This window comes from Dipodomys merriami, unplaced genomic scaffold (assembly GCF_024711535.1).
Source record: "Dipodomys merriami isolate MVZ:Mamm:240054 unplaced genomic scaffold, mDipMer1.0.p SCAF_488, whole genome shotgun sequence".
Classification (NCBI taxonomy): domain Eukaryota; kingdom Metazoa; phylum Chordata; class Mammalia; order Rodentia; family Heteromyidae; genus Dipodomys; species Dipodomys merriami.
Window position 1 is genome coordinate 15,960 of NW_027206055.1, and position 249,141 is coordinate 265,100.

General features: G+C 41.1%; 1 protein-coding gene, 1 long non-coding RNA gene and 1 other non-coding gene across 57 annotated transcripts; all 3 read right to left on the minus strand.

The window, feature by feature from the left end:
- Positions 1-7,679: 7,679 nt before the first annotated feature.
- LOC138809157 (U6 spliceosomal RNA) lies at positions 7,680-7,786 on the minus strand. Its single transcript, XR_011366737.1, has one exon. It is a non-coding gene; the product is annotated as a U6 spliceosomal RNA (small nuclear RNA).
- Positions 7,787-27,409: 19,623 nt separating this feature from the next.
- Positions 27,410-72,809, minus strand: LOC138809147 (uncharacterized). 6 transcript variants are annotated; one of them, XR_011366711.1, is made up of 9 exons: positions 71,876-72,809; positions 70,769-70,868; positions 66,678-66,777; positions 65,441-65,548; positions 64,349-64,468; positions 61,037-61,337; positions 60,484-60,929; positions 34,506-34,593; positions 27,410-29,816 (listed from the first exon to the last, which is right to left on the minus strand). It is a non-coding gene; the product is annotated as an uncharacterized lncRNA (long non-coding RNA). The 6 variants fall into 6 exon arrangements; XR_011366714.1 differs by lacking the exon at positions 71,876-72,809 and having other exon boundaries at positions 66,724-66,777; positions 70,769-71,783; XR_011366712.1 differs by lacking the exon at positions 71,876-72,809 and having other exon boundaries at positions 66,696-66,777; positions 70,769-71,783.
- Positions 72,810-73,889: 1,080 nt separating this feature from the next.
- Positions 73,890-212,769, minus strand: LOC138809148 (protein FAM114A2-like). Of its 50 annotated transcripts, XR_011366721.1 has the most exons (23): positions 212,561-212,735; positions 171,195-171,348; positions 168,183-168,324; positions 155,275-155,470; positions 145,109-145,243; positions 144,696-144,739; positions 144,439-144,593; positions 142,588-142,709; positions 141,051-141,089; positions 115,726-115,882; positions 106,970-107,165; positions 105,575-105,667; positions 97,113-97,249; positions 96,446-96,596; positions 94,531-94,652; positions 92,985-93,023; positions 90,837-90,942; positions 90,552-90,669; positions 89,774-89,924; positions 89,346-89,587; positions 86,347-86,424; positions 85,979-86,082; positions 73,890-74,027 (listed from the first exon to the last, which is right to left on the minus strand). XR_011366721.1 is itself a non-coding variant. In XM_069995612.1 (21 exons), the coding sequence occupies exons 1-2, from the start codon at positions 212,684-212,686 to the stop codon at positions 171,220-171,222; spliced, it is 255 nt and encodes an 84-aa protein (XP_069851713.1). In that variant the 5' UTR covers positions 212,687-212,761; the 3' UTR covers positions 73,890-74,027; positions 85,979-86,082; positions 86,347-86,424; positions 89,346-89,587; positions 89,774-89,924; positions 92,985-93,023; positions 94,531-94,652; positions 96,446-96,596; positions 97,113-97,249; positions 105,575-105,667; positions 106,970-107,165; positions 115,726-115,882; positions 141,051-141,089; positions 142,588-142,709; positions 144,439-144,593; positions 144,696-144,739; positions 145,109-145,243; positions 155,275-155,470; positions 160,603-160,723; positions 171,195-171,219. The 50 variants fall into 50 exon arrangements, 31 of the variants coding, with proteins under 31 accessions (XP_069851713.1, XP_069851700.1, XP_069851705.1 ...); XR_011366720.1 differs by lacking the exon at positions 90,837-90,942 and having other exon boundaries at positions 212,561-212,734; XR_011366722.1 differs by lacking the exon at positions 90,552-90,669 and having other exon boundaries at positions 212,561-212,734.
- Between the last annotated feature and the right edge of the window lie 36,372 nt (positions 212,770-249,141).

Sequence of the window (249,141 nt, forward strand, 5' to 3'; positions counted from 1 at the left end):
AGTAGCTAGGATTACAGGTGTGAGCCACTGGTGTCCAGCCTAAACTAAAAAACAAAAACAAGCAAAACACCACATACTCATTCTATTTTAGAATTAGATATTGATGATAGAAAGGTAGAAAAATTCAAGATCTGTGTCATTGTAAGGAGTTCATGTTAATGAACTGACTCTCATGTGGTTTGGAACAAAGAAAACATCCCTGACCAGTCAGGATGAGAGAATGATGACCATGGAACATGTAATATGGAAGAGGAACATAAGCCAGCCTTTATCATGAAAGATCAAACTTAGACATTGATGGAAGCCGAATTCATATTACACAATCTCAATGTTAACCATGCTTGCCCTCTATTTCCCTAGATAATAACAAAACCTTGCTTTATTATCCCCTACTCAATAAGGCCATCTAGGTTCCCATTTGAAGAGACTTTCATAGGTCTTTTGTTGTTGTTGTTGCCTGTAACTATGTATAAATATGAACCACATTTTACATAGAAAGACTTAGTTCAAAATGATGCAAAGCAGCAATGAGCAATTAGTGGAGGCAAAATTAGGATCTAGTTCTGATGAGCTCTCTATAGGATCTCACAATTTTGCCCTGGTAATTCCTGCATTAGGAAACTCAACACTGCCCTCTAGTGACAGAAAAGTCATTACAATCCAGAACTCCTGAATCAGCCACACCCCCCTTTTTACTTATTTTCCAAATAGAGTAATAGGGTATTACATTTATGTCTGGGCCAGCTTGGATGGCAAATTTCCTATTTGTACTTCCCAAATATCTGGAACTACAACTATATAATCACACGTTCAGATTTTTATTGGTTGAAATGAGGTTGCTCAAGATGAGTTCTCTCAAACTTCTTGTCTAGGCTGACCTTAAACTGTAGTCCTCCCAAGTAGCTAGGACTACAGGCAGCACCACTTCTTTTTAGATAAGTTTTCACTGTGTAGCCCATACTGGCCTTGAACTTGCTGTCTACCCAGACTGCACTTGAATTCTCAGTTCTTCCTCAGCCTTCTGAGTGCTGGGATCAGATATAACTTAGAGTGATATCTCCACTTCATTGAAAAGCAACCCAAAAACTCACCTTAAACTTAACTGTCACTCGTACCAACTACTGCAGTTTTCACTGCTTTTCCCTTTCAGAGGTAATTAAATTGACATTGTTCATTTGGATGATGCTTAATGGTCTTGTGATCTGCTGTTCCCTCTCCCTGCTTTGGTAGTCAGCTTCTATAGCCCTCCCTAGCTTTGCACCTTATAATAATGTGGTAAATGATGTTCTTACCATATAAAATATTAACTACTTTATGTTTTGATAGATGTGGTACAGTTTCTGGTAAGCATGAGAGTGATTTTAGAATCCCTTTTGTCACAGTATAGTGGAAAAAACATAGTAGAAAAACTGTGTAGGGCTGAAAAGGTGGCTCAGTGGTAGAGCACTTGCCTTGCATGCATGAGGCCCTGGGTTTGATTCCTCAGCACCACATAAGCAAAAAGAAAAAAGCCAGAAGTGGCACTGTGGCTCAAGTGGTAGAGCGCTAGCCTTGAGCTGAAGAGCTGAGGGACAGCGCCCAGGCCCAGAGTTCAGACCCCACGACCAGACCCCCCCCCAAAAAAAAGAAAAATTGTGTAATTCAGTGTTTTCCATGGCAGCTCGTCAACTGGTAAGGAGAAGTGGCTATTTTCAATAAGCAGGGAGGGGGCTGGTGGAAATACCAGCATGTGCAGTGAATACTGAGTACATCCTTCATCTTCCTTTAGCTCATCTTCCTCCTAGACTTCTGTTCTTTGGACATTTCACAATGTACTCTCTTGAGAGAGTTCACTACCTTAACAGAGCTGTTGAAGAAGCTCTGCAATGACCCTGAAGGAGGACTGAGCAAGATAACTTCAGTTGGCCCTGAACCTGTATTGTGTCCTCTCTTCAGAGAGATATGACTCTACCATATAAAACATACTAGACTACAGATATATACAAATAAGTTGCCTCTAGAAGCTTTATTGGTATTTTTGCCAACAAGGATAGTAAATATCATCTTGATTTGTCATTAGCACTAGAAAGGAGGCCGAAAAGCTGTATAATTTATCTAATCATTTTAGGTTATATTAAGTTACATAAAATCTGTGTAAATAAAGTCTGAAAGATTTGTCTAGCCAGGTGCTTGTAGCTCATACATGTAATACTAACTACTCAGGTGTTGAGATCTGAGGATCTCAATTTGAAGCCAGTGTAGGTAGGAAAGCCTGTGAGACTCTTATTTCCAAATAACTAGTTGGTGGAGGGGGACAGATGAGGAGGGGTAGGCTTGAGCTGTGGCTCAAGTGGTGGAGTGCTAGTCTTGAATGAAAAAGCTCAGGGAGAGCACCAAGACCCTGAGTTCAAGCCCCATGACAGGCACACACACACACAAAATGAAGTCTAAAAGAGAAAATATACATGGAAAGAAAAATAAGAAGGTTTAGTGTTTAAAAGAATTATCTCCCATACTTAATTTTTATTATATAACATTTGTTCACAGTCTTTTTGAGTTTCATAACTTCCTGATGGTAGTAGAAAGGGCATATACATTTAGCAGATCTTTTTTATTTCTCATTTTGTTTTTTGGTGTAAGACTGGAACTCAAACTTAGTACCTGTTGCTTTGGCTCATTGGGTAGTGCTCTACCAACCAACTAAACCATGCCTCCAACCCTGATGTTTTTGTTGGTTGTCGGGCTTAAACTGAGCCTGGGCACTGTTCCTGAGCTCTTCAGCTCAAAGCCAATGCTCTACCACTTAAGCCAAAGCATCCAATCCTAATCGGGTTTTTTTTTTTGCCAATATTGGGGGTTGAATTCTGGTTCTGGGCACTATCCCTTAGCTCCTTTTCCTCAAGACTAGCATTCTACCACTTGAGCAATTTCTGGCTTTTAATTACAGATAAGACTTTCCTGACAAAGCTGACTTCAAACTGCAATCCTCAGATCTCAGCCTCCTGGGTAACTAGGATTAGAATCATGAGCTAAAAAGAAAACTTTCTTTATATTTAAGAGGAAAAAAAGAGTGGTCTTAGACATGCCAAGGTCCTCAGTAAAAATGTGAGCTCTTTAATCTTTTAATTCAGTGTTTTTCTCCAGTGGAATTCATACCAGTACTTATTTTAAAAATAGTTCTGTCACCGCTAAAAGATAAAAGCATGAGTCCCTAAAGTATCATCCTAATGCATTTCTGCTGAGTGATAGATGTCTATTGATCTCTGCATAGACAGGAAATCAGATTAGCCTGTGTAAAATTTCATCAGGGCTGTCAAAGCCTGTGATCTACAGCACTGATAGTCTATTGTGACAGTTGGTTGTGTAGTAATATCTGGAATTTTCTCTTACTCATTTGTCTGCCTAGCTGGATGTTGAGACCTGGCAGCAGGAACAGCCTGTGGTACTACATACATGGACCAAAAAATCTGCCCATAAATATGAAAATAACTGCCATGAAGTATCTGTTTTTGTTAGCCCAGGGGCAACCTATTTTTAAGTGGAATTTGATGAGATGTGTGAAACCAAAAAGTACTAAGACTCACGTTTTTTCTTCCAAGCAATAGTGGATCAAAAACAAGAGAAAGAATATAATAGAGATTATGCCTTCACAGGTATGATTATCTGGAATTTACAGACTCTAGAGGTGGGAAGACACACTTTGGCACAAAAGTTGGTACTTATAAGTGGCCAAAGGTAAGTCATATTTCCCAAACAAGGTAAATAAGTATGTCTGTAGCAATTCTTGTCCTTTTTCCAATTTTAGAGCAATAAAGGTATGGTGTTTGGAAAGGACTAGCTAGGCTCTGGTGGCTCATGTTCATATTGTTCAAAATCCTAGCTACTCAGCAGGTTGATATTTGAGGAATAAGATTTAAAGCTAGCCTAGGTAGACAAATCTGAGAGCCCCATCTCAACCAGCAAAAAACCAGAGTGGAGACATGGCTTGAATGGTAGAATGACAGCCATGAGCAAAATAGCTGAAAAAGACTCAAAGCTCTAAGTACAAACCTTAATACAGTCACATTTCTAGAATGTAACCACACACATATTTCTGACAGCTGCTTTGATACTCTACTTGTAGAGAGGAACAGTTGCAGTAGAGATTATGTAGCCCACAAAAGCTAAAAATTTAACTATCTGGCTCTTCATAGGAAATTTGCTAATACCCAGGGTTGTCCAGAGTAAATTAAAGAGCTGTTAATTTCTGAGTTCAGAAGGGCCAGTGGATCCAAGAGAAAGACTTGAACCATGGTGAAAGCTAGGAGCCCAGTTGACAGATCTGTTTAATATCTGGGCTGCAGCCTGCTTCAGACTGTTTACTTCTCTCTCCTATCAAGGGTCTTGGTTGAGAACAAAGAACTGAGCCAGTGATCTCTGGTTGAGCAGATAGTCACTTGAGTTTTAGAAAGCTGAACAGCAGTTTTCTACTAATTCTGCTTTCTACCTGTAGTTGTGAGTTTTGTGTTTTGGTATCATCTCTGTACATTTCTCCCTTAATAATTTTGAACTTGTAGAAATGGAGACTGCTTTTAAGATTTTTTTGAGTCACAAAGAACATACTTCACTGCTGAGTTGTTGCCTCCTTCCATCTTGTTGACCACATGACTTTTGTTTGCCTCTAGAACGTGACGTTTAAGATGGTCCTCTTTCATTCTGACAGCAGTAATAATGAATAGGGCTACAAATTCACTGTCACTGCCTATGGCCTGCCTGATGTTGCCGTGTCTTGTGGGTTAGACTTGCAACTCCTTGTTTCTCGACTAATGGGCCGCCTTGACTCTCAGTGCATGACACTCAAGTCTGTGCATCGTAAGTTCACAGTCTTGTCCCTTCCTTTTTCATTACAACTGTTTTGAAGAGCAAGGTAGGAACTCTCTCTCATAGATGGTCTCCACCTCACAAAAGAGCAAGGTATTAATAATGTTTCTTTTTAGTTTTCTTTAAACCAAATCAAAACAGTTTACCCACTGGACACCATTGGGAAGTTTCTTGACTCAGGCTTTGGCCCTATCACAAAATACGTTGTGGATGCCCTCTATGGAGGACAATTGGGAAATTGCTCTTTATAGCAGCAGCATAGTCATTTTTAGAGATTTAAGTATATTCCAACTAGAAGGTAGAAATATAGTCATTTGATTGTTGTTTAAGTGAAATTTATGTGAACATAAATAGGTATGTGAATATATATATATATTATCCTAAAATACATTAACCACCTTCTTATCATTTGTTCTAAGGGGTAGATTCATAGAATAAGTCTTTTGGAGTATTTTATATCTATATAATTTTTAAAATATTTTTCTGATTGTAAAATCAAATATCATTCATCCTAAATGGTCACTTTCTGTTAGGATTTTAAAAAGAGGTAGCTAAGGAAGTACAGCAGTATGTACGTGGTGTTCAGGTAAGGGGTAGGTTTATTCATCATTCCGGCTGACACCAGGCCATCTTGGTCCTCAGCATGGTGGGGAAAGGACTGGGAAAGAGAGCTTGAAGAGCTGGGAATAAGAGAGAAAATAGCTAGAAAAGAGAGCACCTGGGAAAGGTGGGAAAGAGAGAGCTAGGAAATAGAAGAGACCTGGGAAAGAGAAGAGAAGGAAAGAGCTGAGAAAGAGCTAGAAAAGAGCAGAGAAAGGGCATCTGGGCCTGGGGTAGGCCTTATCTAAGGTATGGGCGGAGAAAGTTGTGGCCACATCAAATTCAGATGTGACCTCAGCAGATGCAGATGTGACCTCTTCCATGTGTGCCAGTTGCCTAGATAACGCAAGTACTGGGTAGAAAATTTGCTGCATGCCTAGATAACGCAAGTACTGGGTAGAAAATTTGCTGCAAGGAGGGTGGAGTCTGCTTGCCATCCAGGAGCAGACTTTACACTTTCCAAAGCCTGTGTGTCTAATTTCCCTTACTTTCTTTTTTTTAAAAAAATTTATTGTGAAAATACTGTACAGAGGGGTTACAATTACATTGGCAAGGCAATTAGTACATTTCTTATCAAGCATTGCTGCTACCTCCTTTGTTTCCTCTTCCCACCCCTCAACTCCCCCCCGCCCCCCGCCATCCTGCCAAAGTTGTAAAGTTCGTTTTTCAACATAACAATTTGTCCATCTCATTGTTGTAATGGGTCCACCTATATCACTATTTAAACGGTTTGTTTTTGCCCTTCCCCTCCACAAATTATAACAACATCAAATACAATGAAAGCAGGGATTATACCGTGGGGGAGGGACATACAAAGCAACAAAGAAATGATCTTATAAATATGTTAGATACAATTGCAAGAAAGAAAAAAAAACGTTTGACTACTTATCTTGGGGTTCATATCACCTAGCATCAACTTATCTGACCTTTTCTTCTTGTCTCAGACATAAACTAGTAGTTCAGATTTCAAACTGACAAATAAATGTAAGGAAGCCAACAAAAAAATTCAGTTCCTCTCATCTGATGATGCCTCTACAACAATGAGGAAAGAGTTCATCCTGCTAAGGAATTATGATAGGATATCAAAAAGAAAATTCATTCTTCTAGGTCTTCCATATTTTTTCAATGTAACCTAAATGATGTAAAACACAATATACTGCTCTGATACTTTTACGTTTTATCAGTTTTGCACATTTTCATATGGACTTCACCTCAGTCTACAACATTCCTTCATTATTCTGTCCCTGATATTTTTACACTACCACGACATAAGAACATTTTCATATGATTTTTATTATAAAAAAACTGTACAGAGGTGTCTCATTTATGAGAGCAAATAATGAGTACATTTCCTAACAAGCATTGTTCCCTCTTCCCACCATCCCTTCCCTCCCACCTCCACAAATACGCTCCCCTTCCCCCTTCCCCTGCCTAAATTGTAAAGTTCATTTTTCAGCAGAGTGTCTTGTGCATCTCATTGATACAATGGGTTAACCTGTATCCCTATTTAACCATTTTGTATTTCCCTTCTCCTCGTCAAATTAGAGAAACGTATACACAGGATGTAGGTGTACCAACTTCAAATACAATGAAAACAGGGGTTATAGCGTGCGGGAGGAACATATACAGAAACAAAAAAAATCATATTGCACATCATAAGTACATTAGAAACAATAACAAGAAAGAAAAAACATACTTGTGTCCCTGTCTTTGGGTTCATTTCCCTTAATATCATCTTATCTGCTCATATGCACATAGCTTTTGAATTATTCTGCTTATCCCAGACATATATTAGTTATTGAAAATAAGGGAAACCACGGGACCTATGTTTCTTTGGACTTGGCTTACTTCACTTAATAAAATTTTTCCAAGACTTTCCAATTCCTAACAAATTGGGTGATACCATTCTTTCTGATGGAGGCATAGAATTCTGTTGTGTATGTACACCCATATTTTCTTGATCCATTCATCTACTGAGGGGCATCAGGGTTGGCTCTATATCAGCTATTGTAAATAATGCTGCAGTAAACATAGCTGTGCTGGTAGTTTTAGTATGGTCTTGTTTGTGATCATTTGGGTAAATGCCCAAAAGTGGGATTGCTGGGTCATAGGAAAGCTTTATATGGAGTCTTTTGAAGAGCCTCCATACTGCTTTCCAAAGTGGTTGAACAAGTTTACATACCCACCAAGAATGCAGTAGAGTTCCCTGTGGCCACATACTCTCCAGCATCTGTTGTTGCAAAAATATGGAACATTTCACTAATTTGCATGTCAACCTTGCTCAGGGGCCATGCTAATCTTCTCTGTATTGTTCCAATTTTAGCGTATTTGCTGCCTAATTGAGCACAGAACATTTTTTATATATAAAGTGTAATTGATTTTCTTAAACTAGACAATTCAAAAAAAAAGTAAGTTCAAAAGAATTCTTGTGAAATTTTAGAACCATGTATTTCTTCTTCTTCTTCTTCTTCTTCTTCTTCTTCTTCTTCTTCTTCTTCTTCTTCTTCTTCTTCTTCTTCTTCTTCTTCTTCTTCTTCTTCTTCTTCTTCTTTTTTAGCAATACAACAAACTGTTAAAACCATGTATTTCTTACATAAGCACACATTTAAGAATAAAGTCAAGATTGGCATGTCAAAAACAAAATAATTCCAGATATTTGTTGTTCAAGAGATGTGTAAGAGGAGAAATTCATTTATTCTATACAAGGCACCTGTCATAATGAACACTGCAGCAAGTGTTAAGGTTTGTTAAGTTTTAAATGTATTTAATTTTGGGAATTTGCATATATATGCCAAAATTAGGACTGTTTGGCTGGTCATAAACTTTTCTATAAAGTATTTAAGGCTTATGGTAGCAGACATATGGTACTAATTATGTACCTTTCAGAGTTTATACAAACATTACCAATAAGAAATTGCAAAGTCTTTGAGTAAAGAAGCAGAGTGAAGAGTTAAGACTTTGTTAACCATATAGTTTCTTTAAATTTTTAGGGCTTCCTTACTTAACATGTTAGTGAGGAACAAATGATGATATAAGCCATATACAAATGATGAGATGAGCCATAAAAAGTAATCTTAGTGGTAATTTTAAAGACTACTCATAGCCCATAAAACTCTTTTTGAGGGGCTGGGAAGGTGGCTCAGTGGTAAAGCGCTTGCCTTGCATGCTTGAGGCCCTGGGTTCGATTCCTCAGCACCCATAAGCAAACAACAAGCCGGAAGTGGTGATGTGGCTCAAGTGGTAGAGCGCTAGCCTTGAGCTGAAGAGCTGAGGGGCAGCGCCCAGGCTCAGAGTTCATGCCCACGACTGGACCCAAAATAAAAACCAAAACAAAAGCCTCTTTTTGAACATCATAATCTTAGCCAGTTTTAAATGCACAGGAATATGAGAAAATAATACACTGGTAATTGTTTGGTTTTTTATTTTATTAATCATTAATATTTAACTTTTGGTTTTCTTTATTTGTTGCATTGTTTCCCTTTTTGTAATATAATACAACTTTTTATAAGTTGTCATCAGGAGGTACTTTGAGAAGCTTACTGGAATGGCCAAAGATTTTTTATAGGTGCATGTAAGTTTACAAAGAAGAAAATTAAGAACAAAATATTTATTAAATAAATTATCAAGTACAGTCTGAATCAGGAGGGATGATAAATGTCCACACCCAAAATCTTAGCCCTCGTCGGAAGCGGCGGTATTACAGAGTTGAGACCACAAAAGTGAGAGACTGTTTTTGTGTTTTTTGTTTTTGTCAGTCGTGAGGCTTTAACTCTGGGCCGGAGTGCTGTCCCTGCACTCTTCAGCTCTAGGGTGGCACTCTAGACCTTGAGCCATGGCACCACTTCTGGTTTTCTAGTGGTTTATTAGAGATAAAGTCTCACGGACTTTCCTGCCCGGACTGGCTTTCAACTGTGATTCTCAGAACTCAGCCTCCTGCATAGCTAGGATTACAGTCGAGCCACCGGCACCCAGCATTGTTTTGTTGATTTTTATTTTGTTGGTCATGGGGCATGAATTCTGGGGCCTGGGTGCTGTCCCTCAGCTCAAGGCTAGCACTACCATTTGAGCCTTCATCTTTTTCTACTTCTGTAGTGCTGAGGAACCAAACCCAGGGCCTCATGCATGCAAGACAAACACTCTACCATTGAGCCACCTTCCCAGCTCCTGAAAGACTGTGTTTTAAAAAATCATCTAAACAACATTTGCTTTCTGCTTTGAGTTATATAATGAAATATATGAATATCTTTTTATATTTTTGTGAATTGTCATACTTCTAAATTTATACTAACTTCAGCCACTTTATCCTCTTCAAAATCATGAGAGATTTCTCAAAGTCTCTGAGAGATTTCTTCTGGGAAGATTGTATTTGCACTTATAATTTCTTCTGAGTCATTTTTATTTTCATTTATTTTTTATTTTTTTATTGTGAAAAAACTGTACAGAGGGGTTACAGTTACATGGGCAAGATAATGAGTACATTTCTTATCAAGCATTGTAGCCTCCTCCTTTATTTCCCCTTCCCATCCCTTCCAAGCCTCCCCCCCATCCAATCCTCCCCCCACCCCCCCATCAAAGTTGTAAAGTTCGTTTTCAACATGACAACTTGTACTTCTCATTGTTGCAATGGGTCCACCTGTATCCTTATTTAAATGACTTGTTTTTCCCCTTCCCCTCCACAAATTATACCAACATCAAATACAGTGAAAGCATGGGTTATACTGTGGGGGAGGGACATACAAAGCAACAAAGAAATAATCATATAAATGAGTTAGAAACAAATGTATGAAAGAAAAAAAAACATTTAAATACATATCTTAGGGTTCATTTTCCTAACATCACCTTATCTGACCTTTTCTGCTTGACTTATACATTACATATACTAACTATTGCAAATGAGGGAAACCATGGGTCCTATGTTTCTTTGGGCTTGGCTTACTTCACTTAATATAATTTTTTCCAAGTCTTTCCAGGCCCATATCAAGCATTGAAAATAGAAACAGCAATAAGAGACCTCCCATCTAAGAAAAGTCTAGGACCAGATGGTTTTACAGCAGAATTCTACAAGGCCTTCAAAGCAGAGCTCACACCAATACTCCTCCAACTCTTCAATGAAATTGAAAGAGAAAGTTCACTACCGAACACATTCTATGAAGCCATCATAACCCTCATCCTAAAACCAGGCAGGGACTCATCATTTTTATTTTTTATCAAAATCATTTTATATTTTATGTTGATTGGTTATCATACATCAAATACTTTCAAATGTACATGTAAAGTCTAAAGATAGCAGTATCAATATTCTCATACAGCACTTGTTTATCTGTTATGTACTTTCAGTATTATTGTACTTCTCTCTTTCACCCTTTCCATTCATGGTCTTTCTCTTTCATGCTCCATGTCTGCTACTTAGAATTTCTGCTGGTCTATTATCCTTCAGAATTCACTGGTTTTGTGGGAACATGATAGGGACCAACAGTTTCCCTTGCATTTTTTAAGAATTATAAGAGTGATGTGATTTTATTCTTTGCCATTCTAAATGGCAAAACAACAGATCTAGGAATTCCTTTTTACTTTTCTTCTATTATAAATTTTATCTCATAGGAATCATTGGGATAGATAAGATATTTTAACTTGTGACGTAAAAGTTCTTTTTCTTTTACAAACAACCTTTTTCTTTGATTATCAGTAAGTAACTACATGTAATGAAAACAAAGCTATCCTATGGTAAGTAGACCGAAGTTGTTCACAGGGATGAAAAACAAGGTAATGGGGCAAGTGAGAACAAAGGATACCCATCATAGAGCACAGCTCCTCAGAGCAGTTTATCATGTATACTTTGAGAGAATGACAATGTGCTGGGAACTATTGATTAAATCACTGAACACTGATTTATATATATGTACATATATTTGCATATGTATATTTATTTATATATGCATATATGTGTGTATATGCCCTTATATATGTACACATGTATGTTACTATACACACAAATTCACACATACATATACACATGTATACATGCACACATGGAGAAAGACACATATTTACAGCCAACACAAGTTTCACTAGTTGTTGACTATGCCTTAGATGGAATGCTTGGAACAAAATATGTTGAAAATGTATTTGTCTCCATGAGTTCTTTTACCACTCCTCTTATCTCTTAAAACTGGTAGGTTTTGACAGATTCGACTTGCAAAATGCAGTACAAGTCACTTAGGAATCAGTAAGTAAAGAACATATGGTGTCTCCCAGCTCCCTACAGAATGCTTGCTCTTATAGACACTCTCAACAACCAAAGTAGCAGGAAAATACCCTTGTAAAGGGTATTCCATTGTTGGAATGGGTCCACCTATATCCCTAGTTAAACGATTTGTTTTTTCCCTTCCCCTCCACAAATTATACCTACATCAATACAGTGAAAGCAGGGGTTATACCGTGGGGGAGGAACATACAAAGCAACATAGAAATCATCTTATAAAAATGTTAAAAACAATTTCATGAAAGGCAAAAAAACATTTGAATACTTATCTTGGGCTTCATTCCCCTAACATCAACTTATCTGACCTTTTCTGCTTGACTCAGACATATACTAGTTATTGCAAATAAGGGAAACCATGGGACCTATGTTTCTTTGGGCCTGGCTTACTTCACTTTATATAATTTTTTTTCCAAGTCTTACCATTTCCTAACAAATGGGGCGATGCCATTCTTTCTGATGGAGGCATAGAATTCCATTGTGTATATATACCATATTTTCTTGATCCATTCATCTACTGAGGGGTATCTGGGTTGGTTCCCTATCTTAGCTATGGTAAATAATGCTGCAATAAACATAGTTGTGCTGGTAGTTTTAGTATGGTCTTGTTTGTGATCATTTGGGTAAATGCTCAAAAGTGGGATTGCTGGGTCATAGGGGAGCTCTATGTGGAGTCTTTTGAGGAACCTCCATACTGCTTTCCAAAGTGTTTGAACAAGTTTACACTCCCACCAACAATGTAGAAAGATTCACTTCTGTCCACATCCCTTCCAGCATCTGTTGTTATTAGAGTTCTTTATTATAACCATTCTAACTGGGGTGAGGTGGAATCTCAATGTTGTTTTGTCGAAAAATGAACTTTACAACTTTGGTGGGTCGAGGGATGACCGGGTGTAGGGGGAAGATGGGAAGGGATGGGAAGGGGAAAGAAAGAGGAGCCAACAATGCTTGATAAGAAATGTACTCGTTATATTGCCCATGTAATTGTAACTCCTCTGTACAGTATTCTCACAATAAAAAAATAAAGTTATAAGGCTCTAAATGGCATCCTTCCTTGAGCTCTTTTCCAACAGACAGCATCAATTCCTAAGCAGATGAGTGAGTCCTCAGAAGACTGGACCTCAGATCAACATTTAACCAACCCATGTGAAAAGTCCTATGAGAGAAATGCTGACTGAGGTCTGGCTGATTTCCTGGCCAAGAAAATAAGAAAAGAAGAAAGTATTTTTAATGTATTAAAGTTTGAGAATAATTTGTAACCTGTCAATAAATGTGTAGAACACAACTATACCAACTGACAAAAAATGATGTGCTCTTGGACTTGGTGAGTGATTTTACATGTGTCTACACAAGTAGAATCAGCATAAATCAAGCCAGCATTTCTTCATTTAAGATGTGAGGAAAGGATACAGGTTGACCCATTGTAACAATGATATGTACAAGACACTCTATCAAAGAGGGGGTGGAGGGATAAGTTGGGGAGGTGTGAAGAGAAGGGATGGTAGGGGGAAAACAAAGGAGAGGGTGCTCAATAAGAAATGTACTCATGCTGGGCACAGGTGGCTCAGGCCTCTAATCCTAGCTACTCAGGAGGCTGAGATCTGAGGATCGGGATTTAAAACCAGACCGGGCAGGAAATCCGAGAAATTCCGGCTTTTTTCTTTTTGCTTATGTGGTGCTGAGGAATCGAACCCAGGGCCTCATGCATGCAAGGCAAGCACTCTACCACTGAGCCACCTTCCCAGTCCCTGAGAAATTCTTATCTCCAATAAACCACCAAAAAAACAGGAAGTGGCATTGTAGCTCAAGTGGTAGAGTGCTATCCTTGAGCTGAAGAGCTGAGGACAGCGTTCTGGCCCAGAGTTCAAGCCCCATGAACGACAATAGAGGAAAAATAAAGAAATGTACTCATTACCTTACTAATGTAACTGTATCCCCTCCATACAGTATCTTTACAATAAAAATATATATTAAAAAGATACAATGAAAACTTCTATACTTATAGGAAGTTGTATTTGTCACTCAATATCAGTAGGGTATTGGTTTTAGGACCACAGGCATATTAAAATTTGGACTAATTCTCTACGTGAACACAGCATATTATTTACATTAGAATCTGCCCACAAACTAGTGCAGAGTAATTGCTATGAAAATTTTTACTACATTCTATGTTTGTAATGAAAAATAAAAGTATATGCACTATCAACAGATACAATTTTTTCAGATAATTTTTGTCCACATTTTGTGGATGGAATAGGGAGAGCAATTTTGAAAAGCACAAATTTTATCACCAAGACCGGTCTGCAAAACAAGGAGCTCATACAGCATCATTGAATAGTATGGAACTCCAAGGAGAAGTACTTGAATTGAGACAGTATCAGAAAGTGTAAGCACACAAGGACTTTTTAGAAATGCAGCTGCTAGATTTCTCATGGAGAGCTTTCATAACACTTTGTGAAACACAAGTCAGAACCTCACTGAAGTGTAGATGGTTTTCCCTCACCTTTCTCTCATGCTCAGTCATTATCAATCAACATATAGCTAATCATGAATAATCCTCTAATAACAAAATGTTGATGGAATATTTATATGCAGAAAACCTGGGAAGGCTAACTTTTTTCAATTAGGACAGTTTGTATTCTATGATCCAGCAGAGAGGAAACTAGGTAAGCATCCATTTACAGTCTTCTGAATAATTCTGCTTCTGACCACATCAGTTCTTTATCCATACCTGTGCCGGAGTGAGAGGCTTTTAAAAGACTTTAATGATTTTAAATTTAAATTAAAATGTGGAATGAAATTAGTTCCAATAGTGCATTACATTAAGATATTTAGAAACAACTGAGAAACGTAAAGATCTATAAGATTTTTTTGGAAGTGAAGGGATATTGGAATTTGGTTCTTTATATTTTAAGCAATTTGCAAAAAGAATTGGCAAATAAAATTTACATTTGCAGCAGACTTGACACTTATTAAATTTTGTATTGAAAAGAGCACATCCTCACCAATATGTCAATGCTATCCTCTTATTTATCTTTAAAGGTTTATGCTTCTGGTCTGTTAATATTAAAACAAAACATTTTTAATCTTCAGCTAGTAGTCCAAAAGGGTTTTGCTTCATCATGTCAGTGTTGAATAGAGTGTATGTATGTATGTATGTATGTATGTTGAATAGAGTGTATGTACACTTGAATGTACAACACATCTGGATCATTGTCAAACTTTCCACTTTTCTTCCTTCCCTTACACCAACCCCACCTATCCCTTCAAGTTTTCTACTTTTATTCTCACATATATACTGAAATATGCCCTGAGAGGAGACTCGAGCTGGTACAGCTTCTTTCCTGGCTTTGCCTTTGTTTTAGGGATTTTAGAGAAAAAAAAACCCTCTAAACAAGGTTAACTTGACCTTGGCTCCAACTAGCCCAGTTCTTGGAATGGAAAGAATGCCTCTAGGTCCCTCTCCCCTTAACAACCTAACCCGCCTTGATTGTTCAGTTAAGGACTGACCCATAAAACAGATAGGTTACAATCTGGCACCAACTGGTGACACCACATGCTTTATGGTAAACCCTGCCTTTTGCACATGCTTACAGTAAACTCGACCTATTACCCAACTGTGTGTGGTCTGGTATGACCATATAATCCTTTGTGTGTGTTATGATCCCATTGGTCACCTGTGCTTGACCAGGCTTGACCTTACGGATTTTGTCTTTAAAAACCAAAGAATGGGGGCCACTCGGGGTCACAGTATCAGCTCCTGAGCCTGTGCTGAGGCCCTGGCTGGTCATTGTAGGAATGTAGGAACCTCAATAAAGTTTCTTCCTTATTAACAACTTTGTTGTGGTGGAGTCTGTCACTCCGGAAGATTAGGTGGGCTTGCCTGCCCTGAGTAGGGGGTCTTCCTACTACATTTAATGGGGGCTTGTCCAGGATAGAGCTCTTAGCCACTCCAACCTGAGGGGGATTGAAGTCTTTGACTGGTAGGACAGTGTGTGAGCACTTGGATGTTGGAGAGAAGTTCCGAGAAAAGCCTCGAGGTAAATGCGGGCAACCTAGGTAGAGAAGGCGCCAGAGTGAGGCCAAAAGTAGGGTGAGGCTGGACGCAGCAGAGTCCGCTACGGCTGAGGAGGTCCAGGGACGCCTGGACCCCTCAATTCCACCAGTCCTAGCAGTCCTAGTTGGATGGGAGCTTACTTAAAAAGTAACTTTTGGTTTGGGTATCCCTCCTCATTCTGTGTATAATCATGTCTGTCTGTGTCTCATTGTGCTTTTGCTTTTGCTTGCCATATTTGTAATTGGATTTATTTTACAGGAAAAATATGGGGCAAAGTGAGTCTACTCCCGAGACACCCCTAGACTTTGTCCTACTTCGTTTAAAACAAAAACAAAAACTGCTGGTTCTGCTTTGGTAACTTGCTTTTTTGTCAATGATGAAACTGCCACTGACCACCTGCAAGTGGCCCCAGTTAGATCTCAGCCTCAGGCCTTGGCTCAGGGGGTCTGAGCATGGGGGAGAATCTGTCAGTCTTAGGGGACCACTGCTAGGGACATTTTTCCCTTGCCCCAAGATGACTGGGAATTCTCCTCCACTTTGGAAGGCCCCTAGGTCAATGTTTGCAAGAATCTAAAAAAAAATCCTCCAGAGGTGAATGGAGGGGAGTGGGGTTCAAGTCCCCTGGTAAGTGAATGGTGGTGGGATGTCGTCTCATTCACTGAGAATTGATTTTGTCTTTGTGGCCACTTGTCTGTCTAGTTTACTTTGGTGTGTTTTCTGTTCTATGTTTTCTGAGGTTGGGAAGTTCTGGGTGAGCATGGCAGGCTCATTCAGCAGACTCTGGATTCAGCTTGCTGAGTGAGAACAGCACAGAGTTCTGGTAGGGATGTACTGGGGACCCGTTAGTCCCCAACTCAGCCTTTGGTTGTTGTCTAGTTTTGTTTTAAAATTGGTACCAGTTTTAAGTGTGGATCCTTCATTTTTGTGTTTATTTGTGCTTTTGTTATTATGTGAAGAAGAATGGCCAATAGACAAATGAAGAAATGCTCAACCTCTCTAGCCATAAAAGAAATGCATATCAAAATAACATTGAGATACCACCTCACCCCAGTTGGAATGGCTATAATCAAGAACTCTAATAACAACTGATGCTGGAGGAGATGTGGCCAAAAGGGAACCCTACTGTATTGTTGGTGGGAGTATAAACTTGTTCAATCACTTTGGAAAATAGTATGGAGGTTCCTCAAAAGACTGCACATAGATCTCCCCTATGACCCAGAAATCTCAATTTTGGGCATTTATCCAAATGATCACAAACAACACCATACTAAATCTACCAGCACTAGTGTTTATTACAGCATTATTTACCATGGCTAAGATATGGAACCTACCCAGATGCCCCTCAGTAAATAAATGGATCAAGAAAATGTGATACACAAACACACACAATATACATATATGTATGTATATATATGCATATATATGCATATATATATATATATATACATATATAAAGGAATTCTATACCTAAATCAGAAAGAATGGCATTGCCCCATTTTTTAGGAAATGGAAAGACAGAAAAAATTATAATAAGTGAAGTATGCCAGACCCAAAGAAACATAGGTCCCACGGTTTACCTAGTTATTTGCAATAACTAGTATATGTCTGGGACATGTAGAAAAGGTCAAAAGCTATATACATATTACCAGTTAAGATGACTTTAAGCGAAATGAACCCCAAGATAGGGACACAAGTAATTTTTTTCTTTCTTTCTATTTTTTCTAATATATTTATAAGGTACCATCTGATGTTTTTTGTTGCTTTGTATGTCCCTTCCCCACTGTATAACCCCTGTTTTCACTGTGTTTAATGCTGGTATAATTTCAGGATGGGAAGGGAAAAAACAAAATGTTTAAATAGGGATACAGGTTGACCCATTGCAACAATGAGATGTAGAAGACACTGTTGAAATACGAACTTTACAATTTCAGCAGGTGTTTGTGGGGTGAGGTGGAGGGGAGTCAGAGGTGGAGTGGTGAGTGTAGTTGTGGAAGTGGGAGGGAAAGGATGGTAGGGGGAAAAAGGAGGAGGCAACAATTCTTGATAAGAAATGTACTCATTAACTTGCTCATGTAACTGTAACCCCTCTGTACAGTATTTTCACAATAGAACTTATTAAAATAATAAAAAAGAACGGCTTTTGCAGAACTCTGCCAGGTCTTCCAATAAATCATCATTCCTTAGTTGACTGGGACTGATGATATACTGACTCTGGGCTCTTCTCCTTGTGATTCTATCTTCTATTCATCTTTTCTCTCTTTTCCTCTCCTGAAGTAGCACATGACATTCTATGTTTCATCTTTTGATTTCTGTCCTTATAAAATGATAAACATTGGATTCTGCTACACCCCAATGCGCAGTATAAATCCTGGCTGTAGGTCATAAATTTGTAGTGGAGACAGACACACCAGCCAATTACACTAATGCAATGTGATGTTTTTGTTTATTCTTGCCAAATTTTGATGATTCTGTTTATTAAATCTTTTTCAGCTATTTAGTCGATTCTGGAATAGGTCTATTGGATTAGAAAGATATGGATCTTGCAGTTCTGAATGGTACACAGGTAGTCACAGGCCTGTGAGGGTGTTGTTCAATGTGCCTTTACACAGGGAGCTGTGTGCTAACATTCATGGACTAGGAGAGAGTGCACTTCATGTGAGAAGCATCTTGCGGACAGAAGACTCACAGCACAAGAGTGAAAGTCACTCAGGAGAGACCATGTGCAGGTAAATTATTAGAGAACCATGGAGAAACAAGAAAACACAGCTTAGGGCTGGGAATTTGCTTTCCCAGACCCTATTCTGTGATTAATAAATGTGTCAAAGCAATTCTCACACAAGTAAGTGAAATATTTGCATAAAATTTCCAGCCAGAAGAAAACCACAAATAACATCAAAACAAATGTGCACAAAAATGTCCAGACAAATTGCAAGTCAAAAACTTCTTCAGCAGGATGCAGGGCTCACATCTATAATCCTAGCTACTCAAGGGACTGAGATCTGAGGATCATAGTTCAAGATCAACACAAGCAGGATAGTTGGTAAGACTCTTATCTCCAATAAACTACTCAGAAAAAAAACAGAAGTGGCACTTTGGCTTAAGTGGTAGAGTGCTAATCTTGAACAAAAAGAGCTCGGGAACAGTGCCCAGACCCAGAGCTCAAGCCACATGCCTTACAAAAAACAGAAAAGAAAAAATCCCCACAACTATTCCATTGAACTTCTCATAGAGGTGAGACACTGGAACAATGAAATACTCCGAGATTTAAACAAAGGCATGCACCTTCCAGGAGAAAAGGGGATTGAACACCTACTTACCAAATGTGAGACTTGCCAGATACCATTACGAAGAATTGGGTCAAAACTTGTAAATAAATGGGCAAAAACAGAATGTAAGCAAGCAGGGGAGCACAGGGGAACATGAAGATCCTGAAGCTTGCACTAAGTGAGGAATTTATACTTGTTTGCTTCCTGTCACTCTGGTGTCAGCAAGTGACAGAGGTCAGTGCGTGCTGACAGAGTTGTGACTCCAGGCTTAGATCCTTCTCCAGAAAACTTTTCTTTTTGTCGGTTGTGGGGCTTGAACTCTGGGCCTGAGCACTGTCCTTCAGCTCTTCAGCTCAAGGCACAAAAACAAGTACAAGAGAAGAAAGTTAGGAAGTTAGGAAGTTGGAAAGAGGGAAGGAAAACTCTCGAAAGAAGATCAATCATACAGTACCTTAGAATGCTCATACAAAATATTGCAAAAATAGCAGGATACATCACCAAGAGCCGTAAAAAAGTCCTCTCAGTTAATAATTTATTATCCTGTAATTACACAGATTGTGTTTTCAAATAAATCCGCTTTTCAAATATAATGCAGCCACAGAGGGCCATGACTTCATTTGTTTAAGACTAAAACGTCTCATTCATGTATAATGTCCCATTCATAAATGAGTGGAATCAAAGTCTCTAGTGCCCCTGACGATGAGGCCCTCCCTTGCCAACCACTGGGAAAAATAAATACTACAAAATTCAGTAGGAAGCCACCTTGTTTGGCCAGCTTCACTCTTCCTAGCTCTAAATTTCCCAGGATTTTCCATTTCATGAATCTCGTATTTTCTCCCATAAGCCCAGCCAGGATGGTTACAGCTTCTCAATTCTTCTTTGCGCACATCCTTATAAAAACAAGTCGTTTAAGGATACAGGTGGACCCGTTGCAACAATGAGAAGTACAAGTGGTCATGTTGAAAACGAACTTTATAACTTTGGTGGGGGGGAGGATTGGGTGGGGGGCAGAGGGAGACTGGGAAGGGATGTGAAGGGTAAACAAAGGAGGAGACTGCAATGCTTGATAAGAAATATATTCATTATCTTGCCCATGTAATTGTAACTCCTCTGTACAGTGTGTTCACAATTTTAAAAAAAGATTTTTAGAATACGTTTCCCTGAAGTATCTACATCATAGGAAATCTGTGTGTGTGTGTGTGTGTGTGTGTGTGTGTGTGTGTGTGTGTGTGGGTGGGTGGGTGGGTGAGAGAGAGAGAGAGAGAGAGAGAGAGAGAGAGAGAGAGAGAGAGAGAGAGAGAGAGAGAGAGAGAGAGAGAGAGCACCATTCCAGCATTAAAAATCAGTCATAGATGCTGGGTGCCAAAGGCTCATACCTGTACTCCTAGCTAATCAGGAGGCTGAGATGTGAGGGCCACAGTAAGAAGCCAGCCCAGGCAAGCAAGTCCATGAGGCTCTCCAATAAACTACTCAGAGAAGGCCAGAAGTGGCACTATGGATTAGGTGGTAGAATGCTAGCCTTGAACACAAAGAAACTCAGGGACAGTGCCCAGGCCCTGAGTTCAAACCCCACAACTTGCAAAATATGTCATACAAAAGTCCTACAAATTCAGTAGTCATACAAATTCACTGAACACTATGTTGAAAATGAACTATACAATTTGTTGGTGAGATGGGAGAGAAAAACAGAGAAAGTAAGGGAAGGGGAGATATTGTCCAAAAAATGTATTCATTACCTGACTTATACATCTGTAGCTTTTCTGTACATCACCATTATAATGATAATTTTAAAAAGGCATAGACCTAAAGATATAGAAATTATGTCTCAGTTAAATAGAATCAATAACTTCTGGCATCAATGAGAACATATAAAATCCATATTACAGTTTCACAAACTGTTTTTTTAATGGGGGAGAGCCAGACTCCTTGTAGAAATGACTAGGTCTAGGGCTGGGACAAAACACACACACACACACACACACACACACACACATACACACACACACACACACACACACACACACACACACACACATACACACACACACACACACACACACACACACACACACACACACACACACACACACACACACACACGATCTTAGCAAAATAATAGAAAACTCCAGGAAGTCAGTGGGACACAGGACCCAATACACAGACTTGCTACTGACCAATAGACAGAATTTTCTAGTGATAAATAAAAAAGACAGCAATGTCAGGTTATAACCCACAGCATTTCCAATACATAGGTATAAATACAAAGAAATAAGTAATGGAATAGGTAAGTAATGAGGGAGAAAAACCTATCTACATATAGAAGAGTCCCTCCTAGCTCTGCACCTTGAGTAGTGGGATTACAGTTATGCCCCACCACGCCGACTCCCTGGGTTCATGATACAATGGATGCTGAAAATAAGTATTGCTGTGACTTTTTTACCCAACACACAAACTCAATCAGATTGTAACAAGAATATTGGATAAATTCTAATTGAGGGCAGTGTTATAAAACCCATGACAAATATGCCTCCGAACTGTCAAAGTTACCAAAAGCAAGGAAAGTCTAGGAGACTGTCCAATCAAGAAAGCACGATGCTGAACATAATGTAGTCACCTAGATGGGTGCTGGAGTGGAAAAGAATCAAGGAAAATGTGAACTATGGAACTTAGTTAATTAATAAAATAGGTTTTCAGCATTCTGGTTCTTCAGCCAAAGACACAGAAGCATTTTCTAACTAAAAACATTTCAAGATACTGTGATATAAATGACCAAGATGGCATGTGTGTGTGTTTTGTACTAATGTCGTTAGGTGAGACAGCCCAAGAGTGCACTGTTAACTTGGAGGGAGATTCAGACACTCACCCTCTCCCAGAAAGCTTCAAAAATCATTTCTCAAGTGATTTGCCTTTGCACTTCTGTGCTTTATTACCTTTTAGTGCAAAGTACCTTTCAAAGTTTGAACATTACATTTCTTAAGAGTTTCTGCACATTGAGATATTTATTTCACCCAAAGTGAGCAAGCTAATTAGTCCCTGTTCCAGCAATGCTATGACTAATGCAGAAACATTAATGCAGCCAACAATGTGCAGGAGACAGCAGGAAAGATTAACTGACAATCTTCAGTTGGAACAACAAACATGTTTGCATATACATCTATGAATATGCATAAATAATGACATGTATGTGAAAACACAGGAATATATAACCGAACCACAATCATGGTGATGCATTCACTCACATGGTATGTATGTGTGCATAATAATAATTTATACACACAAACGCATATAAATACTGACACACAACCATGTATGAACCATGAATGAGCCACACATATACAAATTCATACTCACACACAATGTATACATAGTCCTATGGGTCATGTGTGCATCACTTGTGTCATGTAGGTCTGAAACAGACAAGCCTTGAGGATACTTTGTCAATGTACTAAGCTTGAGTTACTGTATGATTTCACTCACATATGGTAACTAGCATTGAAAAATTCTTAGAAAGTGAAATGGTAACTGTCAAGGGCTGGGGAAAGGGCAGGAGGTATCATTATTTAGTGAATTTTGATTTTCTGTTTAGGGGTAGAGGAGAAGATGGGAAGGGAGGAGAGAGGGAGAAGAAGAAAAAGAAGGGAACAGTAAAGAAAGGGAGTGGAAGGAAGAGAAAGAAAAGGTCAGGGCAGCACAGGGCAGGGGAGGGAAGGGAAGCAGAAAGCCAACATCTGGGAAGTCCACTGGCGCGGATCCCTAGCCTTTCTTCATGGAACATACCAAGTTCCAGACTCCAGACTCATGGCCACATTCTTTGGACATTCAATTAAAAACATGGTGAGCTATGTTACAAGCAAATGACTACTAGGAAGACATAGTTCCCTGGAGAATTGGACAAAGCTCTCCCAAGATCCAGGATCCCAGATTATAGCCAATGCTGAGCCTGCAGTAGGCCTGCTTTGTTAGCTCTTCCTTGCTGGCAGCAGCCTTGCTAAAAGGCTCCACTGTTTCTCTGAAGCTCACTTCATACCAGAGATAGGTGTGATCTATAGATTTGGTCTGCAGAAGGGTAATGCTTGGTGTATCCTGTAGAGGTGGGACCTCGATGGACTGTTAACCATCAGTTCACCTGCACACACCTTGCCAATCACAGGTGGCATAAGTACAAAAATATCTACAAGCAAAGGTAATGTTGAAGGGGATAATGCTGTATAACCTGATGAGTATCCCTGCTGGTAATTAATCAGAAATTTATGTTGTAATTAAGGCCCAAACTGACTTGAATAAGCAATCATTACATTATTACGTGAAAAATCATTACATTACACACAATGAAAAACCGCTTCCAGATGATTTGCCTAATTGAGAAATGATTTGCTCTGTGTGTCTATTCCCTATGGATGGCCAATCATCATCCAGTGTGGGGGCTGGTTACACTGAACACAATCTAGGAATGCCAGCTTTGTGTCTCTGGTGCCTCCTTCATTCCACCTGCCTCATTCAGTCCAGCAGAGGCCTGTAGTGTTCACTGGGTTCCTAGGCAGGCAACATGGAGGGAAATGGTTTCCGTTTTGCGTAGACCAGGCCTTTCCACTCAGTGAGCAGACAGATGGAAAAAGCCTGCCACTGATTGGGCAGAGAGGAATGGCTATCCCCTAGAGGAAAAAGCATGGTTCTCTTTAGAGATAACAAATAATAAAGAAGGCCAGAAAGAATATGCCTGGGATTAGGAGTAGACAAGTAGGAGCTTTAGGCAGAGTAGCGTGAGTCCCTACAGGTCTGAGCCACTCAATTATAATAGGGGCAGAAGAGCAGAGAGAAGTTGGGGCAGGCCTCTTGCCCGTGGTGGAGCACACACTGGGAGCAGATCCCCCAAAACCCAAGGACAGAAGGACACTAGACAATTTAGGAGGTATCCCTTGCCCTATGGGGTCCCACTGGAACCAACCTCAGCTACCCATGTTCGTCTTAACCTCACCTTTAGCTTGCTCCTTTTGCTCCTTCTGTCTGCTTGGAGGCTCTAGCAGAGCTCTTCAGGGATGTGTCTAACACAACGTGGGCAGCCATTGCTCCTCCCATGCCCCTCCCTGCCTGATCCCATCCAGCTTTTCTCCAGTTCCCCCAGGTAACCTATCAGGATCAGGGACGACAGCAACAAATCCATTTCATTGTTACGTGCATGATGCACCACGTGAACTGAGGCAATAGATTTGTATTTTACCCTAGTTAAGGAAATCAAGTGATTTTCAGCTTTTCAATTCCAGACAACTTGAGTGGGTATGTGAGGTTAGGAGATTGTGGGAGAAGTCAGCCTGTAAATACCCAGAATCCACCAAAGCCAACACCAGGAAATTTTGTACACAAACTTGCAAGAACCTGTGCTAATGTCCACTAAAAATGGCAAAGGAGGGCTTGACCTTTACACAGCATGGTTTCCTGGCAGACAGTTGGCACTGTGCTTCCCAAAGTTCTACATATATATGTATAAAGCGTATATAAAGTATATAAATAAATCTGTATAAAATGTGTATATATTATATATATGTAAAATATATAGTAGATCTGAAACATTTTAATACATATATTTTATAATATATAACTAGTATAATAAAATATATGTTATATAATATATAAACATATTTTCTACTATTTATTTTTCTAAATTTTTTATTGTAAAAATGTACAGAAGGGTTACAGTTACATGAGTAGGGTACAGAAGGGTTACAGTTACATGAGCACTTTTCATAGTAAGCATTGTTACCTCCTCCTTTATTTTCCCCCTACTATTACTTCCCTCCCCGCCTTCCCAACTCATCCAGACCCCCCACCCTGACCTTGTAATGTTCATTTTCAGTATAGTGTCCTATACATCTCATTGTCACAATGGGTCAGCCTGCATCCCCATTTTAAGCGGTTCTGTAATATCCCTTCCCCTCCCCAAATTACAAAAATGTTTATACAAGGTGCAGAACACCAGCATAAAATCCAGTGGAAACAGAGGTTATACCATCGGGGAAGGACGTACAATAGAAACTAAAGAATCACATAGTGCATTGTAAGTACATTAATAACACTTGAAAGAAAGGAAAACAAACCTCTTGACCCCGTCTTAGGGTTCATTTTGCTTAACATTATCTCATGTGGTCTTATGTATATAGCCTTCGATTTTCTCTGCTTGTCCTAGATATGTACTAGTCACTGCAAATAAGGGAAACCTTGGGATGTATATTTCTTTGGGCCTAGCTTACTTCAGTTAATACAATTTTTTTCAAGTCTTTCCATTTCCTAATGAAAGAGGCAATGTTATTCTTTCTGACGGAGACATAGAATAACATTTTATATAATTATATCTATCTATATGTATGTATATATCTATCTATATATATATCTATGTAAATATCTATGTATCTATGTATCTATCTATAGATAGATAGATAGATAGAGATAGATAGATCTATATCTATAGATAGATAGATATATAGATAGAGATATATCACATTTTTATTGTGAAAATGCCATACAGAGGTGTTACAATTACTTGGGCAAGATAATGAGTACATTTCTTATCAAGCATTGTTGCCTCCTCCTTTGTTTACCCTTCCCATCCCTTCCCATACCCCACCAACCCCCATACCAGATCCTGCCCCCACCCCCGACCGAAATTTTAAAATTCGTTTTTCGACATAATGACTTGTACATCTCATTGTTGCAATGGGTCTACCTGTATCCCTAGTTAAACGATTTATTTTTCCCCTTACCCTCTACAAATTAAACCAACATCAAATACAGTGAAAGCAGGGTTTATACCGTGAGGGAGGTACATACAAAGCAACAAAGAAATCATCTTATAAATATGTTAGAAACAATCACATTTTAAAAAACATTTGAATACTTATTTTGGGGTTCATTTCCCTAATATCAACTTGTCTGACCTTTTCTTATTGACACAGACATATACTAGATATTGCAAATAAGGGAAACAATGGGACCTATGTTTCTTTGGGCCTGGCTTACTTCACTTAATATAATTTTTCCCAAGTCTTTCTATTTCCTAACAAATGGGGCAATATCATTCTTTTTTTCTTGATCAATTCATCTACTGAAGGGCATCTGTGTTGGTTCCATATCTATGGTGATTAATGCTGCAATAAACATGGCTGTGCTGGTAGCTTTGGTATGACCTTGTCTTTGATCGTTTGGGTTAATGCCCAAAAGTGGGATTACTGGGTCATAAGGGAGCTGTATGTGGAGTCTTTTGAGGAACCTCCATACTACTTTCCAGAGTGGTTGAACAAGTTTACACTCCCACCATCAATGCAGTAGGGTTCCCTGTTATTACAAGATTTCTTGATTATAGTCATTCTAGCTGGGGTGGATGGAATCTTAGCATTGTCTTGATTGGCATTTCTTTAATGGCTAGAGAGGTTGAGTATTTCTTGATGTCTATTGGCCATACGTATTTCCTCTTCAGAGAAGTCTCTCTTTATGTCTGTAGCCCATTTGTTAATCAGACAGTTGTTTCTTTGAGGATTTGTTGTTGGGGGATTTAGTTTTTTGAGTTCTATGTATATTTCAGATATGAGATCCTTGTCCTTTGTATGGCTAGTGAAAATATTCTCCCAGTCCTTGGGCTTTCTGTTGATCTTGCTAGTTATGTCCTTTGCCTTGCAGAAGCTCTGCAGTTTCATGCTATCCCATTTGTCCAAACTTTTTTTGATTTGTTGTGCTTCTGGATCTCTATTAGGGTTCCTGTGCCAAGGAACCCTAAAGTTTCTCCTATTCCTTCCAGTAATGTTTTCAGGGAGTCTGCTTTTATTTTGAGATATTTGATCCATTTTGGAGTTGATTCTGGTGCGGGTGATATATATGGATCTAGTTTTAGTTTTCTACAAGTGTTTAACCAATTTTGCAAACACCATTTACTGAGAAGGTTATCTTTTTTCCAATATAGTTCTTTAGCTCAATTACTGAAAATTAGGTGGCTATAGGTCGGTGGGATCATTTCTGGGTCTTCAGTCCTATTCCATTGGTCCTCAGGTCGGTTCTTGTGCCAGTACAAGCTGTTTGAATTTCTATGGTAGAGTAGAATTTGAGTAGAGTAGAGTTTGAGTAGAGGAGAGTTTTCTATGGTAGTTGAGTTTGAATTTTGGTATTGATCTTTCTCCAGCACTGCTCTTTCTACTCAGGATTTTTTTTTTGCTATTCGGGGTCTTTTATTCTTTTTTTATATTTTTATTTTTTTATTGTGAAAATACTGTACAGAGGGATTACCATTACATGGGCAAGATAGTGAGTACATTTCTTATCAAGCGTTGTAGCCTCCTCCTTTTTTTAACCCTTCCTATCCCTTCCCAGCCTCCCCCGCCCCCCCCACCCAAACCTCCCCCCCCACCAAAGTTGTAAAGTTCGTTTTCGACATGAGAATGTGTACTTCTCATTGTTGCAACGGGTCCACCTGTATCCTTATTTAAATGACTTGTTTTTCCCCTTCCCCTCCACAAATTATACTGACATCGGGGTCTTTTATTGTTCCATATGAATTTTTGGATTGCCTGTTCTATTTCATTGGAGAATGAGGTTGGAATATTCATAGGTATCTCATTTAATTTATACTTAGCCTTTGACAGTATTGTCATTTTCACGATGTTAATCCTCCCAATCCAGGAGCATGGGAGGTTTTTCCCTTTGCTTAGTTCTGCTTTAATTTCCTTTCTCAGGTTTTAAAGATTTTGTCATAGAGTTCCTGTGAAGGTGACTCTTTTGTTAAGTTCACTCCTAGTATTTTATTTTTTGTGGAACTATTACAAAAGGGGGTGCTTTCCTAATTTCAGCTGTGCTCTTCTCTTACTGCTGTAGCTAGGCATTCTAATACTAGTTTAAAGAGGAGTGGGGAGAGTGGACACCCTTGTCTCATTCCTGAATTTAGAGGAAATGGCTTTAACTTTTCACCATTAAGTATAATGCTGGCTGCAGGTTTGTCATATATAGCCTTTATTATATTGATGAATGTTCCATGGATTCCTAGTTTTCGAAAGCCTTCATCATAAAGGGCTGTTGGATCTTGTCAAATGTTTCTTTTTTTGCATCTATTGAGATAACTATGTTGTTCTCATCCTTGCTCTTGTTAATGTGATGAATTATATTGTTTTGCATATATTGAACCAGCTTTGCATCCCTGAAATGAATCCTGTTTGATAATGGTGTATGATTCTTTTCATGACTTGTTGAAGTCGATTGGCCAACATTTTGTTGAGAAGTTTTCTGTCAATAATCATCAAAAAATAGGTCTATAATTCTCTTTTTTGATGAGTCCCTGCCTGGTTTGGGGATGAGGGTTATGCTGGTTTCATAAAAAGAGTGTGATAGTGAATTTTTGCTCTGCATTTCATTAAAGAGATGGAGAAGTATTGGTGTGAGTTTTGCTTTGAAGGCCTTGTAGAATTGAGCTGTAAATCCATCCAGTCCTGGACTTTTCTTGGGTGGGAGGTCTCTTATTGCTGCTCTATTTCGATGCTTCATATGGGTCTGTGGTTTTAAATCATCTTGGTTAAGTTTGGGCATGTCAATATTTGCTAGAAACTAGTCCGTATCTTTTAGATTCTCAAACTTATTAGTATAAAGGTTTGAGAAGTATCCCCTTATATATTATGAATCTTGGTTGTTTCTGTAGTTATATTTCCATTGTACTCTCTTGAGTTTGTTTATGTGGGTGTGTTCTCTTTTTTCCATTCCATAGGATTTGTTAAGGGTCTGTCAATTTTATTTTTTTGAAGAGCCATCTCTTTGTTTTGTTAATTCTTTCTATAGTTTTTTTTTTTTGGACTCTAATTCATTTAATTCGGATTTAATTTTATTTGCTTCCATCTACTGGATTGGGGTTTGGCTTGTTGTTCTTTTTTTCAAAAAGCTTTAGTTGCCTCATTAAATTGTTGGTTTCAGATCTTTCCAATTTGATAATGTGCAAACTCAGAGCTATAAACTTGCCTGTGAGTACTGCCTTTGCTGTGTCCTAGAGGAGCTGGTAATTTGTGTGAACATTTTTGTTGAATATCATGAACATTTGATTTTCCTTTCTAATATCTTCCATGACCCACTGGTGGTTCAAAATTGTGTTGTTCAGCCTCTATGTGTTACAGTATTTACTTTGGTGGCTTTTGGTATTGAATTCTAATTTTTTTCCCTTCTGGTCTGAGAGAATGCAGGGTATAATTTCAATGTTTCTGAATTTAGACAGATTTTCTTTGTGGCCTAGAATATGGTCTAATTTGGAGAATGTTCCATGTGCTACTGAGAAAAAGGTGTAATCTGATGGGGCTGGGTCAAATATTCGGTAGATGTTGGTTAAGACTAGTTGATCTATGCAAATTTTAAGATCCGAAGTTTCTCTGGTGACTTTTTGCTGGGTGGATCTATTTAGTGGGGATAGTAGTGTATTAAAGTCCCCCACAATTAATGTCTTTGGATCTATGTGAGATTTGAGAGAAAGTAGCACTTCTTCTGGTGCTCCATTATTTGGTGAGTAGATGTTTTAAATCATAATATCCACCTGAAGGAGAGTTCCCTTAATTAGAATGCAGTGACCTTCTTTGTCAGTTCTCATTGATTTTAATTTAAAGTCTATTTTATCTGACATTAGTATAGTAACTCCCATCTCTTTATGGCGGCCATTTGCTTGATATATTTTATTCCAGCCTTTCACTTTCAGAATGTTCATTTTTGTGGGTAAGTTGTGTCTTTTGAAGAAAGCAGATAGAAGGATCTTGCTTTTTGATCCAACTGGACAATCTATGATGCTTAACTGGAGAGTTAAAACCATTAAAATTGTGAGTTAGGACTGAGAGGTGTTTGTCTGTCCCTGCCTTCTTATACATTTTTTGGGGGAGAAGCTGTGCCTTGGCTGTTCTTGTTGTGATTACGTACGTGTTTTGTACTATTTATAATATGTGTATATCATACATAATGTATGTAATACATACTATATCTATAAATATATATAAGATATATATATATGAGGAATTTTGCTGAGTGGCTTCATTCAAATGGAAAAACCGTTAGTGCATTTCATGTGTGCAGCAGCTTGATGAGAGCTGATTTCATTTTACAAATCATTGAGAAGCCAAGGAACCTCCTCTATGCACACAGAATAATAAACAGTAGGGCCAGTTTTCAAGCCCAGAGGCTGGATCCTCAACTATTATACCACCTTGTCAACCAATGCCAATCTAAGCAAAGGAGTGGAAAGAAGGGTGCAGCTGTAAGGGATGCAGCTGGTGCTTAATGCAGGTATAAATCAAGGTGTAGACTAAATATGATGCCCTTTTCCACTGTGTTTCTCCTCCCACCAACTCCTACTTTTCAGGAATTAGGTAGTGATTCTTGCATTCAAACCTGCTCTGGAACTGGAGCAAGTGTCAGGCTTGACCACATGCCCAGGAAAAGAATAAAGACTGGACTTTTTTCCCACGCCGCCATCCCCACCCCCTTGCCCTCTGGCTATTACCTTTCATACAGGTAATTTCTGTATGAAAGGTAATTCCTGTATGGATAATTCTCAGCAGCAACGCTAGAGGGCAGTCAAGTTCCTTCTGGCAAACCACCAATGGGCATGTATAGCTTTGAAGCCTCTGCCTGGCAAAGAGGTTATGTTTTAGCTTCATGACAAAAATCAGCATGTTAACATTTTGAAGTGTTTGACATTGAGGAAGCACTTACTCCTGCTTAACCCGACGCTTCCCAAAATTATTTGAACACAACACACTCATTTTGTGATTCTTCCTGAATTGGACAGGATTATTCAGGACAGCCTAAGTGGAATGCCCTGAGGAACCCATACTTCCTGCTTCCAGGTGGTCATCCAATGGAATTCCTGGAATTCTGAAGCAGAGAAGCCTCCATTGTGTAATGGACAAACCCTACAGACCCAGCCCACCTCAAGAAAGCAGGTGATCTCCTTTGGTTGACCTTGTATCTAGTAACTGGCTCCAAGATGGGCCTCCTCTCCTTCCACCCCACTCTTCCTTTCTTTTTTTATATTTTAAAAGTGCCAAAATACACAGATTATCAATTCAGAACCCACCCATATCCTCCCATATCTAAAGAAGTTAAAATGCTCCATATTATATAAATGCTTCACAAGTAGTATTTTTATTGTTTAGGAAACCCTGAGAAAAAGAAATGCATGTACAGTTTCCTGACAGATCAAATCACTCTCTTAAATCATTGTGATCAAAAGTGAGTTGAATTCATGGATATAGAACGTGTACATGAAGGAGCTAAATGTTTTATCAGAATATTAACGTCAGATTTATTTTCTATGTATTTGAAACTTATAATGGGACTGTAAGCTGAGTACATCTGACAAATTATACACACCAGGAAAATAAACAGTCTCACAAGAACTACATGACACTGCAAGAGCTGACACCTGAGATTTGCAGAATCAAAGTCTGCAACTTAAATGGCAAGAAATCTTAAAGTTAATTAATTTTCAAAGGTGAGTCTTAAGGTGAGTTTTAGAAGAGAGATTGGAAATGCTTAGCTATGTCCGAGTTCAATATTGAAAGAAGCAAATTCAAAGAGGCACCACCTCTTTCTCATGAGTCATTCAAAAGAAAAGACATATTCAGTTTACAAAATGCAAAAAAAAAAATCTATTAAAATGGTATAGAATTGTTTGTAATGTCCAGCACACTTGACAATATAAAGAAAATTATTTTAATTCTATAAAGACAGGAGTTCTTATATTAAGCCTAGTGATAAACTCCTGAACTATTAAAGGACTATGCTAACTAAATCCAGAGACATTTAAAATGGGCATAATCATATTGCTATTTCTTTCATCAAGAGGAAAGTAAGTCATCTTGAAAACATATATGTGAATTTCTGAAAATTATTTTCCTTTCACATTTTTACACACTGCCAAATTTCCATAATGTGTGTGTGTGTGTGTGTGTGTGTACAGAGACTCGAATGCAAAAACACAAGGCCTAAGGTTATCTATTGACTTTTTCCCTCAAGATTGGCACTCTACCCACTTGAGCCACATCTCCACTTCTGGCTTTTTGCTGGTTAACTGTAGAAAAGATTCTCAGATTTTCCTTTCCAGGCTGACTGAATCTAAATCCTCTGATCATAGCCTCCTTCATAGTTAAGATTAAAGACATGAGCCACTCGTGCCTTGCCATAATCTTTTTATACACAGACACTGAGACATTTGAAATTGTTGAGTAAGAAACTTTACCACAAGGCACTACTTTTCTTGTAACTTTTAAAACTGCAAATGTATCTTGCTGGATTGATTTTTGTTTGAACCTGATATTTTTTACACATTTCACATTGCTTTTGTCAGGGTGAAATAGGAAATAGGCTTGATTAGATACATAAAAAAGTCTTAAAAATCTTATGATCTTTCCTGCCCACCCTGGCTTTGAACCATGATCCTCAGTTCTCAGCCTCCTGAGTAGCTAAGATTACAGGCATGAGCCACTAGCACCCAGCTGAAAATTACTGCTTTAAAAAATGGCAAAACTATTCTTGACAAATATCATGAACAAATGTGGCCCCATTGGGAAGAAGCCCCTTTGCCTCCAACCATTGTCCCATTCGTTGTAAGTGGATCCAACTACAGTATTGAAACCCACCTATGTAGACTAGACTGAAGTGCACAATAATTGCTGTTACTCTAATCAACCATTTTGGGATGCCACAGGCACTCTGCTCTGCCCAGTGCCTTTCTGTTCCCTTCACTCTATATCCTGGGTTTAGGCCCCAGGTCCAATCTTCTCAAAAAGTCATGGACTCTTGTTAAATTAGTCATTACAAGGGATTTCATGCTTTGCTGGCTTTATACTTCATGCCTGGAAAATACACCAATGGTGTATTTGTGGGTGGTCACCTGAATCAAAATTGGAGTACTGTTTCTGTGACAGGTAATAGCAAAATCAACAGTTACCAGAACTTTTCTGCACCCCTCTTCCGGTACCTGATGGAGAACCAAGGCTTCCTCTAACCATCTGGTACTCTTTGGTCTTCAAGATGCTTAAGCAGCCCTCCAGTGCTCCTCCTCTGCTTTCCCAATAGATGTAACAACCATTCTCAGGACTGGAAATGTCTAATGATGAGTATGCCACCAGCTACCCCAAGTGGTATATCCCAAAGCTAAAGGTTTTAAGTCTTGATGTAACTTATTTTCATGTATGGAAACAGAACAATGAAAATTGCTGAATTTTTTGGAAGACAAGGGAATTGAATCTCATGGAATGAGAGTTATATGAGAGAGAGAGAGAGAGAGAGAGAGAGAGAGAGAGAGAGAGAGAGAGAGAGAGAGAGAGAGAGAGAGAGAGAGAGAGAGAGAGAGAGAGAGAGAGAGAGAGAGAGAGCTCGGCTAGATGAGGAAGCAAAAGGCAAGAAAGGGCAAGGCTCTGATTTCAAAAACTGGTATTTGTGGGGGTGCAAAGAGCTATTTTTGGAGCTGCAAGAATTGTATGCATTGGGTATCATCTCAAATCCAATTCATAATTTAAAAGTTATATTTTATCCAGTATTATGAGCTGTTTTACCTTGTGGGATCAACTTGCAACAAGAAAGTGTGATCTATCATCTTCTATTTATTTGACTGTCTGCCTGGATGTCATCTACATATTTTGCAACCACTTAAACTAAGAACATGAACTCATGTTCTTTAGGATTTGTTTGCTTGCTCACAGCTGACACTCTTCCAACTGAATCAGGCCTCCATTCTGTACTTTGATTAGTTAACTACAGATGGAGTTTTGTGGACTTGTTTTTAGGAGTTTCTTCAAACCATGATTCTCCCGTTCTCATCCTTCTGAGGTAAGATTATAGGAATGGGACAATGGTGGAAAGCAAAGGGGCTTCTTTCTGATGAGGCCACAGTTGTTTACTTGTCAATAATATTTGCTATGTTTAAAAACCCCAGTAATTTCCAGCTGGATGCCAGTGGCTCATGCCTGTAATCCTAGCTACTCAGAAGGCTGAGAACTGAGGATCACGGTTCAAAGCCAGTCTGTGCAGGAAAGTCCGTGTGACTCTTATCTCCATTAAACCACCAGAAAACAGGTGCTGTGGCTCAAGGGACAGAATGCTAATTTTGAGCTGAAGAACTGAGGGACAATGTCAACCCAGAGTTCAAGCCCTATGACAAACAAACATTAATTTTCAAATGCAAGATTATAGTAATGGAGAACTAGTTTTGAAAAGAAAATTCAGGACAGCACCTTGGACCTCAGTTCAAACCTCAGGACATACAAACAGGGACACACAGGCATAACTTCAAAGTCATAAACACTATGCAACCCATCTCAGGACACAAGGCTCTTTTACATAGCTGCTGACTGTTCCTCTCATATACAAGCATCCAAAGAAATTATTTTCTTTTATTATACAGTCTTGGCGGTTTCTTTGAATAATCAATTCAAAGTTGGAAACCATACAACATAGAAGATAAAATAAACAGATGGATACACACCTATAATACTTTCATTCAGGTGTTGGTAGGAAGCTTGGAGGTATGACTCAACTGTGGCTGGCACAGCAAGACCTATGGCAGAACAACACTGAAACATCAAAAATGAATGAATGAATGAATGAATGAATACATTTATTGTCATAGTCTGAAACCTTATGGCCCTCACAATTGTCCTGATCATGATAAGCATCAAAGAAAGTGTTTTTCTTATGGCACACAATGAAACAAGTATACTCATAGCAAGGAGCCTAGCATGGCTGACCTGAGGCTGAGCAATCTGAAATAAGCCAGTACTCTTACCCCTGCAGGAACATTCTGGTGACAAACCAAACCAGTCATTGTTCAAAGTAGCTTGGCCTATAGCTTCTGTAAACACACTTACCTTGCTGGGCCATTTCCTTCACAGTCTGCAATTGCTGAGAAACTGTCACAAATCTCTAATTTTCTTAGGTTGTTCACTTCCCTGAACATGCCCTTTGCAGAATTACTTCTTCCTAGAAATTTATTCCATACCATTATCTCTCTCCCCATCTAAACTTGCTTACAAATACCATGTACAAGTCTACATTGGGTGATTAGACTTTAGAGGGGGATGCCTCTGTGTAAGAATATTTTACCTTCAATAGCTATATATACAACTACACATCCACATGTGTCTTTCCTCATGGCTATTTCTACTTCCTGTGCAAACCACATGTTTGGGACCAGCCTAGGCAGAAATGTTTGCAAGACCTCAGCTGAGAAATGAGCACATTTGGAGGAATTACTCAAGTGGAGGAACACTAGGAGCACAAGGCCCTGAGTTCTGTCTCCAATATCACACACACAAAAAGGCAGAGGTTTGTTTGTTTGTTTTTTTTTTTTAGAAAATCGAGGAAATACAGGCTTAAATGACAATATTAAAGAACTGCTATTAACTTAATAGAAAAGATGAAGAATAGTAAAGTTATAAAGAAAACGTCCTTATTTCTTGGAGACTTATACTGAAGTGTTAGGAGTGAATTCTTTAATTAAATTTAATTAAATTCTTTAATAGCAACAGTAAAGTGGATAAGAAAGAAAACAATAAAATTTGCACAATTTTTAAATGTGCCTGCTGATAGGTAAATATTCCTTATATAATTTTTCTCTACTTCTGCTAGGCTAAATTTTTTTTTATAATATGTATGTAAACATCTCTAAACATCCAGGAAAGCCAGAGAACACACCAAGAATATTCTTGGTGCAGAGGCACAACACCAAGAATGAGTCTCCACATCTGCAGAACTGGTGTCAAGAAGCTACCGATTGCACAGTGCCAGGGGCAGACACCTCAGCTGGAGCTGCCACCCACATCTGCCATGGTAGCCATCATTAGGAACACTGCCCACTGTCACTGCTGATATCTTTGCCAGGCAAGAGTCTAAATGATCCCTTCCTGAAAAGCCTTTACCTGACATTTCAATTGTGTAGAAAATGAAACAGGCACAGATTTGTTGATGTTAAAATTAAAGTGTATCTTTATCATCAAACACTTTCCAGAGAGCAAAATGCAAAACCATGAGTTAAAAGAATGACCATAAAACATACTTAACTGGTATTGGTATAAGCAATGAAAACATAGATCTAGAAATATAAAACAAAGAATTTAAAAATCCATGTTTGAGAGTAGATTCCTTATATAAGTGCTGAGCTTCTTTGAGAGTGTTATACAACTTGATATATAGCATTATTGGTCAAGAATTAAATTTCACTATTTGAAACAGAACATAAGGACTAACACATGGATACTATTTTATCAAATACTTCTTAAGGTATTAATATTGATCCTTTAATCTCTTTACACAAGTTTAAACAAGAAGTGTGAAGCTTCAACAGTTTTTTGTAAAAGATATAAGAAGGTAGCTAAGTGACTAGATATGCTAATCATTAACATTAATAAAATGGCTTTTATCTTAAATAGGTACTGCTTTAAAATGTTGATCTTCTCTAAGAATAGGGGACTTGAAAAGCCAAAAAGAATGGCAAATGTAAGACATATATGTACAACAAACACAGACAATTTAGTGACATTGAGCCCTCTGTGGTCTAGTTCTTGCTACTAATAGCCAGGACACAGCCTGCTATAGAACCCACACTCCAAAATGTTACCCCAGTAGTTAAACACTGAGCTGAAGAACAAAATGGCTTCTGACATGGAGCCTCATCATTTTGACCTAGTAAACTCAGACTTCATTCAGAGAAGCTTCCTAGCAATAAACCACTAAGGACAAGAGAGTCTTGAGCTGAACTAAATAGAAAAGAATGGAGATCAAGGGGAAAAGGGAACAAGAGTGAGATATACCTAAAATGATCATGTGTTCCTGTTCTCTGAGTCCAACCAACTTGTGCCATTGTCCCAGAATAATTATTAATAGGGTCCAATTTTCAGTATTTAAGTAATTCTGATTGGGACAATGAATACCGTGGAGAAAGCCTAGAAACAATGAGAGTCTGAAGATGTGTGCATGTGTGTGTGTGTGTGTGTGTGTGTGTGTGTGTGCGTGTGTGCGTGCATGCGTGTGTGAGTGTGTGTGTGTGTGTGTGTGAGAGTGTGTGTATGTAAAGGCTAACCTTAGCCAAACAGGGCCCAGAAGCCACAGGGAAGAAAGTTACTTCATCCCGTGTGTATAAGGGCTCATTGACAATTCATAAGCTCAATAATCACAGGAGTAGGAAATAGTATTTTATAGCTTGTCTTTAAGCAATAAGACAGAAAATGTGAGTAGAACAGGAAAGAATTCAGGTGTCAAAAGGTGTTCTGTCACAGGACTACTAAAGGCAACAGTATCAGATGTAGAGTGAAGGATTGACTCCCACCCTATTGTCCCAGGTCCATACAGATGCCAGACAAATTCCCAGGTATGTTTGTTTGATGTGCCTGAACCCAGCTGTGAACATCCCATGTGAGCTCATTTGAAAGGCACAATTCACTAGACTAGGCCCTTTCATTCATCTCTTCCTCCTTGCTCAGATGAATAGCCCAGCTCCTAAACACAACCTCCAAACTGTAGGAAGGTCTGTGCCCCTCGGTGTTCCTCAATAAAAAGTCCTCACCTATTGACAATTGAGTCAAGCCTATCCCCTTTCAGTCCTCCTCCCTTTTCCCAATATTGAAGGTCTTAATAAGAGCCCGTAGAGGGTCCAATGAGAAGGAAGTTGTACAAACAAGTGACTGGGAGTCACCTCTTTGTAAACCAAGTCTGCTGTACTCCTGATTAACTCTACTACTGAGTACTTACATGCTAAGACTTGACATTGAGAGAAGAAAGACAAAAAGCCAACATAACAAAACACTCAGAAAGTGCTCAGAATTGTATGAACATGATCCTGCCCTTAGGAAACTTACAAAATTCACTCCAAAGATTCCCTCAGTAGGTTTATAAGGCACATCTCTAATAACAAGAGGTCTCTGAAAATAGTTGTTCCTTCATAATTACGGGACTGTATCCATTTTGAAGGCTATGGATTATTTTGCTTTTGAGACCTCAATTTATATGCAACATTGATCAGTGACTGACAACAATTTGAACAGAGAAGAATGAGATCTTTAGGAAAAATGAATGTAATACTTTCAGCTTATCACCAGAAGTATGTTGTTAGATCACAGAAAGTGATTTATCGAAGACCACTCTAAAGTCCCAGTAAAATCAAAGGAAATGCATAACAGAATTACCTATTTTGTAATTTCTAATAAAGGAGAGAATTCAAAATTTTAGAAATCCTAGAAACAGGAGACCTGAATGAAATAATTAAGAGTCTGTGGGAAGCTGAAATGCTGAAGATTCTGGGCTTCTAAAACCTGCCAGGAAATATGCATACCCAGATTGTCATAGATAAACATTTATTCAAAAAGAATATGGATGGTTTCTCTAAGATATAGCTCTTATTCCTTCAGTAGACATTAATATCCTTTGTTGAAAAGCAGAAACTTTTAACTCCACCCAAGGAAAAGCTAAGCAAAAAAAAAAAAATCAGACCAATATTAAACACCTATAGACAGGTGAAAATGAAATACTACCCGTTTGTTCATTCCCCCTTAAAAATGTCTGCTGACACCTGGACACTGATGGTTCATGCATATAATCCTAGTTACTCAGGTGGCTGAAACGTGAGGATCATGGTTCAAAGCTAGCATTGACAAAAAAAGTCCATGAGAATCTTATCTTCAATTAACCACCAATAATCCTTAAGTGGGGGTATGGTTCAAGTGGTAGAGTACTAGCCTAGAACAAAAACGTTCAGGGACAGTACTCAGGTCCTAAGTTCTACGCCAAGGCTTCCACACACAAAAAAGTCTGCTGACATCTTACATGAACCTAACCAGAGAACAAAATGAATAACATTTCTGTTCATTAAGAAATAGGCACGGTGGGGGAAAATGCCCACAGAAACAGACAATGACCACAAAAAATGAAGAAGTTTTTCAAGGCCAAGGATGGGATGGTGCACGTCTGTCCCCCCAAATCCCAGCTACTCAGAAGGTGGAGATCAAGATGATCAAAGTTGGAGGCCATCTTGCACAAAAAATTGAAACATCATCTCAATAAACTGGGTATGATTGTGCATGTATCCCATCTCAAATCCCAGGAAGCTGTGGACAGGAGGATGTTGGTTCTGCCTAGTTAAGACAAAAAACAGGAGGTCCTATATAAAATATAACTGAAGCTAAAAAGGAGTAGAGATGTGTCTCCAGTGGCTGTGTGAGCATGTGCCCGGCAAACTAGTCTTGAGTTCAAACCTAAACAAGATAAACAAGCAAACAAATATGCAGATGGGAAACACATAAAATATTAAATGATTACCTGCTGTAGCATTTGGGAGAAAAACTATCTTCACACTCAGAAGACAAACGTGAAGTAAACACAGATTACAAGGCAAGAGTTTCTATAAGATCAAAAACAAGAAAGAAAGGAAGGAAGGAAGAAGATAGGGAGAGAGAGAAAGAGAGAGAGGAAGGAAGCAATGAAAGAAAGAGAGGTAGGGAGGGAAGGGGAAAGAGGGAGGGAGGGAGGAAGGAAGGTAGACAAGACTGGGAGCTGGTCACCTCAGCTGTGGAATAAAAAGGTTGACTCTACCATAGCATGGGGTGTGTTTCTGAATGGTTGCTTGCAGTCCTAGGGATTGAACTCAGAGCTCTATGATTGCTGGAAGGCCACTCTAACACTTGACTCGTGCCTCCCTATAATCTTAATATGCTTCCCAATTAATGGGATGACAGGCACAATACAAAATTATGAGGTGATCACTGCACACAGCTGAATGTTCTGCCAGCTTCATCATGGGGTGGCCACAAAGTCTATAACACATGGGCCTTTAAGGAACATTTCAGACTCAAACTTCAAAGATATACCACTTGGTATCACAATAGCTGAATATCACCAACATTAAACAAATTAATCATTACTTCTTTTCTATCAGAGAAGTAAAAGGACACAGGGAAAATCCTGTTCCTTTTTATGACACTGGGTATATGCCAGTTATTGGCAAACTAGCTGAGCCTCACATTTCCTGCTCAAATCCTTCAAGGGAGAGGTGAGGTGAGCCACAGACTCTCATGCCTTTAACTTGTCAAGATGAACAGGTGGTACCTGGGTCTTGGACTCCCACTAAGAATGGAGTCCTGGGCAGACTTCAAGAACACACTCATCTCCCCCTTCTGGAGTGGCTGGATGTGAGAACCTGGACACTGAGCAAGTATTCTTTTGTAGCAGGAACAAGTTGGAACTTTTTGACACTCATTATGAGAGGCAAAGAGAAAAAAAACTCTAGGTTTTCTTTTTTTTTTTTTGGTCGGTCGTGGGGCTTGAACTCGGGCCTGGGCGCTGTCCCTCAGCTCTTCAGCTCAAGGCGAGCGCTCTACCACTTGAGCTACAGCGCCACTTCCGGTTTTCTGGTGGTTTTATTGGAGATAGGAGTCTCGCAGTCTCTCCTGCCCGGGCTAGCTTTGAACTGCGATCCTCAGATCTCAGCCTCCTGAGTAGCTAGGATTACAGGCGTGAGCCACCAGCGCCCGGCTCTAGGTTTTCTTAAAATCAGGAGAAGACACAGTTTTTTCTGGTCCCTTGTTGTGTACTTTTACTTCCCCACACTGACAAGAAGGTCCACAGAGCCAAGCATTTCCCATGCTATTTCCCAAATACTGCATGTTCTGATGAAACTGTTTCTATAAACATCACTGGAGCCATCTGCAAGCAGTGAAAAGCATCTTCAATGACCCACAAAGTGACAAGTGACAGAGCTGGAGACATAGCACAACTCAGTCCTGACTGTCCTAAAAACTTAGGGCAAGCCATAAAGGGGCCTATCCAATACCATTCCACCAAGGACTCAGAGAAACCTGGTATTTCCTAAGTGACAGAGCCATTCCATCTCCTGTCCTGGGACTACTTAGAAACCCTACTCTAAGGGCCACAGAGCTGTAACTCCTGTGATAACCTCACCCCCACAAGTTTTGTGCTCTTAATAAGGCTAAGAATATTTCTTATTGGGAAGGTGATGACAACAGATCAGCTAAGACTCTGGGAGAGTTGTCAAGTCAATGGGAAACCTGGTGAACCAGAGAGAGACCGTGGCTGTGATGAAAATAAAAAGAAAATACACTTTTAATGCCCTTCTTTTAAAGGTGTTAGTAGGTATATGCTAAAGGTAAGATAGACACACATGCTTAGAGACATTTAAAACATTGTACATTAAGGTGTTGGTAGTGTTCCATCCTTTCTGCTGAGATATGGAATTAGTTTTTCATCATGCTTTATCTCTATTACACACATTTTCTACAATGCACAAATTGTATTTATTCTGAGGAATGTACTACTGTTTTACTTATATGAATACAAAAAAGACTCATATCTATGCAAACACTCTCAAGAGTTTGTGCCCTATTTGTAAAGTCTTTGTAGCAGTTTTGATTAAACCCATCACACCCACAGCTAGCTCTGTTTTAGAGCCCCATGGGAACCATGATCCTTCAGAACTAGAGAAGACAATGAGCCATTGTTCCTCCTTTCCGCCCAATACTGTGGCTCCAAAACTGCTATTTATCCCTTTATGAGTAAGCAAAGAAAACAGGCTTCATAAATAATTTGATGTTTCAGCACGTTCTTCCAAGACAAGCATGCATGCTTCACACAAAAGACAGATTTAGTAACTAACTCAAAGAGCTCGGCTAACTGAACAAGGAGCTTTTGATGCTGGAACTCAAATTGCACTAGTGTAATAGGATCTGATTGGGGCTAACAGGAACCATTTAGTATTAGACAGGCAATTTGGCACCAAGGAACCAAATAGAATAGTGCACAGCTTGCCAGGGCCTCAGACTCTTCCCAGAGACCACCAAAGAAGATCTCATCCCCCAATATTCAGAACCAATATCACCTTCCTGTGAAGACCTAAATATTTCTCATCTATTTTTGGTATGAACTCAAGCTAACCAATCCTTCTTCCATGTGCCCTCTTAACTCACTTATGAATCACCTACAGTAATTGAGCACTATGTCTACTACTGTGAGTACACAGAGCAGTTCTGTACTGGGCGCCATTAGGTACTCATTGAGTATTCACTCTGAAGTCCTCAATGCTCCAGGGTAACAAGGAAGCTGGACTTGTAGGCTCCAGGCACCACATCCACAAGTATGCACAAATGAGCACTAAAGGGCTGATGAGATTGTCAGGCACCCTAATGCAGCAGCTGTGTGCATGCTATGCTCAGGCTTGAGTTCCCTAGTAAATCAAATGCCCAGAGGGGTGACTGGTCTGGAGCTTCCTGGAGATAAGTTTACCCCCAAGTGAGATAGGGTTCTCAGCCATCAATCAGGAGGCCGGGTTAGTATACCAACACACAAGAGACAAGGAACATTCAAGCCGAGCCCATACTCTCTGCAGCCAAGGGTGCCATCCAGTAAAGCCAGAGGCAGGTAGCAGAGGCTCTGACACAAAGCCAGATTGGAAGCACTATCTACCACATAGACAGACCTCCTTAGGACAAGCTTAGAGAAGGATTCTGTTTCTCACACTCTCTTCTCTTCCTCCTGCCTTCCTTGCCCAGATGAGGGAATCACAGCATCACCTTCTCAGCAAGACTTCCAAGTGGATCTCATAGACACAAAGCAAGACCATCAGGAAAGAAAACCATCCCAATTTCTCAGAGGAGGAAATGCAGGCTGAGGCCTGGACATGTTTATAGGAGACACATCTGGTACCTGATGTTGGCCCTGCCTTCAATGCCAATATTCATTCCCCTGCACTGCACTGTAGAAGCTATAGGAGTCTTCTACAATTACAGGGAACATCTGGGATTCTGGCACATGACCTGAGCCACTCCTGCTTGACCTACAGCTTCATATCTCCCCTATTCTCCATCCATCCATTCAAAGCAAGACCTGGGAACTGGGAGAGGTTAGCTCTGTCTTCTATTCTGCCTAGGCTTTAAGAGCTACTGAAATATCAAATCCCCCATGAGGGCTGGGTGCTTCATAGATAAAGTCACAAGAGAGCCAGGCCTCCAGAAAGGACATATCTAGGTGGGCCAGGGGTATGCATATCAGGAGCACAATGTGTCTCAAGCAATGTAGATCTCTCCTGAGACCTTCCTAGAACTAGTTACTCACAGAAGACCAGGGACCTACACTTTGGGGTCACCCAATGCCTTTTAATGGTCCCTAAACACTTCCTTACAACTCTATACATCCACCATCTCATTTGCACTCCAAAACTCCACACGGAACCTCATTAAGAGTCAGTAATTGGTGAGAAATATTGATACTTCAAATTAATTGTGTTATTAATACTATAACCAATCATAGGGTCCTAAAATAACTCTATTTTCTCTATATAAACTATACTATTAGTGCCATTAAAAAACAATTGCAAATAGACTTGTACTATATGTGGGCAAAAAAAGCAATTAAGTGAAACTCTTGAAAACTAAATGTATAACCAACAGCATATTATCAACATTTACATAATTCACATTAAAATAATGACATCCTAAAATATATTACTTTTTTTGAGGGGGGTCCCGTCGTGGGGCCTGAACTCTGGGCCTAGGCGCTGTCCCTCAGCTCTTCAGCTCAAGGCTAGCACTCTACCACTTGAGCTACCGCGCCACTTCTGGCTTTTTTCTTTTTGCTTATATGGTGCTGAGGAATCAAACCCAGGGCCTCAGGCATGCAAGGCAAGCGCTCTACCACTGAGCCATGTTCCCAGCCCCAAAATATATTCATTTTAAGGGATAGACTTATCAATAAAATATTACATACCAGGCTGGGAAGTTGGCTCAGTGGTAGAGCGCTTGCCTTGCATGCCCGAGGCTCTGGGTTAGATTTCCTCAGGATCCCATAAGCAAAAATAAAAAAGCTGGAAGTGGCGCTGTGGCTTAAGTGGTAGAGCACTAGCTTTGAGCTGAAGAGCTGAGGGACAGTGCTCAGGCCCAGGTTCAGGCCCCTCGATGGGACCCCCCCCAATATATATATATATATATATATATATATATATATATATATATATATATATATATATATATATATATCATTCCTTTTAATACTCTGCTACAGTATCTCAGGGAAATAAAATGTAGGTCTATTCATCAACTAAATACACAATCCTTTCCCATTAGCTTTTATTAATAAAGGAACTACAATTCAGTCATAAATAGGCAAATTATTACATGATTTGAGGATTAGGATGAAAAATTTGATACATAGCAAAGGTATATGATGCAGTAAAACCAGCTGGTTTATATTTTGGTCATGTGTGAACTGCCCATAGAGTAAAAGGAAGAACTTTTAGTGATGGAAGTTAAAATAAACTCTATTTTGGAACTTATTTTTCAAGAGGAAAAAGGGAAAGTATTTCAACAGAATTAAAGAGTACCAGACCCAATGAAAGGCTCCTTAAATCATGGAGGCTCTATGTTTGCTGTGTAGAAACCTCACCCCTACCATAACAAAGACCTGATACCTGCAAACTTTCCCATAATCCCTCTTCCTAAAAATGATTCAAGAATTCATAGTACTTTTCCAACTCTCTCTTTCCCAGCTCTCCCTTTCCCAACTCTCTGTCTTTCCCAGCTCTCTCTTTCCCAGCTCTCTCTCTTTTCCAGCTCTCTTTCCCAGCGATCTTTCTCAGTTCTCTTTCCCAGCTCTTTCCCAGGTCTTTCCCCGGCCTTTCCCAGCCGCGTGGAGGGCCAAGATGGCCTGGTGCCAGCCAGAACAATGACTAAACCTACCCCTTACCTGAATACCAAGTGCGTGGTGCTGTTCTTACTCAGCTACCTCTTTTTAAAAATCTAACATAAATGGTGTCATGACTCGGATAAAGGGCTTAAAGTCAGGATAGGTGGGATTCCTCTCTGTTTTTTTCCTCTTTTTTCTTTTTTTGCTTGTTTTTTCCTTTTTGCTCTGAGGAATACCCACAGTTCTGATGGCCTTTTGCGAATTGGTCTGTCTGCTGTGGACACATCACACCGATACCATTACTGGCCTTCACATCCACGTCCACACCACTTCTCTACTCTGGTGAGTGAAATTACTCTCTACAATTCTCAGTTGCTCAGTCTCTGTCCAGACATGGCACCATGCCAGAGAGCTCCTACAGTCTTTAGCTGAAAGGCCGCTCACCTTTGAAGCCGAGGATGCTTGGTTTTGGGACTTGGCCTTTTTTCTCTAGAGGGCTCTTGGGGAAGTCAGGATTCTGCTTCTGCCTGGTGAGCTCTGGGGTGCTGCAAGTCACGCCTGAGCTGTGAAACCCCTTTGAAATGCCTCCTGCGCTCCCTGGAAAGCCAGAGAGCCTAATTTTTGTCATTCTCAGATGTACACACTTTTTGCTACTTCAATGGTAAATGGTCCGAAGTCAGTTTAATTTCAGGCTCTCTTTGCTCTCTCTCTGCCATTCATGTCCACCTTCCCTATCTCTCCACTTCTCTTTTCTACAACATTTTGGCTTGTGCCCTGAAGAGTGTGATGCAGGCTGGGTCCTGGGGAACCCCTCCTCTAGGTTCCCTCTCAAAGGCTAGCCAATGTAGGCTTGATGTATTTGTTCAGGGTTTCTTTGCATTCTTTCAGAAATTCACCGTCTTTAGTTCGCCATCTTGGCCACATTGTGACCCTTAAACTTCCACCAAGCTTACTACTCCATCCATCTATTCTAAGGTGTCTTGCTAACAAGTTGCTCTTTTTCAGGCCCTGGTAAGTGAGGCCCAACCATCTGATGTGCTTTGTTACCAAAGATGTATACACACTATTGTCAATGCTGGATAGGAAATGTACTCAGTATCTTGCCCATGTAATTGTAACCCCTCTGTACAGTATTTTCACAATTAAAAAAAAATTCAGGTTTTGAGTTTTGCCTTTTTTGTTTTATGTTGAGTATTCTACTACTGACTACGTGGTTTTAAAATACTGGGCCTATCTGTGCTAAAATTTTCATCACATCTAACAAGTTTAGTCATTGCAGAATATTTGTTGGTCAATTCTTGATAAGGACCAGGTAAGCTCTATTCTCTATTCTATTTGATCTCCTTGTTGACTTATTGGAAATAATAAAGGGCCTTTGTGGCAAAGATTGCAGTTCAAAGCCAGCCTGGGCTGAAAAATCCCTAAGACTCCATCTCCCAACTAACCTGCAAAGAGACAGGTTGGAAGCATGGCTCAAGACTCTTATCTCTAACCAGCCAAACACTGGAAATGGTACTGTAACTCAACGTGATAGAGCACTAGCCTTGAGCAGAAGTGCTCAGGGATAGTGCCCAGGCCTTGAGTTCAAACCTCCTTGAATACCAACTGTGACAAGCCATCCCAGCAACGAGCACCTAGACTCAGCCAGTCTGGGGAACAAGGGACCATGGATAGGTGTAAGAGGAGATGTTGTCAAACAGCTGCTTTGTGCCTGCCCTTTCAAAATTAACCACAGTTGGGAGGTCGATAGAAGTAAGAAGCCTGCCCATCCAATGTCTATACCGGTCTACGTATTAACTGAACAGGAATTTATATTCTTGTCTTTGTCACTTGACTTATCCTCTACCTAGTCGCCAGATGTCATAAGTAGCTAGGGACATTTCGACCAACATTTTCAGCCCCAAGTCCTTCCTCTTGCCATTTATTTGCTCTCTAGTATTTTTTTCCAGCCCCTCAATGCATCATGAGACCTCTCCAGAGTTCACCTAAGAATTCACACCACCAAGGGACAGCAGCTGCTCACTGCCTTCTCTGGGAGGGGACCAAATTTCAGACTTTTATCCCTAATGTCAATGCCCCTTGTCAGCAGGAAGTAGCCAGAGAGAATCCGTGCCCCATTTCATGATTATTAAAAGACTGGAATGTAAGGTCTGCTCCTGGATGGAGAGCAAAGTCTCCACTGAGTACCTGCATTACCTAGGCGCCTGGAACACCTGGAAGAGGTCACATTTGCATTCACTGAGGTCACATCTGAATTTGATGTGGCCACACCTTTCTCCACCCATACCCCAGATAAGGCCTAACCCAGGCCCAGATGCTCTCTTTCCCAACTCTCTCTCTTTCCCAGCTCTCTCTTTCCCAGTTCTCTTTCCCAGTTCTTTCCCAACTCTTTCCAAGGCCTTTCCCAGGCCTTTCCCTGCCTTGTGGAGGGCCAAAATGGCCTGGTGCCATCTTGAGTAAACCTACCCCTTACCTGAATACCAAAAAAAAAAAAAAAAAAAAAAAGAATTCATAGTAGTTCTTAAAATCTAAAAACATAATATGGACAGGTTTCTCAGCAGAGGAAGCAGGAAAACCCAGACAGCCCTTCCAATATTCCCATGTGGTGTTTCAAAAATCACTAATGATGAAGGAAATGGTGGCCTTGAATTTCAGGAAGGCCATTCAGTGGGCATGAGGGGTTTATTTAGATTCATTCTCTTAATTTGTGTACTTTTGGCATTATTGGCATCTGACTCAGTGTTTCATTCTTGATAATCAAATGCTCTACCACTGTAGCCCTGCCACATCCCTTTGTGTGATGCTTTATGCCAAGACCAGACATTCTGTTATCCTCCTACTTGCATGTCATGCCACACTGCGATGACAGATGCATGCCACCATCCTCAGCTTTTCAATTTTTTCCCCATGCTATCCTGAAAGGTCAATGCTCCTGATTTTAGCCCTTCCATGCAGCTGGGATGAAATTTTTATTAAAAACAAAATTAAGAGCCTAAATTTGGTTTTTAAAAAGTTCAATACATGTGTTACAATTTTCTCCCAAAACATAAAATCCTGTGCTTCTAACTTTAAAATACTTAGCCAGCTAAGGGGTATTATGCATTTTGAATGCCTAACAACCACCCCAAAGTAGGCTGGCTACACACATGCCCATCACATCTATGTTCATGATTTGCCCAATAGTGACTGCTCTGACCCTGAGCCCCTTCACTTTCTCACAGTCCATCTCTAAGCAACTCTCAATAAAATCTGCACGTCAAGTACCCCATTTCCTAAGCCCTACCTGCATCATGACATATAGAACCCACCTCACCTGAGAACCTGCAATTGTTCTCACCAAATACCTGGCAGACTCACCTATGAAACCACGAGCCTGGTTTGGTCATTCACTTACATAACAACGTGACAGCTTCCTGGCTTTGTGGAGGGAACCTACACTGAATCATTGTGAAATAGCAGTCAAAACCGTGAAATCAACAACAGATACATGCTTTGTATCTGGTGAAAGACTGTGCTCAGGGAAGACTCAAAACAGTCCCTCCAAACAGACAATTCACTATGACAAGTGTAGTGACCATTGGATTCACAATCCTGTGTGCACATACTGAGTTGGAATCTCCTTCTCTACAGGCTTGATAAGCAAATAGTCACTACACCCCCTAATATGGTGACACCTTCTCTGAAACCATTTGAGGTCTGAGCGACATGGGAAGGATTGGACATGGATCAATGGAAGCCACTGCACAGCCCAAAGTTCCTCAGGGGTCTGGAAAGGGACCTCTCCTGATGGTGAAGGATATCAAGGCCTTTCTTTCAGGAGCCAAGGCAAGATAACCCTGACTTCTCTGCAGGTGCAGACACTTACTTTGAGATACTCTCGCTGAATGACACCACCACACAAGCGGAAGAGTGAGGTCTCCAGAGAACGCACTTAGGGAAGAACAGTTGCAAATCGCACCATAGGTTGGATCTGACAGGAGCCTGCTGTTCACTGGCACCAAGGTGACAGGATAGCATCCCCATTTTCCAGGCTCTATGGTAGCACAGGAGGGGGGCTCTGCCTTGGAATGCTCTGTCCCCCATACTTTATTGGTTCAACAGATGTGAAATCCACGAATAGAATTCCTCAGAACCTTCTTGAAGGCCCTTGGTGTCTTTCTCATCCAATCGCTGCCTCCAACAGTGACTGGAAGTAGCCTCAGCTTCTGAAGGACCCCCCAGCTTCTGTCTGACTGGTGGCTTCCAGTCAAGCACACAGGCACTGGTCCTCTTCTTGAATTAGATGGGCCTCACTTGTCTCATCTGAGGGCAAGCCACAGAATTATGGCTTGAGTCTGAAGAAGGTCTAGTCACTGCCACTTTTGAGCTGCCATGTGTTGAGGCCACCAGAGACCATGTATACACCACAGTCTCTGAGGACTCCACACACAGAAGCCCAGTTATTCTAGCATTTCAGGTGCCCTGCCAAACACTTAAGGGAATGGCTACAGGACCAGCAGACCAACTCAACAGAACCAGCTTAGACTAACTTGTGATATTTCAAGATCATGATGTTTCCTTTGCTCTCGACACAAGATAATTATGCCAAATGCAAAAACAGAGCAACTGCTATCCTGTCACAACTAAAAGTGTGGTGTTCCCACTATCTGTTTCAGTGGTGCTGTCCTGGGACTGGTTGCTCTGCCACAAATTGGGTGTCTCATGCAGTCCCTGACATCTGCTCAGGAGGTGGGAAAATACAACCACCTACATAAAAGGGAAACAAATCACACTACTTTGGCTGAATTTGAACCATGATCCCTCACATCTCAGCTTTCTGAGCAGCTAAGAGTATAGCTACGAACCCCAGCTCACCAGAAAACACCAAGTGTTTATTCTTAATAGCAAAGTGTATGCCCTTAGAGCAAGGCATGCAGGCTGGTGGTGAGGGCCTGGCTTTGAATCCTGGCTTGTTTGATCTCATTGGTAGAATATGGTGGTAATGGGATTACCTTCCTTAGCTGGGTACTGAGGGGGAACTGTGGGAAACTTAACATATTAAGGACATTTGGGACAATGACCAATGTCAATGGTCAATAGACAATGGCCAGGGCGTGTGGGCATGATCAGTTTGAAGGGCAAACATTCTGCAAACAATTCTTATTGCAAACACATTGCCTTCAAAGCCGTTGCATGATTTATTAAAAAGGGAGTAAGGGATGCTAGTCTGGTTCTGGAAACAGACATAACCCAAATTGCTGCCAATTCCTCAGTGAGACCTGGGAACGCATGATCAATAGGCAGAAAGTGGACCACAATATGTGGGTATGGACAAAGTTTGTTGACATATCACATGCTGATTTACAGCATATAGACCTAAAAGTAGATCTTCAGACAAAGAGCAGAAAGTTAACTTTACACAATTTCTTACGAACACAGACAATTAGAGGTAATTTTAAGTCAGTAAGCAGGAAGAATTAAACCTTGTCAACAAATGTGAAGTAGCTCCAGTGATCAAAGGTTGCAAAGAGTAAGCAAGGCACAGGTGAGCTTCCTTAGACACACAAAGAGAATCTCCCAGCATTGTTCTATAGAATTAACAGGGGAGAATAATGGCACTTCCTACAAACTTTCACCAGAGTCTGGCAGCTGGGCATCAGGCCTTTGCCCTGACATGGAGAAAGGGAAGTCCCTCTTATTTCCCCCAGAGGGAATACATGCAGTAATATGCACCCTCATGGCATGTAAGACTTCAGATGGGGTCATGAGAGTCAATGCCTCCAACTAACTTGCCTACTTGGTTCCTACAGCTGTAGAGCTCCACCTTCCTCACACCAACATTTTCTCCTTGTGACTGCCCAGAGACAAGAAAGTTTCCAGACAACTGGAAAGGGTTGCCTTCCTGGAGGTCTCTGATTGGAGAAGAGGCTTGGTAATGAGGACTTCCCATTGGTGGGTTCCAGTGCTGATGTTCTGTGACCTTCCCAAAAATCTTACACCTTCCCTCCCCTACCTTTCAGAATGACAGCACAAAAGCCATTGTAAACACCTGTCTCTACTTTACCCTAACCCACTTTCTTATTTCAAAGGGTAGGGGTTGGGGGCATAAGTTTGCATCAGGAAGCTAAGCCAGCAAACAACAAAATAACTTGAGTTTAAAAAGATCTTAACCCCAGGAATACCTCCCTGAGAAGGAGGAGAAGTGCTTTTATGGACTTCTTCAGAACTATGGTATTCAAAATGGAGGGCTACAGACAAACCAATGGGGTAAAGAAGTAAGATGCAGGCTGAGCATCTCTAATCTGAGAATCTTGTGTTGTGATGCTGTCTCAAGTGAGAAGATTCCACATTGGGCTTCATGTGACTGTGGCCATCAAAACAGGAGCACACTGCTACGGGCTCATGCCTGTAATGATAGCTGAGATATAAGGAAGTCTACAGTTCAGAGCCAGTGTAGGTAGAAAAGTTTCTGAGATTCTGATCCCCAATTAACCACAAAAATGTAGACATGGAGCTGTGTCTCAAGTAGTAGAGCACGAGCCTTGAGCAAAAAGCTCAAGGTAAGTGCTCAGTTCCTTAGATCAAGCCTCAGGTACAACACAAAAGGAAATGAAAACAAAAACCATCAAGGCAGAGGGGGTTCCGGGAAGATGGCGGAGGAGAAGCTGGAATCTGAACAAGCTCTCACATAGAAAGCAGTTTTAGAGTTCCAGTGAACAGTCCTAAGCCAGAGAATCACACCAAGTGTGCCATCACAGGACAGAGAGTTAGACAAGAGAGGGGAAGCCAAGGAAAGAGGACACATCTGAGCGCTTGCCAGCTGCTGCCTCAGCGGCAGCGGCAGGGTCGCGGCGGAGACCACAGCCGGGACCATACCTGAGCGCTCACACAGAGAGTCCGGGACGAAGGAGCCAGATGCAGCAGGCGAGCGGATTCTACTAAACACCAGCAAGAACCGACAAGGAGCGGACATCTCCATCCTGCAGTTTGCAGACCAGAGACGACCCAGGATCCAAGACTTGGCGAGAGTAGAAGCTCGACGTCCTCACTCTTTCTCAGGGAGCAGAGGAGGGAAGGCCACCCCTCCCCCCTTAGCATCAGTGATCTCCATCTTGGATACCGACAAAGTTCGGAGGATCTGCCAGCTCCAACTCAGGCCATGGAATAAAACGAGTCATTTAGCAGGTCACAAGAACTTAATGGTGAAGTAACCTGCCAGACTCAGCTCCAACCAGGGAAAAGTCAACCAGCTCAGGCGCCAGCCATTGGAGTGGCTTTCCTCACTGGGTAACCAGAGCCAGAGGCTGCCCCTCCCTCTAGCAGCCTCCACAATCAATTGAAAAACAGAAACCCTAAGAATGGCTCCAGGCTGGGCTCTGTGAGTTTTTCACAAAATAGCCCCAGGGAAAAGCTACTGATTGTTGAAAGGCCTAAACTCTACCCAGAAACTAGCCTCACCACTGCATCCCCCTCTTTTGTGATTCTCAAAGTAGATCACCCTCCCATTAAACTAACCTGGGAGGTGGATCTCAAAATCTTGGGTAAAGCAGAGCATTTTTCTGCCTGTTGGAACAAACTGACTTAAGAAACCAATCAAGCCACAGGACCTCAAGCTGACCAGAGACTCCAACAAGAGGCTGGTTACAGACAAAAGGGAGATACAGGATTCTTCCCACCCCTGCCCCCCCAAAAAAAATCAAAGAACTTTTTTTTTTCTTCTTCTTCTTATTTTCTTTTCTTTTTTTTTTGGTACCTTATATATATATATATAAATTTTTTTTCCTTTTTTAAAATTTTATTAATCTTTAATTTTTGCCTTTTTTGAAAAAATAATTGTTTTCCAGTAACTTTTTTTTCCTCTTATAATTTTTATTTTAGGAATATGTGAATGTGCATTTTCCTTTCTTTTCTTGTCTTCTTTCTCTTTTTTTTTCTTTCTTAACTATCTTTTTGTTTTTTGTCTAGCTCTACTGAACTTCTGATCTTTTTTTCTCCCTTTCTTATCCCTCTCACCTTTTCCTCTCTTTTGATCTTCTTTATGTGACTTAACTCTTGTCCTGCACATCCTCAGATAAACCCGTAGCTAACTAGTAGACCCTATCCCCCATTGTGTACACACTTAATCCACAAATTTATTACTCAATTCAAAACCTCTGAGACTTAAGTTACTTAATAGCAGTACTACCTCTTTATACCTATATAATATTTTAAGCATTTTTTTTAAGTTTTTCACTTGTCCTCTATGTCCCTTCCCTTCTGTTAATATACTCACATTCCTCTCTAAAAAGATGTTTTTTTGATCTCCATAATAATATTAATTTTTATGTTTCTTTTTTTTTCTGGTCTCTTTTCATTTCCCTTTCCCTTTCTTCTTTTTCTCTCTCTCTCTACTTGCATCCTACCCAACCTATTTCCTGCATTGGGATTAGGACATAGTTAACTCTCCCCGTGCCTCCCCGCACCAATCTATTCCTATTTTTTACCCACATCTCTCCCTAACCCTAATAATTTCTGGTTTTCCAAATTCTTCTCTGCGGTTTGAAGCCCATTAACATATAGTTGTTTGATGTTGAATAGATGTATCTGTTGAACTAGATTGTATCTGTAGACTATTGACTGTAAAAATGCAAACGTTGGTTGATGGTTGCCTTAAGATAGTGTTCTAGTACAAAACTGGTGCTATTTTCATCTCAAATGGGCAGAGTAAGCCGGAAAAACACAAGAAAAATGGCAAATCTGGGTACCTCAATTCCCAATCTTGATAATGAGGGCTCAGAACAGATAATGAATAATCCAGAGGAGAGTTCCCAAATAGCTCTACAAACACTGCTGGCAAACATGATAAATGAGAAGTTTGACAACTTACAAACGACTCTGTATGAGCGTGAAAGGGAGAGAGAGGAGGCATCCCAAAAATTTATACAGGAATATCATAAGCGTGAGGAAGCTACTCAAAAACTGATACAGGATTTGTGTGAACAAATTGAGAATACTCAAAGAGAAATGGAGGAATGGCATGAGCAGGCAGAGAACACTCAAAGAGAACTGCAGGAATCCCATGAATGGGAGGAAAGAGAACTGAAGGAATTCCACAAACGGGAAGAAGCTAATCAAAGAGTAATACAGGAATTGAGAGACCAGGTAGAGAATACACAAAGATCACTAAAGGCATTCATGGAATCCATTAACAAAGAGCTGAAGGAAGTCAGGAAGATCACAATGGGAATGCTGAATGGAATCCAACAGAAGAAATGGGTGTCCAAAGAAACCATAACCAATCAACTAAGTGATCTGAGAACAAACACTGAACACCAAATTAAGGAAGTAAAGAAATTCATACAAGACCTAAAACAAAGCTTCGACAAAGAACTTGAAGCCATCAAAGCTGACCAATTAGAAGGAAAAGAGGTTAAAAACAAAGTAGAGAGTCTTGACAGCAGGTTAGACCATGCAGAAGATCGAATCTCAGGGATTGAAGACAGCCTAGATATTATAGAGAAAGAACATACAACCATCCAAGACAAGTCCAAGAAATATGATAGATCTATTCAACACCTGGAAGACACCATCAGAAGGCCTAATCTAAATAATGGGTGTAGAGGAGCACGTAGAAACAGAAGTTAATGGTCTAGGAAATTTGTTTAACAGGATCCCAGCAGAGAACTTCCCAAACATACAAAAAGATAGGCCTATTCAGATACAAGAAGCTTTTAGAACCCCAAATAGACCAGACCAGAATAGGACATCCCACCATCACATTATAATCCACACAGGATCAACTCAGAACAAGGAAAAGATCCTTAAAGCTGTCAAGGAGAAAAGGGTAATCACCTATAAAAGGAAACAAATTAGAATCACCTCAGATTTCTCAGCAGAGACAATCAAAGCAAGAAGAGCCTGGAATGATGTATGCCATGCCCTAAAAACAAACAACTATCAACCAAGAATACTGTACCCAGCTAAACTCTCCATCATAACTGAAGGCCAAATAAAAACCTTCCATGGCAAAGAAAAATTGAAACAATACATCTCCACCAAACCAGCCCTACAAAAGATTCTTAAAGATGTCCTACACATAGAAAACCAACAAGACCTCAATAAAGGCCAAGAAACTGCACCCTAACTGAGAATCCGAGAATCATAGGAAGAACCCAGTTTTCACAGCCCCCAAGAAGGTAGATAACATGGCAGGAACTCCCAAATACCTCTCAGTCTTATCTCTTAATGTTAACGGACTGAACTCTCCAATTAAGCGACATAGACTGTCTAGTTGGATTAAAAAACAAGACCCTTCTTTCTGCTGCCTGCAGGAGTCACATCTTGCCCGTAAAAACAAACACATTTTCAATGTTAAAGGCTGGAACAAAATCTACCAAGCAAACGGCCCCCATAAACAGGCGGGAGTTGCAATCCTAATATCAGATAAAATAGACTTCAAATTAAAATTCATGAGAAGAGATAAAGAAGGTCGCTACATACTAATTAAAGGATCTCTCCTTCAGGAGGATATTACAATTCTAAATATCTATTCGCCAAACAATGGAGCACCCAAATTTATCAAAGAAACACTACTTTCCCTCAAATCCCATATAGATCCAAAGATATTAATTGTTGGGGATTTTAACACACCACTCTCCCCACTAGATAGATCAACTCGGCAAAAACTCAACAGAGAAACCGCAGATCTAAACAGCTGCATAGATCAACTAGACTTAACAGACATCTACCAAACATTTCACCCAACAGCATCAGAATACACGTTTTTCTCAGCAGCACATGGAACGTTTTCTAAAATAGACCACATTTTATGCCACAAAGCAAACTTGTCTAAATTCAGAAACATTGAAGTTATACCTTGCACCCTCTCTGACCACAATGGAATAAAATTAGAACTCAACACCAAAAGCCACCAAAGAAAGTCCGGCATCACACGGAGGCTGAACAACAAACTGCTGAATCATGAGTGGGTCATGGAAGAGATTAGAAAGGAAATTCAAATGTTCATGCTATTCAACAAAAATGAACACACAAATTACCAGCTCCTCTGGGAAACAGCAAAGGGAGTACTCAGAGGCAAGTTTATTGCTCTGAGCTCCTACATCAACAAATTGGAGAGATCTGAAACTAACAATTTAATGACACATCTAAACCTCCTTGAAAAAGAACAGCAAGATAAACCCCAATCCAGTAGATGGAAAGAAATAATCAAAATTAAATCAGAATTAAATGAATTAGAATCCAAAGAAACTGTAGAAAGAATCAACAAAACAAAGAGTTGGTTCTTTGAAAAACTTAACAAAATTGACAGACCCTTAGCAAATCTTATCAGAAAAAGAAAACACACCCAAATTAATAAACTCAGAGATGAGAATGGAAACATCACCACGGAAACAACCAAGATTCAGAACATTATAAGGAAATACTTCTCAAAACTTTATGCTAATAAGTTTGAGAACTTGACAGAAATGGACCTTTTCCTAGCAAATATTGACATGCTAAAACTAAACCAAGATGAGTTAAACTATCTTAACAGGCCCATATCAAGCATTGAAATAGAAACAGCAATAAGAGACCTCCCAGCTAAGAAAAGTCCAGGACCAGATGGTTTTACAGCGGAATTTTACAAGGCCTTCAAAGCAGAGCTCACACCAATACTCCTCCAACTCTTCAATGAAATTGAAAGAGAAAGTTCACTACCGAACACATTCTATGAAGCCATCATAACCCTAATCCCAAAACCAGGCAGGGACTCATCAAAGAAAGAGAACTATAGACCCATTTCTTTGATGAACATTGATGCAAACATGTCAACAAAATTTTGGCCAATCGACTTCAACAACTCATCCAAAAAATCATACACCACGATCAAACGGGAATCATTTCAGGGATGCAAAGCTGGTTCAATATAAGCAAATCAATTAATATTATTCATCACATCAACAGGAGCAAGAATAAGAACCACATGGTTATCTCAATAGATGAAGAAAAATCATTCTACAAGATCCAACACCCCTTTATGATGAAGGTTTTGGAAAAATTAGGAATCCATGGAACATTCCTCAATACAATAAAGGCTATATATGACAAACCTACAGCCAGCATTATACTTAACGGTGAAAACTAAAGCCATTTTGTCTTAACTCAGGAACAAGACAAGGATGCCCACTCTCTCCACTTCTCTTCAATCTAGTAATAGAATGCCTAGCTACAGCAATAAGACAAGATGCAGACATAAAGGGGATCCAAATAGGGAAAGAAGAAATAGAACTCTCCCTCTTTGCAGATGACATGATCTTGTATTTAAAGAATCCCATAGACTCCACTCCCAAATTACTCAATCTGATTCAAAACTTTGACAATGTAGCAGGTTATAAAATTAACCCCCCAAAATCAATGGCTTTTCTGTATGTCAACAAGGAGAAAAGTGTGGCTGAAATTAGGAAAGCAACTCCATTTGTAATAGCCCGACAAAAAATAAAATACCTAGGAATTAACTTAACTAAAGAAGTGAGAGACCTCTATGATGAAAACTTTAAAATCTTAAAAAAGGAAATCAACACAGAACTTAAAAAATGGCAAAACCTCCCATGCTCCTGGATTGGCAAGATTAACATCGTGAAAATGGCAATACTTCCCAAGGCTATCTACAAATTCAACGCAATACATATCAAAATTCCAACCTCATTCTTCAAGGAAATAGCAGAGGCAATCCAAAAATTCATATAGAACAATAAAAGACCCTAAATAGCAAAAACGCTCCTCAACGGAAAGAACACTGCTGGAGGAATATCAATACCAAATTTCAAACTCTACTATAAAGCCATAGTAATCAAAACAGCTTGGTATTGGCATAAGAACAGACCTCAGGACCAATGGAATAGAACTGAAAACCCAGAAATGAACCTACAGATCTATAGCCATCTGATCTTCGATAAGGGAGCTAAAACAATAGAAGGGAAGAAAGACAGCCTCTTCAGTAAATGGTGCTGGCAAAATTGGTTAACTACATGTAGAAAACTAAAGCTAGATCCTTATATATCACCCTGCACCAGAATCAACTCCAAATGGATCAAAGACCTTGAAGTCAAAGCAGATACTCTGAAAACATTACAGGATGGAATAGGAGAAACCCTAGGTCTCCTTGGCTCAGGCCGAAATTTTTTTTTTTAAGAAGACAACTTAATGTTTATTAAAATTGAGTATTCACAGTACTACTAAAGGCAGCTTTTAAATTACTCAATATATACAATGAGGTATATGGAAAATGATGTAGGTACAGAAGGCTCTCTAATTCTGCAAATTCTTTTTGCTGTCTTTGGCAAATATATGTAAGAGATGTGCCTATCTTCAGACTCTGATTTGTTAGCACTATATAAATAATCCCCTTATTACGGTATTTGATGGGAAAGACAGTAGAGATAAACAGATAAAAACAATAATTATTTACATAGTCTTATTTAATGATTATTAATATCCCTAGTGAAAACATAGGACTTCTACCAGTTAAACAGCATTCTAGCAAGAACAAATACATCATCACACAGATACTGTTAAACGAAGATCCTCTTTGTACACCCAAATTCATGAACAGGCCTGGATGGCAGTCCATATTGCTCATTTATTATGGATGGATTTCCCATTTTACAAACAAAGCTCTCACTGTGGTTTGAGAATATTTTTTGTATGTATTTTCTGACCCCACAGAAGGCCGAAATTTTTTGAATAGAGACCCGGAAACACAACAAATCAAAGAAAGGTTGGACAAATGGGATTGCATAAAGTTGCAGAGCTTCTGCAGGGCAAATGACATAGCTAGCAAGATCAATAGAAAGCCCACCGATTGGGAGAAGATCTTTACTAGCCATACAACGGACAAGGGTCTCATATCTAAAATATACTTGGAACTCAAAAAATTAAACCCCCAACAACAAATCCTCAAAGAAACAACTGCTCAATAAATAAGTGGGCGAAAGACTTAAAGAGAAACTTCTCTGAAGAAGAAGGAAGGATGGCCAAAAGACACATGAAGAAATGTTCAACATCCCTAGCCATAAAAGAAATGCAAATTCAAACAACATTGAGATATCACCTCACCCCAGTTAGAACGGCAAAAATCAAGAACTCTAACAACAACAGATGCTGGAGGGGATGTGGACAGAAAGGAACCTTACTTCATTGTTGGTGGGAATGTAAACTTGTTCAACCACTTTGGAAAGCAGTATGGAGGTTCCTCAAAAGACTTCACATAGATCTCCCCTATGACCCAGCAATCCCACTTTTGGGCATTTACACAAATGTTTACAAACAAGACCACACTAAAGCTACCAGCACAACTATGTTTATTGCAGCATTATTTACCATAGCTAAGATATGGAACCAACCCAGATGCCCCTCAGTAGATGAATGGATCAAGAAAATGTGGTATATGTTCACAATGGAATTCTATGCCTCCATCAGAAAGAATGACATTGCCCCATTTGTTAGGAAATGGAAAAACTTGGAAAAAATTATATTCAGTGAAGTAAGCCAGGCCCAAAGAAACATAGGTCCCATGGTTTCCCTTATTTGCAATATCTAGTATATGTATGAGTCAAGCGGAAAAGTTCAAAAAAGTTGATGTTAAGCGAAAGCAACACCTAGAGAACTAGTGAAATAATTTTTCTTTCTTGCGATTGTTTCTAACATATTTATAAGATGATTTCTTTGTTGCTTTGTATGTCCCTCCCTCTTGTTATAACCCCTCTTTTCACTATATGTTTTGTTGTTATAATTTGGGGTTTGGAAGGGAAAAAAGAAATTATTTAAATAGGGATACAAGTGGACCCATTGCAACAATGAGATGTACAAGACCTTATGTCGAAAAATGAACTTTACAATATTGGTGAGGGGGTTGGGATGGGGGAAAGGGAAATGGGAGGGCAGAGATGGTAAGGGGATACAAAGGAGGAGGTAACAATGCTTGATAAGAAATGTATTCATTACCTTGCTCATGTAATTGTAACCCCTCTGTATGGAATTTTCACAATGAAAAAACATTAATAATAACCAAAAATGAAACAATTACAGGATAAATTATTTTTGAGGCTCTGGCTTCCATTCTCAACATAAATAGAAAAAGCAGGAAGTAGCACTGTGTCTCAAGTGGTACAGTTCTACTCTTGAGCTGAATTGCTCAGCGACTATGCCCAGGCCCAGAGTTCAAGTTGCATGACTAAAAAAAAAAAATGGAAAGAACCATTTCTTCCTTAGCCACAAACATAAGGGTGCTCTTTAAAGATTTTTGTAATTGAAAAATTCTCATTGTACAAATGAGTTAATGCAATTTCAAAAGGAAAGTCTAGAAAGTCAAGAAAAGCTCAATAATCAAATTCAAAATCTAGTTCTTACTTTTTAATGCAACAGTCTCTCTCATGTCTCTCATGGGTAGCTTCTATTCTAATTTACTTGGGAGTCCCAAGAGAATATAACTCAGTTTCAAATAACTCAAAGAACATCACTCCTGTTATATTACTAAGCTACATTACATCTGAGGCCTAGTGACCACATGAAATTACCAACTTTACTCGGGATGACTTCTGCCCTTGGGCAATAATAACTAGACTCCTTCACTGGTCTGAGACACCAAGATACTTCAAGAGACATAAGCCCCTCCTCTTATCAGACTTGCCAACCCAGAAAAACACCTGTTCTCAATATATGCTTAGCCATGAGTGGCTCACCCCTCTCATCTCTCAGCAATCTTCTCTTTTCCCTCAGAAAGATGAAAAGTAGTTCGAAAGTCTCTTCAACTCTTGTACAAAACATACCTATAGCATGAGATTCTCAGCATTGAGAAGGATGTCGTAACTACACCTGCCTTCATACTGCTGGTTCACCTTCTGAAACTTCTCAACCCTTTCTTCAATGATACTGCTGTCTGCTGTCTGTAGAACTGTTTTCCATCAGCACCAGCTATCCACACAGCTCCTTATAGTCTTCATTCAACAGGATCCATGAACTGAGTGTCTTCAATCTCCTCTTTTAGTTTTCTTTTTGTCGGTTGTGGGGCTTGAACTCTGACCCTGGGTACTGTCCTTCAATTCTTCAGTTCAAGGCTAGCGCTCTACCACTTGAGCCACAGTGCCAGTTTTTGGCTTTTTCTGTTTATATGTCTGTGAGGAATTGAACCCTGGGACTCATGCATCTGAAGCAAGTACTATACCACTGAGCCACCTTCTGAGCCCCCTTCAATCTCCTCTTTGCTGATAGTCACCTGCATGGAAAAATGCAATTGGATATTTAAAATTGCCAACAAAAAGTGCCCTTCCCTCCAATTAATGGATTGTGAATTCAGTTTTGTTAGCATCTTGAAGGACTTACATCTTTTTCTTCCTCTTAGAAACCTAAGGTTTAGCATGATCAGATATACTTTTGCTGAAGTAACAAATTTAGGTGGCCAACAGATCCTTTACTCATTTCACATCTATTACTAGCAGGTTACATCAAACATAAACAAGAAAGGCTTAATAAATTAAGCACCACATAAAATTCTTCTGCAAATATTCTATCTGTTCCTGTGCCAACATCATGTCCTTCTCTGGAATATGTGGCTCAGGTTGGCCTTCATAGTTGGAAGTTCTTTCAAATGCAGAGTCCTGTGAACCAACGACTTCTCTAGTTCCTACATTTAAACACAAAAAAGAGGGTTTATTTTTTTAAAACCTTCAATACAAGCTGCTGCTTTTCCCCACACCTAACCTAATCTTTGATTAAACTCAATGGGAGGGGCCCAGCCAAGGAGAGGGATCTTAGAAATGAGAAACAGCCTTAGTCTCCTGAAGACCTACCTAGGTGGTCAGCTTCAACCTGAGTTGCTCTCAAAACAACATTGATTTCTTCAACTCCCCTTATCATTGCCTCAAGTACGTCTTTCATGTTTCTATAACTCACTGTTATTTAACATATAGATCAACACTCCAACTTAGTGGATAGTGAAGTTAAATAATTACTTGAAATTTAATTATCTTATATTTATAACGTTATACAAAGTGAAACCTCATTCTAAACTGAGAAATGCATTCTTGCTAAAGTAGTCATTGCATAATCATTTCTCTTCTACTGGAGTTATTGTTTGGCTTTTTATTTTTATTTTTGTTGTCCATGAAGCTTGAACTTTGGGCCTGGCCCCTGTACCTGTGCTTCTTTGAGCTCAAGGCTAGCTCTCTATCACTTGAGCCATAGGGTCACTTCCACTTATTTTTGAGTAGCTTATTGAAAAGTCTCAAGAACCACTATCCTCAATTCTCAAGTTCCTGAGTAGTTAATATTACAGGCATGAGCCAAGCCACTAGCACCTGCCTTGGGCTAACGTTCTAAATGAAATTGTGTAAGAAAAAAATTGTCTGTTAGTAAGGATCAGTAAAAAATTCCCTCTGGCTTTGGAAACATTTTTTCTTGGTTTGTGTATTTTTCTTGCTGGTGGCAATCAAATTCAGAATTTCATGCAAACTAGGCATACTATCACTAGCCATACCTGGAGTTATTTTGTGTTCTATTTATTTTAATTTTGGGGGCTGATTCTGGGACTTGAACTCGGGGTCTGGGCACTGTCCCTAAGCATTTTTGCTTAAGGTTACTACTATGCCACTAAAGCTACAGCTGTGTTTCCAACTTTTTGATTGTTAATTGGAGATAAGCCACATAGATTTTTCTCCCTTGGGTCAGCTTTGAACAAAGATTCTTAAACTTCAGCCTCTTGACTGGCTAGGATTATAGACTTGAGCCACTAGCATACACTTATGTCTTTAAAAAATATCCATTAGTAACAATAATAAATGACTTATTATTACTACAGGATCACACCTACAATGCTACCTACTTGAGAGGCTGAGATCTGTAGATCATGGTGTAAATACATCATGGTTAGACAATTCAAAGTTCATTAATTTTTGTATGTGCTGGCCCTAAGGATTGAGGGCTTCAATTCAAAGCTTGAGCACTATTTTTGAGCCATAGTACCACTTCCAGGTTTTTCATAGTAGTTTTTCAAAGTAGTTCATAGGACTACTGGACTTTTCTGCCCAGGCTGGCTTTGAACTGCCATTTGTAGCCTCCTGAGTAGGATTTAACCAGAAAAGCCACACTGAAGGTGCATACATGCTCAAATGGTAAATGCTAACCTTGGCTGGAAAAAGTTAAGAGGATTCAAGCCCCAGTATTGGCACATATACACTTATATGCATGCATGTGCATACACACACACACACACACACACACACACACACACACACACACACACACACACACACACACACAAAAACCAGACTCCTATACCAAGTACCCCAGGATGAAAAAAAGGTAAAAATAACAAATTATAAGATGGATGATTATTTTAAGTAGCTTCAATAGTTACTAACATGGCTATATTGTGGCTTAGGTGGTAGAATGCTTTCCTCCCACACACCAGTTCAATTCCCCATGTTGTTCAAACCAAACCAAACGAACAAAAACACACCAAGAAGCATATCCTACAAAAGATATATAATACTATGTAACAAACATTAATTATTAAAAATAACTGAAAAACAGCTAAATACAGCTATGTCAAAATCATGCATGGGGGGCTGAGAAGGTGGCTCAGTGGTAGAGCACTTGTCTTGCATGCTTGAGGCCCTGGGTTCGATTGCCCAGCACCACATAAGCAAAAAGAAAAAAGCCAGAAGTAGCTCTGTGGCTCAAGTGGCAGAGCACTAGCCTTGAGCTGAAGAGCTGAGGGACAGTGCCCAGGCCCAGAGTTCAGGCCCCATGACCGGACCCAAAAAAAAAAATCATTCATGGGAATACTCAATATCTAAAGAATGTATTGTTTTCTATCAAATCAATCTATAAATTGAATGCAATTTTCTGAGAAGTCTTATCAGGACTTTTTATAGTTTCAGGCTGGATAGCTTAGGAAAAATGAGACCTGGAAAATGACATCTAGGAACTCTGATAGAAACAATACATTTAGAAACATACATGCACTATCTTCTTTGCTTCTAACTCAGGGTGCGTTCATCATCTTAAGGATAAGCATCTGTTCTATGGCAAAAATATACGCATTCTTTCCTGTAAGAAATACACTAAAGGGGCCGCGAAGGTGGCTCAGTGTTAGAGTGCTTGCCTTGCATGCATGAGGCCATGGGTTCGATTACTCAACACCACATAAGAAAAAAGAAAAAAGCCAGAAGTGGCGCTGGGGCTCAAGTGGTAGAACACTAGCCTTGAGCTGAAGAGCTGAGGGACCGCGCCCAGGCCCAAAGTTCAGGCCCCATGACTGGACCCTCCCCCCGAAAAAAAGAAATACACTAAAGACTGTATCACCAAATAACCAAGAACTCAGATGGTGTAACCCCAGAGTGATTAAGAGCAAAGATAAACACCTATATATATCGCTTTATGACAGGACTTGCTTTTATTATATAAATGCCCCTGATGTCAAAGAGCTCTTTGCGTCTACCGTTAAGAGCACTCACACTCTGAGTGTGCCTCTGTCTTTCTGTTTATCTGCTTATCTGTTTGTTTGCTTGCTAACTCAATAAAGTATTGCCAAGTTTTCTTACCATGGTGACTACTCTGCAAATGTTTATTCTGTGACCAAGGACCCTAAGTCAAGAGTTCCTACTGATAGAGGGAAACTTCCCCAAACCTCACCTGGACCCAGTGACTGTTGTTCCTCAAAGTTATGAGGTGAGTTGCTGAGTGGTAGAGTGCTTGCCTTAAATGCAAGAGACTCGGTGTTTGGTCCCCACTAACAGAGGAGAGGAAGGATTTCTAAAGATCAAAAGACACAAAGAATATGAAAGAACAATTTTGGGGACACACCATAACTCAAAATGAGGATTTGTTACACTAAAGCCTAGTAATCAAGACAATCTGGTATTACAGCTGAAGAAAAAGTATTACATAGGGTAGAGAACTGAGAACAAGCCTATGTAGAATCCTGAGATTTGACATTAGACTATTCAATAAATAGCTATTTGGATGAGCTAGCTATTTATATGGAATAAGATACAAAATAGACCTTAACTTAAAGCCGTAGCAAACAATTCCTAAAAACAAAGGTAGAAAGCAACACTTAAAAGCTTTAAGAATGAAATAAGAGTGCATTTTAAGAATGGAGATTTTCCCCAAGGAAATGAATACAAAGGTAGGAAAATATCAATAAGTTTACATTACAGCAACACCTTTGGTTGAGTAAGTAACATCAAAAAAAAATATAAACATCCTCTCTTAAGACTGAAGACATTTAAATAGTATGTATTCAACAAAGGAACATTTCAATCAAGAAGATGACAGATAGGATACATGATATTGAATAAAATATCTGAGCATGCAATTCACAAGAAAAGGCATATGTGATGTGGCAAGATTTATGAAAAATATTCTGTCAGGAACAATAAAGAGATACCACACTTGTCAGACTAGGGAAAAGTTAAAAATATACTGGACAATACCAAATGATTGGAGAAGGATTATATAAGAATATATGTGGATATGGATACAAACTTTATCATTATGCAAACTGCATATAGAGGAGTAAAAGTTATCAAACACCACTGACTAAAATTCATGAAGAAAATGTTCATACATAATATGAAGGACATCACATTTAATATGCACTGTCATAAGTATTTGTGATGATTTTTAGTACACTGGAAAATTTTTCAAGGAAGAAAAAAGGGGGTAAGAAGCCTTAATAAGGACCCTCATTTGTGAAATAACTTCAAGTACCCCACTACTTACTAGTTCGTAATGTTTTCTTTTTTGTTTTGCAATTCAGTTCCCACAGGGCAAGGGCAGGAGAGGAACAGCTTCCTTTGAATTGGGGTCATCTGCAAATGGTACCTGCATCTAGGACAACACAAATCATGAAGCTAGAGGTTTGCAAGATTAAGAAAAACAGGCTAATGGCCATGACCTCTTTGTGGAAGGGGAAGCACTGGATGGGGTGAGCAACAGTATCCCCTGCTCAGGACTCATAATCCCAGTATATAGGCTATAGTTGGGAAGGGTGGTGGACATACTCCGAGCTCCAATGTGCCATCTCTTCTGCCCTCTAGAGCCCACCCTTAGTCCAACTGGCACCACATAGGCACAATCATGTGTCCACATTCCATGAATGGGTTCCCATAGAATGGCAGGGTGGAAGCAATCTTTACATGAAAATGGATATATCTCAGATGGCACTGTCTCTGAGGCTGACAAATCATGAATAAAGAGTTCCTTTACATGATCAAGAAGAGGTCCTCACTATGAAGTCACTGTACAAGGTAAACGACTAGTTAGGGAGGTAGCAACATACCCAGATCCAAGTTAATAACCCCAAGCTACAAAGGCATTACAGGGGTATGGACACAGGGCCTGGCCCAATATGCCCACAATCAGGCCTATCTGGCATCATGTATGTGCCCTCTTATGAAAGTGTGTACTGGCGCATAGGCCTATCAGAAGGGACCAGCAAGACAGTAGTCCACACGGTGAAGAACAAGCTACCAGGCACGACCTCTCTTTAGCAGTAGTAAGCACTATTTAGGAAGGTGGGCAGCACCTCAAGTTCCAGGCGTATAAGCCGGTCTCCACAGGCCTGTGAAAGGGATGTTTTACAGTCTCCAACCCCAGCCTTTTTCTCTTGGGTCCAAAAACACCTAGGACCTATCTAATTTAAAAATAAGTTAAGTGCTTTCATGGGAACATGTGTATACACATGCACAAAATCCCTGACCCATGATTTCATTTTCACAGGACAGAGGAGGGAATGGAATCACTTACTTTGAATTGAAGGCCTCCCAAGGCTACACTGAAATTAGCCAGCTAAGGAAAAAGGACAAGCTATGGCTTCCCTTCTTCTGGATCCAATATATTGCACAAAAAGGCCACTCTGGCACCACATTTGTGCCCTCCTGTGAATGTGTATACACACATGCATAACCCATATCACAACTGGATTCCCACAGTTCCAACCGGGAGTGGAACCACTTACTGAGAAGGACATACGCACATATAGCTGCACCTGGGCTGACTCATACCAAGAAGCCAGAGGTCCCAAAATGAAGAAAAACTGGCCGCCTTGTATGGCTTCCCTGTAACAGGATAAGCCCTGGTTAGAAAGTGCAGCACCATGCCAAACTCCAGCCCCATAATCCCAAGCAGCACAGGCCATACTCTGCAAGGGAGACATGAAAGACCTACTCTCTAAGCCTTTTTTTCCTTGGGCTGGCATCAGCACCCAAGTGGGAAAATCTTGCCACAGGTCCTTGTGTTCCACAAACTGGTGTATACACAAGCACAATGATATACTCACTCAACCCCACACAAATATTCAGTTACCACAAAGGGAGAGTGGTCCTATTTGCCTAGAAACTAGAGCATCTGGAATGGCACTGTCACCTGGGCCTTCAGAGAAGGACCTGCAAGATGTTAGTCCAAAAGGGAAAGAAAAGGGCTTTGGGTATGCTCTCCCTGTAGGAGGAGGAGTGTAGAGAGCTGGGAGAGGCCGCACCTGGAAGATGGTGCCAGCTTCCGCCCTCCGCCTTCCCGATGGCGAGTGCTCTCTGTGGTAAACAACTCCTGATATGGCTAAGGCAAAGAATCTGGCTTGCTTCCGCGCACCTGAACCTATTGGCGGTTCCCACGTGGCGTATCAGGGTTGGCTACCCAGCGGGTACTTAAGGCTGTGGGGAATTCTCCCCGGGGTTGGGGTCAGAAGATTACAAAAAGGTCCTGAATAAACTGCAGAGAGAAGAGTCCGGTGTCGCGTCTTCCTTGCTGGTCGAGGCAGTAGCGACACGTGGTGGCCCGTACGGGGACTCAGCCATAACCCCAATGAGGACTCAGAACTCTCTGTGGTCAGGGTGGTGCACCGGTAAGTCCCCAGGTAAAAGGGGAATCCGCGACAAAAGCGGGGGTAAGTCCCCAGGTAAAAGGGGAATCCGCCACAAGAGCGGGGGGGGGGATTTTTGCTCTTCTCGGTAGATAAAGAGAGAGTGAGAACCCGGGGCTAGTCAATAGAGTAGCCAAAAGTGAAAGTAAAAGTTTGTTTACCAGCTTCAAATGTTTAAAACATGGGCGCTTCTTTTTCGCACCCAATTTTTTTGGCTCTCAATGAGCTACTGCACTCAAAAAAGTTAAAAATAAAAAAGAGTACTTTAGAGAGATTTTTGAATGAATGTGACACCGTTGCCCCATGGTTCGCTGTCTCTGGAAGCCTCACGGTGGCCTCTTGGGAGAAACTAGTGAGGGACCTAGATTTTGCCTCTGAACAAGGAATGCTTAAGAGCGGAGTGAGACCAATATGGAAACTGATAAGAGGCTGTCTCGAGGACCAGCGTTGCAGTGAGGCGGTAGAGAATGGTCAGGCCGCCTTAGAAATGCTGCAGGAAGAAAGATCAGAAAGGGCAGACAGCAAAAAGGAGGAGAGCAGGGGGGGTCATACCCTGATTTTGCCGAACTAGAGACCTCTGAGTCTACAGACTCAGAGGAACTACAATCACTCATAGAACAAATAGAAAAAACAAAGATAAGAAAGAGGAGGAAAGGGAAGGAGAGAGAGGACCCAGATAAAGACGAATGCATGCCTTCCGTGCACCGTCCCACACCTTCGGCCCCTCCGCTCTATGCGGAGGACCCTGGAAGTGGCAGCCCCGGCTGTTCTTTCAGCCCAGGCATGTGGAAAGCGGTCAGAACCGAGTTACATCTAGCCTGTCCAATATTTCAGGATCCACAGGGACAGCGGTATCATGAACCCTTAGATTTTAAGGTTATAAAATCTTTAGCTGAGTCTGTGCGGACATACGGAATCACAGCCTCCTTTACTGTAGCCCAGGTGGAGGCCCTAAACAGACACTGCATGACACCCGGTGATTGGAGTGGGCTCGCACGAGCTTGGTTGAGCCCAGGTCAGTATTTAGATTGGAAGGCCTTTTTGATTGAATTTGCTAGTGAAGAGGCTGCAGCCAATCAGGCTGCGGGGAACCCAGCTTGGGACAGAGATATGCTGCTTGGACAGGGGAGATTCGCCAATCAGCAGATAGGCTACCCGGTTCAAGTTTATGAACAAATCAATAAAATTGGCATAAAGGCATGGAAGGCCTTACCAAATAAAGGCGAAGTGAGTGGCAATCTCACCAAAATCCTGCAGGGCTCTATGGAGCCGTTTTCGGACTTTGTTGCTCGTATGGTCGAGGCCGCTGGCAGAATTTTTGGTGACCCAGACGCAGCCATGCCATTAATTAAACAGCTTGTTTACGAGCAGTGTACTAAGGAATGCAGAGCCGCCATAACCCCATATAAGAATAGGGGACTAGTTTGCAGAGAGCTGGGCGGACCACTAACTAATGCTGGATTAGCTGCTGCTGTGGTGCAATTAACCCAGAAGAATGGGGCTGGGAAGGTGGCTCAGTGGTAGAGCGTTTGCCTTGCATGCCTGAGGCCCTGGGTTCGATTCCTCAGCACCACATAAGCAAGAAGAGAAAAAAGCCGGAAGTGGCGCTGTAGCTCAAGTGGTAAGAGTGCTAGCCTTGAGCTGAAGAGCTAAGGGACAGCGCCCAGGCCCAGAGTTCAGGCCCAGGAAAAAACCTATTCAAAAAACGCTGCAAATTTGTCTAAACAGTTGTCTAGTTATCTTTTAGGTAATTGAACTGGGGAGTTCGACAGCCTGATGGAACAGCTCAGGGTTGCCATCGTCATGGTGAACTCGACCCGAGTGGATGCCGGATTGGCGGAGGGGTTATCTTCATGGATCTCCGCTGCTATGATTCATCTCAAGGAGGGGGCGGGTTTGGGAGCCCTGATAGGCTTTCTGGTGTTAGCCTCCTTGGTATGTCTGTGGTGCATTTGCCAAATTAGAGGTTCTCAGCGTCGCAGTGCAGCCATGATTATCCAAGCCTTTACAGTCATTGGAGCAGGTCAGTCCCCCTAAGCGTGGCTTGCCACCCTAAAACAATGAACACAGATTGCAAAGCCAAAGTACTGCAGTCGAGAGGCATGAGTTTTGCCCTCGAGGAGAGCATGTTTGATTGCACACGGGTTCGATTCGCCTTTTCCCGTCCTTGTGAAAAACGAATCAATGGACAGGCTGAGTCATCCCTAGAGAAGGTGCCCTCTGGGAGAAGGCTTGTATGCAGTCCTTGCAATTGCACAACAGGGATCAGACCTCTGTTCTCATCTGTGTTCTTTAAACAAAAAAGGGGGAACTGTAGAGAGCTGGGAGAGGCCGCACCTGGAAGATGGTGCCAGCTTCCGCCCTCCGCCTTCCCGATGGCGAGTGCTCTTTGTGGTAAACAACTCCTGATATGGCTAAGGCAAAGAATCTGGCTTGCTTCCGCGCACCTGAACCTATTGGCGGTTCCCACGTGGCGTATCAGGGTTGGCTACCCAGTGGGTACTTAAGGCTGTGGGGAATTCTCCCCGGGGTTGGGGTCAGAAGATTACAAAAAGGTCCTGAATAAACTGCAGAGAGAAGAGTCCGGTGTCGCGTCTTCCTTGCTGGTCGAGGCGGTAGCGACAGAGGAGCACTGGTTGTGGAGGGTGGATGCATGCCCACTTCGAATCCCACAACCCTGGGCTATACAGGACACAGCTAAATAGCAAAACAGGATAGCTTGTAGTCAAGGAATCTCCAAGTCTTCTTTCACTTGGGTACTATAATATATAGTACACAACCAGTCAAATCTGACACTATGTACATGCCTTAGTGTGAATGTGTGTACATACATGCACAACTGCTCACCAGTGATTTGGTTCCCACAGTGTGGAAGGAAAGGTCTAACATAAAATGAAATGGGGGGCATGTGGGATGGCATCTGCTGTGGCGTGGCACAGATCAGGAATTTAGATTTCCTTAAGGTAAACAAGAGGCTCTCAATCATGTATTCACTTTAGCAGGTGAAGCACTAGTTAGGGAATATGTTGGAAGCATCCCCTGATCCAGACCAATAATCCTAGGATACACAGGCATATGCTGGGTAGGTATGTGGGGCCACTGAAGCACCGTGTATGTACATTACTTCAAATGTCTGCAAACCCTCTCACACTTGACTCTTTTGGCATAGAGGATGAGTAGGATGAACTTACTTCAAATCACAGGTATCCAGGATGGCACCCACAATTGGGCCCTCAGGACCACGAAGAGGTCATGAAGCTGAAGTTAAAGGAGCCCTTGGGTATGACTGCCCTGTTAAGAGGTGAAACACTGGTTGAGAAGGGTATCAGTATCTGCAGCTCCAAGCCCATAACCTCAGCCTACACAAGTCATAGCCTGGGAGGCATGAAAAACCATGCCTCGAATGAACATTAGATGCTACATGAATGAGAAAATTTCCATCCATCACAATCATAGCCATATAATGTATATTATCTAACTATTTGAAGTAGGTGGAACATGGGTTTTTCTTGTAATTTTCAAAAATATAAAAATTAAGATCTTTTTTGTTTTTGGTTTGTTTCTTTTTTTTCTTTTGTTTTATCTTGTTTTGTTTTGTTTTTGTGCCTGTCTTGGCACTTCAAATCAAGATCAAAGTGCTGTTCCAAAACCTCTCTGTGCTGAAGGTTAGCCCTGTACAACTTGAGCCACAGCAGTATTTCCAGCCTTCTCTGAGTAGTTTGTTGGAGATAAGAGTCTCATGAACTTTTCTGCCATGGCTGGCTTCAAACCACAATCCTCATTTCACAGCCTCCTGAGTAATTAGAATTACAGGCCTCATGGATATTTTTTTAAACAGTTGTACAATGTATCAATTGGTTTTTACAATGCCTCTTAGACTTTTTCATAGTTTCCATCGACTCTTCTAATCGATAAAAACCCCACCCATCCCCTTTCTTTCCTAGTTCCATTTTCACATATGTGCATTGAATCTTATGTTGTATTTTCCAAGCCATCTACTCCCTATTCCTTTGCCTCTTTCCATGTCTCCTTTAACACCTACCCAAGGACAAGATATGCTTCATCTTTTTTTGTGTGTGTGATTTTTTTTAATATTATTTTATTAGAGAACATACTGTACAGAGGGGCTACAATTACATGGGCAGGATAATGCATACATTTCTTACCAAGCATTGCAGCCTCCTCCTTTGTTTACCTTTCACCTCCCTTCCCAGCCTCCCCCCTCCCCCTACCCAATTATACCCCCCTCCCCCCCAACACCGACATTATAAAGCTGGTTTTGACATGACATTTTGTACATCTCATTGTTGCAACAGGTCCACCTGAATCCTTAAACGACTTGTTTGTCCCCATCTCCTCCACATGTTATACTGACATCAAATATAGTGAAAGCGGGGGTTACACTGTGGGGGAGGGACATACAAAGCAACAAAGAAATAATCTTATAAATGCGTTAGAAACACATGCATGAAAGAAACAAAAACATTAAAATACATATTTAAGGTTTCATTTTCCTAACATCACATTATCTGACCTTTTCCGCTTGACTCATACCTATACTAGATATTGCAAATAAGGGAAACCATGGGACCTATGCTTCTTTGGGCCTGGCTTACTTCACTTAATATAATTTTTTCCAAACCTTTCCATTTCCTAACAAATGGGGAAATGTCATTCTTTCTGATGGAGGCATAGAATTCCATTGTGTATATATACCACATTTTCTTGATCCATTCATCTACTGAGGGGCATCTGGGTTGGTTCCATATCTTAGCTATGGTAAATAATGCTGCAATAAACATAGTTGTGCTGGTAGCTTTAGTGTGGTCTTGTTTGTAAACATTTGGGTAAATGCCCAAAAGTGGGATTGCTGGATCATAGGGGAGATCTATGTGAAGTCTTTTGAGGAACCTCCATACTGCTTTCCAAAGTGGTTGAACAAGTTTACATTCCCACCAACAATGAAGTAAGGTTCCTTTCTGTCCACATCCCCTCCAGCATCTGTTGTTGTTAGAGTTCTTGATTTTTGCTGTTCTAACTGGGGTGAGGTGATATCTCAATGTTGTTTTGATTTGCATTTCTTTTTTATTTTTTTTTAATTGTATTTTATTTTATTTGAGAACATACGGTACAGAGGGGCTACAATTATATGGGCAGGATAATGCATACATTTCTTACCAAGCATTGCAGCCTCCTCCTTTGTTTACCCTTCACTTCCCTTCCCCGCCTCGCCCCTCCCCACACACAATTTTACCCCCCTCCCCCCACCCAATTATACCCCCCTCCCCCCCCCCCACACCGACATTGTAAAGCTGGTTTTGACATGACATTTTGTACTTCTCATTGTTGCAACAGGTCCACCTGAATCCTTAAACGACTTGTTTGTCCCCATCTCCTCCACATGTTATACTGACATCAAATATAGTGAAAGCGGGGGTTACACTGTAGGGGAGGGACATACAAAGCAACAAAGAAATAATCTTATAAATGCGTTAGAAACACATGCATGAAAGAAACAAAAACATTAAAATACATATTTAAGGTTTCATTTTCCTAACATCACATTATCAGACCTTTTCCGCTTGACTCATACCTATACTAGATATTGCAAATAAGGGAAACCATGGGACCTATGCTTCTTTGGGCCAGGCTTACTTCACTTAATATAATTTTTTCCAAACCTTTCCATTTCCTAACAAATGGGGAAATGTCATTCTTTCTGATGGAGGCATAGAATTCCATTGTGTATATATACCACATTTTCTTGATCCATTCATCTACTGAGGGGCATCTGGGTTGGTTCCATATCTTAGCTATGGTAAATAATGCTGCAATAAACATAGTTGTGCTGGTAGCTTTAGTGTGGTCTTGTTTGTAAACATTTGGGTAAATGCCCAAAAGTGGGATTGCTGGATCATAGGGGAGATCTATGTGAAGTCTTTTGAGGAACCTCCATACTGCTTTCCAAAGTGGTTGAACAAGTTTACATTCCCACCAACAATGAAGTAAGGTTCCTTTCTGTCCACATCCCCTCCAGCATCTGTTGTTGTTAGAGTTCTTGATTTTTGCTGTTCTTTTTTTTTTTTTTTATTTTTTTTATTTTTAAATTGTATTTTATTTTATTTGAGAACATATTGTACAGAGGGGCTACAATTACATGGGCAGAATAATGCATACATTTCTTACCAAGCATTGCAGCCTCCTCCTTTGTTTACCCTTCACTTCCCTTCCCTGCCTCCCCCCTCCCCCCACCCAATTTTACCCCCCTCCCCCCACCCAATTATACCCCCCTCCCCCCCCCCCACACCGACATTGTAAAGCTGGTTTTGACATGACATTTTGTACTTCTCATTGTTGCAACAGGTCCACCTGAATCCTTAAACGACTTGTTTGTCCCCATCTCCTCCACATGATATACTGACATCAAATATAGTGAAAGCGGGGGTTACACTGTGGGGGAGGGACATACAAAGCAACAAAGAAATAATCTTATAAATGCATTAGAAACACATGCATGAAAGAAACGAAAACATTAAAATACATATTTAAGGGTTCATTTTCCTAACATCACATTATCTGGCCTTTTCCGCTTGACTCATACCTATACTAGATATTGCAAATAAGGGAGACCATGGGACCTATGCTTCTTTGGGCCTGGCTTACTTCACTTAATATAATTTTTTCCAAACCTTTCCATTTCCTAACAAATGGGGAAATGTCATTCTTTCTGATGGAGGCATAGAATTCCATTGTGTATATATACCACATTTTCTTGATCCATTCATCTATTGAGGGGCATCTGGGTTGGTTCCATATCTTAGCTATGGTAAATAATGCTGCAATAAACATAGTTGTGCTGGTAGCTTTAGTGTGGTTTTGTTTGTAAACATTTGGGTAAATGCCCAAAAGTGGGATTGCTGGATCATAGGGGAGATCTATGTGAAGTCTTTTGAGGAACCTCCATACTGCTTTCCAAAGTGGTTGAACAAGTTTACATTCCCACCAACAATGAAGTAAGGTTCCTTTCTGTCCACATCCCCTCCAGCATCTGTTGTTATTAGAGTTCTTGATTTTTGCTGTTCTAACTGGAGTGAGGTGATATCTCAATGTTGTTTTGATTTGCATTTCTTTTATGGCTAGGGATGTTGAACATTTCTTCATGTGTCTATTGGCCATCCTTCTTTCTTCTTCAGAGAAGCTTCTCTTTAAGTCTTTCGCCCACTTATTTATTGGGCAGTTGTTTCTTTGAAGATTTGTTGTTGGGTGGTTTAATTTTTTGAGTTCCAAGTATATTTTAGATATGAGACCCTTGTCCGTTGTATGGCTAGTAAAGATCTTCTCCCAATCTGTGGGCTTTCTATTGATCTTGCTAGCTATGTCATTTGCCCTGCAGAAGCTCTGCAACTTTATGCAATCCCATTTGTCCAACCTTTCTTTGATTTGTTGTGCTTCCGGGTCTCTATTCAGAAAATTTCGGCCTGAGCAAAGGAAACCTAAGGTTTCTCCTATTCCATCCTGTAATGTTTTCAGAGTGTCTGCTTTGAGTTCAAGGTCTTTGATCCATTTGGAGTTGATTCTCGTGCAGGGTGATATATAAGGATCTAGCTTTAGTTTTCTACATGTAGTTAACCAATTATGCCAGCACCATTTACTGAAGAGGCTGTCTTTCTTCCATTCTATTGTTTTAGCTTCCTTATCGAAGATTAGATGGCTATAGGTCTGTAGGTTCATTTCTGGGTTTTCAATTCTATTCCATTGGTCCTGAGGTCTGTTCTTATGCCAATACCAAGTTGTGTTGATTACTATGGCTTTATAGTAGAGTTTGAAATTTGGTATTGATATTCCTCCAGCAGTGTTCTTTCCGTTGAGAAGTGTTTTTGCTATTCGGGGTCTTTTATTGTTCCATATGAATGTAAGTATTGCCATTTTCACGATGTTAATCTTGCCAATCCAGGAGCATGGGAGGTTTTGCCATTTTTTAAGTTCTGTGTTGATTTCCTTTTTCAAGATTTTAAAGTTTTCATCATAGAGGTCCTTCACTTCTTTGGTTAAGTTAATTCCTAGGTATTTTATTTTTTGTGGGGCTATTACAAATGGAGTTGCTTTCCTAATTTCAGCCACACTTTTCTCATTGTTGGCATATAGAAAAGCCATTGATTTTTGGGGGTTAATTTTATAACCTGCTACTTTGCCAAAGTTTTGAATCAGCTTGAGTAATTTGGGAGTGGAGTCTATGGGATTCTTTAAATACAAGATCATGTCATCTGCAAAGAGGGAGAGTTTTATTTCTTCTTTCCCTAATTGGATCCCATTTATGTCTGCATATTGTCTTATTGCTGTAGCTAGGCATTCTAATACTAGATTGAAGAGAAGTGGAGAGAGTGGGCATCCTTGTCTTGTTCCTGAGTTAAGAGGAAATGGCTTTAGTTATTCACCATTGAGTAAAATGCTGGCTGTAGGTTTGTCATATACAGCATTTATTGTATTGAGGAATGTTCCATGGATTCCTAATTTTTCGAGAACCTTCATCATAAAGGGGTGTTGGATCTTGTCAAATGCTTTTTCTGCATCTATTGAGATAACCATGTGGTTCTTATTCTTGCTCCTGTTGATGTGATGAATAATATTAATTGATTTGCGTATATTGAACCAGCTTTGCATCCCTGAAATGAATCCTGTTTGATCATGGTGTATGATTTTTTGGATGAATTGTTGAAGTCGATTGGCCAAAATTTTGTTGAGAAGTTTTGCATCAATGTTCATCACAGAAATGGGTCTATAGTTCTCTTTCTTTGATGAGTCCCTGCCTGGTTTTGGGATGAGAGTTATGATGGCTTCATAGAATGTGTTGGGTAGTGAGCTTTCTCTTTCAATTTCATTGAAGAGTTGGAGGAGTATTGGTGTGAGCTCTGCTTTGAAGGCCTTGTAAAATTCCGCTGTAAAACCATCTGGTCCTGGACTTTTTTAGCTGGGAGGACTCTTATTGCTGTTTCTATTTCAGTGCTTGATATGGGCCTGTTAAGCTAGTTTAACTCCTCTTGGTTTAGTTTTGGCATGTCAATATTTGCTAGGAAAAGGTCCATTTCTGTCAAGTTCTCAAACTTATTACCATAAAGTTTTGAGAAGTATTCCCTTATAATGTTCTGAATCTTGGTTGTTTCCGTGGTGATGTTTCCATTCTCATCTCTGAGTTTATTAAGTTGGGTGTGTTCTCTCCTTTTTCTGATAAGGTTTGCTAAGGGTCTGTCAATTTTGTTAAGTTTTTCGAAGAACCAACTCTTTGTTTTGTTGATTCTTTCTATAGTTTTTTTGGATTCTAATTCATTTAATTCTGATTTAATTTTGATTATTTCTTTCCATCTACTGGATTGGGGTTTATCTTGCTGTTCTTTTTCAAGGAGGTTTAGATGTGTCATTAAATTGTTAGTTTCAGATCTCTCCAATTTGTTGATGTAGGAGCTCAGAGCTATAAACTTGCCTCTGAGTACTCCCTTTGCTGTGTCCCAGAGGAGCTGGTAATTTGTGTGTTCATTTTTGTTGAATAGCATGAACATTTGAATTTCCTTTCTAATCTCTTCCATGACCCACTCATGATTCAGCAGTGTATTGTTCAGCCTCCATGTGATACCGGACTTTCTTTGGTGGCTTTTGGTGTTGAGTTCTAATTTTACTCCTTTGTGGTCAGAGAGAATGCAAGGTATAACTTCAATGTTTCTGAATTTAGACAAGTTTGCTTTGTGGCCTAAAATATGGTCTATTTTAGAAAACGTTCCATGTGCTGCTGAGAAGAACGTGTATTCTGATGCTGCTGGGTGAAATGTTCCGTAAATGTCTGTTAAGTCTAGTTGATCTATGCAGCTGTTTAGATCTGCGGTTTCTCTGTTGAGTTTTTGCCGAGTTGATCTATCTAGTGGGGAGAGTGGTGTGTTAAAATCCACAACAATTAATGTCTTTGAATCTATATGGGATTTGAGGGAAAGTAGTGTTTCTTTGATAAATTTGGGTGCTCCATTGTTTGGCGAATAGATATTTAGAATTGTAATATCCTCCTGAAGGAGAGATCCTTTAATTAGTATGTAGCGACCTTCTTTATCTCTTCTCACGAATTTTAATTTGAAGTCTATTTTATCTGATATTAGGATTGCAACTCGCGCCTGTTTATGAGGGCCGTTTGCTTGGTAGATTTTGTTCCAGCCTTTAACCTTGAAAATGTGTTTGTTTTTACGGGCAAGATGTGACTCCTGCAGGCAGCAGATAGAAGGGTCTTGTTTTTTAATCCAACTAGACAGTCTATGTCGCTTAATTGGAGAGTTCAGTCCGTTAACGTTAAGAGATAGGACTGAGAGGTATTTGGGAGTTCCTGCCATGTTATCCACCTTCTTGGGGGCTGCGAAAACTGGGTTCTTCCTAAGGTTCTTGGATTCTCAGTTTGGGTGCAGTTTCTTGGCCTTTGTTGCGGTCTTGTTGGTTTCGATGTGTAGGACATCTTTAAGAATCTTTTGTAGGGCTGGTTTGGTGGAGATGTATTGTTTCAATTTTTCTTTGCTATGGAAGGTTTTTATTTGGCCTTCAGTTATGAAGGAGAGTTTAGCTGGGTACAGTATTCTTGGTTGATAGTTGTTTATTTTTAGGGCATGGCATATGCCATTCCAGGCTCTTCTTGCTTTGATTGTCTCTGCTGAGAAATCTGAGGTAATTCTAATTGGTTTCCCTTTATAGGTCATTACCCTTTCCTCCTTGACAGCTTTAAGGATCTTTTCCTTGGTCTGGGTTGATCCTGTGTGGATTATAATGTGATGGTGGGATGTCCTATTCTGGTCTGGTCTATTTGGGGTTCTAAAAGCTTCTTGTATCTGAATAGGCCTATCTTTTTGTATGTTTGGGAAGTTCTCTGCTAGGATCCTGTTAAACAAATTTCCTAGACCATTAACTTCAGTTTCTACGTGCTCCTCTACACCCATTATCCTTAGATTGGGCCTTCTGATGGTGTCTTCCAGGTGTTGGATAGACCTATCATATTTCTTGGACTTGTCTTGGATGGTTGTATGTTCTTTCTCTATAATATCTAGGCTGTCTTCAATCCCTGAGATTCGATCTTCTGCATGGTCTAACCTGCTGTCAAGACTCTCTACTTTGTTTTTTATCTCTTTTCCTTCTAATTGGTCAGCTTTGATGGCTTCAAGTTCTTTGTTGAAGCTCTGTTTTAGGTCTCGTATGAATTTCTTTACTTCCTTAATTTGGTGTTCAGTGTTTGTTCTCAGATCACTTAGTTGATTGGTTATGGTTTCTTTGGACTCCCATTCCTTCTGTTGGGTTCCATTCAGCATTCCCTTTGTGGTCTCCCTGACTTCCTTCAGCTCTTTGTTAATGGATTCCATGAATGCCTTTAGTGATCTTTGTGTATTCTCTACCTGGTCTCTCAATTCCTGAATTACTCTTTGATTAGCTTCCTCCCGTCTGTGGGATTCCTGCAGTTCTTTTTCTTCCCGTTTGTGGGATTCCTGCAGTTCTCTTTGAGTGTTCTCTGCCTGCTCACGCCATTCCTCCCTTTCTCTTTGAGTATTCTCAAGTTGTTCACGCAAATCCTGTATCAGTTTTTGAGTAGCTTCCTCACGCTTGTGATATTCCTGTATAAACTTCCGGGATGCCTCCTCTCTCTCCCTATCACGCTCATACAGAGTCCTTTGTACATTGTCAAACTTCTCATTTATCATGTTTGCTATTAGAGTTTGTAGAGCTATTTGGGAACTCTCCTCTGGATTATTCTTTATCTGTTCTAATCCATGATTATCAAGATTGTGAATTGAGATACCCGAATTTGCCATTTTTCTTGTGTTTTCCCGGCTTACTCGGCCCATTTGAGATGAAGATTGCACCAGTTTTGTGCTAGAACACTATCTTAAGGCAACCATCAACCAAAGTTTGCGTTTGTACAGTCAATAGTCTACAGATACAATCTAGTTCAACAGATACATCTATTCAACATCAAACAACTATATGTTAAAGGACTTCGAACCGCAGAAAAGAATTTGGAAAACCAGAAATTATTAGGATTAGGGAGAGATGTGGGTAAAAAATAGGAATAGATTGGTGTGGGGAGGCACAGGGAGAGTTAACTATGTCCTAATCACAATGCAGGAAATGGGTTGGGTAGGATGCAAGTAGAGAGAGAGAGAAAAAGAAGAGACGGAAAGGGGAATGAAGAGAGACCAGAAAAAAAATAGAAACGTAAAAATTAATGTTATTATAGAGGTTAAAAGACCGTCTATTTAGAGAGGAATGTGAATATGTTCAGAGAAGGGGAGGGACATAGAGGAGATGTGAAAAACTTTAAGGATGGGAAAGGGAGAAGAAAAGATCAGAAGTTCAGTAGAGCTAGACAAAAAACAAAAAGATAATTAAGAAAGAAAGAAAAAGATAAAGAATACAAGAAAAGAAAGGAAAACGCTCATTCACATATTCCTAAAATAAAAATTATAAGATGAGAAAAAAAAAAGTTACTGGAAAACAATTATTTTTTCAGAAGAGGCAAAAATTAAAGATTAATAAAAGTTTTAGAAGGGAAAAAATTTATTATATATATATATATATATATATATATATATATATATGGTAACAAAAAACAAAAAACAAGCAAAAAAAAGAAAAGAAGAAGAAAAAAAAAAAAAGAAAAAAAAGTCTTTTGATTTTTTTTTTTTGGGGGGGGGAGGTGTGGGAAGAATCCTGTATCTCCCTTTTGTCTGTAACCAGTCTCTTGTTGGAGTCTCTGGTCAGCTTGAGGTCCTGTGGCTTGATTGGTTTCTTAAGTTGGTTGGTTGGAAGAGGCAGAAAAATGCTCTGCTTTACCCAAGCTTTTGAGATCCCCCTCCCAGGTTAGTTTTCTGGGAGGGTGATCTGCTCTGAGAATCACAAAAGTGGGGGATGTGGTGATGAGGCTAGGTTCTGGGTAGAGTTGAGGCCTTTCAAAAAACAGTAGCTTTTCCCTGGGGCTATTTTGTGATAAAGCTCACAGTGCCCAGCCTGGAGCCATTCTCAGGGTTTCTGTTTTTCAATTGATTGTGGTGGCTGCTAGAGGGAGGGGCAGCCTCTGGCTCTGGTTACCCAGTGAGGCAAGGCACTCCAATGGCTGGCGCCTGAGCTGGGTGACTTTTCCCTGGATGGAGCTGAGTCTGGCAGGTCACTTCGCCGTTAAGTTCTTGTGGTTTGAATCCAGCCTGGGCAGGAAAGTAAATGAGAATTCTTTTCATTTATGCTACTCCTGGGCTAAAACTTGAGTTTTACTCAAGGCTAGAGCTCTACTGCTTCCTACCTGTTGCTGGTTAATTGGTGAAAAACGTCTCATTGATTTTCATGCCTAGGATGGCTTTGAACCTTGGCTCTCAACTTTCTTTTTTTTTTCTTTCTTTCTTTATTTTATTTTATTTTATTTTTTTTGTGAACACACTGTACAGAGGTGTTACAATTACATGGGCAGGTTAATGCGTACATTTCTTATCAAGCATTGCAGCCTCCTCCTTTGTTTACACTACACATCCCTTCCCAGCCTCCCCCCCCAACCGCCCACCCAATCCTCCCGGCTTTCCCCCCCACCAACATTGTAAAGCTCGTTTTCGACATGACAACTTGTACTTCTCATTGTTGCAACAGGTCTACCTGTATCCTTAAATGACTTGTTTTTCCCCATCTCCTACACAATTTATAATGACATCAAATATAGTGAAAGCAGGGTTATACTGTGGGGGAGGGACATACAAAGCTACAAAGAGATAATCTTATAAATGTGTTAGAAACAAATGCATGAAAGAAAAAAAACATTAAAATACATATCTAAGGATTCATTTTCATAACATTACATTATCTGACCTTTTCCGCTTGACTCATACATATACTAGATATTGCAAATAAGGGAAACCATGGGACCTATGTTTCTTTTGGCCTGGCTTACTTCACTTAATATAATGTTTTCCAAGTTTTTCCATTTCCTAACAAATGGGGCAATGTCATCTTTCTGATGGAGGCATAGAATTCCATTGTGTATATATACCACATTTTCTTGATCCATTCATTTACTGAGGGGCATCTGGCTTGGTTGCATATCTTAGCTATGGTAAATAATGCTGCAATAAACATAGTTGTGCTGTTGGCGTTAGTGTGGTCTTGTTTGTAAACATTTGGGTAAATGCCCAAAAATTGGATTGCTGGGTCATAGGGGAGCTCTATGTGACGTCTTTTGAGGAACCTCCATACTGCTTTCCAAAGTGGTTGAACAAGTTTACATTCCCACCAACAATGAAGTAAGGTTCCCTTCTGTCCACATCCCCTCCAGCATCTGTTGTTGTTAGAGTTCTTGATTTTTGCCATTCTAACTGGAGTGAGGTGGTATCTCAATGTTGTTTTGATTTGCATTTCTTTTATGGCTAGAGAGGCTGAGCATTTCTTCATGTGTCTATTGGCCATCCTTCTTTCTTCTTCAGAGAAGTTTCTCTTTAAGTCTTTAGCCTACTTATTTATTGGGCTGTTTTTTCTTTGCAGATTTGTTGTTGGGGGATTTAATGTTTTGAGTTCCAAGTATATTTTAGATATGAGACCCTTGTCTGTTGTATGGCTAGTGAAGATCTTCTCCCAATTAGTGGGCTTTCTATTGATCTTGCTAGCTATGTCCTTTGCCATGCAAAAGATCTGCAACTTCATGCAATCCCATTTGTCCCACCTTTCTTTGATTTGTTGTGTTTCCGGGTCTCTATTCAGAAAATTTCGGCCTGAGCCGAGGAGACCTAGGGTTTCTCCTATTCTATCCTGTAATGTTTTCAAAGTGTCTGCATTAACTTTGAGGTCTTTGATCCATTTGGAGTTGATTCTGGTGCAAGGTGATATATAAGGATCTAGCTTTAGTTTTCTACAAGTAGTTAACCAATTTTACCAGCACCATTTACTGAAGAGGCTGTCGTTCTTCCATTCTATTGTTTTAGCTCCCTTATCGAAGATTAGATGGCTATAGGTCTGTAGGTTCATTTCTGGGATTTCAATTCTATTCCATTGGTCCTGATGTCTGTTCTTATGCCAATACCAAGCTCTCTGGATAGTCATCTTGGCTTCCTGTAGTTCTTTTTTCCTTTCTGTCTTTTTTGACAGTTGTGGGGCTTGAACTCAGGACTTGTGCGCTGTCCCTGAGCCTCTTGTACTCAAGCCTTGTGCTCTGCCATTTGTGCCATAGCGCCACTTCTGGGTTTTGAGTGGTTAATTGGACATAAGAGTCTCACAAGGACTTTTCTGTCTGGGCTGGCTTCCAACTGAGGTCCTCAGATCTCAGCCTCCTGAGTAGTTAGAGCCATAGGACACTTATCTCACTTGTTAGGTTTGAAAAAAAGAGATAGCCGAGTAAAAACAGCACCATGCACATGCTATTCAGGTAAGGGGTAGTTTTATTCAGTAGACCTGCTGGGACCAGGCAAGGTTGGCACTCCACATGGCTGGGAAAGGCCTTGGAATGAGAGAGAGCTGGGAAAGAGAGGAAAGAGAGAGGAAAGAGCTAGAAAAGAGCAGAGAGAGCAGAGAGAGAGTAGAGAGAGAGTGTCTGGGCCTGGGCTAGGCCTTATCTAGGGTACGGGCAGAGAAAGGTGTGGACACATCAAATTCAGATATGACCTCAGTGGATGCAAATGTGACTTCTTCCAGGTGTCCCAGTTGCCTAGGTAACGCAGTTACTGGGTGGAGACTTTGCTGTGAGGAGTGTGGTGTCTGCTCACCATCCAGGAGCAGACCTTACTATATTAACAAAAAAAAAAAAAAAGATGAGCTATGGCTCAAATTGTAAAACTTCCATCCTAGAGGGGGGAAAAAGCCCAACACCTCAAGAAGACTGGCAGGTCAAGCCCTAGTATCACCATAAAAAAATGAAAACCAGGGCTGGGAAGGTGGCTCAGTGGTAGAGTGCCTGCTTGCTTTGGATGCATGAGGCCCTGGTTCGACTTCTCAACATCACATAAGCAGAAAAAAAAGCTGCAAGTGGTGTTGTGGCTCAAATGGTAGAGGACCAGGAGCTGAAGTGCTGAGGGATAGCACCCAGGCCCAGAGTTCAAGCCCCATGACCAGCCAAAATAAATAAATAAATAAAAGCCAAATACAAAGAAATAAAAACAACCACCAAAAATAAAAAGGAAGAGTTGTGCACTGGCTAAAGATGTAGTGCCTGCTAACTTGGGGGGGGCGGAAGTGGGAGAAAGCATGGACACTGGAGACTGGCCAGGCCACTTTGAAGCCCTGGGATTAACACAAAGAATGAAAACAACAACAAAAAGGCAGAAAGTGATCTTTGGCTCAAATAGACTATCAGCTTTAAATCAAAAACAAAAACTAAACAACACTGACCAGGCCCTGTGTTCAAGCCCTAGGTCCAGAACCAAAACATAAGAAAAACCTAGCCAGGTGCCAAAGGGTCACACCAGTAATCCTAGCTACTCATACTCAGGAGGCTGAGTTCTGTGGATCACAGTTTGATGCAAGGAAGGAAAGTCCGAGAAACATAATAGACTACTCAGAAAAAGCTGGAAGTGGTGCTGTGGCTGAAGTGGTAGAGTGTTAGCCTTGAGCAAAAGAAGCTCAGGGACAGGGCCCAGGCAGAAGAGTTCAAGCCCCAAGGTCAGCAAAAATGAACAAAGAAAAAAGAAAGTGAGTAATTAAGCTGTGGCTCAAGGTATGAAGCCTGCTAGCCTGGAGAAAAAAAGGTAAACAATGTAAACAAAAATATTAAAAAATTATTCCCAGAATCACATGCTCCAGTGCACTTTTCCCTACACCCTTAGTTTGCAGACAACCAGGCCAATGCCCCTGCTATACCCTGTATCTCTATGCCAAAAATTTCAATTATTTGAAAACTGCCTTCCGAGAATTGCCACATAGGGACCACATTGAGAATTATTGACCTCAAAAATATTTATTAACATGATTTCTTTTATTCTTGTGATTGTTCTATGTCATTCTCATCATTACTTCCCTAGCACCTAGCAAATTACCTAGAATAAAAATATAGAGACATATCTGCTTATTGAACATCTACATGTATATTTGGGATAATAAGCTAGTTTATATGGGGTCAACAACACTGAGCATTTTTTACAATGAGCCTCATACTTTGTAAAAAACAAAAACAAAAACAAAAACAAATAACACAATTTAACCCTCAAGAACTCTACATTTGCTAGTCAGCAGTCACTCATACCTCTCATCCTAGCTACTAAATGGAAGCAGGTGCTTGTGTTGTTAAAAATAGTAATGGTATAAAGGAAAAGCAGAGAATTATTATAGACTATAGGAGATCAAGTATACACAACTATATATAATTCATGATCATGTACTGGTATTAGTACTGGAGAAAAAAATGACAGGGACAGAATTGAGCCAATTGTCAAGACTGAAATATAGACAAAGATTAAGCAAAGTATGGCATTGTGATTAATTTACTGAAGCCGGTAACTACTGTGGCTATGTAATAATGGGACATTTTTATCCTGAGGAGAGCAAGATTAAAATAGGTAGGAATAGAGGACTATGATATATACAAGTTAATCTCAAATGTATGTCCACAAAGAGAACATACACACAAATAAGTGATTAAGCGAATGAAGGAAAATGTTAACTATAGTGAATTTTCATAAAAAGCACATAAATACTGTTTATATTCTTTTTATGACTTTTCTTAAATTTGACCATTTTTAAACAATACTAGATTGAATAGTGAAGAGATGCACTTGAACTGCAGAAGATGAGTTCCCGAGGAGTGTTCTGAGAGGGTTTTATGGAGAAAGCAAACATTAGGGGATAAGAATAAAAGATCAAGTGTTACCATATGAAAAATTATGGAAATCCAAACATTCAGACTACAACAATAAAGTACCAAGAGTAAGAAGGTTCACAGACACAGAAAATAACTCAGGGCTACTGTGGGTTGAGGGAAGGCAAGAGGCATGAATGGTTTAATGGCCCAAAATTTTTGTCAAGGGTGATGGGTATGTTTGGGATAAGATAAAGGTGATGGTTCTACAATACTGGAAATGTACTGAATGTCACTGAATTGTGGTTATAATAATAAATGTTATTACTATTTCCCTATAAAGAAAAACAATCATCCCATTTTAGAGGCTACTGTTTCCAGGAAACTCTCTGACATTATATACTCACAGGAAACCGTACTCTTTCTTTCTTACATTCAGTAGATTTTAAACATGTATTTCTTTATGTTTTTTTTTCTTTTTGAGGTCAAACCCTGCTAGCACAGGCTGGCCTGGAACTTTCTGCTACTTTGTTGCTTGAGGAATGTCTTTCTTCTACCCAAGACATTCCATAACAAAATTTATTTTCTAATAACAACAACAACCAAAAAGATCAATTATTAGGGTCCTTACCCTAGGACTTAGGAGCAAACAGGACATCTTGATTATATCAGTTCCCTCTGTCCAGAGAGCATTGTGTGCCTGGGGCTTACTGGTTTACAGAATGTCTCCTGAGCCTGGGAAAGATAGGTATAAAAGGAAAAAGCATCCCATGTCCTGTGCATGAGCAGGCAATGGAATATATGTTGTATTAAATATTTCTCTGGATATAGAACCTCTTTGCCCACTCTGACCTTGGATATTAACATAGCTCACAAGTCACCAACAAAGAGCAAGGCTTTTGTTCTTACTTCCATATTGTAAATGGTTACTATCTCAGTTTTTATTCACTGAAGTGTCACAAATAAATGAATCACAATCACCAAGAAGTAATAACTTACCCTGGCCAGTTTGTCTGGTTTGCAGGAGATGTGTTGGGAAAAACATCTCTGTTATCTCTTCAGAAAAATCTTCATCCCCTGAAAAAAACAAAGTTTTACATGAAAAACATTCCAGAAAAACTGCTGAGGATCACAAGAAAGGTGAGAAGGAAGAGGAGTGAAGGCAGCAGAAGTATGCATAACAATTTAATGAGCATGGAATATGAGTGCTTATAGAATTTTTTCCTTTCCTTCTCAAGTTTTTATGATGCATTGTTATCATTATCCATTATTTCACTATTAAACTTAAATGTCCAATTAAGACAAACATTTCTGAGACTTTTCTTCCACCACTGAATAAGCTGAAGCTACAGGCGTTAGGAATAATAATAATCACTTGGCCTTCTGAGATTTCTGGGCAGACTTTGTGGCCTTGCCAGCTCCAGCAGACTTCTTGTCCACATCTTTGATGCCACACACAGCAACTGTCTCCTATCACAAACAGCAAGATGACCCAAAGGAGGATAGTCAGAGAAGCTCTCCACATACACAAGGCTTGCTGGAACCATATGAACCATGACAGCATCACTAGACTTCAGGAATTTAGGACTAGCTTCCAACTTCTTACAAGATCTCTTTTCAAGTTTCTCTTTCCACTCAGTAAACTTGCAAGCAATTTACGCTGAATGACAATCCAGGACAGAGGCATAGTTAGCACTGATTTGGCCTGGATGGTTCAGGAAGGTCACCTGAGCAGTGAAGCTAAATGCTTCCTTGGTTGGATCATTCTTGTTGTCATCACCCACGTTGCCACACCAAACATCTTTGGCTGACATGCTTATAGAATTTTTTTGTGCATAGAATGTCGATAGATGTTCTTAATGGGCTTATAAGAGAGGTGGGCATTATCACACTTTGGCAATAAAGATAATGAAGGCTGGAAGAGGTCAAGAATTTCCACAAGATTTCTTAGCAAAGGTTAGGAGTTAAACCTTGGCCTCCACTCTCAATACTCTTTGCGTCACATTACAGAAGAATGAATGGAGAGTATGAAGCAGATATTGTATAAAGTAAATGGAATTCAGGGCTGGGAATGTGGCTTAGTAGTAGAGTGTTTGCCTAGCATGCATGAAGCCTTGAGTTTGATTCCTCAGTACCACACAAACAGAAAGAGACAGAAGTGACCCTGTGGCACAAATGGTAGAGCACTAGCCTTCAGCACAAAGAGGCTCAGGGACAGAACCCAGGCCCTGAGTTCAAGCCCCAGGACCAGAAAAAAAAGAAAAGAAAAAGAATTTTAAAAATGGAATTCAAGTTATGGGAAGAGTTTCAGGCAGAGAAAATGAGTGCCAAGATTAGGGGGTGAAAGCATAGCAGGAAGTTTAGTATAATCACAGCATTTAATGTAAACAAAGGAAAAAAGCAACAAAGTAGGATCCAGCAAAGACTAGGCCTTTACATCCTAGTAAGATTTCAAAGTTTCTAACGAAGAGATGAGGAACCACTGAATGAATTTTAGAACAGAGACAAGTAAGATCAAATTTAAATCAAAGGAAGATCATTTTAATGGCTGAGTAGAGAACTGATCAGCACTAATCTAGGAACAAAAAAAGGAAGTAAAATTGAGGGAATAATCCATGATCCAAGTGAGCAAGGTGATGTTTAAATCAGCGGGAGAAAGGATTAATGTTGGAAGGGTGCTAAGGAAAATGCTATCTTGATGATGGGAAAACAGAACACCTCACTGAAGAAACATGCAAACATATGGGTAAGTCAAGAGCAAACTATAATCAAGACAGCCAAACATACTGTCAGGAAATATTCCTTCTCTCTTTACACACCTAAATCCTATCCATTCACTCACTTTGAGACCAGCCAAAGGTATTAACCTTTAGAATCTATATATTTCTTAATCATCAGTCTATAGCTTAAAGGGAAAATTGTTACTGCTTTATCTGACCATTGTCCCCCAAATTTCCTGGGATTGGTGGGAAGAATGTATCATAGCTCATTTGTGTCTCTCCCTTGGCATTTAAGAGAAAGAATTAAAATGACTTAGCAATCCCAAGTATAAGATGGATTGTGAAGGTGATCTCATTAATACCATCCTTACCAACGTAACTCATTTAAGCAACATTTAACTATATCCTAATATGAATAAAAATCTAAAACCTGACTCGTAGGTTGTCATCCAACTAAATCCTACTGGGTGCAAGAAATTAATCTGAAAACATAATGACATACCTATATCACAAAATATAGACAAAATGATCCAATAGCATGCAGAATTTTTTTCATTTATATTTATCTCATTCTGTTCTAAAAAATTATTTAGTGTATACTTAGAATGTAAATAATATTCCAATATATACATTTAATTTACAATGTTCAGATATACAATGTATTATGTTTGAGTGTTAATAACTTTTTTTTGGTAAGTGTTGCGAACAAAATGAGGCAGGTCACTGCTGTGGCTCATGCCTGTAAACCTAGCTATTTGGGAAGTTGAGAATGGAGGATTATAATTTGAGGTCAGCCTTGGCAGCACAGTTTGTGAGATCCCTTCTCAGCCATAGCCTGTTACATTAATATGTGCTCATCCTCCTACACTAATGTGAGAGTCCAAAATTAAGAGGATCGCAGTTCCAGCCCAGCCTGGGCAGAAAATTTTAGGAGATTCCATCTCAACAGAGAGGCTGGACACAGTGGCAAGTGTCTGTGATCCTAACAATGACAGGAAGACTGAAATCGGTAATTGTAGTTCAGGCATGCATCCAGGCAGGAAACCATACTCTCCCTGAAAACAGTCAAGGGAAAGCAGGGCCCAAGGCATGGCTCAGTGGTAGAGTGTCTGCTTACTAAGTTTGAGTGAGCTGAGCTCAAACCCCAGTACCATCATAACAAAGGAAAACAATGGTGGAAGATCACTACCAAATACTTTCCACAGAATTAAGTATATATTGGGCAGGAGTGTGGCCCAGTATTAGGCTAGGGGTATAACTCCATGGTAGAGTACTTGCCTGAGGCTTTGCATTTGGTGACTGGCATTGAGATGAGGAGAAGTTGCATCGAAAGTATGTAGGATGGTGCTGGTGGCTCACGACAATAATCGGCTACTCAGGAGGCTGAGACCTGGAGGATGGACGTTTAAAGCCAGCCAGGCAGAAAATTCTGTTTAGATCTATCTCCACTTAGCAAGAAAAAGACAGAGTGGTGCCGTGGTTCAGATTAGTAAGACATCAGCTGAGTTCAAGCTGTGGTCCTGGCACCAAAAACAACAATAACAAAATAAATAAATAAAGGAATAAAGTGTGGGCTTTGGAGGGACTTTGGAAAAAGGCAGGACTCTCCCAAAATTGGAAGACATATTCTTAGGCAAAGGGATGGCAAGGTCCAAGAATGCTGATAGAAAAAGATGACCAACACTACCACAACAGCAGGTTCCTACCTTTATCCCCGTCAGCTACTTCCATTTTTTCAGTACTTCATTGAGATATCATTAAATGCCAACATCACTGCTGAATTCTCAACAAATATCACTGAGGAGGGCTGGCAAAGAGTGAGAGGAGTTGGGTAGGAGTCTCTTTTCAGAGTCATTTCTGGTGAACATATTAGACAAAAATCCAACTGTTTAGAAAATCCCTCAGAGTCCTCTGAATGGTATTTAAAGTTCAAGATTCCCATTCCTACACCAAACAGATGCTGATTACATGAACAAATGCAATTAATTGCAGAAAAAAGTTTATAAATAACACAACTGTCATATTGAGGACTAATTAGAAAGAATGCAACTATCTAAACACATCACAATGGCTTTATGTGTTTCCTAAGTTAAGACTTCTAAAAAGCAGATTTTTTAATCTATTATATCTTTGGAATCATTAAAATAATTACCATCTCTTGCTTATGACTATTATGCCACTTATTGAATACATTATTTCATTTTTGTTTTGTTTTGTTTTGTTTTTGCCAGTCTTGGGGTCTGAACTCTGGGCCTGGGCACTGTCCCTCAGCTCTTCAGCTCTTCAGCTCAAGGCTAGTGCTCTACCACTTGAGCCACAGTGCCACTTCTGGCTTTTTCTGCTTATGTGGTACTAAGGAATCGAACCCAAGGCCTCATGCATGCAAGGCAAGCACTCTACCACTGAGACACCTTCCCAGCCTCTGAATAACGTATTTCATTTAGTACTTATTTTAACAACCTGTAAGGAATTAGATTGGGTTACCTTACAGATGAGAAAAGAGCTCAGGATCGCAGGTCACATGGCTTTAGTAAAAGACAGATCTTCATTTTGACTCAGTGGATAACTCCAAAGCCCATCATAGTTAACTGCCATCTCAATACTTCAGAAAAACATTAAGAACTTATGTTCAAAAAATCTTTTTTTCTTTTTTTGTGCAAGTCCTAGGGCATGAACTAAGGGCGTGGGTGCTGTCCCTGAGCTTCTTCAGCTCAAATCTAACAATCTATCACTTGAGCTACAGCTCCACTTTGGGCTTTTGGTAGTTACCTGGGGATCAGAGTCTCACAGACTTTGCTGGTGAGCTGGCTTTAAACCCAGATCCGGGGTCTCAGTTTCCTGAGTATCTAGGTTTACAGGTGTGAGCCACCAGTACCTGGTCAGAAAACATTTTCTAATCAGGAATCAAGCTTTTACATAGACTAAGGAATCATTTATTTGTAAGATGTTATACAATTGTCTAGTCTGACTTCTAAAACACGATGCTGAAGACAACAAACAAAAAAGAAAATGTCCCAGTCTGCATAAAATCCATACTAAAGGAGTAACAAAAGTTTCTCACTGAGAAATATTCGCTTTGTAGAAAACTTGAAGACTAGTTATTTTACAGTTGATGAGAAATAGAAAAAAATCAAAGCCGGGCGCTGGTGGCTCACGCCTGTAATCCTAGCTACTCAGGAGGCTGAGATCTGAGGATCGCGGTTCAAAGCCAGCCCGGGCAGGATAGACCATGACACTCCTATCTCCAATAAACCACCAGAAAACCGGAAGTGGCGCTGTAGCTCAAGTGGTAGAGCGCTCGCCTTGAGCTGAAGAGCTGAGGGACAGCGCCCAGGCCCAGAGTTCAAGCCCCTCGACCGACAAAAAACAAAAAAAAAAAGAAAAAAATCAAATGAGGTTTAGAGATATCAGTGGCAAGCACACTGACAGTTCAAAGAAGTAAACAGAGAGCCATCTTTAAAAGCACTAATATTTGGAAAATTTTCATCTGGCAGCTCTCAAACATGCTAGTCTCAGGACCTCTTAATACTCTTAAATTTTGAGAGCTCCCAAAGAGCTAATTAAAAAGGTAAGGTGGCTCAGTGGTAGAGTGCTTGCCTTGCATACATGAGGTCCTGGGTTCGATTCCTCGGCACCACATAAGTAGAAAAAGCCAGAGGTGGCACTGTGGCTCAAGTGATAGAGCGCTAGCCTTGAGCTGAAGAGCTGAGGGACAGTGCCCAGACCCAGAGTTTAGGCCCCACAACCGGCAAAAAAAAATGTTAGTAGAGCCAGGAACTGGTGGCTCTCACCAGTAATCCTAGCTACACACTCAGGAGACTGAGATCTATAGATTGCTATTAAAAGCTAGCTGGAGCAGGAAAGTCAATGAGATTCTTATCTTCAATAAACTACTCAGAAAACAAAACAAAACAAAAAAAAACCCCAGAAGTACAACTATAACTCAAGTGGTAGACTACAGCTCAGGATCAATGCCTAAGTGCTGAATTCAAGCCCCAGGACTGGCACAAAAATAAATAAATTAAATAAAAAATAGGGGATACACATGCATTCGCATGTGCATGCACACACACACGAGAGAAACAGACAGATATGTTAAAAAGTAGAACTCAGCTAATGAGCAAAGCATCAGGTATTGAGTCCTAGTTTCACAACCCAAACAAAAGAAAATTTAGAACTCAAGTGTTTATGGTAGTTTTGTAAACTTAAGAACAAAAAACACTGGGGATGGGAAGGTGGCTCAGTGGTAGAGTGTCTTGTATGCATGAGGCCTTGAGTTCAATTACTGAGCACCACATAAGCAGAAAAAGTTGTAAGTGGTGCTGTGGCTCAAGTGGTAGGATACTAGCACTGAGCTAAAGAGCTGAGGGTCAGCACCCAATCCCAAAGTTTACTCCACACAACTCACCAAAAAGAAAAAAAAAGAAAGAAAAGAAACACTACTTATTAATATACACTTATTGAAAAAAAACTGTATTTTCCAAAAAAGGTAAAATTTCAGCAAAATAGTCCCATTGTTTTACATCTTTAATAAATCTCTTCATCCTTTAGCCTAATGAAAGACACCTGTATTCTCTCATCTGCTTTTATACTGTCTGTTGGGTTATGTTGTTTCAAGTATATGCAGAAAATCTACCTTACAAAGTCACTTAGTTAGAAAAGGAAGAAGTATTTTAGTTGCCTTCTCAGATTATCAATAAAGCTAATGCTGGCATACTCCTTAATATTACACTAAAACTCAACTAGTGGTCATCTCTTAAAATTTAGTTGTAATGAGATATATAGCAATGAGCCTGAAGCTATACCATAAGATTTTCTGCTTGGATGTATTAAATTAAAAATCAGTTAGTCTTTTCTTTTCTTTTGCCTGTACATGATTTGCTAACATCACACATTAAATAATGGGAAAATACTCACACTGAGTCACACAAATCTTCCAAATGCTGACCAACTGTCCTGAAATCAATGAATATAGCTGTTATTAACAACACAGATTTCATCAGCATAGTCTGTAAACAGCACTGGGAAGCTACAAAGCTCAACAGAGCAATAAATACATTCTACAAAATTGAAACTTAGTTTGAATGTGTATAATGACTCATACATCGTTGCTTTTCTCGTCGTAAAGGCTCATTTCATTCACTTTTAAGAAATGTTCACCAAATAAAATTCTAGTCTCTATGACCACTTGTATACTTCAGAGTGAAAATGTCATTCCATGGCAAAGTAAATAGTTCATTTAAACACTACAAATGGGCTAGGCACTGGTGGCTCATGCTTGTAATCCTAGCTACTCAGGAAATTAAGATCTAAGGATCATGGTTCAAAGCCAGCCCAGGCAGAAAAGTCTGTGAGACTCTTATCTCCAATGAACTACTCAGAAGAAGCCAGAAGTGGTACAGTGGTTCAAGTGGTAGAGCACTACCCATGAGCAAAAAAGTTTAGGGCAACATCCAAGCCCTGAGTTCAAGTCCTAGGACCAGCTTAAAAAAAAAAAAAGACAAAACTGAATTCATTGGATTCCACTTTCTTAAAATAGCCAATTAGCAGAGAATATGTCTTAGAAATATATCTAATTAAATGTTAAAATAAAACAACCCTTAAGATTCATTTGTCCAGAAATTACATTTTATACTAACTGCCACATTACCTAATTACTATAAAAAATGAGCAGCTTCAACATTCATATTTTCTAAGAGATACAGGCTTTAAATTGTGGAGGCAGGGAGGGGGAAGATTGTCACTCATGTTTTAGGTACTACCACCTTTTCTGCCTCAATTCAAGATGGGATTAAGGATCCCACAAGTCACGAGGCACAGATGAAGTATCCAGAGATATAAAGAAACATTAGCCAAACTGAGGACAAACTCTGAAAAGAGCAATCTTTAACTGTAATCACTGGCAGGGGGGTATGAACAATATCAGTATGAGGGATGCTAAGAGGAGTCTGACAGGGAAAAAAAAAAGAAGACATAAGCAAGAGGCTGACGTGTCTGAACACCTAGATGGGGGAAAGTTGCAAAAAGAATTCTACATGAAAATTCTCACTGCAAAAAAGAGAGAGATGCAGGGTACCAGTGGCTATCCTTGTCAGACTGCTACTCAGGCAGCTGAGATCTCGGGATCACAGTTGGAAGCCAGCCTAGGAAGAAAACTCCATGAGACTCCTATCTCTAATCACAAAAAATAAGCTGGAAGTAGGGTTGTGGCTCAAGTCCTTAAAGGTCTAACTTTAAGCAAAGAAGGTCAGGGACAGCAAGCAGACCTTGAGTTCAAGCCCCAGGACCAGCACAGGCGTTGTGCGTGCACACACACAAACACACAAATTACTCTAGTAATAATAAATAATCTAGTAACAATATTAATATTAATAATAATAATAAATACCCTAGTAATAATAAATACTCTAGTAATAATAAATACATTGCATCTTCCCACTCCGATTCTGAATTTTCATATTACCTTTTTTCTCTCCTTCCTCTTCCTCATAAAATTCTGCTAGGGAAAATGCTTCTGAGTTGTTCTGATTCAAATATGAGAGCCTCTAATTCTTCTACACTCAGAGAATTAAGGAAAGATTTCACCTGAATGAAAATAATAAAATATTGTGTAAATATTAATGAAAAAATTCTCATAAGGAGAAAAGACTGAAGAGCTCATGCCAGCACAGCTCTCTGTGTGTGTGTGTGTGTGTGTGTGTGTGTGTGTGTGTGTGTGTGTGTGTGTGTGTGTTTGTGTTGGTCCTAGGGCTTGAACTCAAGGCCTGGGGGCTTAGCTTTTGTGCTCAAGTCTAGCACTCCATTATTTGAACCACAGCACAACTTCCAGCTTTTTGGTGGTTAATTGGAGATAAAAGTCTCACAGACACTCTTATCTGAGCTGGCTTCCCACCATAATCATCAGATTTCATTCTCCTAAATAGCTACGATTGAAGTACCCAGTTCTAATTTTTTTTTTTTTTTTTTTTTTTTTTTTTGCAGATCCTGGAGCTTGAGCTGGGAGCTATCCCTGAGGCTCTTTGTTCTGAAGGATAGCCATATACACTTGGAGCTACAGGACTACTTCCAGCTTTCTGAGTTATTTATCGAAAATGACCTGTCTGGTCTGGCTTTCAATTAACCTCAGATCTCAGCCCCCTGAGCTAGGATTAGAGCCAGAACTAATTTTTTTAATAACTGTAACACTAAAGGGTAGATATTATAGAAAAATAGATAGAATTTGAATTTCCAAAATTAATATAGGCCAAAAGATAAATGAAAATTATCAGTGCTTAAGCATGACTTCGAAGCCCAGGCAGAAAAAGTCATGAAACACTTATCTCCAATAAACCACCAGAAAAAATACTGAAAGTGTTGCTGTGGCTCAAGTGGTAAGTGCCTGCCTTGGGCTGAAGAGCTGAGGCACAGGACCCAGGCCCAGAGTATAAGCTCCAAGACCAACATAGAAGAAGAAAAGAAGAAGAAGAAGGAGGAGGAGGAGGAGGAGGAGGAGGAGGAGGAGGAGGAGGAGGAGGAGGAGGAGGAGGAGGAGGAGGAGGAGGAGGAGGAGGAGGAGGAGGAGGAGGAGGAGGAGGAGAAGGAGAAGGAGGAGAAGAAGGAGAAGAAGAAGAAAGAAGAAGAAGAAGAAGGAGAAGAAGGAGAAGAAGGAGAAGAAGGAGAAGAAGGAGAAGAAGGAGAAGAAGGAGAAGAAGGAGAAGAAGAAGAAGAAGGAGAAGAAGAAGAAGAAGAAGAAGAAGAAGAAGAAGAACAACAACAACAACAACAACAGCAACGACAGCAACAACAACAACAAGAGGAAGAAGAAGAAGAACAAGAACAAGAACAAGAACAAGAAGAACAAGAAGAACAAGAAGAAGAACAAGAACAAGAACAAGAAGAACAAGAAGAACAAGAAGAAGAAAGATTGGCTTAGATTATCAGAGGAGATGAACTAACAGGAAATTATATACAAATTAGCAGCTACAACAGGCTTTTTGACAGCTAAAAACCCATGACACTGGAGAAAAAACAGAAAATTAAAGACTAAGGTGAAAGAAAAGGATATCTGATACTAAGACCTCTGTTCTTTTTCTTTTTGCTTATGTGGTGCTGAGGAATCGAACCCAGGGCCTCAGGCATGCAAGGCAAGTGCTCTACCACTGAGCCACCTTCCCAGCCCTGTTCTTTTTCTATAATTTTAAGAGAAATAACATTTGACTTATTCACTATTTCTAACAATTAAACAGTAGGGGATATTTTTCTTCTATTATAATATTTCGAGCGACCCACATCTCCTTCAGAGACACATTTCATAGTCCAAATATACAAAGTGAAAAGAAACCATGCAACGTTTTTTCTTTGAAGACTCTTTTCAGCTGGGAGTTTGGGATTGGAATTACCTTTATTTCACTTTCTTGGGAAAGCATCGCCAGAACTTCTAGATGTTCTTGAAGTTCATCAAAGGGTAGCTCACAATGAGTTTTCTTGTCTGTTTCATGGCTACATCATTGGAGGTCCTTAGCTCTTCTTTTTCCTTGGCCTCTTTAAAACCTAAAAAGAGATGGAAGCATAGATACAGCAAATAATAAGAGCTCAAGGGAAAGTTTTTAAGAGTGGAGAGAAGCAAAGCTAAGTTCCAGTATAAAGCACTACCCTTCATTTTTGGACAGCAAATCAAATTCACTAAGGATCAGGAGCTGCATAGAAAAAAAAAAAAGAAGCTAAACAAAATTTGATGCTAGACAGCAACACCTAAGGAGCCAAATGCATTTCCAAAAGTGGTTTCAACAGTAACCTAATAAGTAATCTTGATAGCACTCAGGATTTTGTACTGCACTGACAGAGGCAACTGCAGAAAGAAAAGAGCTGGCTGTTTGTCTAAGCATTAGACAAACCCATAAAAAAAATCCAGCCCATAAAAAATGCCTTAATTTTATAATGCATTGATAATTCTTTACAAGAAAACACACTAACGGAGTCCCAAGGTAACAAAGGGAAAAATTCAAATTAAAAAAAAAAGCCACAAACAACAGAAAACAGCAATTAAACCAGTAAAGGTAACAGTACCTGAGACAGTGCAGAATTCCGGTTCATCAAACTCTTATAGTCATTTTAAATACAGGACTCCGTTCTGCTATTACATCCATTGTCTTCTTCCCAATGAATTCTAAGGCATCTAAACTCCCGCTAATATTGTCCTTTCCCTAGAAAGCAACATCAATGTCATTACTACAATACTGGGAAAATACATTTGCATGTATTGTGGGGGGGTTTGTGGCAGTCCAGGGACTTAAAACTCAGGGCCTAGGTGATGTCTATGAGCTTTTTTCCTCAAGGATAGTACTCTACCACTTGTGCAACAGCTCCACTTCCTGCTTTGTTTGCTGGTTCATTAGAGAGAAGAGTCTTGCAGATTTTCCTGCTTGGGCTGTCTTTGAACCACAACCCCAGATCTCAACTTCCTAAACAGTTAGGTTTACAAGCATGAACCACCAGTGCCCAACCATTTATGTTTCAATTCTTTAAGAGTGACTTACAATACTAAGTACTGGGAAGAATGTGGAACAGCAAGGGAAATAATTACACACTGCATGTGGAAACATAGTAGATTCTCCTCTTTGGAAAACTGCTGGCCAGTATCTACTATGCTACATATATGTACAGTGGTTCATCAGAAGACAGCTTCATGGTACAGTGCTTGCCTAGCATGCATGACTCCCTGAGAACAATTCCTCAGTACAACAGGAAATAGCACTGTGACTCAAGTGGTAGAGTGATAGCCTTGAGCAAAAGAAGCTCAGGGACAGTGCCTGGGCCCTGAGTTCAAGCCCCAGTATTGGCCAAAAAAAGACATAAACAAAAATATTCAGAGCAGCAGTATTTGTGATAGCTATAACATGGAAACTATTTTACTGCTTAACAACTGTGGGATAAATAAAATATGACATAGTGACAAAATGGAATACCACATCCAAAATACAACATGGTCAAATGATACAAAAATGTTGTGGAAGAAGCTAGATACAAAATGTACTATAAGTATGTAAAGTATAAAAGCAAACAAAATTGTTCTAAGATAAATGTCAGGACTATAGTTATCTTCCTAGAAGGGGCATACTATCTCTTAAAGATTCTGAACAAGTTCACATTATGAAAATTCACTGTTTTAATGTTCAGTATGAAAATTAAGAAAAAATATAAAGCATAAAGCTAAAGTATAACTAAATATTGTAGTGCATGCCTATAATGCCAATACTCCAGATACTAAGGTATGAGTATTGTGAGTCTGAGGCGAGCCTAAGCTACATTCATATCCATTCATGGATGCTCAGGCTACACAGTGAAAAGAATAAAAAGAGAATCCAAACACACAGTGTATGCCTGTAATCACAGCTCCTTACAAAGTAGAGGCAGAATTGTAGTCCAAAGCCAGCACAAGCAAAACCGATGATCAGATCCAAAAACAAACTATCTATTTCTGCTTTCTAGTTGCCATGGTATGATTGATTCTGCTTTGCCATGCCCTCCCTGACATTTTGAACTGACATCTCTGAGAACATAGATCAAAATAAATAACTACTCCCTCTAGATAGATAGATAGATAGATAGATAGATAGATAGATAGATAGATAGATAGATAGATAGATAGATAGATAGATAGATAGATAGACAGGCACATAGATAAGTAGATAGATAGAGGCATGCAGAAGAAAGGACTAAGGATGTGGCTCAAGTGGTACTTCATATTGCCAAAAGAAAAAAAGAAAGGTTAAAATAGCCAGGCAATGGTGGTCCGCTTACTTCTGCCTGCAATATTAGCTTCTCAGCTACTCTGAAGACTGAGAGCTGAAGATCACATTCGAAGCCACCCAGGCAGGAAAGTCCATGAGATTCTTATTTCCGAATTACTTCTCAAAAAAATTAGGAAATAGTGCTGCTAGCCTTAAGGACAGAAAGGGTCAGGGACAACACTCAAGTCCTGAGTTCAAGCCCCAGGACTGGCAAAAGAAAAAAAAATATTGATCTGCACATAGTAAACATTTTTCTAAACAAGGGGAAACTATAGTCAGAAACAGATCAATGGTTGGCAAATGCTGTGAACAGACAGAAAGATGTGGCTACAAACTGGCATGAAGGAACTCCCTCAGATAATGAAAATATTCTTATATCTCAGTGAGCCATACAAATACAGAAAATATTCTGTATCTGTGCATCACAATATACTGTGATTATACAGTATAAACATAACCATTATTTCTCAACACAAAGTCATATTGCAGAAAAAAGTTTTACTGTATGAAAATTATAGCTCAACTTTGTCCTAAAAGACTATGCTGATTCTTAGTATGGGAATCAATATACATTACAAAGATGAGTATGTTTCAAGAATAATTAGTTCTGTTTGCCTTTAAAAATCTTATACTAGATCAACTAGTACACCAAGTAATTTAACTATATTATATCAAACACTCTATTATGGAGAGAACTTTTGCTTTCAAGTTCTACACTTGCCTTCCTATACAGCAACTAGAAAACCAGACAAAATAGAAGAAAGAACTATTTTTAGATACTACACAAAAGACAAAAAAAAAAAAAAAACACTTTGGTCCAGGAGAAAAGAGAAACAAAGTCAACGCCACAGCTGGGCTTTCTGCCTAGAGAAAAGTTCCAAACCCCAACACACAGAGGAGAACCTACAGACAACAGAACACTCACAGGCAATGTAAGTCAGGGATAAAGTCTGGCATCAAGGAAGGCTGAAGCAGCTACTACTTTAAAGTCAAAAAACTTCAGAGGATGCAGCTATATAAGTAAAATGTTCCAAGAATCTACAGATGTGTTGATTTGTATGTATCTGAGTAATACACTGTTCAAACACTAGGTAACATCACACAGTTGGGAGAAGAACTAGCATAAGTAGTAAGCAACACAATCCCCATAGCTCAAGCTATGCTGAAACATCTGGTTTTTTAAACAACCAAAGTGAACAGATTTCACTGAAAACCTGAGGAATAAGAGTGAATTCAGAGGAATCAGGGCGCAGCAGTAAAGATAAACTAGTCCTTAAGATTGAAGGCTAAAAGACATACAATGGAAGAAACAAAGCTTCTTCAACCACTTGTCTTGGGAAAAGTGGGCGGCCACATGCAGAAGACTAAAAGTGGACCCCAGCCTACCACCATGCACCAACATCAACTCAAAATGGATTAAAGATCTTAACATTAAACCTGAATCTCTGAAACTACTGCAGGACAGAGTAGGAGAGACACTTGAACTTATAGGCACAGGAAGAAACTTCCTGAACAGAGTCCCAGAGTCACAACAAATTGGGAGAGTGACTCGACAAATGGAACTACCTTAAAATAAAAAGCTTCTGCACAGCTAAAGCTATCGCAACCAAGCTAAAAAGACAACCAACTAATTGGGAAAAATATTTAACAGCAAGATATCAAACAAGGGGTTAATATCCAGTATATACAGGGAACTCAAGAAACTAATCCCAGGGGAAGGGGAAAAACAAGTCGTTTAAATGAGGATACAGGTGGGCCCATTGCAACAATGAGAAGTACAACTTGTTATGTAAAAATGAACTTTACAACTTTGGGGGTGGCGGGGAGGATTAGGTGAGGGGGCCAGAGGGAGGATGGAAAGGGATGGGAAGGGGAAACAAAGGAGAAGGCTACAATGCTTGATAAGAAATGTACTCATTATCTTGCCCATGTAATTGTAACCCCTCTGTACAGTATTTTCACAATAAAAAATAAATTAACAAAAAGAAACTAATCCCTCCCAAACCTAACAAACCAATTACTAAATGGGCAAGTGAACTAAAGAGAGACTTCTCAGATGAAGAGATAAAAATGGCAAAGAAGGGCTGGGAAGGTGGCTTAGTGGTAGAGCGCTTGCCTAGCAAGCCTGAGGCCCTGGGTTCAATTCCTCAGCACCATATAAGCAAGAAGAAAAAAGCCGGGAGTGGCACTGTGGCTCAAGTGGTAGAGCGCCAGCCCTGAGCTGAAGAGCTGAGGGACAGCGCCCAGGCCCTGAGTTCAGGCCCCACAACCGGACCCAAAAAAAAAAAATGGCAAAGAAACACATGAGGGAATGTTCACCATCCTTGGTGGTGAAGGAAATGCAAATAATGACAACCCTGAGATACCACCTTACCCCAGTCAGAATGTCCCACATCCACAAGTCAGGCAATGACAAATGCTAGAGGCGATGCGGAGAAAGAGGAACCCTATTACACTGCTAGTGGGAATGTACACTTATGCAACCACTTTGGAAAGCAATCTGGAGGGTCCTCAGAAAGCTAAATATTGACCTCCATTATGACACAGTCATACCACTTCTAGGCATCTATCCAGAACAACAGGAACCAGTATACAAGACAGATGCACCTCCAGTTTATTGCAGCACTGTTCACAATAGCTAGGATATGGAAACAACTCAGATGTCCCACCACAGATGAATGGATCCAAAAATTGTGGTATCTATACACAATGGAATATTATGTAGCCATTAGAAATGACAAAATAATGACATTTGCAGGGAAATGGATGGAGCTAGAAGAAAGCATGTTGAGTGAGGTAAGCCTAAAGCAAAGAGACAAATGGTATATGGTCTCCCTGATAAGTGGATGTTAAATCCAAAATGTTAGGTGATACGACAAAATTAACAAGACTTAAGAAACAAAGAACTTCCACTCATCTGGTCAAACCACTACTAAATAACTCCATGCTGCTGATCACATGTATGGTATATATGTGTACACCAGAGGGGAACCAGGAAGATGACACAGAACTAGAGGGAATCAGGGGAAAACATACAACAGCAGGACCCATCATCTGCACAGGACATTGACCAAAATGAACTAAGCAACTTAATGACAGCTATGTGAGGGAGGGAACAAATGGGAAAGAGGGAACAGCTGATGCTATGCAAAACAAAAGAAATGTACATACCACCCAATGTGGAAGAAATAACTGTATCACAAAGGTCATAGAACTCATAAATGTTATAGACCATAATAGACAATTTGCTCCAGGAAAGTTAGAATGTGTTTGTGACTTTAACAGCATCACTATCCCACAATACTGTGAAATTTGGGAAATTATGTAATCAATCACAATAAAAAAATAAAAAATTAAAAAAAGATTGAAGGCCACACTAGACTCCCTCTAAACAAGCCTAACAGAGAAGGAAATGGTGACACTGTCCAAAAAGAAATGTACTCATAGCAAGGCACCAGTGGCTCACACCTGTAATCCTAGCTATTCAGGAAGCTGAGATCCGAGGATTGTGCTTCAATGCCAGTCTGTGAGACTCTTATCTCCAATAAACCATCAGAAAACTAGAAGTGGCATTGTGGCTCAAGTAGTAGAGCATTAACTAGCCTTGAGCTCTAGAGGTGAGAGGCAGCGCCCAGGCCCAGAGTTCATGTCCATGACTGATAAAAAAGAAATGTATTATTTACCCAACTTCTATAACTGTAACCAGTATCTTTTAATAACAGTTAAAAAGTTTTTAAGTATCAATCTGAATTGGGAAAGCAGGACAGGGTGACTGTTGACTCATGCCTATGGTCCTAGCTACTCTGGGCTGAGATCTAAAGATCACAATGGAAAGCCACCAGGGCAGAAGAGTCTGTGAGACTTTCATCTCCATTTATTTATCCCGCAAAAACCAGAGGCAGGGTTCAAGTGCCAGCTGTGGAGGAGGGAGACAAGGTAGACTGTGAAGACGGAATTCAAGCTCCAGTGCCAGAACATACACATTAAAAAAGAAAGAGGCCGGGCACCGGTAGCTGACAACCATAATCCTAGCTACTCAGCCTTGAGCAAAAAGGTCAGGAACAGCACCCAGGCCCTGACTTCAAGCTCCAGGAACACACACACACACACACACACACACACACACACACACACACACACACACACACACACACACACACATACACACACACACACACACACACACACACACACACACACACACACACACACACACACACACACACACACACACACACAGAGAAAGCAGAAGACAACATCCTTAAAGGAACATGACAAAATTGCAAAAAAGATGACCAAGTGATTTCATTGGTATGTTTTATCTCAAACTTCTAAAAAAAACCCATCGCCAGTATACTTTCCTTCACAGTGAAATTAATGCTTAGAAATTTTAGAAGATGAGAAAGACGTTAGGATGAAAAAGCCACCCATTCTATTCTGGTACACTTAATATTCAACTAAAATCTAAGTCCATAAAACTTCCACTGAGTAGTGGGAGTTCTCTACTCATGAGACACAAGTAAACACAACCTAAATTCTGTTCTCCATGCTAGTCTTCAAAGGTATAAAAAAGGTATATTCTCCCTATCACCTTTCCTTAGATTTTCATATTCATGATCCATTAACTCTCTAACTTTTTAAGACATTAATACTAGCCACTCTTCCCAGGGTTCTCCATAATTTTTATTCCCCTTCTAAAACATGGCTGGCTCTGAATGACAAATATCCTTCAAGTCTTATAAAATCACTGCTGTTTACTATCCAAACATACTTCTAACTCCTGTTTTCCTTGCCCACTAAAAGCAATTCCTGATAAAAATTTCTGAAAATGCCAACACTTTAATCTTCCAACATCTCAAAGCATCAGAGTTAGACATTAAACCATTCAAGCTGCTGGGAGCATGAGGAGAAATGAAACTTCCTGTCTCTGTAACTCCTGAATTTGAGCTTATCTGTTTGAGAATACAATACCTGCACTCACAGCATGATCTGACAACAATTACAAAATTATAAAGAACCCAACAAATAAAAGTGAAGTTACCAGGACCCTACATTCACCAAAATAACATGCAATACTCTATTTGTAGAGTTCTTCAGGGAGAAAAATAAACTCATTTTTAAACACATAGTGTGTTAGTCACAGACAAAGTAGCCTCACTTATGCAAGCATCATTAAGAACAGTGCCTCATATATGGAGTAATTTGCCATGTCCGATGAAGTTATCTCTCCATTCTACTGACCCATGCACTATGGACCCGAAAGTAGGTCAATCCAGTTCTCTCTTAGGTATTCACAAGTAGTGATAGTGGAACCTATTAGTATCTGATAGGTGTATGCCAAGACAAAATATAACTCTGAAGATGGAGAAAGACAGGTAGAATAAATCTGCTTCTAGAGAAAAAATGATAGAGATGAGTAAAGAGTATTAAATGAGAAACAATAAGGGCTATGAGAGATGAAGAAAACAGACTGGTCTTCAAAACTTTTCCATATGGATTAGAAGTGCAGGTTTCCTTTTGATCATTACAAACTTTCAAGAATAAACCTTGGCACAGGCCAAATTTTTCTTAAAAGAGACCCAGAAACACAACAAAGCAAAGAAAGATTGGACAAATAGGATTGCATGAAATTGCAGAGCTTCTTGCATGGCAAAGGACATAGTTAGCAAGATCAATAGAAAGCCCACTGATTGGGAGAAGTACTTCACTAGCCATACAACAGATAAGGGTCTCATATCTAAAACATACCTGGAACTCAAAAAATCAAATCCTCCAACAACAAATCCTCAAAGAAACAACTGCCCAATAAATAAGTGGGCTAAAGACTTAAAGAGAAACTTCTCTGAAGAGGAAATAAGAATGGCCAATAGACACATGAAGAAATGCTCAACCCCCGTAGTCATGAAAAAAAAGGCAAATCAAAACAACATTGAGATACTACCTCACCCCAGTTAGAATGGCTAGAATAAAGAACTCTAATAACAACAGGTGCTGGAGGAGATATGTGCAGAACCCTACTGCATTGTTAGTGGGAGTGTAAACTTGTTCAACCACTTTGGAAAGTAGTATAGAGGTTCCTCAAAAGACTACATAGAGCTCCCCTATGACCCAGCAATCCTACTTTTGGGCATATACTCAAATGATCACAAACAAGACCATCCTAAAGCTACCAGCACAACTATGTTTACTGCAGCATTATTTACCATAGCTAAGATATGGAACCAACTCAGACGCCCCTCAGTAGATCAAGAAAATGCAAAAAAAAAAAAAAAAAAAATAGAAAAAAGGCTAGAATGTACCTCAGCTCAATGGCAAAACACTTGCTTAGCTAGTGCAACATCCTGGGTTCAATGCCCAGTTATCAGAAAACAAAAGGCAGAAAAACAATCAAACAACCAAAAAACAAAAAGCAAAAAATAGCCCTAAATGAACAAAAATACTTTTTGGTCGTGACAGATTTAAATTCACCTAGCCTTGGTTGCCAAGCAAAGTGCTAAGCAATTCGTATATTCAACATATATAACAAGATAATTTTAATATGTAGCAGTCCTTGAAATTAGTTCAGATGCAGAGTAGAGGGATATGAGCAGTTATAAGACACAGATCTCTAACTGGCAGCTGGATTCACAAGACAACACACCACACCTGTAGAATATCCCCATGTCCTTAGTATCAAAAATGCACAAGCTAGCTACTGAATCCAAAGTATCCTAGGACTTAATGTTTCCATATACAGACCTCCAGCATGTTTGACTTCGGCGGAAATCTCACTGGGACTAGGGATCCCAAGGGAAGTCTCTGCCTTTTCAATGATATTTGAAGTATCTTGTCCTAGAGAAAAATCATAATGGGTTGCTCTTTATTACCAAACTAAACAAAATAAATTTCAAAAATGTAATATCAAAGTCCATTCATCTAAAATCATGATAGCTATAAGACAGTTTATTTTTAACAATTAGGGTTATTAGTCCTTGGAAATATCTCCTTAGTATAATATTTTTTATACAAAAACTCTGATACATCATCACTAAAGAACAGGCATTTATAGCAATTCCTAGACTTCATTCTAATAAGAAAATGCTACCAATTCTACTTGCGATGTCTATCATCTATCTCATGATCACTTGTCTTCAAACAATTAAATCCCTTGAACAAATGTAGAAGGAGATTTATTAACAAAGTCCCTTGTAACAATATAAACACACACAGTAATGAAATGACTGATGATCTTACACACAGTGGCTACTGTAGCTGAGCCTGAGGAGAGCAAGGAGTTGCCCCAGCTTCCCCAATATCCCCAGCTGGCCTGGGATATATCTTTGGAAAGTTTCCTACTGTCCTAGTAAATGAGCGGGGGAGGGAAGACACAAGAAAGTATGAAAAAGTATAATATACGTAAGTTATCTAATTATTAGCCAAAGTATGGGGAACCAAATAATATTTGCTTAATGCACTGCTTGACTGACAGACACTTGCATGTTTTCATCATGTAGGCACCATGCAGCAAAGGTAATCACTGCTGATGGCATTTATAGAACTGAAAAACTATTATTTATGGTTGTAAAAACAAGTAAAGAACTTCAATCCTAAATTAGCATTGAGCTTGAGTCTGTTAACCCCAACTTCTTTTTCCTTGTACCAGGGCCTCACACGTTTGTTTTGCTTGCTCATGACTGGCATTCTACCACTTGAGCCATACCTCTAGTGTAGCATTTTGCTGGAATTTAGTTGGAAATTGAATCTGCATTTCATCTGGACCTAAGCATCCTCAGGAGCTAGGATTACAGGTCTGAGCCAGGGGTACCAGGTTAACCCCAATATTTTTAAATCCCAATATTTTATAGAGATTCTAGCTGGGCACCAGAGGCTCACACCTGTTTTCCTAGCTACTCAGGAGGCTGAGTATCTGAGATCTGAAGATCACAGTTCAAAGCCAGCCCAGGCAGGAAAGTCCATGAGACTCTTATCTCCAATAAACCATTAGAAAAACCGGAAGTGGTGCTGTGGTTCAAGTGGTAGAGTGCTCACCTTAAGCTGAAGAGCACAGGGACAGCGCCCAAGCCCAGAGCTCAAAGCCCCATGACCCACAAAAAAAAAAAAATAGAGATTCTAGTCAGTGGCTGTCTGTAATACCTGAAAAGGGAGAACTTCTGAAGTCTCAGGGTCCCTGGAAGACCCAACATCTGGTCTTTTCAACTGGGCACTACAGCTTCCATTAACTTTCTTGATTGGCATGTTGGTCAACAGATTCATTACTCTTCACAGACTCAGAATTCTCCACTGACTCCCAGTTTCCATCTTCAGTTATCACTGGAGACTCAAGGATCATCTTTATCAGAAAGCCCAAGGGAAAAAAGTGATTGAGGTCAGCCTTTTTAGTATACATTATTTGTGTAAATCTTTTTACACTTTCACAGAGTCACAGGCAGGAACATTAGTAAATTAATACAGACAAGATCCCACAGATCTTCCCCCAGGTTCTCCTAGTAACAGCTTCCATAATTGAAGCATAATTCATTGTGGCAGAATCCACCAATCTTCAGATTTCAACAGATTTCAACTGAACCTTTTTCACTTCAAGAAGTATAGATGAAATTACATAGCATGCCACTTGTTAAGAATTTTTTACACAGCATTTAAGTCCCTCCAGACCCACTTTTATTGTATTAAGACTTTTTTTTATTGTTTCTGAATAGTCCTTGGTATAAATGTACTTTGGGACTATCACAGAAATAAGACGATTCAGAAACCTTATGTATAGGTGTTTATGGGAACCTAAGCTTTCTCTTGAGCTACTCAGTTTAGTTTTAAATGTTACTGTTAGGCTGGACATGTGCCTTAGCAGTAGAAAGCTTGCCTAGCATGCATGAAGCCCTGGGTTTGATTCCTCAGTACCACATGCACGGAAACTGGCACTGTGGGTCAAGTGGTAGAGCGCTAGCCTTGAGCAAAAAAGCTCAAGGATAGTGCCATGGCACTGAGCTCAATCCACAGGACTGTCCCAAAACAAGGTATTGTTCTATTCTTTTCCCATGTAAACTATCACTTCATTTTCCAAGTGGCAATGTATGAATAATCAAGTTCCCCTGAATTCTGATCAACCTTGTGTTGTCACTATTTTGATTGAACCATTCAGATAGGTATGTAGTGGTACCTCACTGAGCATTTTAAATTGCATTCCTCTAATGGTTGGGACCAACGCATCCTTTTATATGCTTATTTGCTGAGAGTGAAACATTTATTTGTATCTTTTGGTCATTATCCAATCATTCTGGTTTGGTTTTTATCATTATGTGTAGAGAGCTGCGAGAAGCCGCACCTGGAAGATGGTGCCGGCTTCCGCCCTCCGCCTTCCCGATGGCGAGTGCTCTCGTGGTAAACAACTCCTGACATGGCTAAGGCAAAGAATCTGGCTTGCTTCCGCGCACCTGAACCTATTGGCGGTTCCCACGTGGCGTATCAGGGTTGGCTACCCAGCGGGTACTTAAGGCTGTGGGGAATTCTCCCCGGGGTTGGGGTCACAAGATTAAAAAAAGGTCCTGAATACACGGCAGAGAGAAGAGTCCGGTTTCGAGTCTCCTTGCTGGTCGAGGCGGTAGCGACACGTGGTGGCCCGTACGGGGAATCAGCCATAACCCCAATGAGGACTCAGAACTCTCTGCGGTCAGGGTGGTGCACCGGTAAGTCCCCAGGTAAAAGGGGAATCCGCGACAAAAGCGGGGGTAAGTCCCCAGGTAAAAGGGGAATCCGCCACAAGAGCGGGGAGTAAGTTCCCAGGTAAAAGGGGAATCCGCCACAAGAGCGGGGAGTAAGTTCCCAGGTAAAAGGGGAATCCGCCACAAGAGCGGGGAGTAAGTTCCCAGGTAAAAGGGGAATCCACCACAAGAGTGGGGGGATTTTTGCTCTTCTCGGTAGATAAAGAGAGAGTGAGAACCCGGGGCTAGTCAATAGAGTAGCCAAAAGTGAAAGTAAAAGTTTGTTTACCAGCTTTAAATGTTTAAAACATGGGCGCTTCTTTTTCGCACCCAATTTTTTTGGCTCTCAATGAGCTACTGCACTCAAAAAAGTTAAAAATAAAAAAGAGTACTTTAGAGAGATTTTTGAATGAATGTGACACCGTTGCCCCATGGTTCGCTGTCTCTGGAAGCCTCACGGTGGCCTCTTGGGAGAAACTAGGGAGGGACCTAGATTTTGCCTCTGAACAAGGAACGCTTAAGAGTGGAGTGAGACCAATATGGAAACTGATAAGAGGCTGTCTCGAGGACCAGCGTTGCAGTGAGGCGGTAGAGAATGGTCAGGCCGCCTTAGAAATGCTGCAGGAAGAAAGATCAGAAAGGGCAGACAGCGAAAAGGAGGAGAGCAGGGGGGGGTCATACCCTGATTTTGCCGAACTAGAGACCTCTGAGTCTACAGACTCAGAGGAACTACAATCACTCATAGAACAAATAGAAAAAACAAAGATAAGAAAGAGGAGGAAAGGGAAGGAGAGAGAGGACCCAGATAAAGACGAATGCACGCCCTCCATGCCCCGCCCCACACCTTCGGCCCCTCCGCTCTATGGGGAGGACCCTGGAAGTGGCAGCCCCGGCTGTTCTTTCAGCCCAGGCATGTGGAAAGCGGTCAGAACCGAGTTACATCTAGCCTGTCCAATATTTCAGGATCCACAGGGACAGCGGTATTATGAATCCTTAGATTTTAAGGTGATAAAATCTTTAGCTGAGTCTGTGCGGACATATGGAATCACAGCCTCCTTTACTGTAGCCCAGGTAGAGGCCCTAAACAGACACTGCATGACACCCAGTGATTGGAGTGGGCTCGCATGAGCTTGTTTGAGCCCAGGTCAGTATTTAGATTGGAAGGCCTTTTTGATTGAATTTGCTAGTGAAGAGGCTGTGGCCAATCAGGCTGGGGGAAACCCAGCTTGGGACAGAGATATGCTGCTTGGACAGGGGAGATTCGCCAATCAGCAGATAGGCTACCCGGTTCAAGTTTATGAACAAATCAATAAAATTGGCATAAAGGCATGGAAGGCCTTACCAAATAAAGGCGAGGTGAGTGGCAATCTCACCAAAATCCTGCAGGGCTCTACGGAGCCGTTTTCGGACTTTGTTGCCCTTATGGTCGAGGCTGCTGGCAGAATTTTTGGTGACCCAGATGCAGCCATGCCATTAATTAAACAGCTTGTTTACGAGCAGTGCACTAAGGAATGCAGAGCCGCCATAACCCCATATAAGAATAGGGGACTAGAAGCATGGATGAGAGTTTGCAGAGAGCTGGGCGGACCACTAATTAATGCTGGATTAGCTGCTGCTGTGGTGCAATTAACCCAGAAGAATGGGGGCTGGGAAGGTGGCTCAGTGGTAGAGTGCTTGCTTTGCATGCCTGAGGCCCTGGGTTCAATTCCTCAGTACCACATAAGCAAAATGAAAAAAGCCGGAAGTGACGCTGTGACTCAAGTGGTAGAGCGCTGGCCTTGAGCTGAAGAGCTGAGGGACAGCGCCCAGACCCAGAGTTCAGGCCCAGGAAAAAAACCTATTCAAAAAATGCTGCAAATTTGTCTAAACAGTTGTTTAGTTATCTTTTAGGTAATTGAACTGGGGAGTTCGACAGCCTGATGGAACAGCTCAGGGTTGCCATCGTCATGGTGAACTCGACCCGAGTGGATGCTGGATTGGCGGAGGGGTTATCTTCATGGATCTCCGCTGCTATGATTCATCTCAAGGAGGGGGCGGGTTTGGGAGCCCTGATAGGCCTTCTGGTGTTAGCCTCCTTGGTATGTCTGTGGTGCATTTGCCAAACTAGAGGTTCTCAGCGTCGCAGTGCAGCCATGATTATCCAAGCCTTTACAGTCATTGGAGCAGGTCAGTCCCCCTAAGCGTGGCTTGCCACCCTAAAACAATGAACACAGATTGCAAAGCCAAAGTACTGCAGTCGAGAGGCATGAGTTTTGCCCTCGAGGAGAGCATGTTTGATTGCACACGGGTTCGATTCGCCTTTTCCCGTCCTTGTGAAAAACGAATCAATGGACAGGCTGAGTCATCCCTAGAGAAGGTGCCCTCTGGGAGAAGGCTTGTATGCAGTCCTTGCAATTGCACAACAGGGATCAGACCTCTGTTCTCATCTGTGTTCTTTAAACAAAAAAGGGGGAACTGTAGAGAGCTGCGAGAAGCAAGCCAGATTCTTTGCCTTAGCCATATCAGGAGTTGTTTACACAGAGAGCACTCGCCATCGGGAAGGCGGAGGGCGGAAGCCGGCACCATCTTCCAGGTGCGGCCTCTCGCAGCTCTCTACAATTATGTACTACAGAGACTTGAGAACACTGTTTATTGGAGATTTAATTCCTCTACTTTATGGCTTGCAAATATTTCACGCTAGTTTATAGTTTATCTTTTTCCTGTCTTCCTAGAGTCTTTCCCTGAGCAAGTTTTTCATTGTGAGGAGGTTCATTAGCTATTTCCCCTTTTACTGACTATCCTTTAAAATCTTTAGTAATCACTTCCTACTAAAACTCTTCCAGAGATTTAATCTATCCAAAAACATTTCTGTCAGAACAGTTTTTTAGGGCTTTGTTTCCTATTTGTAGTGGTGGCCCTAGGGAATAAAAGATGTCCCTAATCCTTTTGCTTTTGTTTTTTAGATAGGGTTTCTCAATTTGTCTAGGCAAGCCTCAGACCATGAATTTCTTACCTCTGCCTCTCAAGTACCTGAGATTACAGGCATACACTACCATGCTTGCTATCTCTGAAACACTAACTTTTTGTTTGGTCTGCTCTTAAACCTTAATCCTCCTATCTCCTTCTCTGGAGTGTCTAGGATTATAAATATAAAACACTATTCTGGGCCTTTTGCTATTATTTAAAATATTCATCATAAATATACCAAAATTCTGTTAGTATTGGAACATTTGATGTGACAAAAGAGATGACGATTGACTTATATTTTATATTTACTTTTTTTTTTTTACAGTGCTAGCGATAGAACTTAGGACCCCACACATACCAGGGAAGAGCTCCACCATTTGGCTATATCCATTGAATTCCTAGTTTAACATTTATTTTTGCTAGTCCTGGAACTGGAACTCAAGGCCTAGGCACTGTCCTGGAGCTTTTTTTGCTCAAGGCTCGCACTTTAACCCTTGAGAGACAGCCTCACTTCTGGATTTTTCTGTGTATGTGGTATTGAGGAACTGAACAATGGGTTTCATGCATTGTAGGCAAGCACTATCACTAAACCACATTCCCTGCACCTCAGATCAACTTTTAAGCAGCAATTCAATTACCCAATCTAATTCCTTCCAGAAGAAGAGGAGAATCAAATAGCATGAGAGAATAAATGTATTTCCTCCCCTTTCCTTCACCCTCTTCTCTTGTGCTCTCTCTCTTTCTCTTTCACCCTCCTTCACCCATACACACAGGTATGTATAAACCTATTTTATAGAGAGATGGACTACATGTAGGAAAGAGCCAATATGTGTTTCAAACAGATTTTATAAACATATTAACAACTAAGGCAGAAAGACCAGCACACTACTATAATTAAGATACATACCAAAAATGCTAACAGAAAGGAAAACACCCATTTGAATCAGGAGACATGATTCATACACAAAGAACCAAACACATATCTAGAGCTTGGAGTGTCAAATCTAGCCTAGAGATGTTTTTAATTTATCTATATAGTGCCTAAACTTTTAAATGAGTTCCATGTTTAAAAACCAGTCTTCATACAAAAGTGCAAGTGTCCAATTTCCCTTGAAAACTGAAAGATCTAGCAACAAAGGCTCTATAGTCACTGTTTAATAACTACTTCATGCCAAATAGCTACTGGTCCTTTTAGGCAATGCTCCTGCACCTCAAAATTGGCACTCGAATTCAATTCACTAATTTATGTTAACCTGATTAGCCCCATAGTTATCTGCAAATGCCTGCCATGAGACGTACATCAGACTGACAGGTGAAAATGCCAGAAAGAGTGTTCAAACGTATAAAAACAATCCATGAGAAAGCTAAAAGGTATACATGATACTAGTTGCCTGGAGCCATTAAAATACCGGGGAGAAAAAGAATCACGAGGCATGAAATCAGAAGGCAACTTTAAGATACCTTGGAGTTAAGCTGTATGTATACGTGTGTGTGTGTGTGTGTGTGTGTGTGTGTGTGTGTGTGTGTTGTATACTATGTGTAATGCATGCATTATATGTAATACATACAAAATATATCATTGTAGAAATGTAATTCATTTAACTTCATATGAGATTAGGACATACTCTGAAACAGGAAACAATGGTAATCTCTATACTTTGGTCATCACCATCTAAATTTGAATCTACATGAGTAAAAATCATTTAGAGGGGCTGGCAAGGTGGCTCAGTGGTACAGTACTTGCCTTGCATGCATGAGGCCCTGGGTTCAATTCCTCAGTACCACGTAAGTAGAAAAAGCCGGAAGTGGCACTGTGGTTCAAGTGGTAGAGTGCTAGCCCTACGCTGAAGACTTGAGGGACAGCACCCAAGCCCAGAGTTCAGGCCCCAGAACCGACCAAAAAAGAAAATAAAAGATCATCTGGAATGTGTTAGGATGGAAGACAAAGAGTTTATATTGTTTATACTGTTAATATTATTAGTAGAAGGAATGTAGATACTCTACTCTCAATAAATTCATCATCTCTCAGCAAACATAAATAAATAACAGGTAGGTGAAAGTAAATTTGCATTATTTAATGGTTTCCTAAGTTTTCTGGGTATTTTATGATGAATTGCCAGTAAATTAAAAAAAATAAGCCAAAGGGATTCATATTTTTAAGGAACCAAAATGCATATGCTTTGTGTCTCTCATTCCTACCATCAGGCTGCCTTTTCCCTCCTTTACCCTTCTCAGCAATCAAGGCTTACCAGCACCTTGCTCCTGCCGACCTCAACTTAGAAAGTACCTTGCATCCAGCCAGCACATAGCCACTGCAGATGCCTACAAAGTGTGCTCCCAATGCCTGGGAAATACTTCCCCCTTTGGGGTGGGTCTGGCCAGGTATACTTCTGGGTCTGGGTTCTTCTTTGTTCTGAAGTGGCTGGGCTCTGGTTCATTGAGTTTGGGCACCAACCGGGTGGTTTAAAGTTTGGCTGACCATAGTCACTGGAGTGATGTCAGCTGGGAAAAGGAGACTGGGGGTGTCCATCTGCATTTGTGTTTTTGAAGATCTGACCCTCCAACAGGTACTGAGCGCTAAGTACCCTCCCAACTATCCCAAGGTCAGGGATTACCCAAGCCACTGACTTGGCAAGGCCCAAATGGGCAGAACAGGGCTGTCCAGGCCAGTAGCAAAGTGTTTGCAAGGACGTTTAGTTATATGAATTGGGCAGGAGAAGGTGAGGGAGGACTAACTAGCAAATGCAAAGGCCTTAACAAATTTTAGTAATCCAAGAAAAGAAAAAGAAAAAAATGCTGCAAAAAAACGGGTCAAGGGGATTGTAATGTGGCTTAGTGGTAGAGTGCTTGCCTGGCATGCATGAAGCCCTGGGTTTGATCCCTCAGTACCACATACACAGAAAAAGCCAGAAGTGATGCTGTGGCTCAAATGGTAGAGCACTAACCTTGAGTAAAAGAAGCACAGGGACAGTGCCCAGACACTGAGTTTAAGCCCTAGGACTGGCACAAAAAAATGAGGGGGAGGAGGTTTGCAAAAAGATAAATAAGAGGAGGCCTGGGACTTGAACACCATGGCTAGTCCAGCTTATGAGATGGGATAAAGTTGTTGTCTCTCTCTCTCTCTCTCTCTCTCTCTCTCTCTCTCTCTCTCTCTCTCTCTGTGTGTGTGTGTGTGTGTGTGTGTGTGTGTGTGTGTGTGTGTGTGGTTAATTGGAGATGAATCTCAGATTTTCTAGCCCAAGCTCATCTCGAACTATGATCCCAAAACATTAGACTCCTGAGTAGCTAGGATTACAGGCATTAGCCACCTATGCCCAGCTCAGGATAGTTTTAACTCTTAATATGGAACTTAATGGGAAAAGGCAGTAGGTTTCTAAGCAGACGAGTAAGATGCTTTGATTTGTGGTTTTTAAGATGAGCCCCCCTTCCCTCATTAAAAAAGATGCATCTCATTATTTATCCTTCAGTAGTGTAAATGTGTGAAGTCTGGAGTTGTGGAGCTAGAAAGGTATAAGTTTATAAATATAAGGAAAATGGAACTTTTCGGAGGTAAAGAGATTGGATTTTTTTTTTTTTTTTTTGGCAGTCTTGGGGCTTGAACTCTGGGCCTGGGCATTGTCCCTGAGCAAATCAGCTCAAGGCTAGCACTCTACCATTTGAGCTACAGCGCCACTTGCGGTTTTCTGGTGGTTTATTGGAGATAAGAGTTTCACTTTCACAGGTTTTCCTGCCAGGGCTGGCTTTGAACCCTGATTCTTGGATCTCAGCTTCTTGAGTAGCTAGGATTACAGGCGTGAGCCACCGGCACCTGGAGAGAATTGGATTATGTAAAAATCCAAACATGTGGCTGGGTATCAAACACAGTGGTTAGATGTCTTGCCTAGCATGTGCTAGGAGAGAAAGAGAGCAGAGAGAAAGAAGAAAAAAAGAACAAGGAAAAGAGAGACAGGAGAGAAAAAAAGAGAATCTATGTTTTCTACTGCTTCAGTGGTTTCAGTAGAGCCATCATTCTAAATAAACCTTCCCCAGAAATTTTGTTTACTTTTTTGTTTTTGTTTCTGTCCGGTAATGAAATTGAACCCAGGCTGGTTATTTAGAGATAAGTCTTCGATTTGTCTGCCTGGATTGGCTTCAAATCTGGATCCTCAGACTCAATTTCCTTAGGTAGTTATAATCGTAGGCTTGAGCCACTCTAGCTCTGGCCTCTTAACCTTCTGTTTTATCTAGTAGCTGCTAATTTCCTCTTACCTCATTTCTGGGGCTTGAACCCAGGGCCTGGGCATTGCTCTTGAGCTTTTTTGTTCTAGCCTAGGGCCTAGCCACTTGAACCACAGCTCCACTTCCAGATTCTTTTTGGTGTTTCACTGAAGATGAGTGTCACAGGTGAAAAGCTATTTAAAGAGAACTGTAAAACCAATGTAGTTAAACAATTGTGTCAGAACAGGAGCTCAAAGGATCATACTTTGAAGAAAAGGTGCTGGATTCATGGACAGAGACTACGACTTTCACCTTCCTTAGATTTAACATAGTAGCAGATACACAGAGACACTAAATAAATGCTGCTTGATACCAGTTCCATTTTGTGTTGCTTATATTAAACCTAACTCACTTTGTGAATGTCAGTTTGGAAGGAAACTATCTTGCAGAAAAGCTTATAGGCAAATCTCTAACATCAGGCTAGGTTCTCAAACAGAACTTGAGGATGAAGCACAGGCACTTCACAAGCTGGGCCATTTAGAGATGAGGCAGAAGATCTTGCTGGAATACCAACCTGGCCCATGTCCATCTCAAACCATCTGTTTCCTAAGCTGAACCTGCACAGAGATACCCTTTGAAGAAAATCTCTTTGCAATTGAACTATAGACTCAGATTATTTGCCAATTACCATGTAAGAAACAGTGGCCTCATCCTGAAAAATACTGACAAGGATCACCTTAAGTAGATGGCCAAAGATACACCCAGGCAATGAGACATCAGAAATTGATATGACATAACTGAGCTTTCTCATTCAGTTATAAAATTAGGCATAAACAAACAAATAAACCAAGATATGCCTAGCTGGGTTCCAGTGGCTCACCCATGGAATTCTAGCCAATAAGGAGGCTCAGATCTGATGATGTTGGTCCAAAGCCAGCCCAGAGAGAAAAGTCTGTGACATTCATATCTCCAGTGAACACCAGAAAACTAGAAGTGGGTGCTGTAGCTCCAAGTGGTAGAGTGATAGCCTAGATCTAGCTCAAGGAGAGCACCCAGGCCCTGAGTTCAAGCCCCAGGACCAGCCAAAGTAAAAAAAAAAACACCCACCCAAGTCACACTGGGAGGCTTCCCACAGGATCAGTAGCTGCCCTTTTCAAAAGTGTCAAGCTCATACTAAAGAAAGGACAGTGGAAATGTCACAGACTGGAGGAGGCAGAGGAGGGCTGACAGATCAAGGGAAAGCAGGATCCTGGATGGATCCTGAGTGGGAGTGCCAGTTCTGAGGCCTGAACTCAAGACCTGGGCACTGGCTCTTAGCTGTTTCGCTCAAGGCTGGCACTCTACCACTTGAGCCACTGCTTTACTTCAGGCTTTTTGATGGTTTGTTGGAGAGAAGAGACTCACAGACTTTCCCGCCCAAGCTAGCTTTGAATCTTAATCCTAAAATCTCAGCCTGCTGATGAGTTAGGATTACAAGCATGACCCAACAGCACCAGCTATATTTTCTGTTTTATCGTGCAATAAAAATAAAAAGATTGTTTTCAAAATACATACTTGGGAGGGAACAAGCTCTGCTTGTACTGTTGACTCTAGCCGTTTTTGTCTTATGCTACAGCTGCAGGGCAGGCCACATGGGCAGGGTGTAGTTCAGGCACAGGCTCAGCCTGCCTAGAACAAGGAGGTACAAATGAGGTGTACGTAGTTCTGACAATAGCTAGTGGTCTTGTTTGGCCTTCTAGTGTAGAGAGCAGAAGGAAATAAAATGAGGAAATAATAGTTGAGGGAACAGTATGTAATCTCATTATGCAATGACAAGATATTTGTTCTTAACCTGTCAAGCAAAAGAGAAAAGGTACATGTTTCTCATCAAGGATTGATACCACCTCAGTGGTCACTTCTCAGTCCTCTTTGCAAACAAATCCCAATTTTGTCTCATCATCCATTCTGTTGGTTTCTGTGTTTACATGGGATGTCTGGTGCTGCAACAGCCAACTTGGGATGATGAACTTTAGCCTGTGGAGAATATACTCAGTATGGTCAATTCAAAAGATGGTAGGAATATAAATATAAGAAGACAGGCTCGGTGCCAGTGGCTCAGGCCGGTAATCCTAGCTACTCAGGAAGCTGAGATCTGAGAATCATAGTTCAAAGCCAGCCCAGGCAGGAAAACCTGTGAAACTCTTATCTCCAATAAACCACCAGAAAATCAGAAGTGGCCCTGTGGCTAAAGTGGTAGAGTGCTAGCCTTGAGCCGAGTTGCTCAGGGAAAAAGCCCAGGCCCAGAGTTCAGTCCCCATGGCTGACAAAACAAAAGACAAAAAAAGAAGACAGTACTGAGCCACTGAATTAATGAATTCTACCATCTCCCTTGTGCTATGGTTATTATTATTTTTTTTTTTCCAGGGCTGAGGACCGAACCCAGGGCCTTGCACACGCACCAGGCGGGCACCCTTCCCCTGGGCTAAACCCCCAGCCCCACCGTGGTTATTATTATGTGAAATAATAAATCTTCCTCTCACTGAAATGAGTTGGGCCTTCTATAATTACACCTAAAAGCAACGAAAATTATGCTTGAGTCCTAAGGGAAAATAAAAGGCATCTAGAAGTAATACAAGAAGAAAAATATAGGTGAAAAATAAAAATAAAGGCTAAAATGCATTAGGTGCGTAGGGCTCTGAAAAATCTCCCAGGCCTGAAGAAACTCACCTGGAGTTTCAGAAGCCAGCTCCAATTTACATTTAACCATCTAAGTCTAGTTGCTATCAAGTTCTTAGAGGCAGTGATCCCTGAGAAGAGGAAGAAAAATGAAAGGGAAATAAAATTGAACAACTGCCAGTGGAGAAACCAGCTGTACATGATCAATTTCCTTCCAGGGAATCTCTATTTGTCTGAAGAGAATTTCTTCATCAGATCCCTGGCCCCAAGTCAGAGACAGGTATATGAGGAGGAGACAGGACAGGGCAGCCTAAGATGGACAGTGACTCATCTGGAATGGAAGAAAGAGCTAGCATGTGGCAGAGATTAAGCCCAAAGCTAAGCCTGACTCTGGATCCAGAGCCTTCCCAATGCAGTGTCATGCCAGAAATGAAAGCCAAGCTGCAAAGCCACCAAGAGCTGCTTCTAAGCCATTCTGAAAAGTGCCCACATTCACCCAGGTGTCTCACCAGAGACCCCAGGTATAGTCCAGCAGAGCACTCGAAAGCAGAAACCCAAGAAGCAAAGCAGGTGGCCTGCATCCAAATTCAAGAAATGTAACTCACTCAATTGTCACTCTGGCCAGGCCTGAGATTTCCAGTCAGTCCCCTACACTCTAACCTGAGGACAATACCTATTAGGATGAGACTATATAAGACATGGATGAAGGCCCTGTCTGACTGCCACTGCCATTAAGAACAGCATTATAGATGGGTGCCCATGGCGCATGCTTGTAATCCTAATCAGGATGCTGAGATCTGAGGACCATGCTGTGAAGCCAGCCTAGGCAGAAAAGTCAATGAGGCTCCTTTTCTCCAATAAAGCAACAAAAATGCCAGAAGTGGAGCTGTGACTCAAGTAGCAGAGTGCTAACCTTAAACAAAAAGCTGAGGGACAATTCTAGGATGGTGGTGTGGGGAAAGACTAATACCCCAAACCCCTTTAGGACAGGTACTCTCACTTATGCCCATTTCCTTCAGAGCATTGCATAGCCCTCACCTTACTGACTTGCCTCTCCCTGTTTCAACACAGGATATTCACTTGGCCAGTCTATCTTGCAGCATCCCGAGCAAGGCAGCTTTTTCTCTGGGGTTTAACCAAGGAGCCAATACTGTCTGTGATTGGTTAACTGTGCACAGTCCAGAATCAACGATACCTGGGGCCCACCTGGCTAGGCCATCTACTGTTGTAGCTTACAGCGTATTGTTCAACACTTCTGTTTTCTTATAATAGTTCTTGCTCATGGGTCCTAATGGTTACAATAAAATAACTAATAGGGTTACTTGTGTACACACACACACACACACACACCACTGCAACAGTACTACAAGGGAAACAAGGCAACTCAACAGGGAGCTTCAGGACGCAAACATCTAACACATCCTAAGTATTTCCTGTTTCTTCTTAAGTAATTATTAATATTATTCCTATTTTGGTGCCAATACTGGAGAGTGAACTCAGAGCTGGGACACTGAGCCCCACTCAACTGGGGACTGAACTAAGTTTTTTTTTGTTTTTTGTTTTGGGTCCAGTCATGGGGTCTGAACTCTGGGCCTGAGAAATGTCCCTTAGCTCTTCAGATCAAGGCTAGCACTCTACCACTTGAGCCACAGCACCACTTCCGGCTTTTTTCTTTTTTTACTTATGTGATGCTGAGGAATGGAACCAGGGCCTCATGCATGCAAGACAAGCGCACTACCACTGAGCCACCTTCCTAGCCCCTCCTTAAGCTTTTTCTGCTCGAGGCTAGTGCTATACCATTTGAGCTATACCTCCAGTTCTGGCTTTTTGCAGGTTAATTGAAGATAAAGAACCTCACAGACTTTTCTTTCCAGGCTGGCTTCAAACCAGGACCCTCAGATCTCAGACTCCTGAATTGCTAGGATTACAGTTGTGAGCCACCCACACCTGGCTGAAATCTTTTTTTTTTAACTTGAATGTTTTTTATAACTATTAGATATGGAGATTAGTAATCTCTGCTGCTCCCTTTTGTTCTTAGCTGTATTTTCTTTTTCTTAGCTCCTTCCTTAAATGATTCTTTATTTTTTATTTATTTATTTATTTTTATTTATTTATTTTTTGGTCAGGGGTCCTGAACTCTGGGCTTGGGCGCTATGTCTCAGCTCTTCAGCTCAAGGCAAGTGCTCTACTGCTTGAGTCACAGTGCCACTTCTGGTTTTCTAGTGGTTTATTGGAGATGAGAGTATCATGGACTTTCCTGCCCGGGCTGGCTTTGAACCACGATCCTCAGATCTCAGCCTCCTAAGGCACCCAGCCTTAAACAATTCTTGTAGGAACTTCATTCATTAAGAATAGGGCCAAACTATGCAAGGCAGGATTGAACTGGAACAACTAGTTATGAGGAAAGAACTAGGCCTATTTACCCCCTAGCTGTTCCTTCTACTGTAATTACTAGTTTTGAAAAAGCAAAACACCTGGCCCCAAAACTAGGAACTGCCCGTTGCTTTAGGTCAAGAAATTGTTACAGGAGTACTTATGGTTTTAATTGTTTCGGGAATGTTTGTGACTTAGGAGCTTGCAAAATAAAATAACTGCGAAGTTCTTCTGTACACCACCTTGCTTGAATCTGCTCTAAAAGAATGCATTTTTTTAACCTTTATAAACCCTGAGCTATTTGAGTTTGGGACTGCTCATTCCCTAGATGAGTTAACCCTGGCTGGTCAATTGAATAAACTATCTTTTAAGATACTGGTCAGCATCTGTGACTTTGTCCAGGGGGTGAGTCCACTTCATCTGGATGCCCCAGTGAGATCCTATTCTCGCCTGAACAGGACGACTCCTGTCATGACCTGACTCCTGTGTCAGGGGACTGGCCACATGGCCGCACTTAGTGGAAGGCCTTGAGAGACATTCCTCAGTCCCAGGTGCCCTTGCTCTGTGAAACCCGTGAAATGAACTCTGGAGTTTGTTCTACCAGTAAATTTCTGCCTGTCATCATCATGTAAAAACATAAATGAGTTGTTTTAAACTCCCAAGAAAAGTCATCAAGTTTTGGTGTTAGCAAAAACTTGAAAATTAACTAAAGTTCTTCTTCAAAATAATGCAATAATCCTTTACATTTTTGAGAAGTCAGATAATTTGATTACAATGTGAACAGCTTAATGCATTAAAACACCAGATCTTTGGTTTTCTGTAATATCCAAGTTACTATTCACTGGCAGAAATTTCTTCTGTTGTCTGGCCTCAGTCCCTCCTGCTCTTAGAAATTTACTCTCTCCCCTGAACCCCCTTTTCCCTGGGAAAAGACTAGCCATGGGTACAAAACTGTGAAATCAGAAAACAAAACAAAATTATTGATAAAGGGAAAAAACCTCCTGGTAAAGAAAAACCCCAGACAAAGGCTGACCAATAGTCAACTTTTGTCCTTTCCCCATCCTTGATAAAAAAGCAAAAGAACATCGCTCCCTTACTCAATTTTACCAAACTGGCAGCTTTGCAAATGGCTATTGACAACCGAGGCTTATCACCAGGTGCATTAAAGAGCAGTTAGGAGCTTATAATAAAAATAATTTCTAAAGTAGTGTCAATAGCTTTGATAGTATTGATCATGCTGACCAAGTCAAGATTATGTTTTGCCTATGCTTCTGTGAGTCAAGGCTATGTTTCTGCGAAGTTTTGCTTCTATAACCTTGCTTGCTTGCCTTGGTAACAAGGCCTTAAGCCCGCCAATTGAAGACCACAGCTGAGTGGTCCCACTATGAGTGACCTATTACAAATGATTACATATGATATTACCATAAAGAACAAATTAATTTAAAGGTCATATAACTGTAACCAATGAAAAATAGGCCAAACCTGCTTTGCATGGCTTGTATGTATAACTCTATCTAACCTACCCCTATAAAAACACATCCTACCCTGAGCTCAAGGCTGTTCCTACTTTCCCGGTGGTAGGAAGTGGTCCCATGTGGTGGTAATAAAGTTCCTAGCTCGGCAGAGCGCAAAGAACAAATTAATTTAAAGGTTCTACCTGTAACCAATGAAAAATAGGCCAAACCTGCCTTGCATGGCTTGTATATATAACTCTATCTAACCTACCCCTATAAAAACGCATCCTACCCTGAGCTCAAGGCTGTTCCTACTTTCCCGGTGATTGACCTACCTAGGCAGAGCGCATGCGGGCAGCCCAGATGTCGCAGCCGCCCCGGGTCTCCCAGCCTCTAGGCCAGCGCAACCCCCGCCCCTGCAGGCCCCCGGGTGCCACCCCAACCCCGGAGCCCACGCAGCCCGCAGGGATGCTGCTCCGGCCCCGGCGGCGACCGCCACTTGCGCCGCCTTCGCGGACCGACTTGGTGGCCGAGCAGCTGCCACTGGCCGAGGACGCGCCGGGGACCCGGCGCTGCTCGCCCCTCAGGCCCGGCGTGCCTGTGTCCCCGGGCTCGGCGCAGCACAAGCCCTGGAGCACCTGGGAGACAGAGCTGCTGTTGGCCGAGATGCTGCGGCCGGCTGTGTGTCACACACTGCCCACCTACCGCCAAGTGTCAGCTGCGCTCGCCCTGCGACAGGTGCGAAGGACACCTGCGCAATGTGGCCGCCGCTACATGTACCTAAAAAGCAAAATCCGAAGCGGCAAGCCCCCCGGGCCCTTCGAAGCGAAGATCCGCGAGCTCATGGGGCTGCTGGGCAACGATCAGCAGGACAGGTGCGCCCACTGCCGCTGCCACCCGGCGCCCTCTGCGCCCGCGCCGGCCCCGGCCCCGGAAGAGCCAGGTAGGCAGGCGGCAGGGCGGGAGAGGGGAAGGGACAGCAGGGGCGGGGAGGGGAAAGGCGATGGGGCAGGAGGCTGGAAGGGGCGGCCGGGTCCGGAGGGTCAGAGGCCTGCAGAGCCCCCGCCCCCATCGACTCCGCGCTCCCTCCCGCAGGTGCCGCGCCGCCCTCGGCCCCCAACAACCTCTTGCAGCCTACCATGCCTTTGCTGAATGCTGCCTTGCCGCAGATGCTGACGCGCCTGGGCGACATCGTGGGCATGCTGGGCCCGCTGCAAGACCAGCTGCTGACCCAGAACCAGCACGTGGAGCAGCTGCGCGGCTCCTTCGACCTGGCCATGGGCTTCATCCTGGGAAGTGTGGCCACCCAGCGCGGTGTCCTGGGCAGGCCGAGCTAGCCGCCCCTGCCAACCCCCCCCCCATATTAAAAAAATAATAAAGTTCCTAGCACTTTTATCTGGGTTTCGTGAAGTCTCTTTTGGATCCAGGATATAATAGATGTAGGCCCAAGTGAGATCCAGGACCCCGGGCCTTGAGCTCAGAGACTTTGGACTGGTGTCAGAAGAGCCACTCCCTAGGGGACAGCTGTGGAGAGAAGTTCCTAGCAGGAACTTAGAACTCAAAAGCCTCTAGAGGTAAGTTGAAAAGCCTGGCCAGGTATAGTGGAAGGGGCAGAAGGGGAGGTGGGATGCAGCAGAACTCCCAGCCACAGAAGAGTTTGGGATGCTCCTCTCCCCAGTGGAGGCAGATTAGGGTTCTTAACCTGGAGTCTGGCCTCACTTGGGTTGTCTTACTTGTTCTGTCTGACCATTTGGTTTGTGTAGCCACCTATCTCTGTCTGTTTTAGTTGACATTTCTGTCTAAATGTCTGAGAACCACAAGCATGGAGAAAGGGATGAGATGGAGAATCTCCTGTTAAACCTATGTCTCCAACCCCAACCTCAGATGTTGGAGAAACCTTGGGATGAGGTGGAGAATCTCCTCTCAAACTTAGGTCTCCACTCTGGTGCTGATAAAATTCCAAGGGGAAAGCTTATTTGGCCCAAGCAGGAAAAGTAAGAAACAACTTCTTTTTAAGCTAATTCTGAGATCACTGATATCTTGCTTTTTGTAGAAATGCACCAAACTTCTTTATCCATCACTTTTGGAAATGCTTTTAGATCCCTTTTCTTATTTTCAGGAAAAAGCCAGGGCATATGAGTACTGTTACCCAAGGTCATCTCTGCACTCTCTGCCAGGTAGATTGGCCCTCCCTTAATGTAAAATGGCTGCAGGAGAGTTCCTCTAAACTAACACCTCTCTTCTAGGTTCAGAGTTATTTGGGGGCTCTCAGTCACCAAAACAGGTCCCCTAAATGCCAGAGCTCACCATTCTCTGAAAAAAAAAAAAACCCCAGACAATTATTCAAGTTATTAGAATCTGTTCTTTTTGTTCATTTGGACATCTCTGGGGGAATAAAAGTTCCAGCTCTGTCTGGGCTTGGTCATAGACCTGCTCTGTTTTGTCTGTGTTGCAGCAGTGAAGAGGTGGGCATGGGAGGTCACAAGCCCTTACAAGCTTCAGGCTGCATTTTCCTGCAGAGGCAGCCGGAGGTGAGGGCATAGACAGTTTGAGCCTCGTTTGGACATTTGGCTTGTCCGAACAGTTAAAAAAATTGTAAAATGCTCTTGTCTAAAAACAAAATTGGATAAAAGATAGGCCAGTTCAGTTTCAGGTGACTCCCACCTAGCCTTCCTCCAACTGAAGGTATTCACAAGGCCAATTGGTAAAATGCATTGCTAAACAAGCAAGCCCTGGGTAAATGAAGCTCAGCAAAGGCACTTTGTTTTACAAATCTTAAATCTTAGATCAAGATTCTGGACTGATTTTCATTTTTGTGCACTTTAAGTTTTGTATGAGTATGTTGGAACATGTTCAAGATGAAAATCAGCATGCTGTTAAAAAAAGTTGAAACTCTAAGGAAGGTCATCAGATTTGTATGCCAAATATCTTAAAGGATTATTGTATTGTTTTAAACAGGAAGTTTAGTTAAACTTTCTAAGAATTCTTTAATTTACAAATCAAAATCTGTATTTTAAAATTCGGTATTTTAAAATGCAAAGGTTGTTTACACTGCAATCAAGTTATCTGACTCAACAAAAAGGCATTGGCTGTTTGGGATTTAGTTCCCTCTGCTAAAACTTGGGGATACTATTAGAAATTTAAATATAAAGGTTTATTTAACACTGTCAAAGATTTTACCTGTTCTGTCTAAAACTATTTCATTCAAGAACCAAGAAAAAAAAAGGGAAAAACTTAGACTCTAATAGAAGACCTGTCTTTTGAGGTGAGGGATGTAGAGGCAGACGTGCAGCTCAGCCAGTCATGCAGGGTGGGACAGGCCCTGGGGGGAGTCCACGCATGGTAGAAGAGGGCAAGCTGGCACAAAGGCAGTTCAACTAACCCTGAAGAGTTGGGTGCATGCACATTCCTTAGGAGGGGCTGTGTGGCCAATCTTTGTCCTGTCCCTTTCTCTTGCAGACAGACACAGGAAACATAATGGTAAAAATGAGTGATGTCATGATCTGATTGGTATTCCTAAAACTGCCACTTGGATGTATTAACTTTGAAAAAGCCTTAAAAATATGGTTAGAAAATTTATCAGTATATGATTTGCTTTCATTGATACTCTGCAATTGGATATGTTTTTTTAAAAGGCATATAGGTGGGCTGGGAAGGTGGGTCAGTGGTAGAGCACTTGCCTTGCATGCATGAGGCCCGGGCTCAGTTCTTTAGCACCACATAAGCAGAAAAGAAACAACCAGAAGAGGCACTGTGGCTCAAGTGGTACAGTGCTAGCCTTGAGATGAAGAGCTGAGAGACACCGCCCAGGCCCAGAGTTCAGGCCCACAACCAGACACCCCCCACCAAAAAAAGGCATATAGGTGTTAAGTCTAGCTTCTTGGTACAGTACTGGTGATTAATTCTTGCATTAACAAAAAATGGTCATTTGAGTTCAAAAGTTTTTAATGTATATCTGTTTTGTTTTTTTTTTAATTGTATTTTATTTTATTTGAGAACATACTGTACAGGGGGGCTACAATTACATGGGCAGGATAATGCATACATTTCTTACCAAGCATTGCAGCCTCCTCCTTTGTTTACCCTTCACTTCCCTTCCCCGCCTCCCCCCTCCCCCCACCCAATTTTACCCCCCTCCCCCCCACACACCGACATTGTAAAGCTGGTTTTGACATGACATTTTGTACTTCTCATTGTTGCAACAGGTCCACCTGAATCCTTAAACGACTTGTTTGTCCCCATCTCCTCCACATGTTATACTTACATCAAATATAGTGAAAGCGGGGGTTACACTGTGGGGGAGGGACATACAAAGCAACAAAGAAATAATCTTATAAATGCGTTAAAAACACATGCATGAAAGAAACGAAAACATTAAAATACATATTTAAGGGTTCATTTTCCTAACATCACATTATCTGACCTTTTCCGCTTGACTCATACCTATACTAGATATTGCAAATAAGGGAAACCATGGGACCTATGCTTCTTTGGGCCTGGCTTACTTCACTTAATATAATTTTTTCCAAACCTTTCCATTTCCTAACAAATGGGGCAATGTCATTCTTTCTGATGGAGGCATAGAATTCCATTGTGTATATATACCACATTTTCTTGATCCATTCATCTACTGAGGGGCATCTGGGTTGGTTCCATATCTTAGCTATGGTAAATAATGCTGCAATAAACATAGTTGTGCTGGTAGCTTTAGTGTGGTCTTGTTTGTAAACATTTGGGTAAATGCCCAAAAGTGGGATTGCTGGGTCATAGGGGAGGTCTATGTGAAGTCTTTTGAGGAACCTCCATACTGCTTGAGCTGAAGAGCTGAGAGACAGTGCCCAGGCCCAGAGTTCAGGCCCCATGATCAGACCCAAAAAAAAACGTTCACAGCAGTTAAAAGATGCTTTTGTGAAATTAATGTGATATATTTTGTTGTTGTAGTTTGCAAAGTCTGGGTATTGTCCCTAAGCATTTTTATGCTCAAAGCCAGCACTCTATATCTTGAGGCACAGTGCCACTTCCGGCTTTTTTCTTTCTGCTTATGTGGTGCTGAGAAATCAAACCCAGGGCCTCAGGCTAGCAAGGCAAGTGCTCTACCACTGAGCCACCTTCCCAGTCCCTAACAAGTACTTTTCTCTCTGGGCTATTTTTGAACACAATTCTAAGATCTCATTACCCAGAATAGCTGGAATAATAGGCATGAGTCACTGGCACTTTGTTTGATGTATTTTGTAAATTTTAATTATGTTTTAAGATTTTTGTTTCACTATAATGTACAATGTTCTACACATATATTTTGATATATGTATATATTTCTGATGACAAATAATCTCTAAAAATGTATATCTTTCTATACATAATATATATATATATATACATATTTCTGAAGACAGACTTCTTTATAACTTTTATGCTACTATTTTTGACTTTATCTTTCCAAAGATATAGTCTACTTTTCCAAAATTTTCCTAGCAATAAATCACTAATATTTCAATAGAATGTAGTTTATTACTTTCAAGGAAATTTAAAATATACACATGATATTGTAGTAACATTTATATTATATTACATGAAATAATTCTGTTCAAACTTAAAAATTTGTGTGAAGTGGAGGGGAGAGAGGAAGTTATATCATACTGGTTAGGAATTTGCAATACTTCAAAAATCTATTCCATAATTTGTCTTATGCACATAGTCAAACTACTTCTTATGGTTTCATTTTTTGTTTATTTGCTCAAAATTTTAATATGGATTCAACCACAGTGGTAACATTAAAATTATTAACCAGGGCGCTGGTGGCTTACGCCTGTAATCCTAGCTACTCAGGAGGCTGAGATCTGAGGATCACGGTTCAAAGCCAGCCCAGAAGTGGCACTGTAGCTCAAGTGGTAGAGCGCTCGCCTTGAGCTGAAGAGCTAAGGGACAACACCCAGGCCCAGAGTTCAAGCCCCACGACCAACAAAAAAAATAAATAAATTAAATAAATAAAATTATTAACCAAAAACATAGATTCATAGATTCATAACCAAAAATCATAGATACATATCAGACTTTCAAAAGTTAGCACTTACGATGCTAATAATAATTTTGGTGAAGATGATGATGACCACAGTGTACCCTGATAATGACAATGTTGTGATTGAAAAGGAAAACACTTTACTGAGAAAATTTTGATAATTCATCTTATCTAATGGGCAGAGGCAGAGTGGTAAGAAGAAATCTAAAGTGCTTCCACAATATACAAATATATATATATATATGTATATATATACATATATATATCACTAATATAGCTGGCAGCTATATTAGTGATATTTTTAGCGATAAGGACCACAGGTGGAAATAATTGATTTAGGGAAAAAACTCTCTGATATTTCTAAAATTTATATTAAACAGATACAAAATAGGTCTGTTTAGACATCATCAAAATGTCTACAGCCAGGAATATGAAAAACAATAATAAAATTGGGGGTCTTATTGAAGGGAAGAGAAAAAGGAAATTCAGACACAAGTGTGAGCAATGTGAGCAACAGTGTGGACAAGATTGGAAGAAAGCAATAAATAAGGAAACAAAAAAGTAATAAAAGATTTTCAGAAGTAAAGGAAGGAAAGAATTTGCAGGAAGATATTCAAGGAAATATGCCACCTGGATTTGAAAAGTAAGAGGACATAGAGAAGTTCAATAAGAACAGTGTTTTGGTGAAGTCATATTGATAAAATTTTTGAAATATGAATGTGAAGCCATAAAATTCTGGATCCATGAGTTCAACATATCCTGTTGATTTTAAATGTTGGGAACAAACACTTTCATCCTGATCTTAGAAGAATTATACAGGGGCCATGATAGGATGGGAAGCAGAAACAAAGGAGTAGGCTACAATTCTTGATAAGAAATGTACTCATTATCTTGCCCGTGTAATTGTAAGCCCTCTGTACAGTATTTTCACAATAAAAAAGAAATGTACTCATTATCTTGCTCATGTAATTGTAACCCCTCTGTACAGTATTTTCACAATAAAAAGGAATGAAAAAGAAAAAAAAGAAGCATCCCTCATGTCAATTATGGTGCCTTTTTGGTAGCTTACAGAATGTGGAAGGCACTGTTTAGGCCTGTTCTTTTCCAACGGATACACCCAACACTACCAAAAAGAACAACAACAAAAAAGAATTATACAGATACAATTGTTCTGAACTTTACTTAGCGGTATTCTGTATAAATTTTTAATTGTGAAAATGCTGTACAGTTACAATTACATGGGAAAGATAAGGAGTACATTTCTTATCAAGCAATGTTGCCTCCTCCTTTGTTTCCCCTTGCCATCCCTTCTCATATCCCCCCCCCTAAAGTTTGTAAAGTTCGTTTTTGAATATTTTTGGGGGGAGGTCTGGTCGTGGGGCCTGAACTCTGGGCCTGGGCGCTGTCCTTCACCTCTTCAGCTCAAGGCTAGTGCTCTACCACTTGGGCCATAACACCACTTCTGGCTTTTTTTCTTTTGGCATATGTGGTGCTGGGGAATTGAACCCAGGGCCTCATGCATGCAAGGTAAGGACTCTACCACTGAGCCACCTTCCCAGCCCCATTGTTTTTGAATATTTTTGAAGCCTTTGTTTAGCCAGGAGTTTATACATTGAACTATAACTCAGACAAACCTAACTTGTCCTACAGTTCCAATTCTTGGCCCATGTATCCACATCAGTTTGGGATATTATTGAAATATCTTTAGATATGTTTGGATATCTTATCAGCCTATTCATAATAAATGTCGGACAAGTAACACTAAGTATTAGGTTGAACATACAGCTTTACTGATGTGATTGAAGATTCTCTGAATTTATTCTTCTTTAGAATAGAAAATTCCTCAATAGCCATTGAAACATCATAACTGCCATATAGTGTATTTTAAACTCTAGTTCTTATTAGGGATATTTCTATGTTGAAATAACCCTATCAATCAACCTACCACAAATTCAAGTGCTCTTATAAACTTCAAGCTTTTATTGAATGGAAGAGTTCAGATATTACCCTCACCACTAGGATTAAATGCCTAAAAAGATAAGACATTTTGCTTTAGTGCCTTTCTTTCATTTTCTCATACCCATTTTCAAGTAGGGAAGGATGATGATATAACAATAATACAATGGTAACTTGTATTAACACAACATCTAGGATCTAGTGTAAATTCAGATGCTTACTAATTTGTCCAGATTTTGTGGATATTTATATTTCTCCTGGGAAAACTAATGAGCTCCAAGAAAATGTCCCTAAGGAGCCTTTCAATTCTAATATCACTGTTCATCTCAAAATGCTTTAAATTCGACATCCTCTACTGTGGGCGTAGGGTTATACTGTGCAACTTTTCTCCTCAGAGAGTGAGTACTGCCCTATTGCTTAACATGGACAAAGTACCTTCATACATAGACTGGGCGTGTGCAAACAAGTAGTGGTAGTTAAACAATGTTCTTAGCAGTTTGTAAAGATGAAATGGAAATAGAGCAACTATGAACTCAAAAGGAATGTGCAAAAAAGACAAAAGCACAAAGTAGAATGTGCCAAGGAAATGCAGAAGTCTGATTTCAAATTATGTGCTCAGGTGTGAGGGTGTGTTCAAAGTATAGCTTCAGAAAATGTAGTTGGATATCTTTGGGGGAAACACTGCTTTAAACTATTCTGGGATAATTGTACAAGTAGAAGCCCCTCGCTCTGACTCTAATCAGCCACAACATCATCAACTTTGGGACTATTTTCCACGTGAAAAGTGAGAAAAAGAGGGCTCATTACATTTAGTGTTCAGGTTGAAGTAGTGGAAATCACATAATTTTTCTTATAAGTCTTCATTTATTTTGGAGCATTACAGTAGGAAAAAGCCAAGTAAATATTTTGCATGTACCTAAATTAATTGGGATGTATTATATTGGTCTCTCTTTAACTGGGAAATTATAGATTATGTCTTTTTATACTCTAACTTGGGACAATGATCTATCTGCTGTCAGTTATTTTCTTCTCTTCCCCATCTTTTGCCCTTCCACTTACATAATTTTTATTTAAAGAGACATATCCCATATGATATTGGATATCTTCCTGCCTAATTCAGTGCAAGATATACATTAGACTCATCCAGATATCCCCAACACATGTACCACCATGAAATCTTATCTTACATAGAAATCGTGATTTTAGAATGTCTGAGGAGGTGGCATCTGTCATTTTAGAATGACTCTAAATGATACTTACATGCAATCATGTTTTAAACCAATATGCTCCTCAGTAGATGAATGAATTGACAAAATGTGGTATATTCAAACACAGTAGAATTCTATGCTTACAATTCATAAGGAATTGGAATGACTTGGAAAAATCCTACTAAGTAAAATAAACAAGACACAAAGAAAGATTCCATGGTTTCCCTAATTTGTAATAAGTAGGGAATATCTAGGATAGTCCTAGAAGTTGAACAGAATGGCTCAATAGCTATGTATAAGATGATGCTGAGCAAAATGAAGTCCTACATATGAAAACAGAGGTTTTTCTTTGTGGTTGTTGTTTTTAATGTACTATGTGGTTTCTTTTTTCTTTTGTGTTTTCCCCTATGTTTTGTCCCCTGCTATATTTGATTTCAGTATCATGTGTCATTGTATATACATTTATCTTAATGTGGCAAGGGAAGTGGAATAATAAAATGGTGAGACAAAGGACAAATGGCAAACTAATGCAGTAGCAATGCACACAACACAACATGTTTGAAATATACATTACAACTTGTGAGGGGTATTGAGGTCAAGGAAAACTGAGGAAAGTGAGGGGGGGTAAAAAGTTTGACTTGTTATGTACTCACTACCTTACAATTACTGCAACCCCTTCTATATATCACCTTGACAATAAAATTAAATTGAAAAATAAGCTACAAAAAATATAATTTCAATGTGTTGGTATGGTAAATATTATTCTATTACCCCTTTTTTTATCAAAGGGTCATCAACTTGAAGGTTATCAAACTATACAATATTTTCACAATATACTTGCCATTATTTTGGAACAAAACATTATTTTAATATTATCTCATACTAACCCGAAAATGTTCAATTCTATGGAAACTCCTAACTTATAAAACTGAATAATTGTAAAGAGGACAGAATATATATGTTCTTTAAAATTCCTATGACTACTAAATACTCATTTTCAAATTCTGAACATGCTATACCAGAGACATTTAAAACAGTATCTGTTTGCACTTTATTTAATTCTGCAATAGATGCAGTTTCCAATGGGATGTTACACATTTAAAAGTCAACAGATAAAATAGCCATTTTCTGGTAGAAGATAAAACTATGACCTATCTATAACAATTAATTCCTGAAGAGTTAACATTTGTTCATCAGAGTAAGCTATTATTTCTATGACAAAAATCCCAAGTTTTTATGCCCAACAGTTTACAACTTGTAAGGTGCACCTTAAAATTCCCTAAATTTATATCATGACTAGCTTATCACTACTGTGAAAATATACTGCACTTCTGCTGTGATACACTCCCAGTTGTGTAAAGAACACTACACTAAACTTTGCTGCAACATTTCCCTCCAGCGGTATTCTTGAGATCAGAACACTTGCAAGTATTATTTATTTTTATGTTATTATATATTATTATTTTATGTATCATAGATATTCAGGAGATCTGAATATCTGAATATTAAGATCTGAAGATTATGGTTCAAAGCCCACTCAGGCAGAAAGTTTTCTTAGATTCTTATCTCCAATAAACTGCTAAAGAAAAGCCAGACAAAATTGGCACTGAGGTTCAAGTGGTAGAGCAGTAGCCTTGAGCAAAAACAGTCTCAGGGACAGTGCCCAGGCCCAGAGCTAAAGCTTTAGTACAAACCAAACAACAAAAACGAAATAAAAACACACCTCAAACCTAGCTTTTTACTCATTGTATACAGACGTATGTAATTAAGGAAATTTCTTCCTGTGCTATGTATAGGTAGAAGAAAAAGGATGACACAATTATTCTCTTCATACCATGTTACACCAAAGTCTCAAAAAATTGCTCTTTTTCTAAATTTATAAATCAATAGTATCCATTTGTTAGCAACTCTTGCTAGATTTTTCACATTATCATGCTATACATGAATTAATGGAATTATCTATTAACTAAGTTTTAATTATACCTCACTTGAAAGAATATTCTAGGCAAATAGAATGCCAGAATCATTTGTGAATTTCTAAATTAAATCTTCTACTTGAAAACAATTTTGTAGTATCCTATAGAATATGAAATTACAAGCAAAAACTACTTATTTTAAATCTAAATTCTAATTTAGCCAGGTCTACAAAGTCCTACATGAGATGAACTTTGCTATTTCTCCAGGCTTAAGCTTTTGTATTCCTTCATAATTTCTTTGTAATCCAACAGAATGATGCTTACTTTTTCAAATATTTGGTTGGGAATCATGAGCTATTTTCTATCGAGGAATGTTCTGTAATGAAGACAGCATTTAAAACACAGGTGAGGATTATGTATGAGTTGTATATAGGAAACTTGAATTCTCAAAACATAATGACATAATTAACCCAAACTTCCAACTTTGTATTCCTTTCTTGTTCTTTGGATTGTTTTATTGAGGCAAAATTATACTACCTGGTTGAGGGAAAGTATCGTTATATAATTCCACTCTCTAATCTCCTATCTTAATTTGAGTGCTAGAATCCCAGGTTTGTATCACATTGCTCTGCCATATTTTGTTGGTTTATTTAATCTAGAAACAGGCTAGCAATTCTGAATTTCTCCAATGATCTTATTCACTAGACTGACTGCTCAGACTGTTTATGTACAATTTTCAAAAACGTTCTAACATTTGACACAGGATATGAACATTTTCAGATGCACCTGCAGGGGTCTCTGTTTCATTCCTCCATGGATCTGATTCCTTTAATAATGATTACTTGATTTTCTTACTATCTCTGTTCCGTAACTTTGTAATATTCTCAAGCTTTTCTGGGAAAGTTCACTTGAGGGCTTTCTAATATTAAAAAATTATCACTTGTTCTAGTTTTACTCAGGACATATTTTCTATTACTTTCTAACTTTTCTACACATTCTGAGAGTTGTTTCATATATATGTGTTTGCACATATAAGTGCCTCTGTTTATGTGCATGCTTTTATGTATGTATGCCAAAACCTCAAGCTCTTATTCAACAGTCTTGCTCATAACTAGTATTCCATCACTTGAGCCATTTCTCCAATGCAACTTTTGGCTGGTTAATTATAGGTAGTGTCTCAAAGACTGTTCTGCCCAGGCTGGATGCAAACTGAACTTCCCAAACTCCTTTACATTCTTAGGTTTCATCTTTCCAAGAGTATCAGATTTTAAACTAGTTACATTTTTGTGAGTGTAAAGTCTAAGCTATAGCCCAGATTTTTAACTCAATAATACATATAAAGATAGATGAACATACACATTACACACCTTGAGTGTACACTGTTAGAAATGGGATCTTAAGAGGGGTGCCAATGACTCACGCCTATAATCCTGGCTACTCAGGAGGCTGAGATCTGAGGATTGCAGTTCAATCCAGCACAAGTAGGAAAGTTTCTGAAGAACTTATCTCCAATCAAGTGGTAGAATGCTAGCCTCGAGCTGAAGAGTAGAGGGAGAGTGCCCAGGCCCACAAACATCAAAAAAACAATAAAAGGAAAGAAAGGAAAAGAAAAAAAGAAATGTGATCTTATCCACCAATTCATTGCTAGTATAATTCCTGCTCTCTCAACATGGCATTATTTCCAGTTAATTCCATGCTCTTATATCCGAATTGCTTTGGAACTAGAATTATTCCTCCCTTCTACTTTTCACAAAATTCCATGATTAGCTGTCATGATTTAGAACTAGTAGAAGAAACAGAGTGGCCTCATCCTTCATATTCCACTTAGTAGTAATGCTTTCTCTATATCACACCCATAGATCTACCTACTGGCCTTGGCTTTATTATTTCAAAATTGTCTTATTTGCAGAGTCTTCTATTCTGTATTGAACCATTATACTTAAACATAGAACTTCTTTTTCTCCAATTATTCTTATTGTTTCTCCTACTGTTAACTTATGTATACTTGGGAAATAATGCAAAACACACACAAATAAATGTTTCTGAGACCTTCTTCCCACTCAAAATTTGTCTTAATTTACAGACCACTTAGGAAATTTGAACTTAAAGTACTCCAGGATAATGGTTTTTTCATGTTTTTTATTGTAAAAATGGTGTACAGAGGGGTTCAAAACTGACCCAAGGGAGAAAAATTTATGTGGCTTATCTCCAATTAGTTGGAAATACAGCTGTAGCTTTAGTGGTATAGTAGTAACCTTAAGCAAAAATGCTTAGGGTCAGTGCCCAGACCCAGAGTTCAAGTCCCAGAATCAGCCCCCAAAATTAAAATAAATAGAAGACAAAATAACTCCAGTTATGGCTCGTGATAGTATGCCTAGTTTGCATGAAATTCTGAATTTGATTGCCACCAGCAAGAAAAATACACAAACCAACAGAAGATGTTTCCAAGGAATCTCCAAGTCTTCTTTCACTTGGGTACTATAATATATAGTACATAACCAGTCAAATCTGACACTATGTACATGCCTTAGTGTGAATGTGTGTACATACATGCACAACCGCTCACCAGTGATTTGGCATTATCCTGCCCATGTAATTGTAACCCCTCTGTACAGTATGTTCACAAAATAAATTAAAAAAAGAAATGTCATGAACATGGGACTTGTGAGATCGAGAAATGTTCGTGTGTTCCATGGCACTGCCTGTCAGCAGAGGGACAGCGTTATCTGCTAGACTGCGCATGAGTGGGCTGGTGTAACTCAGGCACCCAGGTACATTGATCAGTAGAGCTAGGAAGCTGGGAGAAGCTTACAAACCCCGTGCCTTCACCCAGAGAAGTCCCTGTGAAGCTCAGACCCACATAAGAGTGCAAAAGGAGGGAACTCAGACAAGAATTTTACAGGGAAATGGAGGTTTCCAGCAGATACAATCTATTTCATTAGCAAGCTTGGATCCTCAGCACACACAGCCAAGGGGTTCAAGCCAACAAAGCCATAAACAAAGCCTTGCCACCTCCCTAGGCCCTTCTGTACACTCCAACTTGCCTTGATGTGAAGCCCATCACAGCCAGGAAGGTAGAACACACAGTTTAAACTCGTCCCTGCCTGTTCTCTAGAACACTGCTGTGAAAGCTATGGGACCTCTGTCATTTTAGTTGAGAATCCACACTGAACAAACCCTCATGCTTCCCCTTCCCCCAGCTCATGCCAACTCTTCTCCGGTATCTGAGCGATTCTGCCTCAGCAAGTCTGCACATATGCTGTATCAGGCTGCAGGAGATCATTTCACAGGAGAGGGAAGAAAAAACAGGCATAAATCTGAAAGTTCAGGTAGAATTCCAACCTAGTCCACAACCACCTCCAAACCATTCCCCTGTAGCAGATGGGTACCTCTGCCTGAATAGAAATGGCGAAAGTCATCGAGGAATTCATCTCATCCCTTGGTTGCAGTTTTTCCTGCTTTGTGGAGAACATGCTCAGAAATCCCTTGAACTCCCTGGAGTAGATGCCAATGTTATATATACACACTCAGAAAATAGTGCATGTAACTGCTCCGTGATCAGATTCTCTATGTAGAATCAAAGGCCAAGGGTCCTAGCGGTAGAAAGTGATGTGTGAGCAGGGTAAACTCATGCAGAATACATCTCTATTACTGGATGGTCATTGGTAAAGTTCAAGATGTAAGAAGCCTCTCAAAATGTCACCCTGACCTAAGCAGATGGTGACAACAGGAGCTGTATCCCCTCTTCAGATGTTGTCATGGTAGCTCACGCCAAGGACTGGCAGCAAAATGGTCTAGAAAAGCTGAGAGAAACAGTGGACACATTAGTGTTCAGAAACATATCCAATCATGTGACCTTCCACAAGGAAAGTGTTAGACTGAAGGACCAACTGCTTCTCTCTGTACCTACATTAGACACAGCACTCCGATTCACCCATTAGGATGATGATCAACTCATGTGATTGCTGCTAAGCTGAGAATATAAGAAGGGATGGGAGGCCCTATGTTCAGAGCTAAAGGTGCCCTTCATCACAGAAATTAAAGATGGCCCTGAAGGCACCTCCTCACACTCAGAGAATACACACTTATCTGATAACCTGAATGATTTTTCTCCTGTGCCCGTCTTCATTTAAACATGAAAAATGCCCTCAAAAATTAATCCATGGAAACCGTAATACCATAAAAAGCAGCTTTCCAACCCCAAGAATAACACTGCTCCCAACCTTCTCACATGCAGTCATTGAGCCAACCAGATGACATTGTTAATGGGACACTCAAATGTCTCTGCAAGTGTCCAGACAGAGGCCTGGCCTGCTCATAGAACCACGTTGTTCCTGACCATACATAAAAAGTCCCAAGCTATCAGCCTGGGGCAGTCCCCTCTGGAGGCTCCAAGGTATCACAACTGGAAAATTCAGGGCAGTTGACAGCAGTCTACGTGCGTTCAGTCTGAAATGCCTACTTGAAAGACTCAGAACCATATGCTGAGTGCCTGAAAGGCTCAAACAACTGTCTCAGCAAAGATACCAAGGTGCCAGAGTGGATAACCCTTCATCCAGGACCAAGGTCAAACATCTCTAGATGAAATGCATATCCAAAAATATATCTTGGGCAGAAAAATTTTAAATGAATAACAGTCTCCAGGCTTTCTAAGATAATGACTGGTGAGAAATGATACCATGGAAGGAAAAGGGAGAAGGTCAGGTCCTCCTATATTTTACCTCATCTTGGTAAATGTCTAAGATGCCACACTTTGCCATCAACTTTTCCAAGAGCAGAGGACATGCCCACTCCCCCTGGGAGGAGTGGCGACTGGGCCTGGGACAAGTCTGTTGCATTTAATATGTAGTCTAAAGGGAGAGAGAGCCATCTCAGAGGAGACCTTCGTACAGATGTGGCTCACTGAGGACTCTCTAGATATCAGGGTCATATGCTCCCTCCTTCTCTGGGATCTGCCAGGTCTAGAGAGGAAGAAAACATTTCCTCAGTGCTGCTCTAGTCTCCTATATCAATCTTTGGGGTCACATTCAATAGTTCTATATTCCCAACTACCCGGGTGATGAAAGTAGAAGGATCATAATGTGAGGCCAATCCAGGCAATAATACAAGAACTCTTGATTCTTCTCCAGAACCAAACTCTCAGCCTTCCCAGAAATCCCTTTCCTCTCCCAAGGGTGGCTCAGGAGCTTCCATCATTGGGTTGTATCGTTACCCCCTCTCCACCAGGGCCCTCTCCAGCTGTGATGAACACCTGAAGATTGAGTTGCCTAGTTCAGAATCTCAGCAAGAGAACTCCACAGGGAGGCAGCACGTGGCAACAGAATCTTTCCCATTTTTATAGTCAAAAAGTAATTGGTACACAACAACATTAAGAGTCATTACCCTTACAAAAAGTTTTACAGGTTACTCTGGATCTGACTAAAACAATCAGGGTCAAGTATTCTCCATCTGGAACTGAGAGTGCCTTCAAGATAATGGTCTCTGAGGACAGAAATAACCAAATCTGCTTTAGCCACGCTTACAGCAGCACAGACTCATGAGGGGGGTAGAAAATCATGAGCAAACCTACCTACTAAGATAACACAGGACTTAAATCACTTCTGCCACCTTGACCTAGGCTCTCGCCTCTACTTTTTCCTGGATGCAGACACATCTTCTCCATCATTATCTACTTTCCATTCAAGTACCCCCTGTACTTCAGGAAAAAGGAAGTCATCTTTCCACCACCAACACCCCCCCCAGGCTGAGGAAGACCTCTCCCAGTCAGAAAATGAAAGCTAAGTTCCAGAACACTTGCTCATAGACATCTTTTGGATATCACACCACCTATTTCCACAGGCCTGCTAGAAGATTGTTAAAGTCAGAAGTGCTCACCACCTGTTCACCAATGATCACCCAAAGACGACCTCTTCTCCAAGAATAACTCAGTGTCATCTCTGCCAAGTGAAAACTGGAGTCATTCCACAGAAAAGCACAAAGCAGGGCAGACCTATGGCCATGCACTTTCAGCTCAATGAATAGTGGGCACTGCAGCCATCACCTGAGAGTACCACCCTAGCTCAATACGCAAGGAAGGACCCGGCACAAATGGCCCCATTAGAGGAAAACAGCCCAGCTGCCAGACTCAAGAAAAGAACTGGGCCCTAACTCCAAGCACGTCACAGAAAATTCAAAACTGGATTCCCACGCTCCTACTGGGCAGACCCAGCATCCCCACAATCTACCCCACAGCTGGTCCACGCTGGCCTACCTAGCCCAGGTCAGTGGGAATCCCAGTGGTATTACGGACACACTGACAGTTCAAAGAAGTAAACAGAGAGCCATCTTTAAAAGCACTAATATTTGGAAAATTTTCATCTGGCAGCTCTCAAACATGCTAGTCTCAGGACCTCTTAATACTCTTAAATTTTGAGAGCTCCCAAAGAGCTAATTAAAAAGGTAAGGTGGCTCAGTGGTAGAGTGCTTGCCTTGCATACATGAGGTCCTGGGTTCGATTCCTCGGCACCACATAAGTAGAAAAAGCCAGAGGTGGCACTGTGGCTCAAGTGATAGAGCGCTAGCCTTGAGCTGAAGAGCTGAGGGACAGTGCCCAGACCCAGAGTTTAGGCCCCACAACTGACAAAAAAAAATGTTAGTAGAGCCAGGAACTGGTGGCTCTCACCAGTAATCCTAGCTACACACTCAGGAAACTGAGATCTATAGATTGCTATTAAAAGCTAGCTGGAGCAGGAAAGTCAATGAGATTCTTATCTCCAATAAACTACTCAGAAAACAAAACAAAACAAACAAACAAAAAAAACCAGAAGTACAACTATAACTCAAGTGGTAGACTACAGCTCAGGATCAATGCCTAAGTGCTGAATTCAAGCCCCAGGACTGGCACAAAAATAAATAAATTAAATAAAAAATAGGGGATACACATGCATTAGCATGTGCACGCACACACACACACACACGAGAGAAACAGACAGATATGTTAAAAAGTAGAACTCAGCTAATGAGCAAAGCATCAGGTATTGAGTCCTAGTTTCACAACCCAAACAAAAGAAAATTTAGAACTCAAGTGCTTATGGTAGTTTTGTAAACTTAAGAACAAAAACACTGGGGATGGGAAGGTGGCTCAGTGGTAGAGTATCTTGTATGCATGAGGCCTTGAGTTCAATTACTGAGCACCACATAAGCAGAAAAAGTTGTAAGTGGTGCTGTGGCTCAAGTGGTAGGATACTAGCACTGAGCTAAAGAGCTGAGGGTCAGCACCCAAGCCCACAGTTTACTCCACACAACTCACCAAAAAGAAAAAAGAAAGAAAGAAAAGAAACACTACTTATTAATATACACTTATTGAAAAAAAAACTGTATTTTCCAAAAAAGGTAAAATTTCAGCAGAATAGTCCCACTGTTTTACATCTTTAATAAATCTCTTCATCCTTTAGCCTAATGAAAGACACCTGTATTCTCTCATCTGCTTTTATACTGTCTGTTGGGTTATGTTGTTTCAAGTATATGCAGAAAATCTACCTTACAAAGTCACTTAGTTAGAAAAGGAAGAAGTATTTTAGTTGCCTTCTCAGATTATCAATAAAGCTAATGCTGGCATACTCCTTAATATTACACTAAAACTCAACTAGTGGTCATCTCTTAAAATTTAGTTGTAATGAGATAGATAGCAATGAGCCTGAAGCTATACCATAAGATTTTCTGCTTGGATGTATTAAATTAAAATCAGTTAGTCTTTTCTTTTCTTTTGCCTGTACATGATTTGCTAACATCACACATTAAATAATGGGAAAATACTCACACTGAGTCACACAAATCTTCCAAATGCTGACCAACTGTCCTGAAATCAATGAATATAGCTGGTATTATCAACACAGATTTCATCAGCATAGTCTGTAAACAGCACTGGGAAGCTACAAAGCTCAACAGAGCAATAAATACATTCTACAAAATTGAAACTTAGTTTGAATGTGTATCACGACTCATACATCGTTGCTTTTCTCGTCGTAAAGGCTCATTTCATTCACTTTTAAGAAATGTTCACCAAATAAAATTCTAGTCTCTATGACCACTTGTATACTTCAGAGTGAAAATGTCATTCCATGGCAAAGTAAATAGTTCATTTAAACACTACAAATGGGCTAGGCACTGGTGGCTCATGCTTGTAATCCTAGCTACTCAGGAAATTAAGATCTAAGGATCATGGTTCAAAGCCAGCCCAGGCAGAAAAGTCTGTGAGATTCTTATCTCCAATGAACTACTCAGAAGAAGCCAGAAGTGGTGCAGTGGTTCAAGTGGTAGAGCACTACCCATGAGCAAAAAAGCTTAGGGCAACATCCAAGCCCTGAGTTCAAGTCCTAGGACCAGCTTAAAAAAAAAAGACAAAACTGAATTCATTGGATTCCACTTTCTTAAAATAGCCAATTAGCAGATAATATGTCTTAGAAATATATCTAATTAAATGTTAAAATAAAACAACCCTTAAGATTCATTTGTCCAGAAATTACATTTTATACTAACTGCCACATTACCTAATTACTATAAAAAATGAGCAGCTTCAACATTCATATTTTCTAAGAGATACAGGCTTTAAATTGTGGAGGCAGGGAGGGGTAAGATTGTCACTCATGTTTTAGGTACTACCACCTTTTCTGCCTCAATTCAAGATGGGATTAAGGATCCCACAAGTCACGAGGCACAGATGAAGTATCCAGAGATATAAAGAAACATTAGCCAAACTGAGGACAAACTCTGAAAAGAGCAATCTTTAACTGTAATCACTGGCAGGGGTGTATGAACAATATCAGTATGAGGGATGCTAAGAGGAGTCTGACAGGGAAAAAAAAAAGAAGACATAAGCAAGAGGCTGACGTGTCTGAACACCTAGATGGGGGAAAGTTGCAAAAAGAATTCTACATGAAAATTCTCACTGCAAAAAAGAGAGAGATGCAGGGTGCCAGTGGCTATCCTCGTCAGACTGCTACTCAGGCAACTGAGATCTCGGGATCACAGTTGGAAGCCAGCCTAGAAAGAAAACTCCATGAGACTCCTATCTCTAATCACAAAAAATACACTGGAAGTAGAGGTGTGGCTCAAGTCCTTAAAGGTCTAACTTTAAGCAAAGAAGGTCAGGGACAGCAAGCAGACCTTGAGTTCAAGCCCCAGGACCAGCACAGGCGTTGTGCGTGCACACACACAAACACACAAATTACTCTAGTAATAATAAATAATCTAGTAATAATATTAATAATAATAATAAATACCCTAGTAATAATAAATACTCTAGTAATAATAAATACATTGCATCTTCCCACTCTGATTCTGAATTTTCATATTACCTTTCTTCTCTTCTTCCTCTTCCTCATAAAATTCTGCTAGGGAAAATGCTTCTGAGTTGTTCTAATTCAAATATTAGAGCCTCTAATTCTTCTCCACTCAGAGAATTAAGGAAAGATTTCACCTGAATGAAAATAATAAAATATTGTGTAAATATTAATGAAAAAAATCTCATAAGGAGAAAAGACTGAAGAGCTCATGCCAGCACAGGTGTGTGTGTGTGTGTGTGTGTGTGTGTGTGTGTGTGTGTGTGTGTGTGTGTGTGTGTGTGTGTGTGTGTGTGTGTGTGTGTGTGTGTGTGTGTGTGTGTGTGTGTGTGTGTGTGTGTGTGTGTGTGTGTGTGTGTGTGTGTGTGTGTGTGTGTGTGTGTGTGTGTGTGTGTGTGTGTGTGTGTGTGTGTGTGTGTGTGTGTGTGTGTGTGTGTGTGTGTGTCTTGGTCCTAGGGCTTGAACTCAAGGCCTGGGGGCGTAGCTTTTGTGCTCAAGTCTAGCACTCCATTATTTGAACCACAGCACAACTTCCAGCTTTTTGGTGGTTAATTGGAGATAAAAGTCTCAAAGACACTCTTATCTGAGCTGGCTTCCCACCATAATCATCAGATTTCATTCTCCTAAATAGCTAGGATTGCAGTACCCAGTTCTTTTTTTTTTTTTTTTGCAGATCCTGGAGCTTGACCCAGGAGCTATCCCTGAGGCTCTTTGTTCTGAAGGATAGCGATATACACTTGGAGCTACAGCACTACTTCCAGCTTTCTGAGTTGTTTATCAAAAATAACCTGTCTGGTCTGGCTTTCAATTAACCTCAGATCTCAGCCTCCTGAGCTAGGATTAGAGCCAGAACTAATTTTTTTAATAACCATAACACTAAAGGGTAGATATTATAGGAAAATAGACAGAATTTGTATTTCCAAAATTAATATAGGCCAAAAGATAAATGAAAATTATCAGTGCTTAAGCATGACTTCGAAGCCCAGGCAGGAAAAGCCATGAAACTCTTATCTCCAATAAACCACCAGAATAAATACTGAAAGTGTTGCTGTGGCTCAAGCGGTAAGTGCCTGCCTTGGGCTGAAGAGCTGAGGCACAGCACCCAGGGCCAGAGTATAAGCCCCAAGACCAACGAAGAAGAAGAAGAAGAAGAAGAAGAAGAAGAAGAGGGAGAAGAAGGAGAAGAAGGAGAAGAAGGAGAAGAAGGAGAAGAAGGAGAAGGAGAAGAAGAAGAAGAAAAAGAAGAAGAAGAAGGAGAAGGAGAAGGAGAAGAAGGAGAAGAGGAAGAAGAAGGAGAAGGAGGAGAAGGAGGAGAAGGAGAAGGAGGAGGAGGAGGAGGAGGAGGAGGAGGAGGAGGAGGAGGAGGAGGAGGAGGAGGAAGACAAGAAAGATTGGCTTAGATTATCAGAGGAGATGAACTAACAGGAAATTATATACAAATTAGCAGCTATAACAGGCTTTTTGACACCTAAAAACCCATGACACTGGAGAAAAAACAGAAAATGAAAGACTAAAGTGAAAGAAAAGGATATCTTATATTAAGACCTCTGTTCTATTTCTTTTTGCTTATGTGGTGCTGAGGAATCGAACCCAGGGCCTCAGGCATGCAAGGCAAGCGCTCTACCACTGAGCCACCTTCCCAGCCCTGTTCTTTTTCTATAATTTTAAGAGAAATAACATTTGACTTATTCACTATTTCTAACAATTAAACAGTAGGGGATATTTTTCTTCTATTATAATATTTCCAGCAACGCACATCTCCTTCAGAGACACATTTCGTTTTCCAAATATACAAAGTGAAAAGAAACCATGCAATGTTTTTTCTTTGAAGACTCTTTTCAGCTGGGAGTTTGGGATTGGAATTACCTTTATTTCACTTTCTTGGGAAAGCATCGCCAGAACTTCTAGATGTTCTTGAAGTTCATCAAAGGGTAGCTCACAATGAGTTTTCTTGTCTGTTTCCATGGCTACCTCATTGGAGGTCTTAGCTATTCTTTTTCCTTGGCCTCTTACTCTAAAACCTAAAAAGAGATGGAAGCATAGATGCAGCAAATAATAAGAGCTCAAGGGAAAGTTTTTAAGAGTGGAAAGAAGCAAAGCTAAGTTCCAGTATAAAGTACTACCCTTCATTCCTGGACAGCAAGTCAAATTCACTAAGGATCAGGAGCTGCAAAAAATAAAAAAGAAGCTAAACAAAATTTGATGTTAGACAGCAGCACCTAAGGAGCCACATGCATTTCCAAAAGTGGTTTCAACAATAACCTAATAAGTAATCTTGATAGCGCTCAGGATTTTGTACTGCACTGACAGAGGCAACTGCAGAAAGAAAAGAGCTGGCTGTTTGTCTAAGCATTAGACAAACCCATAAAAAAAATCCAGCCCATAAAAAATGCCTTAATTTTATAATGCATTGATAATTCTTTACAAGAAAACACACTAACAAAGTCCCAAGGTAACAAAGGGAAAAATTCAAATTAAAAAAAAAAAACACACAAACAACAGAAAACAGCAATCAAACCAGTAAAGGTAACAGTACCTGAGACAGTGCAGAATTCCGGTTCATCAAACCCTTAGTCATTTTAAATACAGGATCCCGTTCTGCTATTACATCCATTGTCTTCTTCCCAATGAATTCTAAGGCATCTAAACTCCCACTAATAATGTCCTTTCCCTAGATAGCAACATAAATGTCATTACTACTATACTGGGAAAATACATTTGCATATATTGTGGGGGGTTTGTAGCAGTCCAGGGACTTAAAACTCAGGGCCTAGGTGATGTCTATGAGCTTTTTTCCTCAAGGATAGTACTCTACCACTTGGGGAACAGCTCCACTTCCTACTTTGTTTGCTGGTTCATTAGAGAGAAGAGTCTTGCAGATGTTCCTGCCTGGGCTGTCTTTGAACCACAACCCCAGGTCTCAACTTCCTGAAGAGTTAGGTTTACAAGCATGAACCACCAGTGCCCAACCATTTATATGTTTCAATTCTTTAAGAGTGACTTACAATACTAAGTACTGGGAAGAATGTGGAACAGCAAGGGAAATAAATACACACCGCATGTGGAACCATAGTAGGTTCTCCTCTTTGGAAAACTGCTGGCCAGTATCTACTATGCTACATATGTGTAGTGGTTCATCAGAAGACAGCTTAATTATACAGTGCTTGCCTAGCATGCATGAATCCCTGAGAACAATTCCTCAGTACATCAGGAAATAGCACTGTGACTCAAGTGGTAGAGTGATAGCCTTGAGCAAAAGAAGCTCAGGGACAGTGCCTGGGCCCTGAGTTCAAGCCCCAGTATTGGCCAAAAAAAAGACATAAACAAAAATATTCAGAGCAGCCGTATTTGTGATAGCTACAACACGGAAACTATTTCAATGCTTAACAACTGTGGGATAAATAAAATATGACATAGTGACAAAATGGAATACCACATCCAAAATACAACATGGTCAAATAATACAAAAATGTTGTGGAAGAAGCTAGATACAAAATGTACTATAAGTATGTAAAGTATAAAAGCAAACAAAATTAATCTAAGATAAAAGTCAGGACTATAGTTATCTTCCTAGAAGGGGCATACTGTCTCTTAAAGATTCTGAACAATGCCGGGCGCTGGTGGCTCACGCCTGTAATCCTAGCTAATCAGGAGGCCGAGATCTGAGGATAGCGGTTCAAAGCCAGGCCGGGCAAGAAAGACCGTGAGATCCTATCTCCAATAAACCACCAGAAAACCGGAAGTGGCGCTGTAGATCAAGTGGTAGAGCGCTTGCCTTGAGCTGAAGAGCTGAGGGACAAAGCCCAGGCCTAGAGTTCAAGCCCCACAACCGACAAAAAAAAAAAAAAAAAAAGATTCTGAACAAGTTCACATTATGAAAATTCACTGTTTTAATTTTCAGTATGAAAATTAAGAAAAAATATAAAGCATAAAGCTAAAGTATAACCAAATATTGTAGTGTAGTGCATGCCTATAATGCCAATACTCTAGAGACTAAGGTATGAGTATTGTGAGTCTGAGGCGAGCCTAAGCTACATTCATATCCAGTCAAGGATGCTTGGGCTACAGAGTGAAAAGAATAAAAAGAGAATCCAAAGACACAGTGTATGCCTATAATCACAGCTGCTTACAAAGTAGACGCAGAATTGTAGTCCAAAGCCAGCACAAGCAAAACCTATGATCAGAACCAAAAACAAACTAGCTATTTCTGCTTTCTAGTTGCCATCGTATGATTGATTCTGCTTTGCCATGCCCTCCCTGCCATTTTGAACTGACATCACTGAGAATATAGAGCAAAATAATGACTACTCCCTGTAGATAGATAGATAGATAGATAAATAGATAGATAGATAGATAGATAGATAGATAGATAGATAGATAGATAGATAGATAGATAGACAGACAGATAGATAGACAGATAGATAGACAGGTAAATAGGTAGATAGATAGAGGCATGCAGAAGAAAGGACTAAGGATGTGGCTCAAGTGGTACTTCATATTGCCAAAAGAAAGAAAGAAAGGTTCCAATAGCCAGGCAATGGTGGTCTGCTGACTCGTGCCTGCAATCTTAGCTTCTCAGCTAACTCTGAAGACTGAGAGCTGAAGATCATATTCGAAGCCACCCAGACAGGAAAGTCCATGAGATTCTTATTTTCAAATGACTTCTCAAAAAATTTAGGAAATAGTGCTGTGGCTCAAGTGGTAGAGTGCTAGCCTTAAGTACAGAATGGGTCAGGGACAACACTCAAATCTTGAGTTCAAGCCCCAGGACTGGCAAAAGAAAAAAAAATATTGATCTGCACATAGTAAACATTTTTCTAAACAAGGGGAAACTATAGTCAGAGACAGATCAATGGTTGGCAAATGCTGTGAACAGACAGAAAGGTGTGGCTACAAACTGGCATGAAGGAACTCCCTCAGATAATGAAAATATTCTTATATCTCAGTGAGCCATACAAATACAGAAAATATTCTGTATCTGTGCATCACAATATACTGTGATTATACAGTATTAACATAACCATTATTTCTCAACACAAAGGCATATTGCAGAAAAAAAGTTTTACTGTATGAAAATTATAGCTCAACTTTGTCCTAAAAGACTATGCTGATTCTTAGTATGGGAATCAATATACATTACAAAGATGAGTATGTTTCAAGAATAATTAGTTCTGTTTACCTTTAAAAATCTTATACTAGATCAACTAGTACACCAAGTAATTTAACTATATTATATCAAACACTCTATTATGGAGAGAACTTTTGCTTTCAAGTTCTACACTTGCCTTCCTATACAGCAACTAGAAAACCAGACAAAATAGAAGAAAGAACTATTTTTAGATACTACACAAAAGACAAAAAAAAAAAAAACACTTTGGTCCAGGAGAAAAGAGAAACAAAGTCAACGCCACAGCTGGGCTTTCTGCCTAGAGAAAAGTTCCAAACCCCAACACACAGAGGAGAACCTACAGACAACAGAACACTCACAGGCAATGTAAGTCAGGGATAAAGTCTGGCATCAAGGAAGGCTGAAGCAGCTACTACTTTAAAGTCAAAAAACTTCAGAGGATGCAGCTATATAAGTAAAATGTTCCAAGAATCTACAGATGTGTTGATTTGTATGTATCTGAGTAATACACTGTTCAAACACTAGGTAACATCACACAGTTGGGAGAAGAACTAGCATAAGTAGTAAGCAACACAATCCCCATAGCTCAAGCTATGCTGAAACATCTGGTTTTTTAAACAACCAAAGTGAACAGATTTCACTGAAAACCTGAGGAATAAGAGTGAATTCAGAGGAATCAGGGCGCAGCAGTAAAGATAAACTAGTCCTTAAGATTGAAGGCTAAAAGACATACAATGGAAGAAACAAAGCTTCTTCAACCACTGGTGTTGGGAAAAGTGGGCAGCCACATGCAGAAGACTAAAAGTGGACCCCAGCCTACCACCATGCACCAACATCAACTCAAAATGGATTAAAGATCTTAACATTAAACCTGAATCTCTGAAACTACTGCAGGACAGAGTAGGAGAGACACTTGAACTTATAGGCACAAGAAGAAACTTCCTGAACAGAGTCCCAGAGTCACAAAAAATTGGGAGAGTGACTCGACAAATGGAACTACCTTAAAATAAAAAGCTTCTGCACAGCTAAAGCTATCGCAACCAAGCTAAAAAGACAACCAACTAATTTGGAAAAATATTTACCAGCAATATATCAAACAAGGGGTTAATATCCAGTATATACAGGGAACTCAAGAAACTAATCCCAGGGGAAGGGGAAAAACAAGTCGTTTAAATGAGGATACAGGAGGACCCGTCGCAACAATGAGAAGTACAAATTGTTATGTCAAAAAAGAACTTTACAACTTTGGGGGGGGCGGGGAGGATTAGGTGAGGGGGCCAGGGGGGAGGATGGGAAGGGATGGGTAGGGGAAACAAAGGAGGAGGCTACAATGCTTGATAAGAAATGTACTCATTATCTTGCCCATGTAATTGTAACCCCTCTGTACAGTATTTTCACAATAAAAAATAAATTAAAAAAAAAAGAAACTAATCCCTCCCAAACCTAACAAACCAATTACTAAATGGGCAAGGGAATTAAAGAGAGACTTCTCAGATGAAGAGATAAAAATGGCAAAGAAACACATGAGGGAATGTTCACCATCCCTGGTGGTGAAGGAAATGCAAATAAAGACAACCATGAGATACCACCTTACCCCAGTCAGAATGTCCCATATCCACAAATCAGCCAATGACAAATGCTGGAGGGGACGTGGAGAAAGAGGAACCTTATTACACTGCTGGTGGGAATGTACACTTATACAACCACTTTGGAAAGCAGTCTGGAGGGTCCTCAGAAAGCTAAAGATTGACCTCCCTTAAGACCCAGTCATACCACTTCTAGGCATCTATCCTGAACAACAGGAACCAGTATACAAGGACACATGCACCTCCAGTTTATTGCAGCACTGTTCACAATAGCTAGGATATGGAAACAAACCAGATGCCCCACCACAGATGAATGGATCCAAAAATTGTGGTATCTATACACAATGGCATATTATGTAGCCATTAGAAATGACAAAATAATGGAGCTAGAAGAAATCATGTTGAGCGAGGTAAGCCAAAAGCAAAGAGACAAATGGTGTATGGTCTCCCTGATAAGTGGATGTTAAATCCAAAATGTTAGGTGATACAACAAAATTAACAAGACTTAAGAAACAAAGAACTTCCACTCATCTGGGCAAACCACTACTAAATAACTCCATGCTGCTGATCACATGTATGGTATATATGTGTACACCAGAGGAGAACCAGGAAGATGACACAGAACTAGAGGGAATCAGGGGAAAACATACAACAGCGGGACCCATCAGCTGCACAGGACATTGACCAAAATGAACTAAGCAACTTAATGACAGCTATGTGAGGGAGGGAACAAATGGGAAAGAGGGAACAGCTGATACTATGCAAAACAAAAGAAATGTACATACCACCCAATGCGGAAGAAATAACTGTATCACAAAGCTCATAGAACTCATAAATGTTATACCGTAATAGACGATTTGTTCCAGGAAAGTTAGAGTGTGTTTGTGACTTTAACAGCATCACTATCCCACAATACTCTGAAACTGGGGAAATTATGTAATCAATCACAATAAAAAAATAAAAATTAAAAAAAAAGATTGAAGGCCACACTAGACTCCCTCTAAACAAGCCTAACAGAGAAGGAAATGTTGACACTGTCCAAAAAGAAATGTACTCACACCTGTAATCCTAGCTACTCAGGAAGCTGAGATCTGAGGATTGTGCTTCAATGCCAGTCTGTGAGACTCTTATCTCCAATAAACCATCAGAAAACTAGAAGTGGCATTGTGGCTCAAGTAGTAGAGCATTAACTAGCCTTGAGCTCTAGAGGTGAGAGGCAGCGCCCAGGCCCAGAGTTCATGTCCATGACTGATAAAAAAGAAATGAACTCTTTACCCAACTTATATAACTGTAACCAGTATCTTTTAGTAACAGTTAAAAAGTTTTTAAGTATGAATCTGAATTGGGAAAGCAGGACAGGGTCACTGGTGACTCATGCCTATGGTCCTAGCTACTCTGGGCTGAGATCTAAAGATCACAATGGAAAGCCACCAGGGCAGAAGAGTCTGTGAGACTTTCATCCCCGTTTATTTATCCCGCAAAAACCAGAGGCAGGGTTCAAGTGCCAGCTGTGGAGGAGGGAGACAAGGTAGACTGTGAAGACGGAATTCAAGCTCCAGTGCCAGAACATACACATTAAAAAAGAAAGAGGCCGGGCACTGGTAGCTGACAACCATAATCCTAGCTACTCAGCCTTGAGCAAAAAGGTCAGGAACAGCACCCAGGCCCTGACTTCAAGCTCCAGGAACATCACACACACACACACACACACACACACACACACACACACACACACACACACGCACACACACACACACACACACAGACACACAGACACACAGACACACACAGACACACACACACACACACACACACAGACACACACACACACACACACAGACACACACACACACACACACACACACACACACAGCAGAAGACAACATCCTTAAAGGAACATGACAAAATTGCAAAAAAGATACCAAGTGATTTCATTGGTATCTTTTATCTCAAACTTCTAAAAAAAACCCATCTCCGGTATACTTTCCTTCACAGTGAAATTAATGCTTAGAAATTTTAGATGGGAAAGACGTTAGGATGAAAAAGCCACCCATTCTATTCTGGTACACTTAATATTCAACTAAAATCTAAGTCCATAAAACTTCCACTGAGTAGTGGGAGTTCTCTACTCATGAGACACAAGTAAACACAACCTAAATTCTGTTCTCCATGCTAGTCTTCAAAGGTATAAAAAAAGGTGTATTCTCCCTATCTCCTTTCCTTAGATTTTCATATTCATGATCCATTAACTCTCTAACTTTTTAAGACATTAATACTAGCCACTCTTGCCAGGGTTCTCCATGATTTTTATTCCCCTTCTAAAACATGGCTCTGAATGACAAATATCCTTCAAGTCTTATGAAATCACTGCTGTTTACTATCCAAACATACTTCTAACTCCTGTTTTCCTTGCCCACTAAAAGCAATTCCTAATAAAAAATTTCTGAAAATGCCAACACTTTAATCTTCCAACATCTCAAAGCATCAGAGTTAGACATTAAACCATTCTAGCTGCTGGGAGCATGAGGAGAAATGAAACTTCCTGTCTCTGTAACTCCTGAATTTGAGCTTATCTGTTTGAGAATACCATACCTGCACTCACAGCATGATCTGACAACAATTACAAAATCATAAAGAACCCAACAAATAAAAGTGAAGATACCAGGCCCCTACATTCGCCAAAATAACATGCAATACTCTATTTGTAGAGTTCTTCAGGGAGAAAAATAAATTCATTTTTAAACACATAGTGTGTTAGTCACAGACAAAGTAGCCTCACTTATGCAAGCATCATTAAGAACAGTGCCTCATATATGGAGTAATTTGCCATGTCCCATGAAGTTATCTCTCCATTCTACTGACCCATGCACTATGGACCCGAAAGTAGGTCAATCCAATTCTCTCTTAGGTATTCACAAGTAGTGATAGTGGAACCTATTAGTATCTGATAGGTGTGTATGCCAAGACGCAATATAACTCTGAAGATGGAGAAAGACAGGTAGAATAAATCTCCTTCCAGAGAAAAATGATAGAGATGAGCACAGAGTATTAAATGAGAAACAATAAGGGCTATGAGAGATGAAGAAAACAAACTGGTCTTCAAAATTTTTCCATATGGATTAGAAGTGCAGGTTTCCTTTTGATAAATACAAACTTTCAAGACTAAACCTTGGCACAGGCCAAATTTTTCTTAAAAGAGACCCAGAAACACAACAAATCAAAGAAAGATTGGACAAATGGGATTGCATGAAATTGCAGAGCTTCTTGCATGGCAAAGGACATAGTTAGCAAGATCAATAGAAAGCCCATGGATGGGGAGAAGTACTTCACTAGCCATACAACAGACAAGGGTCTCATATCTAAAATATACCTGGAACTCAAAAAATCAAATCCTCCAAAAACAAATCCTCAAAGAAACAACTACCCAATAAATAAGTGGGTTAAAGACTTAAAGAGAAACTTCTCTGAAGAGGAAATAAGAATGGCCAATAGACACATCAAGAAATGCTCAACCACCCTAGCCATAAAAAAATGGCAAATCAAAACAACATTGAGATACCACCTCACCCCAGTTAGAATGGCTAGAATCAAGAACTCTAATAACAACAGATGCTCGAGGGGATATGTACAGAACCCTACTGCATTGTTAGTGGGAGTGTAAACTTGTTCAACCACTTTGGAAAGTAGTATAGAGGTTCCTCAAAAGACTACATAGAGCTCCCCTATTACCCAGCAATCCTATTTTTGGACATATACCCAAATGATCACAAACAAGACCATCCTAAAGCTATCAGCACAACTATGTTTACTGCAGCATTATTTACCATAGCTAAGATATGGAACCAACTCAGATGCCCCTCAGTAGATCAAGAAAATGCCAAAAAGAAAATAGAAAAAAGGCTAGAATGTACCTCAGCTCAATGGCAAAACCTTGTCTAGCTAGTGCAACAACCTGGGTTCAATGCCCAGTTATCAAAAAACAAAAGGCAGAAAAACAATCAAACAAACAAAGAACAAAAGGCAAAAAAATAGCCTTAAATGAACAAAAATACTTTTTGGTCCTGACAGATTTAAATTCACCTAGCCCTGGTTGCCAAACAAAGTGCTAAGCAATTCTTATATTCAACATATATGACAATGTAATTTTAATACGTAGAAGTCCTTGAAATTACTTCAGAGGCAGAGTAGAGGGATATCAGCAGTTCCAAGACACAGATCTCTAACTGGCAGCTGGATTCACAAGACAACACACCACACCTGTAGAATGTCCCCATGTCCTTAGTATCAAAATTGCACAAGCTAGCTACTGAATCCAAAGTATCCTAGGACTTAATGTTTCCATATATAGACCTCCAGCATGTTTGACTTCGGCTGAAATCTCACTGGGACTAGGGATCCCAAGGGAAGTCTCTGCCTTTTCCATGATATTTGAAGTATCTTGTCCTAGAGAAAAATCAAAATGTGTTGCTCTTCATTAAACAAACTAAACAAACTAAATTTCAAAAATGTAATATCAAAGTCCATGTGTCTAAAATCATGATAGCTATAAGACAGTTTATTTTTAACAATTAGGGTTATTAATCCTTGGAAATATCTCCTTAGTATAACATTTTTTATACAAAAACTCTGATACAACATCACTAAAGAACAGACACTTATAGCAATTCCTAGACTTCATTCTAATACGAAAATGCTAACAATTCTACATGCGATGTCTATCATCTATCTTATGATCACTTGTCTTCAAACAATAAATCCCTTGAACAAATGTAGAAGGAGATTTATTAACAAAGTCCCTTGTAACAATGTAAACAAACACAGACAGTCATGAAATGACTGATGATCTTACACACAGTTGCTAATGTAGCTGAGCCTGAGGAGAGCAAGGACTTGTTCCAGGTGCCCCAATATCCCCATCTGGCCTGGGATATATCTTTGGAAAGTTTCCTACTGTCCCAGTAAATGAGCGGGGGAGGGAAGACACAAGAAAGTATGAAAGGGCTGGGAAGGTGGCTCAGTGGTAGAGCGCTTGCCTTGCATGCCTGAGGCCCTGGGTTCGATTCCTCAGCACCACATAAGCAAAAAGGAAAAAACCGGAAGTGGCGCTGTGGCTCAAGTGGTAGACCGCTAGCCTTGAGCTGAAGAGCTGAGGGACAGCGCCCAGGCCCAAGAGTTCCGGCCCCACGACCGGACCCCCAAAAAAAAAAAAAAAAAAAAAAGAAATAAAGTATGAAAAATTAGAGAGCAATAGTATAATATACGTAAGTTATCTAATTATTAGCCAAAGTATGGGGAACCAAATAATATTTGCTTAATGCACTGTTTGACTGACAGACACTTGCATGTTTTCATCATGTAGGCACCATGCAGCAAAGGTAATTACTGCTGATGGCATTTATAGAACTGAAAAACTATTATTTATGGTTGTAAAAATAAGTAAAGAAGTTCAATCCTAAATTAGCATTGAGCTCGAGTCTCTTAACCCCAACTTCTTTTTCCTTGTACCAGGGCCTCACACGTTTGGTTTGCTTGCTCGTGACTGGCACTCTACCAATTGAGCCATACCTCTAGTGTAGCATTTTGCTGAAATTTGGAAATTGAATCTGCATTTCATCTGGACCTAAGCATCCTCAGGAGCTAGGATTACTGGTGTGAGCCAGGGGTACCAGGTTAACCCCAATATTTTTAAATCCCAATATTTTATAGAGATTCTAGCTGGGCACCAGAGGCTCACACCTGTTTTCCTAGCTACTCAGGAGGCTGAGTATCTGAGATCTGAAGATCACAGTTCAAAGCCAGCCCAGGCAGGAAAATTCATGAGACTCTTATCTCCAATAAACCATTAGAAAACCGGAAGTGGTGCTGTGGTTCAAGTGGTAGAGTGCTCACCTTAAGTTGAAGAGCACAGGGACAGCGCCCAAGCCCAGAGCTCAAAGCCCCATGACCCACAAAAAAATAGAGATTCTAGTCAGTGGCTGTCTGTAATACCTGAAAAGGGAGAACTTCTGCAGTCTCAGGGTTCCTGGAAGACCCAACATCTGGTCTTTTCAACTGGGCACTACAGCTTCCATTAACTTTCTTGATTGGCATGTTGGTCAACAGATTCATTACTCTTCACAGACTCAGAATTCTCCACTGACTCCCAGTTTCCATCTTCATTTATCACTGGAGTCTCAAGGATCATCTTTATCAGAAAGCCCAAGGGAAAAAAGTGATTGAGGTCAGCTTTTTTAGTATACATTATTTGTCTAAATCTTTTGACACTTTCACAGAGTCACAGGCAGGAACATTAGTAAATTAATACAGACAAGATCCCACAGATCTTCCCCCACGTTCTCCTAATAACAGCTTCCATAACTGAAGCATAATTCATTGTGGCAGAATCCACCAATCTTCAGATTTCAACAGATTTCAACTGAAACTCTTTCACTTCAAGAAGTATAGATGAAATTACATAGCATGCCACTTGTTAAGAATTTTTTACACAGCATTTAAGTCCCTCCAGACCAACTTCTATTGTATTAAGACTTTTTTTATTGTTTCTGAATAGTCCATGGTATAAATGTACTTTGGGACTATCACAGAAATAAGATGATTCAGAAACCTTATGTATAGGTGTTTATGGGAACCAAAGCGTTCTCTTGGGCTACTCAGTTTAGTTTTAAATGTTACTGTTAGGCTGGGCATGTGCCTTAGCAGTAGAAAGTTTGCCTAGCATGCATGAAGCCCTGTGTTTGATTCCTCAGTAACATATGAACAGAAACTGGCACTGTGGGTCAAGTGGTAGAGCGCTAGACTTGAGCAAAAAAGCTCAGGGATAGTGCCATGGCACTGAGCTCAATCCACAGTACTGTCTCAAAACAAGGTATTATTCTATTCTTTTCCCAAGTAAACTATCACTTCATTTTCCTAGTGGCAATGTATGAATAATCAAGTTCCCCTGAATTCTGATCAACCTTGTGTTGTCACTATTTTGATTGAACCATTCAAATAGGTATGTAGTGGTACCTCACTGAGCCTTTTAAATTGCATTCCTCTAACGGCTGGGACAAAGGCATCCTTTTATGTGCTTATTTGCTGAATATATATTCTTCAGTGAAACATTTATTTGTATCTTTTGGTCATTATCCAATCATTCTGGTTTGGTTTTTATCATTATGTACTACAGAGACTTGAGAACACTGTTTATTGGAGATTTAATTCCTCTACTATATGGCTTGCAAATATTTCACGCTAGTTTATAGTTTATCTTTTTCCTGTCTTCCTAGAGTCTTTCCCTGAGCAAGTTTTTCATTGTGAGGAGGTTCATTATCTATTTCCCCTTTTACTGACTATCCTTTAAAATCTTTAGTAATCACTTCCTACTAAAACTCTTCCAGAGATTTAATCTATCCAAAAATATTTCTGTCAGAACAGTTTTTTAGGGTTTTGTTTCCTATTTATAGTGGTGGCCCTAGGGAACAAAAGATGTCCCTAATCCTTTTGCTTTTGTTTTTTAGATAGCGTTTCCCAATTTGTCTAGGCAAGCCTCAGACTATGAATTTCTTACCTCTGCCTCTCAAGTACCTGAGATTACAGGCATACACTACCATGCTTGCTATCTCTGAAACACTAACTTTTTGTTTGGTCTGCTCTTAAACCTTAATCCTCCTATCTCCTTCTCTGGAGTGTCTAGGATTATAAGTATAAAACACTATTCTGGGCCTTTTGCTATTATTAAAAATATTCATCATAAATATACCAAAATTCTGTTAGTATTGGAACATTTGATGTGACAAAAGAGATGACGATTGACTTATATTTTACACTTACTTTTTTTTTTACAGGGCTAGTGATAGAACTTAAGACCCCACACATACCAGGGAAGAGCTCCACCATTTGGCTATATCCATTGAATTCCTACTTTAACATTTTTTTTGCCAGTCCTGGAACTGGAACTCAAGGCCTAGGCACTGTCCTGGAGCTTTGTTTGTTCAAGGCTAGCACTCTAACCCTTGAGAGACAGCCTCACTTCTAGATTTTTCTGTGTATGTGGTATTGAGGAACTGAACAACGGGCCTCATGCATGGTAGGCAAGCACTATTACTAAACCACATTCCCTGCACCTCAGATCAACTTTTAAGCAACAATTCAATTACCCAATCTAATTCCTTCCAGAAGAAGAGAAGGAGAATCAAATACCATGAGAGAATAAATGTATTTCCTCCTCTTTCCTTCACTCTTCTCTTGTGCTCTCTCTCTTTCTCTTTCACCCTCCTTCACCCATACACACAGGTATGTATAAACTATTTTGTAGAGAGATGGATTACATGTAGGAAAGAGCCAATATATGACAACAAATGTTTCAAACAGATTTTAAAAACTTATTAACAACTAAGGCAGAAAGACCAGCACACTACTATAATTAAGATACATACCAAAAATGCTAACAGAAAGGAAAACACCCATTTGAATCAGGAGACATGATTCATACACAAAGAACCAAACACAAGTCTAGAGCTTGGAGTGTCAAATCTAGCCTAGAGATGTTTTTAATTTATCTATATAGTGCCTAAACTTTTAAATGAGTTCCATGTTTAAAAACCAGTCTTCATACAAAAGTGCAAGTGTCCAATTTCCCTTGAAAACTGAAAGATCTAGCAACAAAGGCTATATAGTGACTGGTTAATAACTACTTCATGCCAAATAGCTACTGGTCCTTTTAGGCAATGCTCCTGTACCTCAAAATTGGCACTTGAATTCAATTCACTCATTTATGTTAACTTGATTAGCCCCATAGTCATCTGCAAATACCTGCCATTGAGACATACATCAGACAGTGACAGGTGAAAATGCCAGAGAGAGTGTTCAAAGGTATAAAAACAATCCATGAGAAAGCTCAAAGGTATACATGATACCAGTTGCCTGGAGCCATTAAAATACCGGGGAGAAAAAGAATCACGAGGCATGAAATCAGAAGGCAACTTTAAGATACCTTGGAGCTAAGCTGTAGGGTGTGTGTGTGTGTGTGTGTGTGTGTGTGTGTGTGTGTGTGTGTGTGTGTGTGTGTGTGTGTGTGTGTGTGTGTGTGTGTGTGTGTGTGTGTGTGTGTGTGTGTGTGTGTGTGTGTGTGTGTGTGTGTGTGTGTGTGTGTGTGTGTGTGTGTGTGTGTGTGTGTGTGTGTGTGTGTGTGTGTGTGTTGTATACTATGTGTAATGCATGCACTATATGTAATACATACAAAATATATCATTGTAGAAATGTAATTCATTTAACTTCATATGATATTAAGACATACTCTGAAACAGGAAACAATGGAAATCTCTATACTTTGGTCAACACCATCTAAATTTGAATCTACATGATTAAAAATCATTTAGAGGGGCTGGCCAGGTGGCTCAGTGGTACAGTACTTGCCTTGCATGCATGAGGCCCTGGGTTCAATTCCTCAGTACCACGTAAGCAGAAAAGGCCCGAAGTGGCACTGTGGTTCAAGTGGTAGAGTGCTAGCCCTAAGCTGAAGAGTTGAGGGACAGCACCCAAGACCAGAGTTCAGGCCCCAGAACCAACCAAAAAAGAAAATAAAAGATCATCTAGAATGTGTTAGGATGGAAGACAAAGAGTTTATATTGTTTATACTGTTAATATTATTAGTAGAAGGAATGTAGATACTCTACTCTCAATAAATTCATCATCTCGCAGCAAACATAAATAAATAACAGGTAGGTGAAAGTGCAATTGCATTATTTAATGGTTTCCTAAGTTTTCTGGGTACTTTATGATGAATTGGAAAAGAGAAATATGCCAGTAAATTAAGAAAAAATAAGCCAAAGGGATTCATATTTTTAAGGAACCAAAATGCATATGCTTTGTGTCTCTCACTCCTACCATCAGGCTGCCTTTTCCCTCCTTTACCCTTCTCAGCAATCAAGGCTTACCAGCACCTTGCTCCTGCCGACCTCAAGTTGGGGAATACCATGTACCCAGGCAGCACATAGCCACTGCTGATGCCTATTAAAGCTAACTCACTTTGTGAATGTCAGTTTGGAAGGAAACTATCTTGCAGAAAAGCTTATAGGCAAATCTCCAACATCAGGCTAGGTTCTCAAACAGAACTTGAGGCACTTCACAAGCTGGGCCATTTAGAGATGAGGCAGAAGATCTTGCTGGAATACCAACCTGGCCCATGTCCATCTCAACCAAAGCATCTGGTTCCCATCTGTTTCCTAAGCTAAACCTGCACAGAGATACCCTTTGAAGAAAATCTCTTTGCAATTGAACTATAGACTCAGATTATTTGCCAATTACCATGTAAGAAACAGTGGCCTCATCCTGAAAAATACTGACAAGGATCACCTTAAGTAGATGACCAAAGATACATCCAGGCAATGAGACACCAGAAATTGATATGACATAACTGAGCTTTCTCATTCAGTTATAAAATTAGGCACAAACAAACAAAGAAACCAATATGCCTAGCTGGGTTCCAGTGGCTCACCCATGGAATTCTAGCCAATAAGGAGGCTCAGATCTGAGGATGTTGGTCCAAAGCCAGCCCAGAGAGAAAAGTCTGTGACATTCATATCTCCAGTGAACACCAGAAAACTAGAAGTGGGTGCTGTAGCTCCAAGTGGTAGAGTGATAGCCTAGAACTAGCTCCAAGAGAGCACCCAGGCCCCGAGTTCAAATCCCAGGACCAGCCAAAGTAAAAAAACACCCACCCAAGTCACACTGGGAGGCTTCCCACAGGATCAGTAGCTGCCCTTTTCAAAAGTGTCAAGCTCATACTAAAGAAAAGACAGTGGAAATGTCACAGACTGGAGGAGGCAGAGGAGGGCTGACAGATCAAGGGAAAGCAGGATCCTGGATGGATCCTGAGTGGGAGTGCCAGTTCTGAGGCTTGAACTCAAGACCTGGGCACTGGCTCTTAGCTGTTTCGCTCAAGGCTGGCACTCTACCACTTGAGCCACCACTTTACTTCAGGCTTTTTGATGGTTTGTTGGAGAGAAGAGGCTCACAGACTTTCCTGCCCAAGCTAGCTTTGAAACTTAATCCTAAAATCTCAGCCTGCTGATGAGTTAGGATTACAAGCATAACCCAACAGTGCCAGCTATATTTTCTGATTTATCTTGCAATAAAAATAAAAAGATTGGGGGGGAGGGGGGAGGCTGGGAAGGGATGTGAAGGGTAAACAAAGGAGGAGGCTGCAATGCTTGGTAAGAAATGTACGCATTATCCTGCCCACGTAATTGTAACTCCTCTGTACAGTATGTTCACAAATAAAATTAAATTAAATTTAAAAAAATAAAATAAAAAGATTGTTTTCAAAATACATACTTGGGAGGGAACAAGGGAGAGGCTCTGCTAGTACTGTTGACTCTAGCCGTTTTTGTCTTATGCTACAGCTGCAGGGCAGGCCACATGGGCAGGGTGTGGTTCAGGCACAGGCTCATCCTGCCTAGAACAAGGAGGTAAAAATGAGGTGTACATAGTTCTGACAATAGCTAGTGGTCTTGTTTGGCCTTCTAGTGTAGAGAGCAGAAGGAAATAAAATGAGGAAATAATAGTTGAGGGCACAGTATGTAATCTCATTATGCCATGACAAGATATTTGTTCTTAACCTGTCAAGCAAAAGAGAAAAGGTATATGTTTCTCATCAAGGATAGATACCACCTCAGTGGTCACTTCTCAGTCCTCTTTGCAAACAAATCCCAATTTTGTCTCATCATCCATTCTGTTGGTTTCTGTGTTTACATGGGATGTCTGGTGCTGCAACTGCCAACTTGGGATGATGAACTTTAGCCTGTGGAGAATATACTCAGTATGGTCAATTCAAAAGATGGTAGGAATATAAATATAAGAAGACAGACTAGGTGCCAGTGGCTCAGGCCTGTAATCCTATCTACTCAGGAAGCTGAGATCTGAGGATCATGGTTCAAAGCCAGCCCAGGCAGGAAAACCTGTGAAACTCTTATCTCCAATAAACCACCAGAAAATCAGAAGTGGCCCTGTGGCTAAAGTGGTAGAGTGCTAGCCTTGAGCTGAGTTGCTCAGGGACAAAGCCCAGGCCCAGAGTTCAAGCCCCATGGCTCACAAAACAAAAGACAAAAAAAGAAGACAGTACTGAGCCACTGAATTAATGAATTCTACCGTCTCCCTTGTGCTATGGTTATTATTTTTTTTCTTTTTTTTTTGCCAGGGCTGAGGACTGAACTCAGGGCCTTGCACACGTGCCAGGCTTGCACCCTTCCCCTGGATAACCCCCCAGCCCCACTGTGGTTATTATTATGTGAAATAATAAATCTTCCTCTCACTGAAATGAGTTAGGCCTTCTAAAATTACACCTAAAAGCAACCAAAATTATGCTTGAGTCCTAAGGGAAAATAAAAGGCATCTAGAAGTAATACAAGAAGAAAAATATAGGTTAAAAAAATAAAATAAAGGCTAAAATGCATTATGTGCGTAGGGCTCTGAAAAATCTCCCAGGCCTGAAGAAACTCACCTGGAGTTTCAGAAGCCAGCTCCAATTTACATTTAACCATCTAAGTCTAGTTGCTATCAAGTTCTTAGAGGCAGTGATCCCTGAGAAGAGGAAGAAAAATGAAAGGGAAATAAAATTGAACAACTGCCAGTGGAGAAACCAGCTTTACATGATCCATTTCCTTCCAGGGAATCTCTATTTGTCTGAAGAGAATTTCTTCATCAGATCCCTGGCCCCAAGTCAGAGACAGGTATATGAGGAGGAGACAGGACAGGGCAGCCTAAGATGGACAGTGACTCATCTGGAATGGAAGAAAGAGCTAGCATGTGGCAGAGACTGAGCCCAAAGCTAAGCCTGACTCGATCCAGAACCTTCCCAATGCACTGTCATGCCAGAAATGAAAGCCAAGCTGCAAAGCCACCAAGAGCTGCTTCTAAGCCATTCTGAAAAGTGCCCACATTCACCCAGGCGTCTCACCAGAGACCCCAGGTATAGTCCAGCAGAGCACTTGAAAGCAGAAACCCAAGAAGCAAAGCAGGTGGCCTGCATCCAAATTCAAGAAATGTAACTCACTCAATTGTCACTCTGGCCAGGCCTGAGATTTCCAGTCAGTCCCCTACACTCTAGCCTGAGGACAGTACCTATTAGGATGAGACCATATAAGACATGGATGAAGGCCCTGTCTGACTGCCACTGCCATTAAGAACAGCATTATAGATGGGTGCCCATGGCGCATGCCTGTAATCCTAATCAGGATGCTGAGATCTGAGGACCATGCTGTGAAGCCATCCTAGGCAGAAAAGTCAATGAGGCTCCTTATCTCCAATAAAGCAACAAAAAAGCCAGAAGTGGAGCTATGACTCAAGTAGCAGAGTGCTAACCTTGAGCAAAAAGCTGAGGGACAACTTCTAGGATGGTGGTGTGGGGAAAGACTAATACCACAAGCCCCTTTAGGACAGGTGCTCTCACTTATGCCCATTTCCTTCAGAGCATTGCATAGCCCTCACCTTACTGACTTGCCTCTCCCTGTTTTAACACAGGATATTCACTTGGCCAGTCTATCTTGCAGCATCCCTAGCAAAGCAGCTTTTTCTCTGGGGTTTAACCAAGGAGCCAATACTGTCTGTGATTGGTTAACTGTGCACAGTCCAGAATCAATGATACCTGGGGTCCATCTGGCTTGGCCATCTACTGTTGTAGCTTACAGCGTATTGTTCAACACTTCTGTTTTCTTATAATAGTTCTTGCTCATGGGTCCTAACGGTCACAATAAAATAACTAATAGGGTTACTTGTGTACACACACACACACACACACACCACTGCAACAGTACTACAAGGGAAACAAGGCAACTCAACAGGGAGCTTCAGGATTCAAACATCTACCACATCCTAAGTATTTCCTGTTCCTTCTTAAGTAATTATTAATATTATTCCTATTTTGGTGCAAGTACTGGAGAGTGAACTCAGAGCTGGGACACTGAGCCCCACTCAACTGGGGACTGAACTATCCCTAAGCTTTTTTGTTTTTGTTTTTTGTTTTGGGTCTGGTCATGGGGCCTGAACTCTGGGCCTGTGCACTGTCCCTTAGCTCTTCAGATCAAGGCTAGCACTCTACCACTTGAGCCACAGCACCACTTCTGGCTTTTTTCTTTTATTACTTATGTGGTGCTGAGGAATGGAACTAGGGCCTCATGCATGCAAGACAAGCGCTCTACCACTGAGCCACCTTCCTAGCCCCTCCTTAAGCTTTTTCTGCTCGAGGCTAGTGCTCTACCACTTGAGCCACAGCACCACTTCTGGCTTTTTTCTTTTTTTACTTATGCGATGCTGAGGAATGGAACCAGGGCCTCATGCATGCAAGACAAGCGCACTACCACTGAGCCACCTTCCTAGCCCTTCCTTAAGCTTTTTCTGCTCGAGGCTAGTGCTATACCATTTGAGCCATACCTCCAGTTCTGGCTTTTTGCAGGTTAATTGGAGATAAAGAGCCTCACAGACTTTTCTTTCCAGGCTGGCTTCAAACCAGGACCCTCAGATCTCAGACTCCTGAATTGCTAGGATTACAGTGGTGAGCCACCCGCACCTGGGTACAATCTGTTTTTTGAATGTTTTTTTGAATGTTTTTTATATCTATTAGATATGGAGATTAGGAATCTCTGCTGCTCTCTTTTTTTCTTAGCTGTATTTTCTTTTTCTTAGCCCCTTCCTTAAATGATTCTTTATTATTTATTTATTTATTTATTTTTATTTATTTATTTTTTGGTCAGGGGTCCTGAACTCTGAGCTTGGGCACTATCCCGCAGCTCTTCAGCTCAAGGCAAGTGCTCTACTGCTTGAGTCACAGTGCCACTTCTGGGTTTCTAGTGGTTTATTGGAGATGAGAGCATCATGGACTTTCCTGCCTGGGCTGGCTTTGAACCATGATCCTCAGATCTCAGCCTCCTGAGTAGCTAGGATTACAGGTATGAGCCACTGGCGCCCAGCCCTTAAACAATTGATTCCCTATCTGGTAAGAGGAACAATGATTTCACCTCCTAATGAGTAGGTTGTCACAGATAGCAGTCTGTGAGCATGAGACCTGGCATATAATAACTACTTACTGAAACAGGCATGACCTGTAAGGGCAGAAAGAAAAGGAGCTAATGAAGGGGACTCCAGGAGTACAAGGCAGCTCTTCTCTGATAACACTAAGAGCTCCCAGAGGTCAGGAATAGAATCCTCAGATCTATGACCCCACATGGACAATAGGCTGATTCTCTACATATCTGATTTCACAGCGATCTTAGTACCAAGAGTGGCTCCTTTGTGCCAGGACAGGAAGGAAGGAAGAGGACGGGGGGGCCATAGACAGGCAGCTCCTGAAACAGATCACCAGGTGACAAAATGAAGACAAGAGTATAATCAGGAGACCATCACATCCTCTGCAAGCTTCTCCCACCAGAGGCCAGCAGCAGAGGAAGGCAGACAGCCCACTGTGGGTGAACATGAGCACCACACTGGGAAGGCCCAGAATGGTGAACCAAAGAAATATAGGAAGGGGAGAGCTTTGGAGATGTATATCAGCTCTGACTTTTACCAATCTTGAGATTGCTCCTCATGGTCCTCAATTTCCTTATCTGTACAAGGTGGAAAATTATCATCTTGATCAAATACAAGGACAGGGGAGCCCTTGTTCCAAAGAGAGACATAAATGGTAGTCATGTTATGGAGATTTTTTTTCTGAAGGTAAAAACTAACCTCCTAGCCAGATACTAGTGGCTAATACCTGAAATCCTAGCTACTCAGGAGGCTAAGATCTGAGGATCATGGTTTTCAGCCAGCTCAGAAAGAAAGGTAAGTCTTTGAGACACATAGCTCCAAATAACCACCAAAAAGCCAGATGTGGAGCTGGGACTCAAGTGGTAGAACACCAGCCTTGAGGAAAAACAAACAAACAAAATCTCCTGGCCTTGCATTTAAGACCTAGCCCTGCATTCAAGCCCTAGGATCCGCAAGAAGGAAAAAAGGAGGAAAAAAAAAAAAACTCTCCTCAAACAAGAATACAAGCTAAGAGGTTTTCAGCTGAATGCAACTAAAATAAAAATGGGAGAGCCCGTTGTTTCCTGAGGATGACTATTTATGAGGCCAATTTCATTTTCAAGTGCTAATGAGTCCCCAAAGCAGACCCATGTACAGCCTGGAGTCCAGAAGAGTGGGAAGACACCCAACCCAAACTTTGTGGAAGCTCCAAGGACACTTGTGGCGCTCAATCAGAGTGTAATGATCAGAGCAATAATCTAAATAATGAACAAGATAAAGTGTGGTGGAGGGGAGGAGAGAGAAGATACAGGTGGAAAGGAATAGTACTTAAGTTTTTTGTATTTCCTCAAGACAAACTTCTGTCTGGAATAGATTAATTCCATCTATATATTAATGTGGATTACTAATTAATGAGTTAAAAATGCTTTCAACACAAGAAGTGCTAAGAAAATGCTTAAAAATAATGAGTCTCTGGGTATGTCTCCAAAAGAAATATGCTAGCTTCTGTAATTTTCTCTCTCTCTTGTAACATTTAAAATGTTATGGTTTGCCAGGCATTGGTGGCTCCTGCCTGTAATCCCAGCTACTCAGGAGGCTGAGATCTGAGAACCGAGGTTCAAAGCCATCCCAGGAAGGAAAGTCCGTGTGACTACTATCTCCAATAAACCACTAGAAAACCTGAAGTGGCACTGTGGCTCAAGCAGTAGAGTTCTCGCCTTGAGCTGAAGAGCACAAGGACAGTGTCCCAGCCCAGAGTTCAAGCCTCACAACCAACCAAAAAAAAATATTATGGTTTGAAGGAAATGGAAGGGAATCATGGAAATTCACTTAAAGCACAAAATCAGGAAATTGGAAAGCCTGGTCAGGTAACTAACTTCCTTGAAGTCCTATGAACACTATCAATGCACATTCCCCAGTGCGCTGAGAGCGCTGTTGCACACATCTGAGCTGCAGTTCATTCTTGGGATACTTGAGCATAGATGATGTCTTGAGTGTCTTCATAGCCCTGCCACACAACACTTTACCAGGTGCACAGCAAACAGTCAATAATATGTTACATCACCAGGTCTTCTCAAAAGAGATGGGCATGCCTAACTATGCAGGAAGCTGAGATCTAAGGATAGAAGTTCAAATCCAACACAAACAGAAACATCAAAGAGACCCTTACCTCTAATGCATCAGCAAAACCCTAAATTGGAGGTATGGCTTAAGTGGTAGAGTACCAGCCTTGAATGAAAAAGCTAAAGGACAGCACCCAGGCATTGAGTTTAAGCTCTAGTACTGACACAGAAAGAGATAGATTGGGAGGTGGGGGGGGGGGGGGGGGGAGTAAAGTTTAAAAAAGGAAGAAAAAGATTTTTGGCATTGGAGAACTATGAAGGCCCACGGACTAGGTGATCAAGGTCAAATTGACAGTGAAAATACATCAACTTTGTGCTAAGAATGGCATTTACTTCTCTGGTTTTCTCCTCCCAAATCCATGAACTTCAATCTAAAATCAAAAACACATGAGATGAATCCCAACAGATTCTAAAGCATGTCTGACTAGGGCTCCTCAAAACCATCCAAGCTGCCCCCAAACAAGGGCAGTGTCAGAAGCTGTCACAGCCAAGAGGAGCCCAAGAAGCCATAGCAACTCAATGTGAAGAGGTTTCCTGGAAGGATTTTACAGAAGTAGAAACAAGCCTGAGAAGACCCAGAGCCCAGCTAAAGTCTCACAGACAGAGCAGGAACCCCAACCTTCCCTCATATCCACTTGGTGAAAAGATTCTCACTGACAAGCTGATGATGCTTTCTTTACATGTACAGTGACAAGACCTTTGTAAATTTGTCACTGAAATGCAATTCTCAGAAGTGGTGCTGTGCCTCAAGAGGTAGAGCGCTGACCTTAAGCTGAAGAGCACAGGGACAGCGCTCAGGCAAAGAGTTTAAGCCTCACGACCACCACCAAAACAACCAAAAAACAACTAATAATCCTAAAATGCAATTCTCCTTCTCTGGAAACCCCAACTTCTCTTGAACACAAGTCCTGTATAATTTGGCACTGAAGCACCTCATGGACCTCAGAGCATCATGTAGCGAGAGTCAAAACTGAGGCCCAAAGTGGGAGCCAGTGTTTTCCCAATTTCTAGTTTAGGATCTGGTGCTCTACTTGGGCTGATGCTTCAACACTGGCCAGATCCAAAACTCTCCCTTCTATCCTGCACACACCAAGAACCAGTTTAGGACTCTGGGATAAATTCAAAGACCAGCTTCTGGTCTTTGCTAGCATTGTGGCTGGTGTGGTGCAAGGACATATGTGTGGAAAGTGGTTTGGTATTTAGCTACATGTCCTTTTGCCATGGGACACTATGCCAGGGCCACACAGAAAGTCCATCCTTGGCAGGGTAAGGATCCAGACATAAACACACAGCTTTCAAGGGGCTAGGAAGGTGGCTCAGTAATAGAGTGCTTGCCTCACATGCATGAGAACTTGGGTTCAATTCCTCAGCACCACATAAACAGAAAAAGCTGGAAGCAGCAAGTGGTAGAGTGCTGGCCTTGAGCTGAAGAGCTAAGGGACAGCACCCAGGTCCAGGGTTCAAATACCAAGACTGGAAAAAAAACACAAAAACAAACAACCACCACCACAACAAACAAAAACAGCTTCCAACTAGGGTGTGTGGAAAAGGCAAAGTTCTGCAGGCTGGCGAGGTGGCTGCATTTCCTTCCCCTGTGTGGGCCCCATCCATCAGCCTCCCTGAGGGATCTCAGCTACTTGTAGGGCACATTTTCTAAATGTGAACCTGTTTTTCTTATGAGAATCAAAGTGCTCCAACTAACTGCAAGATCATAAATACTCAAAAGTGACTGTTAATAGCAGTGGCAGTTTGCAAAATACCAAATGGCAGCAAGAAGTGGATGTCATAACTTACTTCTTTGCTCTCCCATGTTCACAGAGGTGTTATGCAGGGTGTTTTTTTTTTCCTGGTGGTTCTCTTTTTTGTTTTGTTTTTTAAGTGATGAGATCTTCTTTCAAGTAGGTTCACAGGGGCTCCCTGGGACTTCAGGCAGATACTAAAAAGAAAACCAAAGAAGCCTACAATTCCAAGCCTAAAAGCTAATTTAAAAAATATGCCTAATATCCCAATGCTAGTGGCGCATACCTGTAATCCTAGCTACTCAGGAGGCTAAGATCATTAAATTATGGTTCATGGCCAATGCAGGCAGGGAAATCTATGAGACTCTTATCTCTAATTAACTAGAAAGAAATGTAGGAAGTAGAGGTATAGCTTTCGTGGTATAGCACCAGCCCTGCATGAAAGAAGCTAAGTTTACCATTCTTTTACACATGAAAAAAATCAGGTCCCAAAAGGTCATTTGTCCAGGCCACTCAGCTACAGGACAAATTGGGAGATGTGAACAGAAGGTATCTAACTTTAGAACTCAGGGCATGGCTCTCACCCTGCTACATTCCCAGTCAAAGCAGACCAAAGAAGGATGGAGGACCTCAGCAAAAACCATCCCTGTGGCCATGTATTGTGGTACTCAGGAAACAGAGGCAAGAAGAACACTAAGAGTATGAGGTAAACATGGGCTACATAGACAGATCCTGTCTTAGAAAAACAATCCTTGTGCACAGGAGCAGCCTAGGGACTATGTGAGTATCACATTATGGGAACCTGTCATTATTAGCTCAATGAACAAAAGGATAAACTTTTAGAAAATAGCCAAGATCCCTATATGAAATGGTGGACATAGAGGCCTAGTTTTGCCACCCACTGTCTTTTTGGCCTTTGTTCCTTTATCACTTAAATGGTGCAAATACCACCTTCTCATTGTTAAGACAATTTTGGTGAGCTCACATATGTGAAAAGTTCTTTGAAAAACACAAAGTGCTGTATAAATTGTGTTATTAATGAAAATCTCTAAAAATTAAGTCAAGTTGCTAAAATTCATTCTCTCAGATCCCTTTTCCAGAGGCAGAAAGTGAGGTGAAAAGAGATGAAAATAACTTGCCTAAAGTTCCAACATTGAGAAGGAATGTCACATACATGGCAGGAGGTCTGGAGTGTCATTTGTTCTTCCTGCCCTCCAGTCCATCCTGTTTACCACTGCACACACACATGCAAATACACACACACACACACACACACACACACACACACACTCCCCTCTTTAGCAAACAAAGGTGCTGGGCAAGTAATTGCTAGGCCTCAGAAGGAGGACACTAGCACTTCTAGTGTCACTGCTGTGACCTTTGACCAAGAGGAGAACTTTCAGCACTAGAACAGAGCTTCTCCCATACAGATAACATTGGGGAGAGCAGAGGGTCAGCAGCCCAGTACTACTGCCAACAGTAAGGAAATAACTCCAAGTTCCTCGTACTTGCAGAATCCTACACACTAGACCATTTTCCTCGGTCCCCATCTCCTCTATTTTCTGACATTCAGTAACATTGTAGAAGGATAAGTTACAGAATCCTACAATCAGGGTTCATAGGAACTCAGATCCTAAGGATTGCCTACTCTAACTCCTCCCATCTGGCATTCCAATTTCCTCCAGTTTCAACTTTGAATTCTTCCAAGGATGGGGAGCTCACTACTTCAGGACCAGCTGACACTCCCACACACTTACCGAGATTCCATGATAGAGCAAGCACACAATGTAGCAGGGATGAGGCACATGAACCTTCCTCAGGACTAGCCACAGGGTAGAGGGGCCCAGTACAAAGTGACAACACAGCACCTTTTGTTCAAATATTAATACTTTCCAGATAGCAACAGGAGAAGGTTAAACTAAGAATAAGCCTTTTTCTGCGTCAGCCCTAGAAATTGAACTCAGGGCCTGGCACTGCCCTGGAACTTATTTTGCTCTAGGCTAGCACCCTACCATTGAACCATAGCACCACTTCTAGTGTTTTGTTGTTGTTGGTTGTGGGGCTTGAACTCTGGGCCTGGGCACTATCCTTCAGCTCTTCCGCTCAAGGCAAGCACTCTACCATTTAAGCTACTGTGCCACTTCTGGTTTTCCAGTGGCTTACTGGAGATAGGAGTCTCATGGCCTCTCCTGTCCAGGCTCACTTTGAACCTTGATCCTCAGATGCAGCCTCCTGAGTAGGTAGGATTACAAGTGTGAGCCACCAGCACTTGGCCACTTCCAGCTTTTCCTTGGCTAACTGGAAATAAATGTCTCATGGACTTTCCTGCCTGGGCTGGCTTCAAAACAATGATCCTCAGGTCTCAGTCTCCTCAACAGCTAAGATTACAGGCATGAGAGACTAGCGCCCACCCTAATTACAAGCCTCTGTGCCTCTGCATTGCTTCTGATATTAAATTCAGTGGGCCTGAATTCATCTATTGGCTAATACTACTAGTCATTTACTTAGTTGAGGTAATGATATCAATTTCTGGGGCATAAATAAGTTAACTATTTAGGAATCTTAGAATTCAGAGTAAACACCATTTTTGTGCCTCAAATACTACAAGTTGCATTTTAAGATGTGCAATGAGGGGATGGGAAGGTGGCTCAGTGGTAGAGTGCTGGTTTTGCATGCATAAGGCCCTGGGTTTGATCCTCAGCACCACATAAGAGAAAAAGCCAAAAGGGGCACTGTGGCTCAAATGGCAGAGCACTAGCCTTGAGATGAAGATCTGAGGGATAAGGAGATGTGAGGGCAGGGATGGGAGGGGAAAAACAAAGGAGGAGGCAACAATACTTGATAAGAAATGTACTTATTACCTTGCTCATGTAATTCTAACCCCTCTGTACGGTATTTTCACAATAAAAAAATATTAAAAAAAAAAAAAAAAAAGCAGAGGGATAGTGCCCAGGCCCAGAATTCAGGTTCCATGACCAAAAAAAAAAAAAAAGTGCACTGAAATGCATGCTAAAGTTACACACTTAGGTACAGAAAGAGTTTGAGGAGTAAGTAATCTGTACATCACCTCATTCAAAGCTGCAGACTGCTCTTCAGCTGCTGGCTCCTGACACCTCTGCAGACCATGAAGGCACCAGGCAAGAAGAATCACAGCCATCACTGAGGCTGGAGCCAGTTTTGTGGGATCCAGTGTTGAGTTGCTGGAAGGCAGGGAGAGGCTCCTTAAAAAATATGAAATTAAGGCACTGTCAGAATACATCAGTAAGTGATGACATGTCACCCCATCTGGACTGTCCCATTGCAAGATCCCCAGCACCACCGAAGAGGAGGATCCACCAATATATCAGATGGCCAACTGTTAAGAGATTCTCAGAGTGGAAGGAAGGGGGCTCAGGCCTATGGTGAATATGACACTGGCCACCACCCAAACTCAGCGTGTTAAAAGTTATGGATTAGATTGAACTGGTAAAGAAAGTAGAGCTAGATTGGTACTGGTGACTCACACCTGTCATCCAAGCTAGTCAGGAGGCTGAAGGCTGACAATCATGATTTAAAGGCAGTCTCTTCAGAAAAGTCCATGAGCCTCTTATCTCCAATGAAACAGAAAAAAAGCTGGAAGTGCAGGTGTGGCTCAAGTGGGAGAACATCAGCCTTGAGAAAAAAAGCTTGGTTGACAAAGTGATGCCTGGAGTTCTAGTCTCAACTCCAGAAGGGGAAAAAAAGGAAGGAAGGAAATGGGAAGGGGAGAGGGGGCAAGGGGATGAGGGAAGAGGAGGGAAAGAAGGAAGGAAGGAAGGAAGGAAGGGAGGAAGGGAGGAAGGGAGGAAGGGAGGAAGGGAGGAAGGGAGGAAGGGAAGAAGGGAGGAAGGGAGGAAGGGAGGAAGGGAGGAAGGGAGGAAGGGAAGAAGGGAGGGAGTGAGGGAAGAGGAATCCAGGACACAAGAACTATCCTGGGATATGGAAGGGGCTAGTGTGGATATGAGACATTGAAGAGTTAAAAGTGGCTTCGTTTAGAAGCAGTAACCCTTCTGCTGCTCATATTAACCTTAGGCCCACCTGAATTGCAGAAACCGTCTTGTTTGTGCTGAAACTGCTAAACCATAGATTACTTGAACAAAGCTACTTTGAAGTCAGGCCCCACTTTGTACTATAGCTGGCCTTGGGTCCCCACAAACTTCAGGAGATGACCAAGCTGGCCCAAGATAAACAGACCCTGTGAACAAACCCAGACCACCAATTATCCCAGCTACAGCTTATCAGAACCCAACTAGCCAGGAAACTCCCTGCTAAGCTTTAACTGCTCTGGAATGCCCTTTAAGACCCAGCCAGTTTGATAACTCCCTACAACCCCTTATTGCCTTGGAATGCCCTGCTGACACCTCTTGTTGCCTTAAATTTGTCAGTCTGTGATTTCTTTTTTTTCTTCTCCTTTTATCCCTTTGTAGTTTTTGCCTTTATAAACACTGTGAAATTTCAGCTCGGGGCTTCCTCCTAAGTTCTGCTGAGTCAGTGTGTGGGACAAAGCCGGAGCTGCAGCCCACCTGAATAAAGCCTTGCTTTTGAAGTGATCTTCTTGGTGGGGGTCCTGCAACAGGCGTACAACCACATGAGTTTGAGTTCCAGCCAAGCCTGGGTGGGAGAAGCTACTCTGCCTGCAACCTTTTTCTCACCAATGCCCCAAGCACTATTGCTTCTCCATATATTTGCTTATACTTGCTTTCTCTAGTTCTGAAGACAGAAATCAAACCCAACTCAGCTTAGCACCTGCTAGCTAGGAGCTTCAATTGTATTCTCCCCAATGTATCCTGGGGAGTATTTCCATCGGGTCTTGCCATTCTGGTCCACTGTAACAGCCCAGCCTTGATGCCTAGCCCTGAGGGCAGAGATGGGGGAACACCCTGACATCTTGATTGTCCTTTTCAGAAACATGGCAGGCACTTGACCAGTCACAGATTGATGAGTGACTGCTACACAATGCCAGAGGTGAAGAAGGGCTGGGGTACAAAGACTGACTGGAGTAGCATTCTGAAAAAGCCATAATCTCTGGGAAGTAGAAGTGTGGCTCCAGTAGGAGAGAACTAGTAATGTGCAAAAAGCTAAGTGGGAAGCCCTGAGCTCAAGCCCCAGTACCAGCACCAATCAATCAATGAGAAAAGAGCTACAATGTGCTCTCAGTGCCACTGGTGATGTGCAGGATAACCCAGCACCAGGGCTTTGGTGCCACACACTGTCTCTAAGAAGCCAGCAGAGATAGCAGACACCATGTCCTTTTTGCTGAGCTTCCTGTAACACAGACTCTTGCAGGAGCAGCCTAAATTCATTTCTTTTTCATTTCCTTGGAACACCACTGCTGCTAAACTAGGACAAATCCTAGAACAGGCCACCCACCTGCCCACCCACCTGTAAGGCAACATGGATTTAACCTGACACCAGGAGATCTCATCTGAGAGCATCCAATTATCAAAGCCAATTATCAAAGCCAAAAAAAGTTAAAAAAAAAAAAGCCCAGGACACAAAGGATAAATCTGGAGTGAAGATGTGCTCCTTCTTGCCAGGCCCAAAGAAACATAGGTCCCATGGTTTCCTTACTTACAATAACTAGTATATGTCAGGGACAAGCAGAAAAGGTCAAAAGCTATGTACATATGACCAAATAAGATGATGTCAAGCGAAATGAACCCCAAGATAGGGACACAAGTTTTGTCTTTTTCTTTCTTGCTATGGTTTCTAACGTATTTATAATGTACCATGTGATTTTTTTTTTGTTTCTTTGTATGTTCTTCCCCCAAGGTATACCCCCTGTTTTCACTGTATTTGATGTCAATGCCCTGTATCTTGTATATACAGTTTTCTAATTTGGGGAGGGAAAGGGAAAAAACAAAATATTTAAATAGGGATACAGGTTGATCCATTGTAACAATGAGATGTACAAGACACTATGTTGAAAAATGAACTTTACAATTTAGGCATGGGTAGGGGGTGTGGGGGTTATGGAGCGTATTTGTGGAGGTGGGAAGGAAGGGATGGTAGGGGAAAAGCAAAAGAGGAGGCAGCAATGCTTGATAAGAAATGTACGCATTACCTTACTCATGTAACTCAACCCCTCTGTACAGCATTTGTACAATAAAAAATGTATTAAAAAAAAGATGTGCTCCTTCTCATCAATAATGCTCTTAAGCATTTAGGTGTTTTCATATCTATTACTTCAACTATTCTTATAAAATTTTCCTGAAAATACTCCAAATTATAGAGCTCAGAGATAATTGTCCTCATTTTACAGATAAGGGCATTGAGGTTCAGAAAGGCTCAGAAAGTGGGCTGGTGCAGGGTTCAAGTAGTAGAGCAACTGAATAGTAAGCAGCAGGCTCTGACTTCAAATGCTAGTACAACCAAAAAAGAGACAGAGGAAGGAAGGCATGGAGGGAAGGGGAGGGAAGGAAGGAAGGGGTCAGGGCTGACATGAAAGGAGGGTAATGAATGATCCCACACTCTAACCACTCTACAATATTCTCTATTCTGCATTCTAAAGAAGTTTGAAAGAGGGGCTGGGAAGATGGCTCAGTGGTAGAGTGCTTGCCTTGCATGCCTGAGGCCCTGGGTTCGATTCCTCAGCACCACATAAGCAAAAAGAAAAAAGCCAGAAGTGGTGCTGTAGCTCAAGTGGTAGAGTGCTAGCCTTGAGCTGAAGAGCTGAGGGACAGCGCCCAGGCCCAGAGTTCAGGCCCCACAACCGGACCCAAAAAAAAAAAAAAAAAAAAAAAGAAGTTTGAAAGAATGGTTTGATAGTACCTACTACAGTTTCAACTGTCAAGGGCCTTTGCTTGCTAGGCTGGTACTCTACCAAAGACTGGTACACTACCACTTGAACCATACTTCCAGTACTGCCTTTTCCTGTTTTTTTCAAGACAGGAGTCTATTCACATCTTTTTTTTTTTTTAATGGATACTGGTACTTGGGCTTGGACTTAAGGCCTTGTGCTCTCACTTGTCATTTTTCCTCAACTCTGCTGTTCTTGAACCACACCTCCACTTCTGGCTTTTTAATAGTTAAACAGAGAGAAAAGTCTCACAGATTTTTCTGCCTAGGCTGGTTTCACACTGTGATCCTCAGATCTCAGCCTCCACATTAGCTAAGATTATAGGCATGAGCTACCAATGTCCACCTTTTATCTATTTTTCTAGAGCAGCTCCAGGGACTCCTTGAGATTTATCTGCCAAGTAAGAAAGTTTTATTCCTAGGAAAATTCTGTCCCCATGTTCTCAGAGCCTGTCACTACCTCCCCCACAGCCTATGGGAACCTTGTCCCAGACTCCCTATGTTAGCAAAATGAGCTCCCTTCCCATAGTTTAATACACTCCTTCTCCTCTCCACAGCTGAGCATGCTCCCTTCTTAGGCAACACTAGGCCCATTTAAAAACACAGTAAATAATCAGCCTCCACAAACTTAAGATGGCATTTCTCTGGAGCAGCTACAACCATATAAGGCAACAAGAGCCCCTTAGTGTGACCTTCAGGTCTGGGCAGATGCAGGGCCTCTTATCTATTATTTGGACAGCAGCCTAGTCTGCCATGATGAAGCCCCTGGCCCTCACCAGGGTCACTACCTCCTAGTCACTTGTATCACCTCTTAATCCTCCTAGGTTATACAGGTCACCTCAGAAAATACCAGATGATTCTTCTCACTGCTACCCTGTGAGAAGGGGTCTTGCCAGCCCCCCTCCCAGCAATAAACCTACCTTTGTTCTCTGTACCTACCTGTCTCGTGGTTCTCTGACAAAGTGCAAATACTGCTCTTTTTACCTAAAAATCATTTACCATCCCTCTAAATTACCTATACTCCCCAACTCCATGGTGCAGAGCATAGGTGAAGTGATTTCTGTTTTTAAATCTCATTGGATTGTGGGTTGATCACCTCCTATGGTTCTTCCAACTACAAAATAGGATGAGTATATCTTTGTCTCCAGTTGGTTGATCTCAGCAGACTTAAACCTTTGGAAAGAAAAAGGGTTTCTCTTCACCTTATGTGCTTTTCAGAGACCACTTTTATAGTAAGTGGTCTGTTTAGTTCCTTAACAGTATTCTTAATTGTTGGGTGCCAGTGGTTCACACCTGGAATCCTAGCTACTCAGGAGGCTGAGATATGAGGATGGCAGTTTGAAAACAACCTGAGACGTCTGTGAGACCTTACCTCCAATTAACCACCAAAAGTCAGAAATAGAGATGGGCCTCAAATGGTAGAGCATCAACCTTTAAGCAGAACTAAGCAAAAATGCTCTGGCTCTGTGATCACACCCCAGTACTGGCACAAAACAACAACAACAACAAAAAGTCCGCAGTTCCAATAACCACTGTCATATTTATTAATTTGCTTGTTTACCACCTAGGTGTCTCTTCCACAAGAATGCAAGGCACATATCTTGCTGGTTACATAGTTGGTACAACAATAAATGTACTGAATGAATGAATGAATGAATGACTCGATCCATCAAACAACCAATGAATCAATCTTATTTGCATTTGACCACTGTCTAAAGCCCACAATATCTCAATTGCAATAACCAAATTAGGTACAATAGTCAAATAACCTCATGAAGTAGGATAGATAATAGCTTTCTATTTTTCTTCAGCATAAAAATAAAATTAGTGCACAGAAATGGAGGGACAAAGGATGAACAAAAAGCAGTGGTAAGCCTGACACCAGTGGTTCACACCTGTAAGCCTAGCTATTCAGAAGGCTGAGATCTGAGGATCACGGTTCAAAGCCAGCCCGGCCAGAAAAGTCCATGAGACTCTGATCTCCAATAAACCATTAGAAAACTGGAAGTGGTGCTGTGGCTCTAGCTGCAGAATGCTTGCCTTTATCTGAAGAGCACAGGGATAGCGCCCAGGTCCAGAGTTCAAGCCTCACACCGACAAAAAATAAATAAATAAATAAAACAGAGGAGAAAGCTGCAAATACATGAAGGCAGGAGCCAGCTCCTCCCTAGAGCCTCCCTCTGCTACCATCCATTCTGCTTTCCACTTTCTCAGACCTCTCTAAGAAGTCTGTCTCCCTTCTCATGATCAGTCATGGAGCAGAGCATAACTTTTCTGGCAGATGTAAACTTCTAGAGTGTACATCAGGGGCTGCACCTTGGATCCCTTGTGCCATTCATGATGTCAAGCACACAACAGGCTCTCAAATGGCCTCCAATTCTGTCACACTCCTCCCCTGAAGAGCTGGAGTCTGGTTCTCTTCCTGCACAGAGGTAGCATTTCAGATATTATTTCTAACTTAATGAATAGAGCTTCTGCCCCTGCCCGCGGGGTCGGTCAACAAGGGCTCGAAGAGGAACTGACCTGAATGAGAGACAAACCAGACATGAGGAAGGAGACCAAGACAGGGTTCTGATCAAGGTCTCAAACTTTATTTTTTACACAGCAGTATATATAGCACGCTGAGCAGGGTAATTAGCATCAGCAGGTCAATAGGGTTGCTAGGCACCAAAACTGCAAAGTGTATCTTGCAAAAGGTCATAGGTGGGGAATCTTCAGAAGGTGCCAATCAATGTTGTCATAGGTAAGTTTTAAGGCTTAGTGGCTCTTCTTTTTTTGGGTCCAGTCGTGGGGCGTGAACTCTGGGCCTGGGCGCTGTCCCTTAGCTCTTCATCTCAAGGCTAGTGCTCTACCACTTGAGCCACAGCGTCACTTCTGGCTTTTTTCTTTTTGCTTATGTGGTGCTGAGGAATCAAACCCAGGGCCTCAGGCATGCAAGGCAAGCGCTCTACCACTGAGCCACCTTCCCAGCCCAAGGCTTAGTGGCTCTTATGTAAAGTGGTGGAGGTTCTTATGCAAAGTGGTGGTGCCAAGCAATGTTTTCAAACAGGGTATCAATAGGCTCCAAGGCTTAACAGCTCTTATCAAAGGTAGTAGCTGTGTTTTCTAGCAAACAGCACTTGGTTCCCAGCAAGCTTCAAGTATCATGGACATGTTCAGAGACTACATTTAGGTCAAAGAGGGAATAGAGCTGTCAGCTTGATCTTTTCCTCCTTCCTGAATCATTTGGTCTAGGGAAATCAAGCTACAACACAACACTGTGAGCAGACCACCCAGCTCCAGTTGAGACCCCAGAAGGGTGAAGAGCTAGATATCATGACTACAATCTCACACGAACCAGACCACTTCATACAGCAAAGTGCAAATCCCTGACCCACAGAAACTATGAGGTGTTTGTTCTATAAGTCACCAGATTCTAGAATTTGTTAGGAAAAGTGAGGAGAGGAGCAGAAGGGAGGGAAGGGAGGGAAGGGGAGAGAAGGGAAGAGGGAGGGAAGTGGGGGAGGCCTCTAGCAAAAGCTAAATCACACAGCCCAGACATACTCTGCTCCAGCCAACTCTGCTGGAAACTAGTTTCACCTCTTGCTCTTTCTTTTCCAGCCCCAAAGCCCCGGGCAACCACACAGCCCTCCTGGAACTATGCTCTTCCTGCCCTTTTACATTTGCTTTTTCCTGGGGGAGTGAGGAACGGGGAGGGTCCTTTTGCTCTTCCTAACATCCTTTTTCCATTTTATTTGTTCTATTCAATGCATTTTAAATTTTGGATTTTTCACAGCCTTTATATATATTGGCTGTGACCATTCCCCACATTCATTTGATCATTCCCTCCCCCCACCCCGCCTCATCTATCTACATTTAATGTTTTGAACCATATGGACCAATTCGAAGTTTGTACGTGGGCTGGGAATATGGCTTAGTGGTCGAGTGCTTGCCTAGCACACATGAAGCCCTGGGTTCAATTCCCCTGTACCACATAAACAGAAAAATAAGAAGTTTGTGTATATATGTGTGTGTGTGAGTGTATATGAAAGAGACAGAGACACTGACAGAGAGAGAGACAGAGGGGGAGAACAAGCATTCCATGTAGTAAGAGGCAGGTGGTTTTCATGCAGTCAATGTGGCTGGGAACAGAGGTGGGGAAGACAGGAGAGGAGGGGACCAGGAGTAGTTTCCTACAGGAGAGCCAGGGGCATTATTCACATTTCCAGAGATCACTATGACTGATGAGTAGAGAAAGTCATAAAAATACCACAGGTCAAGCACATCTTTGCCTCAATTTCAAAATCTAAAACATTAATAACTTCTTAAATAACTCATTTAGCAACAAAATCTGATCTAAAAAGACACGTGTATTAATAGTCTTTATTTATCCAATTCATGTGTTGTCTGAATACATTTTGGCCATGGGGGGAGGGAGGTGCCTGACCACAGGGAACCAAGGCTATTCCACAATACACTGTATGCACTGTGCCAACATTCCTAATTTTAAGAACACTTGTGTGGATGTTGCAGACTGAATGCTTGGGTCCCTTCTGCCAAATTCACCAATGTGCCAGAATTTGGGGTGATTATTTCATGAGGAGGGAGCCCCAAGAGTGGGATTAGTGTCTTCATGAGAAGAAACAGGAGCTCTCCCCTGAACACTGTCTTCACCCCTAATTGTTAATTGCAAAAAAAGCAATTAGCTATAAACTAGCACCTTGACCATGACCTTGACTCTGGCAGCCTTGAGCTCAGACTTTCAGTTTCCCCAACATGAGAAATACAAGATTCTGTAAATCCTCTGTTCAAGTTCTGTTCTCTCAGCTCACACTGACAAAGACCACCAATTATCAATATTTTAATTCTCTGCTGCAACACAACCATCATTGCCCACTATGCAGAATGCGATACAGCCATTCCAGATGTTGACCTTCCAACTACCACAGTGGTGTGAGACCCTTCAGGGGGAGGATGGTGGCCAGGCATGGCCTCTCCAGGTCCAGCTCCTGGCAGAACAACTGCTCTATTTAGCTGTGCACAGGATGGAGATCAACATCATCCAACACCAACATCTCACACCACCAATTTCCTTCCCTATGCCTTAGCAGAGCTTTCAGTAAGTTCTCCGCCACTAGGTAAAAAGCATGGCTTTCCCCTCTCCAAGTCGCACTTGGACTCTTTCTTGAGAACTCTGCCACGGCCCTGAGCAGAAGGTGTTTGGAACCACTTCCTCAGCCATGTGATGGCAACTCAGATAGTGGCTGCTCCTACAGCTGATATTCCTATGTCCTTTACAGTTTTTTTTTAAATTTTGGTGCCAGTCCTGGGGGTTTGAACTGAGGACCTGGGTGCTGTCCCTGAGCTTCTTTGGCTCAAGGCTAACACTCTACCACTTCAGCCATAGCTCTATTTCTGCTGCCCAGACTGTCTTCCAATTGCCATCCTCAAATTTCAGCCTCCTGAGCAGCTAGGATACAGGCTTGACCAACTGGCTCGTTAGCAAATCTCTCATTAGTCTATTCTCTTGTTTTATAGTTAAAAAATCCTCTGCGTTAACCTGGTTGAAGCCTGACTCTGAATTCTAAAGTGTGTCCACTACAGAGGGTCTAGGTTAAGAGAACCCACACTGGGCATAACAATGGCATCACTATCACAGTTACTAAGCACCAGGCACTATTCAAAGTGTGTGTGTGTGTGTGTGTGTGTGTGTGTGTGTGTGTGTGTGTGTGTAAACTCATTTAATCCTAAAACCTATCCCCTGAAGCACTAAGTAGTATAATTATGTCCATTTTATTGGGGAGGGTCAGTGCTAATCAGCCGGGACAGGAAAATCTGTGAGATTCTTTTTTTTTTTATTTGTCTGTCACGGGGCTTGAACTCTGGGCTTGGGCATTGTCCTTGTGCTCTTCAGCTCAAGGCGTGTGCTCTACCACTTGAGCCAAGGTGCCACTTCCAGTTTTCTAGTGGTTTATTGGAGATAAGAATCTCATGAAAGGTGAGCGCCCCCATGGCTCACGCCTGTAATCCTAGCTACTCAGGAGGCTGAGATCTGAGGATCCCAGATCAAAGCCAAGAAAGTCCATGAAACTCTTATCTCCAATAAACACTCAGAAAACCAGAAGTGGCACTGTAGCTCAAGTGGTAGAGAGCTCGCCTTGAGCTGAAGAGCTGAGGGACAGCACTCAGGCCCAGAGTTCATGTCCTATAATCGACAAAAAAAAAAAAAAAAGAGTCTCAAGAACTTTCCTGCGCGGATTGACTTGGAACCATGATTCTCAGATCTCAGATTCCTGAATAGCTAGGATTACAGACTTGAGCCACCAGCCCCCAGTGTCTGTGAGATTCTTATCTCTAATTAACTACCAAAAGAGCCAGAAGTGGAGCTGTGACTCAAGTGGTAGACCACTAGCCTTGAGCAAAAGAGGTTAGGGACAACACCCAAGCACAAAGCTCAAGTCCCAGGAGAACGTCTCCACTCTCCCTCCCCCCAAAAAATTAAAGAAATGACAAAAGAAAGAGATTAAGAAATGTATTCAGGCTGGGCAGTGATGGCTCACACCTGTTATCTTAGCTATTCAGAAGGCTGAGATCTGAGGATCATGCTTTAAAGCCAGCTTGGGCAGGAAAGACCATGCTAGATTATTAGACTTTCCCAGAAAACCTCACAGACATCCAGGTACAGAGAATAAAGAAAAGTTTATTGCCAGGAAAGGACCCGGCAAGAAACCTTCTCACAGGGGAGAAGTGAGAAGCAGCACCAGCTATGTCTAAGGTGACCTATATAACCTAGGAGGTTTAGGAGGGGCTAGAAAGGATGAGGAGGCAGAGACCCTGGTGTGGAAGTGTGGGCCAGGGGCTTCATAATGGAAGATGAGGATTTATGGCTACTGTCCAAATAGTAGATAAGGGGTCTCTCAACTGCCCAGACCTGAAGATCACTCTAAGAGGCTCTTGTTGCTTACATGGCTTATATGGTGGTAGCTATTCCAGAGAAGAGCCATCCCAAGGTAGAGGGTGTTGGAGGCTGATTATTTACTGCCTTTACCAAGTGGGCCTGGTGTTGCCTAGGAAGGGAACATACTAAGCTGTGGAGAAGGGAAGGAGTGTACTAAGCTATGGGAAGGGAGTTCATTTTGCTAACTGTCCATGAGACTCTTCTCTCCAATTACCCATCAAATTACCCATCCAATTACCCAGACACAGAACTGTGGCTCAAGTGATAAAGCTCTAGCCTGGACCAGAAAGGCTTAGGGAGAGCGCCTACGTTCTGAGTTCAAGTCCAGGACCAGCACCAAATAAATAAATCAATAAATAATGTATCTAAACACATATAACTAGGACAGTGATGTCTGGATCAAACCCAGACAAAACAGAGGTCTTGAAAGGTTGGTATTAAGGCAGAATGAGAATGAGGCAAGGAGACAAGGGGTAGTAAGGAAGGCAGTCTGAAAGGTACCACATGGCCTTTACTGGGCTCTCAAGGTCATGTCTGAAATTCACTGTCTGGCAGCAGTACAACAGGTCTGAAGGTCAGAGACTGGGTCCCTCCCTCTAGGAATATTGGAGTACCAGTCTGGGGCACATTCAGTATTCAGTAAGAAACTGATGGATGACTCACATGTAAATGAAGCAGAACCATAGACTCAGCCAGCAGCCCTCAATCAGGCTGAGACTGCACAGCAAGGCCTGGAACTGGAGTGTACACATCCTTCCCAGGATCATCCTGGGCTTCTCCCTGACTCACCTGGCCCAGCTATAAATGCCTGACAGAGGTAAACAAAACAATTAGTTGGCTGCATGACTTAGCTACTAAACACAGTATTCCATGAACTGCAAGGTAGACTAGGCAGACCCAGCTCTGCCTATGGCCCAGCTTCTCCCAAACCTGGGGACTTTGACTACACCTTGCTGTTTTCCCAGTCTGGACTGCTGTCTGTGCTGCACCTCTGCCTAGAATCACATGGCTTCCCACCCCTTCCCTAGCCTTTAGGGCCTGGCTGAATCATCACACTCAACTTGAAAAGAATAGTCAGGGCTTCCCTTTTCAGGAGGCCAGGCTCTCCCATGAACTTGCACACACCTGTACTCACAGAAGCCAGAGAGACACACTGCATTCTGGGATTAGGACTTCAGGCTCTGCAGGCCAGTCAGCATTTCAGCAGCCAGCTGTGTGGCCCTGAGTGAAGCATATCTCTTGCCCTATGCTTAGTACCCTCATCTATAAAATGGAGCAATTATGGTCCACATATTATTAGGCTGATGTGATCATGAGCAGGGTACCAGATACTGCAATCCTAGTTAATGAAGAGGCTTGATAAAGAGAGTCACACTTCCAAATCAATCCGGGCAGAAAAGTCTGCAAGATTTCATCTACATGGAAGGCAGTGTGTGCTTGTGATGTCAGGAAGAGCGGCAGTCTAGAATAAATGAATCACATTCAGGTATTCACTCAGGCAGGAAGTGAAATCCTATCATAAAAAAACAATCAGTAAAAAACAGGGCTGCAGACATGGTTCATTTGGCAGAGCACCAGCCTAGCAGAGTCCAAACCTCAGAACCCCCAGCCCCCTAGAGAAAAAGAACAATAATATAGAGAGTACTTAGTACTGCACCAGCAATAACTATTATATATGATGAATATCCTGAGCTCAGACGTTGCAGATTATTTGGCATCTGGATACCTGCAGGTGGGCACAGTAGATGAATGAAAGGATCCATTCTCTTTTAGCATCAGCTGCTGCTCTCCCTGGCTCCATGCTTCCTTCATGTTCCTTCACTTACCTTCTTGAGACATCTGTGCTTCCCTCATCCTAGGCTTACAACTACCCACAGCCACAAGAATCCTGCAAGTGGATTTTACATCTAATATCAGCTTTGGGTTTCAGTTGAAACACTAAATACAACAAGGAAAAGGTGCTTTTCAATTTTAATTTTATTTCTTCTTGTCATTATGGCTTTTTTGTTTTCTGGGTTGGCTAATGGGTCACTGGGAATTCAGTCACTGAAGTTGTTACTTGTTTTGGCTAGAAATGTTATTTATGTAATAAATACCAATATGGGGGATGATTAAAACACACACATTGACACACACACAAAAACAAAAACAAAACAAAACAAAAAACCTTCCCTCACTGCCTCCTGCCTCCCTGCCTCCTGAAGTCCAGCTTCTATAGCCCAGTCATCAAAGCATTGTGACCGGTCCCTTACCCACCACTGCAATTACTCTCTAGCAGATATTAACAGAACTTTCAGTGACTCGGCCTCACCCGTTATAGCTGGAATAGGCCCCCTCTTACCACGTGAGAGGCCCAGTCATACTGCATACACATGACTACAGTCTTGATCTTCTTAAGGACCACCTTAAAATTTACTCACTACTTTAGCCAGGCACAAGTGGCTCATGCCTGTAATCCTAGCTACTTAGTAGGCTGAGATCTGAGGGTCTTGATTCAAAGCCAGCCTTGGCAGGAAAGTCTATGAGACTCTTTTCTCAAATGAACCACCACATAACCAGAAATGAAGCTGTGGCACAGCACCAGCCTTGAGCAAAAAAGTTAAGGGACAGCACTCAGAGCCTACATTCAAACCTCAGTATTTGCATCAAAAACAACAAAAACAAACAAACAAAAAAACATCTTATCACTTGCAGAAGCCTTTTCAGATCTCCACAGCATAATCTCTTCATGGTAAAACATTCCACTGGTCTCCTCTTCCAGAGGGAATTATTCTATGTCCTGCCTTGCATGCTACAGCTCTGTCAACTCATTTGTGTTCCCTGTTACACTGAGAGTGTTTGGGTTTGTTTCTTTCTTTCTTTTTGCCAGTCCTGGGGCTTGAACTTGGCCTAGGTGCTGTCCCTGAGCTTCTTTTGCTTAAGGCTAGCACTCTACCACATGAGTCTCAGCAACACTTCTGGCTCTTTGTCTTTATGTGTACTGAGGAACCCAGGGCTTCATGCATGCTAGGCAAGCACTCTACCACTAAGCCACATTCCCAGCCCTGGGAGTGGTTTTTTATAACTACCACACAGAACTCCCCCAAATTTAGTTTGGATCCAGAACAAAACTGTTGGTATCAATGTAGATGGAACTCAGATCAACTGAGAGACATTGTAGTGGAGTGACAAAACGCAAGGACCACATATTCAGACAATGATGTTGATGGAAATCTCTTAATCAGGAGAGTGGTTTTAGTTAAAGAACACATATGGGCAGTGGGATTTGTTAATCCTCCATGGAAGGAAGGATCATTTGTAAGAATTAAAAAAGGAACAGAAGGAGCTAGAAGAGATCAAGACAGTTATCCCTACCTCTGGGATCGCTTGGTGTGCTTTGGCCAAAAGTAGCATAACCCGGGGCTGGGAAGGTGGCTCAGAGGCAGAGCGCTTGCCTTGCATGCATGAGGCCCTGGGTTCAATTCCTCAGCACCACATAAGCAAAAAAAAGAAAAAAGCAGGAAGTGACACTATGGCTCAAGTGGTAGAGCGCTAGCCTTGAGCTGAAGAGCTGAGGGACAGTACCCAGGTCCAGAGTTCAGGCCCCATGACCGGACCCCCCCCCAAAAAAGAAGCATAACCCCAATCTGACTTCGTCTTTGTAGGGGTAGTCTTTCCAACAAAGTAGCGTAGGATTAAGGCCCCACTCTATTCCAGCAGGAACACCCTTTAACCATGTTAATTACAATCACCCTGTTTCCAACTAAAGTCATATTCTGAGGATTGAGTCTTAGAATTTTAACAGGTTGTTACTGTGTGTGTGTGTGTGTGTGTGTGTGTGTGTGTGTGTGTGTGTGTGTGTGTGTGTGTGTGTGTCTCGTGCTGCTACTGCAGCTTTAATTCAGGGCCTGGGAGCTGTCCCTTCGCGTTTTCACTCAGACTTTTTGGTGTTAACTGGACACTAACTGGACATTGCTACCTGACCAGGCTTTGAACTGTGATCCTCAGATCTCAGCCTCCTGAGTAACTATGATTGCATGTGTGGGCCACTGGTATAACAGATCTTATTTGAGGAAACAATTCCATCTGTGAATCCGTTTACCCCTTCATGGGGCCTAAGGAAAGACTGAGTCACTGGGATGCAGCCTTTCTCCCTAAGAGACCTACCTCTGGTCCCAAAGGACCCTCACCCTAGCTGCAGCAAACACCTTCCCCCCAACACAGTAAACAGAGGCCCACATTTCCAAGAACAAAATCTTACCCCAAAGAGACTCTTTTGTGCTTAAAAAGACCATCTCAATTATGAAATTGTAACTCTCTATACATCATCTTTATTATGGTGGTAAAAAATGGTTTTATAAGACCATCTGAAGGGAGAGAACTAGACAGATCCTCACTCAGAGACACCACCCACAAAGCCATGTAGGCGAAGGGGATGGACAGATTGATGCTAATGGACAGTTTAAGAGGAAGTCAAAAAAAAAAAAAAAAAAAGAGGAAGTCAATCAGTTCAGGCCAGGAACCAGCTGCTCTTCCAGGAAGCTCATCCTTCTGAGGTATCTGATCTTACCTGAGGAAATGAAAGCACAAGAATGCAGCCTCCTGAGGGACAATGTGTACAGTGTCTCCTAGCACCAAGAGCAGAAAGACTTCCAAATGACATACAAGGGAACAGCAGCAGATAAAGAGTCCTGGATGCCCGGCATCCATTGCTCAAGCCTATAACCCTAGCTATTCAAGATGCTGAGATCCGAGGATAGAGATTCAAAACCAGATAGGGAAGACAAGTCCATTAGACTTTTACCTCCAATTAATCACCAAAAAGCCAAAAGTAGAGTATGGCTCAAATGGTAGATTCACAGTCTTAAGCAAGAAATGCTAAAGGCAACCAGGAGCCAGTGGCTCATGCCTGTAATCCTAGCTACTCAGGAGGTTGAGATTTGAGGATCGTAATTCAAAGCCAGCCTGGGAAGGAAAGTTTGTAAGACTCTCATCTTCAATTAACCACCAGAAAACCAGAAGTAGCAGTGTGGTTTAAGTGGTAGAGTACTTGCCTTGAGCTGAAGAGCTGAGGGACAGTGCCCAGGCCCAGAGTTCAAGCCCCACGACTTACAAAAAAAGAAAGAAATGCTAAGGACAGTGCCTAGGCCCTGTGTTCAAGCCCCAATACCAATAACACACACACACACACACACACACACACACACACACACACACACACACACACACACACACACACACACACACACACACACACACACACACACACACACACACACGGAATCTCAGCAGGAACACAACAGTCAGTCAAGATACTGATGCTACTATGTGCTTGTCTTTGGAAGAATCAGTTCATAAGACAGATGAGGTCCTGAATCTTATGGTGCTCACGATCTAATGAAGCAGAAAAACAAACAAGTAAACCAACAAGCAAGCAGATTCTAGTCAGTGGATCATTCACAGATATGTTGCAGAGTGATAAGGGAATTTCTAGACGTCAGCTCTAAGAGATGCCTATCAAAACAGATGCCCGTGGCTTGTTTCTGTAATCCTAGTTACTCAGGAGGCTGCAATCTAAGGGATCACCCAGACAGGAAAAGCCCATGAGGCTCTTATCTTCAATTAACCACCAAAAAAGCCAGCATGGGATTGGTAGTTCAAGTGGAAGAGTACCAGCCTTGAGTAAAAATGTTCAGGACCCAGGATGAAAACAAAAAAAGCTAACAATAACAACACCAAAGGCTGTCTGAGGGGGCTGGGAAGGTGGCTCAGTGGTAGAGCACTTGCCTTGCATGCCTGAGGCCCTGGGTTCAATTCCTCAGCACCGCATAAGCAAAAAGAAAAAAAGCCAGAAGTGGCACTGTGGCTCAAGTGGTACAGCGCTAGCCTTGAGCTGAAGAGCTGAGGGACAGCACCCAGGCCCAGAGTTCAAGCCCCACGACCAAAAAAAAAAAAATGGCTGTCTGAGGTGACACTAGAGCTGAAACCTCAAAGGTGAAGAGAACTAAGTCAAAGTTGTTAGGAAGAGCATTCATTCATTCTCTGAGCAAAAACCTAAGGTAGGAAGTGAGCCCCCTGTGTAAGACAGCCAACAGGCTGGAGTGTGATGGTGAACACAACCAACACACACAAAATGAAGCTGGAGGGGTACAAAAGGGCCAGACAAGGCAGGAGCTTGAACTTGAGCAGTAGCTGCAAGGCACTAATGAATTCTAGAAAAGAGATAGGAGCCTCTGATTTTACTCATAAATGCATTCTCTGGCTGGGTGTTAAAAATGGACTTAGATTCCAGCAGAAGTGGGGAGAAGAGCTAGGAGCGTTGAGCAAGGATCCAGGAAAGCTAGGATAGGGTAAGAGGAGGGAAATGGGCGGAGTCAGAATCAAAGTTTGGGCCAGATTCAGTAGAGAACTCAGAGCTTCACTGAGATCCCAGGGCTAAAGCAGGAACATTAGAACTCACTCTCCCAAGTCACACAACATACAGATAAGGACACAGAGGCTCTGTCAGGTCAAGGGTCTATCCAGAGTCAAATAGTTCAGGATGGCCCCCACCTCACAATGCAGAACTTCTACCAGGAAGAAATCAGAATAGGGTTGGCAAATAAAGCTTTATTGAAATACAGCATATTCAGGTGATGAATGTACTGTGTGTGGCTATATACATACTACAGTGGCAGAAGCGAGTGGCTATAGTGGAGACTGTATTATCTACAAAACCATATATTAGGCTCTGGACTACATGATCACATACAACACACTGGTTATATTTGGAACTAGAGCTGCCAGAGACAAAAGAAGTGTAAGGTTCAGAGAGTAAATCTTGGGAATCCTCTCTCCCTAGCCATAGGCTCACCCTAGGGGCTGTCCTGCTGAGAGGACTCCTTCAACATTACTTCACTCCTGGGAAGGCCTTAGGAAAATGACAAACCCACCATAACATCCATGCCACTATGCTGTACAAATTACATTCTATAAACATTTCCAAAAGACATAGATGAATTCTACCTGCCAGGAAAGATACAAAAGGAGACAGAAATGATGAAGAGCCTCTAAGTCACTATGGGCCACAGCAGATTACCTAAGCCCTGCTGAGCTAAACTGAGTGAGATCCCCCCACTGGGGTGTATTCAAGTCAAAGATGGCTGCCCATCTGACAGGGAAAAGGTTAAGAGAGATTTGACAGGGCTGGGAATGTGGCTTAGTGGTAGAGTGCTTGCCTAGCATACATGAAGCCCTAGGTTTGATTCCTCAGTACAACAGAAACAGAAACAGTCAGAAGAGATGTTGTGGCTCGAGTGGTAGAGTGCTAGTCTTGAACAAAAGGAAGCTCAGGGACAGTGCCAAGACCCTGAGTTCAAGTCCCAGGACTGGCACAAAGAGGAGAGGGAGGAGGGTGGAAGGGAGAAGGAGGGACAGGACAAGGAGTGCAGCAATTGTGGGTTCTAAAATGGTGTCTTAGGGGCTGGGAAGGTGGCTCAGTGGTAGAGCTCTTGCCTTGCATGCATGAGGCCCTGGGTTTGATTCCTCAGCACCACATAAGCAGGAAAAAAAAGCTGGAAGTGGTGCTGTGGCTTAAGTGGTAGAGTGCTAGCCTTGAGCTGAAGAGCTGAGGGACAGCGCCCAGGCCCAGAGTTCAGGCTCCATGACCGGACCCCAAAATGGTGTCTGATAGCCACCACACACAACCACACATACACACAGCCCAACACCAATTGGGAATGACACAGAGAGATGAGATTATTGAAAGCAGGGTTGGGGTCAAAGAGGCACATTAACACCACAAGGAGAACCCCACAAGGCTGGGGGAAGAAATCCATACCTGGATTTTCCTGTCCTTTATCTGCTACAGAGAGAAAGAGTATAAAACCTGATGATTCACATTAAAAGTCATCAAATGTCCCTTTAATACCTCTGGCATGGTGCCTGGCAGCCCTTCTTAATGTGGACTATTGTTCCCTGACAGTGCTTTGGTGGCAGAAGCAGTCACCTGCCTTGCCCACTGCCAGGGGAAAGCAGAGAGCAGAGGGAGGAGACGACATGAAGGAGGGAGAAACAGGCAGGAGTACCCAGACCCATGGAACGACACCTCTGGAAGACTCTCTTCCTACAGCTCACCGCAGATAAAGGATGACTCACCCCTTGCCACAGCACGTGACAGCTGCCCCAAGGAAGGCCAGGTGGAAAGAGATATGGGTCAAAAAATGAACCAGCCCCGCCCTATTCTTTTTTTCCTATGATAATCCTGGGGCTTGAACACAGGGGCTTGCCTGGGCCCTGGCCCAGAGTTTTTGTGCTCAAGGATAGTGCTCTATTACTTAAGCCACAGCTCCACATCTAGCTTTTTGGTGGTTCATTGGAGATAATAGTCTCCCAGATTTTGAACCATATCCTCAGATCTCAGCCTCCTGAGTAACTAGGATTACAGGCATGAGTCATTGGCTTCTGGCTCTGACAAGCCCCATTTTAGCTGTATTCTGCTGGCATGGGAGACAGGTAAAGCTCTATTTACAGGCCAGGAAACAGAGGGTCCAGGGAGGTTAAATGCCTGGCCTCCTGAACTCAGTCAAACACGGCAACCATACAAGCCAGGCACAGTGGCTCATGCCTATAATCCTAGCTACTCAGGAAGCTGAGATCTGAGGATCATGGTTCAAATCCAGCCAGGGCAGGAAAGCCTGTGAGACTCTTACCTCCAATTAACCACCAGAAATCAGAAAGTGGGCTGTGGATCAACTGGTAGAGCACTAGCCTTGAGCTGAAGAGATGAGAGACAGTGCCCAGGCCCAGAGTTCAAGCCCCACCACTGACCAAAAAAAAAAACAAAAAACAAAAGTAATGGGCTAAATGAATGGCAGCCAGTTATTACTACATATATCCTCCTCATTAAGATTCTTACAAGTAGTATTTTATGTTGTGTCTTCCATCATCTAAGGAAGCTGAGGAAAATTCAGCATTCACAGCTTCAACTTCTTAAAAACCCAAGAACAAGAAGAAAAACTGGGGCTGCTTTTTGTTTCCCCCTTCCTTCTCCTATCTCTATTCAGCAGAGGGCAGCAAACAGGAAGCATGGATAGATCAAAGAGTGAGAAAGAGAGCCACATGCAGAACCAGCTACACATGCATAAATACACCCCCCACACACAGCAAGTGGAATTGTTTAGCTTCCTCTAGCTTCCAAAGTATGAACAGTCTACCTCCTCATGCTAGGAACAGCAGGGGAAGTTGGAGAGACAGAAGCTCTTTTTCAGCTCAAGAGATTTTCAGTGAGCTGACTTTGCATGCACATGAGAGAGGAGCAGCTCTCAGAGCAGGGAGAGGAAAGCAGCCACAGAACTGACAAGAAAATTCTCAATGAAGACAGCTTTCAACTAATCATCTTGAGGCAACAAGGCTGGCAATCCTAACACCCAAGCTCTCCCCAGTGAGAAACTGAGGCCCATGCCATTAGCACCTCAGCCCAGCGGTGCCAGAGAGTGCTGATCTACAGGATACAGGTTCAGTGCTCCACAAAGACAGGGCTAGAGTGGCAAAGTGGTGGCATTTTGAGGGTCAAGTTTAGTCCCCACGATGTCAGCAGGGCTCTGACATGGACATCTGTCAGCCTCTTCTCAACTATCTTTCCCACCACCACAACCAGGAGTAGCCAGCTTCTTCTCTGTGTAAATGCTCTTTCCATATGACTGAGGTGGCCCAATCCCATCCCTAGCTCTAAGTAGGATAAGTCACCCAGCACAGCCCATCTTCTTGACTAGTGATTGTGAATGAATCCTATCATAATAAACACATCAGATCCAAAGTGGACCAATAAGTTTGTACAAGATGTTATGTCGAAAAATGAACTTTACAACTTTGGCGTGGGGGGATGGCGGAGCGGGGGGAGATGGGAAGGGATGGGAAGGAGAAACAAAGGAGGAGGCAAGAAAGCTTGGTAATAAATGTACTCATTACCTTGCCCATGTAATTGTAACCCCTCTGTAGTATTTTCACAATAAAAATAAAATAAAAGATTTAAACAGATCATGCTAAGATGTCTTTTCTATAGAGGCAACAGAGATAGATTCTCTCCTCTAGGGTCTGGGTATGGATATAAGGTCAAAAAGTGTTATATTTTACCACCAAGGTATGGAGGGGCATGGGGAGTACAGAGTGTTCAGTCTAATATAAAGGCAGAACCAAGAGAACTTAGAGAGAAGAAGCCCATGCCCTGACAGTACTACAAACTTCCAGATCATACCATACCTAAAGCCAACTAGACCTTGTGTGTCTTCTTACTCATTTAAGCCTGCCTGGCTCAATTCACTAGTTGCACCTGATAGTGAAGTGGCCCTACTTTCCATGCATAGCAGCGACAGTGCCACATGGCACGTGTGATTTACTTTCTCTACTTTCCTCTTGAATCCCTTCAGGTTATTCTAACTTCAGGTTATTTTACTTTCCCTTACTTTAAAAGTAATCCAGGCAAGGTGATTCAGGCCTGTAATCCTAGCAACTGAGGAGGTAAAGACTGAAGGATCAGAGTCTGAGGCCAGCCTCAGTCAAAAAACCAACACAAGAAATCTGAGAGACTTCATCTCAACTAATGATTTGAAGCAGTGGGCATGCTTGATATCTCAGCCATGGAAGAATCACAATGGCACATATCTATCTTTCCCAGTGACATAGGAAGCAGCAGGTTCACAGCGCAGGCATAAAATGAGATCCTACCTTAAGAATAACCAATACAAAATAAGGCTAGAGGCATGGAGTAAGTGCTAAGTTCCTACCTAGCAAGGGCAAAGCCCCAAGTTTAATCCTCAATATAACCAATTTTTTTAAAAATTACAGGCCAAGTGCCTATAATTCTAGCAACTCAGGTGACTGAGAGTAGGAGGATTGCAGTTTAAGGCTAGCAAGGGTAGAAACACTCATGAACCCTCATTTCAGAAAATAACCAGCAAACAGCACAACTATGTTTATCACAGCATTATTTCCATAGCTAAAATATGGAACCAACACAGATGCCCCTCAGTAGATGAGTGGATCAAGAAAATGTGATGTGTGTGTGTGTGTGTGTGTGTGTGTGTGTGTGTGTGTGTGTGTGTGTGTGTGTGTGTACACACACAATGGAATTCTATGTCTCCATCAGAAAGAATGACATTGCCCCCATTTGTTAGGAAATGGAAGATTTGGAAAAAATTTATTAAATGAGGTAATTCATTAAGTGAGGTAATCCAGGCCCAAAGATACATAGGTCCTATGGTTTCCCTTATTTGCAATAATGTCTAGAACAAGCAGAAAAGGTCAAAAGCTATGTACATATGACCATATAAGAGGATGTTAAGTGAAAGGAACCCCAAGATAGGGACACAGTGGTTTGTCCTTTCTTGCTATTGTTTTTAATATATTTATAATGTACTGTTTTTTGTTCTCCCCCCCCCCCCGCCGTTTTCACTGTATTTGATTCCAGTGCCCTGCATTTTGTATATACATTTTTGTAATTTGGGAAGGTAAGGGAAATAAGAAAATGCTTAAATAAGGATACAGGTTGACCCATTGTAACAATGAGATGTAAAATACACTTAACAACTCCGTTGGGGGGAGTAGAGGAAGATGGGGGGTAGCTGAGGGAGGTGGGGAGGGAAGGGACGGCAGGGGATAAACAAAGGAGGAGGTAACAACAATACTGGATAGGAAATGTACTCATTGCCTTTATGTAACTGTAATCCCCCTATACAGTATTTTAATAATAAAATACATATAAAAGTAACCAGAGAGAAAGAGAAAAGGATTGAGCGAGCGAGTGAGAGAGCAAACGAGAGAGCAAACGAGAGAGAGAGAGAGAGAGAGAGAGAGAGAGAGAGAGAGAGAGAGAGAGAGAGAGAGAGAGACTGCAAGCTGGAGGCGTGGATGAAGCAAGCAAGTGAGCAAATGCATGGCACTGAATTCAAACCTCAGTACCATCAAAAATAATATTAAGTAAAAGACTGGAAAGAAAATTTACAAAAATGGATCTGCAAAAATAGTCAGGTATCACTAGCTACTCAGGAGGCTAAGATCTCATGATCATTAAAAAAAAAATCTCGCCGGGCGCTGGTGGCTCACACCTGTAATCCTAGCTACTCAGGAGGCTGAGATCTGAGGATCGCGGTTCAAAGCCAGCCCGGGCAGGAGAAACCGTGAGACTCCTATCTCCAATAAACCACCAGAAAACCGGAAGTGGCGCTGTAGCTCAAGTGGTAGAGCGCTCGCCTTGAGCTGAAGAGCTGAGGGACAGCGCCCAGGCCCGGAGTTCAAGCCCCATGACCGACAAAAAAAAAAAAAAATCTCATGATCATGCATGGTTTAAGGCCAGCCCATGCAAGAAGACCATGAAACTCTGATGCCCAATTAAGTACCAAAGGGGGGAGGGAACCCAGTGGGAAACAGAGATGTGGCTCATATGGTACACCACTGGCCTTGAGCGAAACAGCTCAGGGACAGGGTGTGTGTGTGTGTGTGTGTGTGTGTGTGTGTGTGTGTGTGTGTGTGTGTGTGTGTGTGTGTGTGTGTGTGTGTGTGTGTGTGTGTGTGTGTGTGTGTGTGTGTGTGTGTGTGTGTTGGGTGGGGAGGTTCTGTGTGTGTGTGTGTGTGTGTGTGTGTGTGTGTGTGTGTGTGTTGGGTGGGGAGGTTCTGTGTGTGTGTGTGTGTGTGTGTGTGTGTGTGTGTGTGTGTGTTGGGTGGGGAGGTTCTAGCAGCCAAATGGTGTAATTACGTACTGGCTGGGGTGTTTGTGTGTGTGTGTGTGTGTGTGTGTGTGTGTGTGTGTGTGTTGGGTGGGGAGGTTCTAGCAGCCAAATGGTGTAATTACGTACTGGCTGGGGTGTTTGTTTGTGTGTGTGTGTGTGTGTGTGTGTTGTGTGTTGGGTGGGGAGGTTCTAGCAGCCAAATGGTGTAATTAGGTACTGGCTACCAAAACTGAGGCATGCTAATTTGACTCATGAGGGAAATAACAGTAGACATGGATCTAGTATGTGGAGGGAAGAAAGTCTTTGCAGCAGAACACAGAGGACTTGGAGAGCACTGTGTTCATGTCTGCATTCCTCCTGTGAGAACTCGAGTATGTGATGTCCCTTTTGCTGCCTATTTCCATAATGGACTAGTGACTTCTCAAGCACCTCCCTCCCACTTTAACACTCACTCAGCAAAAATCCAGTTTTCCAAGTGCCACACCATGTGCTATGTACTCAAAGAACACAGTGTCAACACATCTCCACCTACTGAGGCCATGATGCACTTCTTAGCCACAGGAACCGCAACAGGCTACATCCTTTCCCCATTGAATTGTACATGCTACAAAGGCTAGATACGCTACCTCCATTCCCCATGCCATTGTGGTTGTTGGAGAAGCAAAAGTCTCATTTAAGTCTTTCTCTTTCTGACTATGACCCAAATATAAGATGCAAAGGTCAGGTATACGCAAAATACGTAAGACACACACACAACTGGCTCACACAACTCAAATATCATTAGGGAAAATTAGGTGGTACAGGACATATTTCCAGCTGCCAAGTTCACCTCCAGGTATTTCTTTACACAGTGATGACATTCTTGATGCCATCTCAATATAACAGCTGACTGTGGACAAGAAATAATTAAATGGTTACCTAATCATTGCTGCATGATTACCGTTTCAATAAGCCTTTGCTTTTGCATTATTGAATCCCTTATCTGTTATCTCTCACCAGAGCCAACAGATTAAAGGCTGAAAAACTTTAGACCAAAACCTGAGAGATGGTATTACAATATGAACAAACTCTCAAGTTAGGGCCTCCTCAAAGATTACATTCGAAGTCTTAAAGTCCAAAGCTTTCCAATATGTGCTGCTAAACTCAGAACCACAGGACCTTAGAGATAGAAAGTCCTAACAGCCGGGCGCTGGTGGCTCACGCCTGTAATCCTAGCTACTCAGGAGGCTGAGATCTGAGGATCGCGGTTCAAAGCCAGCCCGGTCAGGAGAGACCGTGAGACTCCTATCTCCAATAAACCACCAGAAAACCCGAAGTGGCGCTGTAGCTCAAGTGGTAGAGCACTTGCCTTGAGCTGAAGAGCTGAGGGACAGCGCCCAGGCCCAGAGTTCAAGCCCAACGACCAACAAAAAAAAAAAAAAAAAAAAAAAAAAAAAGAAAGTCCTAACAAAGACCTATGTCATTTAAAATAATTATTGTTAGTATAAAGGTGATGTGCAGAGGGGCTATAATTATTTTAGTTGGAAAAAAGAGTACGTTTCTTTTTAGCAATATCACTCCATCTCTCACCTTCTCCCAGTTTTTCCTTCCCTTTCCCATCCAAAACTTGTATAGTTCATTTGCCACATGCGGTCTAGTGAGTACTACCACTGAGTTTGTTCCCCTGTGTCAAAAATACCTACTTCTTACCTCACCAGAATTACTCCATCATTAACTTCACTTGAGCAGCAGTATTGAGAACTAGTTTGAGACCAGCTGATTCCAGGCTTAGTAGACTTAATTAGTAAAGTCTGCTTTAGCCATGGGAGGGGAGAGATGGATTTATAATATCTGTCTTGACCACAGAAGAGGAAACACCATTCTATTACATTTTCACCTTTCCTCCTTTGGAATTTAAACTAACTTCACAAAGGAGTAATCCAAGCCCAGAGTAGTTAAACCACTTTCCTAAGGTCACTGAGGGAGTTTAGTGCAGGAAAGAAGACCAGAAACCAGGCCTCTCTCCCCAGACTATCATCAGTGGGGCTCCTTGGTAGAAGCAAACGAAGAAAAACAACAACACACAGAGATTTGCTTGGCTAAATCAACAGCCCTTCCCAAGTGACATCAGATTTCACCACACTAAGCAGGCAGGGATTAGCAATCTAAGGCTACCAGCCCCTATGAAGAAAATTACAGAAATCATTCCAGGCTACATTTCCAAGCACTTAACTTTCTGATGGGTGCGATTTTGCTGAGAAGAATGAAAGGAAGTAGGGAGGCAGGGTGAAGAGGAAAGTATTAATTTTTGCATGTGATAAAAATAAAGTTCAGCTCTGATATGAGGAAAACTCCTGATCCTTGAAAATTAAAGTCATTGGTACTCCATTATCCCACCAATTTCCATTCCACTGAAGCTATTATCCAATTAAGTCAGTTCTCACCAGAGTTTATGGCTCAGAAGTGGGAAGGGACCACATCAAGTTTCCTAATGTGGGCTTTTAATAACCAGTTCCCACGCCTGAAATATGAAACAGATTCTAGAATTAAACCAAGTGTTAGGCAGATAAGCAGGGGGGATAGTAATGAGAGCAAGCCACAAATTAAAAGAAAGATGGCGTCACGGCTGGCTTTCCTACTTGGTTTGCAGCTTTCTGAGAAGCCAGCTGTCTGACCACATGAATTCAGAAACCCTAGAAGCATTATGTGTCCTTTATTTATTTTTTCAGGTAAGGGGTAGGTTTATTCATTGTTCCGGCTGGCACCAGGCCAAGATGGACCTCCACGTGGCTGGGAAAGGCCTGGGAAAGAGAGAGCTGGGAAAGAGAGAAAAGAGCTAGAAAAGAGAGCATCTGGCTAAGGTGGAAAAGAGAGAGCTAGGAAAGAGAAGGGAACTGGGCAGGAGAAGAGAAGGAAAGAGCTGAGAAAGAGCTAGAAAAGAGCAGAGAGAAGCCGGGCGCTGGTGGCTCACGCCTGTAATCCTAGCTACTCAGGAGGCTGAGATCTGAGGATCGCGGTTCAAAGCCAGCCCGGGCAGGAGAGACCGTGAGACTCCTATCTCCAATAAACCACCAGAAAACCGGAAGTGGCGCTGTAGCTCAAGTAGTAGAGTGCTCGCCTTGAGCTGAAGAGCTAAGGAACAACGCCCAGGCCCAGAGTTCAAGCCCCACGACCCACAAAAAAAAAAAAAAAAAAAAAAGAGCAGAGAGAGGGCATCTGGGCCTGGGGTAGGCCTTATCTAGGGTATGGGTAGAGAAAGGTGTGGCCACAACAAATTCAGATGTGACCATTATGTGTCCTTTATAAATCAGATGTCCTGCCTAGCTCCAGAGTCACACTCAGGATGAACTAGGTGGCAGTTCTGTGACTTACATTCTAGCAAATGACAGCTAAGTGCTCTTTTAATCTTCAGTGGAAGAATCAAAGAGTTAAAGAGGACTGTTCAAATAGTGGGTTCATTGCCCTCAGATAAACTTCTCTCAAATCCACAAGGAACCTAATTTTTTTTGGACAAAAGTCCTGTCAAGACTTCCCTCCAGAGCCTCTGTGGTTACTTCTACGAGGAAGATCAATGAGGAGGTATTGTGGGAAGGTTCTCAACAATTACCAGAGTGACAGACTGAGCTTAGAACCAACTGGTCAACCCTTCATAACAGCGCAGAGTGCTTCAGATAGCAGATTTCCCAGACAGCAGCCTGATGCGCTGCATGCATGCGCAGGGATAGTGTGGAATGAAGACTGGAAGAAAGTCAGCCTCTTCCTTCAAGGCCAACTGCCATTCAAACAAGGAACTAACTGGGAAGGCCAAGCCCAGGGCTCTTCCTCTGCAAAGAGAGTAGAACACAAAAGGGCTGTGTGGAAATTTGGCAGGATCTTCCTGAAAGGCAGCAGCTGAATGCTGAACCTTATAGAACCTAGAAAAGCCTATCATTGCAAAAGAGCTCTTCTGCTGCACCCAGGAAGGAGAAATTTTCTGTAAAGGACGAACAGCCAGTTGACAACCCTTGAAACACCAATCCCATTCCCCACTTCCTCCTCCTCCTCCTCTTTATGCTATTCCAGAGAAAAAGAAATTAAACAGGCATTAAACCTGCCCCCTGAGCTCTCCACACACTGCAGGTGTGTTCCAAGGAACATCCATCCAGCTGTTGCTCTCCTCTCTTTCTGCCCCAAAGGCTGCTTTATTCAATCAATACCTTCTTGTACATGTGAGTACTTTTCTTTGAAAGCTCAGGCCAAACTGGCAGTTAACTTTGACCTTCTCTCTACACATCTAAGTCTATAGGAAATGAAAATCAGAACTTCTTTGGCACCTGCCTCAACTGAAATATGACAGCTTTCTTTAGGAAAAGGCAGACTGTCAAGAGCTCTTTTAGACCTGGTCACAGCTATTCCACAGGAGACGTGCACTTGGGCAGGACACACCCCCTTTGCCTGGGGCTTTGCCAATATAGAACCCCTGAACCTAGGGACGCTGTCAGGGACAATACTACAGGAAAAAGCAGTAGCCCTGTGTCCACTCACTGATCACATCACAGAATGCTGGCAACTCAACCAAGAGAAGGAGTTGGTGGATGATAAGCACATACAGCAAGTTAATGACAAAGCCAAACACAGCCCTGGCCTCTTCTCCCTGATACTGGTACAGGATAGGAATTGAAGGAGATTTCAAGAAAGGAAAACACACAAGACACAGAATTTAAGGGGGAAAAGGCTAGGCAGGCTATCAGGGCTTGAACTCAGGGTTTAGGAAAGGACCTTGCTAACTTTCCTTAGTTTCTGAACAGTTAAAATGTACCAGAAAGACCTATTAAAATCCCAATAACGTACATCACTGAAATACAGAAAACAGTCCAAAAATTCATATGGAACACCAAAGACCTAGAATAGCCAAAACAATTCTAGGGGATAAAGACAATATGGGAGGGCTATCCATGCTGAACTTCAAACTCTACTACAGAGCTATAATAACAAAGACAGCATGGTACTCGCACAAAAACAGACCCGAAGACCAATGGAACAGAATAGAAGATCCAGAAATAAATCCACAGGCCTACAGCCAGCTGATATTCGACAAAGGAGCCAAAGACATACAATGGAAGAAACACAGCCTCTTCAACCGCTGGTGCTGGGAAAACTGGGCAGCCACATGCAGAAAACTAAAAGTGGACCCCAGCCTATCACCATGCACCAACATCAACTCAAAATGGATTAAAGACCTTAACATTAAACCTGAATCTCTGAAACTACTGCAGGACAGAGTAGGAGAGACACTTGAACTAATAGGCACAGGAAGAAACTTCCTGAACAGAGTCCCAGGGTCACAACAAATTGGAGAGACTCGACAAATGGGACTACCTTAAAATAAAAAGCTTCTGCACAGATAAAGCTATTGCAACCAAGCTAGAAAGACAACCAACTAATTGGGAAAAAATATTTACCAGCAATATATCAGACAAGGGGTTAACATCCTGTATATACAGGCAACTCAAGAAACTAATCCCTCCCAAACCCAACAAACCAATTACTAAATGGGCAAGGGAACTAAAGAGGGACTTCTCAAATGAAGAAATAAAAATGGCAAAAAAACACATGAGGAAATGTTCATCATCCCTGGTGGTGAAGGAAATGCAAATAAAGACAACCCTGAGATACCACCTTACCCCAGTCAGAATGTCCCACATCCACAAATCAGCCAACGACAAATGCTGGAGGGGATGTGGAGAACGAGGAACGCTATTACACTGCTGGTGGGAATGTACACTCATACAACCACTTTGGAAAGCAGTCTGGAGGGTCCTTAGAAAGCTAAAGATTGACCTCCCTTATGACCCAGTCATACCACTTCTAGGCATCTACCCTGAACAACAGGAACCAATATACAAGGACACGTGCACCTCCATGTTTATTGCAGCACTGTTCGCAATAGCTAGGATATGGAAACAACCTAGATGCCCCACCACAGATGAATGGATCCAAAAATTGTGGTATCTATACACAATGGAATACTATGCAGCCATTAGAAATGACAAAATAATGGCATTTGCAGGGAAATGGATGGAGCTAGAAGGAATCATGTTGAGCGAGGTAAGCCAAGAACGAAGAGACAAACAGTACATGGTCTCCCTGATAAGTGGATGATGAATCCAAAATGTTAGGTGATATGACAAAACTAACAGGTCTTAAGAAACAAAGAACTCCCACTCATCTGGTTGAACCACTACTAAATATCCCCATGCTGCTGATCACATATATGGTATATAACATATGAGCACCGTTATATATTACAGACTGTGATAGACAATTTGCTCCAGGAAAGTTAGAATGAACTTGTGACTTTAAATGAGCATCATTATTCCACAATACTGTGAATTTCCGGAAATTAAGTAATCACTTAATCACAATCAAAAAAAAAAAAAAAAGAACCTTGGGGAAGGGAGGGAGGGAGGGGATGGTAGGGGGAAAACAATGGAGGGGGTAACAATGTTCAAGAAGAAGTGGAAGTGTACTCATTACCTCACTCATGTAACTGTAACCCTCTGTATAGTATCTTTATAATAAAAAAAATTAAAAAAAAAATAGTACCAAGAAAAACAAACTAAATTTAAATGTATTCAGAGGTCTAGTGTTAGTGGTAATGATTAAACTATATTCCCAAACTATAAAAAAATAAAAAATAAAAAATAAAAATAAAAAGCTGCATATTGGCTGGGAATGTGGGTCAGTGGTTAGAGTGCTTGCATACCATGCATGAAGCCTGGGGTTTGATTCCTCAGTACCACATACACAGAAAAAGCTGGAAGTGGTGCTATGGCTCAAGTGGTAGAGAGTTAGCCTTGAGCAAAAAAAAAAAAAAAAAAAAAAGCTCAGGGACAGTGCCCAGGCCCTCAAGTCAAGCCCCAGAACTGACCAAAAAAGTTGCATATTACAGAAATGGAAGTACAGGAATAAAGATGGGATCTATCCATCACTAATGTGAAAACTCCAGTCAGGAGGCTGTCAAGTAAATCCTTTTCCCAACTGATCCCAGCATGATGCAAGCTGGTCTGTGTGCCATTTGTAACACACGGGGATTAAGAAGAAAGGTCAGAAACAATAGATAAAAATCAGTACATGTGTAAGATATTCACTTAAATCAATATCAGTCTAGGAGTGGGAAACTTCTCATTATGGCAACCTGAGAAATCTTCTTTGAACACCTTTCCCTCCATAAAGGTGTACCAAACGACTCCAGGAAATAAAAAAATTCTTATCCATATATAGGATTATTTACAAACAATCTTTCGGGAAAAGAGAACACACAATAAAAATGGAAGAAAGGATTTAAAGTAGATCTGTTAATTTAACGGACTTTGTCAAGCAAATCCACCATCCCTGGTGTGCTATTTATTGTGCCTAATAGAACTAACACTCAGGGAAAAAGTAGTCATTAAAAAGGACTGGTCAGAAGGGGGAAAACACAGCAAACAAGCCAGCTTTAAAAGTTTCTCAATTATAAGTGAGTTACTCTGAGGGAATTATCTGGAGGTGACTTTAAAGTTTAACATTAAAATATGAAGAAAGGATCATCATGGCCCCATCACTCCCCTATTTTCACTTTTTTTGGGGGATGGGGGGATGTTATGGATGGACGGAGGGGCATGAAAGACCAGGCGCAGTCTGCTATCATGTTAGGTTCAGGTTACCTACTGCCAAGTCACACAATTACTCCAGAAAACCTGCCTAAGGAATGCGGGCTGCCTGTCAAGGTTACAAGCTGTCCACTGCAGTGTAAGATATACAAGAAAATGACACCATGTAAACCTCATAAAGGTCGCATGGTATCAGGAACTTTAAACGAGAAAATAAATACTATCCTCCATCTAGTTTTGTATACTAATTTCAAGTCAGCATACATAAATACCACACAGCACACAAGAGCATTACTGTAAGGGGTCACTTGCTCTGTGAAGAAAACACTGCTTTTGGCTGTGAAAGTAACTGATTTCACACAAATTCTAGGATTTTAGCACCTTAATGCAGGCCAGAACTCTACCCCTCCTCCACCAACCCCAGAGCAAGTCCCAGGACATCAGGAGAAGAACACAAAAATGGAGTGAAGAGAAAACAAAGGCAGGGGGTTCAGGACTTAACCCCAGCTGAGAGAGAGAGAACATCATTGTGGCTCAGAGGGCGAATGCTTGCCTGGCAGTTACAAGACCCTGGATTCAATACTCAGCACCAAGGCTTTGGCCTTCATCTGTAAGGACCAAATGAAATAGCCCAGACAAGACTAGGTGATAGGTGCTTCCAGAAAAGACAAGAGCAACGGGTAAGAGGAAAACACTGCCTTGATGTTCTGTAATATGTTCCCTCAAGAAGCTCAAACTCTTCGCACAAGTACACTAGGCTGCCTAGGTCACCACCACAATGCCATCCTCTCTAGAAACCATCTACCCATGGTAGATACCACCTTGGTATCTTTGCCTGGAAACCCATTGACATTCAAGAAATCATGAATGATTATTAGAGTTCTGTCATTTTGAAACTGATGGGAAAATGAATGTGTTATGTGTCCGGAACACATATTATCACCACCATCACATGTGTGCGTGCATGCGCGCGCGCGCACACTCTCTCTCTCTCCCTCTCTCTCTCTCTCTCCAACTCAAGTCCTGAACTTTTGACCTGGTTGCAGCTGAGCTGAGCCCCCTCCCGAGTCCACCAGGGCACCTGCTCCAGGGCTGACAAGAGTGCTGGCAGGCAATGGCCGCAAGGCTACAACAGCACAAAGCAGCCAGCCTGCAGCAGAGGCCTTTATAGAAAGAGCCAGGCAGCTTCACATCTCCCTCCCTACTGCTCCAAAACATGCTTCTTTAATGATTCCCCAAGGAAAGAATAAAACCTAACATCTGTTTCCCAGGTTTACTGACCTGTACAACCGCTGACAGCATGCAAATCTGGAAGCCTCGCAACTTCCTTCAATTTCTCTAAATGTGAATACTGAAGAGTTTGAATGGGAGGGAGGGGATCACTGTTTTGTGGTGTAGAGCCAGGGACACTCCTCGGTGTGCACCAGTCCCCCACCCCCGAGGACATCTCATGTTGGCATCTGGGGATGTAAATTACAGGGATGTAAATTCTGTCTTGCTTAATTTTGTGGAACACTATCAGGACAGCCTAAAATACAACTGGGCGGCTCAGTACAAGCAACCATCTGCCCTGTGACCAGGTGAGGCTCAGGGCTAGATTCCTGGTGTGCTAAGGGTCCAGAATGAGGACTGGCCAAGCACAAGAAACACGCATGTGCAGCGCAGAGACGCGAGGGTGGGAGGGCGCCGCCAGGCAACTGGGTTTCCATCTAGCTGTGTGACACCCTTTCTTTCAGGGCTCCCATAGCACATGCACCATTCTGCCACATGCCCTGTCCCTGAGCTCACTCTGAAAAGGAACCACAACTGGACTGCAGGTCATCTCTCTGCCATTGAGTCTGGGTTTCAGATGGCTCATCCGTGCAAGAATTTTATGTTAGATGAACTCTAGGTATTTCACAGACCCAAAATCCCGTGATTTTAGGAGTGTTTTTGAGCATGCATAACAAGCATGGTGGCGAACCCTGGTCAGGATCTGTACCACCAAGTAACGATCTACCAAATGAAACCTACAAATCCATCCTCGGCGCATCTGAACTAGGGATTTCTTCTTTCTGTTCAATGTCCAAATTACTTTTAAAATAGCTTCTGAGGCTTAAAGATTAACCTTTTCCTCAATTAGACCTAAAATTGTGAGGAATTCTGGAGGATAAATGTCTTAAAACTATCTTTTGCCCTTCTTTCACTCTTCTTTGTTCTGTTGTATTTGAGATCCTCGTACATAGAACCACAAATAAAACCCAGGTCTAGTTTGTGGCTTGCCTATCCTCCATGCTGCAACCTCATGTATGAAACTGAGACCTCTCCAGAGAGCGGTGTCACCCACCCTCATATATTTTCATTTTTCACTGGGTGCTGTTCATTGCTTTTTTGTTGTTCCGTCTTCATATTAGCCTCTAGCAAACACTAGTCCACATCTGTCGAAAACATGGGCTCAGTGTCTTTCTCAGTAGTTCTTACTGTTAAAAGAGCAATGGTCTAGGCCGAGGAGGTGGCTCAGTGGTAGAGTGCCTGCCTAGCATGCATGAAGCCCTGGGTTTGATTTCTCAGTACCACATACACAGAAAAGGCCAAAAATGGCTCTGTGTCTCAAGTAGCAGAGAGCGGCTCAGGGACAGAGCCCAGGCCCTGAGATCAAGGCCTAGGACTGGCAAAAAAAAAAAAAAAAAAAAGGAACAGGCTCAGGATCTTTGTGATTCTTTCCTCAGCAATGCTATTTGGGGCCAGATACACCTTTTAGTGAGGAGCAGCACCATAAATTAAACTACAGTGACTAAGGGATGGGCCTCGCTCTGTGTGCCCGGCTGGGCTTTATTTCTTACAACCCGTTGACAGACTTCATCCAGGATTTACTGATTTGCTTATTATCTGGCTCACTCCACGAAAAAGAAGGCAGTTATTTTTGTGTTGTGTTTACAAGTTTCACACCAGCACCTACTCGGCCTGCCTAACACACAAAGGATGCTTTATAAATATTTGCTGAAAGAAACATCGACTCTCCCCGCTATAATCCTAGCTACTCAGGAGTCAGAGGTCTGAAGATCACAGTTCAAAGCCAGCCCAGGCAGGGAAGTCCATGAGACTTTTATTTTTGCCAGTCCTGGGACTTGAACTCAGGGTCTGAACACTGTCCCTGAACTTCTTTGGCACAAGGCTAGCGCTCTACCACTTAAGCCACAGAACCACTTCCAGCTTTTCTGTGTGTGGTACTGAGGAGGTGAACCAGGGCTTCATGCATGCTGGGCGAGCACTGTACCACTAAGCCACATTCCCAGCCCCTCCATGAAACTCTGATCTCCAAGGAACCACCAGAAAACCTGAAGTGGTGCTGTGGCTCAAGTGGTAAAAAATGCTCACCTTGAGCTGAAGAGCTCAGAGACAGTGCCCCAGGTCCTGAGTTCAAGCCCCAAGACTAACCACCACCACAACAACCAAAGAAATAGGAACTCAGCTGGATGCTGGTGGCTCATGCTTATCATCCTAGTTATTCAGAAATCTAAGAACTGAGGATGGCAGTTCAAAGCTAGCCTCAGGCAGGAGAGTCCAGGAGTCCTTTTTTTTAAAAATCAATTGTGAAGCTTCTTAACTCTGGGACTCCCACACTGTCTTGAACTTTTTTGCCTAAGGCTAGAGCTCTACCATTCTGGTTTTCTGGTGGTTCACTGGAGGTAAGAGTCTCCCAGACTTTCCTGCCTGGGCTAGTTTCAAACTTTGATCCTCAGATCTTAACCTCCTGAGTATTACAGGTGTGAGCCACTAGCACCTTGTGGAAGATAGCTAGCCTTGAGCAAATGAGCTCAGGGATAGGGGGACAGGAGAGAGGGGAGGGGTCAGGGAGATGAGGGGAGGGAGAGATGAGGGGAGGGGAGGGAGGAAGAGAATGAGAGAGAATGAGAGAGAATGAGAGAGAGAGAGAGAGACAGAGACAGAGAGACAGAGAGACAGAGAGAGAGAGAGCCCACGCAAGAGAGAGAAGAAAAGAAGAAACATGATCTTGCCCCTGTACTCAGTTTCAGTAGAAGGCTTAAAAAAGATCTTCTGGCCAGGTACTGGTGGCTCATGCCTATAATCCTAGCTACCCATGAGGCTAAGGCCTGAGAATAATGGTTCAAAGCAAGCCAGGACAGGGAAGTCTGTGAGACCCATCTCCAATTAACTACCAAAAACCATGAAGTAGAGCTGTGCTCAAGTGGTGGCGTGCCAGCTGTGGCCAAAGACTAAGGGACAGTGCTCAAAAGCTCCAGTACCAGCATACACAAAAGAACAAAGGAAAGAAAGGGAGGAGAGGGGGAGAGAGGAAGGAAGGGAAGGAGGGAGGGAGGGAAGAGAGAGGGAGGGGAAAGAGGAAAGAAGGAGAAAGACACAGACAAGACAGGACAGGACACCTGGGCTCTGGTAGCTCATGCCTGCAATCCTAGCTACAAAGCAGGCTGAGATCTGAGGATCATAGTTCAAAGTCAGCCCAGGCAGGAAAGTCTGTGAGGCTCAGGTGTTACAGCACCAGCCTTGAGCAAGAAAAGCTCAAAGACAGTACCCAGCACCAATACAAAAACAAAGGCCAGTATGTTTCAATTAAAATAGTTTCCTGGGAGTGTAGTTCAACAGTACAACACCTGCCTGTCTAGTACACTAGAGACCTTCTTTCTTGATCCCTAGTCCTGCCAGGAAAAAAAAAAATACATGTTTCCTCACTCAGTCCACTACATCTAGTCATCATGAAATGAATACCCTAATCAGGGCTAACTTATTATTTCCTGTAGTTGAGGCCTCTTAAACCTTTGATTGAAGAACCTCCTTCAGAATTGATTAAAATGTTAAACCACAAACACACTGCCAGCAGATTGTGTATAAGTATACGAACTCAAAAATCGACCACCCATCCTTTGGCACCATGTTTAGGAACTGTTGATTGTATTTTTAAGTTCCTCCTAACCTTTAGTCTTTTGGGGGGGGGGGGGAAAGGGAGGAGCCAGGTTGGGGCTTGAACTCAAGAGCCTGGGCACTGTCCCTGAGCAGCTTTTGCTCTCTACCACTTGAGCCACAACACCACTTCTGGCTTTTTCTGTGTATGTGGAACTGAGGAGTGGAACCTAGAACTTCATGCACACTAGGCAAGCACTCTACCACTTAGCCACATTCAGTACTTATTTTAATGTGTAAATTCATGGCTTGTGCTCCCAGTAAGGAGTTAATCCAAGGAAACACCAAGTATAACATTCAAGACTCAGCATATTATACCCAGGTGATCATGCGGGTTAGGTAAGGGACTTTAAACCACATAAAACCACAATCAGAGCCCAACACCAACCAGTGACTCACAAATATAACCCTTAGTTACTTAAGAAGCTGCCGGCTGAGAATCAAGGTTACAAGCTAACCAGACACACCAGCAGAAAAGTTCAAGAGACTTTTATCTCCAATTCACCAGCTCCACAGATAGAAAGCCAGCCATGAACAAAAAAGCCTAGTAAGATTCAAGGCCCAGACTTCAAGCCACAGTACTAACCAAAAATGAAGAAAGAACTAGAAAGAGACACAGCAAAGCTAAAGATTAGGTTCTCAAAGGCAAGAAGCTCATTAAAAGATACAAGAAAGCAATCAATTAATTTTCATTATCTTGCTACCGTAAGAACTACATAAATGATTCTACATGAACATTTCCAGTTCCCTCGGATCAGACCACTGAAAAATCTCCCTTATCAAGTAAGGCACTAGTTTCTGAGAAGACTACTTGGTTAGGGGAAAGTGCTAAATCTCTGAAGAAGAGACCAATTAACTTTTCTCTTTGGAGTCAACAAAACTTAGCCAACCTAACCACTAAAATATTAAGCAATTACATAATGCTAGATTAAATAGAATACAAGCTGGGCAACAAGCTAGGTGGCTCACGCCTATAATCCTAGCTCCTCAGAAGAATGAGATTTGAGGATCACAGTTTGAAGCCAGCCTAAGCAGAAAAGTCTATGCAACTCTTATCACCAATTAACCCCCCCCAAAATCAGAAGTAGAGCTGTGGCTCAAAGTGGTAGAGCACTAGCTTTGAGCACAAAAGCTCAGGGATAGCACCCAAGCCCCATGAACAAAAAATAAACAAACAATTGTGGCTCTGAGCTACTTTTTTCTTTTTCTGGTCGGTCTTGGGGCTTGAATTCTGGGCATGGGCGCTGTCCCTCAGCTCTTTAGCTCTAGCCAGCGCTCTACCACTTGTTCCACAGTTCCAGTTTTCTGGTGGTACACTGAAGGTAAGAGTCTCAGGGACTATCATGCCAGGACTGTCTTTGAATCGACATCCACAAATCTCAGCCTCCAGAGTAGCTAGGATTACAGACATGAACCACCAGCACCCTGCTCTGAACTACTTATTAACTGCCAATCTTCTGACAGGACAGTTATGAGCCTAACTAATATTATCTACTTCTATATAAAGCACATAGTAGGTACTTAATGATGCCAACGATTTAATTCAGTGTCACTAATCCACTGTCTTAATCACCCGAATACTTCAGTCTCCTCTGAAAAAATCCCTACTATATGACACAAATACATTGTGAATATATTTAGAAACTTATAAATATGCAATAAGCTACAATGTTACAAGTTCTTAATCTCATGGCTGATAGTGGGTTATTTCAAATTTTTACGTTTTTTTGCTATAATATTCAAGCTTTATATAATTTTATGCAATTGTATGTGTGCCCATACTGGGACTTGAACTCAAGGCCCAGGCAATTATCCCTAACCTTCTTTTGCTTGAGGTCAGGACTCTTTATTACTTGAGTCGAAGCTCTACTTCTAGCCTCTGCCCCCCTTTTCTAAAATAGTTTATTGGAGATAAGAGTTGCACGGACTTTCTACCCCAGCTGGCTTTGAATCACTATCCTCAGATCTTGGCCTCTTGAGTAGCTAGGATTACAGGCGTGAGCCACTACCACCTGGCAATTTTATGTTATTATTTTTTAAACCACAATTAAACAATGTAAAGGATCATTAACCGTACACTCACAGATTTCTGGACTGATGATTACAAACACTTTATTTAGGGCACAGAAACATTGAAGTCCTTAGATATATCTCCAAGCCAGGTGCTGGTGGCTCACGCCTGTAATCTTAGCTATTTAGGAGGCTGAGATCTGAGGATCACAGTTCAAAGCCAACCTGAGCAGAAAAGTCTCTGAGACTCTTATCTCCAATTAACCACCAGAAAACAGTAAGTGGTGCTGTGGCTCAATGTGGTAGAGCGCTAGCCTTGAGCTGAAGAGCTGAGGGACAGCACCTAGGCCCAGAGTTCAGGCCCCACGACCGGACCCAAAAAAAAAAAAAAAAATAGAATCCTTGAGGATTCTACAAATCCAAATGTTCAGCCAGGTGGTGATCAAGAGTTAAAAAGAGAGGAAGAGATCTGTCCCACAGGTGAAAACTGGCTTCCTTTAAAATAAAATAAAACAAAACAAAACAAAACACAGGCTGGGAAGTTGGCTCAGTGGTAGAGCGCTTGCCTACCATGCATGAAGCCCTGGGTTCAACTCCTCGGTTCCACATACACAGGAAAAGCCAGAAGTGGCGCTGTGGCTCCAGTGGTAGACTCTGTTCTCCTATAACCATGCCAGGCTGGCATGTTAGCTACTCTGGAGGCTGAGATCTGAGGATTCTGGTTAAAAGCTAATCAGGGCATGAAAAAGTCTGTAGGACTCTTACCTCCAATTAACCACCAAAAAGCCTGAAGGTGAGCCTTGACTCAAGTGGCAGAGTGCTAGCCTTGAGCACAAAAGTTCAGGGACAGCACCCAGGCCCTGAATTCAAACCACAAGAATGACACCAAAAAAATTTTAAAGCCAGCCTGGAGGCAGAGCTCAAATGTTGGAGCTCCAGCAGTGAGCAAGGAAATTGAGAGGCTGTGAGTTCAAGCCCCCATTAGAGAAGAAATGATATCCAACTTCTACCTGGTATTATTCACCATTTCTATCTTTTTTTTTTTTTGGGGGGGGGGGTCTGGTCGTGGGGCCTGAACTCTGGGCCTGGCTGCTGTCCCTCAGCTCTTCAGCTCAAGGCTAGCACTCTATCACTTGAGCCACAGCACCACTTTGGCTTTTTTCTTTTTGCTTATGTGGTGCTGAGGAATCGAACCCAGGGCCTCAGGCATGCAAGGCAAGTGCTCTATCACTGAGCTACCTTCCCAGCCCACCATTTCTATCTTTTCAAGTTGCTGTACATTACCACTGTAGGGCCTAGGACCTAACCTAGGAATCTTTTCTTTTTTTCTTTGCCAGTTCTGGGCTTGAACTCAGGGCCTGAGCACTGTCCCTGAGCTTCTTTTTGCTCAAGACTTAGCACTCTACCATTTGAGCCAAAGCACCACTTCCGGCTTTTTCTGTTTTATGTGGTGCTGAAGAATTGAACACAGGACTTCATGTATTCTAGGCAACCACTCTACTACTAAACCACATTCCCAGCCAGATTTTTTTTCTTAAACAGTCAGGCCAATAAACTATTTGATATTTTTTAATTACCTAAGAAAAATGAAAATCAATTATACTGAATCAAAACTGATTAGTGTCCTCAGTTCTTCACAGTTGAGTCAAGTTTGGTAGACAACTAATTCAACATTTCTCAACTTTCGAAAATTTTTTTTTACTTAAAACATAGCCATATGGCCCATCATCCTAGCTCCTCACGTGGCTGAGATCTGAGGATCATGGTTTGAAGCAGCCTGCTCAGAAAAGTCTGTGAGAAGACTCTTATCTCCAATAAATACCAAAAGTCAGAAATGGAGCTGTGGCTTAGGGGTAGAATACAAGCCTTGGGCCCAAAAAAAAAAGCAGCAGCTCAGGGGTGTGCATGCACACGCACACGTGCACACACGTACACGCACACACACAAAGGGGGGCATATCAAAATAAATACACATGATCTACGATAGAGATACAAGTACCAGAGCGTTAAGTAAGTAGGTTACCTAACGTCTCCAAAGAAAAAGATGTGTGAAGAATACTTACAGGGCGTACATGTTGGAATCTAAATAGGTATCTGAGGTGTTTTTCAAATTGCATATATTTTAAGTGAAAAGAAAAAAGTTATTCCCAAGGAAGACTAGAATTAGAAGACAGTCACTTCGGGTGTCTGCACCAGTCACTGTGTAAGCTACAATCACTTCTCATTTCTCCTTTAAATATACTTGACCTCTTCAAACAATCTGCGTTTCTCTTTAGGAAGTGAGCCCGCTAAAACTCAGAAGCCACACACCTGTAGGACCCAGGACAAATCATTCCCAGGCTGCTGGGAGCATGGCTGTCTTCAGGCTGAAATGAGCCGACCTCTCCTTTTCCATCCACAAAACGGGTTCACGGGGGACCCGGGGACCCGGGCCGTTTCCCCCCAAAGGCTCTCCTGACGCAGCGTCCTCGCCAAGGTCCCTTGGAGCCCAAGGAGGGGGTACGGGGTGCTGGGCCCGGCGGCCTCCACGGAGAGACGCAGCCCTGATTCGCTGGCCGTCGTCGGGGTGTTTTTTTTTCTGCTGACCCACTAAGGAAATTCAGAACATTCGGGAGTAACTGTCAGAAAACAAACCAACCAACCATTCAACCATCCATCCATCCAACCATCCATCCCTCCTGCGGACTTCAGGCTCGCGAGCCTCGGCTGCCCGGATTCTAGTGATGGGGCTCCCACCGAGAAAAGGGAAAGTCGTTAGGTACCACAGCCCCCTTCCCCTCTCCCCCTCCTTCCTCCTCCTCCCCCTCTTCTTCCTCCTCCCCCTTCCCCCTCCGCTAGAGGCAGCCCGCATCGCATTGTCCCGCGCTCCGCGGGAGCTCCAGCCGCTGGCGCCTGGAACCCCGCTTCTCCAGGCCCGCGCTCGCCTCCCCGGCCCCGGGAGCGCGGCTTCCCACGCCGGGCCGGGCGCAGGGCGGGGGGGAGGGGGGAACATCAACACAACAACATCAACAACACAACAACAGGACAACACAACAACCACCACAACACAAAAGCCGTGCAAGTTTCCAGCCCCGCGCCCTCCCCACCGACCCCCCCCCCGGGGCCGGACTGGGCCGGGCGCGGCGGGAAGACGTGGCGCCAGACTTTCCCCGAGGCCCCGGGAGCCCCCCCTCGTCCGGAGTTGGCGGCCGGGCGCCGCCGCCTCGCTGGGGAGGGACGAGCTCCCGGCGGCCCTGGCCCGGCCCCGAGGAGGCTCGCGGCGCCTCCCGCCCGCCCGCCCGCCCGCCCGGCTCCCTGGCGGCCCTGACAAAAGCAGGCTCGACCCCTGACCGCAAGCGGGCGCCCCGCCAGATGTACCGGCGGTACGGGGAGCGCCGCCCGGACTCGCCGGCGGGCCCGGCCCCGGCCCCCTCCCTCACGACGCCGTCCTGACCTCCAGCCCGGCCCCGCCGCTCACCTCGATCTCGAAGTCCGGCAGGCAGCAGGCGGTGCAGAAGAGCGAGCAGAAGTGCGCGATGGCCGGCACCTCCCACCAGGAGCGGAGCTCGCCCAGCCCCGTGGCGCCGCGCTCCTCCGGGCACATTGCCGCGCCAGCCCACGCCCGCTCGCTCGCTCGATGGCCGGGCGGGCGCCGCGGCTGGGCCGGTCGAGCCCGCGCGCCGCCGGCTCCGGCTCCTGCCCCGCGGCGGCGCCTCAGCGCCTCGCGCCCTCCCGCCGCGGCGCCCGCGGCTCCGCGCGACCTGCGGCTGAGGTGCGCGGCTCGGCCGGGCCGGGGGATGGGGGCGGCGGCGACGGCGGCGGCCGAGTCTTCGAGGCAGCCGCGGCTTGGGCTGTCGGCAGGGTCCGCGCTCGCCCTGTCCCGCGGCGGCGCTGCAGCCGCCCCTGGTCCCCGCACAATATAATCCACGGGGGTCGGGGCCGCCACGCGGAGGGGCGGGGTCTGCGCGCCACAACAACAACCCCGCCAACCCCAGGCGCAGCCGACGCTGCGCCTGCGCGGCGCGTGCGAGAGAGCGAGCAGGGGCGGAGGGGAGGAAGGGGCAGGGCCTGAGCAGGTCCCCATTCCCCCTCCCTCCCCGGCGGCGACCCCGAGGGTCGTCCGGGTGCGCCGGCTCTCGCCAGGCCCCGCGGGGTCTCCCAGCTCCTCCCTTGGCCCCCGGCCGCGCACGTGTGGGAGGGAGCGCGCCCAGGCCCGCGCCGGCCCCTGGATGGCGGGGTCCTGCCGAAAACAGCAAGGAGTCAGACCTGACCCGGACGCCGGGGGTCGGGGGCCGCAGCGCCCACTGGGCCTGACCGCTGCCCGGCCCCGGCCTCTGCTTGGGCGCGCTCGCACCGCCCTCCTGCGGGGAAGGCCGGCCCGGCCCGACCCCCCTGGGCCCCGCGGGCCTCTGTGACCAGAGCTGGGAGGGTGGGATTTGAACTCAGGACCTCGAGCTTCCCGGGTGGGGCTCTAGATGCATGCACGCTCACGCGCACCCTCAGGCCCCCCACAGGGTCCTCCATGTGCGCCCCAGCGTGCGAAGGCAATCCTCCTACAAGCGTCCCCTTCCCGCCTACCGCGGATGGTCCCTCAGTGGTAACAGCCACACCACCAACACACGCGTGCGCACACCACGCACAGATCTGCATCTGCACATGTGCACAGTGGTAACACCCACACCACCAACACACACATGCGCACACCACGCACAGATTTGCGTCTACACATGTGCACAGTGGTAACAGCCACACCGCCAACACGCGTGTGCACACCTCGCACAGATCTGTGTCAGCACATGGCACAGTGGTAACAGCCACACCACCAACACACGCATGCGCACACCACGCACAGAGCTGGGTCTGCACATGTGCACAGTGGTAACAGCCACAGCCACACCACCAACACACACGTGCACACACCACACACAGATCTGTGTCAGCACATGTGCACAGTGGTAACAGCCACACCACCCACACACGCGTGCACACAACAGGCACAGATCTGTGTCAGCACATGGCACAGTGGTAACAGCCACACCACCAACACACGCGTGCGCACACCACGCACAGATCTGGAGTTCACAACTAGATCTTTTAGTGTAGAGAGGATGATTAACTAGGTCGTGAGCTGGAGTGTCTTTGATCTTCCATGCTTCTGCGGGGCAAGAGTGTCAAAAAAGGAATTTTGATGAGACTGTATAAGATGGAGAGAAATGAACTTTAAAATTCCCACAGATACTTAAAGTAATTCTTATGAGAAGTTAGAATTGAAGAGATGTAGGTATTAATGCCTACTGTCAGGAACCATCCCTGCTTAGGTGAAAGGCAAAGGAATATATAAAACACAATTATAGTCTCCAAATCTAGAAAATATTCCAGTTCCTCACCTAATGGTTGAGAAGCAAAGCAGCACAATATATAAATTATTTCAAGAAAATTAAAGAACACAAAGCAGCTATTCCCCTATGGTCAAACAAAACAATATTTGAAACAACCCCAAGAATACTAAAGGCAAATTTTAAGTGTTCAGCTTAAAACTTTCACAGTACTTAGTTGAATAATTTGAGTAAATATTTCTTCTGATATAAAAAGAAAAACTGAAACACAGAAAAACATTTTCCATTGCTAAATATCAGTATTATTTTTAATTAATACATTAGGGAGAAATCATGTATCATAAATTAATTCCTATTTTGATCATTGAAAATCTGTAACAGAATGGGAGAAAATATTTTCATCTTTATATTACGGAATCTTTGGATCTCATTTATGTTTTTGTCTTTTTTTTCTTTGACACATTTTAGATGTCCAAGAAATGGAGGAGGTGATTAAGACCTGCCAGGAAGGTCCAGATGAATGTCTGTGTGAAGTAGCAGTCACAAAAAGTAACCCAGTGGAAGAAAGAGTGAGATTGATAACATGTTTATCACAGCATTATTACCATAGTTAAGATGTAGAACCAATCCAGATGCCTCTCAGTAGATGAATGGATCAAGAAAATGTGATACACACACACACACACACACACACACACACACACAAACACACACACAATGGAATTCTATGCCTCCATCAGGAAGGACATTGCCCCATTTGTTAGGAAAGGGAAAGACTTGGAAAAAATTATATTAAGTGAAGTAAGCCAGGCCCAAAGAAACATAAATCCCATGGTTTCCCTTATTTGCAATAAAAAAGTATGTCTAGGACAAGCAGAAAAAGTCAAAAGCTATGTACATATGACCATATAAGATGATGTTAAGGGAAATGAACCCCAAGACAGGGACACAAAAGGTCTATTCTTTCTTGCTATTGTTTTTAGTGTATTTAAAGTGTACTGTGTGTTTGTTTTTTTTTGTTTGTTTGTTTCTTTGGTATGTTCCTCCCTCATGGTATAATCCCTGTTTTTACTGTATTTGATTCCAGTGACCTGCATCTTGTATATACACTTTTCTGATCTGGGGAGGAGAAGGGAAAAAATGCTTAAATAAGGATACAGGTTGACCCATTGTAACAATGAGATGTACAAGACACTATGTTGAAAATGAACTTTACAACTTCACCCAGCGGGGAGCCATGGGGGTCGGGGGAGTAATTATGGAGGTGGGAAGGAAGGGATGATAGAGGAAAAACAAAGTAGGAGTCAACACTGCTTGATAGGAAATGTACTCATTACCTTACTCATGTAACTGTAACCCCTCTGTAGTATTTTTATAATAAAAAATGTATTTAAAGAAAACTACCCTAATAGACTTCAAGACTAGTATAAGAGACATTCCTTCTAAATTGTTTTTCTCCCAATTAGATCATAAGATGTCTTTTTAGCACCGAGTCCCTTCTAAACTGTCATTTCACTCCAACTTCGGATAAGAACTACTGGGACATCACATTCAGGCAACGAAAAAGGCCTCTAGGGACAAAGCTTATTCCAGTGATGAAGAACCATTCAGATTCTAATAGTATGGAAGTAAGCATTGAGACAGGGGATGTTGTCAGATTCCAAATGGAGTCATTTCTGTCATACATTTCAAAAGTAATTAAGCCAAGAGATTGTAAAGAAATGGTTGATAAGCATGGTTTTCTGAAGCTAAAGCTTGTCGACCTTTCAACTAGCCAAAAATCAGAACTTTAGCTTTTTCTATCACCCACTATTTTGATGAGTATCAGAAACCCAGATACCCCCACCTAGGTATGGATACACTCAGCTTCTTACGGACAGGATGGTGGTCCTACCTCTGTTAATATGCCTAAAGATTGCATAAGGCATAAGGACAGAAATGGAAAATACAAATTTTCCCATGTGATTTATAAAATTCTGTCACTTCAGGCAATTTGAAGGCAAGTTTTACGTTCTAGAATTAGGAAGTATTTCCATGAGAAGGCTTTGATTTTGAAAAATGGAAAAGAAGCCATAAAGAACATTTTCCACCTGTTTTCTTCAGGCACAATTTTCTTGCATAGTCAATATATCAGACTGGTATACTTTCAACTTCTTTACAGTAAAAATAAGAAGCCTTACATCTTTTCAGACAGAGGATGAGGAGGACTGCAACCCACAACTTCATCTTGGGCGTAACAGAGATTAGAAGAGTAATTGTCCATGAAAAGTTTGTTGTTGTTGTTTAGTTTTGGGTCTTAAACTCAGGGCCTAGGCACTGTCCCTGAGCCTATTTGTCCAAGGCTAGCACCCATGAGCATATTTTATTGCTAGTGTCAGGGCCCTGATTCAGTACTAACAAAATTCTGAGTTACAAAATGAGGACACCTGAATACAAGTACCTGAGAATCTTGATTCAGTAATTCTCCTGTTGAGTCTGAGACTGCAGAAGTGGCTCTTATTGATTGGGAGCAATTCCTACATTTCCTTCACTCCCAGAGACTTGCCCTCTCATCATTTGGAGGCTGCTGGACAAGGACTGATTTGCAAGATACTTGAGTCAGGCAAGTTCTATGCCTGCTGTGTGAGCAGAAGGTACAAATTCAGCTAAGACATGAGGTGGAGCCAGAGGGTTTGCTTGGGATTATGTGCAGAAAGTACACAACTAAGGGCAGAAATAAAGAAGGGACAGGAAGTTTATGTACTAGAGGCCCCTCCTGAGGCACTGGATTTAGCCTCTTGGCAAAGACATGAAGGAGCTATGCAAGCCTGTTTGTTCAATCACTGGAAAAGAGGTTCTACACCTAGTGAGGTAGAATGCCTGAGTTGTGATAGTGGACAGTGTGAGAGATGTGGAGTCCCTTACAGTGCTGAGCAGAAATACTTCTGACAGCTAATGTTGGACTCCTGCATAAGAGAGGTGATTCTGAAGACAGCCTTGTGCACTATGTGTTCAATTGAGCAATACAAGTGTGATGGCCACCAACAGCTAGTCCTGTAGGTCATGACCAGGTGAAGGTGCAGGTAAATATGTTTGATAGAGTCAGGGATGAAAGGACTATGACATGGTATAGTACACTGGTGTGGTATAATACAGAAACTATGTGAATGACAAATGCAAATAGGATCCAGGACAACTTCCATTTGAATGGAGACAAAGTCAATTAATAAAACATAGCAACAACAGGACAAATCATGTCCCCTACTAAGGAGGATTGAATCTGTGTTGAGGTCCAAAGCCAAACCCTATGACTAAGTTTCCTACAGAGACCAATTTGTGCTGTTCAGATGAAAAGCTGCTCAGATGAAAAGCCCTTTGATAAATATCATGAAGAAAAGAAACAATGTTTTCCTTTCTAACATTTTATTATTCAACATAAATATATAAGGAATGTAAACTTAAACATTACAAATAAAATTTTATGCCATCCTTATTTACTCATAGTGAATTTACAGTTTCTTATGCTGAACTCTTTTTGACTAGCACTTATGTAAATTTTCTATTTCTCATGAGAATGTAAAAAGTCAGTAACTTAATATTGATTTGATATAATTGAAAACTACAGTCACTTTCATGAAATGAAAGATCACAAATAATCTTACTAATGTATGACTTGTACCAGGAAATTTGGCTTCTCTAAACATTGAGAATTTTTAGTGGTATTTCATGACTGTGACAACAATTAGTGAATTTCCTATTTTTAAAATGTGCATTTTATTATACTTTCGACTAAGAATCTGTTGAACACATTTCTAAAACACATAACTCTCCAAAAATGAGTTTATGGAAGCATGGATATAATTTTCAAAATATTTAATCCTTAGCTAGGTCAATTTTACACAGAAAATTATATATTTTGAAGGAATATTAGACAATATTTTCATATTAAATAAACATTTTGAAATGGTTACCACCATAAAGCTAACACACTTAACAAAGTACATACTTATATGCATGTGACCAGAACTCAGAAAATTCAAGAATGTATTTTTATTGTAAAAATACTGTACAGAGGTGTTATAGTTACATGAGCAAGGTAATGAGTACATTTCCTATCAAGCATTGTTACCTCCTCCTTTGTTTTTCTCCTACCATCCCTTCCCTCCCACCTCCACAACTACCTCCACCCCCAACCCCCGACCCCCTTCCCTGCTAAAATTGTAAAGTTCATTTTCAACATAGTGTCTTGTACATCTCATTGTTACAATGGGTCAACCTTTATCCCTATTTAAGCATTTTGTTTTTTCCCTTCCCCTCCCCAAATTAGAGAAGTGTATATACAAGATGTAAATACAGTGCAAATATAAATACAGTGAAAACAGAGGTTATACCATGGGGGAGGAACATACAAAGAAACAAAAAAATCACATGGTACCTTATAAATATGTTAGAAACAATAGCAAGAAAGAAAAAACCACTTGTGTCCCTGTCTTGGGGTTCATTTCGCTTAGTATCATCTTATATGGTCATATGTACATAGCTTTTGACCTTTTCAAGAATGTATTTTTGATGCCTTACTAAACAAATCAGTTGGGGAAAAGGAAATAAAAACAAATTATAAATCCTTGACAGTAGGTTAGACCATGCAGAAGATCGAATTTCAGGGATTGAAGATAGCCTAGATATTATAGAGAAAGAACATACAACAATCCAAGATATGATAGATCTATTCAACATTTGGAAGACATCATCAGAAGGCCTAATCTGAGGATAATTGGTGTAGGTGAGCATCTAGAGACAGAAGTTAATAGTCTAGGAAATTTATTTAACAGGATCCTAGCAGAGAACTTCCCAAACATGCAAAAAGATAAGCCAATGCAGATACAAGAAGCTTTTAGAACACCAAATAGACCAGAAAAGGACATCCTACCATAACATTAGAATCAACACAGGATCAATTCAGTTAAAAAAGATTCTTAAAGCTGTCAAGGAGAAAACATTAATGACCTATAAAGGGAAACCAATTAGAATAACCTCAGATTTCTCAGCAGAGACAAAGTAAGAAGAGAGTGGAATAATGTATGTCATGCCTTAAAGACAAACAACTATCAACCAAGAATGCTGTACCCAGCTAAACTCTCCTCATAACAGGAGGTCAGATGAAAATCTTCCTTAGCAAAGAAAAACTGAAACTATATCTCCACCAAACCAGCCCTACAAAAGCTAGTTAAAAATGTTCTACACATAGAAAACCAACAAGACCACAATAAAGACCAAGAAACCACACCCAAACTGAGAATCCAAGAAGTATAGGAAGAACCCAACTTTTGCATCCCCCAAGAAGGTGAATAACATGTCAGGAACTCCCAAACACCACTCAGTCCTAACTCTCAACATTAATGGACTAAACTCTGCATTTCAGTTACATAGACTGTCTAGTTGGATTAAAAAGCAAGATCCTACTATCTGCTACCTTCAAGAATCACACCTTGCTCATAAAAACAAACATATTCTGAAAGTGAAAGGCTGGAACAAAATCTACCAAGCATAAACAGTCAGGACTTGCAATTCTAATATAAGATAAAATAGCTTTCAAATTAAAATTACTGAGAAGAGATAAAGAAGGTTGCTACATACAAATTAAGGAATCTCTCCTTCAGGAAGATATTACAATTCTAAATATCTATTCACCAAACAAACCCTACTTTCCCTCAAATCTCACATAAATCCAAAGACATTAATTGTTGGGTACTTTAACACACCATTATCCCCACTAGGGGATAAAACTCAACAGAGAAACTGCAAATCTAAACAACTGCACAGATCAACTAGATTTAACAGGCATCTACCGAATATTTCTCCCAGTCCCATCAGAATACATGTTTTTCTCAGCATCACATGGAACGATTTCCAAAATAGACCACAAAGCAAACCTGTCCAAATTTAGAAACATTGAAGTTATGCCCTGCATTCTCACAATGGAATAAAAGTAGAACTCAACACCAAAAGCCACCAAAGAAAGCCGTGTAACACATGGAGCCTAAACAACACACTGTTGAATCACCAGTGGGTCACGGAAGAGATTAGAAAGGAAATTCAAATGATCATGATATTCATCAAAATGAACACACAATTTACCAATTCCTCTGGGACACAGCAAAGGCAGTAGCAAGTTTATAGCTCTGAGTTCCTACATCAACAAATTGGAGAATCTGAAACCAACAATTTAATGAGACATCTGAACCTCCTTGAAAAAGAGCAGCAAGAAAAAGGAAATCAAAACAGAACTTAGAGAGTGGAAAACCCTCCCATGCTCCTGGATTGGAAGGATCAACATTGTGAAAATGGCAATACTTCCCAAGGCTATCTACAAATTCAATGCTATACCTAGCAATATTCCAACCTCATTCTTCAAGGAAATAGAAGAGGCAATCCAAAAATTCATATGGAACAATAAAAGACCCCAATAGCAAAAACGATCCTTAACAGAAAGAACAGTGCTGGAGGAATATCAATACCAAATTTCAAACTCTACTACAAAGAAATAGTAATCAAAACAGCTTTGTACTGGCACAAGTACAGATCTCAGGACCAATGGAATAGAATTGAAAACCCAGAAATGAAACCACAGAGCTATAGCCATCTAATCTTTGATAAGGGAGCTAAAAAAATAGAATGGAAGAAAGACAGCCTCTTCAGTAAATCGTGCTGGCAAAATTGGTTAATCACTTGTAGAAAACTAAAGCTAGATCCTTATATATCACCCTGCACCAGAATCAACTCCAAACGGATCAAAGACTTCCAAGTCAAAGCAGACACCCTGAAAACATTACAGGATGGAACAGGAGAAACCCTAGGTCTCCTTGGCACAGGCCAAAATTTTCTTAAAGAGACTCAGAAACACAGCAAATCAAAGAAAGGTTGGACAAATGGGATAGCACGAGATTGCAGAGCTTCTGCATGGCAAAGGACATAGCTAGCAAGATCAATAGAAAGCCCACGGATTGGGAGAAGATCTTCACTAGTCATACAATGGACAAGGGTCTCATATCTAAAATATACCTGGAACTCAAAAAATTAAATCCCCCAACATCAAATCTTCAAAGAAACAACTGCCCAATAAATAAGTGGGCTAAAGTCTTAAAGAGAAACTTCTCTGAAGAGAAAAGAAGGATGGCCAATAGACACATGAAGAAATGTTCAACCATAAAAGAAATGTAAACAACATTGAGATACCACCTCACCCAATTAGAATGGATATAATCAGGAACTCTAATAACAACAGATGATGGAGGGGATGTGGACAGAAGGGAACCTTACTGCATTGTTGATTGGAGTGTAAACTTGTTCAACCACTTTGGTAAGCAGTATGGAGGTTCCTCCAAAGCCTCCACATAGAGCTCCCCTATGACCCAGTAATCCCACTTTTGGGCATTTATCCAAATGATCACAAACATGACCATCCTAAAGCTACCAGGACAACTATGTTTATTGCAGCATTATTTACCATAGCTAAGGTATGGAACCAATCCAGAAAAAATGATTAAAAAATTAAAAATTAAAAAAGAGGGAATAAATTAAATCTGTAAAAAAAAACCCCATTGTTTCTTTTGAAAATATCTAAATATCTCAACTCCATACCTAGTGGACATTCTTAAAACAGACATGAAAATATTCAAGAATTACCTCCTAAAGGGTAAGATGACTTATCTGCAAAATTCCTTAGACCAGATTTTCTTTTAGTTTTGCCTTTTGATATGTACACATGATGATATCCATGTTGGGTGGGGACACTGTCTTTGGACTTTACAAACATTCACCTTCTGAAACTGTGTCTTGGGTAAAATTACCAATTCTGTGACTGAAAAAAATAAAAATCTTGGAAATAAATTGAGTATCTCTTAAGAATGTGCTTCTTTAGAATGATACTAATTATAGAATTATATTTTCAAAATTAGAACATGGAGAAAAGAAAAACCTCATATACATACATAAAATATTAAATGAGTGTTTTAAAAATTGTTTATCTACCAATAACTACTAAGATCATATTTTCTATAATCTTTTATCGTTTTCTTTAATTGGTATGTATTAGTTGTACACTATATTTTTGTTGTGCTGTCTCTATGCATACATAGAACATACCATTGCTGTTTACCCACTTTATTACTCTTTCCTATGTCATGTTCAGCTTTCTGTTTACAATTTTAATTGGCTTCATTTGTATACATAGATATAGTATACTTTGATCATGTGTTCTCAACACTGTCTCCTTCCTCTTTCCTCCTATTAACCACCCTCAAATAGTCTTTTTATATTTGTATCATATATTTATCTCTCTAGATTCCACATATAAGAGGAAATGTAATATTTATTTGGAATCTTGATCTATAGCTTTATATAATCAGATTCAAGTTTTATTTTCAAGAGTGATTATGTTCTGAACAGTGTAATATAAGACCACAAAAAATAATAACATGACATAAATACAGTTCATTAATTCTTGTCAAGGTTGTCTAACCAGTCAGTTTAGATGAAGTAACTTAAGTATACCACTATATACTAACTGCAAGAGATACTGACCAATATGTGCTAAATATCAAATTGGGTAATTTATCTTTACTGGTTGCCCTAGCTTACATTTCCACTATTATGTTATGATGTCTTTTATTCTATACTTTCCAGCATGTTATAACTTATTTTCTTAATGCTTTCCAGTCTGATTGGGATTTAATGGAACCTTACTTTTAATATTTATTTAATTTACATTAATGCCTGTAATATGTTGGCAATTTCTTCACGTGTTCACAATTTGTATTTTCTGAAACCTATCAACTCATTTACACATTTATGAATTGCAATAGCTTTTAATTTGAGATCTATTTTTGAGCTTTGTGTGTTTTACATAAAAATTCTTTCTCTACTCAATAGTTCTAATTTGATGCAGTCCTATTTTTAATTCTTGCTCTTATTTTTACTCAGTTAAACTTTTATATAATAAGTAGATACAAATGTCAATAACTTTCAAAGAGTTTCCTATGTTTTTTTTTTACCTCTAAAGCTATGCAGTTTAAAATTTTTGATATTGACTTGAATTTTGTAGTGCCTAGGAGATTATGTCCTATTTTGTCTTCTTCATATAGAAAACCAGTTTAATTTTTCCATCACCAATTTTTGAAAAGATTGTCTTGTCCATTGTATAATTTCCTCTCTTTTTTTGGAGGGGGGGTCTGGTCATGGGGCCTGTCCCTCAACTCTTTAGCTCAAGGCTAGCACTCTACCACTTGAGCCACAGCGCCACTTCCGACTTTTTTTCTTTTTGCTTATGTGGTGCTGAGGAATCAAACCCAGGGCCTCATGCATGCAAGGCAAGCGCTCTGCCACTGAGCCACCTTCTCAGCCCCAATTTCCTCTCTTTTTTCAGAGGTATGCCTTGTCAAAAATATTTGTAATCACTTGATATTTTATATTATTTCTATTTTAAATATATGTGCTAAAAATTCACATCTGTTTCCAAAAAGAATGAGTGTATGATATTGAAAATGATTGTATCTTTGAAGATGAGACCTAAATGGATTATGGCATACCATAAAATGGAACTCTGAATAGGATGAAACTAAATAAAATAAAACTCTACAAATTTACAAAGATAAAAATTTAAAACATAAAACTGAATAATAAATTTAGGATAAAACAGGTATAAAAAGTATATTTACAATAAAATTTAAAACTACGAAAAATAATAATCCATTTCACATTTTATATTCTGCTACTTTGCCAAAGTTTCAGGTCAACTCATTTAACTTGGAGGAGAAATCTATAGCATTCCTTAAATACAGGATCATGTCATCTGCAAAGAGGGATAGTTTAACTTCTTTCCATATTTGTATTACCTTTATGATTTTCCCTTGCCTTATAGTCCTTGATAGGAATTCCAGTATTATATTAAAGAGATACTGAAAGAGTGGACATCCTTCTTACTGATTTTAGAGGAAATGGTTTTAACTTTTCACCATTAAGTAAAATGCTGGTTTCAGTTTGTCATGTAAACATTTACTATATTGAGGAATGTTGTATGTATTCCTAGGGGGTCTGGTCGTGGGCCTTAACTCTGGGACTGGGCGCTGTCCCTAAGCTCTTCAGCTCAAGGCTATTGCTCTACCACTTGAGCCACAGCACCACTTCCGGCTTTTTTTTTCTGCTTATGTGGTGCTGAGGGATCGAACTCAAGGCCTCATGTGTGCAAAGCAAGTGCTCTACCACTGAGCCACCTTCCCAGCCCCTCATAAAGGGGTTTTTAATCATGTCAAATGCTTTTTTCTGTTCTGTGCTCATTCTTGCAAAGTCTAACTCCAATCTTGTTCCAGATCACCATGGTCCACATTGTTCCATCCTATTTATTTTCAGGATTTCACAAGTGATGGAGAAGGTGGAATTTGCACAGTAGCCCAGTAAAAGTATAGAGCAGGAGAGGTCATTGGAGGACCACAGCCCATAGTTCTACTCAGAATTCTTCTTAGCTAAAGAAGGGTGAAAATGAGAAAGAATGAAGAAATAAGAAGATGAGAAGGAATGAAGAAAGCCTCAAATGTACTAACAGTGCATGGAGAGGAAAGAGCTTTCATCATGTAGAGGAAAGGTTGCCTGGTTATTGAATCAGGAAGACACATCCTGATGATCAAAAGAAAGAGAGGAAGGAAAAATATAATTGCAAAAGCAATTAAAGTCAAAGAGATAAATGTCCCCAGTCAGTTCCATACATGCTGGCCTTCTTACAAAATGTAGGCAAGGTAGTTAACTTAGCCGGTGGAAGGTAATTCATCCTGAATTACCATCAACTCTATTTTTAAAAGATAGCAAGGGGTCAGAACTGGTGATAAATATTTGTAATCCCAGCATGAAATGAGTTTCAAGATCAGCCACAGTAAGATTTAATGATAGTATGAGATAATGTAGGTGTTCCCTCAGCTATGCCTGAAGGGTAAGTAGGAACATTGTAGTCTCAGCTTAGCTCCAGGGGATAAAAGGATAAAATGGTAGCTAAAGATAAGTCAAACATAAAAATGGAGGCATTGCTCAAGTGGTTGAGCACCTTCCTAGCAAGCACCAGTCCCAAAATTTAAACCTCAGCATTAGAAAGTAATAAAAAAGATGGTAAAGAACTGGAAAGGGCATGTGCCTATGAAAGGTGATGATTGCAGAATTCTCTGTATCTGCAGCTATGGAACTAGACATGTGCATTCATATTGCTATGAACCTATTCATCACTTCATCTATCTATATACACATTTATTTTGAAGAATTAGTTCATGGAGTTGTGTGACTTGTTCCTAAGTCCAACTTTTCAGGAGGCTGCTAGACTCCACACACATTGAAGTCTGCCTCAACATGGAGGCATGGAATGATTTATTTCACCCAAAGCGTACTGGTTAAAGTACTGATCTTCTAAAAAGAAACCTCAAACTCACATACAGTACTGTTACAAATACTTGCATATGGTGGCATATCCAGGTAGACACATAAAATCTCATCTTTTTCAGTTCCATTAATTCTTTCCCGAAAAAGTATTTTGTCCTTTAAAAATAAATTATACAGCTCTTTTTTGATTTTGAATGTGTATCTTTTCCATTCCCTTTCAACCTCATTGTACAGTCATCTCTGTCTTACAATAAGTCCCTATATACCTATAGTGTCTAAATCAGGGGAAGAATCACTAGCCTGCTGGGGACAGCCATTGCTTCTATCTGCCTTGGTAAGGATGTCCAAAAACACAGGGCTCAGGTTCTTCTCAGTCATGCATGTGATAGTGAGAGGAGCTTTGTTTTCTAATGAAACTCAGAAGGGAAGGAATCACAGCTTCAAGCCTTAAATTCCTTCATTCCTTGGTTATAAAACAAAATGTCAGTCTGACCCTGTCCTCTTTATTTCAGGAGCCAGCATGGCCCAGAAGGTAGCTGAAGCTCAAACTTCAATTCTGCTGGTGGAAAAGGAGGCTGTGACCCTAGACTGTTTGTATGGGAATGGGGAATCCTATTATTCCATCTTCTGGAACAAACAGCCCCTCTCAGGGAAATTAATTTTGCTTATTCATCAGAACTCTTATGAAAAGGAAAAGGTAACAGAGGGTTGTTACTTCCTGAACTTCCAGAAATCCTCAGACAGACCAAGAGATCCAGTCAGAGAAGCAGGGCTTCAGGCACAGGTAGGACTTACAGAGGAACTTTAGGGCAATTCACATACAATGTCTAGACACACCACCTAGTTGACATGTATGTCTACTACGAGATGTAGTAGACATACATCTCGTAGTAGACATACATGTCAACTAGGTGGTGTGTCTAGATGTAGTAGACATACATGTCTACTAGGTATGCATGTCTACTAGGTATGTCTACTACATCTAGAATAGTTTTCCAATGATAAAAGCATACACACTGTTTTTTGTTTTTGTTTCTTTTTGGGTCCAGTCGTGGGGCCTGAACTCTGGGCCTGGGAGCTGTCCCTCAGCTCTTCAGCTCAAGGCTAGCACTCTACCACTTGAGCCACAGCGCCACTTCCACCTTTTTTTCTTTTTGCTTATGTGGTGTTGATGAATCGAACCCAGGGCCTCATGCATACAAGGCAAGCGCTCTACAACTGAGCCACCTTCCCAGCCCTTGTTTACTATTTAAGTAAACATTTAATATGCATGCCTAGCCTTGAGGCATTTGCTCTGGGACTTCTGGGAAATCACCTAATTTTATAGATACAGAGTTCTATATGAAGTCATCCTATGAAGAAAGATCTCATCCCCTTGGCCTGCTCCATGTGCTTGCCCAGGATGTGTTTATCTATTTCTCTCATTCTCTGTATCTTACTCTGTCTTCCTATCTCTATGTATATATACATATATAAATTATGTATTAGAGAAAGCTATCTATCTCTATATAAATAGAGATAGATAGATAATAATGGAAAGAAATCAAGACACTAGAGACCAAAAAAAGCAAACCAAAACTGAGTTTGAGAAATTAAACTGAGAGATTGGACAAGCAACAATCAATAACAGAGCAATTGAAGCATTATGTTCAAGTTTTTAGGTCATAAGAACGTAAATAAAAAGTTATATATAATTCATAAATTTATTATATAATACATATGTAATCTCTGTCCACAGAGAACATAAAAATTCTCAGCCAGTTCCAACGAATTAATTCGTAGGGCCATAAGATCACCACTTCAGTGGATGTTGTCCATATCGAATATGATTACAGTATCCTACAACTCAAGAATTGTGATTCCCAATATCATACTGGAAGAATTCCCTAACCAAAAAATTGCAATAGAATTAAAAGTTAACAACAAGGCATAGCAGCAGAACAAGTCCAAGATGTTTCTGACTCCATAGCTTTATACTCAGCAGGTTGAGTCAGCAAGATCAGAAAAACAAATATAAACATTGGACAGGACATAACAAGGTACAAGCTGAATTAGTACTCTGAGGAAAAGTAATTCATGTGGAATAAAATTGTCGGAAACTTCAAAGCTATTGCACTAAGCCTGAAAGAATAATATTTTGTGAGACTAAATCAAGCACAAAGAAAATTATCTGATGTTTTTGCTCATAGGAATCTGGACCGAAATAAAATACTACATGATCGCAAAAGGAGCATTGCATGAACATATTCAAAATGCATTATATGTGTAGCATGCTCTGTGTGTGTGTGTGTGTGTGTGTGTGTGTGTGTGTGTGTGTGTGTGAATAGCATAATGAAATCCACTAAAATGTTATAATAAGGGAAGAAGAAAGTGTTTGTATGTCCCTCCCCCACGATATAACCCATGCTTTCACTATATTTGATGTCGGTATAATTTGTGGAGGGGAAGGGAAAAAATAAATCATTTAACTAGGGATACAGGTGGACTTATTGCAACAATGAGATGTGCAAGTTGTTATGTCGAAAAACTAACTTTACAACTTTGGTTGGGGGGAGAGGGGGGATCAGGTGAGGGGAGGGGAGAGGGTGGGAAGGGATGGAAGGGGAAACAAAGAGGAGGCAACAATGCTTAATACGAAATGTACTTGTTATCTTGCCCATGTAATTGTAACTCCTCTGTACGGTATTCTCACAATAAAAAAAAAAAAAAGGAAAATATCACAGTACATTAAAAATGACGACGACAGGCTGGGAAGGTGGCTCAGTGGTAGAGCGCTTGCTTTGCATGCCTGAAGCCCTGGGTTTGATTCCTCAGCACCACATAAGCAAAAAGAAAAAACCGGAAGTGGCGCTGTAGCTCAAGTGGTAGAGCACTAGCCTTGAGCTGAAGAGCTGAGGGATAGCACCCAGGCCCAGAGTTCAGGCCCCATGACCGGACCCCCCCCCAAAAAAATGACGATGACAACAACAACAACAACAACAAAAAAGAAGAGGTTAATATGATCAAACTATTATATGCCTGTATGGTATCTTATAATGAGACTCCTTTTACTTTATGCTAATAAAACATTAAATTCTTTTATTATTGTTATTATTATTTTTATTATTTTGTCAGTCATGGGGCTTGAACTCTGGGCTTGGGTGCTGTCCCTGTGCTTTTCAGCTTAAGGCAAGTGCTCTACCACTTGAGCCCCAGCGCCACTTCCAGTTTTATAGTGTTTTATTGGAGATAAGAGTCTCACGGAAGTTCTTGTCCGGGCTGGCTTTGAACCACGGTCCTCAGATCTTAGCCTCCTGAGTAGCTAGGATTACAGGTGTGAGCCACCAGCACCCAGCCATTATTAAGTTTTTTATTGTGAAAATACCATACAGAGGGGTTACAATTACATGAGCAAGGTAAAGAGTACACTTCTTATCAAGCATTGTTGCCTCCTCCTTTGTTTCCCCTTATCATCCTTGCCCTCCCATCCACCCCCTCCTACCCCCATCCTCCAACCCCCACCCCCTCCCACCCTGCCAAAGTTGTAAAGTTCGTTTTTTGACATAAAACGTCTTGTACATCTCATTGTTACAATGGGTCCACCTGTATCCCTATTTAAACAATTTGTTTAAATTCTTTTTTTTTCCAAATGAGATATCTTTTATCCTAGTTTGTAAAAGAGCATAGTTAGTGTCTGATTTATAATCTGTATTAAGGATTCATTTTGTAAACACTGGAAAGGAATAAAATGCCTTAAAGTCTATCTTTCAAGCTCAAAAGCTGGGTGCTGGTGTAATCCTTGCTAATCAGGAAGCTGAGATATGAGTATCTCAGTTTAAAGCCAGCTTGAGTAGGAAAGTCTTTAGTTAAGTGTGTGTGTGTGTGTGTGTGTGTGTGTGTGTGTGTGTGTGCACATGTGTGCATACAATCAGAAATGAAGTTATGGCTCAAGTGATAGAGCACTACCCTTGAGCAAAATAAAGTTCAGTGATAGTGTTCAGGCCCTGAGGTCAAGCCCCAAGACACTCTCTCTCTCTCTCTCCCTCCCCCTTCCTCTCTCATACACACACACACACACACAAATACTAGTATACACAGCATCTCTTCTGCTATTAGTGTACATTTTGCTATCACAAATCAAGTACAGTGACAACAGGTGATGTACCATAGAGGGAAGACCATACAAAGGAAACAAAAAAAATCATATGTACATTCAAAACAACAAAAAAACAAAGAAAAAACAAAGAAACAAAGAAAAAAACAAAGAAAAAGTTCTTGTGTCCATATTTTGGGGTTTGTTTCACTTAGCATTATTTTATATGGACATATGTACAGAGCTTTTGAGCTTTTCTTCTCATCTGATAAAATTATCCTAGACGTACACTAATTATTGCAAATGAGGGAAGCCATGGGTCCTATATTTATTTTGGTCTAGCATACTTCACTTAATATTATTTTTTTCAAATTGTTCCATTTCCTAATGATGGGATGGTGTCATTCTTTATGATGAAAGCACAGAATTCCATTATGTATCTGTGTGTGTGTGTGTGTGTGTGTGTGTGTGTGTGTGTGTGTATCACATTTTCTTGATCTATTCATCTGCTGAGGGGCATCTGGATCTGGGTCAATATCTTTGCTATGATGAAAAATGCTGCAATAAACGTAGTTGTGCTGGTTGCTTTAGTATGGCCATGTTTGTGATCATTTGAGTAAATGCCCAACAACTTCGAAGTGGGGAGTGAGGGAGGTGGGGGAGGGAAGGGATAGTGGGAGAACAACAAGGGAAAAGGGTAACAGTGCTCAACAAGAAATGGACTCCAGGGGGGCTGGGAAGGTGGCTCAGTGGTAGAGCACTTGCCTTGCATGCATGAGGCCCTGGGTTCGATTCCTCAGCACCACATAAGCAAAAAGAAAAAAGCCGGAAGTGGCGCTGTGACTCAAGTGGTAGAGCAGTAGCTTTGACCTGAAGTGCTGAGGGACAGCGCCCAGGCCCAGAGTTCAGGCCCCATGACCGGACCCCCCCCCCAAAAAAAAAGAAATGAGCTCCAGGATTTGAACCAGGGGAGTCCTCACGAGGGCCAACAAACATGAAAACAAAACTTCAAACTCATCTGCTGCTGGTAGAGAGGTGGCATTTGCTGCCGAGTTTCTACTCCAAATATACCTGGTCTGCACACTAATGTCCTCAGCACAACTTGAAAACTAAAGACAGATGAAAACTAAGCATTTACAGACATTTGTTTTAATACATACGTTAATGTTTCATATCATGCAAGCTGTTGGTCATCTTTCTAGTTATTCATTGTGTTGAATAATTGAATAATAATTCAATTATAATTGAATAATTGAATAATACTGTAGGATAATTGAATAAATGAGAAAGGAACAGCTATAAATGTGTTAATTACCAATACGTTTGAAAAAATAGTGGAAATTATAGTCAAAGTAATCAAATAATCCTTTCTGCCTTTAATTCTGCTCTAGACCCCAATAATATAATTCACATGCAGCCTTCTGACGATCTGGCTTCACAGCTTTTGCCCAGTAATCATGGGTGTACTAGGACACAGATCCAGCTGCTGACTTGACCTCACTTTGAGTGCATTATGACTCCATATCTTAGTCAGGCTGTGTGGATAGATCTTGACCTCTTACTTCATCTGGGACCAATGGTCAAATTTCATCTCTGTTCTAAGAAAGCTCCTGTAGATTTAGAAAGGGTTTCCCCCATGCTGAGCTCTACAGCCCCTCACACACTCATTCCAATGCTGTAACATGTTTATCTGTGATGCTGTTTAGGGTTCTTACGAATTAAGAGGCAGTGGAATAGTGAAATGTAGCAAAGCAACAACCTTATGTAAAGCAAAATTAGAAAGGAATCTAAAAGCCTGGAATATATGAAATTCCTCAGGAAAGTGTGTCATTTATTCTTTTCCCCTGGCACTTATTTTGCCAGTCAGCACCCCCTGTGAACTTGGAATCCTCAATGGTGTCTGCCACTAGCAAGGGTAGTGGTAATAAGTTGACTTGTTATGCCTAGTCTTGCAGCAGTAGGAACAAAAACATTCCAGCAGGAAGTTAAAGAAGCATTAGATTGGAAATGCAAATTATTATGAGAAGCTTTGGTATGAGAACACACAACAATCATCAAGTTGAGGCATGGCTCATGAGCTAGATCACGGCTTTTTTTTTTTTTTCTTGCCAGTCCTGGGGCTTGAACTCAGCTTCTTTTGTTCAAGGCTAGTACTTTATACCACTTGAACCACAGTACCACTTCCAGCTTTTTCTGTTTATGTTGTACTGAGGAATTGAACCCAGGGCTTCATACATGCTAGGCATGCATGTGGCTACCAGTTAGCCACATTCCCAGCCCATAGATCCCCAGCTTTGAGAGAACAACACCGAGAATGGGTGTGGAGTCCTGAATTCTGATCTCACTGCTGGCAACCACACAAAAAAGTGAAAAGAAGGACAGTAGGAAATGAAGGAAAGAAAGAAGCTAAATTTCAAAATAGGGAAGGGAAGGGAGGGGAGGGAGGAAGAAAATGCTTAGTTGCATTAACATTTTTCCCCCCCAAGTAACTTCACAGTCTGGGCCTCTGCCAATGCTCACCAGGTCACCCTCAGTCGATGGCAATTGTCTAGGTAGAATGGTTGCCATCCTTACTCCTCTATAAGGGCCGGACTCTCAGAGCCAGATCTTCCATGAATAACAATGGAAACAAGGAAGAAACCTAAGTTTTCTTGCAGTACATATCTATGAAGAAGTATCCAGGCAGGCAGAGGGATTCTGGCTGTTGGTCCCTCTGCAGGAAGGATCAGAGAACATAGCATGCCCCACCTCCATCAGACTAACCTCCCCACAGCTACCACTTCCACGCCCATCCTGAGGTGTCCAGTCAGTTCCACACCTTTAGTGCTGGCAGCACAGAGGATCCATGGGATTCCTGGGCCATGTTTAGAAATCCACCTCTGAAAAGGAGCAGAACATTGAAACACCTCCAAATCTGCCTAGTATCATATACAGATGGGGGTTTCTTACTGTAAGTCTGGATCTTTTAGCAGATACTGTATGGGAAGAGCCAGAGTAGGCATGACTACTGATCCCTCATCCAATTCTTCATCCCCATGCAGAGAGGCCAGGTGAGTCTCTCTTGATTATATCCTGTTGCAAATCTGTTCCCATAATCACTTCAAAGACTGGAGCTGCTCATTCAAGGGAGAAGATAGAGTGGATGGAGTTTGCTGGGTTGTGGCAGAAGAGAGGGCACAGGGTGGCAGTACTGGAAGAGAAACTTCCTGTCATCTTGCACGATTCTGGTTATAGCAAAGAGATTAGTTGGAAAGCATGTGTGTGCCAAGGGCCACTTGCTCATGCCTGTAATCCTAATTAGGAAGCTAAGATGTGAGTATCAATGTTCAAAGCCAGCTAAGCTATACAAGTCTGAGAGACTCTTACTTTCATTTAACCAGCACATAGATAAACTGAAATAGGTACACACACACACACACACACACACACACACACACACACACACACACACACATACACACACATATCATGGAAATGTGTTACATATGTGAATGCATTTTGTATACAAGTGGAAGTTCGTTATAAATGTAGATCCTGTTGAAGATTTTATTTATAATTTCCAATTTGTTCTAATGCCCAGAGTCTGATTTTTCTTACATTCGTGGCTCTGTTTTACCGTGGTATTATTGAAATGACATACTTCGGAGAACAGCCAGAACCCAAGTAGGCAGAATGCGATTCTCCCTGGCCCCTTATAGACTCAGTTGAAAAATGGCATGTAGATGGGGTCTTGCAAAGGAATGGATGTAGCAGTAACTGAAAGTTTTGTTGTATGGAGTTTTGGGTATCAGCTATATTCTCAGGAAGTTTGTAAAATTACAACTTTTTAAGTCATGTTTTTAATAATAGGTTTGAAAAGTTCACATGAGAATATTGTTATTTTATGTATTTTTGTGCCAGTACTATGCTCTTGTTCAGTTTCTAACTTCAACGTAGTTGGCATTGTACCTCTTGAGCCAAACCTCCACTTCTGGCTTGTTCCTTGTTAATTGAAGAAGAGTTTCATGGACTTTTCTACTTAGGATGTCTTCAAGCTGCAAGTCTCAGAATCCGGTCTTCTAAGTACCTAAGTACTTTCTAAGTACCCTCAAGGTACTTAGTTATCTAAGTCCTAGAAGCCTGAGAAAGGCATCCAGATATAAAGTTTTTTAAGTGTAATACAACCACAATGTCACTGATTTTGTTTTACCTGATCTTCAAATACAATAGTATAGTCACTAACTTACACAAGTCTCTCTTGAGTTTTGGGTAACATCTGAAATGTGATATTAGACAAAAACAAGACAACCACAAGCAGAAATTTTGGTAGTATTATTTTTATTTGTTTTTCATTCTGTTGATAAGTATTAAAGACCAAGAAAACATTTTTGGAAGCACTAAATATAATAACAATGATTTTCTACATAATTTCTGAATTGTATTACTCTGTTAAAAAATAAGTATCATATTTTATTTAATACTTTATTCCTAAACATATCCTTTTCAGGGATATTCCTTTTCAGTGATACCCTTATACATTTTGATCATAAAATTTATATTACTAATAGTTTCAAAGGTATTGATATTTGATCTGTTGGGATATGTGAAGCCTTGTCATTGACATTGAGTGAAAACTGGGTCACAAGGGCTTGGAGGTGTGTATTTGATTTCCACAAGTGTATGGTAAAGTCATAGTCTGAGTTTTGGTGGTATTTTCAGCCTCATTGATTTTAAGTTTTTGGTATGATATTGCAGCATTGAGCGACATTGGAAAGAAAGGCAGTGAGAAGCAAAGGGAGGCTCACCATCAGCATGGTCTTTGTGTACCTCCTCAGGTTCCTTTCACCAAAGGTGGTCTTGTTGTATTCACTGCTTATATTTGTGCTCTGCTTTGTTCTTGGACTACCACGAGGGAAATTCCTCTTCAACAAGACTTTCAGCTTTGGAAGATTTTTTTGGGGCAACAGTTTTCTCCATTTTGTTTCTTATGATAGAATGAAAAGGTAGTGCCACATTGTCAGGACCTCTATAATCACTTGATCTCCTTGTTTCCAACAACTTTCAGGAACTGTTTCTACTTCCTAAAACTGCTAGTTGTGGTATGAGGCAGAAGAGTGGACCACAAGGGAGTACGTTAAAGCAGGTAATTTAGGTTTAACCTAAAGCTTACATTTTATTGTTAGGTTAGATAGATGTACACAAGAAAAGTAGACATGATCAGCCTCCCCTACATGCTTTCCAATCCAAGGCAATGCATGAGGTCATGGTAGATTTATATGCAAGGTATTCTAAGAGTACCTGGCTGAACCATGTGGAATTGAGGATGAGTGGGGAAAATTCTTGTGGGGTTGTGCACAGATTGATGGGACACCAGGGAAGGCCTCCACCTCCCAAGTTAGTTCCTGAACAAAGTGACAGGTCACTCCAATGCAGATGCCCTAGACCTTCATATGCTGATGCTCCAGCAACCTTCGACATACTTCAGGCCTGAGGAGAAAGGTGAAGAGAAAGACAGCCAATAGTTCATTATATTCTAAAGATGTGCTGAAGTGCTATCTCCTAATTGCTTTCATACAATAAATGTCCTTTTTCTTCCCTTCCCTGTGTGTCTTTAATAAAAGGGGAAAGTGGCCAGATCGAAGTTGGGACTCCAAATCACCAAAAGCCCACCCACAACAGCTCTAAAGCGTTGTTGCAAGGATTGCTGTGGAAAGAGTCTTGCTGCCCTGGTCAGCCCAGGAGCCTGGGGAACGGTAGGCCTGAAATTCCTTTCTCATCTGGAATTTTGAAGGCTCTGAGAGGCTATGGGTCAAACAGGAAGAGGCTCTAGTGTGAGGGCTAGTGGTGATAATGCCCTCATCAAGGAAAGTTGGCACCCTGTTTCCTTTCATGTGTTCCTAAATGTTTGTTATGAAGGAGCAGGCTGGAACAGTGATGTTCAAAACAGACTGAGTCATAGTCAGTAAGGGTCATATGTAATTTCTAAATTCCTAATACCTTACTTCAGTAACTTAAACAGAACCAGGAGATAGTTATTTAAATATTGTTTTATTAAAATAAAAATATCCAACCTATATCATTTGAACATGTGTCAATGCAAAACTACTATGAAATTTTATATCTGAATTGTGTATCATATTTTTATTTTTGGATTTAGCTGAACATTTGATGTGTATTTTATTAATCTAGTATATCTTCATTTCACTACCTCCATTCTATTTTTTTACAAGTTCTGATTTAATAGTATGTTTTTGTAATAATGTTTGTGCATTATGGCCTTAAATATACAAACAATAAAATTTATTCTTGCTAGTACAGGACTCCATGTCTTTTGGAAAATACAGACTTAAGGATATAAAATCATGAACTATGCAACAATGTGCATCACTTTATTTAAAATCACTTTCTAAAACAATTATTCAACAAAACTCATTCTATCTTTCCCAGATTCCATTGCAAAACTCTTTTGTTTTTGTTGTAGCCCTTATCATGGACCCCTCCATTCAAATGTGCAGCTTTAATAGATTTGCCATAGTTTAGCTTTTATTTTGGTATTCACATGAGGTAGCTCACTGTATAATTTGAACACAAAGGGAAATTCCTGTTTTTGATAGAGAGTTTAATTCTCTGTGACAAAGGCAGACTCATGAGTAAACTGCCATAAAATACTCAATAACATCCAAATAAAGATATAAAATTATTCAACAAGTTTATATAATTACCACATAAATGTACTTCCTAATATTTTTAAAACACAATACAATTACACATCTATGTCATAAAATAATTCAGATCACAAGTATAGGACACTAATCTAAATATACTGCATCATCCTTAATATTTCCTTATAAAAATTTTGTCTTTTCATTACCCTTCGCCTCAGACCCTTTTTTTTTCTTGCAAATAATGGTCTGGCGATGTCCCTAGAGTTTGGCCACCTCTCAGAAGCCTCTTGCCTTTTCTGCCTCTAGGTAGTCACTCACTTAGAAGACCTGAGGGAATGTTCTCAGTTGACTTGTTCCAATGTGTCTGTCCCAATGTCTCAATTTGACTGACTGTGCCCACTCTTGCTTCGCCTGGTTGGGGTCTGTGGCAATAGCAAGAATGGTGACAGGGACAGGCTAGAACTGTGTTGTTATGAATTAATGGTAGCAGAACAGAGTAACTGAAACTAGACTACCAGGGAAAGGATATTGGTGACCGAGACACAGGATTGGAGGGGCATGGAAGTGGGTGGCAGAATTATGTGTGCAGGGATTGGGGTAGCAAATAGAGGCATCTGGAGCAGTTTATCAAAGTCAGGGTAGCAGAGACAGAGTGGCAGAGAATAAGTTGTCAGGGATTAAGGTAGCACAATCAGGGTAGCAAGAACATGGGTGTGGGATCAGTGTATCCAGTACCAGGGTACCAGTGATTGGCATGTTGCCAATGTATTGGATGTTAGAACTTTAGAGACCTCCAACAGCTCATCATCAGCTCTTTGGAAGTGGGCATGTGTCATCTATCAATGCGCACTCCAGGTGTTTCAGGTTCTTGGGAACCAGCTGTAGGATCTTGCCCTTATTTCCTTGAGAATCCAAACCCCACAATACTTCAAAACAGGCTCCACATAGTGAGCTCCAATCACCTCTTGCAAGCCATACTACTCCAATCTAATGTCAATTATCATGGTTGCACCCTGTGCCCTGAGATGTGTTCAGGGCACATAGTGCTCTGGACAGCTACCAGCTTCTGACCCAAACATTATAGGGCTCCCTGGAAAAGGACAACAACAGATCTGCTACTGTTCCATTCTCTCACTGCGGTTCTGGACAAGCAGTCTGTTGTACTTTGATCTCCAGATCCTCTTCAAGCCTCACACCTTGCTCTGTATTCTCTCTTTAGGCACTCATTTGTTCAAACTGCCCCTCCTTTTCTATCCAGGTGGTGCCCTCCATGTTCACGTCTTTGTTTTCTCCTTCCAATCTACCTGTGGCTTTTGCACCACATCCTTGAAGTTCCTCATCTCTCTCTCCATCTGTGACTGCTGCATTAAAACCATCATCTCCCTTTTATGTCTGTTTGTCAAGTTTGTTCTGGAATCCAAGTCAGTACTAGGTAACTAAGAATGTGGGTGGAGCCTAAATACTCCCCTGCTATTGGTTGTTGAGAAAGATGCAAATGAGGTGTCATCAGTCTCACCTACTCAACCCCTAGGTCAGCAGAATAAAGTGATATCACAATGGAGCCACCACCCAGCAGCAATAACAATATATGACCCAACCATAGATAATTTAGGTAGTAGAGAGTAGCCAAATCTAGTGGAAGACATGCACAGATTTATAGAGCACTACTCAGGGCATCCACCAACCAAGTTAGTTTATAGACAAAGTGGCAGGCCAGTCTTAGGCTCTTAGGCTCTGCCCTACATCTTCCTGTTTTGAAGGACCCCCAGACACACCTCAGACCTAACAACATGGGTGAATAGAAAAGTAGGTGAGTATTGCTTAGTATTCTGAAGGTGCGCTAAGGTGCTGTCTTGTCATGGCTGCCATCTAATAAATGTCCTTTCTCTGACCTTCATGATGTCACTTTATTTGCCATAAGGGGAAAACTGGAAGCTCTAACAAGAATACCTAGAATTTGGACCAGGGGTTGTAAACTCCATTTTGAGATCATGATAAACTCACCACTTACTGAGCCAGGAAGTTGGGTTAGGAATTCACAAGCTGATAATTAACTCCAATTTCCCTACCTAAACATCCCTTAGCACCCCTCAGAATCCCACTTCCCAAATGTGTGGACAGCCTTAAACTCTGTTCTCCTGGAGAAGGATTTGAGTAAGGGATATCATCAGCTTCTCATTTGTGGCTGCCTTATGAATGCAGATTTTCTTTTAGGCTCAAAATAACTTCAGTAGTTGGGTTGCTGTGTAACAGGTTATATAGGACTCGGTCAAGGGTTCACACCCCTAGGTAGAACTGTCAAGGGCTAAGGACTACTGAGGGCTCACTTGCTGTCCGTGGTATTGCACCGAAGACTTCTCTGTCAATGTTGCCCACAGTGCCTGGGCCAAAGCCTCTCAGAAAGACTCCAAGCCCACCCTGCCGTGGCTGAGTCTGTGTGAGTTAATTATCATTGAACAACTATGTTTCACAGTCTATGAGCCACACACTTCTATGTGCATACGCATTTGAGAGCCCAAGTATGACTCTTTCAGAACTTCTTTTCCTTCCTCCTGTGTTCCGAGAGCAACAGTTAGTACAGTGCATCTGTCTCCCAGGAGCTGTTTTTAACTGCACAAATTTCTTACAATAAACAATAGGTGGAAGCTGCCATTAAAGCAAACAAGTATGAAATAGCACACAATGCTTCCCCTGCATTCCTGGACCTAACAAGTTCCCAATTCTGAGCACAAAGTGTTCATGGCTGAGTTCTAAAAACCTTCACTGATTGGTGAACTTAAAATAAACTTAACAAGGCAGGTACCATCCAGTACAGTAGTTGCCACCTATAATCCTAGTTATTAGGATGGCTGAGATCTACTAGATCAATCAATTTACAGACCATGCAACACAGAAAATTCTAAGATATTAGTCCCAAAAGAACAAACTGAGACAAGGAGAGCCAAGTGGAAAAGGAGGAAGTCTTAACCAAGAGAATGTTTCTCTGAGCAGAGATGTGGGTAGTAATTCCAAGAAAGTTCTCGAGTTGTGGCTCATTAGTAGAGACTGCCAGGTCAAACTTCACTAAAGCCAATAATAAAACATATAAAAATAAAAGCTGAAGGGATGTGAAGGGTAAACAAAGGAGGAGGCTGCAATGCTTGATAAGAAATGTACTCATTATCTTGCCCATGTAATTGGAACCCCTCTGTACAGAATGTTCACCAAAAAAAACAAAAAACAAAAAACAAAAAACAACTGAGCTGGGAGCTGGGGGCTCATGCTTGTAATCTTAGCTACACAGGAGGCTGAGATCTGAGGATCACGGTTCAAAGCCAGCCCGGGCAGGAAATGCCATGAGACTTTTATCTCCAAAAAACCACTAGAAAACCGGAAGTGGTGCTGTGGCTCAAGTGGTACAGCACTTGCCTTGAGCTGAAGAACTGAGGGATAGTGTCCAAGCCCAGAGTTCAAACCCCACGACTGACAAAAAATAAAAATAAAAAAATAAAAAACTATATTTGGATTCCATTACTAATAGCACTTTTAAGGGAAGTGGTGTGTGTGTGCGCGTATGTATGATGTGTGGTGTGGTTTGTCTGAGGTTGTGTATGGGCCAGTACTGGTTCTTAAAAATCATTGAATTGGCACTGTCCTTTAGGTTTCCCATTCAAGTCTGGTGGTATTCTAGCTCTACCACTTGAAACACACAATTCTGGCTTTCTGCTGTTTAACTGGAGATAAATGTCTAATGGGTATGTCAACCTGCATTGGTTTTAAAGTATGATCTTCAGATCTCACTCTCTTGAGTAGGTAATTCTTTAAGAGTGAGCCACTTTGCTCAGCCCAGTATTCCCAGTAAGTTACTTAATATTTCTGATCCTCAGCTTCTTTCTGTGTGGAAAGTGAATTATTTTGTGGACCTTAGAATCTGGTGGGAATTATGATGGGCACAGGAAGTATGTGTGGACAGAGCCTGATACTCTCATAAAATTACTAATGTTTATATTGAGATGAATTCCAAGAAATGGAAACAAGAGAGATTTTTCTTTTCTTGTTTGTTCATTTATGGGGAGTGGGGGAGCCACAGAAATTCAAGGAGAACAGAAAAACAAATGATGTAGATACTATGTTGACCATGAACTATACCATTTGTGGACAGGGACAGGAGGGAAAAACAGAGAGATAGCAAGCAAAGGAAGTGGTGAGAATATCCAACAAGAAATGTACTCATTACCTGACATAAAATGATGACCTGTATGTACATTACCTTAACAATAACAATTAAAAAATCCAGGTTGATGATCCTGTCCCCCAGTTTTCTTTAGAGGCCCAGAAGACTAAGGCCCACCTATGGAGTGTTTAAAGGTCAATTTATATGATGATATAGAGACAGAATCTCTAAGAAATGTTATAAAAAAAGTATTCTATTCTTAGTACCTATTTTTGTTTAAGAGTGGAGATTCTATATGTTTTTGGCAAAGGTATTTTTTTTACTTTCTTTTTTCAGCACTTGTCAGGTGTTGAAATCCTTCTTAAAGCTTTGGGACAGAGGTCTGCTATATCTTGGCACTTTGCCCCTAGATAAAATGGTAATCAACCTTTGAAATTAATGTACTTGATTATGAGTGTTATTTTTGTGCATACCTATCAAGGAAATATATTGAGCAAATATATTATGAATTATCTGATATTTTAATGCATAAAACTGTTATCACTGTACCCAGGAATAATCTGGCACTGCATGCCAAAAAAGGGGGGGGGAGGGCATTTTAAACTAAAACTACAAAATGATTTTAAGATTTTGGTGCTAGCAAATGTGTCCAGGTATTATTACATTGAAAAGAGATTTCAAAATGGTTTTTCTTCATGGATACTTAGTATTTGCTAAAACCATGGAGTTTGATATCAAAAGAGTTTTCAAAATGTCCCCATTACAACAATGAGATGTACAAGTATTATGTCGAAAGCGAACTTTGTAACTTTGTGGGGAGGGTGGCGAGGGGAGCGGGAGGGTTGGGGGGGCAAGGGAGGAGGATGGGAAGGGGAAACAAAGGAGGAGGATACAATGCTTGATAAGAAATGTACTCATTGTCTTGCCCATGTAATTGTAACCCCTCTGTACAGTATTTTCACAATAAAAATAAAGAAAAACTAAAAAAAAAAGAGTTTTCAAAATGTAAATTAAAGAAAAAATCACTAAGGAGGTAAAATTTATATTAAATGTTAATTTTTAAAGAGCAAAAGGAAGATCCTAGATGGCAGACTAGAGACAAAGCAGTATCAGAGAAATAAGAAGGTTTAATTGAAAAATTGAGCTAGAAAGTGGACATCAGGCAAAGGCAAGTAGTCAGAGCCTACCACCAACAAAGAAACATCACAATATATTATCTCAGAAACAGGAAATAAGTTGCAGACCAGCGCTCATCATCAGTATCCCTGATTTCAATAATGCATGTACATCCTCTACACATACACACACACACACACACACACACACACACACACACACACACACACGAATGTATGCAACATCTCAACCTCAACCTACTTACAAGCATCCACTCAAAATGAATCAAAGATCTTCCTGTAATATTTGAAACTTTAAAAGTTTCAAGTTTTGTAAATCATTGATAACAAATGCATAAGCAATTATTTTCTGAATGGCAGAAATGTGAGTTCATGACGATAACTATTTAACACATCCCTCCATATTCAAAGAAAGAATTAAACAACAGACAATCCGAATTTGTTGGGAATATATTTCTACTATCTATTCCCCAAAGGCTTAATAAGAAAATACATAAGAGATCCAAAATTTAAATACTAAAATAATACAATTAATATATGAGTAAGTGAAGTGAAGGACACTGACCAGAGATCTACTCTGCCTCCTGCTCTCAGCCAGCTGCACATTCCACCACTTTTGAGGCAGCTCAGGCCTGCAGTTTTTTTAGAGTAGCCATGCTGGGATTGGGGCTGGGAGCTAAGGGAAGAAGAGGCTTGGCCACAGGAGGAAGGAGGCAGCAGGCCAGCTGGTTCCTTCAATGGCAGCCCTAATGGCAACCGGTTCTGGGGAGTGTAGGTAAGGTGCAGTGATTGGGACAGATCCCGCGGGGCCGAGCCTGAGGAAAAGGAGTAGCAAGTTCCTCCAAGGTGGACAAGGAGAAATATGACAACCAGTGGCTGAAGCATTTCAAGAACAAAGGCCACAACTTGGAGGTAAACTCAGGCCGTGTGGAAGGCCAGGGCAGAGGGCCTGGGGGCTGGGTGACGCCGGTGGCCTAGAGGCAACAGTGATGCTTCCTTTTATGGATGCACCAGGAAGTGTGTGAGGGAAGGCTCCTCCAAGGCCCTGGCCTAGCCCTGAACTGCCAGGAATGGCTGGCATTTTTGTTTTGTTTTGTTGTGTTTTTGGGTCTGGTCGTGGGGCCTGAACTCTGGGCCTGGGCTCTGTCCCTCAGCTCTTCAGCTCAAGGCTAGCGCTCTACCACTTGAGCCACAGTGCCACTTCTGGCTTTTTTCTCTTTGCTTATGTGGTGCTGAGGAGTTGAACCCAGGGCCTCAGGCATGCAAAGCAAGCACTGTACCACTGAGCCACCTTCCCAGCCCATGGCTGGCATGTTTGAAACAAAGTTTCTAATTTTTTGAACCAAAGTTTCTAATTCCTCCCATGCTGACAATTCTTCTGCTACTCTCATTTCTCCTTGTTTCTTAATTCAACTCCTGTGACCTTTTGGTTCATGAGAAACAGCTGAAGAAATGTGAAGATGGCTTGAAGTCAGAGCTAACTTCCACTCCAGCTCAGAGGATCTAGTGAAGGACCTCCACCTGGGCCTCAGAATCAGGTATTAATTGACCTGTTTGGAATGGACAAACTTACTTTCTCAGGGAGAATCTGTCATTCCTTGACTTTCTCTAAAGAGATCTGATACTAGGGCACATTTCAGAGAATGTGCTTTCCCACCATCATCCATAGCCTTGTCATAAGGAACAGATTCAAAACTGAAAGTGGGTTCATTTCCCACAGGGCCAGTCAGAAGTCAGGAGATCACACTTTCTTTCTCATCATGATGTTCTGGTAGTAATAGAGTAGACAAAGTCTAAGATGTAGCTAAACTGAGCCTGAGCCTGAGGGGGATACAAAGAATTTCCCTCTTTTTGACTACAAGTGAGTTGTAGTCATGGCACCTTCCTTCATATTAGAAAATGCACTAGGTGAATTATCTCACTGCCACTTTGCAGGAGGTTCAGTTTCCCCTAAGGAGAAGGGTTAAAGGGTGTGACCACCAGTTTGCTTTCTAGGCTGTTGTTTCTCCCACTCCTTCCCATACTGGGAATTCATTGCTTCTTTCAGGCACTCAACTACTTGTTCTGACTCCTAGTCAGGAATACTATTCTTTTGCTAGTCTCTTGCAATTGATTTAGAATAGGCCTAGGCTCTGCTCATGCCAAGAGGTAGATGCAAGAAGGTGACAAGAAGCTCAGATTTGTACCAAAGATCAATCATATAGCAATAAAATTTAACTGAAATTAGTAGTTGAATAATTTAGTGTTTGTAGCCACTAATTTTAGGTATTTATTTGTAACACAGATCTAGAATCATGGATTAAGAAGAGAATTGTGAAATAGATTCAATGTAAGATGCAAAAGGCACCCCATAGACATAACAGAAGCTGAGAGTGTGAAGGAACTATTGGTACAGGTCCATCTAATATCTTAGAGTGTCCTTGGATAGCAGGCTGTTAGAATATCTAAAGGAGAAGGACTTCCCAGGCACGAGTGGTTCACAACTGTAATCCTAGCTACTCAGGAGGGTGAGATCTGAGCATTGTGATTCAAAGTCAGCCCAGGCAGAAAAAACTGCTGGAATCTTACCTCCAATAAACCATTCAGAAAAAGCCAGAAGTAGTGCTGTGGCTCAAGTGGTAGAACACTAGCCTTGTGCAAAAAGAGGCTCAGGGATAGTGCCCAGGCCCTGAGTTCAGGCTCCAGGAGCTGCAAAACAACAACAATGATCATAAAATAAAAGAAGGATTTAAAGATTGGTTATGGAATGAGGCTTATGTGTAATTGCTTAGGGAACCTAGGAGGAGACAATTTGGAGCACAGTGATAAATACTCATTACCAATAAAGGATCCAAGGCAAATGCCAAATTCCTCTACTCAAAAACGTCCAAACTTATCTTTTCTTGTAATTGAGGAGAGGCTTCTTTTACAGGATTTCTTCTTATATAGGTAAAAGTCAGTTAATGAACCTCATCAGACTTTCCTGTCAAGATGTAATGCAGCTAACTGTATGGAACCTAATCAGGGCTAGGAAAGTACTGACATTTATACATTTGTCATAATTTTCCTTATAAATATATAACACTGTCAGGTCTAATGACAGACTTCCTATTTTAGAGTTGGAACATGCAACATATTGAAGGAAATACACATGGATCTCTCAGAGCAATTTCTCTACCACAGAACCATTTCAGGTTTCATCCTCATTACCCAAAGAGCAACACATGAAAGCGATGCCCATGGAGGTGGTTGTCTGGATTTTGAAGACTGTGATCTGCACATATATATTTATGAAAATATTATGTTTTTATACTAATGAATGTGTAAAACAGTATAGTAACAGATAAAGAATTGAACACCAAAGTGCACACACACACACTCAAATATAAGAATTTCTCTATATCCTTCCTATTTACCTATACAGACAGTACATGACTTTTTCTTGAATTGTCCTGCAAGTTCTTTATCTGACTCTGGTAGCTTCACATTCTCTGATCTCAAATTAGCCAGATGATATGTGTTCAACAACATTGCCTGGTACAGGCAAAAGTATCCACCTGACAGCCAGAGGAACTTGGATTTCAGAAATGCCATGAATAAATGTGAGGCATACCAGTAGTTTTGAAATTGAATAGATTACATATTTATTAGAAAGGCTGGAAGAAAACACTTCAGTGTAGGATGAAAGACTTGAAGAAAACTACAATTTAAATTATATATATAGCCAGCACCAGTGGCTCATGTCTGAAATCATGACTACTCAGGATGCTGAATCTAAGAGTCACAGTTCAAAGCCAGCCCAGGCAGAAATGTCCCCATGAGATTTTTATCTCCAAATAAACACTCAATAACTGAAAAGGGTACTGTGGCTCAAAGTTGTAGAGATCTAGGGGTGGGATGTAGCTCTGTTGCAAAACACTTGCTAGCAAGTGCAATGTCCTGGGTTTGATCTCCAGTACCAAAAAGAAAAGAAAAAATACAGTTAAAGCTGGGTGCTGGTGGCTCACACCTGTAATCCTAGCTAATAAGGAGTCTGAGATCTGAGGATAGTGGTTCAAAGCCAGCCTGGGCAGAAAATCAGTGAGACTCTTACCTCCAATAAACCAGCAGAGAACTGGAAGTGGCACTGTGGCTCAAGTGGTAGAGTGCTAGCCTTGAGCTCAAGAGCTGAGGGATAGTGCCCAGGCCCAGAGTTCAAGCCCTATGACCAACAAAGAAAATACAGTTAAAAAAAGTTGTAGAGAGCTAGCCTTGAGCAAAGAGCTCAGGCATAGTGCCCAAGCCCCAAGTTCAAGCTCCACAACCAACAATAAATAAAAATAATTAATAAATAAATTACATATAGTTTATTACAAACTCTGTACAGGGAAAATAGGATAGGACAAGTGGCAACAAATGACTACAAGTTACAAAGTGCCATGCCATTTTCTCACTCTGAGAAGATGAATGATTTATACCAAATTTCAAAACATACTGTAAGTTATACACAGGAAATGAAATAACCATGCATTTTACAGACAGTATTTTCAAATCAGTATCTTTTCATTTACACTAAAACACACTGCTTTCAAAATTGATTTGTTTTTGTTATTCCAACTCACTTACCAAGGAAGGAAAGGAAATGGAAATGGAAACATTCAAAACCAAAGAACCTCTGAATATACCAAGGCTCATGCCTGCTTGCTATTATTTCTTTGCTAGGAAATATAACAGGATGATATAGTCTACAGGTAAAGCAGAAGAACAAACTCTCCACTGAGGCTGCAGAATGACTGATGAGGATGGGGCAAACAACCTTATCTAGGAAGTTTCACAAAGAGTTTGTTGGGGTAGGTTGAGTCTAGTAGATAAGTGTAGCCAATCTTAGAGAGGAAATTCATTGTAAAAGGCCATATAGAGATGAGGAGGATAACTTGAAGGTGAATATGTGATTAGAGGGCCTTGCTTTCTTGAAGATAGACGTTTATCAAGTAGGTTTTATACTGTTGAAAATGAGACAGTTAAGGAAGGGATGCTTATTTATTTTTAGGTCCAGGAATTAGAAATATTATAACATTATCTTTGAAAATTGATAGTAAAGTAAGTGTATTTACAATTTCTATTGCAACATATAGTTTTACCCAATAAATGATTGTTTATTCTGAATGGGTTTAGAAATGAAACACCATAATATATTTGAACACACAAAAATAATGACATACAACTTGCCATGCATGGAATTAAAAAATATGTAACAAGACTTATGTCTGAATTCCCAGCTGCTCAGGAGGCTGAGGTCTGAGGATAGCTGTTTGAAGCCAGCCCAGACAGAAAAAAAATGTGAGTCTCATACTACCAATTAGCCTCCAAAAAAAAAAAATAATAGGAGATTGATGTGTGGATCAAGTGGTAGAGTACAAGACCTGAGCAATACGGTTCGGGGACAGCACCTGGGTCCTAGTTCAACCCTCAGTACTCATACAAAACAATAAATTATGTGACTAAGGCATGTGGTGCATATTAGAGTTCTCATTCCTTATGCCCTTCATAGTTTATATAACACAAAATTCAGTTTTGTACATGTATTAATTATAGTTACTATAGTAGTATCAATTATTATAAATATATTATATATATTACTTATACATTATATAACATTGATGATATTATAATATATTCCTACATTATTTATAGTAATTATAGTAATATTAGTAAAATCGTATATGTTTTAGAAAAGGGAATAAATTTTCTTTGGTATAACGAGGAAGTAACAGTCACAAAAATTATTCCTCTTGGATTTTATATATATGTATATATATATATATATATAATTATTTCTTTTGCATTCAAGATACTGAATGATAAAAGCATGTTTTCATATGCACTGGTGTGTCATTGGCATGGGATTGTTCTCCTAAAGTCTTTACTCCAGGCAGAATAAACAGTGGAAGCTTGAATGATTGCCATTCAGGAATTTCTTTAGAAAATGAACCAATCTTGTTTTGATTATTAACAAATTTGTACCCAATACCCTTTTCATTTATAAAATATTTTCATTCTATAGCAATTTTATTGCCATTATAACTATAATTAGAAAGATAATGTGGATTCATCTGCTCCATATCTCTTAAAAGGTAATGTGACATTCACAGAATATCCAGATAAGCATGATGGAAAACTGGACTTGAATTCTAGGTCTGCAACTGGTCAGTCTTAGGTAATTGGGAAATTTGGTTGGCATTGCCTGCCTAGTTCTTTAGATAGATAGATAGATAGATAGATAGATAGATAGATAGATAGATAGATATAGATATAATGTAGTATTGAATAAAAAGCACAGAATCTTTTCTCAAGTATGTATATTTACCTTTTGAAAAGGTAATTTAAAAAGTGTAGCCATTATTGTGTATTTCTTTGAAAAAACGAGTGCATTTCAGGAGTATTTTCACTTCAGCTTCTATAAGAAGATGGGAAATTGTATCTTTTGTATGTTTGCCATGTGGTATTACATGTGTTTTCAAAAATACATACACATTTTAAATAATGGTATTTATTTCATAGGTCACAAACTGAATAATTGGAGTGGATGACCCTAATGTCTTATTTCAGTTGCCTGAATCAGACCGAAAAGAGTCTAAATTTCCTAGTTATGAACATTTCTTCATGCAAACTTAACAACATAGAATGGATTATGAAGGTAGAGCCTTCACATACCTCTAAAGCTTTTATATATATTAGAGTAATATGCACCTACACTAGTCAGCACTCATGAAACACTGATATATTATAATTGTGTTCATATCAGAAATATACTTTAGCTTAAAGTAAAATGAGATGGGTTGTATACTCAACCAAAGAGCAATGATCACCCACTGCAATTTTTCTCAGTGGGTAAACTCTCCCATGTATTTTACTGACTTAACTTCTATTTTGTGCTTTACCATTATTGGAGAGGTCCCATTGTGTCTACATAACAATGCTGTAACAGCCTGAGCTGCCTTTCAGTTGTACCTCCATTGTTGTGATCATGGTCAACTCTGCAGCTGTGATCACATATTTAGTGGACACTTGATCTTGTCAAGCCCTGATTTAAAATCCAGCTTTCGCTTCTCATTGTCACAGTGTTAAAGATATCACTCCTCTAGATTTATTTTTTATCTTCTTGTATTTCAGACACTGCCTTAGATGTTAGATTTTGAAGTAGAATTTTTGTATATTTTTATTGTAAAAATACTGTCCAGAGGGGTTACAATTAAATGAACAAGGTAATGAGTACATTTCCTATCGAGCATTGTTGCCTCCTCCTTTGTTTTTCCCCTACCATCTCTTCCCTCTCACCTCCACAACTACTCCCTCCTCCCTG

What these genes read in the sequence shown, in the direction of transcription:
- LOC138809148 (XM_069995582.1), bottom strand. Translation starts at nt 212,686, where the DNA reads ATGTGCCCGGAGGAGCGCGGCGCCACGGGGCTGGGCGAGCTCCGCTCC. An exon ending in TGCCGGACTTCGAGATCGAG is followed by an intron (nt 211,693 to 212,560) that starts GTGAGCGGCGGG and finishes GAATTTCCTTAG; the next exon opens with TGGGTCAGCAGAAAAAAAAA.